At 36.5% G+C, this 243,793-nt stretch overlaps 5 long non-coding RNA genes across 6 annotated transcripts; all 5 read right to left on the reverse strand.

The window, feature by feature from the left end:
- Positions 1 to 61,593: 61,593 nt before the first annotated feature.
- LOC122487949 lies at positions 61,594 to 80,778 on the reverse strand. Its single transcript, XR_006298513.1, has 4 exons — positions 79,819 to 80,778; positions 77,513 to 77,687; positions 72,039 to 72,090; positions 61,594 to 61,691 (listed from the first exon to the last, which is right to left on the reverse strand). It is a non-coding gene; the product is annotated as an uncharacterized LOC122487949 (long non-coding RNA).
- Positions 80,779 to 85,066: 4,288 nt separating this feature from the next.
- LOC122487950 lies at positions 85,067 to 110,445 on the reverse strand. Its single transcript, XR_006298514.1, has 4 exons — positions 108,299 to 110,445; positions 107,830 to 108,095; positions 104,550 to 104,742; positions 85,067 to 91,758 (listed from the first exon to the last, which is right to left on the reverse strand). It is a non-coding gene; the product is annotated as an uncharacterized LOC122487950 (long non-coding RNA).
- A 4,366-nt stretch (positions 110,446 to 114,811) lies between these two features.
- Positions 114,812 to 154,865, reverse strand: LOC122487951. Its single transcript, XR_006298515.1, has 3 exons — positions 154,677 to 154,865; positions 126,707 to 126,882; positions 114,812 to 117,416 (listed from the first exon to the last, which is right to left on the reverse strand). It is a non-coding gene; the product is annotated as an uncharacterized LOC122487951 (long non-coding RNA).
- Positions 154,866 to 156,343: 1,478 nt separating this feature from the next.
- Positions 156,344 to 210,521, reverse strand: LOC122487952. Of its 2 annotated transcripts, none has more exons than XR_006298517.1 (6): positions 210,293 to 210,521; positions 210,147 to 210,211; positions 209,980 to 210,054; positions 209,455 to 209,572; positions 180,254 to 180,430; positions 156,344 to 156,618 (listed from the first exon to the last, which is right to left on the reverse strand). It is a non-coding gene; the product is annotated as an uncharacterized LOC122487952 (long non-coding RNA). The 2 variants fall into 2 exon arrangements; XR_006298516.1 differs by lacking the exon at positions 156,344 to 156,618 and adding an exon at positions 172,297 to 173,103.
- Positions 210,522 to 219,883: 9,362 nt separating this feature from the next.
- Positions 219,884 to 243,127, reverse strand: LOC122487953. Its single transcript, XR_006298518.1, has 4 exons — positions 242,374 to 243,127; positions 231,083 to 231,172; positions 230,384 to 230,503; positions 219,884 to 220,953 (listed from the first exon to the last, which is right to left on the reverse strand). It is a non-coding gene; the product is annotated as an uncharacterized LOC122487953 (long non-coding RNA).
- Positions 243,128 to 243,793: the final 666 nt, after the last annotated feature.

Here is a 243,793-nt window from a genome sequence, read left to right on the forward strand (position 1 = left end):
GCCATTGCTCAGTGAGCCACTCCCCTAGAGGGTCAGAATGGGTCAAAAACAAAGTCCCTCAGAAGTGAGGGGTTGGGAAACACAGCCCCATATAAGATAAAAATCAGGAGGGAGGTGCTGCCTGGCAGCCTGATGGTTTAGTCATGGACAGTGGAGAAATGAGGAGTGGACTGAAGGTGGAGACAAAGGAAGGGTGCTTGATTGCCAGTCTGGGAGAGCATAGAGTACTGATATTAGAGACTGGGTAGCTGGGTGACTCCATTTTCACCCCTCCCGTGCATGTGCATACATGCCTAGATGCACCAAAGCAATCCACTCCAGTAAACTAAGCAGCGCCACCTAGTGGAGAATGGAGCCATTACACTAAGCCCCACCCAACTGGGCCAACCACAGTCTTGAAGAACACAAATCTCTCTACCTGCTTAGCTAACAGACTATAAAGTGCTTCATAGTTTAACTTCTAGTAGAAAATGGGTGTAATTTCAATCGTATTTCACTCTGCTGGTTCATCTATTAAATTTTTCTTTTTTTCTTTTCTTATTCTTGAATATAGAAAGAGAAAAAATTTGTTTTTATTTTCCATTTTTATTAGAAATATTTTTCTTCAATTTTTTCTACTATATTTTTTACTTTTTTATAATTTTTTTAAATTCTATTTTACTTACATCATTTCCTTTTATTATATTTTGTTGTATCCATTTTACAAAATTTCAAAGGTTTTCCTTTTTTTCTTTTCTTTTTTCTTTTTTTTCTTTTCTTATCTTTCCCTTTTTTCTCTAATCTATCAATTTTTTTTTTCAATAAGCAGACGAAAACACACCTAGGATATAGCATCCTTTATTTGATTTTTTTTGTTTTTAATTTTATTTTTTTTTTACTTTATTAATTTCTGTTCTTCCTTAAAAGAGATGAAATGAAGGAGTTGACCTCAAAAGAAAGAACAAGAAGAAATGATGAACAGCCAGGGACTTAACACAGACACAGTAGGATGTCTGAACCAGAATTTAGAATCACAATAATATGAATACTGACTGGGGTTGAAAATAGATTAGAATCCCTTTCTGTGGAGATAAAAGAAGTAAAAGCTAGTCAGGATGAAATAAAAAATGCTATAACTGAGCTGGAATCTCGAATAGTTGCCATGGAGGCAAGTATGTATGAAGCAGAGCAGCGAATCAGCAATATAGAGGACAAACATATGGAGAATAAGGAAACAGAAAATAAAAAGGAAACTAAGACAAAAGAGCATAACAATTAGAGAACTTAGTGACTCATTAAAAAGGAATAACATCAGAATCATAGGGGTCCCAGAAGAGGAAGAGAGAGAAAAAGAGGTAGAAGGTTTATGTGAGCAAATCATGGCAGAAAACTTTCCTAACACGGGGGTAGACACAGACGTAAAAATCCAGGAAGCACAGAGGATTCTCATTAGATTCAACAAAAACCAACCATCAGTAAGGCATATGATAGTCAAATTCACAGAATACTCAGGCTAGGAAAGAATCATGAAAGCCACAAGGGAAAAATGGTTCTTAACCTATAAGGGAAGACAGATCAGGTTTGAAACAAACTTGTCCACAGAAACTTGGCAGGCCAGAGAGGAGTGGCAGGATATATTCAGTGTGGTGAATTGCAAAAATATGCAGCCAAGAATTCTTTATCCAGCAAGGCTGTCATTCAAAATAGAAGGAGAGATAAAAGTTTTCCAGACAAACAAAAATTAAAGGAGTTCATGACCATTAAACCAGCCCTATAAGAAATTTTAAGGGGGACTCTTTGAGGGGAGAAAAGACACACAAAAAAAGACCAAAAGCAACAAAGACTAGAAAGGACTAGAGAAGGCCACGAGAAACTCCAACTCCACATGCAACATAATGGCAATAATATCTTTCAGTACTCACTTTAAACGTCAATGGACTAAATGCTCCAATCAAAAGACAAAGGTTAACAGAATGGATAAGAAAACAAGATCCATCTATATGCTGTTTACAGGAGACCCATTTCAGACCTAAAGTCACCTTCAGACTGAAAATAAGGGGATGGAGAACAATTTATCATGCTAATGGTCACAAAAAGAAAGCCAGAGTAGCCATACTTATATCAGACAATCTAGATTTTAAAATAAAGACTATAACAAGAGATGAAAAAGGGCATTATATCATAATTAAGTGGTATATCCACCAAAAAGATCTAACAATTATAAACAATTATGTTCAAATGTAGGAGAACCCAAATATATAAATCAATTAATCACAAACATAAAGAAATTCATTGATAATAATACCATAATAGTAAGGGATTTGAACACCCCACTTACAACAATGGATAGATCATCTAAACAGACAAACAAGGGAACAATGGCTTTGAATGACACACTGGACTGGATGGACTTAACATATATTCAGAACATTTCATCCCAGAGGAGCAGAATACACATTCTTGTTGAGTACACTTGGAACATTCTCCAGAATAGATCACATACTGGGACACAAATCAGCCCTCAGCAAGTACAAAACCATCAAGACCATACTGTGCATCTTTTCAGACCATAACACTATGAAACTCAAAATCAACCACAAGAAAAAATTTGGAAAGATAACAAATACTTGGAGACTGAAGAACATCCTACTAAAGAATGAATGGGCTAACCAAGAAGTTAAAGAGGAAATTAAAAAGTAAATGGAAGCTAATGAAAATGATAACACCACAGCCCCAAACCTCTGGGATGCAGCAAATGTGGTTATACGAATGAAGTACATAGAAACCCAGACCTTCCTAAAGAATGAAGAGAGGTCTCAGATACACAATTTAAACTTACACCTCAAAAAGATAGAAAAAGAACAGGAAATAAAACCCCAAACCAGCAGAAAATAGGAAATAATAAAGATTAGAGCAGAAATCAATGCTATTGAAACCAAAAACAAAACAAAACAACAACAAGAAAAAAACCCCCAGTAGAACAGATCAATGAAACCAGGGGCTAGTCCTTTGAAAGAATTAACAAAATTGATAAAGCCCTAGCCAGTTTGATCAAAAAGAAAAAGAGAAGGACCCAAATAAATAAAATCAAGACTGAAAGAAGAGATATCACAAACAACACAGCAGAAATACAAACGATAATAAGAGAATATTATGAGCAATTATATGCCAATGAAATGGGGAATCTGGAAGAAATGGACAAATTCCTAGAAACACATAAACTATCAAAACTGAAACAAGAAAAAATAGAAAATTTGAACAGACCCATAACCAGTAAAGAAACTGAATTAGTAACAAACAACAACAACAACAACAACAACAACAACAAAAAACAAGATTCCAGAGCTGGATGGCTTTCCAGGGGAATTCTACCAAACATTAAAGAAGACTAAACACCTATTCTTTTGAAGTTGTTTCAAAAAATAAAATGGAAGGAAAACTTCCAAACTCATTCTATGAAGCCAACATCACCTTGATTCCAAAACCAAAGACCCCACTAAAAAGAACTACAGACCAATTTACCTGATGAACATGGAGGCAAAAATCCTCAATAAGATACTAGTCAAATGGATCCAACAACACATTAAAAGAATTATTCACCACGACCAAGGGATTTATACCTGGGATGTAGGGCTGGTTCAATATCTGCAAAACAATCAATGTGATACATCACATCAATAAAAGAAAGGACAAGAACCACACGATTCTCTCAATAGATTCACAGAAAGCATTTGAGAAAATACAACATCCTTTATTGATAAAAACCCTCAATAAAGTAGAGATAGAAGGATCATACCTTAAGGCCATATATGAAATACCCACTGCTAACATCATCTTCAATGGGAAAAAACTGAGAGCTTTCCTCCTAAGGTCAGAAACATGACAGGGATGTCCACTCTTGCCACTGTTATTCAGCATAACATTGGAAGTCTTAGCCTCAGTAATCAGACAACACAAAGAAATAAAAGGCATCCAAATCGGCAAGGAGGAATTCAAACTTTCACTCTTCACAGACGACATGATACTCTATGTGGACAACCTAAAAGACTCCACCAAAAAACTGCTAGAACTGATCCATGAATTCAGCAAAGTCACAGGATATAAAATCAATGCACAGAAATCAGTCATATTCCTATACACCAATAATGAAGCAACAGAAAATCAATGGAGCATCTGGGTGGCTCAGTCATTTGAGCATCTGACTTCAGCTCAGGGAGCTTAAGCCCCACGTTGGGCTTTATGCTGACAGCTCAGAGCCTGGAGTCTGCTTAAGATTATATCTCCCTCTCTCTCTGCCCCCCACCCCCGCTCACATTCTGTCTACCTCCCTCTCTTAAAAATAAACAAAAAAAAATTAGAAAGAGAAATCAAGGAATCAAACCCATTTGAAATTGCACCCAAACCCATAAAATATCTAGGAATAAACCTAACCAAAGAGGTGAAAAATCTATACACTGAAAACTATTGAAAGCTTATGAAATAATGGAAGAAGATAGACCACACAAATGGAAAAATATTCCATGCTCTTGGATTGGAAGAACAAATATTGTTAAAATGTCAATGCTACCCACAGCAATCTACATATTCAATGCAATCCCTATCAAAATAACATCAGTATTCTTCACAAGGCTAGAACAAACAATATTAAAATTTGTATGGAACCAAAAAAAGACCCCGGATAGCCAAAGCAATCCTTAAAAGGAAAACCAAAGCTGGAGACATCATAATCCTGGATTTCAAGATGAATTACTAAGCTGTAATCATCAAGACAGTATGGTACTGGCACAAAAACAGACTCATAGATCAATAGAACAGAATAGAGAACCCAGAAATGGACCCACTGACATATGGCCAACTAATCTTTGACAAAGCAGGAAAGAATATCCAATGGAATAAAGACAGTCTCTTCAGCGAATGGTTTTTGGAAAACTGGACAGCGACATGCAGAAGAATGAACCTGGACCACTTTCTTACACCAGACACAAAAATAAACTCAAAATGGATGAAAGACTTAAATGTAAGACAGGAAACCATCAAAATCCTCGAGGAGAAATCAGGAAAAAACCTTTAGCAACCTTTTACTCAACACATCTCTGGAGGTGAGGGAAACCAAAGCAAAAATGAACTATTGGGACCTCATCAAAATAAAAGGCTTCTGCACAGTGAAGGAAACAATCAGCAAAATTTAAAGGCAACTGACAGAATGGGAGAAGATATTTGCAGATAAAGAGTATCTAAAATCTATAAAGAACTTATCAAACTCAACACCCAAAAAAACTAATAATCCAGTGAAGAAATGGCCAAAAGACATGAATAGACACTTCTCCAAAGAAGACATCCAGATGGCCAACCGACACAGAGAAAATTTTCAACATCACTTCTCATCAGTGAAATACAAATCAAAACCACCATGAGATACCACCTTACACCTATCAGAATGGCTAAACATTAACAACTCAGGCAACAGCAGATGTTGGCAAGGATGCAGAGAAAGAGGATCTCTTTTGCACTGCTAGTGGGAATGCAAACTGGTACAACCACTCTGGAAAACAGTATGGAGGTTCCTCAAAAAACTAAAAAATAGAACTACCCTATGACCCAGCAGTTGCACTACTAAGTATTTATCCAAGGGATACAGGTGTACTGTTTCAAACGGGCACATGCCACCTCAATGTTTATAGTAGTATAGCCAAAGTATGGAAAGAGCCCAAATGTCCATCAATGGATGAATAAAGAAGATGCGGTATACACATGCACAAACACACACACACACACACACACACACACACACACACACACACTGGAGTATTACTCAGCAATCAAAAAGAATGAAATCTTGCCATTTGCAACTATGTGGGTGGAACTGGAGGGTATTATGCTAAGTGAAATTAGTCAGAGAAAGACAAATATCATATGACTTCACTTATATGAGCAATTTAAGATACAAAACAAATGCACATAAGGAAGGGAAGCAAAAATAATATAAAAACAGGGAGGGGGACGCAACGTAAGAGACTCTTAAATATAGAAAACAAAGGGTTGCTGGAGGAGTTGTAGGAGGGGGATAGGGCTAAATGGATAAGGGGCATTAAGGAATCTACTCCTGAAATGATAGTTGCACTTATGCTAACTAACTTGGATGTAAATAAAAAATAAATAAATAAATAAATAAATAAATAAATAAGCCAGAAAGGTTAAAACACAGGAAACTTTCAGTAAGTAGAGCAAGAAGACAACGGTTGAAAAACAAGAGAAAAAGGATAAGAAAATTAGAGGACATGCATGTAGGTGATTGGCCACTTGAATAGTAGAAGGGCCAAAAAAGAGAAGAGGGAAAATGAAATAATTAAAAAAAAAATTCTCCAGTACTGAAAGATGTGAATTTGAAAAGGAGAGCCCAATGATAGCACAACAGATAAAAACAAGTCAGAAGGAATAGGAGGAGCAACAAGATCTCACACACTTGGGGGCTGGAGGCAGGGGGAGGCTACATATCACAGATGAAAGATAAGGAATCCAAACATTTTGAGACTTTCTCAGGCAGAAGGAGATCTCTGGTGGCCAGGCAGGTACTCTGAGGTCTCCTTCCCAGCCCTGTCCTGGAAGGAGAAGTTGTTAATACCTGCTCTGGCTGAATATCAAGAGATCACAGTAGGCAGAGAAAGGGGGTGAATTTGTGATAAAAACACAACAAACATAGCAAATGAGAAACGAAGTACTCACTCTGGGCAAAAATAAAGACATGTGCAAAAAAAAAAAAAAAGAAGAAGAAGATGTGAAGACTATTTTGGAAGCATAAACTGGATCCATTTTTTAAATGACAAAAAGATAGGAAAGTGGCCTTGGACAGCTCCATATAAAAAAAGGAGCTATATTGACTGCCACACATATTTTGTTTCCTCCTAGATTTTGACTAAGTAAACATTCACGGATCAATAACCAAGAGGAAAACAAAGTAGAGCTTCACAAGCATCTTTTATTACTGAAGCTGCACTTGGAGAAAATTCAAATTACAAACACAGCTTTTGTTTATTTTATTGAATATTGCCTATTTCATCCTTTTCAACACAGGGCGGTACATTTAATCTAGAGTTCATTACTATTTAATAAACAATTATGGAGCAAGTATTGTGTTACAAGTACTTTTATAAGTACTTGGAATACAAAAGAGCCCACAAATGTTGCCTTCATTGAGCTTATATTTCAAAGGGGAAAGAGAAACAATAACATACATAAATTAAAATATCAAGGATGTCATATTAGCAGTGCTGTAGAGAGAAATAAACATGGAAGGGCTGGGTAGTGCTATGGAGAAAACGTTGCAATTCATTCCTCAAAGGGAATGTAGGCCACTCCAGGAAGGGTCATGACTTTGGATAAGGCAATTCTTTGTATCAGAGGCAATCCCTACAGTGGTTGAGAGCTCAATACTGTTCACCAACAGCACTCCCAGCCCAGGACTTGGCAACAAGTCCTTCCCTGAAAAGAGATCAAAGTCCACCATGTAGTCAATAAATATTCTCAAACTATGGAATGACCAGAATGAGTTATTCAGTAGTGGTTTACATAATCTCCACATATAGGTATTTAGGTCCTACTATAGTTAAACCAGATGAGAAAGTGAGGGCGTCTTGTTTTAAAGCTTAAGACACACACTTATCTTCTGAAGGACCTTAACCAAGTTGTTATGGCTATATTACCTAACATAGGTAAAAATAACATATATGGAACAATTATTTAAAAATCTATGCGTATAATACTTTACTGTTAAATTATTAGGTATGGAATATGCTTCAAAATTTAGAAAATGCAACAATAATGTAGTAGAACAAATCACCAAGAAATGAATGTATTCTGACATGGGCAGTTGCCATATTTTTATTTCTTAGACCTAACAAAAAATTAAATAGTATTATTGCTTTTTGTCTTTTCTTTTTCTCAAGTGCTTTATCTTTAGGGGTTCAGCAAAAATATCATAAAGTCATATATGTATTCTTAAAGTTCTGTTTACTTGAAGACATTATCTAATTCCAGTTCTTTAATGTTTAATCATATCCTAATAAAGACAATTTAATCTAAATCACTAGTTTCACAAAGATTTTTGAAGAGTGCATATTTTCAGAAATAACAATATCTATTATTTATTGACTTATTTCTATGTGTCGGACATTATATGGAACTGTTTAAATTTTCTCAATCAATTCTTATATCAACCCTACCCGGAATATTCCAATATTAATCATCTTTACTCATGTATGAGAAATCTGAGGGTTAAGGAGTCTACATAACCTATCTGAGATTATATAAGTACCAAGTAGCATATATAGGATCCAGTCTCAGCCTTGAAGTTAGCTGCAACACTCTTAAGAGGTTTACTGCAAATAATCTTGTCTGATGGCAATAGGAGAAATATTTCTGATAAGAAACAGAGTAGCAGAGCTTATAATCAAATATCAATGATATGAGTAGTTCTCAGACTGGCCTCAAGCCCCAACTACAGCTCTTAACCTCAAATCTTGAATGAGACAGTCAACCACAGTGGGATTATTTACTTTTGCGAATGGAAAGTGAGAAAGCCAGAAGTGAAAGACCTGAGTAATGACATGAGAGGTGATAATAATTTGGTAAAACTGACAAAGACAATTCAGTTCCATAAGATTTCACAGAAAAAGTTTATGATTTTTGAAAAGGTGCTTTGGGGTAGGGTTAATTCTTTGAAGGTATAGACAAAAATCAGTCCAGCTTTTGAGGAACAGAATGCAATGCTTAACAAAAGTAAATTGTTGAAAAGCTGCCATTGCAAAGAAATTCTGGAGTGTGCAATTGCTTTAGCTGAAGCAGATGGAGTTCATCATGCCATATTCAAGATTTTTTTTTCACCTTTCCTTGAAATAATTAGCCACAAGACTATAAATACATTTTTCATGTCAAATGGACAGTGGCTTCAAAGAAATTAGAGGGTGGAAGTGTGAGGGAGTGAGAAAAGGAAACTGACAATGCACGAAAGACAAAATATCAACATTTCTTGTATAATCACTGAGCATGTGTCAGCAAGCATGAGGTCATTTTTTAACTGGAAGCAAGAGAACTAAAATAGGTAGTTTACTAAGCAAGAGAAGTACTCATCTTGCCTACCAACTCAAAAACTTGCAAAGTATTGGAGCAGCCAAGGGTTTACTTCTCCCTAAATTCAAACAGGAGGAGTGGAAGTATGATACAACTATGAGAAAAACTAGTATCAAATGTGACGACGAGAAAAGAAGAGCCAAAACCTAAGTCCTGATATTTTAGGATCTGTGATCTATACTTTGTATATAGTGGCAAAACAGGATACCTCAGGAGAATATTTACATTACAGAAGGCATAGCTATAGCCCTTCTTATTCAAGGCTGTTAGTAATTAGACCATTATTAGGTTCACCAAAATGTCAGTTATATAGCTTCTACCTGTGCTCATCTATAACTAACTTCTAGTACAGAGTAGTCAATAAGTTTTATGAGTCTCAGTTTAGGTTCTATAAAATTCTAGTTACTTGAACAGAAAATGGGCACACTTCTAGTTTGGCCATGCTAGGATTACTTACTGCCAAAACCTGTGTTGTGAGTCACTGACCACAAATAACAATAATAATAAAAATATGATATTTATAATGTACAGTGTAATTTATAATTATAATAATTATTATTATTGCAATGTTCTGCTCAAAGCACTTTACATATATTCATTCCTATAAGTGTTATAACAGCCCTTGAAATAGGGCCTTTAGTTATGTATTCATTTTGCTAATACATAAGCAGAGATGCAGAGAGGTTAAGTTGCTTCACTAGATCCCACACAGCTAGTAAGTAGTAGAGCAAAGAATGAAACTCAGTTATCCTACCTGTGAGAGTCTATGCGCTTAACCACAACAACATACTATATAGACTATGACCGCTACATTGAAACCACTTTGCTGTAATACATGCTGCACTATTCTTGGATCTAACTGGAGATTTCTTATCCACTATTGCTAACTATTTTGGGGAGTATCTCTTTTTGCTTCTTCTTGGGGGTAGCCCAAGCCAACATTCATGAGAATACCATAACTTCCCATAACTTGCATGAAACCTCTATGGAATCAAGTTGCTTTTCCTCAGTTACAGAACAAGATCCTGGGAGGCCTAAACATAAAGTGTGTGGAAATTTACCTAATTCAAAAATCCAGCACCCGTATATCATAAAATAAGAAAGCTCAGAGGAGCTATATCTAAAATCTGCTTATATAAACTGAGACTAATGATTGAAAACTGTTTAAAAAAAAGTCAAAAATGTTCTGAGCAGCTTTGGAATGAGTAATTGATGTTCATGGTATCCAGGGACAAATTAGTCATTCAGAAATTTAAGAAAGGAAGAAAAGCCCCATGAGTGTTTCTCAAAATCTTAATTTTCTTCTTTTTTTCTGTTGTTCCTGTTTATTGTAGGAACTAATTTTTGGATACATCATCCTCCCTTCATATAGCTAAGGTGACTCAGGGGACATCTGTATGTTCTGGCATTTCCTGGGTATAGAACCAATCCTGAGGTTGGTCAGTAATGATATAAGGAGACATAAACCAGAGAAATTAACTCAGTCCTGCTATAACATGGGGCTTCTCTCTCCTTGCATTCTAACAATACCCTAGATACATGCCCCTAAGTCTTAATGTTGTTTTTATAAGCTTAGCCACTACTGTAGCCATCATGCAGTGCAATAATATGGCTTTTCTTTGATTGCTCCCTTCCTAAAACTAAAACCAACTCAAGTTCTATCTTTTTAGTCTAGTTCTTGTAATGTAAGGATTTAAACTCCTGCCTATTACAAACACTAATCTGTCCTAGAAAAATTTTCTTTTTTTTTTTTTTTAACGTTTTATTTATTTTTGAGACAGAGAGAGACAGAGCATGAACGGGGGAGGGGCAGAGAGAGAGGGAGACACAGAATCGGAAGCAGGCTCCAGGCTCTGAGCCATCAGCCCAGAGCCCCATGCGGGGCTCGAACTCACCGACCGTGAGATTGTGACCTGAGCTGAAGTTGGGCGCTTAACCGGCTGAGCCACCCAGACGCCCCTCCTAAAAAAACTTTCTAAACCTACTTTTGAGCTTATTCCCCATTCTTACAGAATACCCTGATGCTGACTGTTATTTCAATTGCTACTTGCTTCTATTATGATTTATGTATTTATTTTTAATCCATAATCTTTCTCTATGGGAGTTCTTCTGACTCATAACTTGGTTTGTTATCTGTCCTGTCCCCAGGCCAAGAGTCCACCTTAGGACAGCTACTTTCTTTTCTGAGAGTCCATATCTTTACATTTCTCTATAGCACTATGAGAAATACAACTCTATTTTTAGTCAACCATGGCATACTGTTTGATGCCTAATTTAAAGACGAATAACCATTAATTTCCAAGGGGTCAGAGACACTCATCTTTTTCTTTAGGATATTATCTTCTCATTGTTAAATCCCTCATGAACAGTACATTACCTGGCACATTGTAGACACTCAAAAATATACATAGGAAAGGGAGAAAAGAGGTGGACTGAACATGAAGTCAAACATTCTTGCATTTCAACTTCAGCTTAACTTCTTGCTAGCTGTGTGAACTTGGAAAGTAAATTAAGGTCTGCATAACTCACTTTCCTCATTATAAACGGGGACTAGTAGTACTTTTCATATAGATTGGGAAGGGTTAGCAATTTTGCCTCTGGGGACAAGGTATAATATTTTAAATATTATAACAGGGACACCTGGGTGGCTCAGTTGGTTAAGCATCCAACTTTGGCTCAGGTCATGATCTTGTGGTTCATGAGTTCGATGACTGCATCAGGCTCTATGCAGACAGCTCAGAGGCTGGAGCCTGTTTCAGATTCTGTCTCCCTCTCTCTCTGCCCCTCCCCCACTCATTCTCCCTCTGTCTCTCTCTGTCTCTAAATAATAAATAAAACATTAAAAAATTTTAAAAAGTATTGTACCAAAAATAACATAAAAATAATATAATTATTATAATAACATAAAAAAGTAACATAAAAATGTAGTGACTTAGAAAAATGCTATTAATACTTAAAGTTACTTAAAGGTTATAAAGAGTTCATATAACATTATTTTGGTATGATAATCTACACAAAGGAACAAGTATAAAAGCCTATTTTTGTTAAAGAGCTACCAGGGGTGCCTGAGTGGCTGAGTTAGTTAAGCAACCGACTCTTCATGTCAACTCAGATCATGATCTCAGTTTCTGAGTTCGAACACTGCATTGGGCTCTGCTCTGACAGGATGGATCCTGCTTGGAATTCTCTCTCCTTCTTTCTCTGTCCCTTCCCTGCTTGTGCACACGTGCATATGCTCTCTCTCTCAAAATAAATAAACATCAAAAAAAGAGCAATCGATTATCTCTATGTTGCAGCATTATCATACTTTCTTCATTGAGCATTTATATTTAACAATGAATATTACATTTGAAAATTGAAAATGTATGTATGAATACATGTGTGTATATATATATATAACATCTGAAGTAGATAAACAATTAAAAAGATTTATATCAGATGATATATAATTATATATCATAGATAATAACTAGGAGATGAAAGGAAAGAGGAATTCCATGTTTCAGATTAATGTTTTTAGCATATTTGTTTTCCTAAATAAAAGATAACTAATTGATAATAACTTGCCCAAAGTTATGTGGTAGTATTAAGGTTACTTTAATCAATTAATAATATTTTAAATAAAATGATAGAAAAGCCAGCTTTTATTATCTTTATTTTTTTTAATTCTAGATTTTAAACTAATCAATAGAATTTCTGTCTGCCACACATAAATTCCTTTTCTTGTACAAGAAAATGATTAATTTCTAAATATACAAGAAAGAGTATAAAAAAGTTTAAGATAAGTTTTGGTAACTTTGAATAGCTAATTGTTGATAATAATAATTGTACATGAGAGAAATATGCATGCAATATAGTTTACACTGTAATGATTCAAGGTCTCCCAAAAATATTGTGTAATTTGGCTCACTAGTTGCACTGGTCTATTTCACTTGTCCTCATGGCAAGCAAGGTAATGAAATAGGAAATTATTTGAGCCAAGTAATTTCACTGGAGGTAATTCAGTTCAGTTGTAGTTTTTGAATCTCCCCAGGATAAGTCAAAATACACCTTAACTTTCAAATATCCAAAGTTCTGACCTTTTGATTTTTCATAAAATTTTTTTTACTGACATGAGTTATTCTTCCCACCCTTTTCCAGTTAATAATTTGGATTCTTTCCTGAAAAGGATTTTCCATGCACACCACACAAAACTATCCATCAGCTTCTTCCCATGCTTAGGTTTTTATTCATCTTACCAACACCGATTTTTGTTGGAAACAAATCAGAAACTTAGGGAAACTACAAATGCAAAAGATATGACATGTCAACCAATATAACTTCCTACAAACAGGATGACTTCTTATAATTTATTTATTTTATTTTATCATACTTGACATCATCATAATACCACCATTATCCTTTAATCATAGAGTGAGAATATTATGCTTGTTTAATGCTTAATATAATATTCAGTTTTATGTTTTCTCCTTCCCCGGAGTTGGAGGAAAAAATGAAGAGAAATATTTTGGCTGCATAATTCTCCTCCCATCCCTGCCCATGCCAAGTCTTTTCCTTTGAGCTCTGAACCATTAACTCTTAGTGCACTTGGAGGCATTACTAAGCTAAGGGGATTTTCTTTACCAGGGAAGAAAAAGGAAAAAAGAGCTATTTATCATTTTATGGAGAAGAAAGAAAGGAAAATCATCCAAATATATTTTTTTTCTGATTAAAAACAGCTAGGACCATGATCCTCTTATTAATATCTTCCTCCTCCAAACTTCCTGGTCTATGATTCTTAAGTGTCTCACTCAATTATTTACTAAAGTCTGTATTCAAGTAGTTCATACTATGGGGCAGGCATTTTTCTAAGAATAGGGTTTAAAAAAATGAAATTCTGTAATCACAGCCTTCAAGGTGGTGGGGGAAAAGATGGCAAACAACAAGCACATACTATGTAAAAAGTGATTTAAAGAGGAATGCACACAGTACAATGGAGGTATAAAAAGACATTATCTCTAAGGGTACAGAAAGGTCTCAGAGAAGGAGTGCTTAGGTTCTGACTTTAAGAATGACTAGAATGAACTCATCAAGTGAGCTGGCCAAGCAAAGGGAACAGAGTATGTAAAAACTAGAAGCTGTGAGTGAGTACAGCATGCTTGGCAAACAGTTCTGAGTCATGGAATACGTGGAAGTAACGAGCGAATTTGGAACTAGATATTGTAAGATCTTTATCGTTATTCAGAAAGATCTGGTCTGAGAATTGAAAGAGTTTAAATAACAAGGGATACCTATATCAAGTTAACATTTCTAAAAGTTTATTCATCTTGGGGTACCTGGGTGGCTCAGTCATTTGAGTGTCTGACTTTGGCTCAGGTCATGATCTCACGGTTCGTGAGTTTGAGCCCCACATCAGGCTCTGTGCTGACATCTCGGAGCCTGGAGCCTGCTTCAGATTCTGTGCCTCCCTTTCTCTCTGCCCCAACCCACTCACATGCTGTCTCTGTCTCTCCCAAAAATAAATAAACATTAAACAAAACTTTTTTAAGTTTATTCATCTTATTGGTGTAGGTCATCTGCAAAAATATTTTAAGTTTAAAATGTTTAAGTCTATATGATGGATGATCATAAACTATATTAAGACAAAGACAGGAAAAGTACTTTTGGTATAGTGAGGTAAGGACTTCTGAAAATCCTTGCTTCCATAAAAGAAACTTTTCCAGAACTCTGGAAATTGACCAAAGGCCAACAACAATAGTAGGAGCATTTATTCAAGGGGAAAAAAAGGATGATGTGGGACTGATGTCATCAAGATGTCTGATTAAGATGTTACTCAATATATTCCCACTTTAACAACAACAATTTGGTATCTATCCACAGACAGAAGTACCTTTGTGGGAGCTATATTTCAAAAAATCTGAGAAGACTTTTGCCCACCTGTCATCAGGTAATATGCATACAGGCCTCATTCTTGTTTGTGGACCCAGCAGTGGCTAATGACTTGGCTCTAGCTATTCTCAGTTCCTTTTCTCAAGATAATCACTCATGGTCAAGTGACTTTGTGGAAGTCCAGAAGTCCAGTGGAGAACTTTCAGTGTATATTTGAAACACAAAAATACAAATTTGGATGCACTGGAGAGATTAGAGGAATAATTTTACTTTATCCACATCACTGCTCACCCAAGGTGCCACAGCTAGTTCCAAGAGAAATCTTTTTGGCCCAAGATTTCTAACAAGGGAGAAAGTAAGAGCATGTAAGTCAGTATTTTTTGCATACCCAGCTGGGTGAGATGCTGCCATCAAAGCCCAGTTCTTTCTTTCCCCATCCACAGTATTGAGTTTTGAGGTGCACTAGTTGGGGATGCAAAAAGGCTGAGAGAGTGGCATATAGGACTCTTGGAGTGTATTAAAGGTATGTGGACTTCCTGAAGAAGCTTCCCGTAAACCAGAGAGGATGCCTCACCTGCAGATCACCCCAACTGGCTGATGGGCACCTCCAGGGTTCTGGGCAGCTCAACCACACACCCTGTTGCCACCTCCTTTTACATGCTCCTTATGATGGTGAGAGTAAATTTTGGTAGGGGACTAGTGAGCATGTGCAGAAAACTGGTCTGAATCTGTGGGCTAGGAAAAAACAAACAAACAAACATAAACCTGAACTTTAGCACAACTCTTGGCAAACCTCAGTAAGATAAATGACTGACTTTTTACCAGAAACCATGGAGATTAGAAAGCAATGGATGACAATTTTCTAAGGACTGAAGAAAAACAACCAAGAATTCTATATCTCACAAAAAACATTCCCCAAAATAAAAGATGAATTGATTCATTCTCAGATATTAAAACTAAGACTTTATTATTATCAGACATGCCCTACAAGAAATATAAAGGGAGTCCTTTGGATTGAAATGGAAGGGCATTAGATAACTTACTTCAACATGAAGAAATAAATGCACTGGTATAAGTGACAACATAAACTGATAAAAATTAAAGTATATACATCATTTTCTTTGTAAATCTTTTCTTATATTTAATATAAATGACAAATGCATAAATAAATAATTATAAAACTATGTTGATGAATTATAATGTATAAATATGTCATTTATAGGATCATAATAGCACAAAGTGGGGGAAAAGTATGAAGCTGTATTGGAGTAAAACTTTTGTAATGTTAAAATTAAGTACATATGTATCTGAACTAGGCTGTTTGAGTTGTTAATTATAATCCTTAAGGTAATCATTCTGAGAATAAATTAAAAAATGGTAAAATAATAAAAGTTTTAAAATAGTATATTAGAAAATATGTAACATAAAAGAAAGCACATATGGAAGAATAGAGAAATAACAGCAACAAAAAAGTAAATAACAATATATATAGATATATAGAAAAATGAGATACATAGAAAATGAGATATGTCGATATATGAGATATATAGAAAAATACCCCAGGAAAATGGCACTTGCAAATTTATTGGTACCTATCTCAAATGTAAATAAGCTAAACTCTCCAATAAAAAGCAGTGACTGGCAGAATGGATTTAAAACAAGCTGACTCTCTGTTCTCTACAGATGCACACATTAAATTCAAAAACAAAAATGGGTTGGAAGGAAAATGAAGGAAAAGTACATAATATTCAAATAGTAACCAGAAGGCAGCTTGAATGGTATACTACAATTAGACAAAACATACTTTAAGACAAAAATCGTCACTAAAGACAAAGAACATTTTGCATTGAGAAAAGACTCAATTCATCTAGATGATAAAACAATTATGAACATATATCCTAAATAAATGAAACAAAAACTAACGGAAATAAAGGGAGAGACAGATCATTCAGCAATAATATTTGGGGATTTCAATACCCTGCTTTCAATAATGGGTAGAATAACTACAAAGAATATTATAAAGATGAATAACAGCATAAATAAACTGGCCTTAAAAAACATCTACTGATCACAGTCCAACAACGGCAGAATACACATTGCCCTCTAGTGCATGTGGAACATTCTCCAGGACAGATAAGATGTTAGTTAGGCCCTTAAATTTTTTCAATAAATTTAAAAGGATCAAAAGCATGCAAATATTTTCTTTAACCACACATAACTTTTCAGTAACAGAATGATGAACTCAAGCCTGACGTGATCAAAATCCGAAGTCAACATAAGTTTTTAAGCAGAGAGAAAAATTATGAACATGTCTTTTTAAGGAAAACTAATTCAAAAAGTTTAAGAGCCAGAAAAAAAAACACTGTGAAATTATACTCATAATGATAATTGGTAATTTATATGACCATATAGGAATGATCAAATGTAAGTTACACTAAGCACCTCACACTCATGAACACATGTGATCTTTCTTTAAAGCCCACGACATAGGAAATATTATCATACCTCCATTTTACAGATAAAGAAACTCAGGATAAGGGATATTAATAATCCTGCCTACCATCACATATATCATAATTTCTTTATCAGTTCTCCTATTAATAGAAATCAGTGTTGTTTTAATTAAGAAGTTATTATGAATACAGCTTCCATGAACATTTGTACAGGGTTTTGTGAAATTAAATGTTCATAATCCAAGTCATCTGGAAATCAAACATTAAGAAGAAATGAGGTGCTAAAGTTTCATTGCTGAAAGTGAATGAAAAGAAGGGAAGAATCAGAAAAGATGGAATAATAGTTTTCAGATCACAAGGCAAATCTGATACTTCAAAGAAAAAGAGGAAGAAAGATTTCTAAGGAAAAATAGAAAGATAGCAAGCTACTTGCAATTCTAAGAAAGTTCTGGCCAAGCTAACACAGGGTAATTATAAATGTCATTAATCAAATTAGTGGTGTTTTTTTTATTGTTTGTTTTTTTTTAATTTATGAGGGAAATTAAATTGTATTAGTTGTATGTTGTCATGTGTCTACTAAGATAATCACATAGTTTTTTTTGTCTTTAGTTCTGTTATTGTAGTGAAATGCATTGATTTTCAAATGTTAAACAAATCTTAAATTTCTGAGGTAAATCTATTTGATTATGATCTACTTTCTGAATTTCCTGAAATGATGCTTGAGAATCTCATTTAAAAAATCATGACAGGTGATTCTTAAGGACCTTAAAATTTGAGAACCAATATAATCGATATTTACACATTGCATAACCTTTATTATAGTCATACCATATATAGATAAAACTGAAAATTCACACCCAAGCCTCCAATTCCTATGTAACAACAAATAGTTTATGATATCTTTTTCCCTTCTGGTATCTGTAAATCCTTTCTCTTACACTGACGAACATGGATCCTATGATCTTTAATATATATATTTCTTTATTTGTTAATTTCCCTGGATATAAATAATTTTTCAGCCTTGCTGCCAACATGTCATCCTTGTGGACACTCCCTTACCCTTGAGCTTTGACTCCTAATGCCTGTACCATTCTCCTCCACACAGATGTTCTTCTCAACTTTCTTGGACTTTAAGACTTCACAGCTCTTCCATTTAGACACCTACCTTACCTTACTCATGCTCTGACTCTCTACTCAGGGACATCCACCTTCTCACATAGAAACCCTGTTTACTTCACTTGGTCACCATCAACTCATGCTTGGCTGTCCTTTTAGATGAATGCCCTTCTTACTTTGCTTGGATCTTTTTTTTAACACTTTTTAAATTTATTTTTAAGAGACAGAGAGAGACAGAGCATGAGTGGGAGAGAAGCAGAAAGAGAGGAAGGTACAGAATCTGAAGCAGGCTCCAGGCTGTGAGCTGTGAGCACAGAGCCCGACGCAGGGCTCAAACTCATGAACCGCCACATCATGACCTGAGCTGAAGGTGGACACTGAACTGACTGAGCCACCCAGACGCCCCATCTTGCTTGGATTCTAATTGCCCACAGTGGACTGTCCCACTTACTTGGATATTCTTCTTGACTTTCTCAGCCTCTGAGATCTCAAACCAGGCTGTCTTCTTCAGGAACACACTTCTCACTTTGCTTTCCCTGAATCTTCACGTCCAAACTTGCCCTGTGGGCATTCCTCCTCATCCTACTCAGGCCCTGACATTCTGTGTAGGGTAGCCCATCTACAGGGATGCCTTCCTAGCTTGCTTAGACTCTGGCACTTCATGCAAGGCTGACCATCAAGGAAAAACTCTTCTTAACCAAGCAGAAACTGGACAATCTTTCCAAGGCATCCCTGTTATGTAGGCACAATTCTTAGCTTACTTCGGCTCTGACACTTCTCTGTGAGCCTCATGTCTCCCATGACATAGACACTTACCTTGCTCTGCCTCACCCAATGCTTTCAGGACTAAATTATTCAATACAAGAAGTAAAAGGAAGAGAAGGTAAAGGAAGGAAGAGCGGAATTGGTAAATAAAGAGCAAAATGAAGCATTTGCCATAACACTTTAGGAGTAGAAGGAGAAGTCAGAGATGCTCTTTCCATTCAGATAGATTCACTCTTGAATAAACCATTAATGGATATACTGTGAACCAGACCTATCAGCATTAATAAATGTGATCTTGGAGGATGCCAATTAAAAACAACAACAACAACAACCCTGTATTGGATAAAATTCATATAACATAAAATTCACCAATTTAAAATGAACAAGTCAATAATTTGCAGTATATCCACAGACTTATGCAACCATCACAACAATCTAAGTTTAGAATAATTTCATCATCCCACAAAGAAAATCTGTGTCCATTAAACAGGTACTCGATTTACCCATCACCCAGAGGTAGGAAACTACTAATTTAATTTCTTTCTCTAAGGATTTGCCTTGTCTGGATAGGTCGTATAATTGGGACCACACTGAATATGGTGCTTTGAAAACTAATTTATTTTATTTAGCTCAATGTTAACAAGGCTCATCCATGCCATAGTGGGCATCAGTACCTTATGCCTTTTTATTGACAAGCAATATTCCATTGTAGGAGTATGTCACATTTGGTTTATCTATTCATCAGTTAGTGGACATTTTGGTTGTTTTCACATTCTGACTACTAGGAATAATGCTTCTTGAAAATTCATGTGCAACTGTTTGTGTGTGCACATCTCTTTTTCACACGCTGAGGACTGTGTTAGTCTGCTCAAGCTGCAACATCACAACACCACAGACTGGGTCACTTAAACAAAAGCAATATATTTTCTCAGTTTGGGATGCCAGAATTACAAGATCAAGGTGCTGGCAGGGTTGGTTTCTGGTGAATTCTCTCCTGGCTTGTAGAAAGCTGCCTTTTTCCTCTTCCTCACCTGGCCTTCTTTCTGGGCACACTTCTGGTGCCTCTTCACCTTCTTTTTTTAAGTTTATTTATTTATTTTGAGAGAGAGAGAGAGAGAGAGAGAGAGAGAGAGAGAGCATGAGTAGGGGAAAGGCACAGAGAGAGAGGGAGAGAGAGAATTGCAAGAAAATCTTGTGCTGTCAGGATGGAGCCCGACTCTAGGCTCAATCTCACAAATAGTGAGATCATGACGTCAGCTGAAACCAGGAGTTAGACGCCTAAACAACTAAGCAACCGAGAGACCCCTCTCTTACTCTTCTTATAAGGATCCCAGTTGAACTAGATTAGGATCTTATTTTTATTACCTCATCTAATCTCAATTACCTTATTAATAAAGTCCTATTCTCCAATTTTAATCACAATGGGGGTTAGGGCTTCAATCTATGTATTAGAAAGGGGGACAATTCAATCCACAACATTCCACATTCTGTTATCCTCTCACTAAACTCACACCCATCTTACATGCAAAATACATTCACCTCATCTCTTCAGCCCCAAAAGCCTTAACCTACTTCAGCATCAACACCAAGTACAAAGTCTCATCTAAATATTATCTAGATCAAGCATAAATGAAACTTAAGTTATGACCTTGAGGAAAAATTCCTCTCCACCTGTGAACCTATGAAACCAGATAAGTTCTTCCAAAATAAGATGGTGGGACAGGCAGAGGCTAGAGATTCTTTTCCAAAAGGGAGACCTTGTAACAAAGAAAGAAGTGACAGGTCATGAGAAAATCTAAAACCTACCATGGAAAATTCCATTAGAAGTTATGGCTCCAAAATCTTCTCTGACTAGATGTTCTGTCCTGTGGGTTCCACCAGGATGGTGGCCACTCCTTCCAGGCCCACTAGTGAGGCTTTTCTGGAAAGCATAGCCATCCCTTTGGCTCTGGGTGGTGGCCATACCCTCTCAGCCATGGGCTAGGCCTTGCCCTGGAAACCCTGGTCAGGAACAGCGTGGCCTACTGAAATCAAGAAGGTGGCTCCACTTTCTGTAACTGAGGAGTAGAAGGCCTTGCTCCTCAGGCCTATCTCTTCTGGGCCTGTGGTGGCAGTGAATTCATTGCAGCTAAGTTCATAACAGGTATGTAGGTAGGAGGGAAATTACTGGGTCTTATGGTAATTCTATGTTTAAACTTTTGAAGAACTGCCAGAGTCTTTTCCAAAATGGCTGAACTAGCATTCAGGAGGTCCTGGAGATCTCTTGTTTCAACAGTGTTTGTGTGGAAGAGACCTGGATTTGTCCTTTCTTCCAGCCTCCAACCACCATCTTTTCAGAACCATCTTCTCTGCCATCCTCTGTCTCTGGGACCAGTGAACACCATATTTTGAGTTTAACTCCTTACTGCCTATTACCCATGACTTCCCAGATTCATCAGAATTATTCCACTGAGGTAAAGGTTCCTGTCAACTGCATCATCAAAATGGATCTGTGGGCCTCCTACACCTACCTTTATCTGCGCTTCTATTTTGACCATGAGATGTGGCCCTGGAGAGTCACTTCTTCCAAAGTTAGCTAAGAGAAAGCAAGAAAGAACCAAGTATCTCTCAAAGATGCAAAACCAGTGCCAGAGCTGTGCCTTCTTCCAGAACATGCAGAAGCCATTCCAAGATGAGTGGGGGTAAAACCTGAATGCCATGGGAGTCACTATGATTCTGGAGAAACTGACCAGGGACCTTTGAGATCTGGGCATTCTGGATCTGCCCATGCAGTTCTGGGACTTCCCAGAGAACTACTAACTAAATGAGCAGGTGGAACTCTTTAGGAAGAAAGCAACTACCTTACTATCTCCTCAGGCCAGTGGCATCTGGGCTGGATAAGTATCTATTTGAAAGGCTCACCTTCAAGCATGACTAGGAGGCTCTGAAGAAGTATAGCATTTGAGGCACACCTACCCTTCCCCATGAGCCGCCCCCCCCCCCCCCGCCGCCACCACCTCCTCTTGGTGTTGGGGCTTCTGCTCGAGCCTCTGCCTTCAGCCACAAGACATCTTCTTAACCACTCTGGAACCCTCTCCCAAGCTGTGGACCAAGAGAAAACAATGAAACGTTTTGCAACAACAAAAGTAAATAATAATAATGAATAAAATTAAAATGGTGAACTAAGATTAGCTATGAATAAGGGATTCAGTTTCTTTCCATCTTCAGCAATACTTGTTACTGTTGAGGCTTGTCATTTTTTTAAAAGATTTATTTTATTTTTTAGAGAGAGAGCACACCACAGGGGAGAGGTGCAAGGAGGAGAGGAGTGGGGGGTGGGGAGCGGAGCAAGTAGAGGAAGGGGAGAGATGGGAGGAGATGGGAGATGGGGTGGGGAGAGAATCTTAAGCAGACTCCACATTCAGCATAGAGTCCGACTAGGAGCTTGATCGCACAACACTGGGATCATGACCTGAGCAGTATCAAGAGTCAAATGCTCAACAAACTGAGCCACCCAGGCACCCTAAGGCTTGTCACTTTAAAGGAACTCGAGCATACTCACTGCCATCATAATTTTAACCACAATCTCTCACATTCCTTCCTCAGCCATTTACTGACTTGTGTGCTTTTCTCTATCATTTCTTCTCATCAAATAGGGCCAGCTGATTCCCTGAAAGCAAAATATAAAAGGGACCTTGTGAAGTTATCTAGAGTTTTTATTTATTAAAAAAACCCTTTATGGCATTTGCCATCACGTGGTTAACTTGGTTTTGCAAGGCAAGCTCTTTGATGCTGGTTAATTTTGCTGAGACATTCTCCCTACTGTTTCCTTCCAGATAGTTTCTGATTGCGTAGAATTTAGCTAAGTGAGCCTTAGGCAAAGACTTCCTAATGTCAGAGCATTTATTCATAAGGAGAAAATTACATTCTTTAAAAATCAATATAACTAATTAATATAACAGTATAAATTATGTAATTGCTCAGTAATTTTTGCTGTTTACATAGCAAATTAACTCATGGTTTTAAAACAAATTTATGCCCTTATAATAACCTCTTCATAGGCACTAATATGGGGCACATCTGAATACCAAGGGGAAAATAAATGAGGTAGAATAAATATTTTTTATTTAGTTAACTGTGAATTTTCTTAATAGCCCAAGTAAAACTGGTTCTTCTGGTTTCCAGCTGTGTAGTTCCTGTCTGTAATTTTTTTTAAATGGTTCTATTTTGGTTCACCATGGTCACATAAACCTGGGATATCCTCTTGAACCGCAAGTTAAAGATTATCAATATCAGACTGGAATTATGTCATAAAACATTACTGGCTGATTCATTAGAGTTGGTGTTGTAATGTTTCTTCAACTCATAAACTGCATTTACTATGAAGCCAGAGCTTCAGACATTTTCTGATATACAGATTTTTCCATGGTAGCGGAGATGATCTTGTCATTTTATAATTTATTAGACTGAAGTAATTCCCAGGCAAAGCACATGCATGAGAAAGTCAGCAGATGCTCACAACAGGAGTGAACAAATTCCAGACCCAAAGTAAAGACATTACAAATGCCTAGAATTGCAGTCTTTATCTCTAAGGCAGGTGTTTCAAAACTGGACTGATCCCAAATATTTTTTTTTCCTTTTTGGTTATTGTTTTTCTAGAAGAAGTTGAAAAGGATGTTAAAGATAAGGCAGGTGTTAAGATAAGATTCCTCAAGAGGAATGACTCATCAACAGCCAATCAGGGGTTTTGTATCTGTGAACATGACCAGGGGTGGTGGCTTGGCTATGGTTATGAAAACTCCCTTCAGTTCAGAGAAAACAATATTTTTAAACAAATGTTTGAAATAATTCCCACTCTAAGGGGAAAAAAAATCTCCATAATCACTTGTACCAATTAGATAACCAGGAATTTATTACTATGTCACTTTAAAGTTAGTAGCTTGGATTCCAACTCTACCTATTATGTTAAGGCATATTATATTCTTAATATTTAAAATAGTATAGTACAATGGATTAATCTCTTAGTACATCTGAACTGAATATGTCCAAATGAATTATTAACACAAAGTATGTTAATGAATGAATCAGAGCAAGGAGAAACAAGCACAGAGTTTAAGATGTTCAACATTAGTGTCTTCCAGAGTTATGCCAAGTTATTTTTTCTAGGAAGAAAATGGATTAATAAATAATACAAGGACAGAAGTTCATTGGCCCCTTTGTCATTTGGCTCCTCTGGGAATTATGGCAAAGAACAGTTGCCCTTGTTAACCTGTGAACATTTTTCACTCCCTTAGGTCATTTACTCTGGCTCAGGGGTCCAATTTTCCTTTCATTCATTAACCACATTGGGAAGTAGAGTTCCTAACCCTTTCCAGTCTAAATGTGGAACAATCACATCCCCTCACAATCAACTGCCAGTGTGCTGGGACCTTTACGTTTCACTGTGCTCTCACAGTGACGCAAGTTTTTAACAATTGAAGGATATTAACTCAAAAACTTGTTTTTTAATTGGAGGAGCTCAAGGGATTTCAAATAAATGAACTTGTATAAACTGGAAGCTGGTACATGTGCCTTTCCAATTATTTTTGTGCAAATTAGGGGAGAGGGCACTTCTAATCTCAGAAAGCAGATTTCAGAAATTATTTTAACTATGAAGCTAGCTCAGGATAACAAAGCTGAGCAGTTGTGAATTGTTTGGGTAGCTGAAAAGACATAACCTTACCTTCTATATAGTAAAGATACCATGTGTTCAGAAAAATGCCATTTCATTATTTAAGTATGTGCATTTTTGTTAATCCACTGGGTTATTTTCTTTTATTGGACCCATTGGAAAAAGAAACGAAATGTCTAAATGAATTGTAGACTTTTGCTAGACCTTTTGCACTTTCCTCTAAATTGCATAATTTAATTGTGAATAAAAAAATCGTTGCACCCTTTTGCAACAATGTAATTTAAATATTGTCTTCATTAATAAAAAAGACTAACAAATATATATTGTTATCACTAGGGAACATCTTCCCACACTGTTTGAAATAATGCTTTACATTCTGGAGACTGTAAGGAATACAGACTTTCTAGGAACTTTCAAAATGTACACTGGCATGGTAAGTTAAGGAAGCTTGGTTTGGAAGAATGATAGGGAAATCCTCTGTGTTCTTTGTCATTTCCTATTTCCTTACTTAAGTGAAGAGAGAGAAGGGGGAGGGGGCTCTAATGGTTAATTAAGCCTTTTGTCAAATAACATTAGATAATTCCTGAAAAGAACAAGATTTAGGCACCTAAAATCTGTAATTGATCTTCACAAGGGAACATACTCTTCAAGAAAATAATTTGGTCCAGGAATAACTTTTTCATGTGACATATTCATTTTATATTAATTCAATATGAAGAACTTTCCAATTCTCATACACACACTATAGGTATATCTATAAAACTTTTTACATATATATAGGTATATATATACATGCACATATATATACATATATACACAATACATATATATACATATATGTATATATACATATATACATAATACATATATATACATATATGTATACATACATATATATATATATATGTGTGTGTGTATATATATATATATAAAATCTCCACTGGAAAAATAGTGTCTTATACTTAACGTTTTTTCAGCAAGCCCCTGGAATTAAGACACTTATTGGGCCAATTGGTAAAATATGCATAATTGGTTACAAGATAAGAAAATTAACTATTCATTTAGATTTTTGATCTTTTTTAAAATTACAGAAATGAGTCACAAAGATATATACCTTATAAAAGATTCACACTCAATATAACATAACTGGACAACCAGTTTTGTAACATATATTACCAGTAGTAGAGTTTTTGGAAAAACAGCTATATTTTTTATCCCCTTATTTGTTGTACAAACATTTATTTTATAATATACTACAGACCACAAATCCACAATGTCACCAAGAATATGTGACGGTGTTTTTCCATAGCTATACCAGGAAGCGATATCATTTATTAAATTGTTTTGAATATTATAGGTAATATTTTTTTTATTTTTCTTTCTCTTATTAAAAGTGAATTTGAGCATTTTAAAACACCCTTATTGACTACATACTATTTTAATTTCTTTTTTATATGTTTTCTTTGTATCTTTTTGGTTGTTTTTATTTTTCTATTTGGTTTTATCAGAGTTCTCTATATAGTCTCAACTTGGGATAGTTAAACTGAATGATTTATTTATTCAATGTATATTTACTAAGGAAACTTATTGAAACTTAATCATTATTTTATGTCCAAAGAAAACAATAATAAACAAGATATTCCAGTAAGGAAAGACAGACTAAGAATGAGTAAACAAACAATATATAAGACAATTACCACTACTGTGAAGAAAGTAGATTATAAAGGAAAATTACAACAGGAACTCTCTTTCATTGCTGCTGGGAATACAAAAATGGTACAGGACAGTCTGGCAGCTGTTTTGTTTTTTTTTAATAAAACTAAACATGCAAAACTAAACATATTATTCAGTAATCATGGTTATTTACACAGAAATGAGGTGTAAACCTGCACATAGATGTTTGTAGCAGCTCTATTCATAATTACCAAAACTTGGAGGCAACCAAGATGTCTTTCATTGGTGAATGGATACATAAACTCTAGCATACCCAAACAGAGGAGTATTATTCAGTGCTAAACAGAAATAAGTTATCAAGCCATGAAAAGACATGGAGGAAAATTAAATGGTCATTATTTTAAAAATTTTGTTTTAGTTGTTTATTTATTTTTGAGAGAGAGAGGACAGTGTGAGTGGGGGAGGGGCGGACAGAGGGAGACACAGAATCCAAAGCAGGCTCCAGGCTCTGAGCTGTCAGCACAGAGCCTGATGCTGGGCTTGAATTCACAAGCTGTGAGATCATGACCTGAGCTGAAGTCAGATGCTTAACCAACTGAGCCACCCAGGTGTCCAATAAATGTTCATTAAATAAAAGAAGTCAATCTGAAAAGTCTACATACTGTATGATTCCAACTATATGACATACTGGAAAAGGCAAAACTATGGTGAGAGCGGTTGAGAAGAGGAGGAATAACTGGGAAGAACACAGAGTATTTTTAGGGCAGTGAAACTATTCTACATTATACTATAGTAGTGGATACATGTCATTATACATTTGTCAAAACCCATAGAATGTACAACAGAAAAAGCAAACATTAACGTCCAGTCTAGACTTTGGCTGATGTGTCAACAGCTTGGTTTATCCATTGTAACAAATGTGCCACCACCCACAGGTGCAATATTGATTGTGGAGGAGGCTGTGCCAGTGTGGGGATAGGTGGTATATGAAAACTCCTTCAGCTCAATTTTGCTGTGAACCAAAAACTGATCTAAAAAATAAAGCATATTTTATGAAAAGTAAATTATAAAATAAATTCTCATATTTCTTCTTATTTATAGGTTTGCATTCTTATATGCACTGAATAGTATGAGGCAAGAGCTAACAAATTTTGCTACATTGATAAAGAATTTCTGTATGTTGATTTTCATAATGACCTCAAAAACCTTTAAACTCCCACATCAGTGGGTCGGCATCTGGATTCTGTTCTATTCCATTACTTATATGTCTATATTTATGACAATACCAAATAATTCTAATCACTTTGACTTTATAATTCATTATCAGGCTGCATATAGTCCTGTTCAAGGATGGAGGCTCTAGAATGAGACCACATAGTTACTAATGGTGTGACCTTAGACAATATAGTCATCTAGTGCCTCACCTGTCAAATTAAGAAGAGTTTTTAGCTATGTTAAGTAAAATAATATATGTAAACTGTAGGGAATAAGTTTAGGAATTCCCAGAGCCTGCACTGATGGGTTATCAAGGCATAAGGAATTACAAACCCATAGGATGTTCACACCCACGTATGGGCAAACAAGATTAGGTGAATAGGTATAGAGAGGGCGGGACAAAGTCCTCAATAAACAACAAAGGTATATGAAATAAACAAGATTAGGTATTCAGGGCAGAAGTGCCACCCAAGTTAGTAGTATAGCAGAAAGCTGCTTTCACAGGAAGGACAGACTAAATTAGGTAAACAGGTAAATAGGGCTATAGACCTCTACAGGGCCAAAGTTGCTGGGAGAGGAGCTAATTAACAAAAGAAAGGTGCCTTGTTGACCCTGAGGCTCTTGTCTTTCTTGTCTTCTAGACCAGTTTAGATAAATAGAGGTGGTGCCTCACGTCTGCTCTAAACAACCTTCCACTCAGCGCAAGAATTTTGTTTTGTACTGACCCTAGCTCCACCTATCTTCAAAACCCCCTTTACCTTACGTCCATGAGTTAAAGTTGATGCTTTCGTTATAACTTTGCACACGTCCATCACCATATTTGTAAGCCTTCTGATCCTAATAAAAACGGAGCAAGGACCCTTAATTGGGGCTCTTGTCTTCTCCCGGACATTAGCTATCCCTTGCATTTTACTCCTGCATCCCGCTTTCTTGCTAGACAAGAAATAACTCTAGACCCAGAGTCTATAACATGTAAGGCTTTTAGAAAAATGCCTCACACATTAAATCATATCTATTACCGTGTTTACTAATTCTGTGATTGTTACTATAACATGGTCAGCAACACACCCCTTCAGTTTTTTTTATTTTTCAATAAACTCTTGATCTTTCATTTCATTTTGTAGTTTTGTCTTTCATATGATCTTGAAAATAAAGTTGTTGCAAATCATAAACCTAGTTTATGCTGGTGACTTTTGATCTTTGATTTCCTTCTCTGCATATCTTCCAATATTTTCCAAACTCCAATATTCTCCCTTGTAGTTACATGGCATTCTCCCTGTGTGTCTCTATCTTCACGTGGTGTTTTGCTCTTCTTTTAAGAACACGGTCATATTGATTAGGGCCCACATGAATACCTTCATCTCAATTTGATTACATCTGCAAAGACCCTATTTCTAAATAAGGGCACATTATGAGGTATTAGGGTTGAGACTTCAAAATATCTTTTGAGTGGGTACATAATTCCACCTCTAAAATATCAACACACAGGATCAACTGAAAACCATTAGACCTGGGGAGCCTGGGTGGCTAGTCAGTTAAATATCCAACTCTTGATTTTGGCTCAGGTGATGATCTCAAGGTCATAGGATCAAGCCCTTCATTGAGCTCCATGCTGAGTGTGGATCCTGCTTGGGATTCTGTCTCTCCCTCTCTCTCTTCCCCTCCCCCTCCCACATGCTTGCACCCTCTCACAAATAAACATTTTTTTCAAAAAAGAAAATTTGCTGCCTTTATTTCTGTTACTACTAAATGTATATAATAAATTGTATTGAAGGAATTATTTTAAATTAATATTGAATGAGTGTTGTTACTATATTGTGTTTTTCCATCCTGGAATATCGAATGTCTTCCCTATTATTCAGATTTTTATGCCCATTGGTGACTTTTTCTTTACATAGTGATGACTTTTCTTACGCTTAGTTTAGTATTTTTGTTTTGTTGTTTCTCTTACTTATGGGAAAGCTGGGAATGGCCAGGAAACCCTGTACCTACAGATGAAAGATAACTCCACACTTCACTAAGAAAGAGAGGAGAAGGCATGGGGGCCAATGCTCACAGATGAAGACCCTGTTTGCTTCACTCTCATTTATTGCAGTGTCAGGCCAATCACAAATCTCATTGGCTTGTTGTGTTCAGAGGGAGTATAACACTTCAGGCAAGCAAAACAAAGGTGCATGACATAAAGGTCAACAATCACAAGAAACTAATCAAATCAAAGATATACAGCAAGGGTCTATGTGTCCTATTGATTTGCTAAACTTTGCATACAATATATAGATAATGGAGTTCCCCAAGGACTGCAGAACACCTGGGAGGGTAGACCTAGGTATTCTGCAGTATACAGCTGTTACCACAGGCCTCAGGAATTCCAAGAGGACCATGCCCCTCCCAAGCTTAACTGCAGCCCACCAGAAATCTCATGTTACATTTTAGCTAGCCAAGCATTGTGTATAATCTCGTCATCCTCAGTAATAACCCCAACATGGGAGTCCCAAACATTCTCTTTCTCTATCTCATTACAGTTTTCAATTTTCTGTTTTTGGTCTAAGGGAAAAGAAATAATTGGTGCTGGTATTATGCATGGTCACCTTTTTCAACTTGCTTATTACTTCTAGTTTTTCAGTTGATTCTGTGTATTGATATTTTAGAGATAGATATAATATCTATCTCCAAAGATTTTGAAGTCTTAACCCCAATACTTCATAATGTGCCCTTATTTAGAAATAGGGTCTTTGCAGATGTAATCGCATTGAGATGAAGGTATTCATGTGGGCTCTAATCCAATATGACTGTATCCTTAAAAGAATAGCAAAACATTATGTGAAGACAGAGACACACAGGGATAAAGCTATGTAACTACAAGGGAAAATATTGGAGTTTGGAGAATATTGGAAATTATCCAGAGAAGGAAATCAAAGATCAAAAGTCACCAGGAGAAGCTAGGAAGACAGAAGAAAGGTATCCTCCCTAAAGCCCCTAAGAAGGAGGCTATCACTGACAATACCTTGATTTTACATTTCTAGTATACAGTACTGTGAGGAAGTAAATTCTTGTGTTATACTATCTGGCTTATGGTACTTTTTATGACAGTTCTAGAAAACAAATCCACTTATTCTGAAGACATCTGACCTGTAAATGATGAGAGTATTATCCTTTCCTTTTAATATTTATACTTTAATTCTTTTTTCTTATTCAGATGATAATTTACTTACTCATAGAAAAGCATCTATTTTGTCTACCTTTTCAAATATACTGGTTTACAGCTCACATTAGTTTGTATAGTTGCAGTAAAAAGTATCATATACTTGGTGGCTAAAACAACAGATATTTATTATCTCAGAGTTCTAGAGTCTGGAAGTCCAAAATCAAGATGTTGACAGGATTGAATTTTTGTGAGGGCTGTGAGGGAAGGATGTGGCTCAGGCCTGTCTGTCTGATTACAGACGGCTGTCTTCTCCTCATGTCTTCTATACCATCTTTCCTCTGTGTCTGTCTCCATTTTCTGATTTCCCTTGGACACCAGTCATAATGGATTTCTTCGTTTCCTTCCCTTTCCTTTCCTTTCCTTTCCTTTCCTTTCCTTTCTTTCTCTTTCTTTCTTTTGAAAGAGAGAGAGAGAACATGCATGAGAAGGAGAGGGGCAGAGGAAGAGGGAGAGAGAGCATCTTAAGCAGGCTTCAGGGCCAGCACCCTGATGCAGAGCTCAATCCCACAACTGTGAGATCACGACCTGAGCCAAAATCAAGAATGGGGTGCTTAACCCACTGAGCCTCCCAGCTGCCCCTGGATTAGGACTCATCTAAATGACCTTATTTTAACCTGATTACCTAAGACCTTATATCCAAATAACGTTACATTCTGAAGTACTGGGGGTTAAACGCTTCAACATGTGATTTTTAAGAGGACCATACTTCAACCACAACACAGTTTTTCATACATTTTCTCTTGTATATTTAATAAGAGTCTGTATCTGTAATTATGCTTTATTTCTTATACCAGTGGTGTTTTTGCTCTTTTAAAAAAAAATCATTGGCATGCCAAACTCTATTTAACATTCTCTTTAAATGATAGCTTTTGAAAATGGCAGAGCAGCATAAAGATCCTGAATTTGTCTCACCCCTGAAATGTACCAGATCAGCAGCAAACCATTTTGCATACCTAGGACTTTGATCTGGGGATTAACACAACAATCTGCATAATTTGAACCATAGAAATTGACAGGTACACAGTGCAGAGAGGTGAACTGGGGGAGAGAAAAGTCATGGGAGGAGGGAGATGTTTTTGTGGGAAGAGGACAGAGAATGGGAAACAGGGAAAGTATGGTGCACTGGAATTGTGCAGGAAAAGTACTCCCCCAAAAGTAGCTGGAGAGAAAGAGAGAAAAACAGTGAAAACACTTGCAGGGGACTAAACAAGAAATCTGTTTCCCAAAACCATTGATGGGGAGAAAAGAGAGGGTTTCAATATCACCAGGATTCTGTGAACAGTGGAGCACAGAGTTTGGAGTTGCAGAACTCAGTGCCTGGTGGTGCTCTGGTGAGGAAATTGGACAAATCCCCAGGAGGAGGCAGCAGGATCTGAGGAGTCCAAGTGCCACACAGGGAGAAGGAGTTCCCCTGCTTGGAATCCATTTGGTAGAGGCCATACAGCCTCCCCGCAGGTAAAGGTCCCAGCAGACCCCAGAGAGCAGTCATATTTGCTGGTATTGGGACAAAAATGCCAGAATGCAGTGAAATCTGGTGCCAGCTGTGTGTTATGGCTTGCCTTAATCTCTGAACTTCTGTCACTGTGATATCACACGAACCTTTTCTGGGGCAAGCCAAAACTGAGCCATTGCTCAGTGAAACCCTCCCCCAGAGAGTCAGCATGGGTCCAAGCCACAGAGGCTTTCTGAAGTGTGGGGTTTTGAAATACAACCCCATCTGAGATACAACTCTGGAAGGAGGGGCTGCCTGCAGGTGGACAGCTTGAACACGGACAGGGTAGAGGCAGGAGTAGATGGAGTCCTGAGGCAAAGGAGGTGTATTTACAGGTAGGTGAGATTGTGAAGTTCCTGTGCCAGAGACTAGGGAGTTGGGAGAAGACATTTCCACCTCTCCTGTGCATGCATTTGTGCAGATGCACATGTGTTCTACATTGATCTACCCCAGTAAGCCAAGAAGCACCACCTAGTGGAGAATGGGGCCATTACACCAAGCCCTGCCAAGTGCAACCTCCAAGCACATCTCCTAGAAGACCAAAACAAATCACTCCACCTACTTAGTGTAGGAACTATGGAAGTCTTCATAGTTTTGGTTCTAGGGGAAACTGGAAGTAACTGCATTCAGGTTTCATTCTGTTTGCTAGTTCAGTTGTTTGTTTTCTTTGCTTCTGCTTTTGCTTAAATTGTTTTTTCTTTATTTATTTATTCTTTATTTTCTTCTTCATTCTTGGATATAGGAGAAAATTTTATTATTATTATTTATTTTATTTTACCTTTATTTAAAAAAATTTATTGTATTTCATTTTCTTTATTTCATTTTATTCTATTTTATTTATATAAATGTTTTTAATTTCTTAATTTTTTCTTATCTTTATTTTTCTTTTCCTTTCTTTCCCTTTCTTCTCTATTCTATCAAGCTTCTCTCAACAGGCAGATCAAAACACACCTAGGATATAGTTTCCTTTATTTGATTTTTGTTTTGTTTTAAATTTTTTAACTTTAATTTTTATTTTATTAATTTTTTTCTTTCTCCAAAATGATAAAGGAAGGAGTATAAGCAAGATGTATGAACTAGAATTTACAATCACGATAATAAGAATACTAGCTGGGGTTCAAAAAGCATAAAATCCCTTTCTGCAGACATAAAAGAAATAAAATCTAGTCGAATGAAATTAAAAATGTTATAACCTGGATGCAATCTCAAATTGATGTCACAATGACAAGGATGGACAAAGCAGAGCAGCGAATCAGCGATTTAGAAGATAAAATTATGGAGAAAAATGAAGCAAAAAAAAAAAAAAAGAAACAAACACAAAAAATCGTGATACAAGGCTTGGAAAACTCAGTGACTTATTAAAAAAGGAATAACATCTGAATCATAGGAGTCCCAGACGAAGAGACAGGAAAAGGGGCAGAAGGTTTATGTGAACAAATTATACTAGAAAACTTTCCAAATCTAGGGAGGGACACAAACACCAAAATCCAAGAAGCACAGAGAACTTTCATTATATTCAACAAAACCCAATCATCAACAAAAGATATCATAGTCAAATTCACAAAATACATACACAAGGAAGGAATTATGAAAACAGCAAAGGAAAATAAGTCCTTAACCTATAAGGGAAGACAGATCAAGTTTACAGCAGATCAATTCACAGAAACTTTGTGGACCAGAAAGGAGTGGCAGGTTATATTTAACATGCTGAACTGGAAAAATATCAGTCAAGAACTCTTTATCCAGCAAGACTGTCATTCAAAACAGAAGGAGAGATAGAGTTTCCTGGACAAAAAAAAAACTAAAGGAATTTGTGATCACTAAACCAGCCCTGCAAGAAATGTTAAGGGGGACCTTTTAAGTGGAGAAAAGAAAAAACACAACAAAAAAGACAAAGCAACAAAGACTAGAAAGGACCAGAGAACATCACCAGAAACACCACCTCAACAGGCAATACAATGGTGCTAAACTCCTATCATTCATTATTCATTCTAAATGTCAATGGGCTAAATGCTCCATGAAAAGACATTGGGTATCAGAATGGATAAGAAAACAAGACCAATTTATATACTTCTTACAAGAGACTCATTTTAGATCTAAAGACACCTGTAGGCTGAAAGTAAGGGGATAGAGAACTATCTATCATGCTAATGGTTGTCAAAAGAAAGCTGGTGTAGCCATACTCATATCAGACAAACAGGATTTTAAATTAAAGATTGTAACAAGAGATGAAGAACGGCATTATATCATAAATAAGGGGTCTATCCACCAAGAAGATCTAACAATTGTAAATGTTTATGCCCCAATGTGGAAGAAACCAAATATATAAATCAATTAATTGCAAAAATAAAGAAACTCATTGATAACAATACCATATTAGTAGGGGACTTCAACATCCCACTTACAACAATGGACAGATCATCTAAGCAGAAAATCAACAAGGAAATAATGTCTCTCAATGACACACTGGACTGGGTGGACTTAACGGATACATTCAGAACATTTCATCCTAAAGCAGCAGAATACACATTCTTCTCAAGTACACATGGAACATTATCTGGAATAGATCACATACTGGGTCACAAATCAGCCCTCAACAAGTACAAAAGATCCAGATCATACCTTGCATATTTTCACACCACAGTGCTATAAAACTTGAAATCAACCACACAAAAAAATTTGGAAAGACCATGAGTATGTGGAAATTAAAGAACATCCTACTAAAGAATGAATGGGTTAACCAAGAAATTAAAGAGGAAATTAAAAAGTACACGGAAGCCAATGAAAATGAAAACATGACAGCCCAAAACCTCTGGGATGCAGCAAAGGCAGTCATAAGAGGGAAGTAAATAGCAATCCATGCCTTCCTAAAGATCAAAGAAAGGTCTCAGATATACAACCTAACCTTACACCTAAAAGAGCTGGGAAAAGAATAGCAAATAAAGCCCCAAACCAGCAGAAGAAGGGAAATAAAAAGATTAGACCAGAAAGCAATGATATTGAAAAAAAAAAAAGTACAACAGATTAATGAAACCAGGAGCTGGTTCTTTGAAAGAATTAACAAAACTGATAAACCCCTAGCCAGACTGATCAAAAAAGAAAAAGGAAAGGACCCAAATAAATAAAATCAAAAGAGGAGAGATCAGAACCATCACTGCAGAAATACAAACAATAATAAGAGAATATTATGAGCAATTATATGCCAATACATTGGGAAGTCTGGAAGAAATGGACAAATTCCTAGAAACATATAAACTACCAAAACTGAAACAAGAAGAAATAGAAAATTTGGACAGACCCATAACCAATAAAGAAATTGAATCAGTAATCAAAAAACTCCCAACACAAAGAGTCCAGGGATGGATGGCTTTCCAGGGGAATTTGACCAAACATTTAAAGAAGAATTAACACTTATTCTTTTGAAGCTGTTCCAAAAAATAGAAATGGAAGGAAAACTTCCAAAATCATTCTACGAGCCCAGCATTACCATGATTCCAAAACCAGACAAAGACCCCACTCTAGAGGAGAACTACAGACCAATTGCCCTGATGAACATGAAGACAAAAATCCTCAATAAGATACTAGTCACCCAGATCCAACAATTCATTATAAGAATTATTTACCACAATGAAGTGGGATTTATTCCTGGGCTGCAGGTTTGGTTCAATATCCACAAATAAATCAGTATGATACATCATATTAATAACAGAAAGAATAAGAACCACATGATACTCTCAATAGATGCAGTGAAAATGTTCGACAAAATACCATACCCTTTCTTAATAAAACCCTCAGAAAGTAGGGGTAGAAGGATCACAACTCAGGATCATAAAGGCCATATACAAAAGAACCACTGTTAATATCATCCTCAATGGGGAAAAACTGAGAGCTTTCCACCTAAGATCAGGAACATAACAAGGATGTCCACTCTCACCACTGTTATTCAAGATAGTGTTAGAAGTCCTAGCCTCAGCAATCAGACAACATGAAGGAATAAAAGGTATCCAAATCATCAAGGAGGAAGTCAAATTTTCACTCTTCACAGATAATATGATACTCTGTGGAAAATCCAAGACTCCACCAAATAACTGGTAGAACTGATCCACGAATTCAGCAAAGTCATGGGATATAAAATCAATGTACAAAATCAGTTCCATTTCTATACACCAATAATGAAGCAGCAGGAAGAGAAATCAAGGAATCAATCCCACTTATAATTGCACCGATACCATAAAATAACTCGGAATAAACCTAACCAAAGAGGTGAAAAATCTATACACTGAAAACTATAGAAAGTTTATGAGAGAAATTGAAGAAGACAAAAAAAATGAAAAACATTCCAAGCTCATGGATTGTAAGAAAAAATATTGTTAAAATGTCAATACTACTGAAAGTAATCTACATATTCAATGCAATCCCTACGAAAATAATATCAGCATTCTTCATGGAGTTACAACAAACAATCCTAAAATTTTTGTGGGAGCAGAAAAGACCCCGGACAGCCAAAGTAATCCTAAACAGAAAACCAAAGCTGAAGGTATCACAATCATGGATTACAAAGCTGTAATCATCAAGATGGTATGGTACTGGCACAAAAACAGACACTCAGATCAATGGAACAGAATAGATAATCCAGAAATGGACCCACAAATGTATGGCCAACTAATCTTTGACAAAGCAGGAAAGAATATACAGTAGAAAAAAGATAGTCTCTTTAGCAAATGATTTTGGGAAAACTGGACAATGACATGCAGAAGAATACACCTGAACCATTTTCTTTCACCATACACAAAAATAAACTCAAAATGGATGAAAGACCTAAGTGTGAGACAGGAAACCATCAAAATCCTGAGGAGAAAACAGGCAACACCTTTTTGACCTTGGCTGCAGCAACTTCTTACTCCACATGTCTCCAGAGGCAAGGGAAACAAAAGCAAAAATGAACTATTGGGACCTCATCAAAATAAAAAGGTTCTGCACAGTGAAGGAAACAATCAGCTAAACTAAAAGGCAACTGACAGAATGGGAGAAAATATTTGCAAATGACATATCTGATAAAGGGTTAGTGTCCAAAATCTACAAAGACCTTAGCCTAGCTCAACACCCAAAAACCAAATAATTCAGTGAAGAAATGGGCAAAAGACATGAATAGACACTTCTCCAAAGAAGACATCCAGATGGCCACCTGACACCTGAAAAAATGCTCAACATCACTCATCATCAGGGAAATACAAATCAAAACCACAATGAGATACCACCTCAAACCTACCAGAATGACTAAAATTAACAACTTAGGCAACAACAGATGTTGACGAGGATGGGAGGAAAGAGGATCTCTTTTGCACTGCTGGTGCAAATGCAAACTCGTGCAGCCACTTTGGAAAACAGTATGGAGGTTCTTCGAAAAATTAAAAATAGAACTACCATATGACTCAGCAATTGTACTACTAGGTATTTATCGAAAGGATACAGGAGTTCTGATTCAAAGGGGCTCATGCACCCCAATGTTTATAGCAGTGCTATCGAATAGCCAAAGTATGGAAAGAGCCCAAATGTCCATTGACTGATGAATAAAGATGTCGTGTGTGTATATATATATATACATATATATATATATATATATATGGATATATACCCACAGCCACACACACACACACACACACACGGTAGACTATTACTTGGTGATCAAAAAGAATGCAATATTGCCATGTGCAACAATGTGGATGAAACTAGAGCATATTATGCTAAGCAAAATAAGCCATTCAGAGATAGACAATTATCATATTATTTCACTCACATGTGGAATTTAAGATACAAAACAAATGAACATAAGGGATGGAAGCAAAAATAATATAAAAACATATATTTTTATGGGACAAACCATAAGAGACTTGAATATAGAGAACAGAGGGTTCCTGGAGGGGTGTTGGGTGGGGGTTGGGCTATATGGGACAGTGGCATTCAGAAGGACCTTTGTTGGGATGAACACTGTGTGTCATACATAACTGATGAATCACTAAATTCTATTCCTGAAATTATTATTTAAAAAATAATAAAAAATAAATGATAGCTTTTGGCATTCTTATCATGACTACTTTTTCTTAAAAATTGTGTCCTTATCTATTTATTCCTTTCTTCTGCTTTATATTATTTTTATGTATTTTCTAGATATGAAGCATACATAATTCAATTTTAAATTTTCTTGTATTTTATTAAATTAATTTATTGGTGTACATTTTATTTTGAGCCTGACTTTGGTCACCTCCCAGAGGTTTTAGTAACACTATTTCTATCTTTGCTTATTTTTGAGGAAATTCTCATTTTCTTCTTGATTTCTATATTATTCCATGAGATAAAATAATTTATTTTAAAATTATTAAGTAGATATCTTTATTGTGATGTTTAAAAAAAAGAATAATGTGGGCTGTATGGCCTCTGCTTTTTGGCATCTGTAGAGATTTACTCTCCTCTATAGCTTGGTGCCTAGCTAACTTGTGAATTCCCCCACTTTTTGAAAAAAAGTGTCATATTGTTTCATTTGTAGAGTTTATATATATGAGTACAAAGTTAGATAGATATATAAATATATACATTCATATAATCATTTATCTTAAAATTTCATTTATCTTAAATTTATCTTAAAATTTCTTTAGACAATTTTTTTGTTAATGCCTCTTGCAATTTTTTAAATCTATTAGATACATTAATGCCTAGGACATATTGATGGAGTGCATCTTTTGGCAAAAGAATTACTTCTGTTTGTTCCATTTCTTTGTTTTCACACCGAAATCTATTTATTTATTTTTATTGTTTTGCCTATTTTCTTTTGTTTTTAGTAGTTAAATTACTTCTCATTTCAAAATTAGCTCTGAGTGTAACAATAGATGTCTGTTGTGTAAATCCACATTACTGGAATAATGTTAAGGTAATCTGTAAGTCTTGATATTTATAATGATTTGATTCTGCTCATGTTAATTTTGGCTAGTGATGTTAGTGAAATTAATTTAATAACTTATTCTATCAAAATCCAGGATTAAACAACATCAAGCCAATTTCCTCTTTATAGAAACTGCATATTTTTATTCCTCCATTTCTAAATCTTTCTTTACTCCAAGTTTCAGTGCATGTGTATTTTAGGTCCATGTTTTGCTAATGTATTTTACATTAGGAACCAGCTATTACACCTACTTAAGATTTTTCTTACCGTTTATCTGTCACCATATTTAGTCGTATTTATTGGATTTATTGTTAATTTTGGTGGAAACAATCTTCCAATAGTTCTCTTTTGGAAGGACTGTGATTAGGGAAATTTATGAGTGCTGATATTTTATAATGTCTTTATTTTGCTCTATCAATCAATGGTTTCGCTGGATATAAGATTAAGGCTTAAATTCACCATCATGTTCTCTGAACTTGAAAAACTCCTTCTTGTGCTATAGCATCTGCTGTTGAGGAAGAAGTCTGATTCTAATTTGATTCTTACTCTTTTGTAAGAAAGTGTTTTTTTTCAGCTCTTAAAAAGCTTTCACCTTTTCTTTTTATCCTCAGAGTTCTACATTTTTACCATGTATCTCCACATATAGTTCTTTCTTCATTCATGTTAGGATTTTGTTGTATGTATATTTACTTTGAAGATGCAAATTTTTGTGAGGAAAATTGTCTTCTATGCTACTCTGATTATTGGATTTTCTTCATGTATCTGGTGGTTCATTACTGCCTGCTCACGGTCTCAGGTAATAACAGCTGTTCAAATTTTGATAGAACTGTTTGCATGATTAGTTGTAAGAAATGGATAGAATATCCCTGCGGGAGGTGTAATTGTAGTTTGTCTTCTGGATGCGAGGCTCCCTCTCCTCTCAAAGAGTGGCTAGTTGCCTGGGATACTGTTCAAATACCTTTGCTAATCCTCTTGATTAGTCAAACCAAGAGACAGAGGAAGAACCAATTCTTGTGAAGTTTATAGGCACCCACACAGATCCCCTGGATATCATTCTCTTCCTCACATTTAATTACTTTGATCTATATTTCATGATAGTTTTTCTGTAAGTGTTCTATACCAACGTTCCCCTGCAGCCTCCCTGTCAGTCTGATTCTACCTGCTTTCTGTTTTACAGGAATCCCTCCTTATTTCTAACCTGCCAGTGGAGGATTGCTGTATATATGCATAGTACCTTGCAAGTCATAGCCTGCAGAGCCTGCTTTTGTGTGTTGGGCCAGACAAGCATTGTTTTCATTTTCCAGTGCTGTTGAGATTAATTATCCATTTAAAATAGTTGTTCTTCTCTTTAAAAGGATTTACTCAGGAAGCAAGCCAGAAGTATTTTATTAGTCAGACATCTAACATTTCTTTATTGACATTACCAATTATCTGTTGCTGTCATCTGTGCACTGTAACCTAAAATTCTTTTCTTTTTCTTTTTTTGAGTATTATAGGAAGATCATGACCTGTCACGACTATAAGATTATTATTGCAAGAAATCAGAACATATCATTTCCCTCTACTGTCTTTTTTTTTTTTTTCCCTTTCTGTATTTTCCAGGCCACAGTTTCTGGGGAAATTTGGAATATGTTGATTCCAAGTAAATGATTGCATTCTTTTTGCTCTTTCTAAAAATTTAGGATTAGAAGAATATTAACAGAGTTAATTATTCATGAGAAGCAATAAAGGAAACTAATTTATACTTTCTTACTCTTTTCAGAGAGCTGGAGCTTGTCAAACTTTAATGTCTGAAACGGTTGGTTTGACATCAAAGGTTTTACCTGGCTTATGTACTAAAGAAAGTTTGATCCTTACTACAGTGTTTTAGGAAACATAAACATGGCTTTCTAGGTAATTAGAAAGAACTTCAGGAAATAAGATGTGTTCCTTCCTATCCCGTACACTTCCTTTGACATAGAAAAAGAAAAGCTTTTAGAATTTTTTTCATTTTACATAATGTGACTCCACACAATGAGTTACTGAACTGAACTTCCTCCCTTACACAGTCCATTATTCTGCAGTACTTTACCTACTAGCCAATCCATCTGGAACTTTATCTAGTCACTTGCCAAAATCCTCCTCCTTCTTAAAGATGTTCTGACCCACCTCTGAGTTTTCATTTCCTCCCACTCTACCCAAGTGATGAGCTCTAACCTCTTACTTCCAGATGTCAAGCCCACCTACTCCCCTGAGATAAAATATGTGCAACAATCTTGCTTCACGGCCAACCATTCACCAAGGTAAAAATGAATTTTCATATCTCCATTTCAAGTGTCAAAAGAACCCATTTTCAACTGGAAAAAATTATATGCCTTTTTCAAACTTATCACCACCTACCAAATATATCAATTTGGATGCAGAGATTATTTTGTTTTAGTCTCAACCATTCTTACAATTCCTTCAGGGCACACACAGACATGAGCAAACACACAGCATATCCTGATAAATTGTATCCAACTTGCCCTTTTCTATATATTAACTTACGGGGGAAAATCATACTATCATGTCTCTAAATTATTTGGAAGCAGAGTCTCTCACATTTTCTCATACATACCTTATATTTTAACTCTCCTTTTTATAATTTCTTATAGTATTGGTTGCTTTCAACATCATAGAATTATATAATCTTAACTATATAAGGGAACATATAAATTATCTAATATAGCTTCCAACTCCCAGTATGAAAGCTGAAATACATGTAATTTTAGGTGGTTACTATTTTGTGATAAAGTTTGTTCATTGTTCATTCATTTAATCAAGAAATACTTATTGTTTTACTGTGTCCCAAGACTAATCTATTGGCTGGACAAAAGATAATTATCTGCACTTTCAAGGAAATTACATTTTAATGGGAAGAGATAAATAAGTGATAAACATAATAATTAAGTCAATAATATAATGTGAATGTATAATCTAGGATTTTACCTATTTGCAAGTTAATTAGATAGATACCCTGTTACTGGTTCATGGTTGCTGGCTGAAAACCTGAGATTCCTGGGTCAGAGACAAGGTACTCTTTTATGCACAGCATAGCAGGCACAGCAAGAACATTAGCATATTTGGCATGGGAATTATGCTGATGGGACCAGATGGATGCTGTGCACACAGTAGAGTTGCATCACAACCTCACATCAAAATGGGATATTTCATAACAAGCAGTAAGCAAGTCTTGTCTTTGTCTGAGAGAGAGACATTAACTTCTCTCTCAAGAGAGAGACTTCTCTCTTCTCTATCAACACAACTGATGAATGTCCCAGTTAAGGAGCTATCAGGACTTTTCATTCTTGGTATACCCACCAAGGTGTATAGAAGCACAAGTGACACTTGGAGATGATTTCCAAAAAGATGAGAAGTGATAACTATTATGGAATAGAGAATCAAGTAGATCAAGGTCATAACAACAGAGGAGACAAGAAAAGGAGTGGGTCATTTGCAGGTTGGTGAATGTAGATAATATAGATTATGCTGTGGTAATAATTCCAAATCTCAGTGATTTACAGCGACAGATATTTTTGTTTCACTCACTATACATGTCAACAACCAATAATGGGTGGAAGCAGCCCTTGTTTATGACCGTCATCTTTTTTCCTGTACAAAGATTAATGGAGCGAGGATAGTACTTTCTTAGTAATAATATTGATTGAAAGAGAGAACATAGCAAAGCATGATCTACCAAAGCTTCCTTCTCCCTTGGCCTTTCTCATTGGCCAGAACAAGTCAGATGGCCAAGTCTAACCTTACACTAGGGAGAGGAAATGGATGCTGATGACAAAATTTACTACAGTAGTCTTTATCAAGACTACTAATTTTATTGAGAAATCTAAATGTGTGTATGGTATAGGGAAATCTAGGCAGAAAGACTGGAAAAATGACTTCAAGTTGACAGTGTGCCTGGGGTGTTGGAAGAATATCAATGAGGCCATTGAAAATGGAGCAAAGCAGAAGGGACCTAATTCCTATGGGCAAATAGAGAAAGGCCTTATGTAAGCCACTGTAAGGATTCCATGTTATAATTTCAGTGAGATAGGGAATCACTACCATTCCACAACTGAACTGTAAAAGAGAAACAATAGAAGCAGGAAGGATTCTGATGGATCTGATATGGAAGTCGAGGAACGGAGAGAAAGCCATACTCAGAGAGAAGCTCATTCATGTCACACTTGAAAAGTTTCTATTATGAAAGCTTGCGTATGCTCTAAAATTTAAATTCTTGCTAATGTGAATTAATAGTCATATTCTTAATCACCTTCATCTTTAAGATAATTTGACTATTTTTTTTTTCCTGTCAGTTTCTGGAGGTCAGTACTAAAATTGATAGTGCAGAAGAATTTAGAATTGTCATATTTTCCTATTGGATTGATAACTTCATCATTATGAAATGCCTCTCCCTGTGTCTAGAAATACCTCCTACTTTAAAATCTGTTTTCTCAGGGGTACCTGGGTGGCTCAGTCAGTTGAGCGACCAACTTCAGCTCAGGTCATGATCTCACGGTTTGTGAGTTGGAGCCCTGCGTCGGACTCTGTGCTGACAACTCAGAATCTGGAGCCTGCTTTGGATTCTGGGTCTGCCTCTCTCTTTGCCCCTCTCCACGCATGCTCTGTCTTTCTCTGTCTCAGAAATAAACATTAAAAATGTTTTAATAAAAAAATAAAATCTGTTTTCTCAGATATCAATATAACAATATCGCCTTCTTTGTGTTTAGAGTGTTCAGGGCACGTGTCCAACATTTTTACTTTTAAACATTCAAGGGCTGTGACTTTTATAGCTTATAGTTGACTTTTATTGATTGATTGATATTACAATTTTTTAAATTTTTATTTGTTTTTGAGAGAGAGAGAGAGACAGAGCACAAGTGCGGGAGGGATACAGAGAGAGGAAGACCCAGAATACAAAGTAAGCTCACGCTGTCAGCGCAGGGCCCGACGTGGGGCTCAACTCACAAACTGTGAGATCATGACCTGAGCCAAAGTCCTACACTCAACTGAGTCACCCAGGTGCCCCATTTAATTTTTTATCCAGTCCAACAATTTTGTATTCTAACTAGATGAATTCGTTAATTTGTTACATTTCAAGTTTTACTGCTCTATTTGTATATTAATTCAGCATTTTATTATATGTTTTATGTTTTCCTAATAATTTCATTCTTCCCTCTTATTTTTTAACCTATATGTTTTATTATTTTATTTTTCTTCTCTTAGTTTGTTATGTATCCCTTAATTATTTTTTGGTTTTACCCTAGAGATTACAAGAGTCATCTTTGATTTATTAGACTGTATTTCAAATTAGTAAATTTACCACTTTCCAGAAATCCAAAGATCTTATTTATTTTAACTCCATTGAACTATCTCCATCTTTCAGTTTGTTTGTTTTGGTAACTTATTTTGTCTACATATATTTTATACCTTATAAAGTATTGTTACTATTGCTTTTAAAAGGATCAACATTTACTTATATTTACTCTTATGTTTCATGTTTCTATTGTTTTTCTTTTTCTTTTTTTTTTTTAATTTTTTTTCAACGTTTATTTATTTTTGGGACAGAGAGAGACAGAGCATGAACGGGGTGTTTTTATTTTTCATGTCTGATATTATTTATTTGTTACTCTTAGAAAATTTCATTTTTGACTGGACTCAGACATAGAGGTAGAAACTCTCAGAAAGAACAGCCCCCATCTTTTGGCAATCTGTTCCTGGAGTTTTTCTTTGGCATCCTTCATTCTCCTGGCCAAAAGCTCAGCATATTCTGCAGCCTTTTATTTATTTTTCTTAATATGCTGTTTCTCCAGAGCAAACTTCTTGATGTATACGTTGGGAGATATGTGGAATAACAAGAAAGTGAACCTTGAGCGTTTTCGTTCCAGGTTTCTTACCTTCTTTGTTCAGGTGCTTTTTTACAACATAGTGTCAGATATCATCTTCTTTAGAAAGATCGAAAAGTTTGTGGATTCTGCTAGCCCTTTTGGGCCCCCGGTGATGATGCACAGTAGTATCAATGAGTCAAAGAATATCTTTCTCCCCTTTATTTTAAAATGACCAAGTTGAGAACCCTGAGATTGGCATATACAATGCAACCCCGAACAGAGAGATGCTTTCTTTCTCCAGTCCTCCTTCGTCTACATCATGCATCCTCTTACTCAACAACAGGTGGACACGGCCATGGGTAAGACAACTTGCTTCTTGGGAAGCCTTGTTTGTCACCATCACCACTGATTCACACCATATAACCCTTCCATTCTTCACCCAGATCAGCAGCAGCAATTTCTGTGGCCACACACTTCTCAAGGAAGGTATGAAGTTTATGTTCATAATCCACTTCAGTGAATTTCTGGCAGCCAGTAGCTCAGAAGAGATATGCAGCTTCATCCTACAGCAGCCTACTGCCTCCAAGGCACCACTTGGAAGAAATAATATTTCTACTGTTTTTCATTCCTGCTTGCATTACTATGTTCAGTCATAAGTCATTTTCTGTCAGCCAGAAAAATCCCATTTAATATTAATTTTAATGATAATTTCTTTCCAAAGCATTTTTCTTGGGATGAAAAGTATATGTACATTTTCTTAATTTGTGAAGCTTACTTTTGCTGATTATAGAGTTGTAACTTGCTACTGCTGCTGTTAGAACTCTAAAGATGTCATTCCATTATCCTTTGGTGAAAAGTTGATGCTCAGTCTACAATTGCACCTATATAAGTAATGGAGTCATTTTTCCTGGATGCTTTTAAAATAATCTTTACATTTTCTAATCCCATCATGAGATGTGGTTTTTATTGCATATATCTTGCTCAGAGTTAAAAATATTTAATTACTAATTTCAATCATTGCATTTATTTAGTTATAGAATTTCCATTAGTTTCTATTTTATAGACTCCCTTCTATAGTGAAATCCCCATTGAATTTCTTGAATATAGTGATAATTCTTTTAATATTCTTATCTGGAAAGTCCTATAGCTGAGTCATCTATGTGTCTGTTTCTATAATCTGGGAGCTTTTTCTCCTGATTTTCAAACATTTGGTTATATCTTCTGGCATGTCTAGTAATTTTTTTTATTGTATGCTAAACCCTTTATATAAAAATTTATAGAGTCTTTGTTTTTTATCAGAGATTTAATTTTTATCTAAAAATAAATTAAAATATGGGTGGGTTAAGTTGTTTCAATTAAAAATTGAAATCATTTTTGTTTATATTCATTTTGTTTATATATGTTTTTGAAGGCTGGCTTATTTCTGGTGTGCTTTTAAACCTAGTAAAGTTCAGGGTCCCTGGGTGGCTTAGTTGGTTAAGCATCTGACTCTTGGTTTTGGCTCAGGTCATGATCTCATGGTTCATGAGTCTGAACCCCGCATCAGGCTGTGCGTTCAGAGTAGAGAGCCTGCTTGGGATTCTTTCTCTCTCCCCTTCTCTCTGCCCTTCTCTTACAGTTTCTCTCCCTCAAAATAAATAAATAATCTTTAAAAAATAAATAAACCTAGGTCTTTATGAGGGCCCTTTATCCTTGGTGAAGACTAAATTCCATTTTTTTTCCTTTGCTGTAACATAATACTGATAAAATGTGTTTCACTTTTTAACTCCTTATCAGATGTTTTCCAATTTTTTTCTATTAAATCTGGCCCACACAAGAGTAGCTTAGGAATTAGGAAATCCCTTAAGGGGAAATTGTACAGAGAATGTTGGTCTCATTTCTCTGTGATTGCCTTTATTCACTGGGATATTGGAATCTCAAATTTTTGCTGTCTTGGTGGTCTTGAATTCCAACTTTTTATCTCTTGAACCCAGTTTGCTTTCTAAAACCTTTAACCTGATATTTTTTGCTAAGCCTTTATGCTAATTTCTTTGAGTTACCAAATGTCCCAAGGAAATAATATCAGTGGCAAATGTATGACATATTTTAATTCATTTTTCTTCTCTCCCAGGTCTCCTTGACTGTTCTCCCATCCCTCCAATTGGCTGTTTTGGTTTTTGTGTTTTGCAGTTTAATTTTTTTTTTCTGTAGTTAACCTAAGCAGCAGTATTACTGTCATGCAAACTACTTTGTTATAGTTAGGAGGAGACATCTATCAAACATTATTTTTATATGTTATAATTTAGAAGTTAGATTACAGGTATATGAGTCATATTATCGTGTTAAGGCCAACTTTACTACTTCTGTGACACTTGACTACAAGCAAGTTATTACTCACTCTTGGCCTCAGTTTCTTCATATGTAAAATGTATATAACAGATTTCCTACTTCATAGACTTGTGATGAGAAAGTCTAAGAGTGTTGTAGGCAATGTGTTAAGCATAGAGCCTGGTACTTGTGAAGCACAAATACAAGTTACAACTATCAATATTTGTCTGCTTCTGCTCAAAGCTACTCACTCCTCATTGAGCAGAGAGTAGAGATGTTCCATTACTTTTTTTAAAATTTTGTGGGAGGAGGGGAAGATGGCGGCGTAGGAGGACGCTGGGCTCACCGCGCGTCCTGCTGATCACTTAGATTCCACCTACACCTGCCTAAATAACCCAGAAAACGGCCAGAGGATTAGCAGAATGGAGTCGCCGGAGCCAAACACAGACAGAGGCCCACGGAAGAGGGTAGGAAGGGCGGCAAGGCGGTGCGCGCTCCACGGACTGGCGGGAGGGAGCCGGGGCGGAGGGGCGGCTCGCTGGCCAAGCAGAGTCCCCGAGTCTGGCTGGCAAAAGCGGAGGGGACTGACGGACTGTGTTCGACAGCAAGCGCGACTTAGCGTCTGGGAGGTCATAAGTTAACAGCTCTGCTCAGAAAGCAGGAAGGCTGGAGGACAAAGGGAGGGAGAGCTGCTGAGCCCCCGGAAAACAGAGCTCAGTTTGGTGGGGAACAAAGGCGCTCGCCAGCGCCATCTCCCCTGCCCATCCCCCAGCCAAAATCCCAAAGGGAACCGGTTCCTGCCGGGAAATTGCTCGCTCCACGCAAACACCCAACTCTGTGCTTCTGCGGAGCCAAACCTCCGGCAGCGGATCTGACTCCCTCCTGCTGCCACAGGGCCCCTCCTGAAGTGGATCACCTAAGGAGAAGCGAGCTAAGTCTGCCCCGCCTGCCCCCGTGCACCTTGCCTACCCACCCCAGCTAATACGCCAGATCCCCAGCATCACAAGCCTGGCAGGGTGCAAGTAGCCCAGACGAGCCACACCACCTCACAGTGAATCCCACCCCTAGGAGAGGGGAAGAGAAGGCACACACCAGTCTGACTGTGGCCCCAGCGGTGGGGTGGGGGCAGACATCAGGTCTGACTGCGGCCCCGCCCACCAACTCCAGTTATACACCACAGCACAGGGGAAGTGCCCTGCAGGTCCTCACCACGCCAGGGACTATCCAAAATGACCAAGCGGAAGAATTCCCCTCAGAAGAATCTCCAGGAAATAACAACAGCTAATGAGCTGATCAAAAAGGACTTAAATAATATAACAGAAAGTGAATTTAGAATAATAGTCATAAAATTAATTGCTGGGCTTGAAAACAGTATACAGGACAGCAGAGAATCTCTTGCTACAGAGATCAAGGGACTAAGGAACAGTCATGAGGAGCTGAAAAACGCTTTAAATGAAATGCAAAACAAAATGAAAACCACCATGGCTCGGATGGAAGAGGCAGAGGAGAGAATAGGTGAGCTAGAAGATAAAGTTATGGAAAAAGAGGAAGCTGAGAAAAAGAGACATAAAAAAATCCAGGAGTATGAGGGGAAAATTAGAGAACTAAGTGATACACTAAAAAGAAATAATATACGCATAATTGGTATCCCAGAGGAGGAAGAGAGAGGGAAAGGTGCTGAAGGGGTACTTGAAGAAATAATAGCTGAGAACTTCCCTGAACTGGGGAAGGAAAAAGGCATTGAAATCCAAGAGGCACAGAGAACTCCCTTCAGACGTAACTTGAATCGATCTTCTGCACGACATATCATAGTGACACTGGCAAAATACAAGGATAAAGAGAAAATTCTGAAAGCAGCAAGGGGTAAACGTGCCCTCACATATAAAGGGGGACCTATAAGACTCATGACTGATCTCTCTTTTGAAACTTGGCAGGCCAGAAAGAATTGGCACGAGATTTTCAGGGTGCTAGACAGAAAAAATATGCAGCCGAGAATCCTTTATCCAGCAAGTCTGTCATTTAGAATAGAAGGAGAGATAAAGGTCTTCCCAAACAAACAAAAACTGAAGGAATTTGTCACCACTAAACCAGCCCTACAAGAGATCCTAAGGGGGACCCTGTGAGACAAAGTCCCAGAGACATAACTACAAACATAAAACATACAGACATCACAATGACTCTAAACCCGTATCTTTCTATAATAATACTGAATGCAAATGGATTAAATGCGCCAACCAAAAGACATAGGGTATCAAAATGGATAAAAAAAAACAAGACCCATCTATTTGCTGTCTACAAGAGACTCATTTTAGTCCTGAGGACACCTTTAGATTGAGAGTGAGGGGATGGAGAACTATTTACCATGCGACTGGAAGCCAAAAGAAAGCTGGAGTAGCCATACTTATATCAGACAAACTAGATTTTAAATTAAAGGCTGTAACAAGAGATGAAGAAAGACATTATATAATAGTTACAGGGTCTATCCATCAGGAAGAGCTAACAATTATAAATGTCTATGCGCCGAATACCGGAGCCCCCAAATATATAAAACAATTACTCATAAACATAAGCAACCTTATCGATAAGAATGTAGTAATTGCAGGGGACTTTAACACCCCACTTACAGAAATGGATAGATCATCTAGACACACGGTCAATAAAGAAACAAGGGCCCTGAATGAGACATTGGATCAGATGGACTTGACAGATATATTTAGAACTCTGCATCCCAAAGCAACAGAATATACTTTCTTCTCGAGTGCACATGGAACATTCTCCAAGATTTATCATATACTGGGTCACAAAACAGCCCTTCATAAGTTTACAAGAATTGAAATTATACCATGCATACTTTCAGACCACAATGCTATGAAGCTTGAAATCAACCACAGGAAAAAGTCTGGAAAACCTCCAAAAGCATGGAGGTTAAAGAACACCCTACTAACGAATGAGTGGGTCAACCAGGCAATTAGAGAAGAAATTAAAAAATATATGGAAACAAACGAAAATGAAACTACAACAATCCAAACGCTTTGGGACGCAGCGAAGGCAGTCCTGAGAGGAAAATACATTGCCATCCAGGCCTATCTCAAGAAACAAGAAAAATCCCAAATACAAAATCTAACAGCACACCTAAAGGAAATAGAAGCAGAACAGCAAAGGCAGCCTAAACCCAGCAGAAGAAGAGAAATAATAAAGATCAGAGCAGAAATAAACAATATAGAATCTAAAAAAACTGTAGAGCAGATCAACGAAACCAAGAGTTGGTTTTTTGAAAAAATAAACAAAATTGACAAACCTCTAGCCAGGCTTCTCAAAAAGAAAAGGGAGATGACCCAAATAGATAAAATCATGAATGAAAATGGAATTATTACAACCAATCCCTCAGAGATACAAACAATTATCAGGGAATACTATGAAAAATTATATGCCAACAAATTGGACAACCTGGAAGAAATGGACAAATTCCTGAACACCCACACTCTTCCAAAACTCAACCAGGAGGAAATAGAAAGCTTGAACAGACCCATAACCAGCGAAGAAATTGAATCGGTTATCAAAAATCTCCCAACAAATAAGAGTCCAACACCAGATGGCTTCCCAGGGGAGTTCTACCAGACGTTTAAAGCAGAGATAATTCCTATCCTTCTCAAGCTATTCCAAGAAATAGAAAGGGAAGGAAAACTTCCAGACTCATTCTATGAAGCCAGTATTACTTTGATTCCTAAACCAGACAGAGACCCAGTAAAAAAAGAGAACTACAGGCCAATATCCCTGATGAATATGGATGCAAAAATTCTCAATAAGATACTAGCAAATCGAATTCAACAGCATATAGAAAGAATTATTCAACATGACCAAGTGGGATTCATTCCTGGGATGCAGGGCTGGTTCAACATTCGCAAATCAATCAACGTGATACATCACATTAACAAAAAAAAAAGAGAAGAACCTTATGATCCTGTCAATCTATGCAGAAAAGGCCTTTGACAAAATCCAGCACCCTTTCTTAATAAAAACCCTTGAGAAAGTCGGGATAGAAGGAACATACTTAAACATCATAAAAGCCATTTATGAAAAGCCCACAGCTAACATCATCCTCAATGGGGAAAAACTGAGAGCTTTTTTCCTGAGATCAGGAACACGACATGGATGCCCACTCTCACCGCTGTTGTTTAACATAGTGCTGGAAGTTCTAGCATCAGCAATCAGACAACAAAAGGAAATCAAAGGCATCCAAATTGGCAAAGATGAAGTCAAGCTTTCGCTTTTTGCAGATGACATGATATTATACATGGAAAATCCGATAGACTCCACCAAAAGTCTGCTAGAACTGATACATGAATTCAGCAAAGTTGCAAGATACAAAATCAATGTACAGAAATCAGTTGCGTTCTTATACACTAACAATGAAGCAACAGAAAGACAAATAAAGAAACTGATCCCATTCACAATTGCACCAAGAAGCATAAAATACCTAGGAATAAATCTAACCAAAGATGTAAAGGATCTGTATGCTGAAAACTATAGAAAGCTTATGAAGGAAATTGAAGAAGATTTAAAGAAATGGAAAGACATTCCCTGCTCATGGATTGGAAAAATAAATATTGTCAAAATGTCAATACTACCCAAAGCTATCTACACATTCAATGCAATCCCAATCAAAATTGCACCAGCATTCTTCTCGAAACTAGAACAAGCTATCCTAAAATTCATATGGAACCACAAAAGGCCCCGAATAGCCAAAGGAATTTTGAAGAAGAAGACCAAAGCAGGAGGCATCACAATCCCAGACTTTAGCCTCTACTACAAAGCTGTCATCATCAAGACAGCATGGTATTGGCACCAAAACAGACACATAGACCAATGGAATAGAATAGAAACCCCAGAACTAGACCCACAAACGTATGGCCAACTCATCTTTGACAAAGCAGGAAAGAACATCCAATGGAAAAAAGACAGCCTCTTTAACAAATGGTGCTGGCAGAACTGGACAGCAACATGCAGAAGGTTGAAACTAGACCACTTTCTCACACCATTCACAAAAATAAACTCAAAATGGATAAAGGACCTAAATGTGAGACAGGAAACCATCAAAACCTTAGAGGAGAAAGCAGGAAAAGACCTCTCTGACCTCAGCCGTAGCAATCTCTTACTCGACACATCCCCAAAGGCAAGGGAATTAAAAGCAAAAGTGAATTACTGGGACCTTATGAAGATAAAAAGCTTCTACACAGCAAAGGAAACAGCCAACAAAACTAAAAGGCAACCAAAGGAATGGGAAAAGATATTTGCAAATGACATATCGGACAAAGGGCTAGTATCTAAAATCTATAAAGAGCTCACCAAACTCCACACCGGAAAAACAAATAACCCAGTGAAGAAATGGGCAGAAAACATGAATAGACACTTCTCTAAAGAAGACATCCGGATGGCCAACAGGCACATGAAAAGATGTTCAGCGTCGCTCCTTATCAGGGAAATACAAATCAAAACCACACTCAGGTATCACCTCACGCCAGTCAGAGTGGCCAAAATGAACAAATCAGGAGACTATAGATGCTGGAGAGGATGTGGAGAAACGGGAACCCTCTTGCACTGTTGGTGAGAATGCAAATTGGTGAAGCCGCTCTGGAAAGCAGTGTGGAGGTTCCTCAGAAAATTAAAAATAGACCTACCCTATGACCCAGCAATAGCACTGCTAGGAATTTATCCAAGGGATACAGGAGTGCTGATGCATAGGGCCACTTGTACCCCAATGTTCATAGCAGCACTCTCAACAATAGCCAATATGGAAAGAGCCTAAATGTCCACCAACTGATGAATGGATAAAGAAATTGTGGTTTATATACACAATGGAATATTACGTGGCAATGAGAAAAAATGAAATATGGCCTTTTGTAGCAACGTGGATGGAACTGGAGAGTGTGATGCTAAGTGAAATAAGCCATACAGAGAAAGACAGATACCATATGGTTTCACTCTTATGTGGATCCTGAGAAACTTAACAGGAATCCATGGGGGAGGGGAAGAAAAAAAAAAGAGGTTAGAGTGGGAGAGAGCCAAAGCATAAGAGACTGTTAAAAACTGAGAACAAACTGAGGGTTGATGGGGGGTGGGAGGGAGGGGAGGGTGGGTGATGGGTATTGAGGAGGGCACCTTTTGGGATGAGCACTGGGTGTTGTATGGAAACCAATTGGTCAATAAATTTCATATATATAAAAACAAAACAAAACAAAACAAAATACTTGCTTATGCATATTATTGCTGTATATTCATTTATAAAGAAAAAATAATTTAAAAAGTGTTTCCTCATTAACAAGAGGAAATTAACATGAGCTCATTTGAAGCTTCGTATAAAAACAGTTTTCTTTTCCATTGAATAATACAATTTTTAAATTAAAAAAATTAAAAAAAAATAAATTTTGTTAAGTTTATTTATTTTTGAGAGAGAGACAGAGGGAGAGAGAGAGAGAGAGAGAGGATGAGGGGCAGACACACACACACACACACACACAGAATTGGAAGCAAGACTCAGGCTTGGAGCTGTCAGCACAGTGTCTGATGTGGGGCTCAAACCCACAAACCGCAAGATCATGACCTGAGCTGAAGTTGGAGGCTGAACCGAATGAGCCACCCAGGTGCCCCACATTACTTTTTAAATAAACTCTTGCCAATGCTTTTGCAATTAAAACTTTTTTTTTAGTAACCAAAAAATTATTTAACAATCTGTACAAGAATGAGTTCAGTGATTGCTGTCAAGTTTACTAAACTGAATTTTTTAATTATTCCTTTTAAAATCCGGCTTTTTTTCTCTCTGCTATCCTCTGGTAACTCAAGTGTTCTGCAAAATTTTCCTAGTATTACCTGTAGTAATATTGTACCATATATGCTTCTTTGATCCTGTTTGGTGTATGGTTTTGTACTGCTATATACTGAACTTATGTTTGTATTTTCTAACAAAACCTTGTATCCCTAATGGAAACCATGGCTGTTGTTATTTTTGATAATATCCCTATGATCAGAATGCTGAGGGCATTAATCATTCAATAATTAATTGTTAAATTTCACTGGGGCATGAATTGACAAAAAGGAATTAGAAAAACTAAGACTCCCACTCTAGTTTTAAAAAGGTGAGAAGATATATAGGGGTTCATGGTTCTTAAATTCTGATTTCAAGGAAATATTTTCTTTCCGTTCTCTTTGATCACCAGAATATGTAAAATAGGAAGTCTAGTAAAATAATTTGTTGTATATATTTCAAAAGATACAAAATACTTCCAGATTACACATTTATTAATTTCAGAGATCAATTATGGCTTTTAATAGGAAACATTAGCCTGTGCTAACTTTTGAGAGCCTTTGCACTATAAAAATTGCATTAACGTCTTTAGTTAGTTGAAAACAACTGATGTCATAGTTTGGTTTTATGATTACAGCTTCCAGGCTCTTTGGTAAGAGAGATATCTCAGAGAAGGCATAAACTAGGAAAACCTGTCTTTAAGGTCCTCTTGTCTGACCTGGTCAATGAGATCATTTTAAAGACACAGCCAGGCTTGTTGAACCAGGAGACATACCTGTAACAGGACTTTGTCTAGCTCTCAGTTCTTTGTCTCACCCTAGTTTTTACAAGCTCCATATAACCACAGAAACATCTTTCTGTATACTTTATATGCCTGAATTTTATTTAGATCTTCTTTGCTTTCAGATTCTTTCCTCAGAGGACTTAAGTTTGACTTTTCTGCTTAAGTTTCCTCTATAATTCTAATAACTGACAATATGAATCTTTTGTCAATGTGGTATAACAATTACTTAGAACTCTCTGGAGAAGCTCTTTCTGGTTCCTATGGAATACCTTGGCAACAACATAGTCTAGAAACCAAACTTTCATTGAAAGAAATGAACCCAAGCCTATTCAAGAGAAAAATATAGCGTACCATAAGTAGTGATTAAACATTGTATACTGTTGTTCTAGGAATAGCCTTCGATTTGCATTGACAAAGTCACGATACACAATAGATTTCACTCAGCACCAAGCTGGCTTAGCTTGAAGGAAAAAACAAAACAATGTTATCTTTCAAAGTTGTGGTTAACAAAAATATTCCAATAGTAATAGAACTTATACAATGTTTAAATGAGGCATTCATAAATTTTATTAGTCAAAATATTGAAAACAACGAAACACCATTCACTAGCCAACATAATGTTCATGATACTGTTATTGAAAATTATGAAAATATTTATTGTCAGTTTTGAATCTCTTTTCCACTGCAATCATTCCAAGAAAGTGCCTCTGTACTCGAGGCTGATGATATCATTATGGATCTCTGAATAATCTGATTACTGGATCAAGTTCCCCTGGAAATCTTCCCAGAATTACCTTGCAACTGTTCTGTAAGCAAGAACATCTAGAAAAGGCAATTAGCTTGCCAGTCTCCATAAGCATTTTAAAGCTGGTATTTAAGAGAGGCCCATGGCTACTTTGATTTTGTAAATTTCACTAGGTGATAATTTCCCAGCCATCAGAATTAATGAAAATTCAGGAAATGTCAAACTTTGGGGAATATAAAATCTCACATAAGAACATTTTAAAAGGATCCAGTAACCTTGCAAAGGGACAAACCAGGCCTTTCTTTATACACATTAGAGGAAGAAGAAAAAGAAGAAGGTTAAGATAAGGACAGTAGGCAAAACTGGATCGAAAGATTTTGGCAGATGTATTTTGATCTTCCACTGCCCCTAGACATGGATCATTTAATGAACTAATCATTCTCACATGTTCTTTAAGAATGTAATATATGGCATATCTCTTGTAAGATGTGACTGGAAAGGTGTATGGAGGCACAGACAGAGGAAGGAAGAGTGAAACTTGCCAACTTCATCGTCTAAGATGATGTGGATGTGTATCCATGATTCTTCAAAGGCCTTATTCTAGAAGTTGCTGACTATTCTTCAGAGAATTCAGTTCTCACCGCATTATACTTTAGAATCAGCATCTTTAAAGTGATTGAAATAGTATATTAGAATATTCCCTATAAACAGGAGAAGGAAAAACAACCCTGGATTATATAGATGGAATGTTTCTTTTCCCATAAGAAATGCATGCCTCACTTAGCTAAAGACAGAAACATTCTCCTTTGTAGTCATTAGGTTTAAGGCTTTTTTGAACTCTTCTAGATAAAGTAGCTATAACTTCCAAGATCATCTCTGTGTACCTGGGGTAATTGTTTGTATATCCCTCACTTTTCTCTGTGTTTTCAATGAGAAAATAACAAATCCTGTGTACAGATAAGTGAAGGGCTGATAAGCCATGGTGCTTTGTATAGATTACCTTTTGGAAGACAGTGAGATCATTTGTGTCATTGCCTACATCTGTCGGTATAAAGATTTGTACTCCATGACAAATGGGTTTCAATACGTTGGCTCAGGATCACAGCGTAAAATAAAAGACTGTGAATCAGAATCAGGGCCATGGGGTCTCCCTCTCTCTCTCTCTTTTTAACTAGGGCTGTCCTCTGGAAGCACTTTTTCCATCCCTAATGTGCTTGTGCTTTTACCCACCAAACTTAAAATGGGTATTTTCCATGTCCATTTCCTGCATATTTTTTTTTGTTGTTCCAAAGTATTTTTTTCTGCCTCTCATGTTAGTATATACATATATTTTAAAAATACCTCATTGTGCTCTAGTACATATATTAAAATAGAAAATAAGAGAAGATTAAATGTATAAAAGGAAAAGTCAGCAATCAAGAGCCTAACACACACACACACACACACACACATGCATAAACACGTATATACACACACATACACACACAGCAGGTGGGTTAAAAGGTCACAAAGGAAAAGAATATGAGTTTCTGGAAAGGGTTTAAATATAAACAGCCCTTGACCTTGGGTTCAAATATAGAGTGAGTAGAATGGTTGGACATATTTATTAAGGCAGACAATTTGAAAAACTTAATCCTTGGCTAAACTAAAAAACATCCAAGGAAGGCAGTATTTGAATGTCTACCCTCAAGTCCAAGAGGAGGAATCTCTAGGGATTTTTTGGAGAGAAGAAACTCTATTACAACATTTTCCTGGCCTGAAAGCCCGCTTAGGAGGAAGTGAACAGAACCCAGCCCCAAGGCCAAATTTCAGGCTTAAGTGGATGGACTGCCAGGACATCCTACACACCGGACAAAAGCAGTGAAGCCAAGACAGCCCACATTCCCATGCTTTTAAAAAATGGGGAACCTCAAGGGGGTGCTTGATTTATGTGGAATAACTGGCCTGCCCAAATACATTTCAGAATTAAAACTTTTTCCAACACTCTCACCTGGGATTGAGGGCTCTGGAAAATGGTGGTGGAAGAAGGAAATAGATTAAATTGCTCTTTGGCCAATGCACTGAGACTCTTGGAAGAGAGCCTAAGGCTGGGAAAATAACAATAGCCAGTGGCTATTAAGCACTTATTGTGTGCCATGCCAGAATAGTTTTTTGTTTGTTTTTTTTTTGTTTGTTTTAAATGTTTGTTTGTTTGTTTGTTTGTTTTGAGAAAAAGAGAGGCAGAGAGAGAGAGAGAGAGAGAGAGAGAGAGAGAGAGAGAGTCCCAAGCTGCACTGACAGTGCAGAGCCTGGTGCAGGGCTTGATCCCATGAACCCTGAAATCATGACCTGAGCCGAAATCAAGAGTTGGCTGCTTAACTGACTGAGCCACCCAGGCACCACTATGCCATAATAGTTTTACATGTAGAATCCCCTCCTATCCTCGCAAAATTCCTACAAGTCATATGCAATTATTACTTCAGCCTCTACAGATGAGGAAGCTGGAGCCTAGACTGGCTATGTAATCAATGAATGCACTATTTACATGAGATGAACACCTAGTAAATGGGAGAGACAGGAATTAAACCCAGGTTTGACCGGCTTAGGGTCTGCATTCTTGATAACCAATTGCATTCAAAAAATGAACCGCTGTAAGGAAGATGCCATGAGTTAGGAAGCAAACCCAATATCCATATAATTTGTATGATTCTCTACTCAGATTAATGAATCTCACAAGTAAGAGAAGTCTTTCAAGCAGACTTCCAAAGAAGACTGTTTAGAATTCATCTATAGAACTATAAGAATTTAAGGGACCAACTGATACAAGGTACAATTTGCATATTTACTCAGGCTCTAAAATTTGGAAACTCAATGAATTGGTGCTAGTCCTTTGCCAACTGCTGTCCATCTAATTTACTGATCTTAAAAATATGTAAAGTAAAATTTCAAATTAAGGGATTAAAAGATGTTTCCTATGCTATTGCTATACACATTCACAAAAATTCTCTTAATCTAATGACTAACTCAGTGGTTAGCATAAAATATGCATTCAAAAAGTATTTTTAAAATAACGAGGTAGGTAGTATTTCCCTCATTTTACAGATGTGACAACTGACACTCCAAGAAAACTTACCAATGACCGCAAGACCTCATGTAGGATTCAAATTTAGTTTTTCTAACTTCAAAACCCATATATTTGGTACAATATCAAAAGCCACAAAATTACAACATTATGTTGTTATAGAAATGAATAAAGTGAGTGGAAAGGAGATTACAATTGTGCAAGGTCTTAAAAAGTGAGCAAAACCTTTCATGGAATGAAAATTAATTGTGTATAGGAATGTGGAAGAGAGTGGAGGGAAATATTCTTGGCCACTGCTTCCAAATTTGTTCATTTCATAGCACATATACTATTTTTACAGCACACTGTGGGAAACGAGGAAGTAATTCTCAGTTGGAGGCAACTTCCCTGAGTGCTCTGGCCAGTCCTGACTCTGACCAGCCACCCTGTGAGTTGAAAGGATCTATATTTTACCACACCTTTAATCCACTGGCTGCATGCAAATATTCCAGATTTATCAGTTGAGAAGCTTAGTTCTGGGAATATAAAAATTGCATGCAAAAATGTAGATATGAGAAAATGCATGAAATATTTTTGAAGCCTTGAGAAGTTCAGCCTGGTTTAGGAGATAAGACAGAAGATGGTATTGGAGAAGTTGTTCAAGAGTCCGGTTATAAAGTTTCTTAAATGTCATGTACTGGGATTGCAAAGTTATAATAAACATGCAAAACAAACAGAACCCCAAAAGTCCCAAACCTAAAATAGTACAATAATGGAAAAAAGGATTCTCATGTTTTAATTTTTTTCTTAAATATCATTTTACATATTTGAAACTGTATTTATAACTCAGAGATTCTTGCTGTGATTCAGTAAGTGTATTAGACAAAACGTCTCTCAGAGATCAACTATTAAAGCTGAGTGAAATGAAACAAACTAAAAAAAGAACTGTTTAAAATTATTTTCCAATAACTAAGGCAACCAGAAATCGAGGAACCAAATTCCTGAAAAGAAAGCTAATGCATTAAAATGAACCCTCCATTTGTCTCTACATTTTCACCTTGACTGCCAATTCCTAGCCCTGAACATAGAAAATGATCACAAAACAGCAGCCTAGAAACTCTTGGAAGACAAAACAGTTGGACTTAGCATTATTAGAAGAGGTGTAATTTGAAGAAACCCATAACAAGGGACTTTAGGAAAGTGACTCTGACAGTCTACATATAATTTCTACCCCAAGGACTCACTGATGCTGTTACAGAGAAACTCTGAGATCCTGCTCAGAAGCTAACTAGTTTAGCTGAGATTGTGAAAATCTCCTGATGCTGGAGAGACAAAAAGCAGCGTTCAGCTCTCCCAAATAAGAACGATCCCATTTAAACACTTAAGACTTTTTTACATTGAGATTCCTGCAAGGGTTGCATACAAGGAGTAAGAACCAACTAAAAATAGACCAGTTTTGCCTAGATGGAAGTGATCTGCCTATACTCAAATTGGATTGGAAAAACAAACACACTAAATCTTCTCTGAAGGAAGATGTCTAAAGCCTTTATACTTTTTTTCTACGTATTTTCCAAAACTTACAAAATATGTCCAAAACAGCAATCAAGTAACCAGAACAAAGAAAAGACATATAGATTCCTAAATAATGGAGATTAATATATTTAGTAAAATAGATTACAATTTGAAAAACCTCACCAAACAGCAACAGTATTTAAACGGGAGATCAAATATAAAGCTCAGATAATTGAAATTGAGTATTAAAAGATGGATTTAATGGCAACTTAAGAATTGCAGAAGACAGTATCAGTGATTAGATTATAGATTAGTAGAAAATAATTCAGAATGAAGCATAATATAAGGATGGAAAACACACAAATCTAAGAAGTATACCGATAAACAATTATAATTAAATTTTTGCAATATTGTTGAATTTACGTTCTATATGATGAATTACATTTATATACTAGCTATAGACATTCAGAAAATAAAAGTTGAAAGAAAAATCAATAATAATATAGCTTGAAAGTCACCAAATACCTAGGAATAAATATAATGAAAACTGTAATACCTCAACACAGTAATCTATAAATTGTTACAGAAGAAATCAAAGAAAACCTTAATAAATGGAAGAAAAAAAACACTATGTCCAGAGATTGGAGTATTCCGTATTCTTAAAATGCCAATTCTCTCTAAATTTATCTATAGCTTCAATACAATTTCAGTTAAACTCTCAACTTTTTTTTTAAATGACCTTGAGGGATGCAGAACCCTTATAAACCACTTAGTGGGAATATACATTTTTATAACTATTTTGGTAAACTGACAGTATCTATAAAGCTTTGTGCATGCATACCTTATAACCCAGCAATTCCACTTCTAGCTATGTAATCAAGGGAAACACATATCATTGTACACTAAAAGCAGGTGTGAGAATATTCAGAGCAGTATTAGTCACAACAGAAAACAGGAAACAAAACTCCATCAATAATATTTGTACATCTGTACGATGTGATGATATACAGAAATAATAAAGAAGAACTCTACTGCTGTATTTAACAACTAGGTGAACCTCCCTGTTGGATGATTCAGAGACATGAAAGAATACCTGTATTTGGTGATGGGGGTGAGGAAGTGCACTTGTGATGAGCAACGGCTGTTGTGTGGAAGTGTTGAATCACTATGTTGTACACCTGAAACAAATGTAACATTGTATGTTAACCACACCGGAATTTAAAATTAAATAAACAAAAGCAATAAAAAAAAGAATACCTATATTTTATAACTTCATTTGTTTAAGGTTTAAAACTGGCAAAATGAATCTAGTTGATAAAAGAGGATATTGGTTAATATCTGAGGGCATTTTAACTGGTCAACTGTTAGTAGAGAGGCTTTTGGATGTTCTATATCTTCTATATGTTCTATTTTTTCATCTGTTTTTTAGTTACCTAAAACTATGTTCCCTGTGCAAAAATGTATCAAACTCTGCATTTCAAATGTGTATACTTTATGCACATTATATTTCAATAAAAAGTAAAAATATCCTTATGCAAATTATAAATGTCCTTTATATATTTTATTATACCTCCATTAAAACCTTTTGGTGATTGTACTGCCATCACTCCAAACTAAGCTGTATAAGGGTGTCCTGTCTTGGGTTTCAGCCACCTACTCACATCTCTCTCTCTCCCCTTCCTTGATCCTCACAGGCCATAAAAACCTGAAAAAATAAGTTCAATTCTTGGGCTCCTGTTTTTACATATGTAAAATATAAAGATTGGGTTACATTACTTCAAACTTTCTTTCATTTTATTGGACCTCCCTTTATATCCCTTTCACTCTAGTCTTCCTCACATATAGTTTTCATTACTCCCCTGAACAAATTCTGACAGTATCTTCATCAATAAATTTAAAAATTTCTGCTTGGCTTGGAAGGCAAAATTTTGGCCTGTCCATTCCTCTCTCCTATCTTACTTGTCCAAAATCCTTAATGCCCCATGAGTCCTATATATTATATTCTGTTGTATCTTCTTCTTCTTCCTCTCTCTTTGATGTCTGCTAGTTGTTCAAGTCCCCATTCAAGCCTTCTTTCTCCAACCAACATCATCTTACTATTCTAGCCCTCCTTGATATGCCTATTTTCAAATATTTTGCACATAGTGTGGAGTAATCTTCTGTTGTCATCCATTTGCCTTACCTGTGACTGCTCTGTTTTCCCAAGGAAGAATCAGCTCTTCAAGGAGAAGAAGGCCATCCCACTAATTTGGCATGTGCAGTCTCCTGATGTACAAGTACGTTTGCTAGTGTTATTAAGATATACTTGACATACAGCACTGTATAAGTTTAGAGTGTACAGCATAATGATTTGACTTACATATAATGTGAAATTACTATCACAATAAGTTTAGTTTATACCTACCACTTCATACAAGTGCAAAAAAGTTCCAAGAAACAAAACTACACACACACACACACACACACACACACATATATATGGCATTATATATACATTACATCCCTAGTACTTATAACTGTAAATTTGTGCCTTTAAAAAATATTTTTATTTATTTTTGAGAGAGAGAGACAGAGCACAAGTGGGGGATGGGCAGAGAGAGAGACAGAGACAGAGACAGAGACGGAGACAGAGAGACAGAGAGAGAGTCTGAAGCAGGCTCCAGGCTGTGAGCTGTCAGCACAGAGCCTAGAGCAATGCTCAAAATCGTGAACCCTGAGTTCATGACCTGAGCTGAATTTGGACACTTAACGGACTGATCCACCCAGGCACTCTGGAAGTTTGTGCCTTTTAATCACCTTCATCCAATTCTACTATCCCTATCTTCTTATCTGTTTGTGATCCATCTGCTCTAATACACTGTCAGATTCTGAAGGCCAGGCTTCTAATTGTGTTATTTATTTACTCACAATTTGAGCCTAATGTCCTACACAAAGAAAACCTTCAGTATATACTTACTGATTTTTTTCCTGGTTCTTTCAAAGAAACAGGCCATTATAGTATTAGAAACTAATACCATGAATGTCTCCTGTACTCAAATGCTTTCATGGTATCACACTCTCTACATAAAATTGGAAGAACTTATTATGGACCACGACCCCTGCGGAACCTTGCCCTTGCCTAATTTTCTGGCATTCCCCACCTCCTCTGCACCTTCTCAGCCTAGATCCTTCCTCTTCCCTCTGCCCATAACAGAATGCCTAACTTTTTACATATTTTAAATCTTTCTTCAAATGTTACCTTCTTCGAGAAATCATTATTCATCCTAACATGCCCTATGCAATATTTTCTTTTGTTTTTCTCTGTAACTTAACCTAGTCCAACCCCAAATGTAAACTACTTGAAGGCAGGAACTTTGAGTTTCTTATTTTTTGTATTATCTCTATACCTTGCAAATATAATGTGGTCAATAAATATGAACTGAGTAAATATATACAGAAATGAACAAGTGGAGTAAACACTGACAACATTGATTGAAAAAGAGTCTAATCCAAAGTAATAGATTCAGACTGAATTGAAAACATAGGTTCAGATCCTGAGGGACAAAGAAATATATCAACTATATGAGAAGAAGATACAACCACAGAATTTGTGGTTATAATTAATAAAAATGGGGTGAATGTGAGTTGTGGGCAAATCGTTCTTACAAAATGATCGGAGAAGTGATAGTATTTTAAAACTTCTCAATTCAGCCTGAGTTGAATATTGGGCTATATAGTAAGTAATGAATAAAGTTGATTATCTATGTCTGATTTTATTATAAAAAGCAGTGCATCTGGGAGCCAGATGACTTTAGAATCACATTATAGACAATAACTCTTTAATTCTTCAATATAGGTGGAGACAGGAATCATTATCCCATTTAGCAGACTTTAAAAGTTGAGGTAGTAAAAACAAATGGTTTGTCTAACATTTCAACATTTATTTGAGAGTGTCATGTTGAATTTCAGTTCAGAGCCACATGTTTGTTCCTGCATTTACCATATAATTTATTACATAATTTACATTATGAACATAAATTTCAACATAGTGAGAGGTGCATCGCACTCCGCACTCTACAATAGATTTCCCTTCTGTAATCATCCAATTATGGGTAACCAGAAAGGCAATGAATACAGCACTGGATATTAAATGTGGACATATCCCCCATTAACTTATTCAAAAAGTGAGGTTAGGAGCTGGTTCAGGTTCAAGAGTGGCTGACTTATGGAAACACATGGATTCAAGCCCAAATTAGAATCCTAAAGGAAGTATAATACACTATGAAACAGAGTAAGTTGGTTTGTGGTGGCAAAGTCATAGCATGTACCAATTTGGTGACTCCTGACAAATCACATAGAAGCATTTTTTTAATTCAAAATATATGTATTGTATATACTTATATAAAATATAAATACTATTAGTGATATATAATCATTTTTCTTCTTGTGGGCCACTTCACATAGATTTATCCTTTATTTTTATTTATTTTTTTATTCATGGATATTCAAAATTCCACTCTCCTCCTCCCTGCCGCCCAAGAAAGTTCCAGCCTCAGAGTTGTTAAAGTAAAAACAATTGTTGTTAAAACGGAAAATAGAGGCAATTTGTATCATTGGCCCACCACAGTTTGGCTCAAGTCTTCCAGTCTCTGCTCTTGTGAGAATGAAGCCAGACCACACACTGAGGCTGAATTACAACACTTCAAAAAGAAGAAAAACACTAATGGAAAAAGTCAAATGGGTTTCCAAATTGGAGGTGGTAGACAGTGCAGAAACCTCTTAGCACAGCTCTTACAAGGGCTGAACTCTGAATCTGAGGCCCCAACACGCAATCATGAACTTGCATTCCCATGCTTCTGTGGATGTAGGACAGGAAATGTCCATTCCACGGCACATTGTACTAGTCCATCTGCTTGAGGGGAAATGCATTTTTAGAGCCTTTTATCTCAGTCCCCACTTTTTGTAAATGGATCCTTTCATTTATGAAACTAAAAAATGAGAGCTGCATGGAATATTTTCTTCCAAAATAAAACTACTTCAGTAAGTGAGTGAATAAATTAAGAAACAAATCATTAAAAAGAAGAGCAACCTTAAGTTGCTCTTGACAGAGAAACATAACTTCTGCTATCTTTGGCACAAAGCAGCATCCTAAATTTTACAATCTAAGTAAGTGTTGATAAATTGTGGGAAGGGGAGGGGTGAAGATGTGTTTTAGGGACAACTCAGAAAAGGTACTTGATTCTGGAATGTTCTCCATCTCTTATCTCAAGCATAGGCACTTAGAATAGAGTTGTGAACAGAAGAAAATACTATCCCTTTCTTCAGAAATACAAATCTAAATTTAAAAACGGCCACACAGAGGCAGACACAAGATTAGAATTTCTGTGAGCACTGGAACAGAGACATACATGTTAATGTGGGGTCATACTAAAAATGTATGAATTGACTAGAAAAACAGGGGAGGCTTTCCTAAAGAAATATGACAGAGTTGACCTCTACTGTGTGCAAATCAGTCTCAGCATCATGAGGGAAGTTTGTATCCTGAACACAGCCAGGATGACAAGGCTTCACAACACTATCGTTTGGTTAGACCTGGGAAGGTTAGGGTCATTTGGCCAGACATATATGTTTCCATGGCTCTTTCAAAAATGTTATGCAAACTTCTGAAAATTTGGATGTCTTGTGGCATTTAAGGAGTCCTTTGGGGAATAGAATAAATAGGAGCTTCAGAGTTGCTTTAAATCTAGTCAGAAGAAATAAAAGGGAAAAGTAGAAGAAAGAAGTCATAGCAAAGAAACGGACATTTTTAAGTGCCAGATAGAAACTAGACGCTGGATGTAAGTTATCTCCTTTAATCTTCCCCCAGTACTATGGCCATTCAGTGTAGTTATCTCCATTTTATAGATGTGGAAATTGAGCTTCCAAGAGTTGGGTTATTTATGGACTATGACAAATCTAGATAATATTCTAGGATTTGAACACAGGACTCTGACTTCAGACCCATGCTCTTATTTTTTGTTTCATGTACAATATTTCCTCTCTAGAGAAATCTTTGTAGGTCTTAGGAGTGGATAATATGTGTTAATATAAACTCTGTTGCTAATCCAATTAAAAAATCTTTTTTTTCAACGTTTATTTATTTTTGGGACAGAGAGAGACAGAGCATGAACGGGGGAGGGGCAGAGAGAGAGGGAGACACAGAATCGGAAACAGGCTTCAGGCTCCGAGCCATCAGCCCAGAGCCTGACGCGGGGCTCGAACTCACAGAGTGCGAGATCGTGACCTGGCTGAAGTCGGACGCCTAACCGACTGCGTCACCCAGGCGCCCCGCTAATCCAATTTAAATAAAGGAGAATGCTGCTGAGAATTCAATCCAATTGCATTATCCCAAGAGAGAAATTGCAGAGATTTGCCTTCACTCTGTGTGTGATTGATAAACATCATCTGTGTCAACCTAGTCATGCCCTGAATTTCTCTTGTAAAAATCGAGTGTGTCCTCTCCTACCTTCAGAGACAGGCTCATAACCGAGGCTGGATTAAAAACACATTTTTATCTGCCACACATAGTATTTGTCAGTGTGGCAGACCTTAGAGCTTGATTTCCCAAATACTTGGATATAATCCATTTCTCCTCTTCCCAATTTTATCAAAGAGGTTGGAAAGATAAAATAATCAATTTCCCAGAATCCCATGTGGCTAAGAGTGGCCATGTGGTGCTTTCTGGCCAATGAGGTACAAATTTGCTGAATAGTACTTGGGGATAGATTTTGCTTCCCCCATAAGAATAAGCAGGAACAGTTGGCTTGTCCTTTTGCCAGTTTGTTCTCTTACCAGCCTAAATTCAGATGTAGTACCTGAGATGCAGCGCCCCTTCTGTAACCACAATGCAATAAGCATGAACACCTAAGCCAACATCAAAGATACTGGACCAGAAAAATGGAAAGAGCTTGGGTTTTGAGCCACTTTCCTGGCTATAGGCTGTTTCTCTTAGTTTTGATAATGGAGGAAAAATAATTTTCCACTTGTTTGAGCCAGTATTATGAAGTTATCTTCTGTTTTACTGACAAAGCACTCGTGACAGACAAAGTCAGATTCACGTAGGTAAACCAGCCAAGTCAATTAAAACCTTTTCTCAAGTTTTTTTCTTTTTTACTTGAGCAAGAAGAGTGATATTCTTTTTAATGTTTTATCTGAAAAAGTGATCACATTCCTTATAGTTGTTGCCCCCCACCAAAACAGGATTAACCCCAACAAAATTTAGTAAGGATGTTTAGATTGATGATGCCTCATACACACCAAGAGGAAATAAAAAATAAAGGATAAATCAGTTGTACTATACCTATACAAAAACTATAAAACATTACTGGAATAAATCAAAGAATACACCTAAATAAAAGAAGCGATATACATTGAACAGGGGTTGGAGAACTCATATTTTAAATATGTAAATTCTTTTCACATTAATTTATATATTCAAAAAATTACAACCAAAATCTCAGGAGGCTTTTTTTGTAGAAAGTGTCAAACTGATTACAAACTTTATACAGAAATGACACAGAATAGTCAACACAACTTTTAAAAACAATGAAATAGTTGGAAGATTAACACTTGATTTCAAGACTTATTAAAGTTATACTGATCAAGACAGTATGGCACTGGCATCAAATAAACAAATCGATTAATTAAATACAATAAAGACTCCAGAAATAGAACCACACATATAAGAACAATTGATTTTGGCAAACGTGCAATGAGAATTCAATGTAAAAAGCAAACACAAATGGTGCTGGAACAATGGGCTATCATTATGCAAAATGGAGATGTTGTTCCATACCTTGCCTCATATATATGAATTAACACTAAATGGATCATAGACCTGAATGTGGACCCAAAAATATAGAACTATGAGAAGAATACATAGAAGAAAAGGGTTAACCAAAGATTTTGTAGATATGACATTAATAGAGTGGATGGCTGATAGTATTTCATTGTGATTTTAATTTTCATTTCCCTAATGATGTGATGTTCAGTACCATTTCTTGGGCTTGTTTTTATGTCTTCTTCAGTAAACTGTTTAAATCCTCATCCCATTATTAATGTTTTGTCTCATTGAATTATTATGTTATTTATTCTAACTTCAAGACATTTGTCAGGGGAGCCTGGGTGGCTCAGTTGGCTAAGCATCAGACTCTTGATTTTGGCTCGTCATGATCTCATGGTTAGTGACTTTGAGCCCCACATCAGGCTCTGGGCTGACAGTACAGAGCCTGGTGGGGATTCTCCGTCTCCCTCTCTCTCTGCCCCTCCCCTGCGCAAGTTCTCTCTCTCTCTTTTAAGAGCAAATTAATAATAACTAAAAAAATTATCAGATCATTGTTTTGTAAATATTTTTCCCAGCTTGTGGCTTGCTTCTTCCTTTTTTAAAAATAGTTTTCTTCTAAAAATAAAAGTTTTTAATTTGATGTTCATGGGGTGATCTTTTTTATGTATTAGCTTTATATACCCTAAGACATCTTTGTTTAACCCAAGGTTATGATTTTCTACTATGTTTTCTTTTAGCAGATGTATAGTTTTAGGTCTTAAATTTAGGTCTCTAATCGTTCTGAAGGTTGACTTGAGGGTTCAGGTTTGTCTGTTTTTTTCTGCATGGATATTCAATCGTTCCATCATCCATTGTTGAAAAGTCCGTCCTTCACCCATTGTCTTATTTTCACAGTCTGACAAACATTAATTGGTCATACATGCATGTCTAGACTCCCTATTCTGTTTCACTGGCCTATTTGGATATCCTTAACACCAATATTACAATGTCTTGATTATTATAGCTTTATTAAATTCTTGAATTCTGGTAATATGTTAACTTGAGCTTTACACCTAGTTCAAAATTGACTAGCGTACTCTATGTCCTTTGAATCGTCATATAAGTTTTAGAGCGGCTTGTACAATCTTTCTAAAGAAAAGGCTCTCCCTTTTCACACTTCCCTTTTCTTTCTTGTCCAGAGACCTTGGCCTCCTCAAACTCTAATTTCTATCTTTTTAAATCCACAAATCCATGAGGCTACCAGGCTTCCTTTGGGCTCATCCTCCTACCCTGCGGCCTGGAAACTGCTTCCAGGAAGCACACTGGAGCATTTATAGGGCTGACCTTGTTTGTTTCCCTTCTCTCTGTGATCCCAGGACTCTGCCTTTGTTGTTCAATGTCTGGAAAGAGTTGTTGCAAATATTTTGTCCAGTTAGATGTTTACATTCAGAAGGCAATTGTTGTAACAGTTAATCCTTCCTGGACAGAAGCAGAATTCCTGACAGTCATTTTAATTGTAGCCTTTCTAGTTGATGTGTAGTAATATCTTACGGTGGCTTTATAGGACTCCTGATTTTGAGCAAGTTGTCATGGGCTTCTTGGTCTTCCATATAGCTTCTCTTATGAAAAGCTTATCAAATATTTTATTCATTTAAGTGAAGTTATTTATCTTATTTTATTCATTTAAATGAAGTTGTTTTCTTGTAGGAATTATTAAAACCATTTTTTAATGCTTATTTATTTTTGAGAGAGAGAAATAAACAGAGCACAAGCCGGGGGAGGGGCAGAGAGAGGGAGACACAGAATCTGAAGCAGGTTCTAGGCTCTGAGCTGTCAGCACAGAGCCCAATGCGGGGTTCAAACCCACGAACTGTGAGATATGACCTGAGCCCAAGCCAGATGCTTAACCAACTGAGCCACTTATGCACCCCTAAGTTGTAGGAATTATTATAAATTCTAGAAACCAGTCTTCTATCAGAAATGTGCATTGGGAATATTTTCTCCAGGTCTTTGTCTTTCTTAAACATGTCTTTTGTAGGGCATAAATTTTTAATTTCAGTGAAGTCCAGTTATTGATTTTTTTCCTTTTATGATTCATACTTTTTGACCTTTTTCTACCCGATGTACAGAGATTTTTTCCTATCTCATTTTTCTAAAACTTTTGTAGTTTTAAGTTCTACAATATGTCTAGGATCCATCTGAAATTAATTTTGCATGAATAGTGTCAAGTAAGGGTTGAGGCATATATTTTTTCAAATGGATATCTAGTTGTACCAGCACCATTTGTTGGAAAGAAAATATTTTCCCACCCATCTTGGCATATTTGTTAACGATGATTAACCATATATGCGTGTGTGTTCATTTGGGGCACTCTATTTTTTTCTCCCTTGATTTATACATATATTTATATTTGAAGTCATATAAAATAAGTCCTCACCTTTGCTCTTTTTCAAAATTATTTTGGCTTTTTAAAAAGATAAAAAATACACAGGAGCAAACCTGACGTTGTGTTCAATGACCAAGAAGAAAAAATTTAAGAAAAAAATTAAATAATTATAGTATTGAATTTTAATCCACAAAATAGAATATTTATATATTTATACTAACATAAATAAAAATTAAAAAAGTAAATATATGGGGGCAAAAGAGTACCTCTTCTATTCAGAAAATTTCTCAATAATAAATATAGAAGTAATGAGGGAAATTCTATAAGTTTTGCTATAAATTGGTGTTCAATTGTATGGTCTATGAAGGTGGTCATGTGGTATTCTCTTAATTTGTGAACGTGCTGAATTAAATTGATGGTTATTAATGGTAAAATCAATAATAATTATTATTATATTACTGGTTATAGGTAACATTTTCCTGTTTCTTCATATGTCTACTCGTTTTTATTGGGTGTTGGACATTTGTTAATTTTATATTGTTGAGTAGCATAGTTCTTTAAAAATTCTTTCAAAGGCTGTTGGACTTTGGTCTGCCATATAGTTAAGTTATTTATCTTGAGGCTTGCCTTTTAAGTTTTATTAGCAAGTCCATGGTAGTTTTACTCTAGAAAAAAATTTTTTTTTTTCCTATTATCTCTGGCCATCTCTCCTGATTGTCCTGAGTGTTCAACGTAATCTCTCTATTCTGGCTGGCTAAAACACAAAAGTATTCCAGAACTGTGCAAACTCTACATATTTTTAGTTATATATCTCTGATATTTCTTTTCTTGGACAAGTGGATATTTTTCTATGCATGTGGAACTTAGAATTCAGCAACAGATCCCAGGGTATTCTATATAGACTTTTGGAACTCTTTCCCTGTATACCTTCTTCTTTTCTTATACTCTGCTCCTCAGCCTCCAGCTGCCTTTACCTCCCTGAAATTTGATCTTTGCCTCTTTATTTTTTTAATGTTTTTAATGTTTATTTTTGAGAGAGACAGAAAGAGAAAGAGAGAGAGAGAGAGCAAGCAGGAGAGGGCCAGACAGGGAGGAAGACACAGAATCCAAAGCAGGCTGCAGACTCTGAGCTGTCAGCACAGAGCCCCACGTGGTGTTCAAACTCACGAGCTGAACTGAAAGATCATGACCTGAGCCTATCCAGATGCTCAACCAACTGAGCCACCCAGGTGCCCCGTGATCTCTGCCTCTTTATATAGAATGCCATTCTATAGTTGGGATTTCCCTCCCTGCACCATGGGTTAGAAAGCCTCTAAAGAGAAAGCCACAAACATAACCTAGCTCACCACTTTTGTTTACCTTCTCTGAATATCAGGATAATAGTCCTGGAATGATGATGGTTGTCCAATATCTGAAAAAAAAGTTTCAAATATTTTGGCATTGTCCTGATTATTTATGGTAGGAAAATAAGTCTCATCTTGATTTCCTTGGGAAGCATAATTGTTTTCTTTAGTTTTTAGCGATAATTTCTATATTGAAAGATTAATTGTATGGCTCACCAAAAAAAAAAACAAAACAGGTTGTTGTCTTATTTTGTGTATTCTTTTAGTATTACTAGATTCTCATTTAATTGCAAGGATTAATATGTGAAAAAAATGTTTGATTAAATGGTGCTGCTTAACCATCTTCGCTTTAATACCTTCTAAAGTAATTTTGTGAAAGTATATATATATATGTATTGTGTATGTATATATACATATATGTATACACCCACATATATATTTGCACACTTTTAAGTTAACATTTAAATATGTTATCAGATGTTGAAATACTTTCTGTAAAACATGAAGATAAGATATCTAGTATATTACAAAAATTGACAGTAAGACAATCTTGCACTATTTTAAACGTTTAATACCTTAATAAATGTCACAGCAATTTAATGTCCTCTATAATCTGTTTTTAAAATGTACGTACTAGTTCCTTTTTTAAACTTAATTTCCACCAAGGACTACTTTGTCATAATGTTCTATATTTTTAGCCTTAAATTATTTTATTAGCTTCTGTATTATGCCTCTCTGCCACAATAATAGGCATTAAAATCACAGGTTGCTTTTCTTTATTTCCTGGGATATGATGTCCAAAATTTCAAAAAGTGTTTTATTCTACATATTATTGTGATTATTGCTATTAATTTAAATATCAATCCTACCAGCATATATTACACATATTGTTAGGTAATTATTAAATTTTAAAGTGAAGGTTTTTATGAAATGCATTTCTTATGGATAAGGACTTTTTCTTTTCTTTTCTTTTCTTTTCTTTTCTTTTCTTTTAGCTAGTGCGTCCTTATATCCTAAGATGAATATATTTTATTGCTAGAATAAGATACATTTCAACACCTATTAGCTACCCACTTTTCATTTTTATAGATCTAGGCCCTGAGGAACCATGTACTCATAAATAAGAAAAATGGAATGGAGGGAGTTTTATTTTCATCATGTCATACAATTCCTTGTAAACTCTCTGAGTTACATACCAAAAATAACATGGTGATTTATCATTAAAAGTTATTTTTGATGATCCATAGATGATTACAGTCTACTCCATTTTACTTCTTACAAAGAATCTGAAGCTATCTGATGTGTTTAAAAAAAAAAGTCTGTCTAACAGTAGTGTCATTCCTTTTCATTAGTGTCATAATACCTGTATTTAGAATATTTTGAATTGTACCTTTTTCCAGCTCTCTAAATGTGTGAATACCATGGGTTATGAATGAAAGAAAGACTCAAACTTTCTTTATAAAGCAGAAAAATAGCTATTAATTCCTTGGCTATAGGCACTTTCTTAGGTAGCTGACTCTTCAAGAAAGAACATAGATAGAAGTTAAAGATCTAGAAGTTTGCCCCAGGTTTTTAAGCTATTCATGTCCATGTATTTCTGGGAAAATCCTTGTGTACCCGCTGGGGTCACAGATCCAAGTTGGAAGATGACAGTCCTAGATGACTGGTTGTGGGCATCTGCCATGACCAGTTCTACATTGTGTGATATAGACTATAAGATGTACAATTCTGCTTTCTATAAGACTACACTTTATTGGAAACACAAAATCACACACTTAACCTGCATATAAATGTACTAATATATTTTTACATATGAGGTAAATGAACCTCAGAAAGGTGAGGCAATATGCCAAGTTTCACAGGTAGTAGTAAGGTGGTGGACATGGAACCCAAATGTGCAATCTTGTTATTCCAAAGTCCATGTTCCTTTTACAAGTACTGCCTTCCAAATGACCAGAAAAACAATAAAATTTAACAAATGTCATAGATGGAAGCTACTGGTTGAATATGTATTCTATTGAAATCTACTTAAAGAAAGAGGTGAAAAAATGGGCTGGAAAAATGAGGAGTATTTTATAGGTAAAAATGAAGGCCTAGGTAAGTTGGGGAAGGGTACAAAGCAGTGGGGGAAGGTGTCAGGTACATTGCAAAGGAAAGAGGAAACAAAAACAACTAGATAGGGAGTCTACTTGGAAAGCAGATAAAGTTACAAGTTGCTACGGAGTCAGGCATGGGAAAATCTTAAAATGATGATTCTATTCTTGAAAATTAGGAGTCATTGGTGAGTTTTGAACAGGGCACACGGTAAAAGTCATGTTTTAGGAAGAGTTACCCAGTAGCAGCCTGCAGCATAGTTTGAAAATGGCGTTGACAAGACTACCTAAGTAGGCTGCTGTAATAATCCAGATGTAAGTTTATAATGAAATAGACTAGAGTGTTAGCTGCGGGAATGTAAAGGAGAAGACAAATACCAGAGACAGTATGAAGAAGGAAATCACAGGCTAGGGGTTAGGATAGATAATTCATGTGAGGAATAGTGAAATATTAGGCAAGAACGATTGGCTTGGATTACAAAGAGCCTTTAATGCAAGCTCAGGGCCCTGGATATTATAGTCAAGTGGAAGGCAAAACATGTTTTTGAGCATGAGAATAAAAATGTTTAGAGAATATTAATAGTGAAATGAATATCTTATCTCATTCTAAAGCAAAAACATTAGGATATAATTATAAAAACCTAAGGACCTAAAGTCTCAATTCCATAAATTATGAATTCAGTTCCTCAAAGGGTAATGGGAAGTTACTTCTTTGTCATATTAGATTACAGTCAGACTGGCTTGTTCCCACTTTATAATGTTTAAAAGAAAACTTAACAGAAATTAAGTGAGACTTTTGGATTGCTCTGGAAATGATTTCTATCAGGAGACAAAGAGTATGTACACAATATGGGCAGAGACACCTCCTCCAGACAGGAAGGTGTTTAAGGAAAAAGTTTAAGGAAAAGTTTAAGGAAACACAGGAAGATGTTTAAGGAAGGTGTTTAAGTAAAAGGCTTGTTTAAGGAAGAGCTGCTATTCCCAGCTATCACCACACACTATGCCTAGGAGGACTGGCTGCTGGTGATAGTCCATACTACCAGTAGCAGAGGCTGATAGGAGATGCTCAACGTCACTCCTCATCAGGGAAATACAGATCAAAACCACACTGAGATTCCACCTCATGCCAGTCAGAGTGACTAAAATGAACAAATCAGGAGACTATAGATGCTGGAGAGGATGTGGAGAAACGGGAACTCTCTTGCACTGTTGGTGGGAATGCAAACTGATGCAGCCGCTCTGGAAAATTGTGTGGAGGTTCCTCAAAAAATTAAAAGTAGATCTACCCTATGACCCAGCAGTAGCACTGCTAGGATTTTACCCAAGGGATACAGGAGTGCTGATGCATAGGGGCACTTATACCCCAATGTTTATAGCAGCAGTTTCAACAATAGCCAAATTATGGAAAGACCCTAAATGTCCATCAACTGACAAATGGATAAAGAAGATGTGGTTTATATATACAAATGGAATACTATTTGGCAATAAGAAAGAATGAAATCTGGCCATTTGTAGTGATGTGGATGGAACTGGAGAGTGTTATGCTAAGTGAAATAAGTCATGCAGAGAAAGACAGATACCGTATGTTTTCACTCCTATGTGGATTCTGAGAAACTTAACAGAAGACCAGGGTCCCCCCTGGAGAAGGGGGGAAAAAGAGTTACAGAGAGGGAAGGAGGCAAACCATAAGACACTCTTAAATATTGAGAAAAACTGAGGGTTGATAGGGGTTGGGGGGAGAAGGGAAAGTGGGTGATGGGCACTGAGGAGGGCACCTGTTGGGATGAGCACTGGGTGTTGCATGGAAACCAATTTGACAATAAATCATTAAAAAAAAACCTGCAATCATAAATAAGTAGTCCATTTTTTAGCTTTATATTAATAAAATCATACAATATGTAAAAAAAAAAGGAGTATTGGAAGATAATTTGAAGTGTATCTCTGAGGTCATGGAAAGTACAAGAGTTCAGCAGGATTTGGAAAGAATTTATCTGTAAGTCTCATGAGGGAATCAGAATTTGAAGGAATGGTGGTCCTGGCAAGACTGCGTAAGACTGGCTGTCTTCTTTGATGTCCATTTAATTTAGAAAAGTCATGCTAAGTGTGTGAGCTGCTTTCCTTTTCCTTCTCTCCCCCTTTCTCTGCCCCCTTCTGTCCCTCATTCTCTCTCTCCCTCTCCCTCTCCTTCTCTCTCTCTGTCTCTCTCTCTCTGTCTCTCTCATTTATTTTCATTCTCAAGTTCCTTTTCCCCCAACTAAAAAGCACAGCCTTCATATTGGCTGAACTCCTCCAAAAACAGATATCTAACTGGTAAATGGGATAGTAGTCTCCTCACAAAAGTGGAGGCAGGGGCTATGTTATTCACCTCCTACACCCTAACTAGAGGAAGGAACTGTTGAAAATTCCCCACTGACCCAACGAATCATTATTTCATTGGTTCTTTCCTCTTTCTGTTTATAAAGACTTGTGGGGGAGGCAGCGATGAAAGATGTTTGGGGGTAGCAGAGCTAATTTGGTAGTGGAACTAATTTGATTATCCCCCTAAGGAGAGTGTAAAGAGATATGATCCCCTAAAATTGTAATGCTTTTCTTTTTTTAAGTTTTTTTGGTGACTTTTGATTTAAATTTAATTTCAAACGTCCTGAAAATTTTAAAGACTATCAAAAGAAAACTCCTATCTGTTTATATTCACTATTAAACTTTACATTTTATTTTATCATTCTATGTTATCTATCTATCTATCTATCTATCTATCTCTACCCTGTCATCTGAAAGCTGGAGACAGTGAATCCCTTTACCCATAAATACTGCAGTAGGCTTTTTCTGAGACATCTGGTTCATTTTAGAGTATGCCAGGACAAGCAATTTGTCCCTAATTTTCCATGCTAGTGACAAAATCCAGAGCAACTAAAAAAGTTCCACTCAATATCCTATTATAAAAATATTCTTTGAAACATATTTTCCTAGAAAGCAAACTGATAAATACTAATAGGACACAGATTCATCATCATTATATAATAACAACTACTTACTAGGATTTCAGAATACACTCAGCAAAGTATTAGTCATTTTATATATAGTTCATTTTTTTTACCATAACTTTTACACAATGCTATTCTTCACAATAAATTTATAATGGAGGCTCTATTTGTTCAAAATGGCCACAAAATATTAGCTCACTAAGGATATCTAGACATTCTATTAGTTAATATTTAATTAATTATTAATGTATATCCCTTTATAGCAGAAAGGATGAATGTTATATCCTATTAAGACAAAATATCAAGTGCTAAGAATATGCACCAATTCTAGAAGACTATACAAAATAGACCTTAAAGCTCTTATTGAAAATGTAAACTGTGAGCAGGGAATTTGGGTTGCTTTGATTTTATATTACCTTTACTTTATCCTATACTTCTTCAGGGGGTAGCACAGTAGTTCATTATTCATGAACCTTAGAGTTGACTACTTGTTCACTTCTCTCCTGATGGCCCACTGTTCCTTTTCACGCCTCTCTTCTGTCCTTTTTTCTTTTCCTAGTCGGGAAGACCTGTGGAGGACTTTGGGTCTAGCTTCCATAGGAGAAGAAAGAACAACAGAGGGTCAAACAGCTACAAAATTATTAGATCTTTGAAATAGCCCAGGGTAAACCATTTTTAGAATAACTTTCATGCTAAGTTCTTCCAGTTCTTTTCTCCTCTTTAAGTATCATTAACAGTAAAAAAAAAAAAAAAAAAAAAAAAAAAAAGGTTAATTTAGTACCTTCTATGTACCATGCACTGCTCTGTTATTTTATACAAAATGTAATTTAATCTTTAAAATCATCCTCTAAGGAGCAATGTAATCAATAATCAAGAAAAGATTGCTATTCAAAACTCCATGACTAGAATATAAATAAGAATTTAGGGATTAGAATATGAGACTAGAATATAAAACATAATAAGATAATAGAATATAAGTAATATAAAATAATAAATAAGAAAATAAGAATAACTCTCTATTTGGAGCCCATCTTATAAAATACTCATTTTTTCCCCTATTACTATTGTGTGTCACTTTGAAGAAAAAAATCCTTAGAAGTTGTTTGAGATGCTTTTTGTTCTCCACTTTTCTATCTTCTCTTTCTGCTGCCTAGAACAGGTAGTATGGTTCCAGCAATCATCTTGAATCACAAAGTGATCTTGAGAATGGCAATTTTGTGCTAAACATGGCAGGGCAAGAAAAAAAGGATCCTTGGTCCTTGAGGACATTGTGAAACTTCTGTATCAGCCTGGATCTTTCCTACCTTAAGAATTCTTTTATGTGAGATAGAAATACAACTCTCCCTTATAGAAGCCACTTTAATATCATTTTTAGTTTTTCTCTTACACAGAAATTAAACCAGGCTCCAAATTTTAAGTACTTAAATATGCTATATATGTAGGTGCTTGTACCTTGTTTGATCATAAGCTCCACAGATACATTAATGGCTATTAAATAGGGTATATTAGGATCAGGTTTTTTTTGTTGTTGTTGTTGTTTTAGATTATGCTGACTACAATAGAGGGGATGAATTAAAAAAAATATATTGGAGGCAGAAAATCATATTGGAGGCAGTTTTAGCCATCTAAGAAAAATATGATTTAAGTCAATCTAGGAAAGTTGTGGTTGGGATGGGGGAGAAATGAAGACATTGAATAAATACTTCAGATATAAAAATGTCAAGACTATAAGATTGATTGGAAGTAAGATGATGGGGAGAGAATGTGCAAGTACTAGAAACTCTTGTTTCTAAAACTGGTGGTACAACCATAAGAGTTAGTGAACACTGAGAGTAGAAATGTCAGTGGGAAAGTTCAACTTTGCACATGTTGAGCTTGAGTTATTTATGTGAAAGCCAAATGGATATGTGCAGGATGCAGCTGGATAAAAAGATTGTTGCTGTTCCTTACCAGAGGAATTCTGGCTGATGTGTGTGTGTGTGTGTGTGTGTGTGTGCGAATGAAAATTATCAACCAGAGAAAGGACATAGTAGAGAAATTAGTGAAAAGATAATAAAATCCTGGGAACTTCAAAATTTAAGGTTGGTGGAAGAAAACAGGTATCCAAAGGAGAAAGGTAAGAAAAAGGGAGTGAGGAATACAGATATCCAAGAGTCATTCCAAGAAATGTCATTTGAAGAAGGAGTGAATACTATAATATGCTCAGTGCAACAGATTACCACTGGGACAGACAATGAGGAAGATGTTACTGCAAATGGGAACAATGTCAGCTGAGCTGCTAGGTGAAGAAAAATCTACAGAAAGTTAAGAGTGAATGGTAAATGAGGATACTTGACCATTCTTCAGAGAAGTTTAGATGGAAAGTAAAAGGAAACATTCAGTAATAGAACAAAATATAGATTAGAAAATGATTAAATGACAGCTCATAAAAAATAAGACTAAAGTGTCATTATCAAATGATTGACTAAGAATTTTGGAGTAACACCTGCATCAAAATGATGACACCCCATTCTAGGTCTTGAGAAATTTTATGTTGGCTTTAATTGTTCTAAACAGAGAGCAGTAATTTAATACAAATTTCCAGTTCTTTGTAGAAATGGGTGAGGTTATTAGATAGGAAATAATAAATAAGTTTCTTTGGTTGTATTTTGCTATCGATCGAAGACTAATGAATTAAATCAAGAAGACAGGGAGGCAAATGATTGGCCTAGCAATACCTTACCAGAATTCTGCTGGCAGTTAGGATAATGATGCTCCAATCACATCTGTACTTTCTCAGTCAGCATACAGATCTGGGAATAGACTCTAAATTAGTTACCATGAAGCTAGCAAGTTCATGCAAATGTTGTAACTCACGTTTTTGAATTTCACCATTTCCCAAAGCGAGTTGACCCAATGGTCTATATTTGGTGGTGATTTTTATTCCCAGATGTTGAAAACAGCTTCTTTGCTGGCAATAGGTCCTTGAGGATGCATTTTTCCCTTAGCTTTAAATAGCATACTTTAGGGAATTGGTATTACCCAAGATATAAAAAGATTAATAAGGATTTAAAATTGAATAACTCCAGTAATTCCGTTAATGGATGTGCATACAAACTGTTTCCTTGGTTAATATTATAATGGCTTATTTATCACCACATTCCTAAGAGATAACTCTCTTAAGTTTGTGACCACAAGCTTTCAGTCATCATGAGGCGCTGAGGCCACACGCCTTATTTCTTGGCACAACACAAGCAACCTTGCATAAGTCTATGTGTGAGACTTTGGAGAGCCTATCCCCTTCGATCCCCTGTGTAAAATCTCTTTTTAAAGACATCTGAACTTTATCTGTGTCTTTCTGGCTTTCATTGAGAATGTTTATTTAATTCAATGTGAGAGAATTGAACTCTGGACAAGGAGCATGATGAATTTTCTAATTCAAACTGGGTACCAAGAGGTGGCCTGTCATCATTTTCCTTTTGTTGAGCTGAAAAAAAGATAGCAAATGAGTCTCCATGAGAGCAGTTCCCACTTCTGTTTCAAGTTTCCCCACCAAGTCATTAAACATTCTCTGGGTTTTGTCAACAGCCTGGTAAACATCCAAAGAAAGAATCAAAATAAGATCGTTTATTTAACATTCTTCTCCTCCAACTGCTGATTAGGATAAATAGTTTGGATAAAACTTCTATCTGATCCAACAATCACAAAAAGAAAACATTTAGCTATTGGTGAAGGTTAAATTGAGTTAGAAATACTTTAAACAGCAAATAATTTTTTGCAAACTTTGATATTTTCTTTATCTTTAACTCATCTTGTTAAGACAATGTCAGGGCTGGCATTAATGTTGAATAAGCTCCATAGAATCTAAGTGAAAACATAGGCATTGATTTCCAGAACAACGCATCGGTAGAAAAGTCTCAAACTCAGGGCTCCATTTAAGTAACTAAAAGAAGTTGATTCTAGCTATTTCCAAGAACTGCCTTTTCAGACTTTGGGCGAAATGTGTGCTGATTTACTTATCTCTAGAGAATCTAACAACTTAGTCAAAAATGAAAAAAAAATGTTTCTAATTACTGAAAAGACTTTTAGGCTTACAGATCACACATAATGTTATAGTGCTTTGTTTTATGTTTCTGTGCAAACTTTTTCAAGAAAATAAGTTGTAATCCTAAATAAAGATCTAGTGAAATACACTACTGAGATCTTAATAGAGTATATGTGATGCAATAACTAAATTAATTTGCAGATCAAATTTTTAACATTTCAAGATTCTACAATAGTTCACAAAATCTCCTCTGGCTTCTGTTCCTACTAGATTTGCTCTTATTATCTGTTTTATGCTCTGATTAAAATATAATTACAAGGTCTCCAGGATGACATACACTTCAATGCATTTGTGTTTTTTCTCAGCCTGCTACTTAGAATGCTCTTTTCATTCTTTAAGACTGATTAGCATCCTATTATTCCTTTTAGAATGACCTCATATGCCACCATGGAATATTACTTTAACTTGAAATAAAAATCAACAGATGAACCATGATTCTTCGGACTTGGGTATTGGGCAGACATTTCTTCAAAAAGGAATAAAATGAGCTTGGCACTTTGGGAAAAGCAACTGACAGTAATTGTGACAAAATCTGAGCTGTCAAAAGAAAATGAGAATTTTGGAAAAATTTTTATCTACCATGGGTTTTGTAGTTTCATGATACTTTAAACACTTTTCTGATGAAATTGGTGAGGACATTAATGATTGTGACTTTGATAATGTATAATGAAATATGTCAATGTTTGGAAGAGTTACATAAATCAGTGATCTGTTTTCCAAACGATGACTGTATGAAGTTACAAAATTACATATGAGTAAAACAGCCATTTAAAGTGTAAGAAAAACTAGCAGATTTTAACAAAACAGGATAAAGAAAGTTGATTAATATGATTTCAGATCTTACATTTCAACTAACTTTAACTACTTTTTCCCACGTTTTGGTGTAGGATCAAAAAATATTTACAATTATCTGAAAATTCTCCTTCTCTTTCCAATTACGTATCTGTTGGAAAACAGATTTTCTTTATGCACTTCAACAACAACAACAAAATAATGCTACAGATTGCCAGAAGAAAAATGTAAGAATTCAAGTGTCTTCAATTAAGACATCAAAAAGATTTCCAAGAGTAAAACAGTGACACCCTTGTCACCAAATTTTTGAATATATGGTTAGTTTTCAGAATAACTGCCAGTAAGTATGTTTTGATGTAGCAAGTATAAATTCCTCCATGAAAAATGTGAGTGTCACTTTACAAATTTTAACTAAACTCATTTTCTGAATCCAAGTAAAGTATTTGCCTGATGAAAAAAAAATTATATTCTTGATAATCTCATTTAAATTCAAGGATTTCTTTATGATTATAGCTCCAATATACATTATTTCAATCCCTTTCTTCGCATCTAAATTTGGCAAAAAGAGAGTGGAGCTGGGCTGTGCAACTAATGCAATTCTCAGGGGCCTAGGCCACTTCTTATTAACTTCTCAACCTTGACCTCAGGCCTAGGCCACTTCCTGTACCACATATGCAGTACTGTGTTATCTGATGTTCTGCATAGCTGGGACTCGAGCTTCCCTTAAAGGTGCATGGTGGTTGCTGGGAAACCATAATACAACAGGAAAAGAGAGATGAAAAGCATATGCATTAGAATTTTGAAATATTATCATCACCACATTGTTTTATGTATATACTTCCCATCTACTTGTTTCCTTACATCTGTTTTATAAACTTAATATACTAGAGACATGTTCTCATGTCATCAAAATATTCCTCTAAATTATAATATTTAAACTTTGAATATATTTTATCACATTTCATCCTGAGGACATATTATAATTGATTTAAGAAGTCTGTTGTTAAACACTTAAGTGTTCAATTTATTGTTGTTATAAACAATAAGTGAACATCTTTTCACCTGTTCACCCAAATATTTGAATTCATTCATGATTATTTCCTTAGGAAAAATTACTTATAAGAGAATTCTTGACTTAAAGACTATATTTTTAAAGTCTTGGGATTTTTTTCCCCAAAATTATTCCCTAGGCTATTGTACAAATTTACATTCTGCCAAGAACTGTAGGAGTGAATATTATTTCATGTGTGAAATGGTCATTTAGATATCTTTTGTAAATATCCTATATACATTTACTGCCCATTTTATTATTTGCATTTTAGGCTTTTTGTTATTGTTTTAATTATTTGTACTATAACTTGGTGATGTTAATAATGCCTACCTGTTCTTTCTTTTGGTTGCATTTAATTGTCCATCATTATATTTTTAAACTTTATGATTCTTTTATGACTGTCTTTTTAAAACAGCAGATGCCAGATTTTTATATTTTGTCAAATTTCAATAGAGAAATTTAACTTATTCACATATTTTTACAACTAGTATCTAGTTGTTGCTTTTTTTTTTCTTCACAAGTATCCTCTTTGCTTTCTGTTTTTAATTTATCTTAATAAGCTATCCCCCTTCCTGTCTTTTGCTGTTTAGACCATGTTTTCTTTGCACTTTTCTTTAGTATTATGGATACTTTATTTTTCTCCGCGGTATTGAGGTTTAATTGACAAATAGAATTGAAAGCTATTAAAGTGTACCATCTAATGACCTGATCTATGTACACACACCGTGAAAGGATTTCTCCCATTGAGTTAACTAACGAATCCATCACCTCACTTATTTACCTTTTCTTTTTCTTAGTTACATTCTACTCTTAACGAATTTCAATTATACGATACAGTGGGTATCAACTGTAGTCGCTACGTTCTACACTAGATCGTTAGAACTTATTCATTTCATAACTGAAACTTGTGCCCTTTCAGTAGGCATCTCCCTATTTATTTTATTTTATTTTATTTTATTTTATTTTATTTTGGTACGATTCCAAATACAAGTGATTTAATACAGTATTATCTTTCTTTGACTTATTTCACTTCACATAAAAGCCCTCTGGGGTTCATCTTTGTTGTCTCAAATGACAGAATTTCCTTCTTTTTAAAGACTGAATAATATTCCATTGTATATATTCACCTCGTTTTCTTGATCCATTCATCCACTGTTGTATAATTAGATGAATTCCATAAATTGGCTATTGTGAACACTGCTGCAATGAACATGGTGCTACAGATATCTTTTTGAGCTCATGATTTTGTTTCCTTTGGGATTGCTATATCATGGGATTGCTGGATCATGTGACAGCTTTATTTTTAATTTCTTGAGGAACCTCCATACCGTTTTCCACAGTGATTCTACCAATTTACATCCACACCAAAAGTGTACAGGGGTTTCTTTTTCACCACATCCTCTCCAGTGTTTGTTATCTCTTGTCTTTTTGAAAATAGCTACCTTAATGAGCATGAGGTAACATATCATCGTAGTTTTGATTTGAATTTCCCTGACGACTAGTGATGTTGAACATTTTTTTCATGTACCTGTTAGCCATCTGCATGTCATCATTGGAAAAATGTCTATTCAGGTCCTTTGCCCAATATTTTTCTCAAGTTTTTATGTAAATTACAGTTAGTTAACATAGAGTGTAATATTAGTTCCAGGTGTAGAAGTTGGTGATTCATCACTTACATACAACACCAGGTGCTCATTACAATGAGGGTCCTCCTTATCATTTGCCCAATTTTTAATTGGGTTATTTGGATTTTTTGTGCTATTGGGTTGTACGTGTCATTTGTATATTTTGGGTATTAACTCCTTATCAGATATATGGTTTCCAAATATTTTCTCCCATTTCATAGGTTGCTTTTTCATTTTATTGATGGTTCCCTTTGCTGTTGCAGAAAACTTTTGATTTGCTGTGTTCCTAATTGTTTGTTTTTGCTTTTGTTGATTTTGCTTTTGGTGACAAATCAAAAAAAAAAAAAAAAACCTATGCCAAGACCAATGTCAAGGATTTTACTCCTTTTTTCCTCCAGAAGTTTTATGGTTTCAGGACTTAAAGTCTTTAATGTATTTTGAGTTGATTTTTGTGTATGGTGGAAGATAGGGGTCTGGTTTCATTCTTTTGATTGTGGCTGTCAAGCTTTCCCATTACCATTTAATGAAAAGATTATCCTTTTTTCATTGTATATTCTTGATTCCTTTGTCAAAAATAATTGAACATACATATATGGACTTACTTCTGGACCCATTATTCTGTTCCATTGCTGTAGGTGTCTGTTTTTATGCTAATGCCATACTGTTTTTATTACTATAATTTTGTAATACAGTTTGGAATCAGGAAGCTGGAATGCTTCCAGCTTGGTTCTTCTTTCTGGAGATTGTTTTGATTATTTGAGGTCTTTTGTGGTTTTATAAATTGGATACTTTATATCTACTTCTTATGGAAGCAGTGGTTATTCTTTAGTTAGTAAAATACATTTTAATCACAGCAAAAATAATCTACTTTGCATCTGTTTATTACAGTAATAACATTTGAATTCTTTCTATGTTGCATTACCAATTCAGTTGTTGCATTCCATAAGGAAAAAAACTCTTTGGGTGGGTTTTTGGTGATCATTTTTATATTAGGTTAGAATGACAATATTGAAACAGAACCAAAATTAAAAGAACTCAGTGAAGCTCCATATACACATCATCCAGATTCAAGTAAGACTACTTGAGTCTATCCTTTTTCACTTAAAAATATTTAAACCAATGTTTTTCTAAGTGTCAATAATGAAAACTAACCCATGTAATATCGTCTGTAAAAATCATAATTTTCACTTTCTTATCTCCCTCTTATTTTTCCAAGTTTTTGTTGATATGCACATATCAATGTTAAATGACTAATTTTTATATTTACATACAAAAAAGTAAGAATATTTGGACACATACATTATTGTTAATCTGCAAAAGCAATGATTTAGACAGACTTATTCTATGTTTTCTGGGGTTTTTTTTCCCCACAATTTTCTTTCATTCTATTATTCTCCATTCTCTTTTGTATTATTCTCCAATCTATCACAGCATGTATTTGAGTCTTCTTTACCAGAAAAGTATGAGGGTAGCATCCTTCCTAAGCTTTTGCATGTCTGATAATGTCCACCAGCTTGTCTTTCACATAAATGAATTTGGCTAACCATAGAATTTTGCCAAACATTGAAAACATGACTTCATCACTTTCTGGCAGTTAAACTATTTTTGCATCTGGATGCTTATAGTATTTTTTAAAGTTGATCTTATAATTCAAAATGCATGAGGTTAAGTATAGATAACAACTTACTTGTTCTACTTTCCCTGAAACTTGACAATCTCTTATACTCTGAGTATATTTTTTTACAACGCAAAAAACTTTCTTTTTAATTGTCTCTTTAACACTTGCTTCTGATTTATCCATTCTGTTACCTTTTCTTAATTTCTATTTTATATATGGAAATATATAAAACAGACCAAATCCTTTAGTCTGTCATACATCTATCTTAATTTTCCTCATTTTACTCCTTTTCTTCTTTGTGTAAGAGTCTTTTTGGAGCTTGGTTTATGTTTCATATATTCTATATTCTAAGGTGAGATGTTTTCTGCCATCATGTTTACGGTGTCAAATTCAGCAAACATGTTTTTCACTTCCACACATCTTTCTCTGACATTACATTTTCTTTCATATATTTTTGGGGGGAGAGTGACTGTGTAGAAGCAGGGGATGGGCAGAGAGCAGGGGGACAGAGGATCCAAAGCAGTGTCTGCACTGACAACAGAGAGCCTGATGTAGGACTTGAACCCACCAAACGTGAGATCATGACCTGAGACGAAGTCAGATGCTTAACTGACTCAGCCACTCAGGTGCTCCTGAAATCGGCTTGTCATAGTTTGAACAATTTAGAAGGATTTCTTCAGTTTTTTTTAGGAGGGCCTTGCCATTCTCCAGTAGCATGGGCAAAGGTATTTCTCTGTTTTCATGCTTCTTTTCAATCCTCCTTCTATGAGCTAGCTGTAGTATCCTAATAATCTCATCCATAGGGAAGGTAAACTTTTCGTGACATTTGTATGACTGTTTTTGACATTTTCTTCCAAAGTTCTTGCTATTCCTTCAGGATATCTTTATCCATCCCCCCACAATGCATTAGTCTTCCATCACCTGTCACCAGGAATATTTTAGTGGTCTCCATTACCTCTTCCTCTAAACCATAATGTACAGAGATTTCAGACTGGACATGGAGATGGTCTTACTTCACTGAGACTGGTGGTAGTTGCATAATCCTATCCCCATTTTCCCTCCTCCACAAAGTTTAGATGGAAGAAAAGGAATTAAAATAATTCAGTATTAAATGCAAAATTATTTTGAAATCTCTCTAAATATTGATTTCATCACATAACTATCCTGGCTCAAAAACTGTCAGTGGACCCCAAATGCCTATGGGATAAAATGGAAACATTGCAAATTCTCATCCAAGGTTGGTCATAGTATGCTTTTTAAATAGTTTTTCCAGTCTCAGCTCATATATCTCCTCAACTCAGTTTTTGCTCCAATGAGATTATTTCCTCATTTTTTCCAAATAAGCCATACTCAATTCTACCTGCACACTTTCCCTCACACTATATCATTGGTCTGGAATGCCTTGCATGTTGTAGGTAAATTCTCCCCACTATTTTATTCCTAGCTCAAGAATTACTTCTTTTATTGAGCTATCTAAAACCCTTCACAGCTTATATAGCATTTCCTTTCCTGTGTGACTCATGTTAGTAATTAGATGATGTTGAATATTTTATCGTACGTTGAGTGAAGAGTTGTCTCATATCTTCCACTTTGATAATACCTAGATAAGTGGCACTTGGCATTAATACTTTTGATCTTCATTTTGCTTCCAACATTATTTATACTGAAGTAGCCAACAAATGGTTGCTGTTTAAATATATGAGCAAAGGGAGAAAACAAAACAAAAAGACCTAGTAATTTGCTTTCACTGTAAGGTACATTACACATTCTTGGAGTAAAGTCTAAAGTATCACTGGAAAGTTAAAGTGAACTAAAGTGATTTTAATCAATAGTTTTTAATAAAGTTAAAATTATTGTAAAATAAAATTAGAGCATATTCTATGGTATCATTTTTAGGGAGAGATAATTGCCTCCTCATGATGGGCTTTGAAGTAAAATAATTCTGAATTCAACTCTCTATTCTGCCACTGTCTAATGGACTCCTCTTGAATAGGTTTCTAACTCCGCTTTACCCTTTCTTCATTCACAACATGGAAATAATAATGTCCAATTATATCATTAATATGAGGATATTAAATGGAGACTAAATATTTAAAATATCTCTAGAGGTACAGTGTCTATTACACAGGAAATAAAAAATCCTATTTATCGAATGTGTTTGTATCTCCTCAAAATACATTAATTCATTAACCATAACTTGATGAGTTGAGTAGTATTATTACCTCAATTACAGATAAGGAAATAGATAATTAACTTTCCAAGATCATTTAGCTAAAAACAAAACAAAACAAACAACAACAACAGAACAAAACAAAAAACAGAAAATGTGGCAGCACCAGACAATTTATGTTGTGTATGTCCAGAGCCCACACTCTTGACTACTAGGCTACGCTGCCACCCAGATGCACAGAGAGTGTTCATCTCTATCCTTATTCATTGATTCACAATGCCAGTCAGAGCTCATGTAAGATACATGCCCTCTTTGCAGAGCTAGTATAAGCTTGTTGGGATATTAATGGGAAATGATAATCCTCTATTTCTCATGAGATATGAATATAGGAGAGGAGAGATTTTAAAAATATCATATTACTACAGAAAGTCATCAAATATCTTTTCTGGAGATTTCCAATAATATTATTTGGAACGGTTAAGGAATTTCTGGAGGAAACTTACATTTCACAGTCTCCTTTGAGCCCTCTATTCATATAATTCGATTTCCTAGATCTATTGATGTATGATAAAGATGTTTCCCTTCATGTAGAAACAAATTAACTAGCATCCTAAGTTGGTAAGAGTTGGCATTTCTAAACTAGGTTTCTGTTTGTACTTATATTTTTTCAAAAATTAAAAATTTTTTATTACATGTAAATTTAAATGAGACCATACTTTTTTTATAGTTAATGAGGGAAATGCAGTCCACAAAGTTTAAAACATCTAATTTTCAAAGCCTTTTTTGTGGCTTTAACACATTCTGCACATTTTAGTTAAAGTAATTAAATGACATTCTTACAACATTAATAGCATAGATGTAATGAGAGACATAGAAGCAGGAGCAGGGAAGGAAACAAGAGGGAAGTGAGAGGATAGCAATGGAAGAGTCGCTGAGTAGGTTTGAGACACTGCAGAATATGGATATATCTCAGCCTCAGGATCCGTATCGGAACATGATGACAATTCTAAAGGCAGCTTCCAGACTCAGCCTTTTGGATGTGGGTGGTGTGAACATGTGGGAGTGTGTGAATGTTTTTTCCTGGCTGGACAGACACTTTCGCCCTGTTGCCAAAGCCATGTTGTGTGTATGAAAGATGAACTCCCTGTTCCTGGTGCTGTTACAGGCACCAGGAAGCAGTAGGAACACGCTGGAATCCAACTTTCTTTTGGAAAACCAGACCAATTGTTGAAAAGAAGCCTCAAAATATTGAGTTGATACTTGTGCGGAAAATCATTCTTATGAGATTTGCATACCAGTTATTTAAATATAAAGAAACTGAGGTAAGGAGATAGGACATTGTAAAAATACAACTGCAGTGGCCTTAAATCGTCATTTGGATCAAGCCTTGTGATTTTGTCATAGAGCCAATGATAAGAAAATCATGCAGATGGTGGCCAATCAACTTCTTCAATGCAAAGAGAAATATCAGAATTTTCACTTGTGAGGTCATTCCAACATTTTATCACCTTTCAGTAATGACATTTTTCTTTACAAATACTGAGCATAGACACATATGGGTATGGGACATAAAAAAGAGGAAAGAAGTGAAAAAATATGTATTGCTTAAGTAGGTTGGAATCAGGCAGATATCCCTTAGTCTTTACAAAAATCCTCTCAATAGCCCTTGCATATGGTATTATGACCATTTTCCACAAAGGAAACTGAAGCCTAACTACTTACTTATAACTGATGGAGAGGGACTTGGTTGTTTGACCACAAATGTCACATGTAAGCTTTCCATGGAATCAGATATTCCTCAGATTGTACTGGCTTTGCCACAACTATAGAAAAGATGCTTTTTTCCTGTATATTTGGTGTAGTTTCTTCTCAAGATGTGTGATTTAATAGACATACCTTACTCTCATGATGCATTATAATGAGTGCTTGAAAGTTTGGACTCCTGGAGTAAGTCTGGATTTAAAGACAAGCTGTCAACTACTATTGTGTAATCTTGGAAGTTTCTTTAACAATCTTGTGTTCAGAACAGTAAAAGGACACTTAGAACTAAGAAGACCTGAATAAAGTGTGGACTTCAGTTAAACATAATGTATTGAGATTGGTTCCTTAATTGTATTAATGTAAGATGTTAATTACAATGTTAATACCTCTGGGTGTGGGATATATAGGAACTCTCTGTACTATCTTTCCAATTTTTATGTAAAGTTAAAACTCTTCTAAAAATTAAGTTTTGTTAAAAAATACTGTGCTTGTGGGGTGCCTGGGTGGCTCAGTTGGTTAAGCATCCGACTTTAGCTCAGGTCATGATCTCACAGTTTGTGGGTTCAAGCCCCGCGTCGGGCTCTGTGCTGACAGCTCAGAGCCCGGAGCCTACTTCTGATTCTGTGTCTCCCTCTCTCTCTGCCCCTCCCCTGCTCATGCTCTGTCCCTCTCTGTCTCAAAAATCAATAAAACATTAAAAAAAATACTGTGCTTGTATCACCTGCCTAGTTCAGTTGGTAGAGCAAGTGGCTGTGGATCTTAGGGTTGTAAGTTTGAGCCCCATGTTGGGTGCAGAGATTACTTTAAAAATACTGTGCTTCACCGGGCTTCCTGTGAGCACACAGCCCACTTCAGATCCTCTGTCCTTCTCTCTCTGCCCTCCCCCACTCACACTCACTCTCTCTCAAAAATAAATAAACATTAAAAAAAAATACTGTGCTTTACCGTCCTCATGATTTTCTTAGGAAAATTTGATGAATTAATACATATATAGTACTTAGCTCCTGGTAAATATCAAATGTAAATAAATGTCAGCTATTGTGGGCATTCTTAGGAAAGGGAGAGGTTTGGGCAGAGAAGGAAACTTTTACTATTGGAAATCTACTCAAAGTATGCAAAGAACCAGTAATCACATTCAAGGCAGGGTTCCTGCCTTCCTGTGCACCAAGAATTTGTTTCACAAAGGTCTTATCAGGGATATGATTTCTAAAATCGGCAAGTATCCCTAGATTTTCTGAGATGAGTTTACTTGCCTGCTTTTCTCCAACTTGTTCCCTGTTACAAGTTCAGGGTGAGACTAAAGAGAAAACACAAGAAGAGGAATTCAATGAAGCACTGAAGAGAAGCAGTTAATTCCACATTCAAGTTAAGGTTGTTTACCTGAAGGTTTAGTGTGGCTCTGAATGTCTGAACTATGAGACTCACTGTTGGAAACTCAAGATCCTGCTGTCCCAGTTTGCCAGTCACTAGTGGCCAATCACCAAATTCCCTCATTCCTCAATACTTGGCTGTATTGCCTTCTGTTGCAATTTTTTTTTTTGTACATAGGATGAAAAATTCACTGTAGAGCCAAAGAAAGAAAGCATATGTGAAAAGATAGCACTTCCATTAGTAAATGAAAGTAGGTGTCAGATGAAAGGAATTCATGACCAGAGTGAGTATCTGTGAATCATCTTGAGAAAACTCACCACTTGGTTGACTTCCGGCACATTAAAAACTTGAGGCACAACATCCCCCTGTTCCCTTTTTAACATAGTGCTCGTTTTATTTTCTAGTGCAAAATTAAATCTCAAAAACAGGGAACACTTAACTTGAAAAGATTTTCCTATCACTGAAATTGTATCAGTGTTTCCCAATCTTGGATGTGTATGCAAACCTCCCAGAAGGCCTTGTTAAAAGACCTTATAATTCAGTGATTCTCAGATGAATCTTAGAATCTGAGATCTGCATTTCTAATAAGCTTTTAGACCTTTGAACTGGATTTTGGTGAGTAAAGTTATGAATGGTTAAACTTAGGTGTCTGCACATGAAGTTTGAACTCAGTTAGGGACCAGCAGTGTATCTATCATCAGGAAAATAAACTAGCGAAACTCAAAAGAACGTACGTGCCATCGCTTCGTTTTTGATAGAAATTATTGCTGAGCTCAATAATTCTGAACCATGGCAGTATCAGAGGAACATTCACAAATTGCCCCTGTATAATCTGCAGAAATTTTTATTTGGTTGGTCTGGTGCAGGCCTGAGAATTAGTATTTTTTTGAAAGCTTGTCAGATGGCTCCATCATGCAATCGAGATTGAGAACCACTATGGAAGTGACATCACCTTAATTAATGTCTTTCCACTCAAACTTATTTGTTGGTTAGCTTTCTCACATCACCCAAGTGGTGCTAAATTCTGAAGCAAAACAAAGTAAGTAGCCACTAGCCTCTAGGATTCTGAAATAAAATGTTTAAAAATGCTGTGTATCTCTTATCCCTTTGTTACAGATTCACTATGCATATATGAAAGCTATGTAGATCATCAGAATTTTTGTTGAATATGCACGGAATACTTGAACTATGTGGCTGATGGAAAATGGACTTTGGGCAGACATTTGTGTAGGCTTGACATATCTATCTGGTGTGTTTAAAACTCATCCTATCAATAACCAACCAGTCTCGAAACAACACTGAGAATAACATGGGTGACAGAATCTCTCTGGCCTAATTAAAGGATATGGGTATCAAGCTAGTACTGACGTATAACACATTAATGATACAGTGTTTAAATGGTACTATCACAGCTCTCAGCCTCCCACCTGCCTATCAGAAAGGAAGAGAAAATTTTAAAAGTGTTACAAATAGTAGGGCCAGACCTTGCTTTTCCTTGGGTCTGTGCAAGGGAAGAGAAGTGGTGTCCCGTACTCAGCATAGGACTCTGAATACAATCAGGACAGACTGCTGACACATTTCTCCTTCACTCCACCCTTGGAACCAAGCCAGAAGCTAGGCTTCAAAGTATATCTAAGTGAAAGTTCATTTCAGTTTTATCAACAAACATGAGTGCGGCCAAGTAATTCTGAATTACCCTTATATAAACAATGTTTATCTGTTATTTCCCTTTGAAAATAACTATTGTGTTTTTTGAATAAGCCAATAAAATATTGTTTTTCTTTGTGATTCCTGACATGGTTTTTATACACAGTCCACCATTAAAACCTACTTTTGAAGGTTCCCAAGATTTGAAAAACATTTAGTGCTTTGCCCATGAATGAGAGTGCAAACACAAAAAGGCATACTCAGTATCAATGAATATTAAGGGGTATCATGATATTACCATGAAGCATTTCCCCCCTCTTCCTACTACTAAATTATTCCTACTTCAGAGGATAATGAGGGTTAAGTGAGAAAATATGCACTGTATTCAATAAGTTGTAAAGCTTTCTTCTGTTAATGGTTAGCTGCCTGGAGCACAACAAACTCAAATTAGGTCTGTGCTGTCCTACATGGAGTTTATACATGACCCAGCGGTGGAGATTATAGTAGAGTGAAAAAAGTATGTGTCCGTGCATTTAGGGTTAACCCAGGGCACTTCTGCAGTCGGCACCAAATTCACAGGCAGGGATACCCTTTCAGCTTCCTGTACTCTCAAACCCACTGTGATTCATTTTGCTTTTAATCATTGTAAACAGGCCCAAACGGTGGTGGCATTTACAGCTCCTTTTTGGCCTTTGCTTTTTACAGTTGGTGCTTCCTAAACTTGTTCTTAGGGAGCCTGAACACTTCTGCAGAAGTACTGGACCTGGATGGAGGAGGAACGAGCATGGTCTCAGACAGGTGCTTCCTCTTCCCATCTTTACTTCTACTTGCTTATAATGCCTTCTGTCCAATAAGACTTCTAGGAGGGAAAGCTTACTTCAGCTGAAATAAATGTGATCACCTCACGCTACGGGGGAATTTCAGGAGACGGAGCACTGCCTACAACTTGAACCTATCTCGTTCCCCAATCAACAAAGTAATAAATGAAGACATGACCTCCTATTTTCCTATCAACTCCATTAATATTTCTTTGAAATGGTGTGTTGTTAAGTAGCAACTTGTGTGTTAAATTTCATTTCCACACTGACTTAATTGTGCTTTCAGATCTTTATTCCACCAAAAAGTGTTTTTCCCCCCTCTTATCTCATTGAAATGCTTAACCAATACAACTGCCCTTGCTAATTTGGTTAAAATATATTATATGAAATCTCATTGAATTGGAACATGCTATTCAAGCCATCATTCTGGACATTTAACAGTTAAAAGTGTGCAGAAATCAAATCAAGAACAGAAATGGCCACATGGCTATGTTTTCAGGGGCTGTGCAAAGGGTCTCTAATATGTGCTCTGAAGTTGCCTTTAAACTGCTGTTAAGGTTTTAAAGATATTTGCTGATCTTTGCATAGCAGCTTTTGTATATTCTCTGGCAAGATAATTCCAAGTATAAAGAGAGAGGCACCACATAAACAAATCAAATTACAGTAACACTTCATTAAATGCAAGGATGTGAAAGGTCATCCAATAAATATGAAATCAACAGACTGATTTATTAAGCATGTGCCTTATTAAAGATATGAATCTCAAATACCACTACTTACATATAAAATTCAAAAACTGCTAATGCCATAAAAGATTTTTCAAAATAATTCAATTATTCAGTAAATTTGATTCAGACCAGTATATATATTTGGACTGATTTTATATTTGGATTGATAATCACAGGTAAAAAAGAATATGTTTTTAGTCAAGTTAATCTAAGTAGTTTTAGGGAAAAATATGATTTATTTCTCTTCCATTAAAAGCAATCATGAGAGGATAATTTTTATTTCTCTGCATTTTTTTCTTCTTCTTAAATAAGCTCATCACTCTTGAAAGCACTAAGTGAGGAACAGATGAATTATAACAAATATTCCATAGAATAAACTATGTATTTCATAAGGGTATCATAAATAGATTTCTTCTGTGTTCCTAAGGTCACCAAACAAATGACAGAAATTTTGAAGCCCCTATTCTCCTCGGCTAAAGTTTGTTTTAAAACATAAATTGATTATACTCACCTTGAAATTGATATGTACAGGCTCATCAATGTATATGTAAGAGGATATCTATTATAGCATTTTTTAAGGGTGGGGATTTGGAGGCAATGTGGGACTCCATCCTGGCAGAATGGAAGGGTAAAACATGGATGGTACATAAGCTAGAGAACAGTGGGGCAGTTTGAGGTATGGGTTAGATTACACAACATAAATTGACTTTAAAGACAGAGAGGTCAATGAAAAGTATAGAAAAGAATGTGATCTATAACACAGTACTATGTATGTAAACTAAGCATATGTGCACCTTAAAAAAATAATACATATTTTGCAAGGGTAAGTATATATAAACCAATAAAAATACATTGACTGAAAAGTAAGATTATTTCAATCCTGTGCAATCACAGGCCACTAAATACATACATACATACACACATACATACATACATACATACATAAAAGTATGATGTTAGCTCTCCACCATATGTTGTTAAAGAAATACAAAGAGGGCGCCTATGTGGCTCAGTGGGTTAAGGCTGTGATTTTTATCTTGGCTCAGTTCATGATCTCATAGTCCCTGAGTTTGAGCCCCACCTCACTACATCGGCTCTGCACTGACAGTATGGAGACTGCTTGGGATTCTTTCTCTCTCCCCCTTTCTCTGACCCTCCCCTGCTGTCCCTCCCACCATCTCTCTCTCTCAAAATAAATAAATAAACTTTAAAAAAAAGGAATACAAAGAAAAGAAACAGAAAACTTGCACTGGGTAAGGCTCTGTGCCTTTTGAAGGAGCACACTTTTTTTGGAGTGTACAAAGTTAATCCTTCAACAGCAAAACCTGTAGGAATATGAATGAGAACAAATCCTTTGTCCCAGATTTAATTCTTCATAGGAAGATTAGTACCATTAATACCAAATGGTAGAGGGAAAGTGTTTAAAATGCAGATTCCTGGGGGTGCCTGAGTGGCTCAGTCAGTTAAGTGGCCCACTTTGACTCAGGTCATGATCTCGCAATTCCTGAGTTCCAGCCCTGCAGGTCAGGCTCTGTGCTGACAGCTCAGAACCTGGAGCCTGCTTTGCATTCTGTGACTCCTTTTCTCTCTTCCCCTCCCTCACTATGCATGCACACATGCAGGCTCTCTCTCTTTCTCTCTCTCAAAAGTAAACATTAAAAAAAATAATAAAATAAAATGCAGATTCCTGGACTATACTCCAGATCTAGTGAATTCGAATCTCTGAGTCTAGAACTTTTGATTTTTAACAAGTCTTCACCCCCATATCGGCTTAGTGATTCCTATCCTTATGAAAGTTTAAGAACTACTTGTATAAGGAAACAACATTAAAGTATAATTCACTCTATGCATGTTCCTATTCATTAAAAAAACATTTAAGATGTTCTGTTGGTAAGCTATTTTATATTTTTCCTACAGATGGAGTTCACACTTCATCTTTTTTCTCATTTATTGTTCTAAGACATTGGATTCACAATTAAATTTAAAATAGAGGAAACAAACCTATTAGCATATTTTAAATGTATGGGTTTTTGTTGTTTGAAAAACAAATCCAACCATCAGGAATAAATTTAAAACGTTATTACAATTATGTCCCTCAATCATAGCAAAAAGAATTATTGCATTAGCAAATATTCCTTTACTTATACAATGAAAAAAAAATCCTCTGTCAATGCTTCTGAAAAAAAAAAAAAAAAAAGGAACGAACAGTCCACTCACTGACAAAGCAGAAAGAAGCCAGTGGGGATAAAATGTTAAGGTCTGGCACTGAAGTTATATTTATCACATATGTATATCTATTTTACTAAGACAGAATACTAGGATTTGGACAAGAATAACTCTGTTCTGAAATGTAAGTTCTGAAGCCAAGACTCATTGTCCTGAGCAAATGAGAGGAGTCCTTTCCCCCCCTGTTATTCCTACATCTTTAAAACCTGAAAATTTATATTTATGCTGAGGGAAAAAAGGATAGGAAAAAATAATACTTTTTCTAACCACATTCAGTTGAAGTGGGCAGCATATCCAGGCATATAGTGATCAAGTTATTATGGTCCACAAGGCTGTTATCTTCCTCATTGATTCAACTTTGCAAATTGTGGAATTCTGGCCAGTACTTGAGACTTGTAGCATTTTTTCCTTATTCTCTCTCTCCAAAAGCTTAAAGAAAACTACTCGTGCTAGTGACACACATACATTGACTACACTTATGTATCCACGTGCAAATATGTGTGTGCTTGCACACTCATGTGCATGCACACACACACACACACACAGAAACAGGCTATCTATCCTGGACCAGAATAATCTGGTCCTTTGGTACATTACAGAGAATACTAAGGGCCAAAACTTTTAGGGCTGGAAAATAACTAATGTTCTTGCCAGTGAGTTAAAGCTGGAGTATCCCCTTTGTCATAGCCAAATTTATGACATGGATCAAAAACTATAAAAAGCTATGTTGCATCCTGCCATTAAGGAGAATTAATATTTTCAGTGGTATGTTAACCAACGTTTTTCCAGTGTCTCTTGTTAAAAGCAGATTGTTGACTTTTCATCATGGTGTGCCAAACATTTTCATTGAAACCCTAACAAGACTTTCATCTTAGAACCATTATTTCTTAATGGACTTGGATAAGGGCAACGTAAAAGAATGGCTTTGCTTTGCAGCACTGCGGCATGCAGCAAGGGCTCGTCATTAGCGCGTTGGGCCTTGCTGAATCATTACACATGTAGACATTTAAGGCATTTCCAGTGTGACTTGATGTTTTCCTTGAAGCACACTTCATGTTTTATCTTATGCTAAAGCAACATAGATTTTTCCTCCCACTTTCATGTATCTTTATTATGATTCTTTCTACTTGACTATCCAGTAAAACTATAATAAATGAGATCATTCCTGCACACATGCACACACACACACAGTTTTGTTTGCTTTGTATTTTTTATTGAGGATATCTATCTGCAGGATTTTCTTCTATGCTCAGGGAATCAATGCATCTTTTAAAAAACCCTAAGCCCCAGTAATTTTGCAATAAACTACATGACATCAGTAGTTTAGAATGTCCAAATACATATGTGTGCATGTATACATATATATATATATACACACACACACACAGGTGTATATATATATATATATATATATATATATATATATATATTCTTGTATATCATTGTGTTAATGTGAATGAGTGACAACTGTACTATAAGAAAGGAAGCCTGGAGGCTAGATGACAAAAGGTGCCATGAAAATAGAATGTGTCCTTTGTGTGGGCACTTCCATTTGAGAGAGTTTTGAAATATGTAACGTACAAAAGGTATGATTCAGCTAGTAGGCTGATGCTGACAGACCCTAATTTTCCCAATAATCTTTCATTTCTCTCAAATAGATATTTAGAGGCAATGACAATTACACACAGAGAAGGAAAATTTGGCTTTTGGCTTGGGTTCTCACTCGAAAGTGTTGGCCTATATCTCTATCGAGTGTTTTATGATGTGGTTGATCAAATTGTAAGGTATGACTGTAAACCACACTACTGACTCTGAAACCAGCAAGCTGAGAGTCACCTGAAGTTAGCTATCAAAGTCAGATAAACTTTTGGAATCCAAGAATGCATGGGAGAAGACTATTTATCCAGCAAATAATATTTAATTCTAGAACCTAGATTTTATGGAGTTTATAGAGTTTAATATGCCTCCCAAGAAGTTTTATGATTTGAAAAACTGCACTCATTAAAGACATATTACAAAATCCTTTATTTGGAATGTAAGTATACCCATTCAGTTTTCATTCCTAGGAAACAAAAATAGTTCTACTTCCTCTAAACATATTATTTCAGCTCAGGTGTTTTTGACTGCCAGTAACATTTCCAAAACCAAAGTGGATTAAAGAAGGAAAGCTATCAACATAACTCACATAAGAAATCCAGAGGTAGCCCATCCCAAGTGGGAAACTGAGTAGCTCAAGTTTGCTGGGCCAAGGCCAGCACCTATGCCATCAGCTTTCTCTCATAGGTACGCAACTGTGGCAGCTCCAAACATCACTCCCTCACACAACAAGCAAGGCAAGGGCAAAAAGAGTTGAGACTTTCTGTTTACATTTATCATTCTTTTTCTCAAAGAAAAAACATTGCTCAAAAACTCATTAATTTCACCACTTTTTAAAAATTTATGTATCTGTTTTTAGCTAGAAATGAAACACAGATAGGTAAATACAATTTTAAAACATTGTTGGAAGGAATCTTGAATGATGAATTTCTAATGTGTCCAAACAAGCATGCTATTAAAAATAGCGTACAGCTTGGGGTTAATGGGAACAGGTGCAGTGACCAATCAGAATAGATGCCAGGTATCATGACTGGAGCTTGTTCAGTTGAGAGCCGGCCAAACTGACTTGTCTTTAGTTAGCCTTTCTAAGTGTTTAGATAAAAGGTCTTAAGATAGGCTCATGAGGTGCCTGGGTGGCTCATTCAGTTGAGAGTCCAACTTCAACTCAGGTCATGATCTCACAGTTTGTGAGTTCAAGTCCTGCATGGGGCTAGCTGCTGTCAGCACAGAGCCTGCTTCAGATCCTCTCTCTCCCTCTCTCTCTGCTCCTCCCCCACTCACACATTCTCTCTCTCTCAAAAATAAATAAACATTAAAAAAATCCCCTCATAAACAAGGGCTTAAGATAGCAGGTGATGGAACCCCAGATTGTCTTGTCCTCTGATGTAGGAAACAAAGTAAATGAAAAATGAGGGGCTCCTGGGTGACTCAGTCAGTTAAGTGTCGGACTTTGGCTCAGGTCATGACCCCACAGTTCATGGGTTCAAGCCCTGCTTTGGGCTTGGTGATGACAACTCAGCCTGAGCCTGCTTCATATTCTGTCTCCTTCTCTCTCTGCCCCTCACTTGTTGGTGCTCTGCCTCTCTCTCTCTCTCTCTTAAAAATAGACATTTAAAAAATTTTTAAAAAAAGTAAATGAAAAATTCAATTTCCTTACTGTCTACATCCCATTGACAAATCCTTAAAACAGGCAGAGTGACCTTCCTCTAGGAACTCAGATGCCTCACTGATAACACTTTGCTAAGGGCAAAAGGCACTCTTAGCCTGACTCCCCAGGATCCTGTAAGTCTACTTTAACATACAAAACTTCTTTTGGAGACTTCCTTTATCTCTAACCCCCTAAGATACATGTTGGCAATCATATTCCAAGCTTATGGCCCACTTATATACAACTGAAGGGCCTCATGACTGAGTTTTTACTAGATAGTAGTAAATAAGCTTTTCCTAAAAATAACTAGCTTCTTCAAGGTCTCAAAATTCCTCGCTTCCAAAATTCCTTGGAGATTTACACTATCCCTAACTCCCTCTCAACCTGAAGGTATGTAATCAGTCACCCATCACAACCCCAGTGCAGTTCTTTCTGCCCATAGGTCCTGTCCCCGTGCTGTAATAAAATCACCTTTTTGCACCAAAGACATGTCAAGAATTCTTTCTGGACCCAAAAACATCATCACTCCACCAGGCTATAGTTTATTTGGGGCAAATAGTGTGTTTCACTGATGATTGCATCCCTAATATCCAGCATGGGGCCTGAAACTCAGAGGGTACTCAATATTTGGTGAATTAATCAATAGATAAATGTAGTCAATCACAGAATATCTGGATTTGCTCCATATGAAATAAAGAAGTTCTTTTCCTTTTTAACTTACATCTGTTACATTCTTTAACTACATTTTCAATAGTTTCCCATTTTTAAGCTTTTACTTGTCTTTTCATGGAGTAAAACTATAGATGGTTATAATATTTTATCATTGAGATGATGATATATCTAACCAGCTTATCATCAGGAATATCAAGTTTAGTTTGTAACTTTCAGGAAGCAGAATTTGATACTGTAAAATATTTTTCTTTGGCATAAGAATTATTTTAGTCTGAGTTTTTTTAAGTTCATTTTTTTTTTTTTTTTTGGGGGGGGAGAGAGAGAGAGAGAGTGGCTCTGCCAGTGCAGAGCCTGATGCAGGGCTCACATTCAGGAATCATGAGATCATGACCTGAGCCAGAGTTGCATGCTTAACCAACTGAGCCACCCAGCGCACCTAGGCGAAGTATTTTTAAGAAACAACATATATAGGAATTGCTCTGCAAACTGAGTAGAAGTCTCCTTTTTGTAAGAGACAAATTTATATGGGAAATCTCCATTTGTAAAAGTACCTTTCTCTCAGCACTAGGAACAGAAGGATGGCTCTCAAAGCTTTTATCAATAGAGAAGGTCACAACCAAAATCTGCATAACAATCACACCCTTGTTTTCTGCCCTTTTCCTGATAGCCTCCCTTAAGTGGCTCACTCTCCCTCTCACCCCCCACCCCCAACATCTTTTGTCCTTAGCTGGAGATGATAGTTAAGGCCATCTCAGGAAGTGACTCAGTTTTCGTGGGTATTTCCCATGTATACAGGAGGCATACAGTTAATAAACTTAGTTGTTTTTCTCCTGTTAATCTTTTATTATAGTGGGTGTCTCAGCCAAGAACCTAGAAGGGTAGAGGGAAAAATTATTTTTCCTTCCCTACACCTTATTTTTGACTCAAATAAATGTAATATGTTTCAAAATAAGTATATTCTTCCCAGGCATATTTTGTTTCTACTATGACGGCAATGATGAAGTTAGAAATAAAATTGAATTTTACAGTTTAGCATAAAGTTTCTGCTTGCTCTTTGGATACAGACATATATTAGCTAAATTTCCTAACTTTAAAAAGTACAAAATAAAAGCCACCTTTAAGAAACACAAATACAGTAAGCCTTAAAATACAGACTAAATAGGACACAAATAGGGTTATGATAATGAAATTGCCTTCAAATTATAAACAAAAGACTGATTATGAAATTAACCTCTCTTTAAGAGGTCCAAAACAAATTTGTACTTAAAAAAAAGTAACTGCACCAAAGGAAAAAGCTGGGAAAAACAAAACTTTCCAACGGGATTTAAGAACGAATCTAACCAGAAGACACTATTAATACAATATTTGATGTGCTAAAATACTTTTAATTATTTCTGAATTCAAACCTGCTTTCGCTTACTTGAAATTGTTGCATAACTCAAAAGTGCCATTATAATTCAACCCAAATGGTAGGGTACTTCAATGAGCTGGTGGAATTGATTCTGGACATTAAAGAGATGCCGGCGAAGTTATAAATTGCTATTCTAATCGGGAGTGAAGAGGTTAATTCAAGATTCCACTAAAAAACAGACTGGCAGAAATGTTTCCAGGGCGTACTTTTTTTTCTTCATCCTCTCTTTCTCTCTCTTTCTCTCTCTCTTTCTTTTTTTTTCTTTTTTTTTTTTTTTTTTTTTTCTCAGTAGGGGTTTGGAGAAGAGGTTTGGAAGGGAAGGAGAGGGCTGGTTCCAGGCCCCCAGCATTCCCCAGAGCACCGTTAGGGAAGGGGGAGGGCTTCCTGCCCAGGCAGCCATCTGTAACATTCTGCAAACAGCAGGAACCCGGACTGCTCCAGTCAGTAAGCCCGGGTGAGGATTCTGTCTGCATTCAAAAAGGAGTTTCCCCTCTTATTTCTTGTAATCTCTCTGCCTGGAATCTTTTCTTTTATCTGTTGCAGGTGAGCAATGGAGCTGGGTTCTCAGGAGTTGCTTGATTAAATAAAATCGTATCTCAACGATGTCAGAGTAATACTGGTGGGGACACCGGCTTGACCAGTACCAAAATACCCAGCCTGCCTCCTGGAATGTGCTGGCAGCAAGCTGGGAATGTCATCATTTCAGCTAATGTCACACTGTGGAACACTTTCTGGGATCAGTGGACGTGTGTCTGATGTTCCCTAACGTTACTGCTTTCTAGGCTTGAGTCAATTAGAGTCGGCTTTTTTGGAAAGTGGTGTCATTTAAAACTTATTTTATGAAAGTTATTTTTGTGCCTATAATTTGGGGCTCACACGTCTGTTATTTCCTCCAGTCCTTGGCGTGCATAATATACCTCCTATGGAAAGTAGTAAAGAGTGACAATGGAAAAAATAACAAGGGCTTTTTACTTTTAACATCTGGAGAAAACACATTTAAGGAAATGTTAACAAATAGGTACAGGGATTGATAAAGTTAAAAATATATCTATATATATCCTTCCTTATAGAGGTAAAAACAACCTAGACAGAATTTTTAAAATCACTTTTTATACAATAAAAATTGAACAATGAGAATGATCTTATTTAAGAAGACTCAGTTCACATCTTTTTGTAGAGTCAATCAAATGACTAATATCAAATCCCCAAAGCACATAGGTACAAAAAATTTTCTCAGCAAAGAAGAAAGGCGTAGGGATTCCAATTTTCACATTTTCTTACTTTCCACTTTTTGGTAAAGCTTTACTATTATATTTAACTTCCTGGCAGCAGACTAAAGAAACAAGCAAATTATACTGTAGAAATGAAACTTAAAAATCAGAAAGAAAACTTCAAGAAACATTCCAGGGCAGAGATAAATACTAAGACAAATAATGCAGTCGTAGTTTTATTGAGGAAAAAAATGTACAAATGTGAAAGTACTCTGTTCTTACACACCAAAATTACTTAAAGACAAAATACGGTTCAAGGGAAAATAAATTATAATGAATATATACTACTGTATTAACAAAAGAACAGTGGCTACATTTCAGCACGGTTTTCTACTTCAATTTTTTCACATTTTTATATCTTAAAGTAAGCATTGGTAAATATTCCCATCTGGTCTAAGTTTTTAGTTTTGACCCTGAATCGTAATTTTATATCAGTATAGGCTAATTTATAAAGGCACTGCATCAAAATTTGAAAACACAATGAATCAAATATAATAGTTTCTTTTTTCCCAGAATTACCCAGTGTCCAGATGAGAAAAAAAAATTCAAAATCTGTATTTGGGGCAAAAAATGTATCAACAGAATAACAAAACTGCAAGATGGGGTTTGTAGAAAATTTTAAAGCTTTCGAAAATAAGTGGATTGCTTCCAGGTGCGTGGGGCTAGTGGTTATAGGGTTAGAGTACCCTTGATGGGGAGCAGGGGAGGCACTTCCTCAGGTTGCATTAATTCCCTTCCTGTGTCCAATCATCTTGCTGTCAATGTCCAGGATGGAGCTCTGAGTTTTAACAAGGCAAACTTAATTTCTATTTAATATTGCAAAGCAAAGGGCCAATACTATCACCGGGATCATGAGACTGCCATATAATACCAGAAAAACAGACTATTAATTTAAAATTTCACAATGAGAAATAATTATTGTAAAAAGGATACTGCTTTGATCCACACGATTAGTGCTACTTACCTGTACTCAAGCCACTTAGGAATCCACTCAGTTAATGAATTTGTAGTGAGAACTTGCCGTGCAAGATCAAAACAGTCCAACTCCTTGCGACCAGTACATTTTCTTCATGAAGGCAGATTTCCCTTCTTCAAATAAATGAATACACAAAATAATGCTACAGTCCAGATAGGAGGTCCTGGGATCCATTTTGTCTCTTTAAGGAAAAGTAAATGTTGGATGAGGTGCAATTCTAAAGTACAAGTCTCAGCAAATGATTTTATCTCCCTCATGCCTATATTTTCCCAGACAGTTTTTGTTTCATATAACTTCTAAGCACTGACAGCAGAGATCACTTACATTTACTGATTTTTTTTTCAAGGACCACTCAAGAGAAATGGTTATTGTGACAGATCTCTAAACTCATGGAAGCTTCGATGTTTCTGGGCTAGAGTAAGATATTCGTGAACTCTTAGCTATGTATGTGCCAATAAAAGACTGAAAGTCATTATGGGGATGTCTACACCCGGTTAACCACTTTACGATGCCCATGGGGTTAATCAACAAAACCCCTAAGTAAGAATAATTACTCCTCCCTTTCAGATGAGGAAATTCACTTTAAATAACATTTTCTAGTCACTCCTCTGGTAAAGGCAGCAAAAGTTTTGAATTAGATCTCTCTGACATCTTAGTAGGATGACATAGACCTCCTCTATTTTGACCTATACTTAGCTAAAGGGAGACAATGCCCCATCAACTAGAGATAGGTTACTAGAGGACAGGAAAAGTAAGGTTTGATTTATACATTCCCAGAAACCAGTACAGTAAAAGCAACTGAGAGCCTTTCTTAGTATTTGCTGAATGAATCAATGAATGAATCATTTGCTGAATGAATCAATGAATCAATGAATCAACGAATAGGGTGAACTCAGTAGGGTTGAATTGCCAGTGTGGAAAACTGTAGACTGAATATAAGATAAAGCGATTTGTATTTTAGTAAGCTGTTTCCTTCAAATATATAATAATCCTTTAAGGATAAGAATAGTGCTAAAATTATTCCCACAGTTTTGGAATTTCCTTTTTATCTAGCTGTTTTTCTTAGAATTATCAAATGGAAGGAAAAAGAGTTTCATATCCACACAATTTAAAAATATAGTCATAGCTCAACATCACAAATAATTAAGAAAATGCAAATCAAAACTACAGTGAGATACCAACTCACGTGCATTAGGATGGTTACTTTAAAAAAAAAGAAAGGAAAATAACAAGTGTTGGCAAGTGTGTGGAGAAACTGGAGCCCTTATACGCTATTGTAGGGAATATAAAATGGCATAGCAGCTATGGAAAACATATGATCGTTTGTCAAAAAGTTAAAAATAAAGTTACCATATGAGGCAGCAATCCTAAGTCTGGGTATATACTTAAGTATTGAAAGCAGGGCCTTGAGAAGATATGTGTACACCAATGTTCATTGCAATGTTATTCATAATAGATCAAACATGTTAGCAACCCTAGTGTCTACTGATAGATAAATGGGTAAGCAAAAGGTGGGTAAATACATACAATGGAGTATTATTCAGCCTTAAACAGGAAGGAAATTCCGACACATGCAACAACAGACATGAACCTTAAGGGCATTCTGCTAAATGAAATAAGCCAGTCACCAAAAGACGAACACTGTCTGATTCCACTTACATGAAACACACGCAGGATAATCAAAGTCCTAATGACAGAAAGTGGAATGGTAGTTGCCAGGGGCTAGAGTAAGGAGGAATGCGGAGCTATTATTTAATGGTATAGAGTTTCAGTTTTGCAAGATGGAAAGAGTTTCGAAATGGTTGGCGATGATGACTGTGTTGTACTGCTGAACTTATACATACAGTTGATTAAGATAGTAAATTTTATGCTATGTAGATATTACCAAAATAAAAATTCTGGAAAAACCTATAATCAGAGAAAGACATTGGTCCAAATACACAAGTCAGTTTGGGCTTTATTGAGCATTAGCCCTTCCCCATTATTTGGTTTATTACTTTAATGTAGCTGAGTCTCATTATTTAATTGTATTTTTACTAAGAGGGAGGAGGTGAACATATGTGGACCTTGGTTGATTATTTAAGCAAATCTGGCATCTTTCACACTAAAATAATCTCTTTTGTTCCCTGGGACTCCTAAGAAGCCAATGCTTAGATATTCACAGGAAAATATCGCTGAAGCGTGTTAAGAAAACTAAGCTATAAGAAAATTCGGGTCTTTAAAGAAATACCACTGTAGTATCAATTATTTATTAGCACCAAGATTTAAATTATTGACTAAGGCCTGGGCATAAAGAGACAACAGCAGTTAATGAGCTTTGTCTCTTGTCTCACACTATATGGATTCTAGAAACTGATTTTGGAATACTAGCCTCTAAGTAATGAAGTTTCCAGGGGCCATATGATAGCTTATTTAGCCAGGAGATGATTAAAATATCTATTTTTTAAAATTTAATTAGTAAATATTATTGATCATAGACTATCATATCACCGAGTAAGTAGGAAGCATACAAGTATGACAAACAATACATATTTTTATAAAGTAACACTTCCTAAATCTAAAGTTATTGCATACGCATGTACGTGATTTTTCTTTTAAAACTGACTGCCAAAATGTTAAATGTTGTATTCTTCTATCAGAGTTTAGCAGTGGCAGTGGTCAAAATCACACATTTATGGCTCAAAAGATCTTTCATGATTTTTGTTTTAAACCATTTCGTGAGGTCAAGTAAATTTTTCTTACTTCAAATTGTATCTATTCTAATTATATAAGCTTCCATATTTAAGATTTTAATAAAAGGGGCCAGTAAGGAGGTAGAGATACACAGAGGGGACTCTCAATATTACGCATTGTAGGGATTACGCATGCTTTTAGCCATGGGATACATTTTTACATGTTATTAAGGCAGTTATTCAAAAGAAGGCTGTGTGGTACATTGCCTTGATTGTTCAGGTGAGTCCTGGTGGCAAGGTCAGCAGCCTTCCTTAGGTGTCACGAGGACATTTGACTTTCAAAGAGAAAAATGAGCTGACAGAACCTGAACAGCTATAATTTCACACACAAATCAGGTAGCCTCCAGAAACTCCTAGAAACAACCAGGTAGTTTTTTTTGAAGGATGAGGTAAATTTTTGTCGACATTCATGTGAAGGTGAAACCTTCCAAATGTGAGTTTCACCCAGAGTGAGCCCTTTCTTCCTCTCCCCTCCGTCCCCAAACTAGCCAGGCTGGGGACATTCACCGAAGACAACTTCCATCTGTACATTTTACCTGGTATTTATCTTCTACCAATTTGGATTCTTACATTGCTGTATGCTTAGATTTCGTTTCTCTGGAACCATAAACGTGTTAATGGTATGAGGAAGAACTTTTTTCTTCAGAGAAGTTCAACAGGTAAAGCCGCAGAAGGCACTTTTGATACCAAGGAAGCATAGGCAGAGGAGGCAGGGAACCTCACCAGCAGGATTCACCAACTGCGAGATTCACAGAACTGGCTGCTGATGGTGTATGTCTGGTAAAGGGTACCAGCCAAGAGTCTGTGGAGAAAAAAGAGATGGATTGGCACTGGGAAGTATACATGGGTAGTTTCTTAGCTGTGACGAGTTATTAATGAAAGCAGTCATTAAAAGCTTCAAGAACAGATAAGCAATTTTTATTTCCTAACTGCCAGTTCTGGAAAGAGCTTTGCAGAAAAACAAATCGTGTATTGATGGGGAACATAGAGAAGAAAGGGACTTACCTGGAATATGGTGATTTCCTTTCTTGGTGGTCCATATTGCTTTTGTCATCCCACAGTGGGTTTATCCTGGCTAGGTAGCATCATCGTGGAGCAGTACAAAGGTGGATGGGAGCGAATGACCACTTTCTCCTACAATGCACACATTACAAAGTTTTTACTAAGTCAGAAGTAGAGATGTTAAAATTGGAAGACTAATCAGAAATGTGATACATGTCACCAAAAAATGGTACCCATATTTCATCTTTGGTTTGATTTTCACTTAACATTTGCAATGTTTAGATTATTGCAAAACAAGTTAAGCTGTACATGTATTCCACAATTTGTGTAGCTAATTTCATGCATAAGCCACACAGGTGTATGCTGTCACACGGAGGTGTCACGGAGGTGAGGATAGGGACAGCTACCCTGGCTGTTGGTGGTAGTAAAATTATAATGACAATTATGTTATAGCGTGGAGAAAGGAACACTGTGAGCCTCTATGACAAGGTAATTTTCACATTTGCTACTGACAGCCAAGGCATTTATGCAATTTGTGAAAAATAAAAACAGTAACGGAGTAACTGTTTTTGGTTTCGACTTAACAGTGACCTCTCTGTGCCCTTTAGCACTGTTTCTTTCTGCAGCCACATTGTTTTCCCATCTGATCCTCACAGCCATACTATATGAACCCTATGTTCCAGATGAGGAAACTGAGGAAGTTTCACCAAGAAGGAAATAAAGCTGGAACAGGGGCTTTAAGACCAGAGTCTGTATACCTCTCACCAAGCACGCTCTCAATAAACACATTCGTCCACAGAGACTAAGGGTTACTTCCTGAATGTCCTTGTCTTCCTGAAAGACCTTTCAGCAAGAACTGCTCTAAAAAATAAATTGGGGCAGAGTAATTTAATGCGCTTGTGTCGCTGTCTACTCATTGTCTCTGTTTTAAACAAGAACACATTGTGAATCCATTTCTCAGCAACAATGCCGAGTATCACTATCTAATTTAGGCTTCATTCAGGAAATAAATAGCAAGTTCTAATATGGGCTTGTGAGGTGCAAATACATGTGTATACATACCAGCATGAATGTACATGAGTCCCTTTGCTCTGCTCAGTCACAACAATTACTATGAAAGCTTCAGTAACTTCATTTTGGCAAAGAGAATGATAGGTCTGGGAACCAAATGTTAGCCTTAAGTGTGTTTTTCTGTTAGATCATTAGGTTTCCTTTTTCTGTACTTAACAGATGTGTAGAAATTAAATGGGTCTGGAGTCACTAATACCTTATGAATATGAAAAGCATATTCCTTCCTGTGAATAAAACCAACCATTATCCCATTAACCAATCTAAATAAAATATTGTCCTGTGCTCACAAAAAATATTTTCTGATGCTCTTAGTTCCACTCTTTACTCTCTTAACCATGGGAAATATAAACTAAAAAGCCGCTCAGGCTGCAAATAGGAGAAAACCCTTACTTTTGCATTCTTTTCTACTTACCTATTAAACTCTCAGCTCGTGTAGTCTTTGAGGAGTGAGTGGTTAGTCGGCTGGCCCCGAATATTGTAAGGAATATCAGAACACGTGCTACATCACACACAAATCACTGGATGGAATAGTAGGAAGGGACTCTGGAGATTACCTGGTTTAATTCCCTCACTCTACAGAGGAGAAAAGCAGGGTCTAGAGAGGCAAGTCCCCTGCACAAGGTCACAAGTATAATCAGGGGCAAACCACATTTGTTGATATTAATACAGTTCAGCCTTCCCCGTTCTCCAAACTGCTGGTGGCTGTGACACGGAAGAAAACACAGCACTGTTGATACACGAACAAACTTCATTTATTCATTTAGTACAGTCAGTCAACAGTTAATATACATTTATTGAGACTTCCAGCAGGTTAAATGTTGAGCGTTCACAGCTGAACATTATCAAACGAGGTCCCAACAGGCAACAGCAGCTCCCTGTTTCCATAGGCACCTATCAGAATGAGTTGGTTCTTAACAAGCAAAGGCCAATGAGAACTCTTCATAGCACATGAGTAGTGGATCGAGATAACAGCTCCTGCTACACGGAGTAAGAACATTCAAAGAATTGTACATTAATATTTTCTTTTTTTAAAAATATTTCGTAATGTTTATTTTTGAGACAGACGGAGACAGAGCACGAGTGGGGGAGGGGCAGAGAGAGAGGGAGACAGAGAATCCAAAGCAGGCTCCAGGCTCTGAGCTGTCAGCACAGAGCCCGATGCGGGGCTCCAACCCACAAACCGTGAGATCATGACCTGAGCCGAAGTCGGATGCTTAACCGACCGAGCCACCCAGATGCCCCATTAATATTTTCAAAATCAGTCACAGTTGCCACTTTCTGTTGTCATGAAAGACAACACTTGAGTAGCAAAAATAGAGCCAGGACCCTGATTCACATACTTCACTGATTCTTTTTATTTTATTTAAAAAAAAAAATTTTTTTTTCAACGTTTATTTATTTTTGGGACAGAAAGAGACAGAGCATGAACGGGGGAGGGGCAGAGAGAGAGGGAGACAACAGAATCAGAAACAGGCTCCAGGCTCTGAGCCATCAGCCCAGAGCCCGACGCGGGGCTCGAACTTACGGACCGCAAGATCGTGACCTGGCTGAAGTCGGACGCTTAACCGACTGCGCCACCCAGGCGCCCCAACATACTTCACTGATTCTTGAATGCAGTCTTTCTCAGGTTTCCTACTGTCTAAAACTATTCCTGGTAGGTTGTTTTTGTTTTTGTTTTTAATTCTTTTAAGCTCTGGGTCACAGGTCAATAGATTGGAGGGTTCTTTTAGGTAGATATTCTCAAAGAGCTAAAAAAAAAAAAAAGAAGAAGAAGAAAAGAAAAAAGAGAATGAGAACAAAGTATTAACTGACACTTCTTTAAGAATGCCAGGCTATGGGCACCTGGGTGGCTCAGTTGGATGATGACTCTTAATTTCAGCTCAAGTCATATCTCATGGTGGTGGGATCGAGCCCCAAGTTGGGCTCCATGTTCACTGTGGAGCTTGGGATTCTCTCTGCCCCTCTTCTGCTCATGTACTGTCTCTTTCTCTCCCTCTCTCAAAATAAATAAATAAACTTTACAAAAAAAGAATGCTAGGCTAGATAAAAGTCAGTGTTACTTTCAGCTAAAAATTCTATCTCAGGAAATACATCATATTTTTATATCACTAAATGTTTTTTTTTTTAATTTTTTTTTCAACGTTTATTTATTTTTGGGACAGAGAGAGACAGAGCATGAACGGGGGAGGGGCAGAGAGAGAGGGAGACACAGAATCGGAAACAGGCTCCAGGCTCTGAGCCATCAGCCCAGAGCCTGACGCGGGGCTCGAACCCACGGACCGCGAGATCGTGACCTGGCTGAAGTCGGACACTTAACCGACTGCGCCACCCAGGCGCCCCACTAAATGTTTTTTTTAAAGAAATAGAAACATGTATGAATGAATACATGTCTGTAACAGGATTACATAAAAAGTAAAAATCAAAAATAAATTCCTAGAAGGCAGGGACAGTGCCTAGAAAGTCATTGTACATTCAGGTTATAAACGCTCACTAAAATGTAGTAAAGCACTCAGAGACTTTTAACAAATCTCAGGAAGTATTCAACAATCCTAGAGATAAAAGCTAATAGAAAATACGATTAATTTCAAATAGAAAACTGCTTCACTCATTCTACAACCATTTCACTAAGCAAAGAAAATGAAGAGGCTCTAATTTCTAATTCTAAATGGCACAGCATGATGGTTGACCCTGGGGAAGACAGATCTGGTTTGAAATACTGTTTTTTTCAGAGTTATTCCAATAAGATTCAATAACGCTGGCAACTATGAAGATGAAGTAGTGAAAGCTTATGCTTTATATTCCTAAATTCGAACACAGTTGAAAAGGCAAAATTTTCATTTAATATTTTAAGCAGCATTTCAGAAATGATACAGATCACTTCCTATAATTCCTTCATTCCAGTAAGATACATTATTCACCACATACTACAAATCCTTTTCTGGTTTCCCCACGTTGAGATCTTCCAGAGCTAGTTGTTATTTCTATCTCTTAAGGGCATGGAAAATTAACAAGCAGCAGAGTAGAAGCTGAAGTTACAGAAGTGACTGAGAACCAAAAAGGATTTACTTAATCTCTTATTTTATGTGAAAAGAGCCTTGGGCCCTAAAGAGGAAAGTGAGTCTGTTTCCTAACAGATAATTACTGGGAGGATGGTTTCAGTGACCATTCCATTGCCAGAAGAGTCCACAAATTGGCAGTCTGGCCCTTCCATTCCCCTTTTCTGGTATTTCAGCAAGATAAGGTGATGGGGGATCAATTATCCCCACTGTCTGTCTGTACCCTGGGCTTTCCATCTTTTTCTAGCAGTCAAGGACAGTTCCTTTCCCTGTTTCAATGCCAATCGCCTCCCCAACCCTCATTTTCAGAAATCAGTGGAATCTGCCTTGGGTTAGAAAATTTCCAAAATACTTCCTAGGCAGAATCATGGAAATTAAAGATGTGGAGGACCTCATTGGATCATCTAGTTCATCTATTTCCCATTAAGGAGTTTTCCAGATGGAAGATTTTCATATGCTGGATGCCTCCTCTCATTTCTGCAGGGCCTAAAGTCAGATTTTGAGCATCCAAGCCTAATGTGGAGAGGTGAATAAGGCCTGCATTCAATAATTTCATAGACAGAAAAGTGCCTTGTCCCAAAGGTGTTATCATATTACAACAACTTTTGGATGGAAGTAGGTGACACCTCATCAGCACGGTTATGTGAGAGTGTTGTATGGTCCTCCAAGCACCATAGGCTGACATTTCTTTTGCAGAGAGTAGTGTTTGGTTGCTGTGTCCTGAGCACAATAGAACCCATTGGGAACTCAGGTTTTTTTTCTCCCCCCCCCCCCCGAATTTCTTTCTTGTTGCTCTAGTTTTCTACATAGAGAAACTGCTATTTGGGGGATTCTTCCAGAACTCTCCTGGGAGAGAGGAGTGATGTCCAATGGTACATAGGTAAGGCTGCAGGAGAATGTCAGTTCAGTAACAGACACCTCTTCCACTAGCAATTCATTTATGAATCTCCCCTTCTTATATTTATATCAGCATCACACAATGCTGCCAACAAATAGCTTGAATTTCAATCTTAGTAATTATATTAGAGAGCTACTTTAGGTAGGTGTCACTGTGGTTAGATTATTATGATCACATTGTGGTCTAGAAAAACCCTATTTTTATTCTTTTAGAACAATCTTCTGATTTTTTTTTTTTAAATCAGGTGTGGCAGAATGCCTGGGTAGCGCACTCGGTTGAGCGTCTGACTCTTGGTTTCAGATCAGGTCATGATCTCACGGTTTGTGAGTTTGAGCCCTGCATTGGGCTCTTCACTCACAGTGCAGAGCCTGTTTGGCATTCTCTCTCTCTCTCTTGCCATCTCTGCCCTTCCTGTGTGCTGTCACTCTCTCCAAATAAATAAATAAACTTTAAATAATAATAATAATAATAATAATAATAATTAATAAAATCAGGTGTGGTGGAATCCTGGCTTGCTTTCTTCCCTAGCTGTATAAATTTGCATACATGAATTAGCCTTCCAATCTACTCATTTGTGATTTTTCATAAGGCAAAATAAATATTAAAATATCTGGCCCAGGTTCAAAACAAAATAAATAATAGTTTCTTCACTGTCCCCCTTATTAATTGTAATTAGTCTAGGAGCTTTGGAAGAATCCCAAAAATAAAAAAAATAAATGTAAAAATATTTTCCTCTTGCCTCAATTTAAGAAAAAGCCCAAATTAATTTTACATTATTTTGGTAATAACAGTTTGTTCCTGCTTGCAGAGATTCTTGTCTTTTTTTTTTTTAAGAAAATCTTGCATCCAGTGTAGAGTTAACAAAAACAATTAAAAGGACTTTAGATATTAAGCCTATTAAATCCTATAGTACTCCATGAGGCCCTTGCCCTGACACATTAAAATATATTTTAAAATGTTTAATAACATTGGAATGGTCAGACATGCCTTACTTATGGGTTGAAATGGTTAAGTCTCGTGGTTGCCAGTAGCAGGAAACAATTTGAACTAATAAGCACAAAGGGCACTTTATAGGAACGATTTGGGAAGCATCTTTTCTTTAAATACTCTTCCCTCTAATACTTCAAGTTTATCCCTTTTTTCCCACAAATTGTAATTTAAATGTCACTTTCTCAGTGAGGCCTTCTATGATCTCCCTTAGGACACTTACAATCCCCTATTCCCAATTCCCTCTCTGAACTATATATATATGTGTGTATATATATATATGTACATATATGTGTATATATATGTGTGTATATATGTACATATATGTGTATATATATGTACATATATACACACACACATATATATACATATATATACATATATATATTTATACACACACATATTTATATTTACATTATATTTATATTTATATTTATATTTATATTTATATTTATATTTATATTATTGATTTTCTACTTACTCTTACAATATGTAAGGTTCATTAGGGCAAGGATTCTAGACCATTTTATTCATTGATTTTTGCCTTAGCAACTAACATAGAATCTGGCATACAGTTGGAACTCAGTAACTGTTTAGTGAATAAATGAATGAATCTGAATCTCATGGAATCTGAGGAAGAAAAAAAAACTTGGCTTCAGAAAGAGCCAAGGTCAGGTTCCTTAGGATTATTTAGAGTTTTCCCCTGGAGCTCTTCCATTGATATGGAAGTCCATTTTTATGGGTAGAATTTGTTTTCTGAAGTCTCAAAGTTCATTCTTTGTCAACATACTCAAAAGTATTTGTTTGAAAGAGGGTGTAACTGACTTGCCTGCCATTAGCACCGAATGGCACCTCAAACATTTCTGCTTAGATGTGGGAACAGTGGCCAACACTCAAACACTTACCAAGTGATACAAAGGTGTGAAGCAGACTGGGTATGATTCACTGTGGTGTAGTCTACCCTAGTAGTGTATAGTAGGGAATAGCGTGCTGAAGCAATGAACAAATTCCACTTGTAAAGGGTGAATGAACCCCCTATTCAGTCTTGCTGATGTTCTATTGGGCCAATGCCCACTTTTCTTAAAGCTTCTGATTTTCAAAAGAAGCTATAAATAGGTATCTTTCTATACAATTTTCTAATTTCAAAATTGTGAAATTTAAAATATTGCATTAAAATACACTGTGAAGGTAGTGCAAAACATCTGTAGAGGACGGAGGTGGCCAACAGGCCAGGTGTTTGTAACTTCTGGACTAGAGAATCTTACCATTCTAGTTATCTAAATTTTATGATCTAAGCCATCTTCACTTTATTTGTAACGCTTACAAAATTACTAACAAAACTTGGTGCTTTCCAAACTAGATTTGTAGAAAACATAGTTTAAAGTTTTTCCTTCTCAAGAATCCCCTTTATTCCCTTGATTATTTTAGTAATGCCCATTAGGACCTTTTCTATCTCCATCTCCCTTGAGTGCTAAGTAGAACAGGTGAGAGAATATTGAATTTGCACATAGGAAATCTAGTTTCTATCTCTGGATTTGTCTACCTCTTACTGGCTATGCAAACTTGAATGGAGTGATCTATCTCAACTACTTAGATCTCTTCCACCCTTAAAATGAGAATGACAGCACCTGATTCTTTTCACCTGATGTGAGGCCATGCACATGAAAGAATCTGTAAACTATAAAGTGCTGAAAATGTACGACTTACCTGAGTATAGTAACACCATCACTTTATATGACAGTTAAATCCCACCGAATGCTTTATTTCTAATAAAATGCTTTACTGCCAATAAATTTTTTTTATTTCCAATAAAATTTAGAACACATAATTGTATGTTGCTGCTGACACTGCAGCAATATTCTGAAATGTTCTCCAGACTCTGATTTTTCCTTAGGTTGTAATTTATAATTTACATTATAGTACCTTATACATTTATTTTCCCTGCCACCTAACTCATCTTAGCCTTTTTCTGTCTTCAAATCAACTTTCTGCATATCTTCTTTTTGTTGTCAAGTACCTCCTTTCAGTCACCTCCAACTGCATTTATGAAGTCATATTTGATCCTTCAATTATTCTTCATTTTAAATCACCTTCTTTGTTAATCTCTACTTTTAAAAATCACATCTAGACATCATGAGCTGCTCAAATAACATGTTTCTCATGAAGTTCCCAATTCTTCCAACTAAAAACTATCTCTTACTCTTCTAAATACCTATATAACCTTATTAATTTACAGCTCAATACATTTCACTTTGATTACTATTTGTATTCATGTATCAAAGTAGATACCATGACTCAGTATTTTTCAGTTTTGCAGCCTCTGCAACTCTGTTGGACTTTGTATATAATAGGTACTCAAATTAAATTGGATGAATGGATTTTTCCTTAATTCTATTATCTTTATTTTCCTGCATCAAAGTCAAGTATTATTATTCTGTTATTTTTACTGTTTTCATGATATTCTTGTATGTTATACCTGTCAGCTCAGTATTTCACTAGACAGAGACCCTGGCAATTATGAAAAAGAAAACTTCAAGGATTCTCTCTGTATTTTTTTCTAGGTAATATATTTAACATGGTGGTTGAGATTGTGTTCCAGCATCAGGTCTCTAGGGAATCTTGACACTAACACTTTTCTAAGTAGAGAAATGATCATTTATTCCTACACATTGCTTCCTGTCATTAAACCATTTCCGTACTTAAGACAAAACATTTTCCATAATAACAAGGAAACCATTTTTTTAAATTATTTGACCACCTATAGGATGCAGCACTTTTAAAGTCTTTCTGAAAGGAGAAATAAAATTACATTCTATTTTGTCAATATCACCTTGGAGAAATCTAAGAGATTCATTTATTCAACAAATCTTTATGGGAAAGCCACTAAGAGCTAGGCACTGTAAGAAACTATAAGGGTCGGAGAAGAAGAGCCCATTTGGCGCTCAAGAACCTTTACCTTTGTAATTGGCTCAGTGCTCAAATGAGAGTACAGAGGGACGCATCTCTAACTCTGTCTTGAAGGAGGGCCATGAAGGTTTAATTGAGATGGACACTTAAGAAGAGTCTCCAAAGAAAATTTACTTGGTGTTCAAAAGGCAGGAAGTACATTCTGGAAAAAAAAATGAAGGAATAGCAATTGAGAAGGCATGGAGGCACGCACCAGCTTCCCCAGGGTGGTGAACTACGTGCAGGCTGTGTGGCATTTCTGGAAAGGAGCCATGGAGCAAGATACGAACAGAAGAGGCCCTAGTGCAGAGGCCTTCAAACTATTTTATATGATAGTCTAAGCAATTGAACATTTGCAAGCAGACAAAAGGACTAATATGACATATCCTAAAGACATTACTCTGATGACGGAATAAACAATACCTTATGGAAGGTAAGGTGTTCAGGTTATTTGAAAAATCTAGTTCGATGCTCTAAGCTGTTAAAGCAGCAACAATAAGGAAAGGACAGGACGGGATATACTGCTTTGGGAGTTTAATCAATAGGAATATAGACTTATGGTTGAGTTAATTAGTAGAACATTATTTTCCCCTTATAGAAGCCATGTTTCATATCTCTCCCAAAGTTACATTTTTCTAGGAATCTGAGATTCTATCATTCTTTCCAGGTGCTGCCATCCTGACAAGAATGGGGATACGATTCACCACTCTGAAGTTCCCAGGTTTGCTTCCAATTTCCTCCCAATGGAAACTATGTCCTGGAAACCATTAGTCTTTGCTACCACAAGTCAGCTTAGCATGACAGTTTGCACATCGTAGTCAAAAGTTTCAGCAGGGTCCCTGAGGACTTATTTATATCTAGTCTTTCAATTAAATATAGAACATAATCTTTACTTACTTGGTACAACTTTGTTTTTAGATATTAACCTGCTGTAGTTTGTCTATCCTTTGCTTTCCTTTAAAATTTTATCTTCTCCTCAACAATCTCTGCTCTTCCCTAACTTCTAATTTAGCTCACCCTTGAGCTATAGTTGAGTTACTCTTTTTTTTTTATGTGATGCACATTTTTCCTTAGGTTTTTAATAAGGTTGTTACAGGTGACTCCAGGCTCCCTGTGTTCTAATTTCTCTCTAAACGATTCCTATTTCTGTTACTGGCTCACACCAATAAGGGAGGACAAAGAAATATGAGACAGAATGGAATTCTGATACATTACATATTACATACTGTGAAATTAAAACTGTTGGATCTACCCTTAATTCATTAATTTTGTTTTATTTCCCTCGAATTCTAGAATTATAATTCAAGTGCATACTAATTGTTCCAGTCATTCCATATATTCATCCTAGTACTGTTTTTAAGCACAGAAAAAAAATTGGAAACATAAATGTACTAAGATGGCATTTATAGTGATTCCATTATAGTGTATTTAGATAAAGTACTAAGCAGCTGTTGAAAATTATTATTTTAGTCTGCATATTTTGACATGAAAACCTATTCATTATACATAATAGGGAAAAAAACAATGCACAATTAGATGTGGAGTATGACCTCACTTTGTGATAGCTTTCTCTTTATATGAGTTTGAGTGACAGAATTTCAGATGACTTTAATTTTGCACTATTTTTTATTTTCTGGCAAAGGGAGCACATTGAACATTCAGAACACTTCTCTTTTTATTTGGTAATAGCTCTCCTGGTTTTGAATTTTGCTAAAATTTTCAGAATCAGCTACCAGTAAGGTGAATGATCAATGCTATATTTAAAAAAATATTTTCACATGATGTTGAAAAACCAAACAAAATAAACCAAAAACCTTCAATCATTTTCTCTGAGTTAGCAGCCATTGTCTGACGAGAGAGAAACACTGGTCCTCACCTGTACTAAAGTCCAGTCGGGGTTCATTGTGCAAATTGTTACACCAACATGACTAAATCAACTGACAACTCCAGATTTACTATTTCTGAGTTTGCAGTTAAACCTTATGTCTTTTTCTCTTAAAAACTGAGAACAAACTGAGGGGTGATGGGGGTGGGAGGGAGGGATGGGTGGGTGATGGGTATTGAGGAGGGCACCTTTTGAGATGAGCACTGGGTGTTGTATGGAAAACAATTTGACAATAAATTTCATATTTAAAAAAAAGTAAGTCTTTTTTTAAAATCATAAACTGGGTTGTTATTGTTTTCTGTCACTACATTCTTTGTTAAAAGAATCCCAGCTCCCCACTTTCCAGTCCAGTGTACAAGAGCACCATTTAATATTATTACTCCATACTTAGAAAAGGAAAGGACAGTGACTGGGCAAGATGACATTCAGATCTGTTCTTATTTTCTTGGTGGTACTCATCCTGACATTTTGTACTTGATAACTAGTGCTGATATATTATGTGCATTTTTCTTTCCTTTTATTTGATTCCCCTTTACTGTGGCAAGTCTTGTAGGAAGGGGAGATGACTTCTTCCAGTATCCAGTGGATTTTGTCTTCCACAATCTGGAAAATTTCATCATGAAACCTGAAGCTCAATATTATGCCACCAACACATTTTGCATGTTAATTCGCCAAGAAGATAAATCACATTTTCTCATGTTTCCAGAATCCCCAGGATTATAGGGCATCCCACACTTGCTCCCTGGATGCTCTACACTGGAGCCCCATCTGGTTTTCTTTTCGAAACATGTTCCCCTGAGATTTTCTTTAATTTGAATTGTATTAAATTCATCAAACTTCTTAATGAGCCTTGGGCATTGTTCGACTTGTGTGGCGGTCTCTCCTGGATAGTAGCAGAGGGGAATCTTAACTGCCTCCAGTACATGTACTTCTGGGCGTTCCCATCAGGTCTAAACACTGTTTCACATTATGTGAATGTCATAAATAACTTGGTTGAAAGGGTCAGTGTTTTCTTATCTTGAAAAGAGTCAAAGGGCAGTTTGCATTTATCTAGGAAATGCACCTCACAGATGCTAGTCTTAAAAGCTCCTCAGGGGACGGGTGGGGAAATACTATTATCCTTACATAATTCTAAAAATCTGAGGGGGAGTGAACAAACTGCACAAATTCTTCCCTTTCCTTTTCATCAAGGCCACAACAAAAGAAAAAAAAAAACCATCACTGGTAATTTTGATTTTCTTACACTTTGGTATCTTCTCAGAAGTATAGATTTTTCTTGTCACATCTTAGCTTATTTCCTTTAGGATATCTTTTATTTGTACACAAGGTGGGTTGTCAGAGATTTCCTTCGCTAGTACCCTGGAAACAGTCTAAAGTGTACCTCCCCAAATCAGAGGAGCAAAGCCAGGGTTTTTTCTTTTGTTTTGTTTTCCTGTGATGAACTGGGATCTAACCTAAGAAATTTAACTCAAATCAGGTTTAAAAAAAAAGAGAGTTTGGTAACTGTATTTTAAAGGCCCCCTACACAGTCTCCAGCTGTCTGGATCTGTTCCTGGATGGAAATCGTAGATGAGGTCTGTGATAGCTCCCTATTGAATTTTCAGGCCACCACCCAGTTTTAGTTCATGCTATCTGCTCTTCGCCAAATTCCACTTCCTTTAGACTATAACCCACATTCATTTATTTATGTTTGAAGTCTGGGAAAATCAGCTTCTAAATACAAAAAATTTGAATTTTACCAATTTACCTTAAGGAACTCTCAAATGCCTGCAAAATTCTTCTTAAAACAAATATTTTGAGATCAATTCTATTTTATTGTTGGCTTCTGTACCTGAATACAGGTTGTTTTTTCTTTAATCAACTTTGTTGAGGCATATTCTTTTTTTTTTTAATTTTTTTTTTTAACGTTTATTTATTTTTGGGACAGAGAGAGACAGAGCATGAATGGGGGAGGGGCAGAGAAAGAGGGAGACACAGAATCGGAAACAGGCTCCAGGCTCTGAGCCATCAGCCCAGAGCCCGACGCGGGGCTCGAACTCACAGATCGCGAGATCGTGACCTGGCTGAAGTCGGACGCTTAACCGACTGCGCCACCCAGGCGCCCCGAGGCATATTCTATATACAACAGAATGCACTTAAATTAAGTGTACAGTGTGATTGATTTTTACAAGTATACATATCCATGTAGCGATCCATTCAATCAAGATACAGAATAATAGTTCACTCCCCCCAACCCCGAGTGCATATACTGCACCATTTCTGAGGTGGGATGGAGGTGGCAGGTATGGGGGACTGAAAACCAGTCTGTATAGCTGGCTTAGTTGAAAAAGCAGATAAGAATGACATGAAAAAAGGTTAGACAAGCAGGTGAGATCTGATCTTGCATGAAATAAACTTTGACTTTATGTCCAATGTAAGGAAGCCGCTGGGATGCTCTATGGAGAAGAAGAGTATGATCTGATTTACACCACATTTTCCGTCCATCTCCATCTGTCTGATCCTACACTTTCCACTGGCCTACAACCCCTATTTCAGGCTTTCTGGTCTCATCCACAATAATTTTTAGGGTATTCTTTTTAACATTTTTTTTAAGAAATCTTTACACCCAACATGGGCTCAAACTCACTACCTCAAGATCAAGAGTCACATGTTTTACTAACTGAGCCAGCCCGACACCCCTCTTTGGCATCTTTTTCACCCCTTGAACTTTCCTACTACATTGTGTCTTCCATTACTTATGCTATTGCTTTTATTCTACTTTCTAGCGTGCAAAAGGAATGAAAGATGGAAGAAGAACTTTTAAAACATATTGTCACACTGGCCATAACACTAAATTGTGTAATCATTCTGATTGGCAATTTACTGCTATGTAAGTAGTTATATGAAGAGCAGGAGACAGTAGGAAAAAAAAACCCATTTCTTAAATGCATACTTTCTGGCATTACTCCAGACACTGCAGGAAACACTGTGCACCATAGCATTTAATGTAATAACTACCAGGCTTAGTAGATGCTACTTGCATTAGCAAATAAAGAAATAGTTTCAGAGAATTAAATCAATGTGCCCAAAGTCACCTAAGTGGTAAGAATGTCCAGGTCTTTATGGAAGCAGAAGCCATTCTATTCTCCTAACTATTGATCTCCTTAAAATTAGGATTTACTTTCTAGGAGAAATAATATTAGCACTTAGACCATGCGAACAGAAAGGGGGAAGGGATGCAATATTTATACTAAGTTCCTAATAAGTGCTGTTCAATAAGCTAGGTACTTAAAACATTACCTCCTATAATTATTCCAATAATCTCAAAGGAAACAAATTGTTTTCCACATTTTATTGAAAATAAGGCCTAGAGAGGCACTGGGTGGCTCAGGTGGTTAAACCTCGGACTTTGGCTCAGGTCATGATCTCATGGTTCGTGGGCTTGAGCCCCGAGTTGGGCTCTGTGCTGACAGCTCAGAGCCTAGAGCCCGTTTCGAATTCTGTGTCTCCCTCTCTTTCTGCCCCCCCCACTCGTGCTCTTTCTGTCTCAAAAATAAATTTAAAAAATTTTAAAAAAAGTTTAGAAAAAGGAAATAAGGCCTAGAGAAGTTAACGAGACTGCACAAAGTCACACAGCTCATTGAGATAGAGCTGGAATTTGATTCAGCTATGTCTGTTTCTGATACCCATGCTTGTTTGCACCTAACTGTGCCACTTATATAAAGGAAAAGTTGTCATAAACTCTAGACTGAAAAGGTGCATAATAAATTTATGCTTCAGAAGCTTTTATCCAGAGATGACATAGAAAAATCTTGCACCACCAGGGAGGAGACCAGTAATCTCCCTCTGCTTTTTCGGTGTCTTTGAAAGAGAACACGGTTGTCAAGTACCCTAGAATTAATGACATCTTTTGATGGAATGATGGAAGCCTAAGAAGGTCTGTGCTTCAGAACCCCTACCACAGAACAGGAAATGGAACTTTTTCCAAGAGAAATGAAGTTGCCTTCTCTGGGGGGAAAACCAAAAATAAGGGGCAGGGGAGAAGCATTTAAACGGGCGATCGGTAGGAAGACGTAAGATGATAAAAGAACTGGAAGTCACAAAAGTCACTGGCCTCCTAGTTTTAATAAAAGGGATAGTCTCCAGCCACACTTTATGCAATGAATTCTTGGACATACGGTTCTAAATTTTATCTTTAACAATGCAGGTGTTTCCATCCAGAGCCAACCCCTCTCTTTACCTAGGATAAAAGGATTCCTTTGGACTATTTATATGATTTACCAATCAGAATGTGCATTTATTCCATTACTGATTTTTTTGTAAGTTTATTTATTTTGAGAGAGAAAGAGGGAGAAAGAGCATGCATGTGGGGGAGGAACAGAGAGAGACTCACAAGCAGGCTCCGCACTATCAGTGCAGAAACCGAAGCAGGGCTTGGTCCCACGACCCCGGGATCATGACCTGAGCCAAAACCAAGAGTCAGATGCTCAACTGACTGAGCCTCCCAGGTGCCCCTATTTTGTTACTGTCCGTAGCCAGAGTGTTTGTTGCTCCCCACTGTCCCAGTCAGGGTGTACTACAGTTTGGGATGTGTGACTTTTCTCTGATTATACCCAGGATTAATTCTGAAACCACAAAACAAGGAACTCACTTAAAATTAATTTTTTCAGTTAGATTACTACTCATCACAAATTCTAATAATTTTGAGTAAAATATAAGTGTTCCAAATTGGCTTAACACTTGCAAACATATCTTAAAACATTAAAGGGAGTTAATATTTAACATGTTGACCCTTATAATACTAACATATAATTTATTTTGTTTTAATCAGATTAGGATCTACAAAAAACCCACTAGATCATATAAAGGTAGTATAACAATTACAAATGCATTTGTAATGTCTATATCTAAAATATCTCCTCACTGTGAATATATTATTGGATGGCACAGAACCATACTAGCTGGTAAAGTGATTTTTAGCTCAAAATAGAATATCTGAGTTGTTACTAAAGATTTTCAGATTGAAAAAACAGCAGTAGCTCTGGCATAAAATTATTCATCTTGGTGGAGAATAAGAATAAGAATCTCTTTGCCTATGTAGAAACAACTTTGTGGCATGGTCTGACAGTCATGGCAAGGTTTTCTTTCTTTTTCCTTTTTTCTCAGTACATTTAAAACTAACATTCACCTGGCGTTCCCTAGATAGTTTTTGATTTCAGTAGTCGTGCAAAACAGTCACTTCTCAAAATTGGTGTGAATAAAAGACCATAAACCATATGCCCCAGATATTTCTTCCTCAGGAATCGATTGGAAGACTATATAAAAGACCCCAGAGAAATTCAGCAAAACATCAGGACCCTTTGTCCTTTGTAACTGACTATAAAATACATTGAAATAGTGTAGATGTCATCTCTAGTGGTTTCGGGGTGGGGGGGAGGGAGAAAAAGAGGGTGAGGAGAGCATGCAGCAGAGTCCTTTGACTTTGTGGATTATGATAAAATGGCCATGACTTGTGTACATGCTTCTACTTACAATCCTTTGGAAATACTGCGAAGAATACAGGGAGAAGATAAGGAGATTCTCTCATACTACATCTATGTATCAATATACCTACCTATCTACCTATCTTCATAATATCAGATTTATCTGAAGTTTACCGGAAATACACCAAATATCCTTTTCAGAATAAAGAATGCATTAGGATATTAAGAAAGGCTTTTTGACAAACATAGATCAGCACCTCAGAGCCGTGATATGTGCTTGGCCTGAATTAAGCCATTGTTTCTTGGGTCTTTCTTACATATACTTATAGAGGACTCAAATAAATAATAATGATATGAAGTAGCTGAGAAATTTAAAAATAGACTAGTGTGGTCTAATGGTAAATGTTTCTATGCCTATCTATCTACCTATCGTCTGTCTATCCATCTAACTATTCTAACCAAAGGCCTTTGTGTTGCTACCACCTGAGACATATTTTGACCCTTATTTATTACCATACCTTGTTGCTGCTGTTGCAGTTGTTACAACCATTCTTTCCCTTTCTCCCATTACACTCTACTTAGGACATTTGTCAGAACTCTGAATATAGATTTGACAGTGGAGATATGTCATGGACCAATCTCCAAAAGAAAAAAAAAACTCGTTATAATTGAAATAAATCATATTTAAGAAATTACTTTGCAAAATTGGTCATCCTACTTGTTGTTTGATCACTTCAGCATTCTTCAGTGAATTGCATATAAAAAAAGGATAGAAAGTTTTCTTTTTCTTTGAATATGTCAACTCTGAAGGTGTAAACATAAGATTCATATCTGTAATGAAAGCAATATTAGAGTTCTCAAAATCGCAAATCCCCAAGGAGGTAATGCCTCAAATGTAAACACTGCTAGTTGCCTCTATTCACTTGATTCCTCTTGATGTGTTAAAAAACAAAAATGATAACAAGAGCCCTTATGAAAAGCATTTTTACGGTGACCTCACTTCTCCAGAGCATGAGCAGGAATTGGTAGGAGGCCAGGATAACAAAAGATGGTATTTCTTTTTAAACTTACTTCTGTAAATGTACCTTCCAATTTCCCATTTTTTGTGTTTCTCCTTTTTGGAAATAATTAATCTTTTGAGAAAATAAAAATTGAAAAGCATTTGCTCACTGAATTGGAGACTTTCTTTAGAAGAATTCCTTTCAGAAAGCATAGATCAAATCTAAGCTCATATTTTGAATATGGAAATTCTCTTGGTGATGAAAGTTATACTTAGTAAATGTGGAATGTGTGCTTCATACTTTAAGTGTTCTTAAAAATAATAGCCATGCCAGTGAACTTCAAGATGATGAAGTTTAATGGGCCCTGGAGTCTGAACAGATCTCACTGGTGGGATCCAAATATAAATTTGCAACCAGCAGCGTGTGTAGAATCAGCACAAATCAGTAGAGAATCGTGGTTCTGGTGGGAAAAACATGTGTGCCCGTCAGAGGAGTCCCTGGCTGGTGCAAGTGATTGAGGAATTGAGAACTTTGGCTCCACTAAGTACAACTGGGTGCTAGACAGAATTCCACTAGGAAATTTTTGCTGAGATTAGAATAGTTTGCAAAGGATGCCAAGAAAAGCATCATTGGTGCTGCTAAGACAGATGAAGACACGGAAAGTGAAATCATCCGACGTTATACGGGATTCTGAAAGATGAGGAACTAATAAAAAGTGTTGTCTTTAGTCTTTGGACCTGCTTTTTTGTTTGTTTTCCTTTTCCTTTTCCTCCCCCCTGTCATGGTCAGTGGTTGACCTACAATTAGGTTCAAGTTATTTGGAATCTCTGGCACTAATGTCATCTGGCCTGGGAATTCCAATTAATTATTTTTGTGAAATAGCTACTATCTTAAAGCAAATCATTTATACTGGCAGAAGGTCAAAGCTAGTACCAGAGTTTGAGTGCCTAAAAACAAGTGGGAACATATCCCTTCTCGTCTTGACAACGAAAGCAATTGGGTACTACCACAGGGGAGTGTGGGATTCCTGGCATTATTGGCTTTTGCTTTGCTAACAGGAAGGAAAATGAACGATGTGGAAAGGCATAGGAAACTTAGCTCTTACCTGGATGGATCATGTCAAGTTTTGGTTTTCCCATTTCCCTGAATTTCACTTAGTATTCTGGACAGTGCTCCAATTTTACAAAATGGTCATGAAAATACTGCTGACAGATGAGTTTACATCCGTGGGCCATCATTGTCATCAGGAGACTGGGTCCACAGTGAATGAGCAGCACGAACCTGGGAAGAGGCAATGGACGCAGATAATATGTTAAAAAGAAAAGACATTCTGTTAAAGGGCCATTTTAAATGTCACAAGGCACCCCATGCCCTAACTTTTCCAATCAATATAGTTACAAGGTAGTTCGGCCCTTAAACAAAGAACGAGAATATGAAAGTAAACTATGAAAATTAACATATTTATCATATTATTTCAAGTATTCAAATATCTTTATACTAACAAGAAGGATATTAGTATATTAGGAACTTATAATTAAAGGCTGAATTGTTACCATATACTGAGTGGGTTATCTTATTTTCAACAGAGTCAAGGAAAGGAATAAAACCAACCAACTGAAAACAATTATTTACTGAGTAATACTTTATTGATAGAAATTTAGGAGTTAAACAAGTCCCATGGTTTATAATCTAATAACAAAGAAAGGTTATCTATCTATGCCTTTACCATTCTCTGTGGAAAGCTGTAGACTTTTAGAAACACTGGACATGTCCTTGCAGCTGTGTGCCTTGCTGTACAGGGAGGAGACAGCAGCATTTACACATTGTCTACCTTAGGTCAGGTGTTTTACACAAACTATCTCACACAATCTAGATTAAACGTCACTGAGGAAAGCCTTATGGCAATCTTTTTTTAGTGGATAAAAACATGAACCTCAAGGGGAAAAAATAACTCCACCAATGGCATATTGTTAATAAGAAGTGAAGTTTGGATTTTAAACTAAATAATTCTGAAGCACAAATCCATATTTGATTTACTTCACCAATAAGCTAGAAGTAGAAAACAAATAAACATATTTTTTAAGTTTATTTATTTATTTTGGGGGGGGTGGGAGGGAGAAGAGAGAGAGAGAGAGAGAGAGAGAGAGAGAGAGAGAGAGAGAATGGTGGGGGAGAGGCAGACAGAGAGAAAGGGAGAGAGAGAATCCCAAGCAGGCTCTGCACTGCCAGTGCAGAGCCAAGGTGGGGCTCAATCTCACCTCAGCAAAGATCAAGAGTTGGACACTTAACCAACTGAGCCACCCAGGCACCTCAAATCAGATTTTTAAAAACCTGTACTTTGGGGCACTTGGGTGGCTTAGTTGGTTAAACATCCAACTCTGGTTTTTGCTCAAGTCGTGATCTCAAGGTTTCGAAGGTTTTGTGAGTTCGAGCCCTGCAACAGGCTCCATGCTGACACGTACGGAGCCTGCTTGGGATTCTGTGTCTCCTTCTTTCTTGCGCCTCCCCTACTCACGCTCTCTCTCTCTCAAAATAAATAAATAAACTTTTAAAAAATAAAGATAAAATAAAAATCTGCACTTTTAGCCTTAGCACCACAGGAATAAAAAAAAAAAGTCTGCTTCATTCACACTTCATTCATTCATTAAGACTAGTTTGGAGCAGTGAACTAACCAAGGCCCAAGAAAATAAACAATAAAAGCACCTGTAGCCTTCTCCATGTCTTCTCACTCTATGGAAAAGCCCAGTGTTTTATATTTTTTTTAAGTGATGGCCAGTCAGGTGCAACCACAAAAGGAGACATGGGAGGAACTCATGAGAACAAAGATTATTATACTCACAGGTCCAAGACAGGAGGCAGGGCAGGCCAGGCAGGGTCCCATGGGAAAGACACCAGTGTGGTCAAGAGGTATAAGACAGGAGGGGAAAGCATTAGGGCAGAGCCTTTACTGGGGTTTTCATGGGAAAGACAAGTAGGGCAGAGGGCACAGTTTAGAACTGGCTGGTTTGACAATTTTGGTGGGCTTTAAATAGCTGTAGGGGTGGTCCCTGGTAGCCTGGAGTCTGGTCCTGGGATGGTTAAAGGAGAGGAATATTTTCTCCTGAGTGTATGTCAGATAGGGGAGGCATGACTTTGGTTTGGTTAGTTTGCATTTCAAAGGCATGCCTCAGGCTGGACCCTTTGCTATGTCTAAGAATTTGCTGGCCCCTAAAGGGGCAACCTCTCTCTAGGTAGAAAGGTTTTCTAAGATGTCAAACACAGTACGTAGAAAATGAAAAGCATATCACAACACACTGCACTGCCTGTCTCACATGCCATGGTTATTGCTGTCTCTTAGTCTTCAAGTCATTATACCTTCAGGAATTTGGTTTGAGAATATATCAATATTCTGGACGACCTGATAAGTACACATTTTCCCTACTATCTCCCAGAGTGTCAGAGTTTGTTCTGGTTTGTTCCGACTTCCTTGGTATAGCCCACACAACTCAAGAGAAAGGTGATCACATTATCCTCTGTTCATGAGTGAGCCTGAATTGGGTAGTGGTAACTGACTGCCCTTTATTAGTAACTGAGTCAAGTATGGACATGTGACTCTATTTTGGCCAAAATGATGTAAAAACTTCTGTAGAGATCCAGAGAAGCTCTTCATAGTTTTGCTGAGAAGGATTCATGGGGCTTCTCTCTCTCATATTGGATGTGAACTAAAACACATGTGACCTTAAGGCCTTGGGCACCCATCCATAAGCCTAAGGGGAATCATTCTCAGGATGAGGCTAGCAGACCACAGGAAAGAGCAGATAGAACTTAGAAACTAAAGGCATTGTGGGGCTGGGGGTTCAACGATTGTCCCTCGGGATGTCCTCTCACTGTTTAAAACAGGTTGAGTTGAATTTCTATTGCACACACAGCTCCAAAAGTTTACTACCTGCTACAGAAGCTTTAGAGAAGAAAAGGCTCTAGAGGACCCTTGCCCCTATGGTGGCTCTGGCATTTATCCAGGAACACTGGGTAGAAGCCCCACTATTCTACTTTTGCCTTCCAGAAGGTGGTATATTGAAGTGAAAGAGCACAAAGGAAGGCACTTTCTGTGAACCTGTCCCAGGAGTGGAATCACACAACAGGAAGTTAGTTGAGCATCTACACCATGCCAGTCACTCTCTGGGTCACGAAGTTACAACAGGAAAGCAAAATGAAATCTCCAATAACAAGTGGTTAACTGTTTAAAAAGGAGGAGAAGAGCAATTAACAGGTAAACACATAAGTACATAATGTCAGGTGGCATGAATGTTTTCATGCAAGGGCAGAAGAGTATTTTAAGTAAATATTAAAAAGTGCTGTGAGGAAGAACAGGAGTAAAAAGGAATCAAGGCATAGACAATGGCAGTGGGGGTGCGATTTTATTGAAAGTGATAAGAGAATGTCTTTCAAAGAAAGAACATATAAGCAGAAGTCCCAAAGAACGGAGAGAAGCAGTCCTGAAGTTATCTGGAGGAAAAGTCTTCAGCATCTGGAACAGCAAGTGCAAAGGCCTCAGAAGTGGGGCCATGAGAAGAAAACCACCAGACCAGCATGCTGCAACAGACGGAGTAAGAGAAGTGGCAGATGATGAAAATAGAGAGAGGGGATGCATGCCTTGCAGGCAGACTCAGAGACACAGTCTATCTAAGCCTTCACAGGCCATAATAACAACTTTGCACTTTCCTCTTTTCACAAGCTTTGGGCAGAGTTATGACATTCTTGCTGAGGTGAGAACATAGACTACAGGGAGGCACGGTTAGACAGGGAATGTGTTAGGAGACAAATCCAATAGTCCCAGTGAAAGAAAATAATGGCTTAAATTTGGAAGGCAACATGAAGTAGTGAGAAGTCGCCAGATTCTGAATACATTCTGGAAATTACTGAAAGATTGTCTGTGGAGTGTGAGACACACAGACCATGAGCAGGGGAGGGACAGAGAGAGAAAGGGAGACACAGAATCAGAAGCAGGCTCTAGGCTCTGAACTGTCAGCACAGAGCCCCATGCAGGGTTTGAACGCACAAACCGTGAGATCATGACCTGAGCTGAAGTCAGACACTTAACTGACTGAGACACCAAGGCATCCCTTAAAAGTCTTTAGTTAACCATCTTTTCTTTGTATCCTTAACTGTGACAATAATGTATATATTTATACATTGTATACATATTTATACATTTATATCTGTACATTGAAATTGAAATTAAAAAAATTTTTTGATATATGTTCTTAAAAGTTAAAAATTTTATTCTGGATTTAACTTTATTATTATAATTATTAATATATAAATGACAAAATTATTATATTTAAAATTTTGATAATTAGTCATAAAAACATAAAAATTATTCTCTAAATACATCTCTTAATGAAGTGGATATTAAAGTCCATTCATTTCATGGTCTAAGGTTTTACTTTGAGACAATATAGTAAGATTTGGAATGGGAAAGAGCCATAACTCTTATTTCAAAAGTGAAAGTATGATGATTGGGATAAAGGAGGTGGAAAAGAAGATTTAACTTGTCTCTTGACCATAGACATATTCCCAGGCAGATCAGCTTTAGGAAAGAGTACATATAGAATTCAAGGATATTGCAGTGAATTTCTGTAGAACTAGCTGTATCCTGAATACCACCTGTGATGAGAACCCCTTGTAAACTCTTTGGTACCTCTGGTATTCCCCTAGGGAAGAGGCAGGGATGCTTGAGAAGTTGACCCTGTATGTCAACGAGCCTGATGACGCTATGTGCTAGGGAAAAAGAGAGACAGACAGAGACAAAAGACAGACAAAAAGGAGATTGAAAAGAGAAATGAGGCAAATGGAATAAAATTAACAATTTAAATTTACCTTGTACTATTTTACTATTTTAGGTTGTATAATGCTGATAACGAGGTGATTGGTTTTTACACACTATTTTGTTTTAATTTGATTAGTATTTTGGGCATAAAAATAGTATATATTTTTTAGCTTATATTTAATTTTATAACACATATGTGTAAATTATAATAATCCAGGTTCAAATTTTATCATATACTTATTCAAATTATTAATTTCATCAAGTAATTGCTAAACCCACAGTACTGATTAATTTCTTAATTCCTTCTGCAAATATCACTTGAAATATTTGCTCAATGTAATCAGGTAAGGAAAATTATAATCCCTTTTTCCAAATGTGTTCATTTAATCATTTCTTCATTCAGAAAGCATTTATTGAGCACCTCAGAGATACCAGGAATTATTCTCATTTCTGGAGATAATAATATTGAATAAGACCAAGTAATTGCCTTTAAGGAGCTTCCATTCTAGAGAAGGAGAGAAATAAGCCAATCAACATATGCAATTTCCCACATAGACAGCCTAAAGTTTCTGGAAAGTGTATTTTTCCAGAATGGTGAACAGATGTAACAAACACAATTTTATATATTGTTCACTTTTTAAATAAAGACACATATTATTTAACTTATTAATAAATGAGGAAACCTGTAAGATATTAGAACATGCTCAAAAGAGAATCCAGAGAACACAGATGTGGGAAGTGGGAGGTGATAAAGTGGCTGGTTAATAGATACAAAACTGACTTCTTGGAGGTGCTCTACACAAATTCACTTTTTATGGACAACAATCATTTTCGTTGCTACTGGTTTCTACAAATTACGGAGTTATAAAATAACCCAAAGATAACAAAATGCACAGATAACCTGAAAGGGAGTGCTAAAGAGGAAACCAAGTAATCTTTGGCCTGTTCAAGGTCTCTCATATTTTTTCCTGACAGTCTATCCCTCCTGTGATCATAATTATCACAGAGATTATTCTTGACCCTAAAAATGGGCCATTAATGTTGATCTGATTATTTACCCGAACACAGCAACAGTGTTAATTTATCACATAGGCTCCTTGAGTTTGCTTGGCAATTCCCAAGTCATACATACCATATTGAATAGCTAAAAAGTCCATAAATTAACCTCTGCCTGGATATTTTCATAAGGAATCTCAGATTTTACTTTTTAAAGCCTCTATTTTTTGTATCACAAGGCCAGGCATATTTTACTGGCAGTACTATACATCCAAGTGAATTCCTATCTCTTGGAAGTTCCCCAAAATTTTAAGGATTCCTAGTCTTCCAAGAATTTTCCTTACTACCTTCAAGGGTAAGATCAGGACCCTGTAAGCCAGGTATCAGGCCAATTTTCTTGGGAGAAGTGTGGAAACATTAGCTACATAAGTAAAGGTTTTGTTTGGTTTTGTTTTTCCTTAAAGGCAGCTTGTCACACCTGATTTAGAAGTTTCAGTTTCAAATATAACACCTCAGGCAAGACTTTGTAGCATAGATTCTTATTATGCTTTTGCAAATAGTTCCATGACAAGTAAGAAAACATACTAAGTTTCTGAATTCTGGACAGGTGGTAGAGTGCGTTGAATTGTACCCTCTCAAGAGATAGCTCCAAGTCTTAACATCTGTGAATGTGCCCTTCCTTGGAAATAAGTTCTCTGTAGATGTAATTAAGGTAAGAATTTGGATGAGAATCATCCTGGATTTAGGGACACGTTGGCCACGTGAAGACAGAGACAGAAACTGAAGTGATAGGTCTACAAGCCAAGAAATGCCAAAGGTTGCCAGCCACCATCATAAACTAGGACAGATATGGGACAGATTCTCCCCTCAGAGCGTTCAGAAAGAATCAATCTTGCAGGCAGTTTGCTTTTTGGACTTCTGGACCCCAGAACTGTGAGAGAACAAACTTCAGTCATTTTAACCCACCAAGTTTGTGATAATTTGTTATGGAAAACTTAGGAAACTAATACAGGTGGTTGGTAAGAACAAAATATGATTTTAAAATGTTGTATTTCAGCTTAAAACACCAGATTTTACTAAACTGATGCATTATAGACAGTTTAAGAAGAAAAAGCAAGGACTTCCTCATATCTCTAGAAAGTAGAAACTTAAAACTGTACCAAGCAAAGAGTCACAATAAATTTTCTTCCTATTTTTTTCTTATTCAGTTCTAGGAAATGAATTCTTATTTCTTGGGTTAGTGGTCTAATTTCACAAAGGATGGTTTTCAAAGCTGTCTGTGTGATGTCAGCTCTGAAGCTTGCACTCAAGAGTCTATTCTTTGAAATGTCTGTCATTCAAACTGTTAGAGACCTTTGTCAATGATATAGCTCAGGCCTTTGGCTTATGGCAAAGACTTCAGGCGAGCATGAGAGTAAAACAAAACTATCTACAGACTTAATGGTTGTTGTCAATTTATTACCATAATCAATAATAGTGCCATCATAATATCAAAACAAAAGAAAGTAAAATTCTCTATTGGAGTATAGCATGTAACTATTTTATAGAAATTTTGATTAATTTTCCTCCTGGGAGTAAAAATATATTACAGACAGACAAGGCATTGGCAAATTTCTGGGGACTGCCCATATTTCATAAAATTGACAACATTTTACCTAAACATGCGTTATCTAGGAAAGGCTGTCTTTTCTGAATGGACAACTTTCCCCATGAAGCTCCTGCAATTATAACAGATCAAATGAACATAAAGTTGTCTCACTTCTCTTCATTTATAAGGTGACAGAACAAATCTTTGTGATTTCTCAGGTGACCTCTGGGAACTCTCGAAAAATAGTTTTAGGTATAACATATATATCCTGAAAATGTTCTCATTCTTTTCTAAATTGAGGGACAAATTTCAGGAAGGTGAAACTAAGTTGTTAGAGACAATTTGGGCACTTTAATAAAGTCAAATAATGGGTATCTGAGAAACAATTCCTAGTTATCTATTTAATCAAATTGGCAATAAAAGGTTTAAAAAAAAATCTACAAGATATTATCATTGTAAGAACTTTAGCTCTTTCATAACTGAGGAGGCTATGTTCTTTCTTGTTTGTTTTAATTTTTTATTAAATAATCAAGGACATCACAAAGTCAACAGAAAGCACAGAAAATTGTTCTGGTGAGACACAGTTTGCGCCATCAAAGCAGGTTACCGAGGAAGTGAAGAAAATTCTTTCATCATGTAGATGAAGGCATGGATCAGTAAACCAAAGGAGTAAGCCCATCAAAAGTGACCAAATATTCACAAAAATTTAACATACTTCATAGCTTCTTTTCATATGTAAGTAATATCAACCAAAACTAATACATTCCAACTCCAAGTTTTGTCCTGTACTAGGCCCTTTCATATTCTGGATCACACTGACCCTTAACTGTAAGACAACATCTGATCTGAGGACCCCTGGGGAACACTTAGGAGGTCAATAAGGTCAAAACTATTTTCATCATAATATTAAGATGTTATTTGTCTTTTTCATTTTCATTCTCTCACAAGTGTGCACTGGAATTTTCCAGAAGCTGCATGATGTGTGATACTGCAACAGATTGGATGCAGAAGCAGGCTGAGAATCCAGCTGCCATCGATTAATTCATATATGAAAGACATTTACAGAAATGTAAAACAATGTTACCCTCCTAACTACAACTTTACAAAAAGTTATTTTCTTAAATAACTATTTCTACTAACATGAAATTGGTTTACCACTTCTATCTTTAAAAAAAAAACAATTAACCAGGGTTTTAAAATGTCACAGTTTTAAGTTTTAATGTGACAAATATTGATATTATAGCCCACAAAATAATGGTCTTTGGCCTCAAAAATAATTTCTAATAGTTTAAAGGTATGCAGAACCAAAAGGTTTGGGAAAAGCTGAATTAGGAAAAATTGACTCCTTTTCCTTAAAAAGCAAAAGCACATGCAGAGTTGTTATTTCTCTGTCACTATTTCTCGCTGTATAGTCTCAACCACCATATTAATTACAACTTTTAACCAGAGTAACCAACTTCTACTTCTAAAGTCATGCAAAGAAATACATTTCTTAAAATGCAATTTTAATATAGGCAATTTTTAATAGAATAAACAGAAAATCTGAACTACACTCACAGACAAAATACTAACATCTAGGTAACAACAACAAAAAATAGCTCAGGAAGATTAGGGGGACTGGACACAAAGGAGTCCATGCTTCAGAGATTAACAAAATTTCATTAAAATTGCTAGTTATCACATACAAGAATTCAATATTCACCAAGAAACAGGCTCCCTATTTTATGAATATAGCCAGAAAAATCTAACAAGAGCACAGGAAGGAGGCCTGTCAGAATAACAGCCAAAACAAATAAGCTTTAGTTAGGCTGGTGGTAGACTGACTGAATAGCTACACACTCCCCACCATCTTACACCTCCCTAAAGGGACGGGGGAAACTTGCACCTACCTAGAAGTTCACAGAAGATCTAATGACAGAGAGGAGCTCCAAGTGATTTTCTTTGTAAAGAAGATTAATTCAGCTAGGATGTGTTTTGTTTGTGGCTTTCTCTGCAAAAACACTAATATCAGCGCTGTTATTGGATCTTAGTAGGAAACAGTGGCAAAACAGCAGAATATAATCAGCCTGGTGAAGGGGAAGAGAGTACATATGGATGTGAAAAGTCAGTTCCACTTGAGGATTTTACAGGAACTGTCCTGTTCAGTCTGAGGAGGTGCCACACTACTACTAACAAAAGCTGTTCATGTGCTGATTGGCTGAGAGAGATTCTACTGTCTAGGTTTAGGAGAAACTGCAAGTATAGTTTTTTTAGTATTGATAGTTATTTATTTAAGTTACATGAATGTAAAACACTGAAATACCAAATTTTCAATATCATATTAAGAAGTATTAGAGAGAATGGTTATATTCACTATAGCCAATGCACCATACTAGAGAAAATCACACACCTTGTTCAGGAGTGTGACCTCACCTCTTTTGTGGAGGACTTCCCAGCCACATAATTAAAGCCTTAAAGCTGTGCTAGACCTTTTGTTTTTAAATGTTTGTTTGTTTGTTTGTTTGTTTAGAGCTAGTGGGGGAGAGGCAGAGAGAGAGAGAGAGAGAGAGAGAGAGAGAGAGAGAGAGGGAGAGAGAATCCCAAGCAGGCTCCATGCTGATAGTTGGGCTCAATCTCTTGACCAACCATGAGACCATTAACTGAGCCAAAATCAAGAGTCAGACACATAACTGACTGAGCCACCCAAGCGCCCCTGTGCTGGACCTTTAATACAGTAAGTCCATTTCCAGAAACTTACCTTACAGAAACATTCAGATGTTGTCAAAGGGTGTTAATATAGTGTGTTAATCAAACAAATTAAGTTAAACAAACTAAGCATGCATTAATTCAGAAATGGTTGAAAAAAGTAATAGATTATCCATGTAATGAAATACTGTTAGTAGGTACAAATAATGATGAAATTTCATTTATTTCTCCATTCACCAAACAAACATTTAAGTGCTTATAATATTCTAGACACTGTTCTATAAACTAGGCATACATAAATAATAAAACAGAAAAAAAAACCCTGCCTTTCTGGAGCTTACATTCCAGCTGAAGAGACAGAAGAAATACACAACAGTTAAGTAAATATACATAGCATATACATAGTATATTATATATATGTGTGTGTGTGTGTGTGTGTGTGTGTGTGTACACACACACACATACACACACACATAATATACATAGCATATTAGTACTAAAAAGAAAAATAAAGCAGGGAAATGGGATGGTGGGATTCATGATAGGGTGGCTGAAGCACCCATAAAGAGAGTGCAATTTGCATCAAGATGTAGGTCAGAGAAAAAATTACAAGGATATCTGAAAGAATATGCTATTACACAGAGGGAACAGCTAAAACTGATGTCCCTAAAGAACAACAAGGGGTCAGTATGGGCACAGAGGTGTTAGCAAAAGGTGACTCCTTAGGAGATGAGCTCAGAGAGGAAAAGAGGTGCTAGTGAAGAAGTTTAGCCATTGGAGAAGATAAAACAGAGAAGTAATGGGCTCTCTCTAAATGTTATAAGATTGCTGTGTTAAAAATAAATTAGAATGAGCTAAAGTTAGAAGGAAGGAGAACAATTATAAATATTATGTGATAATCTAAGCAAGAGATAAAGATGCTTGGGCCTGGATATAGCCTGGGAGGTGGTAAGTGGTAAGATTCAGGGCTTATTTGAAAAAGCAATAGCATTTTTATCAAATCAGATGTAGGATATCAGTAAAAGAATTCAAAGATGACTTGAAAATTTATTTCTGGAATAACAGGAAAGATAGAGTTACCACTTACTGAGAAAGGGAAGATGAGTAGGTCTGCCAGATAATATCAATCAGATTCGAATGTCCACTTTGAAGTTTTGAATCTTAGGTTTGAGATGCCTATAAAATCTCCAAATAGAGATGTCAAGTAGTCAGTTGTATGTATTACTCAGGAAATCAGAGGTAGAGGCCAGCCTGGAGAGTTACATTTGGGAGATGCTATCTTGTAAATGGTATTTAAAGTCATTGGACTATATATGAGCACCAAGGGAATGGTTATAGAGAGACAGGAGAAGAGGTATAAGGACTGAGCCCAATAAAACTCTGAGGTTTAGAGACTGTGGGATTGAAGAGAAATTAATAAAGGAGAGCAAGAAGGAGCAGGGAGAAAAATAAAACCAGAAGTAGCTCTGGAAGCCAAATGAAGACAGAGGCTCAAGAGAAATAAGGATCTACAATGTCAAGTAAAGGTCAAGTAAAATGAGGAATAAGGACTGCACACTGAATTAGAAGTTAGTAGTGATCTTGTCATAGAACAGTTATAATAGAATGGATATAAAAATCTAACTGAATCTATATTTATTGATATGTAACATTTTTAAAGCCTATTTAAGGGAAAACTGGGGTTTAAAACAGTACATATGTGAAAATTACAGCATAAATTCCTTAAATATATATATATATATATATATATATATATATATATATATATATATAAATACACACACACACACACATACACATATATATGTGTGTGTGTGTGTGTGTGTGTAAACATATGTTGTATATGTGGTATTAAAATGCATATACAGGAAAAGTATAAAATAAAATCCACAAAGATTTAAAAGGACTATTCTTCATCAAGTGATATATTAAATTCTTTATTCTGTTTTCTCTGTAGCTTTTTTCTAGTAAGTATCTATTACTCTTGCAGTCAAGGGGGTGGAAAAAGCCTAAGCAATTTCCTAAAAAATAAAATGCACCCTGAAATAATAAGATAATCTGCATTATGGTAAAAATATCTATAAGATAAAGAATGAGCTAAAATGATTTTTGCTTCCTTTTAAACAAGGAAATTTTTTGGAAAATGTTTGGTTGTAAAATACATTTGTATTTAAACACTTAAAGTAAGTTCAGAGAACTCTTTATTCTTACACAGTTAATTATTATTTAGTAAAGAGTGTTCTTTTACTTAAAAATAAAAATCTGATTTCAATTGCTCTTAATGGTCTAAAAAGATGCCGCATTTAAAAAACTCATAAGAATATGCATTAGAAAGTTGTAATTTTATTCTTTTTCCTTACAAATTCATTCTTCTTTATTTTTCCCATAGCTCAATAAGTGTTTAAGATATAAGACTTATATTTTATACATGTTCATAGTGATACTTCAGGAATGCCTCAGTTTACCAAAAAATTCTCAAACATAATCACAACCCAGGAAGCAGCTGTATCCCATTTCCAAAGGAGGAAAAAAAAATACATCATGCTGAATTGTTTAAAAGAAGTAATATAGTGGTGAATTTTTTTCTTGTGATTTAGTTTGAAATACTGTGCCTAAAATGCTGAGCTTGAAGTCCCATAAAGCTTGGTATGCTTTGCAAAAAGCACTCCCAGCTTAATTTAGGCCAGGCCTCCTTTTGCTTTGAAGGAACAAAAAAGAAACATTAACTGTTCCTGGCCTTCTTAGGAATTGACTCAAGATTTCCTCAGTGGTCACAGTGATGTTCATAGCCAACAGAGTTACTTTGTGAATGAATGAATGAATGAAAGAAGAGATGAAATCAAAGGAAGACAGTTATTTATCTTAACACAATATAAAGGCTTTCTTGTAAATGTAAAGGCTTGCAGTCATATTTGTCTTTCATGCAAGATCATTTCTTTTCAAAGCTACACACATGTGCTACTACATTTAGATCAAGTATCACTGTGCTGTATCACCTGTATAAAAACTAATATAGGACAAATTCAAAGAAAATATTTTTATGTTTACTCTTCAGTCCAAATAATACAAATGGAGCTTCAGTCTTACTCTTGTACTTCTTGTTTTCTCTCATAACAACTACCTTTTCCTCTTCTCTTGTAGTCACTCTGAAAATAAACTGTACTCTGATATTCCCATTATCTTAGCACAGAAAAATAATATTAGTGGCAAGTAACTATGTATCATTTTTACCTTTCTTCTGTAGAGGAAAAGTTCAAATTTGAAAAGCAATCATATGAAATGTACATTCTAGGCTATAAAATAGTGTCTACAAATATAAAGCATTGGATTAATAGATAAAAAATCATTAAAAGGGATAATATGAAATATGTGAATAAATTTCATTGTTCAAAAGGAGCGCAGGAAGGAAAGAACAAAAGAACAAAAAAAAATAGAACAAATAAAGTAGAAAGATGATAGACTTAAATTTAACAGTGGCAACAATTATATTAAGTGTAAATGGACTAAACCCCCCTATTTGAAGGCAGAGATTTTTAGAGAAAATTTTCAAAAATATCAAACTATACACTGCTCATGTTGATAAAGTATAACAAAGTTAGAGTACTTAACTATCTGACTTTAAGGCATGTTATAAAGATACATTTTATAAGAGGCTATCTGATTTGGTATTGGCTTAAGTGCAATGGATCAGAACAGAGTCCAGAAATAGACCCAGAAATAGACCCATAAGTGGACTAAATATATACAGTCAGCATATTTTTGAAAATATGCTGAAGCTACTTACTGGAAGAAAAGAAAGTCTTTTCAACATGTGTAAAAGGAAAACTGGATAAACATATAAAAAATAAAAATAAAATGTGACCCAAACCTCAAAGCATATACACATGAAGTGAAACTATTAGTATAATGTAAAAATTGAAATGACCAAGTGCCCAGAAGTAAAAGAAATAAGAGAAATATATTTGCAAATGTAGGTACACAAAGAATTTTTAGAAATAAAATAAATTAACTTTAAAACAAATAATTGATAAGCTAGACTAAATCAAAATTCTTAAAATTCTGTTACAAAAAGGTACCACAACATGAAAGTCAAGCCATAGAATGAAAAAAATATTCACAGTATCTCACAAAGAATTTGTATCAACAATATAGAAAGAACTCCTAAAAATAATAATATAAAGACAAAAGAACAATTAAAAGTGGGTAAGAAACTTCAAAAACCCCGTATATACTTTTAGCATCAGGAGATGCAAATTAATACTACAAATAGGTGCTACATTACAAACACCACTGAAATTGCTAAGCTACATACACACACACACACACACACACACACACACACACATACAAACACTAATTCCAAATGTTGGACAAGATACAGACCAATTGGAATTCTCATACATTCATTGCTGGTGAGTATTTAAAATGTTACAACTGCTAAGAAATTGTCATTTTCTTATCAAAAGAAGCCAACATAATGGCCCAGTAATTTCTCTTCTGCATATATACCCAAGAGAAATTAAAGCATGTTTCTACAAAAGGATTTGTACAAGAATATCTATAGAAACTTTATTTATAATAGCCTAAAACTAGAAACAATCAATGTCTATCAACAGGTGAATGGGTAAATAAATAATGATATATTTATTCATCAATGAAAAAAGAAAACTGATACAAGATGAATCTCCAAGATTTTACATTTCGCAAAATAACCACAAAAGTGTGCATACTGCATTTTCCATTTATATAAAATTACGGAATATCAAAACTAAACTATAAGAATGGAGATAAGAATAGCAGCTGCCTGGTGGTGCAGGGGTAGAAATAGCCTGGTAAAGGAACAGGAGGGAACTTTTGAGATCAGTGGAAATGTTTTGTGTCTCGATTAACCTACTGGTTATGCGGGTGTATACATTTGTAAGAATCATCAAATTGTATACATGAAATATGTGCAATCTTAACTGTATTTAAGTTATACTTCAGTTTTTAAAATGTAATATTATTGGGGTGCCTGGGTGGTCCAGTCAGTTAAGCATCCAGCTCCTGGTTTAGGCTCAGGTCATGATCTCACAGTTACTGACATGGAGCCCTGTGCCAGGCTCTGCACAATGGCGTGGAGTCTGCTTGGGATTCTCTCTCTTCCTCTCTCTCTGCTGCTCCCCTGCTTGCGCTCTCTCTCTCTCTCTCTCTCTCTCTCTCTTTCCCTGTGTCTCAAAACAAATAAATGAACATTTAAAATGTGGTATTATGGAGCTCTAGCTGCAGAGGTTCACCTACTGGATTCAGAGATATTAAGCAACACAGTATCTCCTGTGACCGAGGTATTTTAAAGATAACTCTACCCATAGGATGTAGAGACAACAACCCTTTATAGCAATGCAGTATATAGGATTTTAAAACAACCAACCTCCTTTTTTTTGCCTTAAAATATAGCTTTGAGGTAGGTAGACAGATGTTATTATTCATATCATAAATGAGGAGAATGAGGGGGCACCTGGGTGGCACGGTCAGTTAAGCATCTGACTCTTGATCTCAGCTCAGGTCATGAGATCACAGTTCGTAAGTTTAAGCCCCACATGGGGCTCTGTACTGATGTTGCAGAACCTGCTTGGGATTCTGTCTCTACTTCTCTCTGACCCTCCCCTGCTTGTGCTTTCTCTCTCTCTCTTTCTCAAAATAAATTTAAAAAAATTAAATTAAGAAAAAATGAGGAGAATGAGGCTTGCTCATGGACATAGGATTAGAAGGAGAGTCTCAGGTTTCTGACCACTAATCAATCCCGTTCTTATTTCACTATATCTATACAAAACAGTTGCCATCTTAAGGCACTGTTGGTTTTCCCCATTCAGTAATCAGCCACTGGGAGGCTAGGTTATAATGATCAATAACACAAGGCCTCTGTCCTCCAGGAAATTTTAGTTTATACTTACTGCTGCAGTACAATGTAGGAGGCCAACTGTTTTGGAAACCCTTTATAACATTGTGATGTGGATGCATTTTCCATAGTACTTGGTATGCTAAAATTAAAGGTGACATCTTGATCAATAATCTACCAGCATGTTCATTAAAAAAACAACACACTTTTAGACTTGTAATTCATCACTTGTTCAAATTTTCCAATATTGAATAGTATTTATTGCAACAGACCAAGCCACTAAATGTGTGCCTTTATTTCTCAACTGGAAGTAATGGCCTCAAAACCCCAGAAAGGAAACATTTGTTTTGGCCTTTTTTTAAGCTGTCCTTGTTGAGAGTATATGGACAGCTAGGAGAAGGAGGGATCCTGTCAAGTTTCCATAAAACCACCAAGCCTGACACGACAGAACAGTATGTTCCTTTTGTTGGTTTTCACATTCCTTGAAACTTGGAAGTGATGACAGGAAGAAAGGTTTATCAGTAAAGAAACGGGAAAGTTATCTTAGAATAATCAGAAGCCTGATTCTCCTGCATAATATTTTTATCTAATAAAATAGGTTCAATTTCACTGTGAAAATTAGAGCAATCTTAATTGCTTTTAAATAGTGACTTCACCAAAGATATCATTCAGTCCTAATGTTTATTTTACATTATGTCCTAATATTTAGAATTATGCTTAAGTTTGCATTTTGAACTTCACAGAAGAGAATATACCTACTGTAACCTTTTAACTTATTTCAACATATTAAAATTCATAGCTTTTAATCTGTAGAAAAAGAAAATGTTGATATTTTATATGGCCTTTCTGACAGATTACAAATATACCAAATTACTGTATAAATAGTGAGCTGTGGAGTAACTGAAAGCTTCACTTGTAAGTTTAATGAATGTCGAGAGTAATTTTTATTTAACATTTTAGAGGAGGTTAATACCATATTTATTATTCATTTTTCATCTAAAATGTGGTTTGCAATTAGTCTGCAGAGTAAAACACTTAAACTCTAAATTTTATCATAAAAATAACAAAAATGAAAATGAAAATAAAGAAAGATTTAAATAATATTCAGTAAGAAAATCAGTGGGTGTGGGAATTACAAGATTTAATCGAAATGATTAGAAATACGAATATATTGAATAACCTGTTAAATCTAGCAGCCAGACTAAAGGAGATGGTGATCAAAAGGAGAAACAGTTTCCATTCCAAGTTTCATCACTAGTTAGATATCTGAGGTAAAAAAAAAAAAATAATAATGATAATTTTAGAATGACAGGAGGATCCAAAGGATCACTGAAGGAATTTTCTCCGACAGTAAAGACCCTAACAATTGATCTTACAGCCTCCATCTGATCACTTATATTAATGAGAACTCATGGCTTTATGAAAGAGATGTTACATTTTCTATAAATTATCTGAGAATACTTCAGTTTAAATAAAGTGATATAAATGTGCGTATTAGTTTTAATCTGTGCCTGAGGGATGATGAGTTAAGGTAAAGAATTTTACTGAAAATTACACACCCCAAGGATGGTTAACTACTGCTTGGAAAGTCCTCATCAGAATTCTCCATTGCAGAATGATGATCATAATCAATTCAATCATCCTGAGTCTTGATCCCTGCTTAGTATCAGATAGTATTGTAATTATCATTAAGAAAATTAGAATATTTTTCTGGGACAAAATGAGCACTGTATAAGATAATATGGTCTCCGTCGCTCCTCATCAGGGAAATACAAATCGAAACCACACTCAGATACCACCTCACGCCAGTCAGAGTGGCTAAAATGAACAAATCAGGAGACTATAGATGCTGGAGAGGATGTGGAGAAACGGGAACCCTCTTGCACTGTTGGTGGGAATGCAAATTGGTGCAGCCACTCTGGAAAACAGTGTGGAGGTTCCTCAGAAAATTAAAAATAGACCTACCCTATGACCCAGCATTAGCACTGCTAGGGATTTACCCAAGGGATACAGGAGTACTGATGCATAGGGCCACTTGTACCCCAATGTTTATAGCAGCACTCTCAACAATAGCCAAATTATGGAAAGAGCCTAAATGTCCATCAACTGATGAATGGATAAAGAAATTGTGGTTTATATACACAATGGAATACTACTTGGCAATGAGAAAGAATGAAATATGTCCTTTTGTAGCAACGTGGATGGAACTGGAGAGTGTTATGCTAAGTGAAATAAGTCATAGAAAGAAAGACAGATACCATATGTTTTCACTCCTATGTGGATCCCGAGAAACTTAACCAAAGACCATGAGGGAGGGGAAGGAGAAAAAAAAAAGTTAGAGAGGGAGGGAGCCAAACCATCAGAGATCCTTAAAAACTGAGAACAAACTGAGGGTTGATGGGGGGTGGGTGATGGGTATTGAGGAGGGCACCTGTTGGGATGAGCACTGGGTGTTGTATGGAAACCAATTTGACAATAAATCTCATATTAAAAAATAAATTAAAAAAAGATAACATGGACTGATCACTTCTGCTTTGGGTTGACTGAGGTATAAAAATCTTGGTTAGTTCAACTTCTCAAAATTGTGTCCTGTGCCTAGGGTTACACCCCTCATTTTGATTAGCAGACAAACACAATTTTGCTACTGGATTATTGTCACATTTGCCTCACAGGACTCTTTTGTTTAATTGTAGGAGTGCCCAAAAGAACAAAGAAACTCTATCCAGTTTGCAAGTGGAATTCCTGACCTGTATATACTTGCTAATAAATATATGTTGGTGGCATTTAGCCTGAGACTTGCTTGTGTCATAAAACAGCAAATAGTGGCAAGGTACTGGAGGCTACAGACACAAAAGGAATCCAATAATTATTTTTTTCCAGCTTTATTGGGATATAATTGACATATAAAATTGTGTAAGTTTAAGGTACACAATGTGATGATTTGATACGTGTATATATTGCAAAATTATTTTCACAATAGAGGAACCCAATAATTCTGAAAGACTAAATCAGTTTAGATAAGTTTACAACAGCAGCCTACTCTGTTTTTTTATTTTTGTGTTAATGTCTTAGAATAGCATTTATTAATTTGCAAAGAGAATATCAAATTTTAAGTGAACCAGAACATGTATTATTAGCTGATGAACACATTACCCCTTCTGGTTTTATAGCTCCCAAAGGAAATATTCTTTATATTGAGCTGACACTGACTTCTGTAAAACTTCCATGCATTTATCATGGTTTTCGCCTTCCGGGCCACACACATAAGCCTAATCCCTCTGAAAGAGAGCTAAACTTTTAAACATAAACTCGAAGTAGAAGACCCAGAACATGACTTAATTTTTCTATTTTGACTGAGACCTCACTTTCCAGTACCGTATAAAATTCAGTCACAGCCAATTTGTTTACCCTTTCCGAATCACGTGAAAACCCCAGGACCTCACAAAAGTTAGCCCATTCAGGGAGTCCTTTCTGGTCTTTAATCCATATGTGTCCCTTCTGATTTACTCATTATTTAAGGCCAACTGATTGCTTGAAGAAGGCTGCTCCTGTGCAAGGTGGGGACCCTAGGATACATGCCATGGGCCCCAGACCTGGTGCTTAAGGTAGGACCTTTCTAGTTGCACCAAACAATTCTACTCTGATATTCTGCCACTTCCCTGGAAAAAAAGTATCTTGGGAATTCTTGCTACTGATAGAATTCCAAATCTTGGCCAGCTTCTCACTATGAGAAACATCCCTAGCTCCAGGAATTTCTGCTCCCTGTTCTCCAAGAAGTCTATCCTTCTACACAAGCCTATACATACCCTTTACCTTCATCAGACAACGCTTTATCATTTCCTTCCCTCTTGTTCTCCACCACCATCCCCCCCAGAGGCAGTTAATTTTCAGATCCTTTTAAACACAGATTAGTTTTATCTGCTCTCAAATTTGTATAAATTGAATTATACAATGTATATTCTTTTTTGGGTGTGTCTAAAGCTCCTTTCACTTAGCAGAATGTTTTTTTATAATTCTTCCATATTTTTTAATTGGAAATTCATTATTTTGTATTCTATTCTAGTGTAGTAATATTTCATTATATGGATATATCAGAGTTTCATTCAGTCTTCTATTTATGAACATTTGGATCATCTCCAGTTCTTAACTACTACAAAAAGCGTGTTGCGAACATACTTAAAAATTTTTTCTTGGCTAAATACATTGGAGTAGAATTGCTAGGTCATAGGTAGATACATGTTTAGTGTTATAAGAAACCATTAGACCTTTATAGAAAGGGTTCATACTGTTTCGCGTTCTCACTAAAAATGAGTTTATCCACATCTCCATCAACATTTTATGTCATCAGTCCTTTTAGTATTAACCATTCTGTTAAGTATTTAGTAGTATTTCATTATGGTTTGAGGTCTATCTTGTCTCACATATCTGTGTCTTTCCATATTTTTAATTTCAACTATAAGCCATAGTGAAACTATGCCCTGTGTCTCCAAGTTTCAAATCTTCAAATATTAAGAAGCACCCCAGTTGGAAAATTTAGACAGACCTCCTCTTATTTATGAAAACTGAAACAGGAGTATAAATGGAGATCAACATACCATAGTCTAATATTTTAAACTTCTAAATCAAACACGTAAGCTATTATTTAAACATGTTATATCTTCCTACCTCGACATACCTACTTTACAATGACGCAGGGATGCAGATTCAAAGTTCACACTTAAAGGTGGAAATGTAGGGAAGCCAGTCTGCTGCCCTCTGGCCTCCAATGTATCTCAGGCCTGGCTGTCTCCCACCCACCATGAGGTTTCCCCAAGCACATAAATGTGGACAGGACAGGCATCCTAGTTTTATTCTTATTTCAACACAGAGCTTCCCCACCACCACCCCTTGGGTCTAGAGAAGTATATCTCAGTACAGTAATCTGGAAGTAGGCTGAGGAACGATGGGCAGGCACCAGGAGAATGAGTCAGAAAGGGAGAATGTGGACATTAGGTGGGGATATCCTCTGACCCTTCTCCCCCTCAAAGCCTTGCTTTTGGAGAAGAGTACACAGAGGCAGAGACCCTTCTTGTAAAAATCTGAATTTAATATACTGACAACACCCATTTTATTTGCTACTACAGTTTCTTTTTACTATTTGCTTGAGTGACAACAACTTCTTACTAAGTCACCACTTTTGCTACAGATTCTGTTGGCAGATTCTGAAGGGACCTATCATTTCCTCAGCCACCCTAGTCTTCCCCCAGTATTTGACTATGATGTTTTCCAATGAAAACAGGAAGGAAAAACAAAACAAATTGACAAACACAGAAGATGCCAAAGCTTGGAAATGGATATGGATCTACTTCCGAAGACATTTTATGGCTGATATTTAGGGAGAGATTAGTGAGAGAATCAAAGTAAGTAAACAGAGAAAAATAATACACCACCCACCGCACACACGCACACACATCTGCCAAAATTATATACAGTTGGATCATTTAGAAATGCTTCAGAAAATATTAATCATAGTTAATGTGATTGAACCCTGCTTATATATGTAAGTCACTGCTCTAAAGGCTTTATGTGTATTACTTATATATCCTTATGTATTATTATCATCTCCATTTTATAGATGGGGAAACTGAGGCACAGCGAGGGTAAGTTAAAAGCATGGCTCCAGTTTTCTCACTAGGCAGTCACAAACGCAGATTCAAATCCAGACAGTCTGTGTAGAATCCACAGAGTTGGCCAAGAGGTTATGCTGGGTAGGTCTATGTGTTGGACATTTTATGAGGTGTTTTATATAGATTAGCTAATTCAAACTGTGACATAGGTATAATGATCTCTGCTTGACAGATGAGAAAATAGAGGCTAACTAATTTGCCAAAATTATAAAACTAGTAAATGGCTGAACTGGGTTTTACTAACTTACCAAAGTTATTTAATAAGTGCCTGAGCTTAGTTTCAAAATTGATTAAATTATATTCTGGGCATATGGCATAGGAGGGCAACATATAATCTATATTTTTAGTGTGTTTTTTCGTGTGTTTTTCCTTTTCAATTTACACATAAAGGAATAAAATTCATGTCTGGGCACTTCTTTTACATGGAGCACTTCATCTTTTAACAATGCCTGATAAATGAACCATTGCTGTATCTTGCCATAGGGAAGGAAGATGTGATTTGATTTGATTTTCAGCTCTGCAGCCTAAACCAAATGTAAGGTTTTGGAAAGTGCATTATAACTGGTATTAACTGTATTTGATTTTTTTTTTCGGGGAGAAAAACATTTTCCTTCTTACACATCCATTAAGTATTAAACACATTATTTCATTTCTATATAAACCTATGGATAAGATAACCTAGTGATTTCATATTTCCCTGTGAACGCAATAAAATCTGAAGAAAAACTGAAGAAAAATATCTGTACCAAATCATTCAATATGCATTCCTCAGTACATTCCAGAGCCTGGAGCACATATAGGAAAGTGTGGAAAAAATGACTGCCTGAACTCTCCTACTTAGAAAGATTTAATTTTCCTTCTGAGCCCTTAGTGTGAGCATAGGTGCGGTATTTTATTATACATCTGTCACACGTTTTCAAGTTGCCACTGAATTGAGCATGTGCTTCTTGAATGTAAGAGGGCTTAGAAAACTAGAAAAGATTCTTAAAGGAAGCGGCGTACTTTCTATCCCTTGACAGAGAGATATTTGCACATGTAAGCGTAAACTGAGACCTATCCAACAGCTTATGACCTTGCTCCTCAATGCACCACTTTTATGACAACGAGTCTTACTTGAAGCAATATTTATTGACTAATTATTCTGGTTAAATTATGTTTTTCAAGTTTTACACTAAAATTCATTTTTCACAAGCCTTGCGAATACTAGGAGGTTTGAGGAGAGAGTCCTTCCACCTATGGGGGGGCATCAGTAATATTCTGAGTCTGGAGATTCGAAAAAGAAAAGCAAAGACAATAACAGGAAACTCGATGGCTCCTTTAAAATAAGGATCTCTGTGGAGGACTACTTCAAATGAGAATTCTGTATCAGTACACGTGTAGGTTTCTTATCCTTGGGGATGATATTGTTGTTGTAGAGTGTGAATGTTAGTAGGTGTGTTATACTTTCCCTAAATGCTCCTCATAACCATGCTGTAAAATGCCAATGCATATTGTTGCAAACTTTATCTGTGCTGTTTGTTTAGCTTTGGAACTTGGCTTTCCAAGAATGTTTCAGCAATGCATGGGAGGGCCCTGGCGAGTATAGACCCCACACAGCTGTTGGCAATGAGGGTGCCAGGGCACAGCCCCTAAGGAGCAGGAAGTTACTCCCACATATTTGGCAGTCCTGCGGGGGCATGGAGCCCCTAGGCAACCTGGCCACCCCAAGTCCCTTCCTAAATGATAGGGTCTCTTTCAAAGGATGGGGGCCAGGATCTCCGGTGGCAAGGCTTAGAAATGAGCACTTGAAGCAAAGGGAGATGAGAAGGAAAACAAATAGGCTGTGGCGTCCTTGCCAGCACCAACAGGGATGGAGAAATCCTTTAGCTTGCTGGCTTGGGAAAAAAAGGGACTTCAAGGTGAAGAATGTTTTTCTTTTGTTTAGTGTTTGAACTCTGCCCTGCTTTGACTTGTGATTTATATGGCACTGTGGTTTTTTTTATTGTTGTTCTTTGTGGCTTAATTTTTTTTTTTAAGAAACAAAACCAAAGTCAACAAGAAATAAAAACAAAGATTACCCTTCAGACTATCATACGGTTATATAGGAAACATTTTTGAAATTAACTTAAAAAATTTATCGGGGAGAAAAACACTACGTTGAGGATCTGCTACATGCTTAAAAACTGTTAAAACATGTATTATTCCATTTGGTGCTCATGATTACACCAATAAAATATTTATTTTTAGCTCTGTTTTGCTAATATAGAAATTAAGGTATGAAGCACTTTACACTGTAAAGTGAATTGTGTGCATTTTTCCTCATTATTATTAAATAGTTTTGTCACATAGGAATATCTTACACCAAATACAGATTGAGCTATTTTCCAGAAAATTCCATTGTCAGTTGCATAATCTCTATTTAACAGTATTTCTATGGAGATTTAAGTTTCCAACCTATCTGATTACACAGTTAGAATTAAATACTATGACAGAATTTTTAAAAAGAATTAAATTAGGAGACTCTCTAGATTGTTGAGTCATGCACTGCTCGCAGTAGTCACTGGCCACATATAGCCACATTAATTTGAATTAACGAAAATTAAATGAAATGAGAAAATTGCATTCATTAGTAAAACTAATTAACTATTTAATTAACTATTTTAATTAACTACATTTCAAGTGCTTAATAGCCACATGTGGCTAGTGGCTACCATGTTGGATAGTACAGGTCACAGTATCTTTATCATCACAGAAAGTTTTACTGACCAGTGATGCTGTATTCCTCATCACTTTACATTTCAGATGAAAAGGCAAAATTCCAGAGTTACTGTTTGTATAACAAATAACTCTGGTGGCTGGGTTAGCATTTGTGGAAAGCCTTATTTTTATGACTTCAGGAAATACTAGCTTTAATATATCGAGTGCCATTTTTCATTTTCTTCTTATATTTATCTCTTCATTCATTAAGCCTGTTTTTTTATTGAATGGTAAGTTGCAAGAGGAGTGAGCTGTTCAAGCGAAGGTAATAGTGCCATTAAAGGGAGAAGATAGGATATAATAGGGTGGTTTGAGATACCCATAAGTGCCCAGTTTTGCTAAATTATAAGGAACCTGTTGAATAGTTTCCATATTGGTTACTCTTATGTATCAACTTGACTGGGCCAAGGTGCCTGGATATTTGGTCAAACATTACTCTGAAAGAGATTTACATTTAAATTGATTGATTTTGAGTAAAGTAGACTGTCCTCCATAATGTGGGTGGGCCTCATCCAGTCAGGTGAAGGTATGAATTAAACAAAAGGCTGACCTCCCTCAGCAAGAGGGAATTCTGCAACAGACTGCCTTTGGACTTCATCTGCAACAATTCTTCTTTCATGTGTCTTCAACCTTGACAGCCTTTGCACTTAGAGTGTAAAACTGGCTAAGCCCTGGGTGTCTAGTCTGCCAGCCTACTTGGCAGATATTGAATCTGTCAAACTCTACAATTACCTGAGCTGCTTTCCTAAAATAAGTTTGTTTCTAGATATACACACCTATTCAGTTTCTCTGGAGAACCTTAATAGAGGGATGGCATAAAGGTAACAGAGGCAATTTGCAGTAGGAACCATTCACAAATTTTTAGTAGAAGAAAGACAAGATAGAACTGTGTTTTAAGAGAATGAATCATGTGATGAATTGTAAATTGCATTGAGGGCAAAACACACGGTACAGAAAGGAGAGAATGTAATAGAGGTTAATACGGGTTCAAGAACAGAAGTGACATTGTGATTCAGAGGGATGGAATAGATAGAAGAGCATGTAAGCTTTGGGGTCATACTGATCTGGATTTGAAACCCCAACTCTTTTCTTTCTTATTTGTTTGAGCTTAAGTAAGTTCCAGAAACTCTTTCCTTATCTGAAAAATGGAACTAATCATAATATCAACTTCATGACTGGAAGAGTAGAATAAATGAAACATTACTTCTGTAATGTAAGGTTCTCTGTATCTCATATAGTAACAACAAAATACTTGCTCTTTACATATACAGGTATATATGTATATATATATATATATTTAGTTAGGTATATATGTACATACATATAAATGATAGGACACAGAGAGCTAGTGTGTGTGTATATACACATATACGCAAGCTCTAACATGTGGACACACATATGTGCTATTATATATATGTACATATATATAATATATATAAATTACATGGCAAAATGATTTCAAGTTAATATTTTAATAATTTAGAAGTTTGGATAAGAAGTTAAAAGAAAGGGAGGAAATTTCAAGTTTAGGTGACGTGGACAAAAGGCACCATTAACAGAAATAGGAAAAGGAATGGCTGTTTGGGGGTAGAAGTTGAAGAAGGATAATAAACTTGAGGTTCGTCTTGGAACATTTTAGATTTGATGTTAAAGGAGAGCCAAGGAAGAAAATGTTTAGGTGGTCAGAAGTGCCATGTGCCTGGGCGCTCAGTCAAGTTAAGCCTCCGACTCTTGATTTCATCTCAGGTCATGATCTCATGTTTCGTGGGATTGAGCCCTTTGTCAGGCTCTGCACTGACAATGTGGCGCCTGCTTGGGATTCTCTGTCTCCCTCTCTCTCTGCCCCTTCCCCCCAAATGGACACTCACTCTCTCTCTCTCTCTCTCTCTCTCTCTCTCTCTCTCTCTCTCTCAAAAATAAATAAACATTCAAAAAACAGGCTGTGAAAGATTAATAATACATCATAAAGTAATTGGGGTAAAGTAATGAAAAACCGCATCTTAATTCCAAACAAGTGAAATAACGCTATTCAGATTTTAATATATGAATATGTACATTTTATTAACATGAGGTAAAGACAAAAATTTTAATAAAATGGGAAAATATTGTATTTATAGTCATTTCTTCCAGTGCTTACACGAGTTAAAATACATTTATATGGCATTAAATTTGTACTGCATTTATTATGTTTCATCTCTGCAAAGCTTCAGATGAACTGTTGCTTTTTTGAAGTGGGTACATGTGTCAGATGTCAAGTACTATTAACTGGAATAGTGTGAAAAGTCATGGCCAGACATACGTTCATATTAGTGCTGATCACCTATTATATGTGTATTTCGTGACTCATTTACTTTACTTCTTCCTCAGAATATCCTTATTGGGTCAGTAATTATTCCCTAATTCATAGATGGTGTTCTAATTCCTTTGAGCATACATAGTTAGTAAGAATATAGTTTGATCTGAACCCAAATTTTATGTGGTTTTGACAGCACTTAGATGTGTGGACTACTTACCAGAAATAGTTTTTTTTACCCAGTGATTATACAAATTAAATATATTTCTCAGAAATGCCTCAAGAGCATTCTGTGGCTAAAGACTGTCTATTCCTTCTGGGTTCTGCTCAGTCACAGAGGAAGTTGTAATAAAAGTTCTCCCATGGTAAGAAATTTAATTTTATTTCAGCTACTGTCTCCTCCCACTGTCTAAAAAGTTTATGTACCACAGACCATAAAAAACACAACCGAAGACAGAGACTCACAGGACAGGGCTGAGGTAATCTGTGTTCTGCAAACACTCTTCCTATACACCATTTGTACAAACGCACAATAAGACTTTTTAAACATCTGTTTTTGAGGTTACTAAAACTGAAAACATCTACAGACTTCAAACAGCTTTGAAAACTCTAACACAATCTGCCATATTAGAAGCTAACACCAGTCAAAATACATTATCTTAAAGGAACCTATTCTTCTGTATTTTATTTGCAGAATTATTCTATTATCCATCAGTCTAGCACCAACTGTATTTACTATATCTGGGGACACTTTTTAGAATTAAAATAACATTATAAATTAAAGCAGATTGCATATTTATTGTCCCTTCACATTTTCAAGCTTTGACAAAAACCAGGCAAAGACCTTTGAAGATGGTCCAGAATCCTGCAACAGAGGGGAATGCGTCAGAAAATCAGCTTCGTGAGGTAGCAAAGTTCCTGGCTGCTCTGCGCTGGGGCCACAAATTGGCTAATGGGCAGTGCAGGCAAGTGACCACTTACAAAAAGCACTCTGACAGGTGACTCTCAAAAGTGACTGGAAGGTGACCCCAGCAAGAATGTAATTTGTTCCTACTCGATCATCGTTCATAGGATTGACCTATAGGTGAAATCTGACAAATTTCCCTGTAAATGAAATATTCCAAATCTCACACAAATTCTTGAAAACTCCATTTCAACCCATAAAAATATCAAAAGAAATTATAAAAATAAAACACAAATATATGCCTTTAACATACTCATTAAGGTCCTCAGCAATAAGAGCACAAGGAGTATCTGTTGTTCTCTTGAGGTGACCCCGCATGGGCTTCTGGATGCCTCCTGGATGGGAGCCGGTCACCAGAAAGACAAGCCATAATTTGAAGCTTGGAATTCTCAGCCCTCCACCTTCCATTCTCCAGAGAGGAGACGGGAGTTGAAAACAGAGTTAAAACTTGATCATTCCTACCTGAGAAGGCCTCCGTAAAAATCCCAGTAGTATGGGATTTGGGAGTTTCCAGGTTGGTGAACCAGAACGCTGCCATGTGCCACTGGCCAGACCCCAAACTCCGTGTGGACAGAAGCTCCTTTGTTGGGGACCTGGCCCTGTATAATTCTTCACTGGGTTTTTGTTTTTTATCCTTTTTTAATAACCCAGTAATCTAGTGAGTAAAATTAAATAATTAATTAATAAAATACTTTTTAAGTAAAACCAAATAGAATATAAGTCAATTTGTAAGTATTCCTCACGGTGGATTATCCTATGTGATTCTTTCTTTTCTTTTCTTTTCTTCTTTCTTTCTTTCTGAGAGAGAGAGAGAGAGAGAGAGAGAGAGAGAGAGAGAGATAGAGAGAGAATCTTAAGCAGGCCTCATGCCCAGTGTGGAGCCTGATGCAGGGCTCAATCTCATGACCTGAGCTGAAACCAAGAGTCAGACACTTAACTGAATGAGCCATCCAGGTGCCCCTATCCTATATGACTCTTAATGGCAAACCTACTTAATTAAAAGGCAAATCCAGTGAAATTGAAAGTATGTTACTTCAGTAATAGTAAACCATCTTTTGGGAAAGAGACATTTCTCTTTTCACCATGATCGAAATTAGATTTATTTTAAGTATGTGTTTCTTACAGTATAAAAGGCCTTGAATTGATAGTGCTAGAGACACGTTTGCCCCTAAGATTTGCAGGGTCCAAGGCCCACATCCTACAGGTCTGAATATTTTAAAATTGTCCTTCAGGCTATAGTCATGGCCATGCACTATAGTGTTTGAAGCCTAGTCCTGCACTCACGCTGCAGCTGAGATTCAAGGGGTATTGCTCTCCCCAGGCTGCAAAGCTCCCTGTGAACCCAAGCAGCCACCTGGATCTGCTGGCACAGAGCAAGGCAGAGGATGGTCTGGCGCCCAGGATGCCAGGGCAATCACTGGATCTGCCCAAGCCCAGAATGGGACTGACTGAGTCAAGCTCCCCATTCTGCTTACCTTTCCAACTCAGGGTTTCCAGGCAGTTCTAATCACTTCCAAAAGCTACACAGCCCCAGCAGGGGGAGGGATGGAATTCAGTTATTTGGAGAATCCAATCTGACTAAACACCTTTTGGGGTGATTGGAGGCAGCTGCCTTAAACAAAAGCAGCTCCTTTCCCAGGCTTCCAGGCCAGGAACTGTGATCTTCTTCTCTCCTGTGTCCACCCCCACTCCCCAAACACTTACACTGGTTTCTCTCAGCCTTGCATCGTGTGTGTGTGTGTGTGTGTGTGTGTGTGTGTGTGTGTGTGTGGTGACAGAGGGAGGGGGTTTTAGTGGGTGTGGGGTGTGGTTTGGTTCCAAACATTCTTCCCAAGGAATTCTGTTTGTTTGTCCAATTGGTTACCAAACTTTTAAAAACCATCCTAGGAAGGTCAAAAAGAAACTTAAAAAGTCCTTGAATTTTAGTGTTAGAGATCTGTTTTGGTTCTCCTTATAGTGCGGGCCAAGCTCTGGAGCCTTTGAAGGCAGGGCTAACTCGGAAGAGATTTATCTTGTTCACATGTTTTAAAGTCACCTTCACTGCTTGCCAGAGTCTTGACAGTCAACTGCAGGAGAAACGTCTAGTTGTCTCATTGCCATTCCACTAGAGGTGTATTATTTGCCACTCAGATGCACCTCTCTCAATCGCATGCGGTTCTTTGGGGATGGTCAGACAGGGTGCCTTACCTGGAACCTGGCCTCCAGGTTGGGAACGTGACCCTGGCTTGGACAATCCAAGTATTTCATGCCCTGGGAACGGGATTGGTGCAAGACAAATCAGGCTAATCAGAATCCAGAAATTCTGACATAGACAATAGGAAGAGCATGTTCTTTTCCTCAGGAATCGAGAGTGCGTAAGGGTAGAGCTGTCCGTATTCATCTTACTGCCTCCTGAAAGGAGCCACTGAAATTGAAGCCAAACAGAAGCAAGGAGAAATAAGAGACAAAGTCCTAAGAATAATGTTTAGATCTCTGAATCCAGCTGTGTCCCCTTGAAAAAGCTAATAAATCCGTTCATTTGGTTTAAACTAGTTAGAGTTGGGCTTGTGTCACTTGCAACAAAAAGTGAACTGAATAATAGAATTTAATTCTAAAAGCAGTAATTCCATCTGATCCTAAGCAAATGCACCCAGATGTGCCACACAGACACGTCATTTTCGAAATGAAACTTGTCTCTTTTGTTCCCTCCTCCATGACACATCTGCTTTTTCTCCTGTATTCCATACTACCAAACAACCCCACTGGCCCTGATGGTCCATTTCTATAAGTACTGCCACATTTTCTCCTGAGTATTCTTGAGTCCACTATCTCAGTTGTTCTGTTGCTGCTTATTCCATAATATCCATTATTTTGTTCACTGAACGATTGCAACACTTTCTAACTGATTTCCCCTACCACTAGGTTTGCTCATTCCAAACTATTCATCTTGTTGCCAGAGGTAGATTTCTGGAGTATACACTGAAACATGTGATCCCTGACCCCGTCCCCATCATCCCATTAGTAGTATTAATCACTCATCATGGCCTACAAGATAAAGCTAAAATTCCATAACATGGGTTAGCTAGTTCCTTTAGAATCTGGCCTTAGCCTGAACATTTCTAACCATGTCTTTTGCCACTCCCTGCCAATAATCTGTGGTCCATCCATAATAAATCACTCTAGTTCCTTAGGTACACTGGTTTGTTTACACATGGTGTTTCTTCTTTACCTAGGATGGCCTTTCCAACATTTGTCCTCAGCAGAAAACGGCTATGTACTTACCTAGACTGAACTAAGTCTTGCTCCCTTCTACTAGGTATGGTATTTGAAGGTTCTATATAACCTGAAAACTCCCTCACTTCAGAAGCTCAGCATTTTATTTGTATCCGTTAATCTCAAATTCACTTACAGAGTCTGTGAGGTGTGATCACAGAGGAACAGGAGGAGTAGCAATGTGTCCTGGAACTTTGCTGTAAAAAGGCAATTGTTATTATCTACCATTCCAGAAACCAAGACAAATGCAAACATTTAGATCTCATGATCCTGTTCTATTTGGCTGGCTCTATATATTCATGGATTAGGCACTTGTAGTCCCATTAAAATAAACCCTAAATCCTCACTGGTTTGTGCTGAAATCAGAGGGGACACTCCATGTTGTTTATGGTCTGTCTACTTCAGTGTGGCTTCTTTCCCAGGGCCCCACTTGTAGCTCTGTCTCTGCATCTCTGAATTAGGGACTTTCCTATGTTTTCATCAGCTTTCTACTTTGGACATTTCCTCAAGGTCTTTGGCTTGGATTCCCACTGTACACTTTCCCCACTTCAGGTTACTCTGCACAGTATATCTACCGTAGCCAGCGCATTGGAACCCATGGGTACATACACATACTCCCCACTCTTGGGCATATGGACACTTCTTAATACTGGCCAGAGCCTCCTTTTAAGTCTGGTTTGCAGGAAATATGAATGTTTGGTTTAGAGGTACAATTTAAAGGCCCAACAGTAATCATGAAATCCAACTAGAATTTTTTGCCATTACTTAGCACACTTTGCTTTGCCTGGCTTTTTTAGTCTCCATGTGGAAGGAAACAAAAGTTCCTGTTTATTTCTCGAAAGTGCCTGCCTGCAACACTGTTCATTTTGAACCAGAGAAGACTGACTCATTCATTTCAAATAATGATTTCAGTTCTTCTCAGCAGCCTGGCTCCTTGAGGCTTTCCAAGACAACAGTGCCTGGGTAAAGGTAGTTTATCACTAACTCCCGGATCACATGATGCCAAATGCTGGAGTTTTAGAGTCATAGGTGTTCTGCGAAACCCTCAATGCCCAAGCGAGACATGCTGAATACATTCTGTGCATTCTGGTAAATACATCAAGGTAATAATTACTTCCACATTTCCCCTTTTAAATACACATTTTTACTCAGGGCCACAGTTTGCCCTTACATACACCCAATGCATTTCAGATTTCTGTGTAATTTAAAGAAAAAGCATTGCTGAGGTGAGCCAAATTTATATATGAGTTCTTTGTGTAAGTTATTTCAGAGCTACAAAGGCTGTGTCCCCATGCTTATATACAGTTTGTTTCCTCATAATGGCTTTCTGCCATCAATTGGAATACCTTTCTTACAGTGCCCTAGATCCCAATATGAAAAAAGTTTACTTATTTTTTTTATTATTTTTTTTTAAAGAAAGACTTCTTATGTATGTTTCTAAGACAGGAGGACTGGTTTACATTTTCAAAACCCTCAATCTGGATATAGTAAAAGAGGTGATATGTTGTGGGGGGGAATAGTGAATTGGAATGCCAATGGAAAGAATGGGCTTGTTTTCTTGCTTTGGGAGCAAGGGAAAGCATGAGTTTCTATTCTGTGGAAACTGAGGAAAAAAGCATTATAATATGTCTTTCTAAGACATAGCAGGCATAACAAAACAAAACATTTCTTTATTTAAAAAGGAACTTTGTAATATTATTTATGAGTAGAATTAGCTTCTCTTGTACTCATTTTCTTCCTTGTAAAATGCATACAGTCATTTAGTTTCATAATACTGTGAAATCTTCCTTATGGTCATCAATTAGATTACTACTTGCACTGTCTGCTAAAATTGATAGTGTCATTTCAAGGTCACATCGTTCATCTTCACAGATTTGCATTTCATTAACATTTGAGAATAGTATCAATATTTCTTTGGTCACAGAATTTGCTTTTTTGTTGTTTGTTTGTTTGTTTCAACTCCTCCTTCTAATTATATTTGATTCAAGATTATTTGGGACTTGATTTGGGGGTGGGGTCTCTTTGTGCATTGTTTTTACATTTTCCCAAAATAGCTCACAGTTTATAGATGTATCAGGAAGTCACTAGGTTTTACTATGTTTCTTACTATCATCCATGCTTTCTATTAAAACTTATTTAAAATAGCACAAAATTTTGTCTGTGGTTATGGGAACATTAAACTTAAGTGCATCCTGTGAATCAAATACGTGTCTGTTCAAAGACAATCAAAAAAGAAAAGCAATTGAAAACTGAAGTGCAATGTTATTTTGTTTTATTGCAATGAGTTTTTCAAAAACCAGATATCGTGGTGCCAGATACGTTGATTTAATGGTCAACTGCTTGGCATCCTGTCAAAAGGTGGAACTAGTATCTGGAACAGCCTGATGGGATAAAAACGTCATAGCTTTGATTTTACTGCCTCTGACTACAGACAATTGTTCAAGATATACCTGCTTAATCCTGCAAATGGTCAGGCGTTCAGCGCCATCCACGGAGGTTTTATGGAGGAAGTTATCCAGGACCACAGAAAGTATCATTTTTATGGCATTCTTCGACTGTTTGAATAAGCTTCAAATTAATAATGACTTTTGAATACCTTACGATAAATTAAATTCCAAACAAAAACATAACTGGCCTATTCTCCAAAGGAAAATTCTAGAACTCAGAAGAATCTCATGAAACTGTTTCTATTATTTTTACTGGAAGCTTTTGAATGAATGAACCAAAAGTTTCAGTAAATAGATTTTTCAGTATATATTTCTTTCATCACTTTCATTCCCGTCTATGGTAATTCATATGTTCATATCTGAATTCTCACTAGGCAGAGGGCATCTGGAAAGGAGGGACAATATCTGTATTTAAGCATCAGAAACAATGCAAGGGGGTAAACCTAAAGAACTCTAATGCCTCATCTGTAAAGTGGGCCAATGCCTGTAGCAGTAGGTACATGTTGTAACCACGGATGCCAGCATTCAATGGATGCCATTTACCTTTCCTTCCCTGAGTAGTGGCCATTTTCCATAAATTACTTAAACTTACACCGTCCTTTATAATTTCCCTTGGGAAATTATAACAACTTAGGAAATAACAACTTAGGAAAAGTCCAGACCTAGAGAATGAGGAGGAAAAAAAGAGGGGCTACCAAATGCTGAGTGTGAGTATGTGCTACATGTATCTGAGACAGGCCATATTGCCTCATTTGGGTCGGTGTTCCCAACTGTCTCTAATCCCATAGCTCTTCCTTGGAAGAAAGAATAGTCAAGTGGCAAAAGCTATGGCTCCAGAATCATACTCGAAGTGTTCAAATACCCAGGTTTGACACTTGATGGTCACATGCATTTGGGGGAATTATTTGTCTCTGAGCCTGGAAAACTTGAATGAACTTCACCCTACATCATGGGATAATTGGGAGGACCAGTGAGGTGGATGCAAATAAACTATTCATCTTTAACCCTTATACATGGTAAGATTTGTTCAATCATTTTCCAGGAGATGAGTATGAAAAGAGGGAGCAGGGACAAATGCACTGATTAATGCCATAAATAATGCCATTTGCTAACTTTATGACACCAGCAAGAGTTTGATGAAATTTAATATGCATTCATCCTGATCTCCCCATCTCTCTTAGCAAGTCAGTTGCCTCAGTTGGCAACTCTAACAAACTCAGAAGTGAAGAGGCAATATGAGCTGACCAAAGACCGTGGCAAGCTAGGGAATGGTGAAAAGTGCTAGCCCAGTGTCTTCCTTCACTCTTAATACTAAGAAGTTTAATGAATGGGCAGATGAATATGTGGCTTAGAGTGCCCCGAGCGAAATCCTGTCAAGCCATTCACTCTTGGTCACAATTAACGACTGAAAAAATTGGAATGTGGAGAATGTAGTAGTTTATGGGAAGTCACAAAATTTCTAAGAAGGCACAAGCCTTGCCTATGTTTTCTATAAAAATAAAACACAGTATCTATAATCTTTTGCTCATGATTGTAGAGGAACTGCAAAAGAAGGATAATTAACTACATTTATATTTACTGAATTGTTTTCGTCAGGAAATAATATATAGAATTCAGATGGGTGAGCCCAGTGTAAAGTAAGTGACTGTCAATGTCAAAAAATTATCCCAATAGTTTCTCAAACAATTGACATAATACCTTATTATATATGTATGTGGAACGAAGAGTGAGGGGAAATATCGCGTTATGTCCTTGGTTTGAAACGACAGGTCTACACCCACAACCTGACCTGTAATCTCTTGTTTCTGTGCCAATCTTTGTTTTTCCACCCACATTGTAAGTTCATTAGGTACAGGAGCCACGTCTCATCCTTCTGCCAAAAAAAGTTAATGACAAATGACCCTGGTTTTAAAAAGAAATTGTTCTTCATCTGCAGAACAGTTACTGCTGAGGCACTGTCATCAACACATACCCTCAGAGTTATATGCCTCCAGCATGGGTAGCAGTCACAAGTCACCCACACTCCATCATCTGATCCCTTTTTTGACCAGCAGGGAATACTTGCAAGACAACTGAATGGAATCACAGTGAGATGCTGGATGGGAAGAATATTACTGTTTTTATTTTATATATGATACTAAAGAGATAAATATAACAACTCCAGCCTCATTAACAGTGTATTGTATACAACCATTAAGCTGCATGCTGACACACGTATTTGACCTGGGACCAAATTCACTGTGGCATACTAGAATCATTTTCAACTCATTTATCTTGAAAAACCCAAGTCAGAATTTCTATGTGTATCGTGCACCTTAGAGGTTGGTGGGCCAGCACAATGGTTTAGGAAAAAGAGACATGGTCTAAATGGGTTAATAATTTTCCCTGGTCTCAATCTTCTGAAAATCTGAAAAACAAAGGATTGGACTAGTTGTTGTTTCTTCAACTTACTGAATCTTAATGAGCTCACAATGAGCTAGCTAAAATCACAGTTCTTCTTTCATGAACACTGCTATTCAGCAGGGATAGAGCCTGTGAATCCATGATTTTATCAAACTCTCCAAACCACATAGGACAAGAAGAACTGGAGAAACACCAGACGAGGTGCTGACCTCCCCACCGCTAACCTCGAAAAGTCAGTGGTAGAGGAGATGGTAGTCATCACGTTGTTATTAACGAGCTCAGGTATGAATGGCTAAAATGAATTTACCTATTATAATAACAGAAAAATCTAAGAGATCAATTCCTTTAGGACACATTATTTTGCTTTTACCATGTAACTGAATGGCACAATATACATGTACTAGTACATACTAGTCCGTGGATCCCAACAGAAAGAACACAGGAGTCCTTAAAAGAAAGGCTTATCACCTCAAGCTGCAGGACCTCTCTTAACCAGAGGGAAAGCAGTTTTGCTCTTCTACTTTCCTGTCTTATCTATAGTTACGGAATCCCTTTGTGACATATTATTGTAAGATCTAGAGCATGATGAAGTGTTAGAGAAATCCGAGAAATTTAGGTCCAATACAATCACAGCTGTGAAGATGAGCACAAGCCCTATTTATAAAAAAAAAAATGAATGATATAAAAGAGCATAAGATGTTATAACACATGCATGCACACACACACCTTTGCTCATGCTCCAACATCCACACATGCAAACACGCTCACGGCCCCACAAATATGAACACATGCACACCCTCTTCTGCACACATGCTGTGTCACGCTCTCAACTCTGGATTGAGTTTTTAGTTGATTAAACACATGAAACTGAAACTATCCAAATAAACTCTTTTGGCAGTTATTGAAAGTCTTTTGAAGTAAGCCAGAATGCCTCTACAGTCAATGTTTCCATACTGAATCAGTCCCTGTCATAGTGATATTATGTTTATTTTTTATGTTGGAACAGAGATTTCTTCTTTCATTGCACCAGCTCTGAAAAGATAAAAATAAAAGGTAATAAAGCAGCATTCATCAAATTTTAAGATCTCCTCCCTGGCGAGAGCTTATGCTCTAATTCTTTTTACAATCTCTTTATAATAAGACTGGGCTGCTATTTGTCGTGGTCATTTCAGACCTCTTTTAGCCCCTCAAAAAGGGAAAACATTCTCTTACCTTCATGAACTAGTAAAGCCTCTCAATATTTGGTGATTCATTCTTTTTGTTTTCAGGGCCATGTGGTCTGTTTGAGCTTGTCATGTGTGACAGAAACTGACTGGAAGGGCCCATGTGGGCAATTCTAAAGATAATTTTGAAGATTTCCCCAAAAGCTTAAGCTTCTTTTTTCAGAGCCCTTTACTGCTCCAAAACAAAACATTTTGATACACCAATTTTAGAACTTGGGTACAAGATAAAAGAAAATTAAATATATCCAAAAGTTAGCTCATAACTTTCTACACCCCACATAAAACCACTCCCTTCCTCCAAAGTCCTTACTTTGGAAAATGGCATCAAACAGAGTCTTGAAGCCATAAACTGAGGATTCATCCTCACATCCTTCCCTGCTCATCAAATCCAGTTATTCACCACATGCTGTCTAATCTACCTCCGAAATATCTATTTCTCATCTCTTGGCTCTCTCCCCACTGCGAGACCTCAGAGTAGTATCTCATTTGAGCATAGCCTCTTAATCTCCCTGCCACTAACCTCTGCTTCCTAAAGTTCTCACTGTTCCAAGCAGTTACTTATTTCTAAAGTACAAATCTGATCTTTAGAAATTTTGTGAATAGGAAGTAGAATAAGTACTTTTCTCTCAGGATTGTCAGTTCCTTTATAACCTGGCATAGTCTGACATCTCAGACTCATATGCTATTGTTTCCTTTAGCCCTCATCCACCCTCCTTTCTAGAGACACAGACCTTATTACCGCTCTCTAAATATGTCTTGTGTCCTGCAATATGTCCCTGGGGACAGCAGTCTCCTACCTCTCATATCACTATACCACTGCCCCGATGTGCCAATCCAGTTCGACCTTCAATATCCATCTCACGTCTCATTTCCTATGATGCTCTCAGACCTCCCTCTCAGAGCACTGTATTTGTACTATATTCTATATTCGATAGTGCAAATCATGTTATGCGTGGTGCAATGAGTTGCCTGGTGGCCTCCCGAAAGGTACATCCACACGCTAAGACCCTAAACCATTGACTGTGCCTTTGTTTGGAAAAAGGCTCATTGCAGATATAAATTAAATTAAGGTTCTGTAAATGAGATCATCCTGGATTATATGGGTGGGCTTTAAATCCAATGTAAGTGTCCTCTTAAGACTCAGAGGAAAGACACACAGGGAAAAAAAGGAGACTATGTGAAGGTGGGGAGATTGGATTGACCACAAGCCAAAGAATTTGTGGAGCCACCAGAGGCTGGAAGACTTTCCCCTAAAGCCTTTGGAGGGAGCATGACACCATCCACACCTTAATTTTGAACTTCTGGCCTTCACAACTGTGAGAGAATAAATTTTTGTTGTTGATAGCCACTAAGTGTGTGGTAATTTGTTAATGTAAACCTAGGAAACTAAGAAGGATAGTTATTTATACATCTGCCACAAACTAGATCTTGAAATCTAAGAGGAAAAAGATCACAAATTTGATTTTAATGAATAGACTTTATATTTTGAGGAGTTTTAGGTTTACAGAGAAGTTGAGCAGCAAGGACAGAGTGTTCTCACATACCCCTCTCCTCTAGTTACGCCTATTAGGTATTAAGGTGATGCATCAGTGACACATTTGTTACAATGAATGAGCCAGCAAAGACATGTACTTATTGACTAAAGTTCAGAGTTTACCTGAGGGTTGGCTCGTTGTAACTTACGATCTATAAGTTTTGATAAATGTATAATAACCTGTGTCTGCCACTACCGTGTCATGCAGAATGGTTTCACTGCTCCAAAAAGCTCTGATGCTCCACCTACCCATCCTTCACTCCTCCCAAATTCTGGTAATCACTAATGTTTTTTGCTGCCTCCATCTGCCTTTTCCCAATTGCCGTATACTTGGAATCATACAGTGTCTAGCCTTGTCAGATTGGCTCCTGTCACTCAGCAGTACGTCTTCATGTCCTTATGTGGCGTGACAGATCATTTCTTCTTAGTGCTGACTAATACTTCATTATCTGGAGGTAAGAGATCATAGAATTTTACTTGACCTTTGTAGCCTTAGTGCCTAGTCCAGTGTATGACACACAACATATGTTCATTGAATGAGTAGCTACAATGAGTAGGTACATAATAGGTGGAACTGTTGAATGAATACTAATTGAGTTTTGATGATTTACCGATTTTATAAAATGAAAGCTTTAAACTCTACACAATGACCAAAGTGGTTGTGTTATTTTCTTGACGCCAGTGAAAGCACCCAACGGCTGTTATTCATGGGTTCTGGGTTCTGGGTTTTGCCTTGCACTGAAGTAATTTGTGTTATATCCCAAACCAAAGGACTAAACACAAATTGATGATGATAGGACACCTAAACAGCTCCTTGTTACAGGAGAAAAATTAGCCTGCAGGCACCTGGGTGGCTCAGTCAGGTTGGGCTCATGTCACGATTTCACAGTTCATGAGTTTGAGCCCTGCTTCAGGTTTTGCGCTGACAGAGCAGAACCTGCTTGGCATTTTCTCTATGCTCCTCCCCCACTCACATGTGTGTTCTCTCTCTCAAAATAAATAAATAAACGTTTTTCAAAAAGCAGCCTAAACCACCAAAAGGCATATGATTTATATGCATAGGTGGAATACACTTTGACTTTCATTACTGGTAACTTTGGTCACTGATTTTAAAAATGGTTAACAGGTAACTAAGTAACATTTAAGAATCTCCGCCAGGGCCAGATTTCAGGTTGAATACTGCCCTCGCTGAGCCCCACAGCTGAATGGCTGGGATCAGAGATATTTGAAACAATTATCCTTTAGTTTGCTCCTCTTTTATTTTAATTTTTTTAAATGTTTTATTTATTTTTAAGAGAGAGAGAGAGAGATACAGAGTAAGAGCTGGGCAGGGGCAGAGAGAGAGGGAGAAAGAATCCACAAGGCAGACTCCAGGCTCTGAGCTGTCACGCAGGGCTCGAACCCGTGAACCACGAGATCATGACCTGAGCTGAAGTCAGACACCCAACAGACTGAGCCACCCAGGTGCCCCATCCTTTTTTATTTTAGAAAAGAGTACCTTTCAGTAGCTTTGAGAAGTCTTGTGAGGAGAGGCACATGTGAAGGAAGATTAGTCCTGAGATAATAGTTACTAAAATTTAATGAAGATATGGGGCTTTGTTTTAATGTTGTCTCAAAATCTGTAAGCATTTAGATTTTCCTATAGTTAAAATAGTTAATGATTAAAAGGATTTCAACATATTTTAAGATAACTATATTAGAAATGTGAATTAAAGGTACTTTCTTATTCATTTCAAAGAAGAATTTTTATGTGCCTAAAAATTTTAAGAGACTTATAATTTTTTATTATTTAAACAACTAAAGGATCTGAATCCAGATACATATGGGGGGAGTGTATCCTGAATCATCTATAATTGAATGTATTTTTAGAGAATCATATATTCCAAAATTCTGACTCTTTCCCAAATAAATGTTTAAATTATATTTATAAAAATGCTACAAAATAATGCTAGAAGAAATATTTTCCATAAAATGAATTACTTATGTATTAGCAACAGATAGTACATAGTCAAATAAAAGTATTTTGGATGCCATTTAAGGTCTAAAAAGCCAAATATAAAAAATTCTTTTGGGGCGCCTGGGTGGCGCAGTCGGTTAAGCGTCTGACTTCAGCCAGGTCATGATCTCACGGTCCGGGAGTTCGAGCCCCGCGTCGGGCTCTGGGCTGATGGCTCAAAGCCTGGAGCCTGTTTCCGATTCTGTGTCTCCCTCTCTCTCTGCCCCTCCCCCGTTCATGCTCTGTCTCTCTCTGTCCCCAAAAAAATAAATAAACGTTGAAAAAAAAATTAAAAAAAAATTCTTTTATTATTAAAAAAAAGTTTCAAGGAAATATATTTGAATAGCCTCACAAAATTGTCAGCACATGACTTTGGGTGCAGTTTATTTGTGGTGTCTTCAGGGAAGAAAAAGGAAATTAATCTAACATGCAACTTCATAGTACATAACTCACATTCAATCAAATTATTGATACATCACAAATAAGAAGGATTCAATCAAATTATAGATACATTCCAAATACAAAGGCCCACATTTAAGCCTATTCTTAAATAAACTACAAATTTATATTATCATCTGGCAATAAACAGAAGCAGAATAATCATTTCCTTTTTGAATAAGGAAAAACTCCACTTCAAAATGCCCCAAAAATATTGGACAGGAAAACACCCTAATATTTTGTTTATAATTTCAGATGGTAGTATATGAAATCTTACAACATAAGCTAGCTGTGATCAAGCTAATATTACTTAAATTCATTTTTTAATAAATCCATTTTTGTTACATAAGAAAACTTAATTAGGAAAAATGCAAAAGGAAAAATCCTAGCCTTTGCTTTTCAGAAAACACAGACTGTTGAAACATAGACTCTTTGCTGCTCATTCAGTGCCAGCCAGCCCCCTCCTGATGCCCTCTAACAGTGGTCCTCTGTCTTTCCATTCTTTTCCTCCACCACCGCTTATGATAAAAATTTCTAGCAACTTTATCTTCTGTGGTTAAGTAAATTGTTGAAATCTGAGTTGCCACCAGCTTGCTGGTAAACATAGAAAAAAGCTGAAGTCTGTGTTTAGGAATGGCCTTTTATCATTTGGTTAATATTTCTTTTCTGCCTGCAGCAATGTTGTTTTGGATTTGCTTGTTTTTAAGCTTCTTTGATTTTTGCTACATATTTTGACATTTGACTAATAGAAAAATTTTTGCTTCTTTTCTTAGTCATATTATGTCAAGTGATTCATTTCTTCTCTGCCCCCCCCCTTTTTTTTGTAACCTCAGGCATTCTTCATGGTGCCTCTAAATATACCACGCAGCTGTTAAGAAAAAAAAAAAATCCCCACCAGAAACTTAGCATGTGCACTTTTTACAGTGTGATGAAACATGTCTATTTAAAAACATTTAATTAATACTTTAAGGTATGTAGAATACATAAAAACATCTCTGAATCTATTGCCTGTCCCAGGAATTAGACCAGGCTACATGAAAGATGTGTCTTGCTACAATGATTTTCTAATGACTTGGATTGTAAGTAGTCACTGTTTCCCCCACTTCTTTTTCTTTCTCTTTTCTTTTCTTTTCTTTTCTTTTCTTTTCTTTTCTTTTCTTTTCTTTTCTCTTCTCTTCTCTTCTCTTCTCTTCTCTTCTCTTCTCTTCTCTTCTTTTCTTTTCTTTTCTTTTCTTTTCTTTTCTTTTCTTTTCTTTTCTTTCTGCTCTAATAATTTTCTCCCTCTCCCTTAGTACCTTCCTAGTCATTTATTCAGGTTTCTTTCATTTATTTGTTCAATCCGCATTTGTTGATCACTGCTTATTTGTCATATTCTAGGAAAAACATCGGAACCATAATATGAATAAGACAGAGTCACCACATTCAAGTAGCTCACATATATCCTGAGGCACAACCTTGTTCAAAAAGAAGACAGTGATGTTAAAGACCAGAAGAATGGTAGTAATGACATCTTTCTCTGACATAAACATGACTGAAAAAATAAAACTGTAATATATACAACTTTGGAAAGAAAAGGAACCTTCTGAAATGCTTCAGATTGAGAGCAAATATTTGGATTTAAGCACAGGGCCTTCTAGAATCCACTCAAGTTGAATGACAAGGGTTTCCGGTGAAATCCTTGCAATAGTCTGCAGCCACATTCTGTATACTGATAATGTCTGGAGCTCACCAAGTAGAGGTGCAGGGAGTTGGGGTGGAAAGAGAATGAGGGAAATTAAAAAACAGAAAGGGAGTGAACCTTTGAATATCTAAAAACTGGGATCTCTATCCAACTTGACAATATTTTTCATGTCTTAGCTTTTATGTTCCCACTTTACACTGCATTCATATTTAAGCTCATTCTTTTCCTTGGGTTTAAGTATAGTCTATAGCTCCTAAATTTATTTTTCTGGTCTAGTATTCTCACTGGTGTTTCATACATATATCCAACTGCCTTGATGTCACCATCAACCATCTTATAAGTGCTGACTCAACTAAGGTCCATTCAGATTTTCAGTTTCAACCTCCAGTGTCTCTAGATCACAATGCTATTTACCTATACATCTGGTGTTCAAGGCAGAATGCGGTTTTTGTCTCTGTTTCTCGACACTTCGCTGTCCTTCAATATTCACATCTAATCCACTGGATTAGTCCTATGGATATTGATTCTCTTGAAATTTTTGTATATTTTCCCATTGTTCTTCATGTCCACAATCATTATGTGGGTTTTCTGGTTGGATTCTGATGACTTTCCAAACAATTCTCCATACTGCCATCCAAAGAGATCTTTTTTTCAGTCAGAGCTGATAATGTTACTTCGACTTCTTAAACTTTCTGACTTTTGATTCTTCAATGGCTCCCATCATATTAAAATTCAAAATCTTTAACATGCTCTAAAGGATCCTACAGGATCTAACTGTTGTTTATCTCTCTATACATGTCTTGAGCCAGTCTCTCTTGCTTACTCCTCTTCACAATTGATGTCTTCAAGACCTTTGGAAGGACAGCTTCTTTCCTAACTCTGGAATTTTCACACATGGTCTTCCTTTTGTCTGCAATGTTCTTCTCCCACCATTTGCCTTTACATTGCCTGTTAATGATCTTAATCTATATATTTCTTCACAATGCACAAAGCCTACCCTGAATCCTCCCATAGTAAATACTGCATGCTTTATCCAGATCTGTTTTTCACCAGTGAGATAAACTGCTATTGACTATCAATTGATATCAGCTATCAACTGCTCACCATTGCAGATTACACTGGAAATGACCATCCAATGAAGGCTATACCATGTCTAAATGTCTGTCCCTTTGCTTCAACTGAATTACAAATGTTCACCAGTTATTGATTACAGCATGTTTCATGATGGATGAACATCTCTTTCTTTCCATTCCTGTCTTCCCTACTTATTTACAGGAATATCTCCTTAAAATCTTTCCAATGAACTTTTAGAATACATTTTTTTCTCAGAGTCTATTTCCAGGGAATCCAGCCTATGATAGTATCAAGGATGGTACTAGGAAGCAAGTGTAAAGTGAAACATTAGAGCTGGATTTCCCAGTGTCTGAGTGACAATAAAGACACCATCACTGAGGTTAGGAGGGGTGTGGAGAGCCTCTGGCATGCTCTAATTTAAACATTCACTGTTGATGCACTAAGATGGGATACCAGTAGGAGGGAACAATATTGACAACACTATTTCCAGCACATGGGCAGAATGAGCAAATTGGTAGCTATAATGCCTATGGAAATAGGTGGCTCTTGATTAGTTCCATTGATTCACTGAAGAAAGACAATGTCAGGCTCAGTCACAGATTCCCAATTTAATGCAAAACACAAAACTACAGGTCTTCATCGGCTGCATTTAAAGAAACCCTAATCTCATGCAGTAGGGGGAAGTCAGAACAGAGGATCAGATACATGACTTTATCTTAAGAATAACAGAGCTTCTGACAAGGCTGCATTGGTAGTCGAGGTCTTCTGTGCCAAGGTCACAGCCCAAAGTGGAAAAGAGAAAGACCCTAAGATATGGAACAAGGATTTCTAGGTTGAGAACTTTGAATTCTCAAACTCCCTGAACCTGTTGGGCCTGTAAAATTGACTCTATACCCTCTTTATTAGAACTTAATAGCTCTCCTTGCAAGAAGTTTATGCAGAGGCCTCAAGTAAGGCAGGTGCCTTACAAGACAATGCTTACCTCTTCAACGATCTACTCTCTTCTACCATCCTGGCAACCATTTTAAAACCCTACCACTAAAAATCTGTCAAATCCTATCATAGCCTGAAGAGGAATGAGAGTAGTCTGCCAAGGAAAGAGAGGGACTCTTGACTAAAGAAGTTCCTGCTGGCTGATATATACCAGCAGAAGCAAGGAAAAAATGCATGGAACTGTATTCTCAGATGCACTGAGGGAAGCAGACATAAATCTGATAAGGAAAAGTTTACTGATATGGAATACTTATCTGTACTATATTTCAAATTCTGGCAAGGACCCCAGGAGGCATTACTAATACATGGCTAAGATGACTCTTGGAAACTTACGAAAATTGATAGTCTGCCTTAATGAAGTACAAATGCCAGAATTGCTGCAACAGGTAAGGGAGGAAGGGTTCCAAAGACTCAGAGATGTAAACATTCTAGAATGCATGTACTAGCTAAGGCTGTAAAACCTACCAGTTTAATATGTTCCATGGGATGGCCTGGGGAAAATTTCATTTACTAAATGAATAAGGAATGCCTAGTGGAAGGAGCACCGTCATCATTAAGTTCAGTACAACATGTCCCCTGTAGACGGTGGCTGATGGCGGTTGGGGGGAAAGCTAGGACTCATGAAAGTGATGGGGATGATGGGATGATAGAATAGGAACCCAGGTAGCAGCTCTTAACTGTTAGAAACAAAACAGGTGCAGTTTTCACAATGAGCAACACAATGATGCTGTAGAAGAGGACAACTCCACCAACAAAGTTGTGGAGAGGATTAATAAAACACATTATTATTATTTTTTTTTTAATTTTTTTTTCAACGTTTATTTATTTTTTTGGGACAGAGAGAGACAGAGCATGAACGGGGGAGGGGCAGAGAGAGAGGGAGACACAGAATCAGAAACAAGCTCCAGGCTCTGAGTCATCAGCCCAGAGCCTGACGCGGGGCTCGAACTCCGGGACCGCGAGATCGTGACCTGGCTGAAGTCGGACGCTTAACCGACTGCGCCACCCAGGCGCCCCAACACATTATTATTGTAGATAAAAGAGATAGGCAGTCAAGAGGTATATTTCTTAATAATACAATGAAAACTGAGGGAAGAAACATGTGGATGGACTTCTGGAAGAGGGCATAGCGCGTGAAGATTTTGTATTGCATGCTAATGCCACTAGTGAGCATAAACCCCAGAGAGACACTTAAGTAACAAAGTAGAGAGAATGACTAAGATATAAAGTCAGCCAGTCACTGTCACTGGTCAACAAGTGCTGGGTCAAAGGGATAATAAATGTAGCTTCCATGATGGCAGGGATGGAGGTTATTCATGGGCAATCACTCACCAAGACTGTTCTGGACACTATTCCTGCTCAATGTCTAACTAGCCAACAACAGATACAAATGATGAGCTTCTGATGTGATTCCAGCCTCCTGAAGACCACTCAACCACTTGGTAGAAAGTTGATTATGCATTGGACTCCTCCCACATAGAAAGATCAGCATGTCAGATCCATATACTGATTATAAATGTCTTTCCTACGCTTGGCTTTCCTGTATATCTAAAAACATATAGTAAAATGTATTATCTATTGACACAGAATTCCACATGACTATGACTCAAAAGGACCAACCTTATAGCAACTGAACCGTGGCAATGGGCTCATGACCATAGGACATGTATAAAACCACCCAGAAATTACTTACCTGCTGAATGGCAGAATGGGTCTCTTCAATATATACCTAATTATATTCATCAGTTTGGTTTTCAAAGTTGTTCCGTGTCCAAGAAAACATCAGGAAAAATAAGTAATCACCATTTCAGCAGGCATCTTTCCAAGAGACCCACCCTGACCTTAAAGCTGCAAAATGAGGATGAATACATTTTGTGCTCAGAAGCTGCAATGGGGTATTCCCTTGCTTCCATAACTGGTTTTTAAAATAATGAACAAGTACAGCAGCCAATGTCTGAGAATAGCATGGTAACCAGGGATCCTCCGGGGATAACAATCTCAGTCACTCCACCAGGAAATCTACCTAGCAAGCAAAACAGTTACAAATAAGAACACAAAATCTGGGAGATGTCATGGAGGAGGGTGATGAATATCAGCTACTGCTAAGAGATAACATGCAGCAACAGGGATTACAACTGATCCGATAACCCTTTCCTTAGAAGTTTCCCAGGAAACTAAGTCAACAGGGATCCTGGAGGAGCTGTTCCCAGATACAGAACACTTCCTAGAAGATGCTACTGAATCTATATCACTTAGCAGTAGACTATAAAGAATTAAATGGCACTTCACTTCAATACCATCTTTAGGGCTAACACAACACCCCCAACTGTTGGAAATATGGGCTGCTAAGAAGCTCTCTGCTATGACCCTCACTATGAATTTCCCTCAGCTGTAGCAGTGAGTGATTTGCTCATGATTGCAAACTTTTTCAGTGGGACAACCTTCAGCCAATGAGTGTGTAATGTGAAGATGCAAATCGTTGTCCCCTGGCCTCAATTTGGGACAGATTTGAGTGGCAATGACAGCAGCAAGACTTCCCACAGGATCAGCGAAGACGTCAGGTGCAACCACATGGCGGCCCACCTTCTCAGCATTACTGAGAAGGATCCTCGCTTCCCATGCTATTCTCAGAACCCCGTACTGCTTCCCTAGGTCTCCTCAAATCTCCTGAGAACATTCAGCAGTAAGACTTCTTTGTGATGCTCCCATTCTCAGAATTTGTTTCCAGTATATCTGATCTAAAATATTTGACCATGTGTCCTTTAGCCTCTCACCACATATTTTAATTTTCAGAGCAATTAATATCACTGGTAATTATACATTTGTATGACTACTAACATGACTGAGAACAGGACCCATAGCTGTTTTGCTGATTGCTTTATCCCTTTACATGTGGCACATAACTCATGCTATTACATAGTTCTTGCTTTTTATTGCTACTCAAACCAGATAACAAGATCTGTTTTTTCAACTCTCTTCTTAGTAATACACTCTCCACTCATATGAGTTCTTCAGTCACCCATATAGAAAAACCTCAAGCATGAAGAAATGCAGTTGTTTGCCTTCTCCAGGATGTGAAATTCTTCTGGAGAAAACGGCAGCAACTTGTAGATTCCTGCCATGATCTGTAGCCCCAACTTGTTCCTCAACATAGCTTACCTTTCACATCACCCTAATCCACCTCTTTCCTTTTTCCCCAAACAGCTAATTGAGGCTTCTCTAAACTCCTTAAGTACCTCCCTTCTCTCTAATCTGCTGTATCATTACAGAGGACTTAAGCTTCTTCGCACTACATGCATTTGCAAAATAGATACACCAATGCCTCTTTCTATGCCTTCTCTCTTGGTGCCAAATCAACTATGAGTACTTTTTGTCTAAGTTTATTGGGACTGTTTTTACATGTCTCTTTAGGCCAGCACGTATCCTTGCTCCTGCACTTCACAGACAACCTTCTTAAAGACTTGTTACATTACTATTTCTGCTTCTTCACCTCCCAGTTGTTTCCCCAGTCAAACTCAGCTTGCTTTGTGGAATCCATCATTCCACTGAAGTTACTCATGCCAACACTGCCAACAATCTCATTGGTAATAAAACCAACAGAATCTTTTCAATCATCAGATTACAAAGCTTTTTTCAAAAATGTACGACAGTCGTCCTGTCTCTTGAAATGCCTTTCTTGGCTTTCACGACACCTGCTTGTTTTGGTATTCCTCACATCACTGTTCAAAATGGTTGTCAGGCAACTCTGCCAACTCCCTGTCTTCTGGGATGCCTGTGTAGGAATTCTCCTGAGTCCCTGCCTCTCTCATCTCAGTGCTTTATAATGCTCAAAGGAGAACCCCATTCAGTTCTACTCCATCCAGAACTAGCACAAATCTCTATCTGAGGGCCAAACTCTACTCTATCCCCTATTCCCCTCAGTGCCACTCCACGTTTTCAAACCTGAGTACATTATCTTCCTCACTCCTCCTGCACTGTCATATAAATATCCCATTCACTCAAGCAACACAAGTCAGAAACTTGGGAATGAGGTTTAACTATTTCTCACCTCTCCTGCCTCCAGTTCACCAATTACCAGATAGAGCTTTCTCAAACTGCAGCCAATTATGTCACCCCTTACTTAACTGTCCTTCCTGATCTACATTACCCTAAGATAAAGTCCCGTTTTATTTGACAGACTTACTAGGCCTTTCATGAGCTAAACTCTATTCTCACCAGAAATATTTATTTTATTCTTTTTTTTAAAGATTTTGTTTTTAAGTAATCTCTAAACCCAACATGAGGCTTGAACTCACAACCCCAAGATCAAGAGTCACATGCTGTACCAACTGAGCCAGCCAAGCATCCCAGAAATATTTTATTTTAATCATCTCTCTCTATCTTGTCCAGAAAGTCAGGATAATTTCAAGAAATCCAGCTGCCTAACTTTGAATTTGTTGTGTATTGTCCACGTGACATTTATTATTGCCCCGTGTGTAAAGAACAAATTTTCCCACATCTCATTTTTCTATAATCCATTCATATATGCATGAGAATTAATTGATATCTGACATGTAAAATTCTGCCATAGTGCCTTGCAAGTAGGACCCACTCAACAAATTTTACCTTTTAAAAATATATTTAATATTATTATTACTAACAGTAGTGTTTCATTCTACACATTAAATTTCTTCATACTATATGCTATGCTAATCATACAGTAAATATTAATTAAAGTGATTATTATGTGGATAAAAATAAGAGTTTTACTTTAGAAAAGAAACTGATGACACTACCTAATATTTTACTGTTTTAAACTCTGAAATAATTGCAAGAGTAAGCAAGTAGTGATGGGGGCATGAGGGAGAGAGGAAAGTGGGTGATGGACATTGAAGAGGGCACATGCTGGGATGAACACTGGGTATTGTAGGTAAGCCAATCTGACAATAAATTATGTTAAAAATAAAGAAAAAAAGGAAAAAAGTGCATTTCAATGAGGTTCAATAAGTATAAACTGAGATCATGGTAGAAAATATTCTAATACATACAAGTGAGAAGGGACAGTAATACTATCTTAGGCACTTCTCATGAAAGGGCTTGAGAAATAAGTATTTTCTAAAATATTCAAAAAGAAAATGACAAAGCATGCCTTAGATTTATTATGCCTATGGCAAAGGAGAGAGCAAACTGTGCAAAAATAAAGCTCAACCCAAGGATGACTTTCAAACTCTCTTATTTAAACCTTCTGGAAGAGAATGATAACTCAACAACTTGACTTATCAAAGACTGCAATCCATACAGCAAGGCTTAAGAAAGATCGGAATGAACAAGCTGCTGCACAGATTCTGAAGGTCATTAGAGTTGGACAGAGTCAGAGCCAGCCACACCATATGGTTGCTGAAAAATTCACTCATCGGAAAGAGCCATAAAATTGTAGTATATTTCTAGAGGCACAAAACTCTGACTATTAAGGATAAAAAAATAACCACTCACAGAGAATTGGCCAGAGAGGAAAGTGAATCAAGATCAGAAATCTAAAATGCCCATGCAGCATTTGTGCTCTGTATAACTACACAGCAGACAGGGCCATGCATCCTAGCAGCCATGGAGATAGAGCAATGCACAGAAAGCCCAGGCTGTTTATGACTTGTCTTTAGACATCACCGACAGAACTTCCCCACAGCTGACACATGCCCATCCAAAGACCTTTGACCCAGTGTGTCCTGACTCAACTACTGCCATGCATTTCCTTCTATTCCACAAGTTTTTTTTAGAGTTTATTTATTTGGAGAGAGAGAGAGACAGAGAGAGAGAGAGAGAGAGAGAGAGAGAGAGAGAGAACGCACATAAGTGGGGGAGGAACAGACCCAGAGGTACAGAGCAGGCTCTGCACGGCTCTACATGGTCAGCACAGAACCTGATGCAGGGCTCGAACTCACGAACTGTGAGATCATGACCTGGGCTGAAATCAAGAGTTGGAGACTTAACAGACTGAGACACCCCAGAATCCCTCCACAAACCTTTTAGAATGAAGAGTGTATAATTTCTTTTTAATAAAATCATAAACTTTAGGTATCAAAACATATTTCTAAATCAAAATACATCTGACTTGGAGCCTCTGGTGAGTAATTTGATCTCTCATATTATAGCTCCCCAAGTCCCAAGGACTGTTTATAATCAAGAACATTTGAAGAGGGCCTCCTGAGTTTTTGGATTTTGTTTTCCATTGGTCAATAAACATTGATCATGTGGGAACGGTCTCCTGAGGGTAAGACCTCACCAGACTTGCTAGAGGGCATTTTGCCCAAATTTGCCCACAATCTGGTCTTCTTAGGAGTGTCTTAAAACTATTACCTTTTGAGGTCTTGCCAACCCTCCAAAGTAGCAAGAATCATGAATTAGTAACTCAGCAAAATGCAACTTTACTTTTGTTTCCTACAGCCCCTTCAAATGTTATTCAATAGAACACCTCTTCCCCATTTTTGGACAAAACTTCAACAGGCCCCTTGATTTTCTGCTCATCTGTATGTAATTGATCATTTTATCACAAACACTGTCTTATTTCAGTTATTAACATGTCCAGAACAAGATTTTAATTAGAACTCTTCACTTGCTTAAACATAAATCTCTAGCCTAGATCAGCTGTAGTCTGGAGCCTACAAAAGGAGCCAGGAGACTGAGAGTTTAAAAACATCCTTATCCTAATATTCAACGTATCCGAAAGCTCTGACAGCATCTTCAAAGAATGGTAAATCTTTGGCACTACAGTGACATTCCTTGGACATACTGTGCTCTCAAAAGTAAATTTAAAAACTTATTGAGGATGAATATAACAAAACCAATAATCACAATTACCAATCTGTGGCTATTCCCAGAGATACTCTGACATCATCATCCTTAAGGTTTTGGGGTTTTTTTCCCCTTTCTTTTCCTCTTCTTTCTCTAATATCTGATATCAAGTGATTATATCTGAGCCTTATTTATGCGCCAAAGTATAAACAATGCAATGAAGAATCACAAAAGAAGAACCTCTTTACCACTGGTGAGCCATTTATTTCTCAATTCACAAAAGAGGAAGGTAAGGACAATTCTGAAACACTTGCCTGGGGGCTCAGAACTGAAGCGTGATACCTGCCTCTTAACAGAAGTGTGGAATTGAAACAAGTATTGGAATGGAAAAGCATATAAAAAATGACTATGCTGTCAGTTACTTGAGACTTCAGATAAAATGTAAAGTTGAAAGCTGGCAAGCAGAAAAGCTCATGTGGAGAAAGAACTCTATCATAGATGAGAGTATTATTTTTGCTGTCTTATACATAAATCATGGCAAGGAAAAGGAAAGAAACATTTCAACTGCCAAATGGATAACTAATCATGGCACTAACCTCCCTCAAACATGAGGAACATTCATCTAGTCCAATTCAAAATTATTTTTCTCATGTCTTATTGGTTTAGGTTGTCATAGAATTTGCCCCTATATATATATACAGAGAGAGTTCGTTAATGGCAAGAAGGTAATTCTGTTGATGAGACTGGCAATATGGGAGGAAAGTGTTTCACTGTAAATTTGGAGGACAAATGTTAGTTTCCAATAACAGCTAATATAAGTGAGATAGTGATAGTGTTCTGATCCTCTATAGAAATCGGAGTGCATTTGGAGTATCTTGATTGACACATTTTAAAATGTATTGGTGCGGACAACTTATGAACTCATTTAAAGATGTGGAATAAGATGGGGAACAAACATGACAAGAATTCACATTTAAAAAATGACGTCAAGAGCTGAGAATGTTTTATCTGGAGAATACAGGGTTCCATTGGACTCATAGGCTGAGGAACTTGACTATCTTTACCTATTTGAAACTACCATATGAAACAGGAGACATGAGACAAATAGGAGATAAATGCTTCTCTATGATCAGAGAAAAATGAGCAAAACATAAAGGAACATCATGTTTGGATCAAAGATAAAATGGGTATTTCAGGAGGAAGAGCATTCTCTGCCAGTAGAGTTGTTTTGATATGACATGTTAGTCACCTCTAGGTTAGAATTTCCCTCAGCTCATTGTTTTGGGGACTCATGAATTCTGGTCCATCACCTATTACCATATTGGACTCATGGAACATACTTCATGGGTTAAAGAGGCAAATGTTTCAATATACCTGTTAGCTCTCTACCCCAAGTATTGGTTCTATAGTGCCTCCTATGATTGAGCCTTGGGCCGGAAAGAGAAAGTATTCCAGAATGACAAAATAATTTTGTGTCTTAGACCTTCCAAAATGGATAGCTTCCTCTAATAGCTCTAAATGGATAGCTCTAAATTCTGCAGAATCCTTTATTTTTTTTGTTCAATTAATCCATATTCTCCTTTTTTGTTTTCAATTATGAAGCTATTCTTTATATGTTTCATAACTTAAAAATTCATGTGATAAACGGACAGGCCAAAAACAAAAAAACACCCACTTTTCCTTTTCAACATCTATACTGTTGTGATTTATGAACCTCTTTTTATTTGGTTTTCTGTATTACATTTTTTTAAGTCATAGGTGAAAGAATAGGAATCACTTCTTTGAGCTATATTGTATATGACTATCTGAACTACAGTACAAGTCTGTACGAGTCTGTTGTGCATCACACAGTAGAACCAGTAAGATAAATAATGTAGCCGCATAAAAATACCTTATTATTCATGTTATAAACACTTCTGATTTTACCTAAACACAGCCAAGTACAGAGTAGCCATATTACCTTGGTGTTTTGCATAGCAATCATGAAGCATATAAACTGTATGGGTATTTATTTTCAACATTTTTCTGATCATTAAATGGAGGTTAGAGCTAGTTCATCTTTAAATTCAGAATATTATTCTATACATATGGAGCTATAACATTTTTTCCCATATGGTGTCATATTTATTTCCACAAAGGAAATGTGATGACAGAAATTTAAAAAAAAAAGGTTTCCAAAAAAATGTATTAAAACAACAGTAGATTTCCTATTAAGCAAAGAATTCAGTACCTCATTTTTCAGCCAGTTGAAGGAGCGCCGAGAATGTACTGGCGTTGGAAAAGATACTTCTTTCCAGCCAAACTCTTCAGAGAAGTTCAATAAGAATAATTTCCATTCAGGAATTCCATCTTTCATATGCCAGGTGTCAGGACTGTCAAATCTTTGGACTGTTTAGTCTTATCAAACCTAATAAAACAATCGTACATAACCGCTAGGAAACATTTTGTTGCTCTTTTCCACACAGCATCACTTTTAAGTTTAACTTGGTTTACTGAAAACCAGTTTTGCATTTTTGAACATCTTGTTCAGATTTCGAAAGAAGATTTTTCTTGAAAGTATGTCAATGTAAGGAGTTATTCAAATATACACATAAAACAAGAATGATATTCAAATGCTTATATACTGAATGTAAACCAGGAGTCATGAAATTAGAATGGTACTCTTTCTGGGGGAGAAATCAGAGGTAGAAACCTTTTAGCCTTATCTTACTGACAGTTAACAGGGAGTTATATGGTGCTGGTTGGGCGTTGTTTTGTGACAAACATTTGAAATTAAGTAGAGAAAAGCGATGTGCAGATTGTCTCCTTGCACCATGATTCAGTTTCATGATATGCTGGCTTCCCTGTAGGCATCAAGTTGAAAATATCCTTCCTTTCCTTATTCCTCATAGCTTATAGTTCTTTTTTTGAAGTTTATTTATTTATTTGAGAGAGAGAGGGGCAGGGGAGGGGTAGAGGAAGAGAGGGAGAGGGAGAGAGAGAGAGAGAGAGAGAGAGAGAGAGAGAGAGAGAATTCCAAGCAGGCTCCCCACTCCCAGCTTGGAGTCCAATGTGGGGCTTGAACTCATGAACTGTAACATCATAACTTGAGCTGAAATCAACAGTAGGATGTTTAACTCACTAAACCACCAGGTGCCCCCATAGCTTATAGTTCTATAGCAGGAATGGGATGGAGAGAATTTCTCAAGTGTTACCCACAAGTAATTAATTTGGCTATATATGTTAGCTTAATAACATGTAAATAATACTTCTTTTAATTTCTCCATCAATATATCAGTAAACAAGAAATCAATTAATTTGAGAGGGGGTTGATATAGTTGCTCAGTGTTGCTCAAACACAGGATAAAGCATGACAAATAATGCATTTTTTCTTCTCTACGTTAAATTACCCATGATTTAGGAGAGAATAATATTAATCACTCCTTTACAGGGCTATCCTGGAATTTTTTTGGATGATCTGAGCATTTCCTGGATGGCATTTAAGAATACAGTGTGTATATATATATATATATATATATATATATATATATACACACACACACACACACACACACACACATACATACATACAGTGTCGATTGTCCCTGAAGTCCTCAGCAAGTCCAGCCTTTAGTTAAGAGGAAGTCTAAACCATGACCTGTTTTCACATCACTGGGGTTTACTAGATCCTTTCTGACCATAAATTATAGTTCTAAATTCAAAATTCCTGTCTTAGGTTTAAGACCAAGTCCTTGACCTCTATAGCACTTTTTGGTAGGTGGGTGCATGGTTTATTTGGCTGTGTTTCAGTCCTCCTCCTTTCTCAATACTGGCCTGATACTTCAGTTCCACCAAGAATGTTTGGTCCTATTTACATTAACCGTGTTTCTTCACAGACCAGAGTCTAGTCCTAATACTTGAAATGTATCAGCAAGAATTGTTGACTTCCACAGTATCTAGTCACCAATCTGTTAGAGCCTCTCTGGTAACAACCAACGCCTTGGAATTACAACTAGTAACTAGTAGAATAGAAATACTTGTGACTCTGTATATTCCCATAGCAGTGTGATGCATTTTAACATCATCTATTCTACGTCCCACTTCCAAAAAAGTTGAAAATTACTAATTTTCAGAATTATTAAGGTAATATGGAAATATAATGTATTATTTTTTTATGAGTGTGTGTAAAATTCTCAAAGCCAGAGAGCCCTTTTCATTTTGTATCCCCTGCAATCAAACTGGGACTTGGCCTAGATGCCTTTGGCCTACCTTGAACAGGCAAATCTAGTTGCTGCATTCTAGTCCTTTCCTGAACTTCATTGTAGCATCTGAGAGCTTCTTTTTAGAGCCTTAGAAGCACTTAAAAAAGAAAAGTTTAAATGAGATTAGCAGTTGCAAAAATTGGTGCCAGAAAAGAGAAAACAATTAATAAGGAAATTGATGGAAAGGGAGAAGAAACAAGGCATGACTCTTACTACCTTCAAAGGTATTATGTACATAAAATAAATCAAGGTGACTTAGTGATAGCTCAAAGAATCACAGCTGGCAAAGAATAGTTTAAAAAACTGATATTTTAGGGAAAACATGTATGACTTGAATTATCTTCTTCAAGTTTACTTAATATCTTAAATTACAGATTTTCTCTACATCTGTTCCCATGGCAGTTGATGTTTCCATGGCTGATGTTGCCTGGTCATACCCATGTCCATCAAATGGAGAATTTTGCTCCCCCATAGTCAAGGAAGCAGAGAAGTGAGGACAACATAATTCAGATTACCTTGATCTTTCTGTAATTTCTGCTTAAAGTAAAATTTAAACATTTATAAACTTACAAAAATTGACAAATGTGGCACATCCACTCTTCTCTGTAGCAAGTGTCTAAGCAAAAATTAAGCATTATTAATAAACATTATGAAATAAAATATGGAATGAATATTAACCAAATATAAAGGTTAATCTCTATCCTGCTAAACAAGTAAAATTTGAACAAAAAATGTGAATTATCCATGAGAACAAGTCACTGAAGTAATACAGAAGAAAATAATTAGGCAAGAGAAAGCTTTCTGTACTTTTTTAGAGACTGCATTTAGTCCACTTTGATAATGGAAAGTATGTCCTCCCAGCAACCAAATATAATGATCCTGTAGCAGATGCAACATGAATTATTTGGGGGATATACCAAAATCTGATAAATTAATACAGAGAAGATCCATAAAATCATTTCTAAGTGATAATTTTTATGATGATGTAAAAAAAATTCTTATACCTTAGAGAGCTCAGCATTATATTTACTTTTCTTGAAGAAATATTCTTGGAACTCAATGATTATTTATTGAATTTTTGTAAGAATATTAAAAAGACAAGCCAGTAATTAGAATGATTATAAAACTAGAAAAAAAGAATATTTTAGAAAAGGTATGTAAATAACTAATATAGAATGGAAAGCATTCCTCCAGAATACAGCAGAAAGTGGTTAATAGCAGTAAATTTCTTAGCAACATGTTTTCATGGAATCTCAGTTGTACCTATACTTTTAACTTTGCCTAAAATCTCCAACTTTTCACTGAATCATTTTATATGAAGTTTCCATAGAGATTAAAAAGTGGCTACATCAGAGTGTATGTGTGAAGCAACTTCTAAAATGGGTGTTATTCACATGATTTCTGTTTCCATATTTATTTTACCCATACTTCTACTCTTCTTATTTTTTAGACATATTTTCCCTCAAACTTTGACCTGCATGTCCTGAGGTAGTTCTCCCTATTTCCTGACACTTCCAAACACAAAACTCTCTCACTCATTACATCTCAGGGGGGTCATGGTTTCTTGTCACAAGAAGGTGTGCTATGAAATTCAATCTATTGCCACTCAACATAACATCCTTCTAATCTCTGGTGATGGTCAGAGGTCAAGGTGGCATATAATACTGTCACACATATCACAGTGAAACACAAAGGATGAATATTCATATTTCAGTGCATACAAAGATGACTGCCAGAGTTTGAATACACATGGCCACACAGTTGTTTGTAGTATATGTGAGATTCATCCAGACTTCCATGTCTTTCAGCTAACATATTTCCAGTAAATTATTTTCCATGAGTAATTTAAAAATATTTTTATGATTTAAGCATAGAACTTTGAAGGAAATATTAAAAATGTAAGTCATAAGCATTCACAATAGTGACCAGAAATTTCAGCAAGTTGAAAACTATATTTTATTAAAAGTGCACAAAAAGATAGCAGTTGAATAACCTTTTCAAAATTAATGTTGAATTATCTTAAAGTGTTTAAAATTATTTTCTTCTTTATTTGTAAATTTCTATGTCCCTTATACAAAATCATGTTTGAAGATTCAGAAACATTCCATAAATATATCCTGTTTATATATATGATATAAATATACATATGGTATGTGTATATAAAAATACATATACTTCATTTATATGTTATATAATGATATGTGTGATAAATATGTATAATATACATATATACATGTATAGGTATATATGCGTATATACTTTAGAGAATATTTATCTGTGTATTACTCTGTTCTGCTTAGATTTTCATTTCAAAAGTTTTGAATAAGATTTTATGTTTTGAATAAGATTATAAGTAGTTTGTTAGAATCTAACGAAATACTCTTCATTTTCTGTATGTTCAGTTTCCCTAATGGTAATTTTCATTTTTAGCTTCTCTTCTATAAACGACCATCCCAGATGGCATTCCATTGTTTCAAAATTGATACCACTCACCTTCTTTTAGGAAAAGATTGTATTTAATAGGAAGTCTGGGCAGTGTTTTTCTGCAAGAAGGGAGAGAGGGTGTAGCTTGAGGAACAATATTAAGCCTTGTATTTGAATTGTTCTTCTATGAATTACTTCCTAAAATCTGATGTAAGCAAATAACTCTTCCAAGTCTTTAAGAACTGCTTTACAACAGGAAGTATCTCAACAATTTGCTGAAAATATGCGCATCTGTTCACTCAGGAAGTAAGCATCTAAAATGATTATTACCTCTTTTTCCTTAAAGAAACCTGTCATAGTTGTGTCATCCAACATGCACCTTTGCCACGGGTATGTACCTGGGCTGAGAAACACTAACACATTCTTAAAAAGAAATATCTTTCTCTCTCTCTCTCTCTGTGTGTATGTGTATATATATATATATATATATATATATATATATATATATATATATACACACACCTCCATACACACACACACACACACACACACACACACATTAATAAATTAAATGTAAAGGTCACTAGGAGCAGGAAAAGACCTTTATTTTATTTACTATGGTCATCTGAGTGCCTAGTTTAGGGCCTGACACAGATGCTTGGTAGATATTTACTAGATGAATAAATGAAAGCTGTTTATGGTCTCAGATGCTGACTGGCACTCTCTGAGTAAGTCAAAGGACCCTGTGCTCTCTCCTGGATTATTGCATCCTCCCCATAGTTAATAAAGGCCCCAAGGACATTTCAGGATCAGTTACTCTTCCAGGTGATAAGGCTTAAGAATTGCCTAGGAAGGGATAGCCAGTTGGCTTAGCATCTTGACTCTTGGTTTTGGCTCAGGTCATGATCTCACAGTTCTTTAGTTTGAACCTCACATCCGGCTCAGAGCTGGCGGTGTGGAACCTGCTTGGGATTCTCTGTCTCCCATTCTTTCTGCCCCTCGCTCTCTGTTTCTGTCTCTCAAAACTAAATAAACATTAAAAAAAAAAAAGACTTGCCTAGGTAGGTATGGGGGAAACACCAAATATGGAGATAAAAGCTATGTAAAAATTAGGAGGGAAACAAAAAACACACAACACTAAGAACTAGGCAAGAGACGTTTTATTATGGTCCAGATTATCACTAGCATCTGGTTAAATAGAAAAAGATGGTCCAAGTATCTAGATCTCTTTCAGATTCCATATTCTATCATTATATGACCATTGTGTCCACAACACACACTAAGTTTACTTATATACTTATATTCATACGTTGTTCTTGTACTAATAGTAAGCAAGCCTAGATGGGATTTGTTAGGAACTCTCTCAGGTCACTGAGGAATGTAAAAACTGAAGAGTTCTACCATCTTCCTTAGTTCTGATTTTGACATTTCTTTCTCTTGAGTAAGTAACACTTATTTCAAGTTTAGTTTAACAATGTCTTTGTGAATTCTCCATTAGTTCAGTTTCTGCAGGGTATGATTTTTTTTTAAGTCTCTAACTCATTTTTTTAAGTTTAATTTTTAAAAATTTATTTATTTATTTTAAGAGAGAGATAAAGTGTGTGAGTGGGGGGAGAGACAGAAAAAGAGGAGAGAGAGAATTCCAAGCAAGCTCCACAATATCAGCTCAGAGCCCAAAGCAGGGCTCAAACTCATGAACCTGAGCTAAAATCAAGAGTCAGTTGCTTAGCTGACTGAGCCACCCAGGCGCCCCTTTACTAACTTATTTTTAAGGAACAGATTTTGAAGCTAGAGTAGGAATAAGCATATGAAAAGATGTCCAGAGCACCTGGATGGCTCAGTCAGTTAAGCCTCAGACTCTTAATTTCAGCTCAGGTCATGATCCCAGGATTCACAAGTTCCAGCCCCTTACAGAGCGCTCTCCCTCTCTCTGCCGCACCCCAGCACCCCCACCTCTCTCTCTAATAAAAGGAAAAAAATGTTCAAGATCATTAGTCATCAGGGACACACAAATTAAAGCCACAGAAAAACACCATTACACATCTATGAGAATGTCTAACATTAAAACAATTAGCAATACCAAAAATTGGTCAGCATGCTGTTAAACTCTCAGACACTGCTGTCAGGATCACAAAATGCCTCAGCCATTTCCAAACAGGAAAAGAGTTTGACAGTTTCTTTGAAATTCAGCATATACCTCTATAGCCAAGCAATCCCACTCCTAGATATCTGCCTAAAATACATAAAGAATGTTAATGAACAAATTTGAAAGTACTAAGAGAAAATAGAAAACTACCATTAGAATGCTATAGTAAAACTTGCCACAGACAAAATCCACAGATGGATACTAAAATGGGTGGGTGAAAGTTTTAGCTGAAAGAGGATATTTGGATATTATGCCTGCACAGAATTTAGTAATTACAATAGGGGGAAAAAAGTAAATTTAGAATGAAAAACTTTAGCAGACACTACCACAGTCAAGGAATTATGGTTAACATTACCAGTCATATATATTGACTCCATGGACCCCCTGATACTATGTACTGAGAAGGACACATCACTTCTGTGATAATCTTTTCATTAATTTATGACTTCAATCTAATTATGAGAAAACAGTGGACAAACCCAAGTTGAAGGACCTTGTACAAAATAGTTGAACAGCACACCTCAAATGTGTCAAGGTCATAAAAGACAAGAAAAGACAGAGGACTCAGAGATGAGAGGAGACTACATTGGCATGTCAGTGCAACATGGAATTCTGGATTAGATGTGGAACAGAGAAAGAACAGTGATGAAAGAACTGGTAAAATGTGAATCAGACTTGCACTTTGGTTAATAATATTGTACCAACGTTCATGTCTTAGTTTTTGATAAATGTTTTGTAGTCACATAAAATGTTAATATAAGAGGAAGCTGGGTGAAAGTAAATGGAACCCTATGCACTGCGTCTGCAATTATTTTACAAGTATAAAATTATCTCAATATTAAAAAAATCAAACTTCTTATCATTTATTCAGTGGTAGGTTATCAATGCTATTCATTCCATGCTGCCCATTTGAGAGTCTTTATTATTTAGAATATTTCCTCATTTCCTCCCTAGCATTTGGCAGCCTTGGGATCATAGAGAAAACATGAAAATATCTCAAAACACCATGGATATAATTTTTAATAGTTCTTTCACTGGCAGTAAACTCTTGTATCAAACAGACATCAAAAATTCAGTAGCTTAAAAACTATAGTTTATTTCTCTAACCAAAATAGTTAAAGGTGGGACTTCCAGGGTATCAGGCAGGTATGGTCCAAAGGGTGACCCAGAAAGCCAGGTTTCATATGTATATTTTTCCCACCATCCTCTAAGGTGTCTATTTCATGTGTGATATGTCAGTATGTCCAGGTTAGAACTTGTTAGCAGTAAAAAAGAAAAACTCAGGAAGCACTGCCTAGTATTGAGAAATTGTCCTGAGGTGGCACATGTCACTTTCACTCACATAAACTAAGACATCTGGCCACATCTAACCCTAAGGAAGTCTGGGAGCTTTACCAACTACGGATTCTATTGCTGTGGAAGAAGAGAAGCAAGGACTTGGTGGTTGGCCACCAATCTTTAGCATAAGAATAATGAGTGTTTTTAAGAGATTCCCAATTTAACGACTGCTTTACAAAATTGAAGAACTTCATACATCAGAAAGAATATTTAAGAAATATGGATAGTGTTATAAATATTGATGATAATAAATGACATTTAAATAGTAGGTTGTGCTTCACAAAAGATTTTCCTGTTGAACATCACATTTAATTCTGTGAAATAAGTAGATTAATTCCAATTTACACAGTAAGAAATTAAAACAGAGAGATAAAATATCTAATGTCAGGGCAAGGGCACAATTTAAGATTTTCTGACCCAACATGGGCATTTTCTTCATAGATTGTTTATGGCTACCCTCAGTTTAATTGTCAAGAATGGCTTAAAACTTGGAAAATAAAATCTCACTTCAATACCATTAAAATCACATTGTTAGAAAATTGTATACTGTTTTCAGAGAATTAGGAGTTGAAGAGTGAGTCAAACTCTCCTTCTAAACATGACTTAACTATATTTGTTCAGTTTTTAATGACTGAATGTTTCATTCAGACCAAAGAACCACCAATTCCAGGCCCTGGGTAAAATCCAGACCTCGAAGTCTCCTATTATTCCAAGAGTACATTTCCAAATATTTTATTTCCTTAATTTGTCTCATGTGCTAGTTTTGTCCCAGGCAGGTCTCATTCAACTCCAAGTTCAAACAAGAGCCTTCAGTCTCACAATCTCTCATCTCTCCTCCAATTTGTTTTGGCTGATCGCCTCCCACTGTGACCACACTATTTCTCTCACTTGCACAGTTGATGCCATATGTCACTGCTGTTTGCAAGGGAATACTTGAAAGGGTAGGTTCATTTGTAAGGGAGCAGGGCTAAAGGACAGAACTCACAAGGAGTAACTCCGCAATCCTGACATTCCATTACTGACTCCCTTAATGGGGAGTGATAACATAAAACCCCTGCACATCACAAGACCCTAAGTAAGTATTGTGGTCCTTCCTTCCTATCCATATAAAATTTGTGTCACCCTGTAACAAGGCTGCCAAAACACTAATCTGATTTTTCACCAGTGGAAGTTTAGGTTTATGAATAGTAGAACTCATGTATGTCTTTGTTATACAATAGTAAAAGCATCCCAGAAACTCTAGCCTAAAGTCTTGGTATCATACCTTAAGAGGACTATTTCTGCCTGGAGAACTGCTAGAGAGGTGAAGGGCCTCAATGACATTCCAAGAGAAATAACAAGGGGGCATACTAACGCTGGATAAGAGAAAACTGGCATTTGAAGAGTTATCTCCAAATATCCCAAGGGCAGCACTAAATTCAGCAATCTTAGTGAGGAATCATTTTGCATTGTGTAATAGGGAGAACCACATTTTGGTGATTATTAGGAATCAGGTAGCAGCTCAACATGAGGAAAAGTAGGTTTAAACATAAGAAGTGGGTAAAAAAAAAAAAGAAGGGGTAGCACTCCAAGTGAACTAGTTTCTGGTCCCTTGGAAAGCTTCAAGCAGGAGAGCAGCAGTCTGAGAGACTGTGGTTGAGAGTACATGCTGAGCCACTGTGCCTGAGTTTGTAATCTTGGACCCACTGTTCGTTAGTTTCCTTTCAGTGTCAATGGAATAATAATACCATGTATCTTACATAGGTTTATGATAATTACTTTATACAGGAAACACTGAGATGAATTTGTAACACAAACTAAATGTTCAACAAATGTTTGTAAATACTTTTGAAATGCCAGAACCAAGGAAAAATATGGTGCAAATGGGGAAAAAAACAAAAGAAAAAAAACCCCAAACATACACAGGACCGAAAAACTGCACTGAGGGTTGTAACAGACCTGTAAGTTCCCTTTAAGACTCTCTATGGTCTGCTCTGCCTATTATCTTTATTCAAGGGCAAAGTATTACAGGGTAGACAATACTCTAAAAGTATACCAATCAGAAGCCAGGAAACATGAAGTAGTGTACCATGGTACAACCAACGTGCCATGGCGTATTCATGGGTTATGACTGCATTTGTCAGTTTAAATCAGTTTCACAGACACTTAAAAAGCCGATCAGTTGAAATTATTGCCTGTGGCCATTTCAAGCATTAAAACTGATACAAAAAGTTACATTCACTTGTTAAGTTTAAGTTACTCATTACAACTTTTGAAAACATGAAAACATGTCTAAAAGACATTGCGCCTCCATGTTTTTATTACTATTCAATAAAATACAGAAAATATCATAGTGTTTGTCATCAAGCTTCACGAAGACCCCAACATCACTTCCAGATAATGTGTGCTGATTAAAGATAATGATTTTCTACATGTTTCATGATGTTAAAATATATTAGAGGTACTAGATTCAATGCTCTTTTTAAATCATTTTATTTTTTTTAAATCCTTCATTAAATCCCAATATATAAATTGGCATTAGGCCAAGTGGCATAAGTTTGGTTAGATACCTTCCTTCAAAGGAAATTCATAGTTTTAAAATTGTGTGAAAACCATCTTGTAGTGATCTTTCATGGTATCAGCTGTGACTTCCTGTTGGGCAGAAAGAACTAACCTCGATGGATGGAAATGGTCCAAAATGCAAGTTTCTTCTTCTGTTATTATGACTCAGTGGTAGTCAATTCCAAACAAGTATATATCTATGTATAACTGAGGATCACTTTTTAAGTAAGTTATTGTGCTTAACTAAATGTAATATTTATAAACAAAAATTGATGCATCCCGGGTACTTACAGTGTTTTTTTTTTCTGCTCTGAAGTCTGGATCCCAGACAATATTTAGCAGTACCATTGAGCTGCTATTGAGCAGTACTCACATACATCATTGGAAATTTTGCAGTTTTTAAGAAAGCAGAGCATCTTATCTGTGTTAGTCTTGGGTTGGATATATTTTACAGTTGCTTTTCTTGCTTTTTAATAAATTCTGTTTTTAAACTACCCTGAAAAAATTTTGTTTAGACACTGGAATTTTGTTTTTATCACAAATGTTACTCTTTCCCCCACCAATATGGAAAGTGTAAATGGGAGGCTTAAGAGGACTTTGAACACCTGAATGTATTATCATCAAAATAGTTTGGGAGCTTATAGTAAAGTGAAAGAACACTGAAACTTGAGTCAGAATAATTTACTCTTAAAGTACTTTAGACAATTTAAGTAGCCCCATTGGATCTATTTTCCCAAAAGTAAAAAGGGTGATAATGTCCCTATTATCAATCCATTATAAACAAAGAGAAAAATGAAGAATTATATACTGTAGAAGGTTAGTGATATGAGTTGTATCTATGTGAATTTTTAATGATTCCTTTAGTCTTAATACTATAATTCTGGATTCAAAAAGGAGCTACCAAACAGAAGCCATACTAAACAATTTCCAGTAAAAACACATGACATGAAACAGTTCCCCTTTAATCATTTTCTCCCTGAATACCCACTGACAATTGGCTAGCTGTGATGCAGGCATTTATTTATAAATACATTCAGGCAAAGAGTATAATGACTAGAGAGCTGCAACGTGGCTGAAAAAGCTTATTTAATCGTTTTAACAGTCATCCAGGGTTTATTGGTGAATTTATTTGATTAACTGCAGAAGTCTGTTAAGATAAATGTAAATAAAATCTAATGGAACCAGTCAAAGCCAAAAAAAAAAAAAAGTGAAAGAAAGGCAAATAACACATCATTTGCAAAAGGGAAGGCATACAAATTAATTCCTAGATACATATCTCACATTGTGATTAGCAAAATACTTTAATACTCAACATGAAACCACAGGGATGATGAGAAACAACAACAAAAAAAAACCCACTTAGCAGGTATTGATGAATATAAACTTAGATACAAATGTACATTGAATGTAGTTGCAAAACTGAAAATAATAGAGCTAAAGTCACAATATTGGCATGGTTATATTAGATATTGTCACTCAGGAAACTAGATGGGCTGACAGATGCAGTCAAAATCTATCACCAAAACATTAACACTCTTATTGGTCACAATATTCCTGGTGCTTTGGGGTAGAGATCAATAAATTCTGTGAGAATGGTGAAGACTGTGGGTTATTCAATTACCCTCAGAAGCAACTTAGATAGATAGGTCTTCTACGCAAACTTTTAGCATTTATTCCTCAACTAAACAGTACCCATCAATCCTCCCAGATGAAGTATAAAGGAGGAAAGGCAACATTATGTGACCAGCATCTTCAACTCTGCCAAGGAACATTTGTTATTCTTTCTTAACAGGACTGTTTCCCCTGGTGGGCATTAGAACAGGCATATAGGCAGATTTGTGAGGAAGAGCAGTTGAGGGAAACTTCCTAGGACTACTTACAGGGGGCTGATTTTCTATTGTTAAAGAAAATTCGAAAAAAAGAAAGAAAGAAAAGTCTCTATCATTAACTTCAGTTTAACTATTCCTGAGAAACAGTCAAGCTGCTTGACTTTTTCTAGAGATACAGAATAGTCTGAAGTTCTGTGTACAGTAAGGGCATACCATAAGGCAGAGAAGGGTATCCGGCCAGTGATTACAGAAAAATAAATTCCATGCTATTTATCTATTCATTTTATACAGTGTTTGAAAATACCAAAATCAATCACATGGTGTTCCAATAAGTTCCAAAAAAATAATCTATTATGACCAAAGGATCGTAAAGATCAGGGATGACACTTACATGGGCTCCTTGTGCTTTGGAACATATGCTAAATCATAGCTTGGTCAGCTGATTAATTGGTAATTTTTTTGCTGGGTTGACAAGAAATCTAAAATTGCAACTCAAAAGGGCTTCTAATATGCTGATTAAAAATATTTTTAAAATCTAAAGAAAAAAATCCCAATGTTTTGAAGATAAATAGAACAGGCTTCTCATGGAGGATAAAATTTGGTAGAGAACTGGTGTTTTCAAAGCTACAGGGCTGGATGCCATTTCAAGATTCTAATTTCTTTTCTTCTTTCCCTGTCAAACAGGTAAACAGCTCTACATGGAGTCCTTACAGGAAAGACATGAGAAAGGTGGAAAAGAGGAAGGAACCAGAAGTCTTTGTGGGCATTTTCCCCCAATTTTTAAGCTCTTAGGAGAACCTAGAGGATTTCTTGATAAAACCAAAGTTTCCTGAGTTTCATGGACATAAATTTCTAACCACAAAGGGAAAAGGATTATCCCTACACTGGGAAGATATGCCCCAAGAGTATGAATAAGAGATAGAGGGAACCACAATTTGTTCTTGAGCAGTTCCTCTGTGGAGCTGACCAAATCTTAAAAAAATAATATGGATGAATGAATGAATGAAGAGCTGTGTTATTCATTTAAGCACACACACCTGGAAGGTTTGCAGAACAGTCTGCCAAGCATTTATGGTAAGCAAAAGAGAACAAGTGAACTTGAAGAGCCTATCAACTTTCTACAATAGTCATCAGAAAAGTAAACCACAGGAATCAAAGACCATGGTCTATGTCTAGAATGACCAACATGTCCCAGGTTACCTAGGACTTCTGCAGTTTTAGCACATAAAGTTCTGTCTAGGAAAACTCTCAGTTCTTGGCAAACCAAGACATGTGTAATTCCCTAAGCCTCCCTCCCTGCTACACACAATGTGTAAGTATATGGAACAAGTATAAAATGGGTATTTCAAGAAGAACTAAACTTTCCACTTGTTCTAAGGAATGGGAATTGAGAGTCAGAATTCAAAAAGAGATATAGAAAATAAAGTTTTATTTTTACCTCAAAGCTTATGAAATAAAGGGACATCTATAATATTTGAATACCATCATAAAACTAAAGAACATCAACAGAATTTTCCAGGTAAAAATTAGTAGCCTCAAATCCTACACTGAGCTAAATCATTGGGTACAACCACCAAACAGTTTCACTTTTGCAAAATTCGGAAAACACAACAGCATTCTTGAAAGAGGTGCTTAAAGGATTATTAGTTGATCTAGAGGTGAATCAAAGGGAAAACTCAAGAAGTAGAAAACTGTATAATAAGAAATCACATGTAAGCCCCAAAAAACAATTAAAATTAAATCTAAACAATGTTTGTAAAAATATTAGTACAGTTAATTGTTAAAAGTCACACACACACACACACACACACACACACAGTACTATTAGTCATAAAAAGAATGAGATCTTGCTATATGTGACAATATGGATGGACATAGCAGGTATTATGCTAAGTGAAATAAATCAGACAGGGAGAGACAAATGCCATATGATTTTACTTATATGTGTAATCTTAAAAACAAAACAAAAAACAACCAACTAACAAAAACACAGACTCTTAAATACAGAGAACTAATGGTTGCTGAGGAGGGGTGGGGTGGTAGGAGAATGGGAAAAATGGGTGAAGACGAGTGGGAAATATGGGATCCCAATTATGGAATGAATAATTCATGGGGATAAAAGGTACAGCACACAGAATGAAGTCAATGGTATTGTAATAGTGTTGTTGGTGACAAATAGTAGCTACATTTGTGATGAGCAGAGCATAATATAGAGAGTTGTACAATCACCATATAGTACACTTGAAACTAATGTAACACTGTAAGTCAACTATGCTTCAGTAATATTTATACTTCAAACAATCTTCATCATTTATATCTATACAGTAAAACCTTGGTTTGCAAGCGTAACTCATTCTGGAAACACATTTGCAATCCAAAGCACTTGTATATCAAAGAGGATTTTAAGAACTATTGACTGAGTTGTGATCATGTGACATTCGGCATCATGTACTACTTGTACTGCAAGACATCACTCATTTATCAAATTAAAATTTATTAGAAACATTTGCTTGTCTTGCGGAAAACTCACAGAACAAGTTACTCACAATCCCAGTTTTTAATGTACTTACAAACTGCATATTCAAAGACAGGGAATAAAGATTAAAACATTCTCCACTTTCAAATTTACCTAAAAAAGGTTAAACTGAGTTGTTAATGTGTTTTGATTTTATAATAATATGTAGAATAAAGTGTCTAGAGATTGTCATAGATTTTTTATTTTTTAAAAAAAAATTTTTTTCAACGTTTTTATTTATTTTTGGGACAGAGAGAGACAGAGCATGAACGGGGGAGGGGCAGAGAGACAGGGAGACACAGAATCGGAAACAGGCTCCAGGCTCCGAGCCAACAGCCCAGAGCCTGACGCGGGGCTCGAACTCACAGACCGCGAGATCGTGACCTGGCTGAAGTCGTACGCTTAATCGACTGCGCCACCCAGGCGCCCCTGTCATAGATTTTTTAAATGAAAGAAAAGAAAGCAAAGGACAAAATAAGAGACATAGGAAGGTAGTATAAAGAGAATGTATAAAACAATTACTAAAGTAGGTCTAGTCATATTGCTTATGATGATTAATGTTAATAAGTTCAACCACTTAAATTATGAAATTTCCCATTTGCATTTTAAAAAATAATTTATCATATGTGTTATAGATAAGACAGATGCCTAACTACAAAGATGGCTTTGGACATCCAATACTTCTGTCTCCTGAAACCCCGCTGTTGCATCATAAAGACAGTATTTTAGGGGCACCTGGGTGGCTCAGTTGGTTGAGCATCCAATTTCAGCTCAGGTCATGCCCGTGGTTCATGAGTTCGAACCCTGCATGGGGCTCAGTGCTGACAACTCAGAGCCGAGGGCCTGCTTCGGACTCTGTGTCTCCCTCTCTCTCTGCCCCTCACTCGCTTGCTTGCTCTCTCTCTCTCTCCTTCAAAAATAAATAAAAACATTTTTTAAAAAGACACGATTTTAGTAGACATAAGTGCAAAGGGTGGAGAAAATAGGAATAGAAATAATAGAAACAGGACTTTATGGCCTGGAAAGCATATAAGTGAGTGCTTTGTCCTAGAGTTCAGTATAGAATCTTCAAAAGACTCAGGAATTAATGTCCACAGGTAGCTTTTGGAGAGAGGGAGGTGGTTGGGAAATTGAAGGTTGGATGAGAACAGACATCTGTCTAGATTCCCTCTCCCACTCTGCCCTGTGTCTGCCTGTCCCTTGCCCTATGGGATGTCTAAGGGCCCGCTCTCTGGACTTGAAAGAGAGGATCTCTGGACTGAGGGACATCAAGAAAATTTAGGGCAGGTGTGCTATAACAACAACAACAACAGCAGCAGCAGCAGCAGCAGCAGCAGCAGCAACAACCCAAGGAGACCAGAGGAACACCTGCAACCTGTACAGTGAGAACTTTCATGGGAAATCTAATCACACCAAGACAAGAGTAAAGAGACTGACACAAAGGGAGTCCCAGCAAATGGCCTGGTCTAGCAATCTTTCTATGAATCTCGGGATCAATAGGCATCATACCCACACAGAGCTTATAACAAGATTTGCAGGCTCTTCACTCTTAAAAACAGTAAAGAAACCATAATTCTCAAGCATTTTAGGAAAGCCTCTAATATGAAAAATAAGAGATCAAACAAAGAGAAAACAACAACAATTTGGAAGAAAAGAGAAAGAAAAAGAACATATGAGTAATCTACAGGAGATACTGAATCTGAGACCTGAGTATACAAATCATATATTATTCAAAGAAATGCAAATTACATCCACAAAGACATATAATTTTAATATGTTTTATGAAGGTTATGAACAATAATGATTCCTGCTATTTAAGGTATGAAATATATTGTCAAAACATTGTAGGAAAGAAATCTGCTTTAGTAAAGAGACCTAAAAGCTTTTGTACATGTTTGCCCAGAGAACACAATTCTAGAAAATGATCTTAAGTAAATAATTTTACATGCACATGTTGACATATATATAAACAGTTAATCTGAAAATATCCATAAGGGCAAAAAGTGACAAACATTCTGTATGTGCATGAGAAAGTGAATGGTTTACATATAAGGTGAATCATTCATATAAGAAATTGCTGTAGTCATTAGAAATCATATCATGTAACAATAAATTAAGGACTTTGGAAATTCTTGCAATGATGTTAAATTAAAATTGCTTATGTGCTACAATCTCAATTTTGAAGAAAAAAGTATGGGTATGTGTACATCTGTTTATATATATATTAATAATTCATAAATGCTAAGGAATAAAAAAGGCTGAAAATTATATCAAAATTTGAGTTGTGTTTATTTTTGAGTTATGGGATTATAGGTGGAATTTATTTTCTCTTCTATGCTTTTCATTCATGTTCTACTAATTTGTAAAATCAGAAATAGTACTATTCCAAATAGGAAGTAGAAATCCTCTTCCATGGAATTGGCAAGTGACAAATATGGAATAAATAGTTCTCTGAGGCATTTGATTGCTATTATAGACTTAGTCTTCCTACTGGCAGAAAAAGCCCAAAATAACCAATAAAACTTGTTCACACAACTGTGCTGACAATGATATTAATGCCTAGAACAACACAGCAGTTAACTAAGGGAAAACCATGCTGGGTTCAACTCGATGAGAACCAGAGGAGAGTAAAAGCAAATGGAAAAAGATGAAATTGACAGGGAAAGTGAATGCTAAATGCAAGCTCCCAGCCTGGGTGGGCAGTTTGGGTGGGAAAGTAACCTCTCCAGAGTTTGGGTTCACTGACCACAAGTGGAACAAGGATTGGCAGAGAGGCCAGATTGAAGCAAGTAGCTATAAAAGTGTTCTGCCCTGTGAGTACCACCCTGAAACATAATTAACCACCCGAACAAAGGAAAACAGTGCCCAGGGTTTCTCCATTCAGGAAGCAAATCTAAGAAGCAGGAACTGGAGCCATGTGCCAACACTTCCCCAAGATCAGAGGCCAAGAAAATAGTATAGTATCTGAAAAACAAATCTGGTCAGCTTCTCATAAGACTTTCTAACTCAACTATTTTGAATTGGCAGTATATTTCTAAGGATCTAAGTATTGATTTTATCCTAAAACTATGAGACTTTATGAGGTTATTTTTACATGGTAACAGACTTTGCTAAGGTATATGAGCTATTACTTCTGACACCGGAGTCAATCTACCTGGATTGTGGGAATATTCCTGCTACTTACTTTTCATTAATTCATTTGAGCATTAACCCATCCAACCATTCAGCCACTGTTCTATATATACAGATTATATATATATATATATATATATATATATATATATATATATATCTGTTAATATCTAAATATATAAATGTATACATTCTATATACATTTATAGAATAATATCTGTTAATATTTAAATATATAAATGTATACATTCTATATACATTTATTATGCCTAGGCATTAAATACTATATAAAGATATACAAGTCACGCATTCTTCTCCAAATCTAGTGGAAGGAGGAAGATATTAATATATAAAAGCAATAAAAGGGCTTTATTAGTCAGGATAGGATAGGCTATGTTGCATTAACTTAAAAGAACCACCTTGATGGTTCAGTAGCTGCATAATCAAGGTTTATTTATCAGTCATAAAAGTCTGAGAGAGAAAGAAGTTCTCAGAAACAAAGCTCCACCAAACCATGACTCAAGAATACAGGATGCGTTCAAAACATGGCCTCCAAACTTGTCAAAGGAGAAAAATAGAAGAGGCACATTCACTTTTAGGTATCTCGGATTAGAAGTGATGTATTGCCTTTTACAGTTTCATTCATCAGAACTCAGTAACTATTTTTAGGTTGGTTTCTCTGAGAAGCAGATCCTAAGCCAATGATTTAAATCCAAGTTATTTATTTAGGATTCGATCTCCCCCCAAATCAGTAATGGATGAGAGGAAGAAGAAAGCCAAGTATGAGAGCACTTGAGTCATTTATGATGGGCTGTGCCACTGGATGTGGTAACGTAAAAAGAGATGTGAAAGTCATGGGCATTCCACATCTTGCAGGTGAGGCAGCACCAGTGCCCAAAGCAAAGGTCTGAAGTTCAAAGTGTCAGCCGTTAGCAGCAAGGTATGTCAAAGCTGCAGCATGCACACACAGACTAGTTAAAGAGAGCCGAGGGAATGAGCAGGGCAAAAACAGTGTCTACTTCAGGTTGCAACAAAACTCAAGGAAAGCCAGAAAATATTGTATTCCTGTGTACCAATGAAGAGGAAATTTCATGGTAAACACATGCATGGATTTTGTCATAATATTTAAGATGTGTCATATAAACAGAGAGGAATCCTATGATAACTTGGTTGCAATGAGCCTGACAATGGACGGTTGGCTCTTATTATCTTTCTAGCCACTGAGATTGATGATTATTGACCCAAGAATAAACAGATACTTAAGGTGTACAATGCGATGATTTAATTACACATACATTGTGAAATGATCACCACTATCAAGTACATTAATACATCTAAAACCTCACATACTCACCTTCATGTATGTGAATATCTACTCTCCTAACAAATTTCAAGTATAGAGTATTATTAACTCCAGTCATCACATTGAATATTAGGTTCCCAAAACTTACTCAATTTACAACTGAACATTTGTACCCTTTCACCAACCCTCTCCATTTCCCCTACTCTTAACTCCTGGCAACGACCTTTCCACTTTCTGGCTTTATGAGTTCAACTTTTTTAGGCCCTACATGTAAGTGAGATTATGTAGTATTTATATTCCTGTGTCTGCCTTATTTCACTTAGAATAATGTTTTCCAGCTTCATCCATGTTGTCACAAATGGCAGAATATGTTTCTCTTTTATGGGTGAATAATATTCCACTGTATATATACACCACACTTTCATCTCTTAATGGATACACAGATTAATGCCATACCTTGGCTACTGCAAATAATGATCCAATAAACATTAGTGGGAAGACATATTTTCAACATACTCATTTCATTCCTTTTAGATATATACTCAGAAGTGGGATTGCTTTTTCAGAACCTTCATACTGAAGAACCTTCATAATAGCTATGCAGATTTACATTCCACCAACAAGGTAAAAGAGTTCTCTTTTCTCCACACTCTCACCAAAACTTATTATCTTCTCACTTTTTGATAAAAGACATCCTAACAGGTGTGAAGTGATATCTCATTGTGGTTTTGGTTTGCAATTCCTGAATGACTAGTGGTATTGAGCACTTTTTCATATATATGTATGTCTTCTTTGGGGAAAATATCTATTCAGGTCCTTCGCCCAATTTTTAATCATGTTATTTGTATTTTTGCTATTGAGTTTTATGAGCTTCTTATATATTTTAGGACTAACCCCTTGTTAGATATGTGGAATGAAGATATTTTCTCCCACTCCATAGGTTGTCTTTTCATTTTGTTTATCATTTCCTATGCTGAACAGAGTTTTTTATTGATGTAGTCTCATTTATTTTTGCATTTGTTACCTGTGTTTTGGTAAAATATCCAAAAAAATCATTGCCAGTACCAATGTCAAGAGCTTTTCCTCTATATTTTCTTGCAGGTGTTCTACAATTTCAGTTCTTACATTTACCTTTTGTAATACGTTGTGAGTTTATAGTTTTGTGTATTATGTAAGATAAAGGTCCAATATCCTCCTTGTGCATATGCATATTGAATTTTTCAAACACCATTTCTTGAAGAGACTATCCTTTTCTTATTATCTGTTCTAGCTGCCTTTATCAAAGAATAGTTTAGAGTATATTCATGGACTTACTTCTGGGATCTCAATTATCTTCATAAATCTGGTACCAATAAATTATTGTTATCTTAAGAATATTCCCACAGATATCTGTTAGATTTATGACTCAATAAACATTTGTGTTTAACTAATAATTAACAATCATTTGTTCAACTCTCATAGCATTCTAGACTCCAAAATCCACCTAAATATATAAGACTCTCACTCTCATGGTGATTTTAGAAATAATGGTCCTATTGTACTTGGATCTCTCATCTCTAATTACTTATCTGCAAAAAAAAAAAAAATCACCGTACACATTGAAATGCTTTATTTCATTATATTAAAATGGAAAGTTTACACATGGAGACTGCACAGTACCCTGTACATATGCTACACTATTTGTCCTTAAGTCTAGGGATTTCCTTTCCTTGGCATGAATTATAGGAGAGGTGCCTAACACCCAGACTGAGTGAGTTATTCTAGCTTATGGTGGTGTTGGAGAGAAAAGCGCATAAACCAGAGGATGTCATTAGACCAGTGACAATGGAGGAGAAAATATCCAGCGCTGACAGCCCACTCACTTGCAAGCTGATTGGTGTCAACATGCTGAGCAGTACAGACAGAAAGGCTTAGGAAGGAGTTTGCTGCATCTGGTGAGAAAGGAAGTGTAACAGCAAAAAGAGAACACAATATTTTACGTCTGTGTTGGCTCCACCTAGGAAAAGCAGACACAATGAATCTACAGTATGTATGGAGAAGAACTAACCACACGTATTAATACAGTCTTTGTGCCTCAGCTGTAAAACAGGTTCTGGGCTTGTAGTTAAAGTGGCTGCACAGATGGGGCCTTTTCCCCTTTCTTTGCAATATTCCATATTCTAATTATGACTTGCACTGCTTCTGGCACAAAAACAAGGCCACTGATGTGGCCCCAAGAGTAGGCATGATAAAAAGCCAGGCCCACGAACTCATGTGACTGCTCTTTTCCACTTCCTTTCTCCTCCCTGGGTTAATTCCATCTGTTTTTGTTTTTTTTGTTTTTTTTTTTGTTTTGTTTTGTTTTTTTTGTTTTGTTTTGTTTTTTTGTGCTGACAGCATTTGGAATTCTTCAAGCTGTCTCTGGTTGCTTTTCACTCACTGAAGAAAGAAGATCTAGTCTTCAGAAGTAACTCTATAGTTACTGGCAGGAGAGACAGCAGAGACTGATTAACAATGTGGTACAAAAATCCTGCAAGCATATAAAGTACCAATAACTGATTAGAGTAAAAAGGAACTTGTAAGAGCTAATGGAATTGTACAGTATTCTACATAAATTCCAAATGCAGAATTTACATCATGTATGACAGTTTTCTTCACTTCATACAGTAGTACTTAATTGTGGCCCTAAATGTTACATTATCCATTTTAGTCCATAAAGGAATAACACCATAAAATTAATAAATATCACTAAGCAAGAAGTTCCAAATCATTATTCTATTTCTGTCTTTGCTAGTAGAGCCCTGTTAGTTTTCTATTTTATTTAAATTGGGTGTTTAGCTATTGAGTATTTGAGAATGCATTGAATTTCACCTTAACATTTCATTAAACATTTATAAAGAATGAATATTCTTAAAAATTAGTATCATGTAAGCTGTATAGCTTAAATATAGGAAAGACTCCTTCACAATTAGTACTCGTGTTTTAGCTCCTTGAATATACTAGCAGAATTCTCAGATAGAGTCTTCTATTTCACTGCAATCTTTTTGAAACATTTAAAATCATTTTTTTCCAAAAAACAGGTTAGAGTGGGAGAGAGAGCGAAAGCATAAGAGACTCCTAAAAACTGAGAACAACCTGAGGGTTAATGGGGGGTGGGAAGGAGGGGAGGGGAGGTGATAGGTATTGAAGAGGGCATCTTTTGGGATGAGCACTGGGTGTTGTATGGAAACTAATTTGACAATAAATTTCATATAATAAAAAAATAAAATAAAATAAAATCAGTTTTTTCCTTTTTGTATCTTGTTGTCACTCTTTCCTTCCCCCACCCCCCACTCCCCCACCCCGCCCCACACACAAATATCTCAATACTGCCTTTGGCATGGTTGGTAACCAGAAACATTATTATATGCATTTATTCGTTCATATGCATTCAACAACTATTTACTGAATGCCCAGAACTATAGTAGTTAACACAAGAGAATGAAGTCTATACTCTATAAAAAGGAAATAGGTAATAGATGAAATAAAAAAGTAAAATATATAGTAAGCTAGATATTGAAAGGTATTACAGACAAAAATAAAAAGAGAATGGAATTTTAATTATGGTGGCCAGGAAATGCTTCACTGAGGCTATTTGCACTGCAATCAAGAAAGGAAGCTAGTCCTGTATATTTACACTAGAAACTGGAGAGGATTCTGGAGAGGAAATGAGTGCAAGAGTTTTGAAGGCAGATTATGCATCAGAGTGTGAGAAGAAGAGCAGAGTAGCCAGTATCACCAGAATGGAGCAACCAGCAAAGATGACCAAAGAGATAGAGACAGGACCAGATTATGCAGATCAATGTAAACACTGTGGATTTTACTCCAGGTGAGATGAGAAGCCATTGGACTATTTATGTGGAAGAGTGACATGTTTGAATGTATGCTGTGTAAGTCAGCTATATTGATAATAAACTATTAGGGTAACACAGAGAATACGAGCTAGAAGGATATTACAATTATTCATTCAAGAAACGATGACTTAGACTAAATTGTTAGAAGTAAAGGGAATGCAAAATGTTTGCATTGTAGATGCATTTTACAGAATCGGAAACAGGCTCCAGGCTCCGAGCCATCAGCCCAGAGCCTGACACGGGGCTCGAACTCCCGGACCGCGAGATTGTGACCTGGCTGAAGTCGGACGCTTAACCGACTGCGCCACCCAGGCGCCCCAATAGATGTATTTTAGAGATAGAGTGAGCAGTAGTTTGTGATAGACTGAAAGCAGCTTATGAGAGAAAGAGTGAGAAATTGACTCCAGAGATTTGGGCCTGAGCAAATGGAAGTGTGGAGTTACAACTCCTGATACGGAGAAGGTTCTGTGAGGAGCAGGTCGGTGGGAAGGGTAAGAGTGTGATTTAGGAATTGCTAAGTTTGAGGAGCTTATTAGGTATCTAAGTGGAGAGAACTTAAGCTGAGAGAAGTCCAGGATGGAGATATCCACTGAAGAGTTGTCAGTAGAAAAATTATTTCTGAAATCACGAAAAAGATGAAACTGTAAAGATAGTCAGTATAAGGATAGAAGGGAAGAATTTGAAGTCTTAGCTCTGGGGTACTCCAATAATTTGTGGTCAGGAAGATTAAGAGCAATCTACAAAGAGCCATAGAGGGAGGATAAAGAGAGAGAGAGAGTAAAAAAGGAAAACCTGAAGAGTATAATATCCTGGAATCCACACAGGGAAACTTTCAAGGAAAAGGGAGTGATCCACTATATCATATTTTGATGTTGGGTCAAATGAGATAGTACACAAAACCTGATTAGGATTTAGCACTATGGAGGGCCCTGGTGATTTAATAAAAGCTATTTCATTAGAGTGGTGACTTCAAAACTTGACTGGAAAGGGTTTAAAAGACAAAGGTAGGAGAAGAATTGGGGACTGTTAATTCAGACAACATTTTGAAAGTTTTTATACAAAAATAAATAAGAAATTCAGTGGAAGCTAATTGGGGACAGGGTCAATAAAGTCATTTTTTAAGATGGGAGAAATAAGAGCATGTTTGTACACTGATATAAATGACGTAGTAGAAAGTGGAGGGAAATGACACAGGAAGGAGAACAACGTCTATAAATAGAAGAGAAAGCCAAGTGGAGGAATTGTCTTTAGATAGGAACACGCTTAAGTCAAACACTGTCAAAGCAACAGATGAAAGGAGGGGCTGTGGAAGCTCTTTTCTGCTTGTTTCTATTTTCTCGGGAAGCAGTCATCAGCTGGGACTTAGGATTTAAAAGGAAGTATTAGAAGTTTGAGGAGAGAAGAAAAAGTAGGAAGTATTTTTCAGGGAGAGTGGGAGAATGAATGTACTAGGGAAATATAATATGATTGCCAGGCAGCATTAAGAGCCCACTTGAGATTAGAGATCATAAATTTAAAGGAAGACAGTCATTATGGTTGTGATTTTCTGCAGCCGTATTCAGCTGTATGGGAGCAGATGTGGAGTAGGCAGAGAGATGGATTTAACCATGGATTAGCCATGGATGAAATTCTGTAAGACAGATACAATGCAAGGGAAGAGGGAGTAATTATAAGGATGGGTCACAAGATGTAAATTGGGTGAATAAGAAAGGGACAATGACAACTGGGTGACAATGAAAAAGTGGTGTGAGCAATTGATTTTGGTCCCAGTAGAATACAAATATGTGTGAATTAGAAAGACAAAAGGTAATGGTCACGGAGACAGATTCCTGAAATGGAAAGCTTTGGAAATTAAGAGTTGTTAGTACAAAGAAATTAAATGCTATAACCTGAGTATTGATTGTCCTGTGTTGATAGAAGATGACCCTTTTAGGGGACGTAAGGTCAAGGCACTGAGAAGCTAGATGGAAGCATTATATGACCAAGGATAAAACGGGAGTAGTTTAGGACACAGTGATTTTTATCTCTTGAAAGGAAAAGAGAGAATGACCTGGAGATACATAAAGGAGTGCAATAAGGAAGGGTGATACGAGCTCACAGCATGAACTTTAAAACGGGAAGGATTGATGAAAGAAGGAGGAAAGATTGCCTGGAAGTGGCAAAGTGCATTTTCCCCATCTCCAGGCCCTGTGGTATTAGAATGTGCAAGAGAAAAAGCCACTCATTGAGAGGACTTTTGAAAAAGAGCCTCCTTAAGGAAGAACCAGTTTGTAATGGGAGTGGTTCTCAACCCTGGCTGCTCATCCCATAAATAGTTTAGACAGAGGATCAATTGACTGACAGATGATAGATTTATTTAAGATAAATAGTTTCCAGTTTCCCTGTTTAAATGTTCCCCCCAAGTTCGAACAGACGGTCTACAACATGTTCAAAACAAGTAATTTTTCAGTTACTTAAATCATATGAATGGCATTATTTTCATCTTCTTTATGCAGTGAGAAAACTAACCACCGTCTTGCACCTTAATTAGCTGATATTACCTCAGAGGAATTACTGAAATGTATTTAAGCAGGAAATGACCTCATTTAAACATTTTTTTTTAGTATCAAGAGGGAATTTTCCAACAATAATAAAGTCTACTTCTTCATGTTACACTAAAGGGATAGGATGGAATGTGTCACGGGGTACAATTCTGAGAAGGCTACTGACAACAACTACAGATAGGCCATGCAGCCATGTAGACCTAAATGTCTACGCAGCATCGATCCTTCGGACATGATACTCAAGAAGACCGGGAAATACAATGTGAGTCCACCACATTAGGGGGAAATGCCACATTCATTTCCTTACTAAAGGTGTCATGGTGTATAGTCTATGGTGAATTAACATACAAATGGTGGTGGGAACAAGTTCAAGTGCTTAATAATAAGAGAGAAAATAACCAAGTCAAATTGATTTTTAAGACTGGATATTTTATCATTTTTAAGTTTATTCATTTATTCCTCCAGACAGCATGTTTTGAGGGTCTAATGTATGGGAGGCACTCTGCTGGCTAAAGAGGACACAGCAACAAACGAACTCTTAACTTCCCAAAGTTTATAATGTGGCTTCTGCACAGTGAAGGAAATAATCAACAAAAGTAAAGGGCAGCCCACAGAACGGGAGAAGATATTTGCACAATTTACAATCTTCTTCATGCTTGTGAAGAATATTTTTTACTCACCACTCAAAAAGGCAAGGTATATGTGTATGCCCTGATAATTATAATTACAGCAATTACCTTTCATTTAGATATATACTCCTAAATTTATTTCCTGATACCTCTTGTGAAGACTCGAGATACCTAGGAGTCTTACAAAATTTGGAATGAGGAACCACAAACTCAGAAAAAACTAGTATTCTTAGTAAATCTCTCATGATTTTTGTGACTTTAAAAGTCAAGAATAAACATTTCTGTCACCCCCAGTAAGGGTGGAGGCAGTTAAAATCAACTCAGATGTCTTTGGGTTTTGTTTTTTAACATGAATACTAATAACACAGATTAAATAAGAATAAACAGAGATACAAGGGTTGAAGAAAAAAAAATTTTAATGCATTTGACCATAATTCTTCTGAGAAGAGGAACAAAATGGAGTAATGTTGCAGAAAGAAATGAAAATCCCCAAGGCAACCCAGAGAAGGGAGAAGAGCTTCTCTTAAAGTACAAATGGGTCTTTGTTGGATTTTAACAAGCCCTTGAAGGAAAGATTCCTGGAGATGTCTGAAGTTCTTCATTTAATGTGAAAATACTTTACACTTTCTCTTAAACAAAGAAATCACCCCACTGGCTAGGAGCCAGAGCGTGCACATTTTTTGAGGCACCACAGGAAAAGAGAAAAGAAGAAAGAAGGCCAGAACTAGCACATTCACCCTCAGGGAAGAATGTGCCCCACTTCCCAGAGTTGTAATCAGTGGCAGTTCTGGATCTTGATTAATGAGTCCTTCCATGTTCCCCGCTCTGCTGTCCCTCTGCTGCTCTACAGTTTCAATTTTCACCCCAAATCTGGAAGTGCGTCCTCAGTGAAGAAAGCCCTGAGATGATGTGCCGGGAATAAAAGGGAAATGCAGATATTGGTGCTACCTGACCAGCAGGAAATTTGAACTGTAGCAACTGAGATGGCCCAAAGAGTTGTTGAAATGTAAGATAAAGTTCAGAAAGGGATTACTATGTCATGTTTCTTTTTGAGGGGGGCAGGGAGCAGAGTTTGAGTTAAAAGCTTAGGAGTCAGTGTGTGGCACACCATCACTTTTTCATTGTGTCCTGCTCAGGGCTGGGACTTCTTGGAGTCACAGCTGCAGTGAGGATTTCTACTTAACCTGAAAAAGGCTTTTGGTGTCAGTTGGGTGGCTGAGCTGGGATAACTCGTCTGTGAGTTATGATTTATTCAGATATGTGACTATGATATTCACAGACACATTAATGCGAGTAGTAGCACCTACATTTGCATACTATCTGCTGAACAGCGTTAGGGCTTTATAAATACAAAGTAAATGAATCTCCCCAAGAAGGCTATATGGCACAGAAATGGAATTACAGGGATGTACGCCATCGACTCACCATCTCACAGCGAGGAAATGGTGGTCCTTGCTTCAGAGTCTGTGCTTTCGAGCACTCAACCATTTGCATCTCGATTCAAGGAAAACCCTGATATGAGTACTAATTATCATGTTCAAAGATGCCCAGATGCTCCTTTTAAGAGAAACTAGTACTTTATAAAAGTACAAAAGGAGGAAGTATCTAAGACAGCAACAAGAACAGGAGTTAAGAATTAGGACTGAGTTTGGAGGCTGCCTTTTGCCTGTTTCCAAGCTATGTGACACTGAGCAAAGGGCAATGTTGTTAAAACTCAGTTTTCTCACCCGTAGGATGGGGATAATAATAGCAGGTTTGCCATAAAGAATAAATGAGATAATGCATGTTAGGTAGCACCTATCCGGTACAAGAAAATTATAATAAACTGTAGCCAAAAACTTAATGCCTTTAACATAGATTTCTCATAAACAATCTGATAGTGAATTTACTCCAGTGAAATCTAAGCTTTCCAATTATTTTACGCCCACAATATAAATTAGAGGACTGTTTTATGTATTTCAAGAACTTGGATATGGCACGGATACTTTTGGCTACAAAAAAACAAATGTGAAAATTAACTTCAGCAAATCCAAATCCGGGCATCTAGCTGACAACATGAAGCAAATTATTAGACTGAGAAGTGACTATGTGCCACACATCAGAACAAGTAATGCCTGTCTTCGTTTGCTTCCAAAACTGTCCCTCAGTCTCAGACTTCTTCTGGGTTACTTTGCAGTCACTGTCCCTGGAGGAGCAGTTGCTTGTAGCTCAGCACTGTGGCTTCTAGCACCAAAGGAAGCTTTCTGACCAGATCACTCTAAGTCACTCTGTGTCAAGCTGCCAAAGACTTTGTGGTTAAGAAGAATGGTCGAAGCCTTCTATAATTTAAAACCAGGGTGTTTTTTTTTCCACTGGAGTGATTCAATGTACATTGTGTGCACACATGTTCCAGTTACAGATGGAGACTCAAATGACTATCAGACCCTTTGGTGTGAGTTCAAATTTCCTGAAGGTGTTGGAATGTCTGTAAAACATCAGATGCCCTTCTGCTTGAGCTTTTTTTTTTTTTTTTTTAATAAATACATTTTAATTCTTTGCTGATTTGACATCCCGCTTTATTTACGGAAAGATTTGACAGTACCTTTGAAAAAGTATCCGTAAAAAATTTTTGAGTCTCTGGCAGGTAACTGATTTTCATATTAAGCACTTAGATCTGATTTGCCTATAACCGAAGACGAGTCATTGTGTTTGTGTGTGTTCCCTTCCCACCAAAAAATCTAAAATCTTTATTCTTGTTCCAATTCTATTAGTCATATTTTACAGAATTATTGGTGAGGTGCTGTCATCACTCTAACGATTTAGTTTTCCTACTTAACCTTCAGAAATTCTTTTCAGAGAAGCTTGGGCAATGTTATCAATGTATACTTGGGCATTTTATTTCTAAGCCTTGTGATAATTGTGAAGTAGCTTCCACTTACCTCTTTTTGCACTAATCCTGATTGTCAGAGACAGAAAAAAAGTCTCCTGTGGTGTTGTGCTTCAAGTAGCAGATGCTGCAGTCCGATGGCTTCCACCAGCTGCCTTTGTTTTTAATGTCTGAGAATCAGAATGTTAAGAAATTGCCGTGAGAAGAAAAATATTTGAAGCAGATATAGTCTTCAGTTGACACCCTGCATTTTTGGTCTCAAGCAAAAAATGAAAACACAGAATATCCATCATCAGCCACCAACCCTGCAGATAGGCTGAAAATGTAGCTGTTTATATAACATGCTTTCAGGTGTATTACTCCCCGGCATGGGATCTCTTGCTCCCTTTCCGATGGCAAAAATTCTACCATTAGAGTCATTAGAGTCATTCCTAAGAATATTAAAGCAATGCCACTGTAACAATGTAATATTACGATGCCATATCATCAATTCAAGACAGGCTCTTCATGCTGTGGTAGCAAATGACCTCCAAGTCATAGTGATTTAAAATCATATAAGTTTTCATTATTTTCTTACTTATGTGACAGGTCTATCAGTGGGGCAGAGGGCTTCTGTTCATCAGTCATTCAGAGACTTCTCTTATCATCATTCCTAAAGAAAAAAAAATCCTAAATGGGTCTGAAAGTCACAAGGAGGTGCCCAGATCCCCACCCTGATACTGATCAGTTCTACTCACAACTCACCAGCCAGCACTTGTAACATGGTCTCTACAACCACAAACGGGTCAGCAAGTACATCCAATATGCACCTGAAGCAGTGGGAAAGCATTTAGTAGGAGCACTAAATGACTCCTTCTTTAAGGAATTCTGAATTTGGAAACAGCCTTTACCTTAATGCTTGAGAAATTCTGAAAAGTCCTGAAGAAGCAGAGGTGAAGGAAAGCAAGGCTAATTGGGTTCAGAGGTTTCTCGGGACATAAGCCCAAGGGAGAGGAACCTGTTTGTTTGGAAACAAACAAACAAACAAACAAACAAACAAAACAGATGTTAAACAAAAATAAGAGGCAGATCAATTTATTATGCAACTTTGTTCATATCAGTTGTGCTTAAAACTACATTGCAATTAGTGTCAAATTTTTAAAAATGTAAGTATAGCATTTATACTTTAAAAATCACACAAAGTAATATTATATGTGAGGAGCACCTGGGTGGCTCAGTCAGTTAAGCGTCTGACTTTGGCTCAGGTCATGATCTCGCAGTCCGCTGAGTTCAAGTCCCGCGTTGGGCTCTGTGCTGACAGCTCAAAGCCCGGAGCCTGCTTCCAATTCTGTGTCATCCTCTCTCTCTGCCCCTCCCCACTCACGATCTGTCTCTCAAAATGAATAAACGTTAAAAAAATTAAAAATATATATACTATTTGACAAGATTATCACAAAAATGTTAAACACATTTATATTTGTGTAATACTACAAATAACAAAGCCAGGTCATTCATTATTTGCTTCAAATTAGCATTGAAAGAAAATAACCAAAACATGATATGGACATATGCTAAGGTTTTTTGTTTTTTTTTTTTAATTTTTTTTCAACATTTATTTATTTTTGGGACAGAGAGAGACAGAGCATGAACGGGGGAGGGGCAGAGAGAGAGGGAGACACAGAATCGGAAACAGGCTCCAGGCTCTGAGCCATCAGCCCAGAGCCTGACGCGGGGCTCGAACTCCCGGACCGCTAGATCGTGACCTGGCTGAAGTCGGACGCTCAACCGACTGCGCCACCCAGGCGCCCCTATGCTAAGGTTTTTTAAATGTCTTTATTTATTTACTTTGAGAGAGAGAGAGAGTTTATTATAAGTCTCCTCAGGATTCACTAAAATGAATAACTACTTGCCAGGAAATCAGTTTTCTTTTGAGAACTATAAGTGGCAGCCACATTTCAATTTGTCTGCTTCATACTTAGATGACAATATTTTCATAACTAATTACATTTTTTATAGCCACTCTCTCTAACCATGAAGCTACCCATCGGTGCTAGATCACTCAACAGTCCCTTAACAGTTAAGTACTTTTTATTGTATGACACACTGCAATTGTGTATCAATTCATCTGTTGAGGAACATTTGAGTCATTTCCAGTCTTTGGTATTACAAATAAAGGTGCTTTGGACATTTAGGTGCAAGTCTTTGTATAGACATAAGCATTCATTTCTATAGAGCATGTACCTAGGAATAGAATGACTAGCCATAGAAAAGTGTGATTTTAACTTTTTAAGAAATTGCCAAACTCTGTTCCAAAGTGATTATTCAATTTTCCTTTCCCTTGAGCATTGTATGAGAGTTCCAAATGTTCCATTTTCTCAAACACTTGGTATAGCCAGCCTTTTTAATTTTAGGCATTCTAACAGGTGTGCAGTAATATCTCGTTGTGGATTTAATTTGAATTTTTCTAACAATGAGTACGTTTTTATTCACCATTTAAACTATTTTTTGAGGTATCTGTTGATATCTTTTGTTTCTTCTTTGATTGGATTGTCTGCTTTTTTTCTCTTTTTCTTTCTTTCTTTTTTTTTTTTTTTTTTTTTGGAATTGATTTGTAGGAACTCTACATGTTCTTGATTCAAATCTTTTGTCTGACAGATGTGTTTTGGATAGTTTCTACCAGGCTGTCATTTGCTTTTCATTTTCTTAACTGTATTTTTGGAAGAGTAAATGAAAGAAATGAAAAATATTAGGCAAATGACACTGAAAGTTAGATATTAGTTTTTCTAAAGGAAGGAGCTGTCCTCAAAATTGCATCACATTCTTTCTGGGACTAAGATATTAGGTATCATTAAGATACGCAAAATTCAAAACTAAAGAAAATCATATAAAAAACACCATCACAACAATGTCCATTTCCTGAGTGCCAAAGCTGTGCCAAACAATGTGGTTGGCTACTTAGATAGGAAGTGACTGAGATAGAAGCCTGTCCAACTCCAGAATTATACAACTTCTATCTCTGCCAAAGCCAGCATATTTCTGTTAGTGTTTCATGATTAGTCTGAGAGCCTAAAAAACAGTGAACAAAAAGTACACATTGGTAAACTTCCACTTCTACAAACTTAACTTTTTTAAGTACTGTGATATTGAGTCTGAAAAGTAGAACATTGAAAGTGATGATCTCAAAATGTCGGATCAATCTTTCCATCCATCTTAGTTTGGGGGACTCAAAGGAGTGGATGATACAGGATTACTCTAAATAACAAAGAGGAGTTGTTTGCATTTATTTCTTAAATTATTTTTTTCTTAACGGTTATCTAACATACTTTTAAATGTTAAAGCAAACAGGTATACTGTGAGGACATTCATATGTATTTTTAAGGTAAAATTTCAAGTTTCTGGAAAATATTTTTTTTAATTATTTGAAAATTTTATGTATTTGATTTGAGAGAGAGAGAGCACATGAGCAGGGGAGGAGGAGAGAGAAGAAGAGAGAGAATTCCAAGCAAGCTCCATGCTGTCAGTGCAGAGTCTGGTGCGGGGCTTGAACTCATGAACCATGAGATCATGACCTGAGCCGCAATCAAGAGTTAGATGCTTTACTGACTGAGCCATCCAGCTGCCCCCAAAAATATTATTTTTATGGTTGATTATTTCAATTATACCCTCATGTACTGGCATTCTTTATTCACTGGCATTTGTCATTTGGGTCTTTCTGAAAAGACAGCTATTTATTGAGTTTCGAGTCAAGGAGTTTGATGCTCAAGTCTTGAGTAGTGGTAAAAAGTTATGCACAGGGTTAATTCTGACTTCCATGTGATCAGTCATAATTTTAAGCTCACGGACTGAGATTAAATGATAAAAAGTCACACCAAAAGAAGGTACAAAGTTGAGGAAATATGTTTATATAAAATATGGAAAATATAAGAAAATAGTAAAATGTAGATTTAAACACAAATATGTCAGTAATTACAGTAAATGTTAATATGTTAAATTAAATTCCTTATTAAAGTCAAAGATTTTCATACTGTATTTATCAACAGCAACAACTCTATGTGTGTTGGAAGAAATATATCTAAAAACAAAGTTAAGAAAATAATGGAAAGTAACAAATAGAAAAATATGAAAAGCAGAAACAGCAAACAAAGCAACTATAGTGATCTATCACAAAGTATATTACAAGGCATAAAGCATTTTAAAGAGATGAAAAGAAAATATTCATGGGTAATAAGAGGTTCAATTGGCCAGAAAGATATAACAATTCTAAATACCTAGTTTTATAGCTTCAATTTTATGAGACAAAAATTAACAGAAATTCAAGGAAAAATACAAAATAAATACAGAATATTCTAAAAATTATGATTAAACACTGAACTATAAAGCAATGACTAAAAATAATATTAACCACAATGTGGTTAAAGATGCCAAAACCAAATCTAGAAAAAATAAAAATAATATTCCAATGAGGAAGGTGTTATCCCAGTAATTCTAGAATGAGTCAACCTTTGAAAACCAATCAGTGTATTTAATCACATCAACAAATAAATTAGAAATGCTATTATTCAGAAAAAGAATTAGCCAAACTTTAATATTCATTACTTAGAAAAACTTTTATTTTTTTTAGCAAAGTTTTCATAAAACTGAATTTAAAAACATTTTAAAACAAAAAAAACCAAAAAACTTTCTTCTATACTAAACATATCTACAAAAATGCATAGCAAAATATAAAATTATAAATTTTAAAAGTCTTTCTCACTAATAAATATTCTATTATCACCAATATGTCCAACATTTTATTGGATTCCCAAGCAATTACAGCAAGACAGAAAAGAAAATAAAATGTCTACGGCATTGAAAGAAACAAAACTGTTTTGCTCTTCACAGTGAGAAAATCCAAAAAATTCTACATGTAAATTATTAAAACAAGTAGGTACATCAGGGCTACTGAATATAAGGTTGTAAGAGTGCTCCTGAGGAAAAAAAAGAATGAATAGGATAGACAGATGTATTTTAAGAAAATGCCTTATGCAAGTGTAAGGACAGGCAAGTATGAAATCTGTAGAGTGACAGGCTGGAAATTCAGGCTGGAATTGATATTGCATTCTTGAGGTTGAAATCTTCAGGGCAAGCCAACAGGCAGAGTTGTTTCTCCTCCTCCTCCTTCCCCTCCTCCTCCACCCCTTTCCCCTCCTCCTTCTTTCCCTCCTCCTTCTTCCCCTCCTCCTCCTCCTCCTCCTTCTTCTCCCTCTTCTCCCTACTTCCCCTCCCCCTTTTCCCCTTCCCCCTTATTCCTTTTTCTTCCTTCCTCCTTCTTCTTTCTTCCTTCTTTATTCTGACAGAGAGAGTTAGCATGCACAAGAAAGGGAGGGGCAGAGAAAGAAAGAATCTCAAGCAGGTCCTGAGCCGTCACCACAGAGCCTGATGCAAGTCTTGATCCCAAGTATCTTGAGATACCGACCTGAGCTGAAACCCGGAGGCTGATGCTTAACTGACTGAACCACTCAGGCGCCCCCAGCAGGCAGAGTTTTTATACTGCAATTCTGAGACAATTGTTTCTTTTTGAGGAAACTTCAGTCTTTGGTCCAAAGGCATTCAACTTATTGAATGTGATTCTCCCATGTTATGGGAAATACTCTGCTTTACTCAAAGTCTAATGAGTTAAATATTAATCACATTTTAAAAATAGCTTCATAACATCTTGATTGGTATTAAATAAATAAATGGGCAACATAGCCTAGTCAAGTTCACACATAAAATTACCCATCACAGTCTAGCACTTGTTGTGAACTTGGCACCCCTACACGTCTCCTTAAACCATATTTAATCTCTAATGACATAATCCAAATATACTTCTGCCTAATATGATACAACTATCCCGTGTGCAACCCAAAATCCACTAATTCTTTTACCAGAAGATGATGCAAACTCCTTGGGTGATAATCCCTTTTCCCTCATATCCTGTAACTTAAATACTATGATGTAAAGTTAACAAAACTTAAATACCATGATGCAAAGTTAATACATCTTATATAAGAAGAAAAACAGTATGTCTACATGTACAGAGACACACACAAATATATTCATAGTAGAATAAGGAAGAAATAGTCATAACGATTATAGTTCTAGTTTCTGAAACTGATCACCTGGTTGTGGACGGTATTAATAACCACCTCTATCCATTCCATATTGTCTTAGCCCTAAGGAAGCATGTCAGCAGAACATGGCTCTTTACCTGCTACAGAGACCCAAATAGTCATTCACGAAGAGTCTAGGCCATTAGTAGTCCTGCCTGAATTGGGTTGTTGTAATTTTCCACCGACTCTAACCACAGAGCATGGTAGTAGTAGGAGATGCCTAACAGAGCTTCTGTATTTCAGACATTCTCTTCCTTACATTCATTTTATAGTACCAGCTCAATTTCCTCTTGGAAATTGGAACCATTCCCCCACCAGTATAATAACTCCCGACTTTGACTATTGGTTTAGAGTCAGTCTTAACTTCCAGTTCAATGGAATCATTCAGTGTCCCCTGGTGGAAGCCTTTCTTCCTTTGAAACTAAGATCTCTAGACCAGCAAAACAGAAAATGGTGAGGACAGGAAGGAAAATTTTTGCTAATGGACCACTAAGGGTAATAGTGAGTGGAGCCACTTCCATTCCCACCCCTAGCTTCTTGGACCCATGAGTCCTGGATATGAAATAAAGCATATGTTGAGCACTGATTCTCAAGATTCCCTTATATATTAATTATATATTATATCATATTATATTATTTATATCTGTATATGCATACTATATATTCTAATATATAGAGAATGAGTTATAAACCATACCTTTTTATATAATGTATGGAAGCATGCCTCACAGTATTAAATATTATTGACAGATATATAAATAAAGTATTAAAACTTAGACAGAAAAAATACACAAAATATAAGGACAGGGTAACATTTGTGTAAGCAAAGTGGCATGATTGGAGAGAGGTATAAAGAGAACTTCAATTATGAACTTGTTATTAAAAAAATTTTTTTTCTGAAGCAAATATGGCCAAAAAAAAAAAAAACACTGAATTTTTCAAATGGGGCATGTGAGTCAATGGTATGGACTGAACTGTGTTCTCCTAAAATTCATATTTTGAAGTCCTAAACTCATTACGATGATATTTGGAGATGGGGCTGTTAGGTGGTAATTAGGTCCAGATGAGGTCGTGAGGGTGGGACCCTCATAGTGGGCTTAGTGCCCTCATAAGAAGAGGCTTCAGAAAACTTGCTCCCTGTCTCTCCACTATGTGTGAATACACCCAGGAAGCAGCCATCTGGAGACCAGGAAGAGAGCTCTCACCAGAACCCTACCCACTGGCACCCTCATCTCAGACTTTGAGCCTCCCATACTGTGAGAAAATAAACTTCTGTTGTTGAATCCACCCAACTCATGGTATTTTGCTATGGGCCCACAAGCTGAGAGAGTCATCATTATGCTATTTGTATTATAACTCCTCACATTTAAAAAATGACCCCCCTTTAAAAAAAATTTCATCACCATAAATAGCAAGGTCATGTTGCCCAAAGAATGCATGGAAACATGGAATACAGCAACAATTAAAAATAAGTGAAGGCATTCTTCAATTAAAAGCAAGTGAAGGCATTCTTCAAATTTAAATTACTACACAAATAGCAGGTATTGTAAAATCCTTGAAGGCAGGAATTATATGAATATCCCCAGTGCCTCGTGCAATACTTGCCATATACCAGTGCTTAATGTCTGTTGTATATAAAGAGTACATAAGTTAAACAACTTCTAAAACTACCCAAAGAAACAAACTTTACAACCAGTGTTTTCTGAAATTCCATAAAGACATAAAGCTACATCAATAACAACTAAATATTTCTTTGAGCGGCTTATTATTATGTAACATGTTTCTTAACTTTTAAAGTTACTATAAGTAACATGGACCTCTTGGTCTGATAAAAGCAGTCTTCTACTATCTTCTTTATACAAATTAGCAACTCTGACTTTCCCTGCTGTCTTTATAACTCTTTTCAATTTCCCTTCCCTAGCCTTCCTTTTCTGGTCCAAAGTTGGATCCTTTCAAACTAAATAGGGGCATGTGATAGCTTCCTTATTTGTCTTCTTTTGAACTAATAGTCCCTAAGAAACTATTATCATTTTTATTTTCTGTCAGTCCCAAGACACATACTGCAACTTTTTCAGGAAAAATGATCACATTTTCTTTATTAACCTGCATCAGACAATGCTCAGATTTTTTTATTGATATATAAATAAGCTATCATTGTAGAGAACCACATCTAGAGTGTGGACCTGGGTGCTATTTCTACAAATGGAGCTATCGAGGAAATTTTAAAAAGAGTGGTTGCAAGCAAGCACTGTATATACAGGTTTTTCTTTCTCCTTTCTTTTGTCTCCTTTTGTCTCCTTTCCTTTCCTTCCTTTCTTCCTTTCTCTTTTTCTCTCTTCTCTTTTCTTTTTTCTTCTCTTACATCATAGTGTTTATACTTTCCCTAACTTTGCAAACGTGTTAATTCAAACTGGTCTCCTAAGTATTCCCTCCTGTTGGTGGCATTTGGCTGTATAGTAAAATGAGCAGCTCCCACAATTGTTAATGCTTCCTTCCTCAAAGGGAGAGAAGTACAAATTTAAGTTTGTGTTACTCCCCACCTGAGGCAAGATGTCTCGTCGTTTTTTGGTGAATTCAAATAATTGCTACAACAGTTTGTTCTTATTTGCATTATATAGAACTATAGCAACAATATTTGCACTGTTATTAACCTGTTTTGCAGTAAATGGTGTTTACTTATGGCCTTGTACATGTGGTATCTATTAAGTAACATCCCCAAGAATGGAAGCTTGCTTACTTGCTAAATGGAAAACAAAATGTCAAAAGTAATTGAGGGGAAATGAAAAGTAAATGGCAAATTTTGACAGGCTTAAGGCTTACTCAAATTATCAAAAATGCAGATTACTTAGACATTAATAAATGAAATACTAATAACAGTTCTTCAGGCTTGACTGGAACTATTTATGGCAAGATTTCAACATTTCTTCACATAATATGACATATTTACATTTTCCCAATGCAGTTAAGATTTCAATTATTAATGTAATACATATTTTATTAGTCATTTAGTAATACTGTAGAATAATTGAAAAATGCAGTGAATGATTTATAAAATGAGAACAGTGATTCCAAGAGACTTTCTTCAATTTAAGCAAGAAAATAATACAACTTTTTTTATAGAAGGAAAACACCATCTTCCATGGCTTTATTATCGTTGAATGTATAGCTCATATTTCAGTTGTCTTTAAAAATGATTTGAGATGGCCTAGCATAAATATAATGCAACCCATGTTACTTTAAAAAATATATACTTTAAATATTTATTTACTTTTGAGAAAGAGAGAGACAGAACATGAGCAGGGGAGGGGCAGAAAGAGAGGGAGACACAATACGAAGCAGGCTCCAGGCTGTGAGCTGTCAGCACAGAGCCTGAAGTGGGGCTCATACTCGTGAGCCGTGTGATCATGACCTGAGTGAAATCTGAGGCTTAGCTGCCTGAGCCACCAAGGCACCCCAATTAAAAATATTTTTAAATGTGAATGATAGGAGTCATTTGGGAAAGGAGAATCTGAGTACTTTGGTCAAAGGGTAAAAGTGGTATCTCACCAAGTGTTTTCTGCTCAGAAAGAGAATTTGTTGTTGCCAGCATCTCATGTGACATCAGATCCAATATGAGAAATGTTCAACCATTCTGCAAGACGATGCTACTCAGAACTTGAGCAAGAGGGGCGCCTGGGTGGCGCAGTCGGTTAAGCGTCCGACTTCAGCCAGGTCACGATCTCGCGGTCCGTGAGTTCGAGCCCCGGTGTCGGGCTCTGGGCTGATGGGTCAGAGCCTGGAGCCTGTTTCCAATTCTGTGTCTCCCTCTCTCTCTGCCCCTCCCCCGTTCATGCTCTGTCTCTCTCTGTCCCAAAAATAAATAAACGTTGAAAAAAAAAATTAAAAAAAAAAAAAAAAGAACTTGAGCAAGAATTGAATTTCCTCTGGGAAGGTGTTCTTTTTTTTTAAGTTTTTTAAAATTTATTTTAACTAATCTCTACACCTCATGTGGGGCTCTAACCCAAGACCCCTAGATCAAGAGCCACACGCTCCTCCAACTGAGCCAGCCTGGTGCCCCTCCTCTGGTAAATTGTTGCGCATCTACCTCATTGACAATGTGGAAAAATGCTGGGAACTAACATAACATCAGAAATTGCCCACCTGTAGCACCTGGGTGAATCAGTAGGTTGAGTATCTAACTCTTGATTTCGGCTCCGGTCATGATCTCACAGTTTATAAGATCAAGCCCAGGCAACAGGCTCTGCACTGACAGCGGAAAGCCTGCTTGGGATTCTCTCTTTCCCTCTCCCTCTGACCCTACCCCAGTCAACCACACTCTCTTTCTCTCTCAAAGTAAATCAGGATTTAAAAACTATAGGCCAATAGGTAAGACTTTGAACTATGCCACCACTCAATCCTTGATATAGCAGAGTATTAGAACACAAATTCCAAAACCCAAAGAAATTTGGAGAGGTTATACTATGTCTGTGGATAGGTGGAAGAAAGAACTGGAAATAAATCTAGAACCTTGGATCTTTCATTCTCCAACTTACCAATTTTCATTGACAAACCTTAAAAAAATCCTAATGCAACAATATTAGGTTTCTGTTTTTTATGTAATCAAACTAATCTCACAACTGAGTTCCCATCCTGTAAGGACGTTGAGGAAGACTCCATTTCAGTTTTCCTGGGGGTCTCCCTACCCAGAGTAGTACAAAAGTCCCAATGTTAACAAAATGGGAAATTGTTCTGAGTCACATGTCACAGTTGACATTGCTGCCCTCCAGAGGACTGATGTCCTCTGCCTTCAGGAGCCGTGATGCCCCTTTTTAGGCATGTTTGAAAAAGCTGGAAATATTCTTCTCAGGGAAGCTCCAGGGACTTGTGTGACCAATGGATCTTTAACCTCTCTCTTGAGTCATACTAATACCCCCATATTTTTCTGCTTCTCAAAAGCACACCCCTCTCTTCTGCCTCCACAAGACCCCAACAATGTACTTTCACTGATCCTAGGAGAAGTCTACATCATGAAGTTTCTATTTGCTTCCCTGCAAAGACCTCCAAGGAGAAGAATAACAAAGATCAGCTGTCTGCCTAGAATGAAGGGAAGAGAAAAATTGTACGGAGCACAAATGCTATTTAATCTTGAAACCAAATATTGCCACCAGAATGACTTAAAAATGATAAAAAGTTTGTCAGAACGTTTTAATTTTAATACTAACTGAACCAAAGTGTGCAAGGTATTGTATCTTACCTTTTCAATGCAACCCATTTTAAGAGGTCATGAAGCACATGATGTAATTTTTTTCCCATTCATTTTTGTTCGGTTTCTTTGAATTCAAACTAAAATTGACTTCATCACTCATTTGACTCTCCTCTCCAAACTCTCCCCAATCCACTGATTTTTTTTTCCTCTTGTCTGTGTTGGTGATTGCACTGCCAAGGTAAGTCCTGTGATATCTCTTAAAGAAAAGAAGCAAGAAACCAAAATAACTCAACCCATTTAGGCAATCCATTATGGTAGCTCCTACACAAGCTATGGACACCCATCTCTCTGTTTTTACAGAAAGTACTTCTCTATGATAAGGTATGGCTCTTCTACATCTGGAGCAACCTCCAGGATTCTCTAAGTCCAGGTCAAGACCTACCTTCTCCAAAAAAAGTGCTCCTCAACCTCTTTTTTTTTTTCTTCTTGGAAAAAGTTGTTCCTTTTGTCTGAAAACTCTCAGATTTGCTTCTCTGCAACATTTCACTATTTCCTGGAGTATATACTTGTCTTAGGCATCTTATGGTTGTACTTATATTTTTATTTATTTTTTTGCACTTATGATATTTTTAAATCATTTATATTATTTATAAGAATTTGCCTATGTGTCTCTAGACCATGAGCTTTGAGTGTGAGGTTATGATTCTTCTCCGTAAGTTCTCCATACAGAGATCTCCATAGGCCCCCAATGAGAGGCCCCCTGTGAAACTGTTGTATCCTGCCTTCAAGATGTCTGAGAGGAATGTACAGCCATACCTCAGCCTGGTGATTCTGGCAGAATTTAGAGAAAAACATGTTTCCAGTGTAAATTAACATAGAATAAATTAGGTAAGCAAAGGCATTTGATGCCTTTATATTTCTCACACATTACATTAATATTTTAAATGTGTTCCATATACATATATGTGTACTTATCTATTTATATATACACTTTCCTTATCAATAAAATGGCTTAGTATATATATCCTGATTTTTGAGAGATTTGGAGAAAGGAACCTCATATTTTCTGGAATAGAGAAAGAGGGAATTCAACTAGTGCAGGAGGTATCTTTCCTCCAAAAGAAAGCGGAAAACTACCTCCAGCAACCAAGACCCAATCTAATTTTAAAAGGTCCTTTTTATGAATGTAAAAATGAATACTATTTGAATTATCCATTCATCAAAGCATTAAACTTAAAAACGAATTTCTGCTCTCCAGAATGGCGCCATTGCACATTTCTGCTCCAGAATAATTCGTGTGGCTATATCTGGCAGCCAAACATGAAAGTGTGGGTGTTGAGTGGCTGGCAGCTGGCCCAGTATTTAACCCTGCTGTTTTAGAATGCCATAAAATAAGCACAATTTAATCTTCCCAAATCATTTGGTCAGTGACTGTGATTTCCGCAGAAAATAACTTCAAAGAAGACAGGCACCTTTGTTGATGCTTGTTTAAGCAGCTTTGAGTGCCAACATATTTAAGGATAGGAAGCACAAACCTCAAAGCCTATAATACATTCTTGGGATTATATACCAAGGGGATGTGTAGACTGGCCTATTAAATTTCCCTGGTGGTAAGGATGTGCTTAGATTGACACAGTTAAGAGATAAGGTCATCAGATAAAAAGTCTGGCTTAGTTAAGTAGAACATGACACTCTTGATCTCAGGATTGTAAATTCAAGCCCCACCTTAGGTGTTTAGATTACTTAAAGATAAAATATTTGGGGCTCCTGGGTGGCTCAGTCACTTAAGTGTCAGTTCAGGTCATGCTCTAGTGGTTGGTGAGTTAGAGCCCCCCTCAGTCTCTGTGCTGACAGCTCAAAGCCTGGAGCCTGATTCAGATTCTGTCTCCCTCTCTCTCTCTGCCCCTCCCCCGCTCATGTTCTGTCTCTCTCTCTCTCTCTCTTTCAAAAATAAGTAAACATTTAAAAATAAATAAAATATTTAAAATAAAAGTCATCACAAATGGATAGGTACTGCTAGTTAAAAATCTATGAAAGTAGAGACTTTGCCCTAGATACTGAAAACAGACTGGTGGTTGCCAGAGGTGGGCTGGGGGTGGATAAAATGGATGAAGGGAGTCAAAAGGTACAAAATTCCAATTATAAAATAAGTAAATCATGGCAGTGTGATGTACAGCATTGGAACTAAAGTTAATAACACTGTAGTGCATGTTTGAAAGCTGGTAAGAGAGTAAACCTTAAAAGTTCTCATCACAAGAAAAAGTGCTTTTTGTAAATATATGTGGTGATGGATGTGAACTTATTGTCATCATTTAAAAATATATACAAATATGAAATAATTATATACACCTGAAACTAATATAATGTACATCAATTATATTTGAATTTTAAAAAGATCGAGACTTTGCTGTAAAAAAACATAAATCAGCATATAAAACTATGATGTTTACTTATGACCTGGAAAAAAAAAACACTTCTTTAGGATACTCTCCATAATAACCTCCATTAATTGATGACATGAAATAAAGATTGTATCAATTTATCTCATGTTTAGTTGGGAACATAATAAACAACTATTTTTTTAATGTTTACTTATCTATTTTTGGGAGAGAGAGAGCAGGAAAGCAGGGAAGGAAGAGAGAGAGGGAGACAGAATCTAAAGCAGGTTCTAAGATCAAAGCTGTGAACTCAGACTGGACTCAGGACTCAAACTTACGAACTGTGAGATCATGATCTGAGCCAAAGTCAGACACTTAACCAACTGAACAACCCAGGCACCCCACAAACAACTAGTTTTTTAAGCTGTCATTTGACAGTTTTGGAGAATATTACATGATGTAATTTCAGTAAGTGTATCCATTATATGTAGAAACAAACTCTAGGGAAAGTACCTGATCTCCTTTGATTAATGCTGAGAATCTATTTTAAATTAAGGAAACCAAACCTGACCTACTCTAGTATGAGGGAACCTGATGTCATAAACGAATTTTGGTGTTTTCAGTAAAACTCTAAGACATGATTTATTTTTAAGAGCTTCCCATCTTGTCTTGAATTTAAAACAAAAATGAAAGGCCAACAATACATTATTTTTCCCAATGCATTTATCTAACTTAGACTTACATATGTAAAAGTAGTTTAAACCAAAATTACTTCTAATATCAATAACACAAGGCAATTTACCTTCTTTATCTTACCACTGAAGACGAACATAGATAAGTCACATTACATATTTATTAAGATGCCTAAGAATATTCTCTGTCATCAATTTTGTCCATTATTTGCTGTGCAAGTATTCTATTTTGCCTCTCTTTATATTTTCCAGTGACAACTTTTAATTCGCTTCTCAGTCCCAGTCTCTTACATAACTCAACACATTTCTTAGATTTTCAGTTCCTTTATCTCTTTCTCTTAACTTTCTTTTCCAATCCATACTTAATTTCTTCCCTACTTAAAATGGGTTCCATGATTTGTCCTCATACTACCCTCAAATTCCTTGCCCCTTGACTATCTTTGTGTTGTACTCTTTAGAATGTCAATTTCTATCTCTGATTCATTCTAACTAGTTACTTTGTTATTTTTCCTGGCTACCAGCGATTACCAGAAAAAAATAAAATGGCTTAATTCTATTAATAAATGCCATTACAAACATGATATTAGCTGGAGCCATCCTCATAGTGATTCTTATTTTACCCAGAGATTGTTATGTTCTTCTCATACCTATATGATTCACGTTCTGCAAAAGATCTATCTTTGGAAATCACAGGGCAAAATTTCCTCCCCTCAAATCCCACAGGGATAAAGTTCTGGATCATTCCATGAGGAAAGTAACCTAGAGTGTGACAACTACTAGTTGATCATGAGGGCGTCTAAAACAGGTGGTAGAGGAGGGGACAAGAGTATTAATTACTCTCCAAAAGATGACTCACTAAATAAACCCAGAATAAACCAAACATTTTCTGAATCTTCATGTAGCAGATGTTCTATCTTTTCTTAAAGATTGATGTCAATTATTCCTACCAGTACTGTGACTCATTTGCTTTCTTCATGGTCTTTGGCATAAGGAGCCTGAAGTAAGTGACTGATAGGTATATCATAGAATTCCAAGGGACTATTACTGTGTACACTGATGGAAGAATTCTCCTTTGAGAACCATAACCTCTCAATTCACAGAACCCTAAATTTGTGGCAATGAGAAGTACAAGGACCCCAAGTATGTCACTGGGAGTGATGGTAAGTGGGAATATTTGTACTTCAGCTACTTGGTTCCCAAGTTCATGTATTCTCTTTGAAGACAAAACCTCAAATAATAGTGTTTCATTTAGAGTATACACTCAACCCTGAGAATAACGTAGTCCTGGAGGAGGATTCTTGCAGGACATAATTTCAAACTTGTGCCTCAGCCACATCTTTAAGAGGTCAAGATACTGTGTTCTGAGGCTAGTGACTGGAAAAGAACCACGGATCTCTTGGTCATTTTTCCACTGCCACACTTCCTTTGATATACTTACCAATATTAGTTTTATTTGTGAATAAAACCACTCTGCAAGCCCTCAGATAGTGGGTCTAGAGAAAGCTCTGTTGGCATGAAAGTCAATCCCATAGCAAGAATAAGTGTCAATTACAGAGAATATGAATTGCGATTCTTTCAGAGTGGAAGGGTCCAATGTAGTCCACCAAGAAGCTGACTGTACTCTTCAAGGAACAGCCATGTACTAGGGGCCAGGATTGATTTCTTTGCTGACAATTTGCATATTCAACAGGGAAAGTCACTAGATTAGCACTGGTAAGTCAGTGCCTATGCAGAGCCCCCATGACTACATTCTTCATTGTCCATAGTGCCAGCACTAGGGTGGATTATCATGGAGGTTGGGTGATGTCTACTGGCCAAGTCACTGTATCAATTTGGTTGCTCCCTTCTGTGGACAATGTGTGTTTTCTCTCAGAGATACTGACATACCAATCAAAGATCTTCACATTTTGTGTTTGTTTCATAGGTCCAAATGCAGGTCACTTCTCCAGACCTCTTGGTCCCCAATTTTACATTCTTCCTTTTCTATGTCCCTGACTAACCAGCTATTGCCACTATTGATGAGTTCATGTGACCATGAGGTATTTCTCTTTCCACACAAAGTGAATGCCAAATACAATACTTCCAGCTTTACTTATTGAAGAGTTTTCCTACACCACTGCCTTCCAGGGAAACCTCTGCTTGGAGGTGTGATTCATCCATGTTTTCACCTAACATCATAACATACCAACCCTTTAGTGAACTCATGACTGAGGGGCATTCTCTTCCATCACCTGTTTATAAGTGAACTTCAACACTGCAGTAGGTGTGACTTGGGGGAGATGTGCTGCTACAGGAGTGGTAGATAACATGGTGTGGTGGAAGGGATTGTCTGGGCCACTAGCTTATGCAATTTATTATCTCTCCTTACTCCTGACCCTGGATGTATCATTTCCATCTTACAGCTGTTGGCTTCCATCTGATCGTATTACTTAAATAATCTTAGAGGACTCAGTACATGGTGGCCATCTCTGGCTATTTAATCACTGGATGCCACCAGGTCAGAAGCTCAATTCCTGCCAGGGCCCAGCTGCATACCAGGAGCTGGCTTTCAGTAGGTATGCAGTTCATTACAATAAATAATGCGGCCTTGTTCCAGAAACCCGGGGGTCTATGTTTTAATATTTCCACCAGTGATGCCTCTGGTCTCATATTACCACAGGGGCTACGTTTTCATTCTCCCAATGCACATAATCCTGGTATCACAGTACAATATGGCTCAAGAGACACTGTGATTACACCATATTATTCCCTTTCCAGCTTTGAGCCCCGCTAAAAATCACAATAGCCTTCCATGTCACCTAGAAGATGTATTAGAACATCAGTCTTAAGTGCTGAAGATGCTAGCTAGAGAATTCAGAGTTTTGTTACAGAATAGCGAGTTTTGTGCTTCTTTCTTAGAAAACTTATTTAAATCTCCACAATCACCAAATTTTTCTTTGGACTGGTAGTATATGAACTTGGATAGGAACATTTTTACATCTCTATTTACCATTTCCATCAATTATGTTCCACAGTTGTATTAGGCAATACCTATTACTGTGTCATGAATAGAATCATAGATATTTTCATATGATATTATAGTTATTATATATATCTTGAACTAGTATTTTTATACATGATTTTAATATTTTGAGGTATTAGACCTGCCTCTATCTCTTAATATTTAATAATTTAATTAATGCATATATTACATTAAAAATGCATGTTCAACATATTTGACATATTTCAATATAATAGATTTAACTTACAATTCTATAAATTTTTCCATTTATTTACAAATATTTTTACTCTGTAAACTTCTAAAGAATGCCACAGAAGTCCAGTTTATAACATAAAAACATCTAGAACCCCTACCTAGAACAAGCCTCTCTCTCTGGTGAGTACGCCTCTATGACATTCAGGTCATCCACCCTAAAGCAGCCTCCTGGGTGCTTTTTACAACATCCTGTTTTTTAGATTTCTTTTCATCACCATGTTTATAAATGCCTATATTTCCTCGTTCATATGGCTGGCTGTTGTTGGCTCACACTTGATCTGGTTGACATTTCCTTCTTAAAATGTCCCACTTTAACATGTCAGGCTTATCCCTCTAGACTTTCTTCAATGGATAAACTTCCTTTGAAAGATAATTTTCCTTAGTTTTTGTCCACTAACACTTCTTTATTCTCTAATTCATTTTCCTATGTGGATAACTTCATCCATTGACACTAGTCCAAACATCATTAAAATGTATTATTCCCAAGGGGATATACAAGTCCATAATCCCTTATGTGTCATCCTGAAATCCCTAAACCTCCTTTTTCTCTACAAAAGTCACTGGTGGCAAAACATTACCTGAAATTACAAAATAGCCTATACTTACCTCATGTCCTATGAATATTCATACATTTCACCAATAGAATTTGTATTATGGTTTATTACACGGTGCAGCCAGGATCCTGCTAAGAATACTACCTTTCAAAGGATGGGAGTAAACTATTATCTTTTTTCATTTAAATTATAGTTAGTTGGGGTGCTTGGGTGTTTCAGTCATTTAAACGTCCAACTCTTGGTTTCTGATCAGATCGTGATCTCACAGTCCCTGAGACCAAGCCTTGAACGGGTTCTGTGCTGACAGCATGGAGCCTGCTTGAGATTCTCTCTTTCTCTTTCTCTGCCCTTCCCCCACTCATTCACACACATACTCTCTCTCTCTCAAAAAGAAATAAACTTTAAAAAATTGAAAATAAATAAATTTGAGTTAACATACAGGGCAATTTTGGTTTTAAGAGTAAAATTCAGTGATTCATCACTCACATACAACACTCAGTGCTCAACCACGAGTGCCCTCCTTAGGACCCATCGTTCACCTAGTCCATCTCTCACCTACCTCCCTATGTCAAATCAGAGTTTGTTCTCTATCATTAAGAGTCTCTCGAGGCACCTGGGTGGCTCAGTCGGTTGAGCGTCTGACTTTGGCTCAGGTCATGATCTCCCTGTCCGTGAGTTTGGGCCCCACGTAGGGCTCTGTGCTGACAGCTCAGAGCCTGGAGTCTGCTTCGGATTCTGTGTCTCCCCCTCTCTCTGTCCCTTTCCCACTCACGCTCTGTCTCTGTCTCTCTCAAAAATAAATAAACATTAAAAAAAAAATTTTTAAAATAAGGGTCTCTGGTGGTATGTTTCCTTTTTTCTCTTCCCCCCACCCAACTTTCCATATGTTCATCTGTTTTGTTTCTTAAATTCCACAAATGAGTGAGATCACATGGCATTTGTCTTTCTCTGATTGACTTATTTTGCTTAGCCTAATACATTCTAACTGTATCCATGTCATTGCAAACAGCAAGATTTCATTCTTTTGGATGGCTGAGTAATATTCATTGTTTGTATGTATGCATGTATGTGTATGTATGTGTATATGTGTGTGTGTGTGTGTGTGTGTGTGTGTACACAAAACTTTATCCATTTATCAGTTGATGGACAATTTGGGCTCTCCCCACAGTTTGGCTATTGTTGATAATGCTGCTATAAACACTGGGGTGCATGTACCCCTTCAAATCTGTATTTTTGTATTCTTTGGGTAAATATCTAATAATGCAATTGCTGTAAGGTAGGGCAGTTCTATTTTTAGTTTTTGAGGAACTTCCATACTGTTCTGCAGAGTGGCTACACTAGTTTACATTCTCACCAATAGTACAAGAGGATTCGCCTTTCTCCACATCCTTGCCAATACCTATTGTTTCCTGAGTTGTTAATTTTAGCCATTCTGACAGGTTTATCTCACTGTGGTTTTGATTTATATTTCCCTGATGATAAGTGAGGTTGAACATCTTTTCATGTGTCTGTTAGCCATCTGGATATCTTCTTTGGAAAAGTGTCTATTCATGTCTTTTGCCCATTTCTTCACTGGGTTATTTGTTTTTTGGGTGTTGCTTTAATAAGTTCTTAAGAGATTTTGGATACCAACCCTTTATCAAATATGTTGTTATAAATATCTTCTCCCATTCTGTAACCTGTCTTTTACTTTTAAAGTCTGAAAAACTGTGAAACTGAAAAGAGATCAAGAGATGATATTCATATTGCTAGCCCATATTTAGAGAAGGATTCAACTGTCTTCTGAACATCCCCCAAACTCAACACAATTTCCTTCCTCTCCTATATGCCAGTCACATTGCCACTCATCTCCCTAAGGACATCCAGTGTTTGACCATGTCTGACCAGGTTCCTGCATGCACCTTACTGTTCCACACCTCTGGCCCTGGACAGTAACAAAGCAGGATTCATAAATACCATCTGGGACACTTATGGCTGAATAATTATTGCTGAAATCCTAGCCATATTAAATTACAGAAATGCACCTTCTAGTATTTCTCTCACTACTAGATGAGGAGCTCCATAAGTGAGGGAGGCATGTCATTTTCCCATAACCCAACACAGTGCCTGGCTTTGTGTTGTCTATTGTGTCTGTCACTTAAGCTGAGTTCCTTTATTCTCCCTCTCATCTTTCTCTTTAACCTCTGTACCTATCAATCATGCCTTTTGAATCCATCTTCTCACCTCTATCCTTCATGCCACTACTATGTGCCCTCATGAAGCCACCCAATGTCCTGAGATACTGTCCACTGTTTCTCTGTCAAGTCACTTTCTATATAGTCCATTATCAATCTAAATGAATGCTTTAATTGTTAAATGCTAATGTTATTTTTTTAAATTTTTTATAACATTTATTTATTATTGAGAGACAGAGAGACACAGAGAGTGAGCAGGGGAGGGGTAGAGAGAGGGGGAGACACAGAATCTGAAGTAGGCTCCAGGCTCTGAGATGTCAGCACAGAGCCCGACGTTGGGCTTGAACTCACAAACTGCAAGATCATGACCTGAGCTGAAGTCGGTCGCTCAACCAACTGAGCCACCCAGGCGCCCTGCTAATGTTAAAACTTTTAAATGACTCTACGCTATCTGTAAGATGTTCAAAACTATTATTGTGGCATAAACTTCCATAATTTGCTCTCCATCTGCTATTCGAGCAATACTGTGTATAATCCAACATCATTTTCTTTCTTTCTTTCTTTCTTTCTTTCTTTCTTTCTTTCTTTCTTTCTTTCTTTCTTTCTTTCTTTCTTTCACTTCTCAGTAATACCTCTTTGAGTTGAATCTTCTTGCTCTTGATCCCATGTCAAGAATTATTTCACAAGGAGGCCAGGTACAATTTCATTGGTAAATTTGTAGAAATTCTCAGGAAAAACAATAAAACAAAATACTTTGCCAAGAAAACAGATCAAAACACAAAATAAGTACATATTGTCATTTTTTAAAATAGCATAAAAAAGAAAATTTCATTCTAATCTAACTTAGGCTATTCAAACTAACAGTGTATGACAAAAATATCACATTCCAATCTAATTTGCAATATGAGGACAATAAAGTAATGCATATAAAAATCCAACAATTTAAAACTTTTAATTTATACTTACTTTTCTTTAATGAAAAACAATTATATTTAGTATTAGGAAATATAATCTAAACAATTATATTTAGTATTAGGAAATTAAACTCACCAATTAATAGATTAAATGATGAAAATGGCACATCTATCTCAATATAAATGGGTAATCACCTAATAAAATTCAATATTCACGAATATGTCAGCAATATATGGATAGTTCTGTAGTAATATTAAATTTTTTCTATGATAAACCAATAAGAAGAATATACTTTAGAATAAAACACTATTTAATTTGTATTAAAATTAGTGTTTTCATAGGGTTCTCTAGATAAACAGAACCAAGAGAATATATATAGGCATATAGGAGGAGATTTATTATAAGAATTAACTCACGAGGTTATGGAGGTCAAGTCTCACAATCTGCTGTCTGCAAACTGGAGAACCAGGAAAGCCAGAGATATAATTCAGGCCAAGGTTGAAGGCCTGAAAATCAGGTATAAACAAACAGTATAAGTCCCAGAGTCCAAAAGCCTAAGAACCAGGAGCTAAAATGCCCAACAGCACAAGAAGATGAACATCCCAGTTCAATAAGAGAAAGAGAATTCACCTTTTCTCTGACTTTTTGTTCTATTCAAGCCTTCAATGCATTGGATGCTGCTGCCTATATTGTTGAGGGCAGATCTTCTTTACTAAGTCTACAACTCAAATGCTACTTTTTTTCCAGAAACACTGTCAGAGACCCTCCCAGAAAGAATGTTTTGCCAGCTATCTGGGTATCCATTATCATAGTTAAGCTGACACACAAAAGTAAGCATCATAGTTAGAATTAAGATAAGGGTATCAGTTATCACCACTATTATTTAATTATTCCATAAGTAGTCAACACATTAGTAAATATATATATATATATATATATATATATATATATACACACACACACACACACATACACACACATACATATAGGTATATAAGAAACAAAATTTTAATTTTTTGTAGATTATATGACATTTCTTCAGAAAAGCAAAATAACTACTGCATAAATTATTAGAAATTTTAACATATTTCTTTGCAGATAAATTATTTTTCTTTACCAAAAGTATCACATATAAAATGTATATCCCATTTACAAATCAATAGGAACATAACATGTCTGTAAGAAAACTTTAAAAGTAATGGTTAATATCAAGATAAATATGATTATAAAACTTACTAAGGGTCATTAGGGTGCCTAAGTGGCTCAGTCGGTTAAGCCTCCAACTCTTGATTTCAGCTCACGTCCTGATCTTGGGGCTTATGGGATCAAGCCCCGCATGGAGCTCTGTGGTGACAGCTCAGAGGCTCCTTGGGATTCTCTCTGTCTCTGTCCCTTCATTACTCACACTTTTGCTCTCTCTAAACTTAAAAGAAAAAAAACTTAAAAAAAATTAATGGAGTATATATCATATTACTGGATAGTAATTTTCAAACTATTTTAAAATAGTAACACTTCCTAAATTAATGTGAAAATTCAGCACATTACCAATGAAAGCAACATTTCTTTTTCTTTGGTCTCAAATCAAACATGAATAAAGCTAAGAAAATTCTTTGAAATACAAATAATGCGAGTGACCTAGTCCTACACAGCATTAAATTTTATTACAAAGTTAAAGTGATTAGAAACATTTGATATTGATGTGGAAACAAACATATCAATGGCACAAAAGAGAGAATCTAAAAATAGATGCGAATGTGCATGGGAAAATAATATATGTAAAAGTTGGCATATCTACATAGTCTAGATCATTCATCAAGTAGTATTGGGCCAAATAGCTTATAATTTGGGAAAAAAAAACACATGGAAAATAAACCTGGACAGCTACTTTACTTGCACTAAAATAAATTCCAAATGGACTTCAAAGTGTTATGCATGTAAAAAACAACCAACATATTGTAAGAAATAATATATAAATATCTTTCATTTTGAGGTAGGGAAGCTTTTCTAAGTATGTTGCAAAATTCAAAAGTCACAAAAGGAAAAATTTAGTAAGTTTTAAAACATAAAATCAAAAACTGTAAAGAAAAAAAGGAAAACCCTTAACAGAACAGAAAGACAAAAATATGAGAGTCAAATGAGTGATAATTCCAATATAAAATAAAGTCCTATGAATCATAAAGTAAGCAAAGATCAACACAAAAGAAAATTTAGCAAATTCCCCCAACTGACATTTTAGAGTCAAAGGTATCCAATGCCCTAAAAACATACAATCAGTTTCTTCACCTCAATAATACAAGAAAATTATGACTAGAAACAGTGAAATATTATTACCATATTGCTGACAATTATTTTTAAATGATGAATAAGGCAATTGGCAGTATTTATCAAAATTTTAGTTTTGCCTATTTTTGATTCCATAATTCCAATTCTACATATCAATTCTTCACAAATACACAAGTGGCAAAGATTTCTGTGTGAGGTTGATATGAGTAGTTTTTGTAGTAGGGAAAACCTGAAAACAGCATAAATATTTTCAAAAGGGGAAGAATAAATTAGCATACAAACTACATAATATGAAGTCATTAAAAAATGGACATGCATGATATATTTGCAGGTGCAGAAAAGGGTATTGTAGAGTCAAATATAAAGTAAGATCCTACTTGTGACCAACAAGTAGTATTTATGTTAAGAACACATGCCCACACTGAGATTTTTTAGAAATACGGAGAGACTATAGCAATAGATAGGGGAGTGAGATTGGTGTGTGACCAGGAGGAGAGAGGACGTAAAGACCAGTGGAGAAGACAGTAAAAATTGCTTTTTAATATTATATATAGTCATGTATGGCTAAGAGATTTGTACATTAGCACATACTATTTGTATTATTTTTTTTAAGGAAAAGAAAGAAGAAAGAAATCGTGCTAATATTCATGTTTGTATAGAAGGGTTAAAACGTGCATTCTCTGGGGCGCCTGGGTGGCGCAGTCGGTTAAGCGTCCGACTTCAGCCAGGTCACGATCTTGCGGTCCGTGAGTTCGAGCCCCGCGTCGGGCTCTGGGCTGATGGCTCAGAGCCTGGAGCCTGTTTCCGATTCTGTGTCTCCCTCTCTCTCTGCCCCTCCCCCGTTCATGTTCTGTCTCTCTCTGTCCCAAAAATAAATAAACGTTGAAAAAAAATTAAAAAAAAAAAACGTGCATCCTCTGGACAATTTTTTGGCAATGTAAATTATGAGAATTTTTTGGAACCATCATAAGTTTAATTACATACGTACAATCTCTCTCTGTATGTGTGTGTGTGTGCATACATATACATGCACACAGTATTATATTATATATAAGCCCAATTACGCTTAACTGTTTATGAGGGGATGCCTATTGAAGAACTGTCCCTAACAGTTAAAATCTGGAAACAATCTAAATATTTTATCAATAATGAATTAGTTAAATGAATTATGATTTATTATTTAAGAGCGTACAGTACAATATTAAAAATATTGGTGCATATCTCTGTGTACTGGCAGAGAAAGTGATCCATGAATTATTAAGCAAAACGAAGAGGTTGTAGGACAGGATCTAAAATTCCATTAGTTTTTGTAAATTAATAATACCATTTACATAATAATATGAACTATTAGTGTATAGCCTATTGGTGTACACATGTAAAAAATCAGAAATAACATGAATCTGTTAACACATATATGCTGCATATAAAAATATTGATATAAACTTGGATATATTTTAAGGGTAAGATTAAGGAAGTTCTCTAAATTTCTGCTCTCCTATTGATAAATCCTTTCAAACAATCACTTAGTAGTCTTAAAATTACAAAATAAGAATATATTATTGATAATTCAAAACTACCTAAGTTTTTAGATGTCTACACGAATTGTTAATATGAAGCATGTCTTGGTGAAATTAAATATACTGTCTTCTTCGCAAAAAGGCAAATGAAACTTAATCTATATGTAAATATATTAATTCAATGTCATTCTTGTAAAAATATAAATACCCAAGAGTTCAAATATTGCCTTTTTGCACAAATGACACCACTCATACAGGTGATATTAAAGGGTAGGAACACTCCACATGATTTTTACAGAAATTAGCTTTTCTCTCTGTAGGCCTAAGAAATACAAACACTTTCATCAGTGCCCATATCCTGTAAGTGGCGGTTTTCCCTCATTCAATAACCTAAAAATAGTTCTTAAGGACAAGATTGTTCATCCTCATCTCTGTGGTTACAGTTGAGAATTTTTTTCTTTTGCAGAACTATAGAAATAGATGAGCCACATCATCACTAAGCAACCCACTTCCATCTTATGCATTATTTGTGCACTCTTAAACACTGAGAGCTTGTATTCTCTCATGAAAAACTTATTCCCATATGATATTATGACACTGAAGCTGAAATTCACAGAGATAATATTAAAAGAGTCAATTACGTTTTCAGAAGATTTTATCTTCTTTCAGACTTTGGTCATAATTAAAACCTTTAATCACTTGTACTTTGTGAGTTGAAGAAAAAATTAAGTATAAAATTTGGTATGGTATAGGAACTCAAAGTAACTTATGAACTGAATCTAATATATACAAGTAAGGAAGTCTATGTTAAATATCTCATTTAGATTGGATTGAAAGAGGCAATAAAAGCATGAGTAACATGATTTTCTTAAACATATATTGACCAAAAGACTATTTTAATAATAATAATTCCTTACCATTCAATTTGGAGTTAAGTATGTAGATTTTAGTTTCCTACACATATAGTATTTATGCATCTTAGAAACTCTAAATAATTTTCATTTTACGTAAAGTCACAGGAGGGCAAAACTCAAAAAAAAAAACCTCTAAAATTCAAGCTGATAATGGAAATAACACCAAGAAATAAACAAATAGATGGAAAGATAGGTACAGATAGATAAACACATACATGTAGATATCTGTTGTAGGCTCTAAGTTATAAAGTCAAAGGTTGCAGGGTAAGATAAACAGATACCCTTCCTTCTGCACATATCTTATGTACACACATTTACTGAACTACACATACGTATGCAGACACACACATACGTATATAATACATATACACAACACATACACCTAACACTGCATCTCCTGGACTCTAGAAGCAGAATGCCACCTCTCAACCACACCCATGCTCACTGAGCAGTTTAAAGGCATGGCTACTCCATACTTTAGGGCTGTTTTTTAATTTTGAATCATTTCCTCTAGCTTTCCATGGTAAAGTATATTTTTTAATATTTCATATAAAAAATACTGAATGGCCTTATTAGCTGCAAGCTATAAATGCCACAAAACAGATTTGGAAATTGGAACACACCCAACATAAATGGTTACCAACAGTGAATGGGAAGGCATACGAAACAGGGCAGTAAAGCCACCACACAATATGAGGAAAATCATTAAACGATCTGGAAAAGCATCAAGATGGCTGGCCTCTTTGTAGTTCCAGCACAAAGACTGAGACTTATTTCTAAATATTTTCCCTGGTGGGGAATAACAGCTTGAAAATAATCCCAGATGTATTCATTTGTGTAACCATTTGCTTCTTGTAGCATATAGGCATGGAAAAATTATTGAAGGCTTCAATTCTGGACTTGTATTTTTTAAATGTCAGGCTTTTGAAAAATAGCACCATTTTTCTTTAAAACCATTCATTTACCTGGAATGTTGGCCAGCAGGCCTATAATATGGACTTGGTTTTGTTAAGATTGAAAAAATGCCCAATGGCAAAAGAGGAATGGGCAATTCCAGTGGATATAACTAAATATGAACCCAAATTCAAATGAGCAAATGTCCAAGCAGAGTAAAAAACAATGTTTTTATGTTTCTAAGCTGGCCAAGGATTTCTAGATCCTGTTAAACATAAATTTAGAGAAAGAACGCAATCTAGAAGGTTTCCTTTAAAAATACTGGAAGCAGAGCCTGTGCAATAAAGTGTAAGCAAGTTCATTTTTTACTCAGGCATTTTTTTCCTTTGAAAGTCTCTCAGTTTGAATGTATTCTAGACATTGAGACAAGAGGCCCAAAAGCTAAGTGTCATTTTTAACAATCAATTTTAAAACACAGATAGAGGAAATTCACAGTTCTTTTTCAATTGTCGGTCAATTAATTTAAACTCAACTTTTCAAAGTTCTAAAAATATATATTATTTTAAAATTTAAAGAAATACACATATTCTAAATGTAGAGTACTTAACTGTCTGCAGCAGAGTACTTAATACAGAGCATTAATACTCTGTTAAGTATTAATTCTGCTTTTTACATCTGAATATACATTACTTTTTTTTAAATAGAGTCTGTGGTAAGTGTGGTATATGTGCATGTCTATGTGAGTATGTGTAGAGAGAAAAAGACAGTGAGATTATAATCAGTGTCTTTTTCTTCTACTTGATCATATTTTGTTTTAAAAGTCAATGGGGAATATCTATGGGGCGCCTGGGTGGCACAGTCGGTTAAGCGTCCGACTTCAGCCAGGTCACGATCTCGCGGTCCGTGAGTTCGAGCCCCGCGTCGGGCTCTGGGCTGATGGCTCAGAGCCTGGAGCCTGTTTCCGATTCTGTGTCTCCCTCTCTCTCTCTGACCCTCCCCCATTCATGCTCTGTCTCTCTCTGTCCCAAAAATAAATAAACGTTGAAAAAAAAAAAAAGTCAATGGGGAATATCTAACTTTTTTTGGTAGGCATTCTAGTGTTAAAGTAAATGTTGGAGGGGCGCCTGGGTGGCGCAGTCGGTTAAGCGTCCGACTTCAGCCAGGTCACGATCTCGCGGTCCGTGAGTTCGAGCCCCGCGTCGGGCTCTGGGCTGATGGCTCAGAGCCTGGAGCCTGTTTCCGATTCTGTGTCTCCCTCTCTCTCTGCCCTTCCCCCGTTCATGCTCTGTCTCTCTCTGTCCCCAAAATAAATAAACGTTGAAAAAAAAAATTAAAAAAAAAAAAAAAAGTAAATATTGGATAAGATTGTTATTGTTAATAACCGGGTTGCTGTTTAGAATGTGAAGAGGTGTGTTTGAATCCATCATCCATTTTTCAAATATTTAATGAGCTCCTATATTATGCCAGCCACATTCTGGCAACCAAGATTTCAACAGTGGCAATGAAATTTCAGTAAAACCTTCCTCTAGAATGCTTCTTACGAAAACTTAGAAGCACATTCCTGATCATCTAAGGAAAACAATTTGAGATTAGAAAAAAGTAGGAGAGTATTTTTTTTTTATTCACAGAACTCTGTTTTATGGAGAGTGCCCCAATATGATGATTTATGTAAATGATTTATCATCTATGCATGTGTAACTGATATCCACCAACTTAGAAGGGATGCCTTTGACGCCAGTCATCTGCTGCTTGGAGGAACACTATGAGCGACATGACAATGAGACCAGAAGGAACGGATTGGATTAATTTCAAGTGAAAATAAGGAACTCAATCTAAACTATGTAAAACTCACCTCACTCTGATTTATTGCTTTTTCAGACCATTGAAGCTACAAATAAAATTTATGAGGGAAGAACAATAAATTAGGATTGGATAAAGGCACAATTTTAGGCCTCAAGTTGCTTGTACAGTTAGATTTTAGCACATAAAATTGGGAGCATAATACTAACAAGTTAATAAAATCAGCCAAGTGCTGACATGTAAAAACAATTTTTTTTAACAATTGGTTGGTCCAATCAGTTAGCCTTGTTGACAACTTGAAATTTTGAAAACCTACGTTACTTATATTCGATGAACATTAAAAATGTAGAAAAGTTCATGGATGTATGCAACAGAAGTTCATTGGTCTTGGAATACATTTGGGGGGTGGGGAACTTGCCTTTAAAGTTAAAACTATAAAATTACCACATAATAAAAGGCTGTGCTTTGAACACTAATTGCCCATTTACTTATTTTTTTAAATCTCTTTTCCTATAATTATGGTGTGATGTATAAACTTTCTTTGGTTTTACTGAGTTGTGTTTTATATATTTTCAGTTCTACGGCTCTTTTCCATTTATTCTTAATTTTAATTTTACTAATATGCATTAGTATCAATCAGGCATCACGTCTACAAAGATTCCTACAGCGTTTTAATTGAGAGTAAATTGCCTTCAATAAATGGGGCCTCCTACTGGCCTAGAAAACTGGCCCACCCTAGTGGCTGGGCACAAATGCTCATTTGAAGAGTTAAACCGAGGCACGATAGCCCACTTTGTCAGCTGCCTAGAGGGACGTTGTCAAGTCTGGGACCCTGCTGCTTTATTCCTATAACTGTGTTTTAGAAACACCTCACAAGTGGAATTGTGGTTGCCTCATCCAGAAAATGTGGAAAGGATTAATGTGGCATGTAAAACAAATCACTCCTGAGCTCAGCTGAGAAAGTGGGTATTAAAAGCACTCCAGTCAAAAGAGCTTTAGTGAGAGGGTCACGGTGATATACAGTCAGCATATGTTGGGCTGGTAATGCTGCAGGGTGTTTGGAAATGGTAATGGTCCATGGGTGTAAAGTCTTTCAAGACCTCTTAAAGACACATGTGTTTCTTGAGCGTGTTCTCCAAACAAGGACCTGTTATGGGTTAGATTCACTGAAGCTTTTAAACTTTATTGATTGGTTTGTGGGATTCCAGGTTCACTCACTGCTTAAAAAAATCTGTTGATAAACACAGGCAAGAATCCCACTTTAATCTTAACCTTATGAATCAATAAACAACGTGGGATGTTGCCTCCTCATCGATTATGGTACGCACTGTTTATTTTTATCATGGAAGTGCTTGCTAGTTTTCAGAGTTAATGGGCAATATATCTATGTTGTTCTTCTAAATCCAGGTGCTTTGTAGATTTATTTTGAGGGGAAAGAAAAGGGAGACACCTGAAGATTTCTTGCTATTTGAAATATGAACCATAGCCTTAATAAAAACTTGTGGGTTTCAAGTTGAGAGAGAACAAATAAACCTGCTAAGTGTAATTTCATAAACTGAGACAATTTTCCTTGGTATTTCCAATTTAGGAAGGAATTCATTAAGATTTAACATTATAATGCAAATACATAACTGTAGCCACAGCTGAATGCACTCTTAAGGAAATAAACTGTACTAGTTTTCTATATGTGAGTAAACTGTTTCTGACTATTCTCGGTTTGGTTTATATTTTGCACTTTTTAAATGGGATCCTTATACTTTTTTTTTTCCCTGGAAGGTTATACCTCATCAATTTATTCATTTTTTTAAGTAAACTACACCAAAGGATCATGCAAAATCTTTGAAAAGATGAAAGCACAGGCAAAGCTTGCAATAAATAAGGGCTGATGCATTTAAGCAGTTGTCAGCACATGTACTCAAAACAAGCATGTGTTTTTAGATTAGACCTGGTAAAACATCAAGACAGGTTAGCAGGAAGTACTAGTTAACTAACCTAAAAATCTCTTCAGTAAAACTAAACAAATAAAAATATTATGTGAGGCTGGAAAAATTCATGGTGCTCTTGGATTTGGGTTCAGTGCTCCTGAGTTTGACCCCAACTTACAACCATGACTGCAAATATTTTTTCACCAACTTCAAGCATGACATTATTTGTTACCTTTACTTTACTGCAGGCCTGGTAAAAGTCAAGATCAATAATTTCGCAGGAACATTTCCACTCTACACTGAAAATACAGCCAACTTGAAGGACACAGCAGATATAAAATTTCTTGCCATCTCTGTAAAACTCATAAAGCATCACCACCACCTTGTGTTTTAATTGAACTTCCCGTCTTAGGCCCATTCATATCATTGCTATCTAACTCACACATTCAGTCAGGAGGAAGATCTCAAATAGGAGTACATAGTCATTGCATGGCCTATGAAGAAGTTAGGTACAGAAACAAGATAAAAATGTTGCAATATAATATCAAGATGGTAAGGGCAAATGAAGCTGTCGATATCATATGGTTGTATTTTACTACAATATCATGGCTATGGCTATTTAATATTCAAAGAAGCAACTAATGTTGCTGCCTTCCATGTGCTTGATTGTGGCTAAAAGAAACACATAACTTTCTATACAAAATGCTTGGAGGATTATGAGTCACTTCCATGCACTGACTGCTTGCATAGACTTTTGAGCTTCAGTTGCATATATTCTAGTGAAAAATTTTCAGAATCACAAGTAAGCATGAATCTGCAGTCGTATCTTCCCAATTTACTTCTAATTACTGTTCCAGGGGCTTCCGTGGCAATAAGGTATTTCTGCATTGTATAGAAATGGATGCAACTTTTATGTTTTCTACTAGAAAACACCAGTCACAAATAGAAAACAATTGAAAACTTCCTATTCTAGGTTTAAATTTTTTCAAATGATTTTTCCGAATAAGTTAAACACCCAGAAAGTCAAAGTGCAATGCCTGTCTGTTCCATATTACTGAAAAAAATAATTTCTTTTCATGTCAGAATGATGACAGCAAATGCATGATCTTGACGACAGTCTTTCTTTTGTTGTCAGGTGTGTTCGAGTCTGTGTGTGACATTTTAGCAGCTTTACACTGAAAATTATTCTGGGCCTGAATGAGAGATTCTGCGACGCCTAACCAGTCCTCAGTTGGGAAATCACTGACCACTTGTCCCGTGTGCTCAGTGGTCCTGACTTTGAATGCTTCCCCAAACACACTAATTGGAGACCTGGACTATTTTGAGTCTTGCAGGTTTCCATGTCCCCCAGACACACTGCACATGAGGGCAGACTAACCCTCACCAAGATGGGCGGCACACCTGTACAACAGATGACCAATTTGAAATGTGCAAAGAAAAACCTCCACAAAATAATACGATGTTTCCTTCACGTGGTGTACATACAATTCAGACAGCTAAGGGGCTAAAGCATGCCATTTAGCTGTAAGTTTTCATTGCTAAAGACATTTTATAGGGCTTAAATTTTATATAGTCCAGTATCAAGTAGTACTCCTAATTGCATGACTTCAAAGTAGACATGTGAGCCCTACTTTCATATTATTTTAGTGGCAAGCAGTCATTGCCCTTCCAATTGTTCCTATGAGGTCCTATATTAACATCATTATTGGAGATTTTATTTAACTTCAATTTTAGTGAAAACTATGCCTCCTTCTTTGAATGGGAGTTTGAACACTGAGATTAAATTGATAGAGAAAATCAAGTCTGAATCAGTTTACAGCCCAGAGGTACATTGTGAATCCCATAAAGCATTGTTGCAGGAACCTGGTTAGTGTTCTGTACACCTGCTTAATGTTTTTTTCATCATCACAAATGTCAAAGTGCTCGGTAAGTCACTGGGGTTTGAATGACAGCCATGCACTAAGCAAGCAGTTATGTTTTTTCACTACCAAATTGGACCATAAATGATGAAAAAGAGGTCAAAAAGGAAGTATGGAACCATACAAATTTGAAAGGGGAAACTGCTAATAGCCATAAACCCGGTGCAATCAAAGGCTTGGCAAGTCATTGCAAATTACCTGCTCTGTGAATTACTGATCGCACTGCATTATGATATAGAACTTTCTAACTCCTTTCATCTGTAGTAACAGGCTTTCTAATAGCTCACAGATCAAAAGCAAAACACTGCCAGTGGAATTTTGATACAAATACACCAAGGTTGTACAAGTATAATGCATATGAATAAAATGTTAATATGCATCCAATATTGCATCTAGTCCATTATTTAATATAGTATATGCATTTTACAAACCAAACCCACTAATATCATACTTACAGAAAGAGATGACTGGTAAGATATGCTTAATTTAAAAGGAAGATGAAATCTTGCATGATACTTTCAGCAGGGATTAATGTAGGTTGGTATGCTTTAAGCAAGATCTTGGCAATCTTTCAGATGCAAGAGGTCAAGTTCCTAAATCCTTTTCTTCTAGCTCAAGACTCAGGCACGTGGAAGTCCCTCCAAATATTGCACCTCCAAATATTGTTCCTATTAGGGAAAATATCTGTATCAATAAGTTTCTTTCAAAAAGATATGTAATGCCCAGGAAGGGTGAAGTCTCCTGGTCACTTTAATCAGACTTTCCGCTTGCCTCCTTGCAGGAGATAGTATGTACCAAATAAATGGACTGTTTAATTCTAGGTAAATAGCCTGGGGGTGGAGGAACTTTGGATGATGAGACATTTTATAATACAGATTTGGCTGAAGTATTGCCAAGCTAGATTTTGCAATGATACAAAAATACCTCTGGTGCCTGGGTGGGTAAAGGGATAGAGGCAGACAAGGTTGACAGTTGGAAAAGAGAGATAGTTGCAAAAAACTTGGATCCTTTATATTTGATAACGGCTGATATGCTTGAAATTGAAAATCATTTCAACTGTGTGTGCTAGATGTGGGTTCTTACATAAACCACTGTGATTCTTTTTAAGAAGAGTTTAGTTTGCTTTTGTAACAATTAACCATCAATTAGTGTTACTTCCTCTCATGTTGAAAATAGAGATAAGAGAGATACCATGCCTATCTTTATGGGAAATGGAAATATATAGAGACATTCACATGAATAAAGAAAGTACAGATTATAACAGTGCTATAAAGAATATAAGCATAAGCCTGAGAGGGCTTTTGAATAAGACTATTTGAGGTAGAATGATCAGGAAAGACTCTCTGATGAAGTAATCTAAAAGTTGGGATATGATTAATATGAAAAAGCTAGGCTAGTGAAGAATTGGCTAGATGGACAAGATACGACACATGGAAAGAGAAACAAGCATAAAGACCCAAAGTATGTGAAGGGCCAAAAGTGTTGATAAAGAGCAAGAAACACAATGTGGCTGAACCATAGTAAGCAGGTAAGAAAACAGAAAATGACAAGATCAGATAATCTAAGGCTATGAGTCAGAGTAAGGAGAAGCAACACATTGGAACTGGCTATTCTGGGGAGAACACCGGATCTGTGAGAAAGAACTGAATCAAGAAGACCAGCTAGGTCAGCACAGAGTTGCCCAAGTGAAGGATGATAGTGGTTCAGGTTAGAATGGTGGCAGTGGAAGTGAACAGAAATGAAAGCAACATGACTCATACCCATCAAGTCCCCAGAGAAATCCTGAAAGGCTCTCAGCCTTCCAGTCCATGTGATATAGCAACCGAACCTTCTGGCTCCAGTGTTTCAATGAACGGCTCTCTACCCTCAATCAGA

This window comes from Prionailurus bengalensis, chromosome A2, assembly GCF_016509475.1.
Source record: "Prionailurus bengalensis isolate Pbe53 chromosome A2, Fcat_Pben_1.1_paternal_pri, whole genome shotgun sequence".
NCBI lineage: Eukaryota > Metazoa > Chordata > Mammalia > Carnivora > Felidae > Prionailurus > Prionailurus bengalensis.